At 35.9% G+C, this 253037-nt stretch overlaps 3 protein-coding genes and 1 non-coding gene across 6 annotated transcripts; 2 read left to right on the plus strand and 2 right to left on the minus strand.

Moving 5' to 3' along the window:
* Positions 1–10943: 10943 nt before the first annotated feature.
* On the minus strand, positions 10944–42183 carry LOC138692709 (uncharacterized). Of its 2 annotated transcripts, XM_069815866.1 has the most exons (4): positions 42008–42183; positions 37189–37421; positions 27204–27299; positions 10944–11408 (listed from the first exon to the last, which is right to left on the minus strand). In XM_069815866.1, exons 2-4 carry the CDS (start codon positions 37391–37393, stop codon positions 11137–11139), a joined length of 573 nt encoding a protein of 190 aa, XP_069671967.1. In that variant the 5' UTR covers positions 37394–37421; positions 42008–42183; the 3' UTR covers positions 10944–11136. The 2 variants fall into 2 exon arrangements, with proteins under 2 accessions (XP_069671967.1, XP_069671969.1); XM_069815868.1 differs by lacking the exon at positions 27204–27299.
* A 3083-nt stretch (positions 42184–45266) lies between these two features.
* Positions 45267–45337, plus strand: TRNAT-CGU (transfer RNA threonine (anticodon CGU)). The gene has a single exon. It is a non-coding gene; the product is annotated as a tRNA-Thr (tRNA).
* Positions 45338–49870: 4533 nt separating this feature from the next.
* LOC138692932 (EH domain-containing protein 1-like) lies at positions 49871–70404 on the minus strand. The gene is made up of 8 exons (XM_069816321.1): positions 70229–70404; positions 67180–67968; positions 64311–64419; positions 61519–61683; positions 58594–58741; positions 56249–56419; positions 54410–54642; positions 49871–50114 (listed from the first exon to the last, which is right to left on the minus strand). The coding sequence occupies exons 1-8, from the start codon at positions 70291–70293 to the stop codon at positions 50091–50093; spliced, it is 1704 nt and encodes a 567-aa protein (XP_069672422.1). The 5' UTR covers positions 70294–70404; the 3' UTR covers positions 49871–50090.
* Positions 70405–96953: 26549 nt separating this feature from the next.
* Positions 96954–243287, plus strand: LOC138693004 (uncharacterized). Of its 2 annotated transcripts, XM_069816501.1 has the most exons (6): positions 96954–98751; positions 157567–157683; positions 172017–172133; positions 209739–209925; positions 215331–215579; positions 242987–243287. In XM_069816501.1, exons 1-6 carry the CDS (start codon positions 97195–97197, stop codon positions 243136–243138), a joined length of 2379 nt encoding a protein of 792 aa, XP_069672602.1. In that variant the 5' UTR covers positions 96954–97194; the 3' UTR covers positions 243139–243287. The 2 variants fall into 2 exon arrangements, with proteins under 2 accessions (XP_069672602.1, XP_069672603.1); XM_069816502.1 differs by lacking the exon at positions 215331–215579.
* Positions 243288–253037: the final 9750 nt, after the last annotated feature.

A 253037-nucleotide genomic window follows, 5' to 3' on the forward strand; every position in this document is an offset into this window, starting at 1 on the left:
TATCAACGGTTGCGTACGGTAACATTCCACAACACAAATCAAATGCTCCGTGTCCATGTTGACCGTCGAAGTTAATGTCAACAAATACGTAAGTAATCGTCTTAACCTCTCCCCATATCCCGACACCACGTATTTCCAAACAGTTCACATTCCTGCCATTACCGGCGTTACCGTACTTATCGGTACGTACTCTTCAGAATGAACGCCGTACTTGCTAGGCAACTTCTCTGCCTCATAGGTTATACACCTCTGCGGAAGTGTAGGAAGATTGAATTCTCTAGGCTCATCGGCTAGCAACATGACGGCATACAGCGAGCCATGACACACTTTGAACTGAACACCCAGTAGTATGTACTAGGTGTTCATTTCAAAGTGTGTCATGACGTCACTGTTGATGAGTCAGCGATTTGAAGCGAGCTTCAGCTTTTATGTCAGAGAAGTTGCCTATTAATCAAGGCGTTCAATCAACTTGAGAACGTGCACGGTATATCTTGAACGTCGTAACAACAGATGGCGGTCTGTAAAATCTGTGTGCTACCATAACCTCTTTCGAACTGTGTTTTGCGTGGGCGAGTCGTACGCACGGTATTTGTCATCATCGGTTGCGTACGGCAACATTCCACAACACAAATCAAATGCTCCGTGTCCATGTTGACCGTCGAAGTTAATGTCAACAAATACTGTACGTAATCGTCTTAACCCTCTCCACATATCTCGTCGACAGTAAGAAAAAACACTCACCTCAGTACATGTTTCGAAACAGTTCACATTCCTGCCACTACCGGCGTTACCGTACGTATCGGTAAGTACGGTTCAGAATGAACGCCGTACTTTCTAAGCAACTTCTCTGGCACATATGTAATACACCTCTGCGGAAGTGTAGGAAGATTGAATTCTCTAGGCTCATCGACTAGCCACATGACGGCATACAGCGAGCCATGACACACTTTGAACTGAACACTCAGTACAGTCACGAACGTCAATACGTAGGGAATATGCATCCATAGATAGTTGCTAACCACTAGGATCGCTACTATCGCCTCATTACAGACAATGCGAAATAGTACCGGCACAGTCTATTGTTCCTAGTACCCTCAACAACTCAAGCTTCGTGACTGTATATACTAGACTGTGATAATAGTGGATAAAATCATACAAGTAGCGGAATTCCAGTAACCTTGTACAGTACGATAGAAAGAAAAGCAAGGACATACTGTATAAAGAAGAATGCGGCTTGAATTATTTTGTTGCATACAACTACAATAATATGTATTGCGTAATATTCAATAAAATACTGCCCTACATAAAGATACATAACGATAGACGGCATTTCATTAAAAAAAAACATGAAGAGTTTGTATCGTTGAAAGGAAGTAGTAAACTTGTTATTGTATGATTATTATTAATGTTATGAAAATCAGTGCTACTAAATAATATTAATTTATTACAATTCAAGAGTGTGATCCTAAAAACGTGTTCACTCCATTTTTATGAAAAGACTGGTCTGAGCGAGTTTTTGAAGTGACATGCACAATTAACACAAACTTTTAGACAAGGACTGACGTTCCTTTTCAAGAAAAGAAGCTTAAAATATATTGATTGACTCTCAAAAAAAATTAAATCATAATTATATATAAATTACAAAAATCATTCATTCACAGTGTTTCCCAAAGGGCAGGTCTTTCACTGCAAATCCAGCATTCTCCAGTATTTCCTATTTTCTGTCTTCCTTTAGTCTTCGCATATTACCCACAAAGATTACATAATAGTATTTTCTTTTTCTTCATGAGCATCCATACAGAAATCACTATTCTGTTTTCAAACGTTCGTAGAAATATCTGTATTTTGCAGGAATATATTCACACATAGTCTTCAGTTCCCGCTTCTTTTCTATAGGTACACTCAATTCCTTGTCATATAGATGTGACAGATTGCGTAAACTTACAATTACTGGTGGAATTGTTACATTGTTTCTTCCTCGAGTAAGTTTATTGTTTATTGTTAATAAAATAACATTGACAGAAATACAATCTTAGTTCTTCCCTGAAGGAGTAAAAAACTCGTGCTGAGGGAGATCTGTAAACACAACGATAATTTTTTGACACAAACTGGGTCAAGAAAAAAAAAATTTACAGGAATAAATTAAATTTAAAAATACATTTTCACTTTTAACAATTTAAGTCATACAAATACATATACATATTAAATCAATATATATTCTTTAAAAATTAAATTCCTAACGCTATTTTTGAAATTCCTGATACTAAAATTTTCCAAATTTGAGTGTTTATCAATTATTTTATTGTATAACCTTGGACCAAAGTAGGTACCATGGCTCAGAGCTGTGCTTGTGAAACACTTTGGTTCCTCTAGTCGTATAAAATCGGATCTTTTAGTTCCATATTTATGATGATACAATTTGAATTTATTACGGTTTTTATGTATGAAGATTACTAAGGCAATATAATAAATCTGTTTAATTTTCAAAACATTAAAATCAGTAAACAAAAGCTCGGATGAGTTATCAATTGGTTTATTAAGACATATTTTAATAATTCTTTTCTGAATAAGTATTAGTGGAGTGAGATTAGAATTACAAGCATTTCCCCACCCTAAAATTCCATACTGGAGAATGGATTGAAATAAAGCTAAATAAATGAGACGTAAAATATTAATTGGTAAATATGGCCGAAGTATAACAAAGATATAAATTGTTTTACGTAATCTATTGCATAAATATGTAATATGTTTATTCCATCGGTTGGTCGATTGTAATGCCTAAATACTTAACTTCTGAGGATTCGGTTAATATGGGACATTCACAATTTTGAGAAGAACAATCTGAATGATGAATTTTGAGCCTAAAGGAAGATTGAGGAGATTGAAGACCACTGGACCTTAGTGAAACTGGAACAACAGTTGTTTTGGATGTGTTTAAGGAAAGAGCGTTTGAATCAAATCAAAGTATGGCCAAGTTTTCAGTATGTCATGGCGGTAGGACATTATAACTTTTTGGATACTTTAGGACTGTAGATGAATCTGATGCTATCTTGAACCAAATACAGTCTGTCAGTTTGAACGACAATGATTTGCGGAGACCTCATTCAATATACTAATATCCACAAAATCATCTTGGCTCATGTAACACAAAAGAAAAGGATTACTTGGTCGAGATGTTGCACTCACTTGAACCCATTCAAAAGGTTCACAAACCGTATAGTTTTTATTTATTTCGATAAGAGCAAAATCCCTGTCACAGGATAAGAAACTGTGCCCTGTGACAAGGAACTTCTGCTCAACAGCGGAGAAATACTTAAGACGTGGAAGATATTGATATCCATGTATTGTGGGTCCCTATCACCACGGCATGGCGCGTCCTCAGGTTGCGGATAGAGGAGACGGCCTCCAGATATGGAGGGTAGCTGCGAATATATTGAATAAGCAGTCGTGGACAGCCGATAAGGGGTGGTCCTCCAGCTTGGGGGTTGGGCGAAGGGCTAACAACCCATCACCGTAAAAAACAGCTTGTTACGTATCCCTATAATAAGCCTCTACGGGCTTATGTGAGGGCGGCAATGAACCTTCGGGTTCCTTAAAAGCCATTTGTAAGTAAGTAAGTAAGATATTGATATAGTGTTATTGTTTTCCAGTTATTTGCTTTGTCCTATACTGTACATGTCTGACTACATGACCATTTTTTTTATCTTTACCACACTGCAAGGGATTAAGCTTATAGGTACTTGTTATGTATTTTAATAAACGTGAAGTTAACCTCTCTTGATCCTCTTTTACTTACAGTTTCTGGCCAAAGAAATATGCAAGCATTGTTATCGCCAAGATTGTGGATTGCCTAATTATATGTTGAAAGCTGCCTGTGATAATATACAGCCGAGTGACTAACGGTGGGGTAGTAGATCACCTGCTGCATGCCAGTACACAGAATGACTCTGCACTCTTTATTCCTCTTCGCTTTTCCTGTATCTTCTTATAATTGTTTAAAACCAAATCCAATTTAGAAAATTATCTTATGACGAGTTGCCAAACTAACTTACTATTATGACAAGAGTTGTATTGCATGTTTCCACGTATTCACATTTTTTTTTATGTTCTAGTGATATTTAACTTATTTTATATTTTTGTTTTCATATTTTCCGATAATAAACATGAATAATAATAATAATAATAATCATAATGTGATAAGTTGAGCCATATATAATCATAATTTTCCTTACTGTGTGTACTTAAAAATACTGTATTATATTCATTGTATGCTTTGTACTGCACTATTTTATTATTACTATTGGTATTATTATTATTATTATTATTATTATTATTATTATTATTATTATTATTAAAAAAGATATTCCCGTAACATACCATGAAGGCACTTGGGGGGGGGCATGGAGGTAGAGCCCCATGCTTTCCATGACCTCGGCACTAGAATGAGGTGGTGTGTTCGGCACCACGCTCTGACCGCCTTTTACCCCCAGGAAAGACCCGGTACTCAATTTTATAGGAGGCTGAGTGAACCTCGGGGACGTTCTGAAAGTTTGGCAACGAGAAAAAATCCTGTCACCACCTGGGATCGAACCCCGGAACTTCCTATACCAGCCAAAATAAATGCCTGAACTTCTAGGCTCTAGTTATAAAATATTTCTAATGGTGAAAAATACAACACATTTCTCTAAAACGTGGAACAGATGGATATACAACATGAACCCATAAATTTTGATATAATGAAAAGAAAGATGAAAACCTCGTAAATTTAAAAGATATCGAAAAAGTATGAAGTCCTTTTCCCAAAACTATTGATCACTCTCAGTTGTATCAAAAGTATAGAGGACTCAACTCTACTAAATTTGTTTTTCGCAAATGAAATGTATGTCTGATACTGTATTTACTACATTTAAAGTATATCAAAATTCAACAGAAAGTAATTCTGAAGGTACAGTTAATAAAAACTTATTATTATTATTATTATTATTATTATTATTATTATTATCATCATCATCATTATCATTATTATTATTATTATTATTATCATCATTATCATTATTATTATTATTATTATTATTATTATCAATAATTGTCTTATTTTTTATACTTTATACTTTGTATGTCTCACTTAATTTGACCTGCTGTTCACATATTATTATGCTTTTTTCTTTCTTTCTGTATGTTATATATTATGTCTGATTTCTACTTACTTGTTGTTTACATTTTATTATTATTATTATCTTATTCAGTTTTGTGTGTAAAATTGTAGTGTACTTTGTAAATTTGTAGTGTTTTTTGTAACGCACTTTTACTCCTGGTTGAGTGTTAGAGAAGGCCGTATGGCCTTAACTCAGGTTAAATAAATCGTTATTATTATTATTATTATTATTATTATTATTATTATTATTATTATTATTAAAACTTGCTTCAGCTTTCATATGATGCAGTGTGCTCTCCCTCTGAATCTTAATTCTTTCTTCATCAATTTCACAGGCAAGTAACTGAATGTACAGTTTGTCACAGTAGGCACACGAATCTGAAGGTGGCAAACGAAAACACAAATTAAACTCACTTCTAAAACTACATCTGTATGCTCGTTAACTACATTGAATGTCTTGGTTTCTTCTTTGAACAGTTCATATAGCTTACTAACATTTAGAACTGGCCTCAAACACAATTTTGCATTTTTGCGCCTGGAATAGGGTTACCATCCGTCCGGCAGAAGGAGGACATGTCCTCTTTTTTAACCATTTTGTCCTGTCCGGCAGGGATTTAAAAAAAATTGAAATGTCCGTCATTTCGCATTTCAACCAGAATTAATATGAATATTGAATAATGTGCGATATTATGCATAGGATATCTAAACAAAGTGTGAAAACCTATGAAAGAATTTAACTGCTTTCAATGGTTGAAGCTGGAGTACATAAAAAAACATAAAATATGATGACCTATTGACATGCATTGAATTCTTACATTCTAAAAATGTCACTATTCATTATACTAAGCTATTTTATCAATTTTATTCTGCAATGTACAAAGATATGCCAATAAAGTTAATTTTGATAAAGATTTAAGTTTAGGTAAACAATGGTGCAAATTTTTCAATTCCAATAGTTCTGCGAGCACTGAAACTTTCTCAGAACTCTTAATAGTACATTATGCAACGAGCCTATAATGGTCGTAATTAAGACGCTAGTATGTTTATGAAACGAGCGCAAGTGAGTTTCATAATTTTCATACGAGCGTGTTAATTACCATTATAGTCAAGTTTCATACGACTTTTTATGCTCGACCATATTGATTTTTTCCGGCAATTGGTGAAATGAATTTGCGGGAATGTGCTGGAAGATGACGGTGAATTGATGTTAATTTGTGTGTTGTTTTTTTCGACTGAGTTTAATATTGTCTAATCTCGCGCTAGTTGCCTTTCGATTGCATATCCGAGAATAATAGATACTTGCGCTTTCATATTGCTACAATGGTATTTTCTGATTGGTGGAACACCTGAACTTTAATGAATAGGTGTACTTTAATGAGGTCCATTAAAGGGCTGCTACCAGGTGTATAATTACTACATTTCGGCATGGTCGAGCATAAAAATATATAAATTATATTTATTTATCTCAAGTCACAATGGAACATCTAATTAATCTTTAATAGGAGCCATTCTTTCACTACTGTGTATGCTTCTACATAATTCATGTGATTTATAACTGTGACCACTATTTTGGATTATCACTTTACTATTGTTTATCGGTTATAAAATATGTATTTTGATGTCAACTGTAACTCTAATATACCTCAGGGTGAAATAGGGTTTCTTACATTGGATAAAAAAAAGTCACAATGGAAGTGCTGAGAGAGTATTTTCCCTAATATCGCTCAATGGACAAAAGAACGAAATCGCATGCTAACGAAGACAGTCAGAGGTGTCATCATGGTGAAATATAATTTCAAGGACATGTCCTGTGAAAAGTTCCATAGTTATTTGTTACAAGATAGAAGTTTGTCTCTTCAGGCTCTTGTGCACAAAGTGATCTCCACCGATAAGTAGGGTACAGATCTAATACTGATTCAGCAACTATAATCGCGACGCTGTTATTCCCGGCGTGACTCCTCTTTGCTTACGTCTTAGGAAGTGAAGGCTCTATAAAGTCTAGGTAGGTAGTATCGTTCGCCATTTTTGTTCTTTCATTGCTGAGCTACCAGGCGAGGAATCTATTTGCCAACCCGTTAAACATTATCATGTCGTAGCTCCTATGATAATAAATTAAACGCACTGTAATTCAGCAAATAATTGAGCGGCAAATAACGTCCTCGTGTGCTTTCTGCGAACGCCAACGAAAGAACCAAAATGGCGGGCGAATATATTAAGTATTTATCGAGCCTTAGGAAATGCACGACGTCTTCATCAGCGAATTACAAGACGCACATGTTTAAATGTAGCCGATCTGCAACGTGATTGGCTGCCGGAAATTAGAGCGACGGGACTATAGTGAGAAAACTGATTAAGGTGAGCCATTGTTTTTATCTTTAATTTTGTTCATACCAATTTTTAAGAAGTCCTCCTTTTTTCAGCAATGTCCTCTTATTTTAGATCCCATGTCCTCCTATAGAATTTCTTCTCATGGTAACCCTAGCCTGGAATAATGGCTCTCTTGCTTCAGTAGCCAATCAAACTCAGATTTGAAAACACAACAGCAAGCCAAGTGATTGTATCATAACCTCTTAGTCTATCGACCTCAGGGTATCTGCGCCGTAGAGAGAAGACTTGATCCAAAGAGGCCAACGCGACCTTTAACACGGGGTGCGATCACCACACCCATCTTGATATCAACAGAGGAATTAACCAGTAAACAGATTATATGTACACATCAAACAAAGGAAATATTCCTAACAATGAAGGACGGTTTGATATACTATCATAACGAACTATAAGAAATCTCTGGATACCGTCAATCAAACTATTTCAATCGCTAGACGTTATCAATCAAGCTATATAAAATAATTAATCACTGACTGTGATAAAACAAGTTAATTAAAATACTGAACACTAATAACCATAATGAACACCAATATCAAGCCGGTTCAGCCACTGAACAATACAAGCTAGTGTAATTAAACCATTGAACACTACTAACCACACTCAACACCAATAACCTGACCAATAAAACTAAGTATAATTAAACCACCGAACACTGAACACCATTAAAAATCGGTCCAACTACTGAACAATACACGCTAGTATAATAAAATTAAATCACTGAACACTACTAACCATACTGAACGCCAATAAAAACAGGTCCAACTACTCAACAATACAAGCTAGTATAATAAAATTAAACCACTGAACACAAATAAACCGTGTATGACTTGAGGCTTTCCCGGCGTTTGATGTAGAATAACTCTTCTCGGGTTCTCAGCCAGGTGAGTTGGAGATTAGCTTCCAAGCTTTCGACGGCTAGCTCTGCCATCTTCTTCAGGGACGAAGAAGATGGCAGAGCTAGCCGTCGAAAGCTTGGAAGCTAATCTCCAACTCACCTGGCTGAGAACCCGAGAAGAGTTATTCTACAAATAAACCGGTTCAACCACTGAACAATACAAACTAGTGTAATAAAATCATTGAACATTACTAACCATACTGAACACCAATAACAAATCGGCTCAACTACTGAACAATACAAGCTGGTGTAATTAAACAACTGAACAATACAAGCTAGTGCAATTAAACAGTGAATACTTTTAACCATACTGAACACCAATAAGAAGCCAGTTCAACCATTGAACAATATAAGCTAGTACAATTTTATTAAACCACTGAACACTACTAACTATACTCAACACCAATAACATGTCGGTTCAACCACTGAACAATACAAGCTAGTATAATTAAACTACTGAACACGATCAGTCAAGCCTCTGGTCAAGCTAATTCAACCATTGAACACCACAAAAGAAACTTAATTTAAGAACTTAACTTACTTCTTTTAATAAAACTCATAATATTATTACAAATTACAAATTAATTTACAAATACAAATATATTATTTATTATTATTATTATTATTATTATTATTATTATTATTATTATTATAGAACACAAAAAACAATTATACAATAATTTAAACATAGATAACTAAATAACTTAAATGAATTGACAGCCTATAACTAATCAAAGTTAATAATAATGCTTAATAATAAAAGCAAAAAAGGCGGAGTTTGTCCTCGGATATACAGTAGAAAGAGAAAAGAAAAATCTTAGAACAGATGTGTAGTGTCAAAACAAGAAGAAAGAAAAAATAAAATTAGAATTTACTGTACCTTTTCAAGCATACACTCTCTTGCAAGATAAGTTCAGCCATTGATCTACCAAAAAAATAATTCTGCGCCGTATCAGGGATGCACCGGCAAGTAGAATACGTTACCCAGTTTCGGGAATTAAACTACAGTTGTGTTGGTTTCAATATTTAATTTTTGTTTCGGTTTACTAATGGACAGTATTGGTTTATGATAAGATAAGGGCTTGCAGTACATATTCCTTTCATATAAAGCGACTTTCCGAAATTAGTCCCAACTCACAACAAATTTTTTACTGTTGTTTACTCAAAGTGTATGGCGCTTATTATCACCTTAATATTACGAAACTCGCGACGATTACAAATCAAACGAGTGGTCGCACAGGTCTGTAACTGCTATCGATGCTGAGATATTACACAGAAAGTTCACGCAGCATGGCTAATTTTATACGCAACTTTCGCACCCTCATATTCATTGCGAGGAGAGGAGGCATCATTGTGTTAATCACACAAGTTACATAGAGCGTATTCCGAATCTCACCGGTGAGCAATCCGATGGCATCACGGTGTTCCGAATTCCACCGATGACGTCATTGATGCTCCACCGGTGTCGCACCGGTGCCATCAACTTGCAGAGGTGGTGGCAGTCTCCATCAGCCGCCATCAGTGAATCTGATTGGTTCTTGTATAGGGCGGGAATTAGCAGACGAATGACATCGTGCACTGTTGTGTCATGGCGGTGTGTTTTGCTTTAGTTCTGCTGTATTGTTTGTAATGAGCACAACTTAAAAACAATATGTTAATGGCTTATGAGCGAACATGTCAACGGACCAGTTATTACTACCGGTTCAAGAAAAAAATTGTTTATGCTATCTTTTCTTTGAACGAGATGGGAGTACGAAAATTTCGCAAAATTTTGCTAACGTAGCACAGACAACAACTTGTACAGTCGCCATGACAGCCATCGATCCTTCCAGCAGTTTTGTTCCTTATTTCGCTGCAACGTGACGTCATTGATGCCACCGGACCGGTGAGATTCGGAATACGCTGATAGTTCCCAGGGATGCGTAGGGCTTTCACAGCGGGCTACTACCACAGACCAGTGCTGTGTAGCTTCATCGGACTGCTGGAACCTGGTGAATCGCGATATCTACGGTGCTGCGATCTTTATGTCAATATAGGATGCAGCAGGACGTCAAACCGAAAGTAACTCCAACTCGATAATATTACGCCCATCAAACTGCCTTCTTCACATAATTTTATTATAAATCAACAATTTAACTGATAATAAATTATTATTGATGAGTTACACGGCCGGTTTTTATAAAATAAGAATATACAATTTGTTATATTATATAGTAGGCTTTGATATTTCAATGAAAACAGAAAGTCAATGCATTCTTCCGATAGTTCCGTACCCCCCCCCCCTCCACCAACATCGCGATGTTAAATTAGCGAGTGATTTAAGGAATCGTTAGGCCTACTGGACGCTAGAGAAATTCATTTGTAATCTTTAGAGACTCATTATCTTCAAATATTGTCAGAGAAACACATCTCAATCCAGCTCTATAAAGACCTTCATTAGGTCTATAAACGTAGGCCTATACACAAAGCATCCTACATGTTTTCTAAAATAGAACACATTACACATTATTTATCAACAAAATTTATTATTCGTATTTTCAGAAACAAGTATAACTTACGTGACGTAATTTCAACAAAAAAAAAACAATAATATTTTACATAAACACTCAATAGTTGAAATAAAATTAAACATTTAAAATCATATTCTTAATTTCAAGAAATCTAACTGCCAGAAGCTCATACAAACCAAAAGTAAGCTTCAGATCTTCATGCAACCACCAACAGTAAGTGAAGCAAGGACGTGAATAAGAAAAACTGCGGGACGCACAACAACAGCCCTACCAGATGTAGGCTTCCCTGCCTGGGGTTTGGGTACAGGTTTTTTTGGAGGCAGTTTCGTTGTCATGCCGTGAAGATGATGAGCGGCGCAAAAGAACTGATCCTCGTGCATGATGACGTTGTCCGCGTCCAGAAGAAAGCAGCGCTCCTCACCCACACCACAAGTCAGTATCATGTGTTTTGTTCCAGTCACTGAAATTAAACGCATCTTCAATTAGTTACAACTCCCCGTCTAAGGGTAATGAATACATATCAGTGGTACACCTTCATCTCAAACAGCAGGAATAACTAACATGCTCTCTTAATTAATATCACTCAATAAAAGAATTGTATTCCAATGGATACCATCCCATTGTGGAATCCTGGGAAACGAGAATGCGGATGCTTTAGCAAAGAAGGGCAGCACTGCTACTTACAGACCTGTTACTAAATCTACGTTTTACTCTGTGAAAAGATTTATTAAATCTACATACTTAGACTTTAACAAACAAAATTTGATAACACAATCTCAAGGGAAAAAATGGAACTCTCTGCATCATAATCCACAGTTAATTCCCGATTTACCACGAAAATCGTCTGTAGCTGCATTTAGATTGGCAACAGGCCATGATTGTTTGGCCAAACACCTGCATAGAATTGGAATATATCAGTCCCCTAACTGCCCATTGTGCAACTCAAACCAAGAAATGGATTCGGAACACCTCAAAAGCTGTGCTTCAGTGGTTGGCCATGATAATATCTTTGAAAAATATTGGAGTGCAAGAGGTCAAATGACTTTATTGTCAAACGCCTGGCATTAGAAAACAACAACAACATATCAGTGGTGAAGCTCTTACAGTAAGAGGGTTTTGAGGCTTAGCCTATCAAAAACATTTGAGTTATTATATATAGTAACAGTACGCATATACTGTAAGTTCGTAATATTGATGTATCGTAACACTTGGTTACACTCCGATCCTTCTACATATTAAGTTCACTATTAGCAGTTATTCCAGTATGGAGACCTCAGTGTGAGGTTTGTGACAGAAGCCCCTAAAGGCATGGCTACGACCTTGACTCGAAAGTTTGAGGCGGTATTGACGAGGGGGTATCGATTCGCTACATATCCGTACGAAACGAGGCTAGCCTCACCTTCACAATAATACGTCGCGTTATATTGGTGTTCCGTGAATGCGCAGTATTTCTGAGTTTAGTTTAATCAAGAAGTACCTGCGTATGTGTGTTACATATTAATTTTGCTTAAAATGGCTCATACCCTCCGTGTGTCGCCAGCCGACGATCGGGGAATGCTATGGAATGATGACGAAATGGAGAAATGTTGACGAAATGATGTAGATGCCCATTATGGGGAAACGGGAGAACCCCGAAAAACCCCTAACTGCGATCCTGTCAGCCACAAGTGTCACTATGGATTTTTCAATGAAAAATCCCAGACCTGAACGTGACTCGAACCCGGGTCGCCTGCGTACAGTTCGAGGGTTAGTGTAATAGATCTTCTAGATCTTCGCATTACGGGATGTTGTGCCCTCTCCTGAAATCCAATTCAATTCAGTAGTGTTCGGTGTGTTAGATGGTACAATTGTCACGGAGGGGCGGCAGAATGGACAAATCAACCTCCAAGATCGAGAATTTATATTACATTACTATAAAGAAAAAAAAAAACACTGTTAAGAAAATTGGTAAAACTTTAAATTGTGTTCAAACTAACAGAGTAATAAAAATCTCGTTCAGTACTAGAACAACATACTAAATAAACGAAAGAAATGCTGTCAGAAGGATAAACCATTCTAAGTCGGAAAAACTAAGCCAAATCCATGGCAAAGTAGTGAGAAAAGGACATCTGTATTAATAAGAAATTTCAATATTGTAAAACCATTTTCCTTACAGATGAATGCTAGTTAAACAGTACAGACTATAAGACAACAGTCTGAGCGCTTTGTCTACAAATAAAATTATCTACCGCTGTGCATGTAGTAATTTCGTTGGGTGCAATGACTGATGCGTAACCTTTGGTTTACAGGTAATTTTAAAATGAACCGTACAGGCGATATATTAATGTACGTCATTATGTATGGAATTACGAAAATGAGAAAGAGAGACTGTATTGTTTCATGATCAAGTTTTAAAGAATACTCAAATCATATTTAGGCCTATGGGAAAAATTAATCAGCTGAAACAAAACTTCATCAACGAAAAGCATGTTCTAAAATTCAATAAATCACTGACAACTACAGAAAAGCCAGTCGATGACGTACGGAGAGAGCTGGCCTAGGAACGAGTAGGGTTGCCTGCTCGAAATCTGGGTATGCTGCGAAACTTGTGGGTTTGGGAATGCGCCTATCTTCAGGGTTAGCGCAACAGATCTTGAAAGGTCGCAGTGCTGTGCCGTAGTGCCCCCTCCAGAAATTCTATTCCTTTTCATTCCACTCCATTCGACGCTTAGTGCAGTCAGCTGGTGTGGGTTTGAAAATGCGCCTAGCTTCAGGGTTAGCACAATAGATCTTAATATTTCGCAGTCAGCGGCGGATTTTCAGGGGAGGCAAGGGAGGCCGTGCCTCCACTAATATTTTACCACAACACAATATGGCAGTAATAATTCCAGCTGAATTAAGATCACAGACAAGTTACAGCAAATGACGAACATTTTTCCTTTTATATTAATTTTACTATTCACTACGACTAAGAGTCCACACCTGTGGAGTAACGGTCAGCGCGTCTGGCCGCGAAACCAGGTGGCCCGGGTTAGAATCCCGGTCGGGGCAAGTTACCTGGTTGAGGTTTTTTCCGGGGTTTTCCCTCAACCCAATACGAGCAAATGCTGGGTAACTTTCGGTGCTGGACCCTGGACTCATTTCACCGGCATTATCACCTTCATTTCATTCAGACGCTAAATAACCTAGATGTTGATACAGCGTCGTAAAATAACCTAATAAAATAATAAAAAACGACTAAGATGTACAGTAAGTTATGTAAAGTCGACCACATCCAGTTGGTGATGCCCGCTCGCTATACTGTAGATAGTACAAATAATTCGTACTGAAAAATAACAGATAGCGCTGTAATCTGTATAGTCGACATCTAGCAGCCTGCTGTGTCTATGCGAGAGCGGGAGAGAGAGGAGTCGGCTACATGACGCTACTCCCCGGTAACCATGACAACAGCAGTTCAACCAATAAGATAGCTGGTTAGAAGAGTGTTTAAACTTGATAGAACGCGCGAGGGGAGCCGATTTGAAGACGTCCTACCCACCGCTAACAACTGTACTGCTTATAGTCACAGCTGGTTTCGGCTGTATTGGGAAGCTCTCTCTCTTTCTCTCTTCTTGGTTTTAGAAAATTGAGTCACGTGTTGTTAGTTTTCTCTCCCTGCGTAAAAGTTTTCATTTATGTTGTTAGATTATCTCTTGTTTTCGGGTGTTCTTGTTATTTTATTCTTTTGTGTTACGAGATGTATATGATATATTTACTTATACAGTATTTCAAATATATCGAGAGTTTAGAAACAAATGCAGATGTCTCTAGCTTCTTCTAGTAGCAGTTATTCAGTATGCTGTGACCTATTTGATCGGTTTGCGAAGAAAGAGAAACATCGAGTTAATTTGCTGTAAAATTAGACTATGTAATAGTAATGAGCAAGCCCCGGATTCTTAGGTTCGAATCGAATTTGTTGTTATCTCCTTACTCTCGAAATATTGCTTTTCTTATTCGTTTTATGTAGCAAAGCGTAACTTTCTTAAATTCAATATGACCTAAAAAGACCTAATTCGTAGGTTAGGACTTGGAGTGTCCTAAAGAGAGACAATCTTTACCAAGCTGTTGTAATATATTAAAAGTATGTTGTTTATTTTCCGCCCCCCCCCATAAAATTCCTAAACATAAGATTTAAAATCCTGAAACATAAATTGGAAAACCTAATTTTAATTTCTTAAAACCTATAACTTCTGTGCTTGGTAATGAGGTACGTCACAGGCTTTATATTTTTATATTCTCATCATTCACGTCTTGGCCTCCCCAACTTTCAAACCCACCGTCCGCTACTGGTCGCAGTGCTGGGTCGTAGTACTAAAACTATAAGTATTTCAAGAAGGAAACATCTACTATAAATGTACAACAAGAACTTAAAAATATTATGCGATATTACTTTAACTGATAAAATTTTACAGTGATGTTCAAATTGTCTGCTGTTGGTAGTGGGGTGGTTCCCTAATGTCCTAATTAGATCCCGGTCAGTTTCAAGCGTTACGCCCGATATGGTGTCCATAATCCGAATGTGAGATATAAATGCCATTAAAATCAAAATTAAAATCATTTACAGGAAGAAGAAGAATCCAAAAAGGATAGCTGCCCTTGAAAAAGGGGTACCGAATGGTAACAGCACCTAAATTAATTGTAGATCAACAATATTCTAATTTAAATTTAAATTTTATTTTTATTTTATTTTAATTTAATTTATTTTGAGGGGGCAGCTATCCTCGACATGAATAATTTATTTTTCATATATAGAGCTGTACAGATGGTTATTTACAATTAACAAGGAATGTCTTAAAACATTAATGGCTATATCTTGAAGTTCCAAAAGATCGATATGGCCCTACGCAAAATTTTTAATAAAGCAGACATTCCTGTGTGAACTGAAAAGAACAATAGGCTATTGTTTACATTCCGTAACGTCCTCAAAGGAAAAGTCGAAGAAATTTTGTATCAGCGGCTCTCTAAAATCATACGAGAGTTGAACAGAGGGGATATTGTCACAATCGTCTCGTACGACATTCTAAGAGTAGGCTAAATAAAAACCGTTCATTCAAGTGCGATTTCAATGGTACCTCGTCAATAAATTGAACCTGATTAGTGGAATCCTATTCTGGTGTTGTGATGCTGGTAGGGGGCGAGGAACACGTCTAGTTACTGAAGATAAAGAAATTATAACATTATGTGAGGAATATAAATATTTACGAGTGAAAATTACTAGTGATTGTAAAAATGATGAAACTAAAAAAACGATTAAAAGACGAAAATCTGCTTTATCAATCTCAATAATATTTTGCATGATAAACTATTTTGCAACTAAACAAAATCTAATATTTATAATGCAATAGTTCGAAGTGCGGTTTTGCATTGGTCTATAATTATCAATTCTTATCTTAAGAGCACACATAATGTAAGACGTATTTCCAGTCTCAAAAGCACTTTCGTTACTAATGCATCCAACGTGATATGGAATAATTCACTGAATGAGCAACGTCAAGAAAAACAAATGTGATAAAAGCAATAGTTCTAACTACTCGTTTGATATTGCACATACAGTAGATAGGGCTATATCGACTTAAGACTTACTAGACGCGATGGACCATGTAAATCACTAGAGTGATGCAACTGAGTTCTCTTTTCAGTATCCTTCTCTTATTTACATTTCTTTGTACGTCAACGGGTACCGCTGTACATTGGAGGCTGCAGACGAGTACACAGTATACCTATACTGTTCTGCCCATGGACAGGTTTTTCAATGCAAACCCAGCATTCTCAAATCTTTCCTATTTTCTGTCTTCCTCTTAGTCTCCGCATATCATCCTTGTATCTTAATGTCATTTAACATCTGATATCTTCTTCTGCCCCGAACTCTTCTCCCGTTTACCATTCCTTCCAGTGCATCCTTCAGCAGGCAGTTTTTCTCAGCAATTTCTTTTTCTCTTTCTGATCAGTTTCAGCAACATTCTTTCTTCACCCACTCTTTCCAAATTTCACACGCTCCATTCTTCTCCATATCTACATTTCAAATGCTTCTAGTCGTTTCTCTTCATTTCGTCGTAATGTCAGTGTTTCTGCCCCGTACAATGCCACATTCCACACAAAGCACTTCACTGGTATCTTCCTTAGTTCTTTTTCCAGAGGTCCGCATAAGATCCTCCTTCTTCTATTAAAAGCTTTTTTTGTTATTGCTATCCTCCTTTTGACTCCCTGGCAGCAACTCATGTTACTGCATCTCTAGTACATCCCAAGTATGTGAAGCTGTCCACTTGCTCTACTGTCTCATTTAGTATTCGCAAGTTTGCATTCATTTTTCTTCCTGTGACCATGGTCTTCGTCTTGTCTGCATTTATCTTCATTCCATACTGCTCACAGCTCTCATTTAGCTACAGTAGCATATCCCTTAATATCGTCTCCTCTTCTGCTAAAAACGCCATATCATCAGCAAATCTTATGCACTTTATTCTTCTTTCTCCTTCTATTACTCCTTCCATGTTCTGAAAACAGTTCTTCACTAATTTCTCCAAGTAGCTAGATGTTGAATAAGGTAGATGATAAATGGCATCTTTGACGTACTCCTCTTCAAATTTCACTTCCTTCTGACATTTCTTCTCCTATCTTGATTTTGACTCGTTGTTTTAAATAAAGAATATTGAAAAGCCGCCTCTCTTTCCAATCCACACCTATTTTCTTCAGGATCTCCATCAGTTTGTTCCATACCACTTTGTCAGAAACCTCTTCTAGGTCCTCAAATACTATACATTTCTTTGGTCTTCTCTAAATATCTTTCGCCGATTGTTTGTAGTAGTCCAATAAAATTACATCTCTCGTACACTGACGTTCAAAGTATCCGACCTACGATTTTATGATCGTGTAAGCGAACTTTTCAACCACGGGATAAGTCAGAACCAGAGATATAAAAAATTGACAACTTTGAAACAGTTCCCCTACTTCTCAATAGGTGTCACCATTATTGGACAGTTAAAAAAAGTGTCAGAGAAAATTATTATGTAAATTAAGCATTAATTATTATTACAATTGACAATACCAGCGGTTTCCAGCTAAACCCAGTGTTGTTTTACAATTAGTTGAGTAGGATAAAAATTGAATTCCATATTTATCTACAATTGGCAACAGTGACTATTATCTTCGCCATCTATTCATAGAAGCAACAACTAAAGAATCCACATTTACACCAACAAATTATCGATCACTATCGATTAGTCTCATCAGATATCTTTAAACGTCAGTGTACCTTTTCTCATCAATCCGAGTAAGGGTACGTACACGTTGGAGCAACGATAAACGATAAAAGAAACTACCTAGCGACGCTTTGGTATTATCAAAGAATCAAGTGTTCATACCGGAGCAACGAGGACGCGGGAAGCGAACATTTTCATTTATCAGTAAAAGATATTCTATGCATCCACTTAATGAAAGAAGATTATAGGAAATATCAGCTGCTAAGTTCAAGGTTAATGTAACTTAAATACGTACAAAATTAAACTAGTTTCTCATCTCAAAGATAGTATAAATTCGTTGTGTTGTGATTGGTTCTTGTGATCACATAACATATGACCAATAAATACACAACTAATCAATTTGCCAATATCTACAATAATTAATTTAATATGCCAAAATAATAATAAATCGATTAATATTCGGATATATTGATAACCACCGGTAATTATACAGATTAATATTATCTTAATCAGAGATCATATGAACGACAAGAGCGAAGAAAATGGAACTTTTCTGTTTCGTCGCTTTTATCGTGTATCTTCGCTTTTATCGTTACTCCAATATGCACACCTCAATGACAATGCATGCTTCAATTCTCTCTGATATAGCATCGCTGCTTCTTTTATCGTTTATCGTCGCTCCAACGTGTACTACCCTTGGATTTGTTAATTCATACGTTGCCACTCTTTTTAGACGATTGTTATAGTGGCAAAATCTATTGACAATTTCGTACACATAGAATTTTGCTTTTATTCATCCGATGGAAGCCGAATTTTATAATTTTCTTAATTTCCCTTAATAAGCGCGGTGACCACTACAACAACTCTGCGATGTTTCACATTTGAAAGTTCTTATCGACGAGAGCTCGAACTAGCGGATCCCCCCCCCCCACACCCGCTGCACGAAGGACTTGGTTCTTTGCGTGCAGCATCGCAATAGCTACTTAATGCCAACCCGTCGTTTATGGCTACAGCAATTGTCCTGATTTTTTAGCTATTTACTGACTTCAATAGTTCTGAATATTTTACTACGGTATAGTTTTCTCTGCGAGTGACAAACCAAAAATTGAAAGGTACACAGTATGCATAGTAAAGCAGTCTTGTATTCATAAATTTTGCCAGGCTGTTTCTAGGTAGCATGTACTTAATATAGAACTTAGTACAATTAATATCTTAGATATGGATCCTGCTGCCTATAAATGTTAAAGCATTTCTTCTGTACTGTGCTCTTTCCAATGCAGAGTCTCTTTTACAATCGTATTTTGTTTTTATTTTGCAAAGTGAAAATAAAGGAAAGATTGAAGAATGCTGGGTTTGCAGTGAAAAACCTGCCCTTGGGCAGAACACTATGTATACATATGAATACACTTGACAATAAGACGAATGAAACCCCATCTATCTCCTATCGTTGGTAACAGTACGGGAAGAGGAGAGTACAAATAGCGTCACCTTCAACGCCTAGATGGACTCCAAAGGGCAATCTGCAGAACAATAATAGGAGCAACACCCAACTATTCGAAATACTAGGTATAATGAAATTCACGGACTATATCAAGCTGATCCGCCAAAATTTCCTATCCTCACTACTTACTCATCCGGATCCATTGTTGAATACTCAAACCATCTACCTCAATAGCAATTTCCGTCCCTAATGATTTTCTCAAACACTTTCCTTACACTCTAATATCAAACCAACACTGTCCATCTGACTTGTCTGCTACTAGTAGATGTTAGTTAAGCAACAATAATCATTATCCAACTAACCATATGCCACCCTTCAGATTCTTTATAAGGCAAGGGTCCTAAATAAAGGACCTGGTACTTAATCAACCACTGCTCATTTAGAAAAAAAAAAGTACAAATACCTTTCATTGAGTGCAGAGTCATTTCTACTACAACAGTGACATTTTGTTAAAAACATATCTATTTTTATCACCTTCAAAAGACTTGGTCAAAGCTCCCGAGCAAGGTTACGAACCTCAATACAAAGTTGTTGGTTTTATATTCTTTTATATCTTTATATACGTAGGATAGGTACGGTACATCACGTGCGCTCTCATTCTGCTTTCCTGGCCTCACATATTTCAATTCTGTGCCATCATGATCTGATTGCGCTCTCCTTGAGAACCATTGCGAGGGTGTGACTACACAGAGTCTGGCACTTAAAACTACCACCTTTAAACATCTCCTATACTATTACGGATATCGACGAGCTGTTTTCGCTGCATTTAAGGGCACACAACACCTCACAAATCTAGCCTATATAGAATGATTATTAATAAAAAAAAAAAAAAACAGTATTTTCAGCACATAGTTTTAGTTTCTTAATGGAATAATAGTCATAAGTGTAGCAGAAATTAAACTAAATAAAATTAAAATAATAATGGCATTTATCGAATATATTCCTAATGCAAATAGTTAACGAAATATCGCTATTAAATGCCTGTATGATACAAGGAAAACAATAACAGAAAGTGTTCTTATTTTGTTTACTTCAATAACATCCAATAAACGAAACAAATGCGATACATTCATTTTCGCCATTTTTGCCCAGAACCGCACTCTCTGACAAACGCAGATCTATGTCCGTAACTGTTTTTTCTTTCCTTCCAACTTCAGTATGTTAAAAATTTAAATTTTACATTCATAAATTTTGTCATAATGTAATTAAATTTCTCTGATTAAACTTCCCTCCTGTACAATTGCACTAAACGGACTTTAGTTCGAACATTATGAGAAAAATAGATGATAATGAAAATTTCAGAAATTACTGTTTGAAGAAAATTCATGTTTGTAAGCTATGTTGTGAAGTATAAAGTTTTTTTTTTAATGTAGGAAGTAAATTTAATTGCACATATATTTTCTTAAAATGACAAAAGTTCCTAAAAGTCCAAGTGGAAATTGTGGTGAGTTAACAATTGAAGATCTCCCCGTAATAAGGATGTAACCAACAAAAGTGTAATTCATGTTTGTAAGCTGTATTGTGAAGTATAGAGTTTTTCAAATGTAGGAGGTAAATTTAATTGCACATATTTTTTTAGTGACAAAATGTTCCTAAACGTCCAAGTGGAAATTGTGGTGAGTTAGCAATTGAAGGCCTCCCTGTAATAAGGATATGACCAACAAAACTGTAATTCATGTTTGTAAGTTGTATTGTGAAGTATAGAGTTTTTCAAGTGTAGGAGGTAAATTTAATTGCACATATTTTCTTAAAATGACAAAATGTTCCTAAAAGTCCAAGTAATTTAATTGTGGTGAGTTAACAATTGAAGGCCTCCCCGTAATAAGGATGTAACCAACAAAACTGTAATTCATGTTTCTGGAGAAAGGAAAGTAATTTCAGGAACATATTTCACTAGACCTACAGTATATTTAGTCTACTCAGGAGAGAATCCACAAACGATTAGGGGAAACGTGGAAATTCTAGTTGAAGCAAGTAAAGCGATTGGGTTGGAAGTAAATCCCGAAAAGACTAAGTATATGATTATGTCTCGTGACCAGAATATAGTACGAAATGGAACTATAAAAATTGGAGATTTATCCTTCGAAGAGGTGGAAAAATTCAAATATCTTGGAGCAACAGTAACAAACATAAATGACACTCGGGAGGAAATTAAACGCAGAATAAATATGGGAAATGCGTGTTATTATTCGGTTGAGAAGCTTTTGTCATCTAGTCTTCTGTCAAAAAATCTGAAAGTTAGAATTTATAAAACAGTTATATTACCGGTTGTTCTGTATGGTTGTGAAACTTGGACTCTCACTTTGAGAGAGGAACAGAGATTGAGGGTTTTTGAGAATAAGGTTCTTAGGAAAATATTTGGGGCTAAGAGGGATGAAGTTACAGGAGAATGGAGAAAGTTACACAACACAGAGCTGCACGCATTGTATACTTCACCTGACATAATTAGGACCATAAAATCCAGACGTTTGAAATGGGCAGGACATGTAGCACGTATGGGCGAATCCAGAAATGCATATAGAGTGTTATTTAGGAGGCCGGAGGGCAAAAGACCTTTGGGGAGGCCGAGACGTAGATGGGAAGATAATATTAAAATGGATTTGAGGGAGGTAGGATATGATGGTAGAGACTGGATTAATCTTGCTCAGGATAGGGACCAATGGCGGGCTTATGTGAGGGCGGCAATGAACCTCCGGGTTCCTTAAAAGCCAGTAAGTAAGTAAGTATCAGCTATTTGACAAAACAAGAATACAAGTTTATTCAGTCACTGAACGCAATAATTTATTATTATAAATGAATGTTTCCAACGTACATCACATGTTTTAAGAATTTAATGTTACATCTTTCTTCCGGGGAGATCTTCAATTATTATTCTCTCCGTACTCTGGTAGGATGGAAGAGAAGGCCTTATGGCCTTAATCCTGTCAGATTAAATAAATTATTAGATTATTAAAAATTAAATTATTTATTTTGTCTGCCACAATTCTCTACTTACTAACATCCATGAATGAAACAAGTGAACGAATAACATTAACAATGTGATGTACACGATGAATGACACTCATGTATGGTCGAATGGTACGGATGTCACAATTGCAATAACGACTACTTGGCACAGTTTCATTGTCCATTTTTGTTTTAGGAATAGCACCAACGACTGTTACGTCATCACTGGATTCATGCCATATCTCACTGGCAGCAGATTCTCTGCAGCACCTGTGTTCAGAATATCACAAGGGCAATGGATTCTTAATTCTGTTATTATATGTAATACTTCATATTGTTAAACAGCTTCCGTTCCTACTCGTTAAAGTACAGTCGCTTCAATATTTCGCGCCAACTGGTCCTTAACCTCATTTTCCTCTTCTTAACTGGGCATCCTCGCAACCAAACACGATCGGTTTGCCGATTTTCATTGCACTCTGTGCGCTTTATCTACATTCAGTCGCCTCATGTTATGTTTACATTACGTAAATGTTTGCTAACAGCATCCAGTAGAGGGTGACTATCAATCCAACTATAAAGTTCCAATATATGTATAGAAAAATACATAACAAGGCCAAAACCGATCATACAATGAAGTCGCCACGCACACAGTGGTCTTTTTTCTGGCCGCGCAAAACACAAAAATTGAGTATCACAATTTTTTTAATTACTATAATATCCAAGGCTACGAGATTTGTTATAGTTACGCTTATTTGTGCAGTCCTTGTGTTGCAAAAGAAGCCAGAAGTATGGTATTTCTTATCGCATTCCCGGCCTGAAGCCGAGCTCATAATTTATGTCCAATAACTGTGCTTGAAATAACGTATTTTTTCGACAATCTTCATCGGTTACTGGTAGATATGAGTGACCAAGGTATATACTATTTTTGTGATATTTCAAAAATTCCACAGAACTTACTACTTTAAAGTGAAATTTGATTGAAAATCGAAAAATTAGTCCACACTTGTGGAGTAACGGCCAGCGCGTCTGGCCGCGAAACCAGGTGGCCCGGGTTCGATTTCCGGTCGGGGCAAGTTACCTGGTTGAGGTTTTTTCCGGGGTTTTCCCTCAACCCAATATGAGCAAATGCTGGGTAACTTTCGGTGCTGGACTCCAGACTCATTTCACCGGCATTATCACCTTCATCTCATTCAGATGTTGATAAAGCGTCGTAAAATAACCTACTAAAACAACAAAAAATCGAGAAATTATTGTTATTTTAACTTATAGTTTTGAGTATTTGTAGACCCGGAAATTTAGAATTGTCAACCATTATCATTTTTTTTCAGAAGACTAAAACCAATAAAATTATTCAGTGTAAATGAAATTCTTAACTTAAAGATTTAACCTGTATTATAACCATTCATCCCAGCCACACCTTCTTTCTACATAAAAACTAGCTGCAACTTTTCGCAACTTTGCATTTTTTTTTCTCCCCCCCCCCCCCCAGGTTTTAGTGCTCTCAGAAGAAATTTCGCGGAACAATCTTTTTCATGGTTGGCGCCATACAGATGACAAATCAGAAAGAAGTGATTAACTATTTAACTGTTTACTGGAAAAAACAATTTGAAAACTTACAGATAATCCGTTAAAGATAATGTTAAAAAGAAGCTTATTAAATTTGCTCGCTTGTCACCGAATACTGAGTAAATTTCAGTTATAAAAAAGTGAGTAGAGAGAGAGATTTATTTTGTATGAACAAAATATAGGAAAAGCTTCCACAAGTGGCTTGTCATCTAATGCTGGTCGTCCTACCAAATCATTCGCAGACTGAATTGAACCTTCGAAAAGAAGAAAAGTGCAACATTCGATGCAAACCTTAGCTCCGAATAATTATAATTAGAATCTACGAGTCAAATGTGTCTACGCTCCGAAGGAAAGAAGGACAGAGGTGAAATCACAGGCAAAATTACAGATTTTTCTCCGAGCATTCATAAAGTATAATTGCAGATAATGAAATCTTCATTAGTCCCCGTAGTTGAACTGTCAGAAGAGGCCCAAGAGGCGCTTAATAAATCCAGCAAATTTTTCAGTCTGTGGAATATTCGAAAATGTTCAAGGAAGGAGACAATGGAGGATACGCTGAACATGCTTTTGGTGTCGTCAGATCGTGTAATAAGCAATCTCACAAAGAAAACGCTAAAGAGAAGTGTATCTATACCCAATGAAGTTCTCCTGTATTAAGACCCCGTGCACCTCTCCTCCCGACGGGAGAGGGCGCTTACACCTCAGACTGTTGAGGAGACGGGAGAGAGGGCTTACAACTCAGACCGTCGTTTGAGGAGGGAAATGTGGGGCTGTTGGCGTAGAATAGTACATTGATTTGGAAGGATGGCGGGACTGGTCGTCAGGGTATTAGCAGTTAGGTCGGTTCGGCGTAGGTGAGGTCGATTTACTTGCAACTCACCCCAGGGGTGCACAATAGACCTCTGGTCGCGATGTATGGGATGTTCCCCTCCCGCCCTCATAAAGAGAAAAAAAAAAGACCTCGTGCACACGTCAGGAACTTAAACTGAAGCCAACAGCAGCACTGAGAATAAAAATTATTGAAAATGCGTTTAATACATTATATTGAAGGAAAAATCAGTAATGATAAATGTTCATACAGCATGTATGCATCGTCATACTTGTAAAATTTTCCGCACATTGTATAATAATAAAAACTATGTCATAATAGAAAACACTGAAAGGATAAATGTGTGGTACACCCTTAAAATAAATGTTTGATTACAAAATCTCCCTCCTTGGAAGGACCACATTATTTATCTCTTCAATGTTTGTGCAAGCTGCGATAAGTAGCACATAGTTGCAGAAATGGCACGCGTCTCACTGGGACTGGAGCTAAAGTCATTACTGTGAAGATATAAACATAGAGAATGTATGAGAATGCACACACGTATGTCTATAAAAAATGGTGTTAACGTTTCATGTATTTTATTATGACTATATTTCGTTTATATGACGTCATTCCATCTTCGACCAATGTAGTGTAATGACATTTTGAATTTTAACCATCACAGTCATACATTGCGATAATTTTTGCAACACGATTTATCACTATCAATTTATCGCATGGTCGTTCTTTTATTTAGTCAATGTCGCCAACTGTTTCCCCGTAAATCTATTAGCATGAATCCATTGTAATAAATAAAGTGCGAAATTCTACTTCCACATCCACATCTTCATCTTCTAACTCCATGTCCAATGTATCTAAAGAAAATGACACTCCTTCATAACAATTATTGTTCATTTAATTAATATCTTAATCAGGTTATTTGTAATTATATTACAAAACGTTTAAATTAAATTATGATTTCCACAGATAATGAAAATACATACTGTATGTTATAACAACAAGAGAAAAGCGCAGTACATGTAAATAACATTGTTAAGCCTGTATTTCGCTTTTCTCAATTGGCATTACTGAATAACAATCAATTCATTTATTGCAGTAATCGATATTCATATATTTCAACTTCAAATGTCTGAATAGGTTAAGTATTCATAAATATACAATTAGGGGAGAGTCGGGTAGTATCGGACATCGGGTAATATCGCACAGTGCGTTTCTTTCATCTACCACCATATGGTAGTACCTGAATGACATGATTACGTTTCTCTATGCAACATCACAGAAACGTAATCATGTCATTCAGGTACTACCATATGGTGGTAGATGAAAGAAACTCATTGTCCCATATTACCCGATGTCCGATACTACCCGACTCTCCCCTATCATTTTGTGAGCGAATTTTAAGGCTATATTATTTCAATTTTTGTTTTATTCACGAAATAGTCCTAATAAATGTCACTCGAGGTCTGAGATTTCCTAGATAAACTTAGTAAAATTTGAGGCACCCACTTCTTTTGTATGAAAAGAAAATGCACTGATTGTAGTGAATTTATATTCTTGATTAACATGAAGAAAACCATAATATTATGTTTTCATTGAAATATTAGTGTCATGCGTGAAGTTAACAGTGCAATAAAAATAAAAAATTATTGTAGTGTAACTTACTTATTTCTTCCATGTATTTTATCTACATATTTCATACATGCAGTTAAGACCTGAAGTCCTACAGTGTTGTAATAGTCTATAGAATATCCATATCTGTGATTGAGGTTAATATTAAACATAAACTGAATTCGAATCATGTCAATATTGACCACAATACACAACTTCTGAACGTTCCTTAAAAATTCAACGTACGGACGAAAGCAGCGTAACGTAAACGAACGTTCATCGTAATCTCAGTCTATATAATACAGATACATTATTGCTAAAAAATGTACACATTACGATCTCTTTTAAATTTACAACTAATATCGTTTTAAAGAGCGTTGATTAAGTTTCGTTCTAAAAATAAAAACTACGCCATTACTAACGCATTCCAGAATTTTCTACACGTAAATATTTAATGCAAAAAGTTAAAGATATCTTGTAATTATTATGAGAGCATAAAATACAGTCTTAATTTGGGACAAATTACTGTAAACTAGGCCGAATTTGTAGTAAGTCTACACATAGCGTAGTTAAGTAGCTCGATGTACGTACCATTATCGGCATGAATCTTGCAGGGAACTACGCATTCCGGTTTCAGCACTTCATTTGGATCTCTCACATTCACGCCGTCGCAGTTAAAGTCACGTCCTAGAAGAAATAAAAGAACACTAAAGAGATATGTTTGATCTGATCACAGTATCAATTAATTTAATGTTTTCCTTCCCGGAAAAACGAAGCAATCGATGTCTGTAAGTCAAAAATGTTATGACTATAAATTAAAAGCATATCAACGGCCCAGTTCAAAATGGAAACAACTCAAAATTTAAAGTTTCGATAAACCTGCATTTTAAAGCTACATGTTGCTTTGAAAAATTCAAGGATCATTGAAATTACTCCAAATTCTGTAAATGATGTCTTATATGAGGCGCTCAGCGCACAAATGGCCCAACTCACAAAATTATATTTCCACTTCATCTCTTTGTAACATACACACAAGTGATACACAAACGAAACTTACTGAAATATCAAGAAAAAACTGGGAATGATGATTAGCCCGATTTAAGGCCCTCTTCACTTAGCGGTCGAATCGAAGAGAATTTCTCTTCACAATATACTTACATGGAAGAAAACAGAAAGCGGCTCGTCGAATCGAACCGAATTCATGAGCTACAATATTTAATCCATTGCCGGAACAGATTTTCTTGTTTCGGGTATGATTTTATGTTCTCGTGAAGTCTTCGTGAAAAAACAAATGAGCAGTATACATTTTTGGTAGCGTAATTTGTTTACTCAAAGTTATTGATGAAATAGTAGCCTACATATACAGAAAATTACACTTCAAAAATATGAACGAATAATGCCCGTGGAGTGAAATAAGTAAATTAACGGAAACAACAGGTAAAAATTAAAATCCAAAGGAGCGCAAAAGAACAAAATTTTGTTCTATCTCTGAGAAGATATTTAAAAAAGCGGGAAATACCATGAATCCAGTATTTTCTTGTTTTCGGTAAGTAAAAAAAGTGGAAAAATACCATGAATCCAGTATTTTCTTGTTTCGGGTGTTTACTTTTTTCCGCCTCTTCACATAACTGTGCTAAAGCTATTACGCGATCCATTTTGCACTGCAACACGCATCGGTTCGGTTCGGTTCGATTCCATTAGATGTGAGCGGCGGCAGACGTTTCGATTTAATTCGGTTTGATTCCGCTAAGTACGAGCGGGCCTTTACCCTTTGAGCAGAAAACTATGAGAAACTCCTTAAAGAAATAAAGGCAATATGCAAATTTTGTGGGTTGGACCATTTGTGCGCTAAGCGCCTTATATAGGCTATACTACTATATGTTTTAAATTAATAATATAATTATAATAATAATAATACCGTGGATCCCTAGTGAGGTAATACCTCCTGCTTGGGCAGGGGTGCTCGAGTATTGACTATCAGAAAAGCCGACCTGATGGTCTAATGGAGTGTGTTAATTGAATTTAAGAAATGAAGCTATGTTGGAAATAGTGGATGAAGAAAGAGTGATGCTGAAACTGATTAAAAAGAGGAAAAGGAATTGACTGGGTTACTGGTTGAGAAGAAACTGCCTACTGAAGGATGCACTGGAAGGAATGGTAAATGGGAGAAGAGTTCGGGGCAAAAGAAGATATTAGACGATAGACGACATTGAGATATATGGATCGTATGAGGAGACAAAGAGGAAGGCAGGAAATAGGAAAAATTGGAGAATGCTGGGTTTGCAGTGAAAGAGCTGCCCTTGGAATCCCAAGCTCTCCTGCAGACCATGCAAACCAGCGCCCTGCCCTTTATATGTATTCGCTGGAACTTAAAAGCCTCTATTCGTAGAAGTCCGTTTCTAAACTGTAAATAAGCTTTTTTTTTCTTCTTAGGGACTGGCTCAAACCAAGCGCATTAACAAGCCATGAGTAAAGAATTCCTTGAACGTGGATGTGACAATCATCCCTCTCACTGCAAGAAACTTTTTTATTCAAAGTTTCATCGTAAAATATGTGGAAAACGTGAAAAAAATAGCAAAACAGGCAATTACATACATACATACATACATACATACATACATACATACATACATACATACATTATGTTCTGTCTCAGGGCAGGTATTTCACTGCAAACCCAGCATTCTCCAATCTTTCTTATTTTCTACCTTCCTCTTAGTCTCCACATATGTTCCATTTCTTTCAGTGCATCCTTCAGTAGGCAGTTTCTTTTTAGTCAGTGACGCAACCAATTCTTTTTTCTCTTCCTGATCAGTTTCAGCATCATGCTTACTTCACCCACTCTTTCCAACACAGTTTCATTTCTTATTCTGTCTGTCCAAATAGGCAATTATATGCAATTGAATTAAAATATTAATTATCATCAAAGCTGCTGAAATAAGCGCAATACGTAAAATAAAATTGATCTTATTCCATTATTCTTCGTTCGAAACGCAAAGATATTTGAATACTTGAACATGACGTGTTAATAAAAACATATTTTGAATGAAATCTTTCTTCTGACACAACGCACGCTCATCGATCTGAAACGTATGAAAAGTTGCATTATTTACTGTACTTTTTCCTAATATTTAGAATCTTTAAAAATTTCAGTGTAGAAAATGTGAAGTGGGCCATTATGTAGTCCTTCAGATGATTGTTTTAGTATGCACTATTTAGGCCTAATATATTCAGTAACCTCTTTTCGTAACATATTTTCTTATAACAGGGAACGAAGTGTTACAGATTTTCTATGCTGGCTGTATGTAGTTAAATGGATGTCATTAACGACCATCTGTCGCGACTTCTTTGACGTTTGATTTGCAGATGACCTTATTATGATCAATAGTATCGGCGATGGGATGATCTGTTCCATGAGTCAATAAAAAGCAACCGTTATTATAGTGTTGTAACGAAATAAATATAATTAATAATATAACTAAAGAGAAACATTTAGCTAAATAATACTGACTTCATAGGCCTAAACTTGTCTATTACATTATTCTAGACAAAAAAATTCAAATATATCATCATCGTCGTCGTCGTCATGGACCTTCTGGATCCATTCCGACTCCAAACTGGTACCAATAATTTATCAATCTGCCCATCGTTTCATCGGTCTTCCTAGCTGCTGTGTAGTGTAGAATTTCTCCTTTTGTATTCCGTAGTATTTTCTGTATCTACTATGTTCTATATTCTTCGGTGTTTGTGTTTAGTTCGTTTATTCCTAATTTACTTTCTTAAGTTTTCATTTTTTATCTGACAATTTGTAGACTCCCGCTGCTCTCAGAAATTCCATTTCTGAAGACTGTATTTTCTGTAGATGAAATTTCTTCATGTCCACACTTCTGATCCATATAATAAAGTTTGGATTGTCATATTTTTATACAATTGAACTTGTGAGTTCAAAAACGTCCCAACTCCACTTTTTCGTGAAATTTACTTTATGGCATATATGAATGCACCGTCGTAGAATAGCTACTCCTGTGACGCATGTTTTTTACGTTTAGAAAAGTCTCAACTCCAAGCGAAAAGTACCTTAAAATCGTTCGTAAATTTGTGTATATTGCAAGAACGTCCCAATGCACTGTAGTATTATACATGCATTCATTAATATGAGTAACAAGGCACCAGAAGAGGTCACAGCTTCCTCCCATGTGATTGGAAACTCTCCATTATTTAAAAAGTGAAACGAAAAGTAGAGAGGATGAGATGTATGAGGGTTGGATGCAAACAAAATTTGATGTTGTCTTGAGACATGATACTAAATTTTAAAGATCAATAATAGAGATTTCTTTAAAAAACTGTAAAAAAATATTAATCTGAATTTCAAGGTGATTGAATATAAAACATTCCAGTCCAGTTGTACCCAATATGGCGGCAGAGTGTTACATTAGTGTGTATGTGATTGTCCACCGCCTTGGAGTAACGGTTAGCTTTCCTGACCGTGAAATGAGAGGGCTCGGGTTAAAATCCTGGTTGGGACAAGATATCTGGTTGGGAATCCCTGCGGTGGCTGAGTGGTCAGACCTCCAACCTGTCACGCAGGCGGCCCGGGTTCGAATCCCGGTCAGGTCTGGGATTTTTCATTGAAAAATTCATAGTGACACTTGTGGCGGACAAGGTCGCAGTTGGGATTTTTATCGGAGTTCTTCCGTTTTTCCCCATATTAGTCATCTACATCATTCCGTCATCCATTTCGTCATCACTCCATAACATTCCCCGATCGCACAGAGGGAGCTGGCCTAGGGACGAGTGGGGTTGCCTGCTCGAAACCTGGGTACGCAGCGAACCTTAGTTAGTCAGCCAGTGTGGATTTAGGAATGCGCCTAGCTTGAGGGTTAGCGCAATAGATCGTAACAGGTCGCAGAGCTGGGCCATAGTGCCCCTCTCTCGTAAATTCCATTCCATTCCAAACCTGGTTGGGATTTTTTTTCCGAAGTTTTTCCTCAACCATTTTCGAAACAAATGCCGGGCAACTATCGGCGTTGGACTTCGGACTAATTTCGCCTTCATTAGTATAATTTCATTAATCATTTTAATAGTTACAGGTTGACCAGGAGGACATGGCGGACGTGATTCCAGGATCTGACTACAGAGGCATCTGTCTGCGGGAGATGCACATATCCAGAGAAGCCGCAGAGACTTCAATAAGCGAATTGCGGGTGACCAGGAGAATGTAGCTCTCTAGAATAGTTGGCGCCTTGGTGAGTCATGGAATCGACGGCGGCATGGACTTCTGGTTGACGATGCAGCAGATTCAGGCACATGAATTGCGAACAGCTGCCTTCGATCTGAGGGGGCTGCAAAATAACATCACAGGCAGCGGAGGAACGGTCTCCAGTCAGAACTGGATGCTGTGGCTGAATCGATACCATGGCACCATGCAGTGAATCATGCGCTTGAAGAGCGATCCTAAATGGACTTCAACAATCATTTCAACATACGGGGGTTGCCTAAGGCTACAGTGCTTGCTTGCGAGCCCTCCTCCGGAGAAAAGAATGTGTGTGATTAGTTGATTCATTAGTGTTACAATCAGAGGTAGGAAGTTGGTACTAAAACTATTAAGTTGTGTGAGCTTGGACTATAACTCTACCGAATGAAAAGTAATAGCGAAGCTCTCAGTGTCAGTGAACCAGAATGACAAACATGTACAGCCGAGTGGTAACCAAACATTGTGCTTCGATCGTCCACAGCATTAGAACAAGAAAATAATAAACGAATAATATAGAAAAACAATAATTTGTAATTATAAAGTTCATAAATCCTAAACTAAAATAATTTACCCATTCATAAAATACAAAGTATACAATTATGATTCTAGCCTCACTACAACAAACAACAATGAACATTTTTATTTTATCAAAAGAAATACTCCTTTTATGTTTAAAAAAAAACAATATTTGTACTCTGAAAATATAGGCTACGTTCTACGACACAAGATGTTACTGGAGCAAACCTGCAATATGATACAGTATATCTTAATATCATCAGGTGAACAACTACTTTGTGTATCTAATAATGTATGTGGCAATAAAATTGTTTTCAAAAAAAATTTTCATTTCTATTGTAATGACAGCTAGGAAGTTCTTATCGTAATTCCGATGTTGAACTTGGACTGTAATGCAACCGAATGCATAGCAGCACGAGACGTCAACATTTAACGAGAATAATTCGGGGAAAAAATAAACGTGTTACACATTCCTGTGTGCAGAATTAATAACAGGTGAGTTTAGTTTTTTTGGAATCATGTATAATATTAACATGACGTAAATAATACAATAATAACAGAATAGCTCACTTTGTTCGGAATCTAAAATATTGATATACAGTAAATTAACAATATCCTTCGAACTATTCACGACTGTACACAGCTCCACAGAATGCCACTATGCGTTGTTTATGTGAAAATACTGTGTATCATCTGCAGGGAGCGGGAGCAGAGCGAGGCGCGGATGACATCTATACTCCTCGCTGTACTCAACTGAAATCTGTTTTGGTACGAACTTTTGGTTTTAATAAATGAGAACAATTTTAGAGTCGTCCACTTCCAAAACTTCTTATGGACATTATTCTTAAAAACTGAGTCACATAAGAGATGAAAATGAATGAGACTCCTTTATTAATATTTTTTGCTCCAAGTAATGTTTTAAATTCTATATGTAAAATTGTTAATAATTTATTTCATAAAATATAATGTCGTGATGGGATTAATCAAAAGCATACTGGAATAATAAATAGTCTTAATATAGTAATAATTCAATTTAATGATAAATTTATTATACTTGATGATGGATCAAATACTGAAAGTGCCATATTTTATGCGTGGAATTCGTCTATGCAATTATGTCATTCCTAAATCCCCTAAAAGTGGTCGAAAATAAACGTTAAATATCGCGTTGAATCACAAAATCCCCTATGTCCATGAACCTTATAGAAACAAAACCCTCTATGTTTATAACATTATTTCACTTACAAAACCTCGTATGTTCAATATATAAGCTTAATGATTACGTTTTCTTTCCAAAAACAAACCCCATATCCATATATTTAAATTCATACAGACATGTCACGTCAGGTACTGATTAATTCTTTTACTTTATAACAAAAGAAAGTCACTACTGTCGAAACAGAAACATAACTAGGCAATACTGAAGCAATGAATTGTCAATGTCACAACTGCATGAAATGTATAACGACAAGCAGCACGACAGTTGAAAGTTGCATATGAACATTTGCGTAATATTGTCATCACTGACTACAATATTAGTTTTGCCTCTGTGGCAGCTAATGCATGCTCAACATGTCTATGTCTAAAAGATCAAATTAAGAAATCAAGAAGTCACAAAGTAAAAGAAGTCCAGTTAAAACTGAAAGTTCACAAGATTACACAAATTGTTCACTATCTATATATATAATTTGAACTGGTAATGGAAATTACGGGAAAACGGCTGAACGGATTTTAATAAATGGCCCCTCATTTTGAAGCTTAGAACCCAAAGTTTTTCGGAAAAGTAGTAGTTTTCAGTGAAATGTCAATTTTCCTACATCATTTTCCTATTTTCCAAAATCCATCTGTTGTCAATTTTGAGAACTAATTTTATCGAATCACGGCCGACTTGATTGAATTTCAGAACAAAACACACACTACAATAAACAATAGGCTATTACACGAAGGCCATGACCTGCAGGATTGCCGACATATTTAGAGCTCAATTCAATTTGTTATTAAAAACTGATTCTGCAGTATATAATAATTTTCTGAGTACAGCTGTGTATTGGATATTCAAATCTACGAAACTTGAGGCGGTTTGATGACATTATTATCATTAGAAATTAAATATTATTATAGTTAATATCATGATGTATCTATTTTTCATTAATTGTACATAATATTGATGCTATATTGATGACATGAAAGTGAAACGTTTTGAGGTTATGTAAGTAAATGTAGAGAATATCTTAATTTAGATCTTTATTTCTATAATTTACTGAGTGGCTGCTATATATAACTACAAAACTTAAGATAATAATATTGTTATTAAAAATCAAATACTCGTATTTTTATACTTATTAGCCCAGTGGGGTTGGGTCTTTTTCATATACTTAATGGCGGTGTAGTGTAGATATTGATATGTGTCGTTGTCTTCAGTATTGGCTCGAGAGAGCGCAAAAATTACAGTTCCTAAGGAAAGATCAAAAGGTATTACTTACTGATAAAATAAGAGGCCTAGAAAATTTTGTAGTCTCCAGATCATTTCAGCAAGATCTCCTCTTAGTAGGATAAAATGATTTTACGCTCTACATTTCAAGTTCTACATGCAGCAGCTATACGAAAATGCTATTGTTCGAAAGCTTAGCAAACCTGACATTTTTTTAACTTTTGCCTACAATCCACAATGACCTGAAATAGCTACTGCTATCGTCCTGACATTGATACTTGCGTTTTCGCGTTGAAACTCAAAAACTGAAGTTGGATAGGTTCAAGAAAAAGTATTTGGCCTAAAAAGAATCCATTCAGAGGGAGTATGTTTCATTATTATGGAATCAAATAACTATCAAAAAGACAAGTATTCTTCATTGAAAATAAATCTGAAAAATATTTATTTGAACGTCTAACGAACTTAGTTTGCAGCAGCATTTGCTGCACAAGCCACTAGTCATCTATATATTAACACGTAAATTTTTGTTTTAATGTACAAATCTAATCCATATTTTGCCCGTTTCATTTCCCTTTATCTTTTATGTTTGTTAATTCCGGATCCCAGTGGTCAACCTCACTTGAGGACGGATGATTTTAAATCTTAGTAGTAAACTATTACGAAAGAATGAGGAAGGTATTAAAACATTAAGCTTTGACTGTTTTGACTGTCAAAACAACTTAATCCTACCTAAACTTCGAGATAAGTACACGTCAACTGTATTTGTATAATTTCACGATTTGTGAAGGAAGTTCCCAATCTGTATAGAACGAACACAATACATTTGCGTATGTTACACACAATTTGTCACGGATGTTATAGATGAGTTAATGTCTTTCATTTTTCCAGTTTCAAAACAACTGTGACATTAATTGCTATTAACCCAAACTACTGAAAATAAGTGGTAGAAATAATATAGCACAGAGTAAAAAGTTCCTGAATCTTGGAGTTCTGGAATTAACAGCATTCAACAATAGCTCCGTGAAAAACATACATTAACAGCTGATCTATCTATCAGTAAGCCTAGATCATACTGTATATACCCAGATAGGTCGGCCTTTATAGGCTTTGAGTTAACAACTTGTCAGGTTTACTACGCTGCCATCTAGTTATTACATACGAAGTCACGTCATAATTCCCATTTGAATTGCATTAGCGACTGTACTGTCATCTCGTATTCGTTTACGGTGACGGGTGGCGATCCTGGCGGTTGTTCTCTTCAAAGTGCTGCCGATTTTAATATAGCGATGAGTTATCTGTTACATATATGATCTAGGCAGTAAGTTTCGCAAACTTTAGGGAAACAAAACAATACCTATTATGCAGACAACACCACTTAGATCCAATTCCCATAAAACATTTTCCTTTTAAAAATAAAAACTTTAGAATATTTAAATTTAGAGCCTTATCTGTGTCATACACTAATACTTACTTACTGGCTTTAAAGGAACCCGGAGGTTCATTGCCGCCCTCACATAAACCCGCCATTGGTCCCTATCCTGAGCAAGATTAATCCATTCTCTATCATCATATCCCACCTCCCTCAAATCCATTTTTATATTATCTTCCCACCTACGTCTCGGCCTCCCTAGAGGCCTTTTTCCCTCCGGCCTCCCAACTAACACTCTATATGCATTTCTGGATTCGCCCATACGTGCTACATGCCCTGCCCATCTCAAACGTCTGGATTTAATGTTCCTAATTATGTCAGGTGAAGAATACAATGCGTGCAGTTCTGTGTTGTGTAACTTCCTCCATTCTCCTGTAACTTCATCCCTCTTAGCCCCAAATATTTTCCTGAGAACCTTATTCTCAAACACCCTTAACCTATGTTCCTCTCTCAACGTGAGAGTCCAAGTTTCATAACCATAAAGAACAACCGGTAATATAATTGTCTTATTTGAAGGATTCGTAACAAGCTGTTTTTTACGGTGATGGGTTGTTAGCCCTTCGCCCAATCCTCAAGCTGGAGGACCACCCCTCATCGGCTGTCCGCGACTGCTTATTCAATATATTCACAGCTACCCTCCATATCTGGAGGCCGTCTCCTCGATCCGCAACCTGAGGGTCATACACTAATAGTGATAATAAATAAATATTTTTGAAAAATACTTTTTCATTGGAATTCCCAGTTTGTCCGGAATGGCTGTATATTGAAAATATGATATATTTAGGCCTATAAAAATGTAAACAACAGTTACAAGCAACATAAAACCTTGTTTAAAACGCTTAAAAACTGACAACTTCTCTAGATTATTTATCAGCAGATGGCGCATAAGAAAATCAAAATGCATCAATATGAAATTCAGGAACTTAGTTATCAAATTTTCTCTTACCTTCCTTTGTTGTTATTTCTGGTGTTCCTCCTGGTGGTAATGGTCCTTGTGTTGGTACTACCGCTGGTGGCATTGGTGGTACTTCTGGTGATGCTGCTGGATCCGGCGGAATTTGCCGTGCTTCTGGCGGCTTCGAAACTTGGCAGCATCCTCGGTGAAAGACACTCATTAAAACGAGTATAATCAAGATACTCCGACGACTCATTTTACTTCTGGCAACAGGAGTTCAGTATCTAGAGAAAGAATACCTCACGTAACTTAGTTCCTTGATTAGAAATATTAAAAGGCATAGCTACAATGTGTGGACAAATTATTTACCTGATTATGAAATGTAATTAAATGACTATTTGCGAGCCACCGGCGTAGCTTGTCGGCTAAGGCGCTTGCCTACCGATCCGGAGTTGCGTTCGGGCGCGGGTTCGATTCCCGCTTGAGCTGATTACCTGGTTGGGTTTTTTCCGAGGTTTTCCCCAAACCATAAGGCAAATGTCTGGTAATCTATGGCGAATCCTCGGCCTCATCTTGCCAAATACCATCTCGCGATCACTAATTCCATCGACGCTAAATAACCTCGTAGTTGATACACGTCGTTAAATAACCAAGTAAAAAAAAATACTATTTGTGATGGCAACAAAAAAGATGTTAGTTACAATCAATACAGCAACTCAAAATATTTTATTCAACAACTAACGTTCATAAAATTTCTACCTGAACGCCGCCGGTAAAATAATAATAATAATAATAATAATAATAATAATAATAATAATAATAATAATAATGTCATTATTTAGCAAATCGATGAGCCAGTTCTAAAGGGAAACAACTCATAAATGCAAAGTTTTGATTTATAGTTTCATCATAACGAATAGAAAGAAGAAGTAGTGGTCGCACTCTGTTAATTCAAACAGCCGATACCACGCGGCGCTAGTGCAGAGTTCGCTCAGTCTATTCCTTGTGTAAGTACGTAAATACATTTAACGTAAGTTGCACTGTTTACCTTTCGCTCCATATACGTACGTAACTGGCATTGTACTTACAACATTAAGACTATTTGAAAGAAAAACACATTCATATACATCACACTGTAAAACAAATAATAGTTTAATATGTAAAACTTAACTTAGGGCTGCTTTTAGGCATGCAATATGTACTCACCAACAGTTACTTGTCCGACACTTTGGAGAATTTACGAGATGATTTGGCGGCTCTCGAAGCTTGGAGTTCTCGTCGGATTTGTTTCGTCCGGAAGAAGAACCGACATTTCATATAGTGAAAAATTAGTTTCGGTATGATATCCATGGCATGATCCAAGCAGCATCCTGTTCCCGGTGGCTGAATTACAATTGAGGTAATACAGTCTATGCACTCGTGAAATATGTCGCCCCACATTCCATCGTTCAATTTTTCTTTTATTGTCTGTTCTGTTTGCATAAGCAAATGAAACACGCACGCCCTACAACCCGGAACAAAACACGAAGGCATTGCTTCAAATATAACACGACAAAAACATAATAATCTCGTCCTTTAATAAATAAATCGTGAGAGCTACTCACTTGTCACTCGTGTACGAATAATTGCAGATTAGTGTATTGGCACTTAAAGTATTTAACGCACTTAATTACACTAAAAAAGCAAACGAAATGAACGAACACTCTACTGCTTCTTTTATTGATATTCGCTTCCAACTGAGCAATACCGATCGCAGCGCCACTAATTCTCTTGGTCACCGTCGACAATGCTGAACAGATAGGAGTGCGCACACTTCTTCTTTCTATTCGTTATGGTTTCATATTGCAGTGAAAAATCCAATTAATATCATTATAATTGCAACTTACAGTATATAATAAGAAACATCATTAACAGAATTTGAAGTAATTTCAATGGTCCTTGGAATTTTCACAGCAAGATGAAACTTTAAAATGCAGTTGCCTCAAAATTGTGCATTTTGAGTTGTTTCACTTTTGAACTGGCCCGTCGCTATCTTATCTTTATGTTGAGAGTTGTTTTCTAAATAGTTCAGTAATAAATCAATTTCCAGTATGCCTATTACACCAAGGGAAAAAAAAGTAAATTAGGAAAACAATCTGAATGAAAAATATTGTGCTATTTTCAGCCATTTTACTTCTTTAAGTTATGTCAGCTTTAATACGTTGTAATTGTTGTCATAAATTTTCAAATACTCGCTATAACTTTCATTTCATGAAAGTAGAAGCTTCTTTAACAGGCAAACGATGTTGTCAACATAATATAAAATAACTGATAGTTGTATTTGTCAGTACAGAAATTCGAAATAAAGTTAGCAAAAGAACTAGAAATTCACTATAGTCCACTAGCATATGCAGTAATGGGGGGGGGGGGAGAATAGATTTCACAATTATGGTACAAAGAAGATCCGGATTATATACAGACGTGGACAAATTATTAGCAAAATTGGAGATTTTTATTATATATTTTTACAAACTATGATTCTTCAATTTAGACTACAGTTGACATCTTTGGGTATTTCCAAATTATTAGGAAAATCGAAGATTTTTATTTTATATTTTTACAAAATTTCACTCTTCAATTTAGACAATTGATATTTTCGCATATTTACAAATTATTAGCAAAAGTGAAGATTTTTTAAATAAATTTTTTACAAAATTCGACTCTTCAATTTGGGCTACAGGTGACATTTTGGATATTTGCAAATTATTAGCAAAACTGAAGATTTTTATTATATATTTTTTACAAAATTTTACTCTTAACTTTAGACTGCAGTTGACATTTTTGCATAATATTTACAAATAATTAGGAAAATTGAAGATTTTATTATATACTTTTTTTATAAAATTTGACTCTTCAATTTAGAATAGCCTACATTTGAAATTTTTGCATATTTCTATGTACTGTAATGATAGAAATAAGCAAAATTGTCAACTGTAGTCTAAATTGAATAGTCAAATTTTGTAAATAGAATTAATCATAAAAATCGTCAATTTTGTTAATAATTTGCCCACGTCTGTACATTGCTTTCGACCCTGCGACTCGTCTCGTGTCCCGCAGAGTCCGAAGTTTTCATGTCAACATTGGCAGTGGCAACCTCACGCATGGTAAGCTTAAACGGGCAGTACCTACATTATTATTATTATTATTATTATTATTATTATTATTATTATTATTATTATTAACTGAAATGTTAAGCACAGCAAAATCAGCATTGCAAACAATACTTAGCTATTTGTTTAAATAAATGCCTATTTCAATCGGCTAATTAAAACTATTAGTTAGCAGACCTCAGTAAACTTACAAGCAAACATTCTGATGGGGGGCAGATAAAAAATTTATTTTTTTTTCTTCCACCATGTTAATAATGTCAAAAGAAGTGTTTATACAAATTTTGGTCACTCGACCGCAATTACGACGCAGTTCAGAAAGTGATTTTCCCTGGGGCCGTTTACAGAAAAAGAAAGTACAATTGCATGGAAAGATTTATTGAAACAGATACAGCAATTGTTGCGTTATTTGTCAACATATCCTCCACTGGAGTTGAGACATTTGTCATACCATGGGATCAATTTTTGTATCCTTGTGTCGTAGAAATCAGCCGCCTGAGATCGGAACCAGCGTTTGACAGCCGTCTGTACTTCTCTGTCGATCCCATACCATGACAAATGTCTCAATTCCGGTGGGGAATATGTTAAAAAATAGTTCAACAATTGCTGTGTCTGTTCCAATAAATTTTTCCAATGAAATTGTGTTTTCGTTCTGTTAACTACCCCTGAAGAACTTATGTTTTACGGCCCTCGTAATTGCTGTCGAGTGGCTAAAATTTGTATAAGCACTTCTTTTGACATTATTAACATGGATAAAGAAACAAATTGAACTTTTTTAACTGCCCCCATCAGAATGTCTGCTGTTAGAAGTAGTTCACTACCTCCATCTTGAATCTTATATACAGAGTGAACCGTAAGTACAAGGGGTTATTCTTTGAGATATTTCAAACAAAAAATGTTAAATACAATTTTACTCGTTTTTGCTTCCTTACCGATATAAAAATTGTATTATATGAAATATTTCATAGCGTGTTTTGGGAATGCAATTAATTGAATTCCCAAAATGTTCAGTCAATTCAAGAGAGCAGTGTATTTTGATAAAAAATTATTGAAAGAATTGTAGCTTTTTATTTTAAATACGCAGAAATTTTATCTGAACAAATGTAAGATTTTAAAATTCTTTTTCAGAACGAAAAGTTACATTCGTTCGGATCAAATTTGTACACATTAAAAGACAAAACTAAAATTCTTTTAATCATTTACTATCATAATACACTGCCCTTAAATTGACTGAGCATGTTGGGAATTTATTCTATCAATAGTACCCAAAACACGCTATGAAATTTTCAAAAGTTATATATATATATATATATATATATATATATATATATATATATATATATAGAATCACGTGATGAACATTGCAGTTTTAATGTCTTTTAAAGGAAACATGAAAAAGTAATGTGGTCTCTCTCAGATTTACTGGATAATTCGTTCGAAGTATTTCATTCTTATGCAACGCACAAAAATATCTCAATTTGGTTATAAATAATTATGAATTACGAATCAGATCTTTAAATGTATAAATTACATCACCTGCTGAATGTTGGTTTGAACTTATATAGCACTGAAATAGCGCTATCGTAAAATAGTTTCCATTTGTCTTTCATTGTGCAATTAAAAGTATTTTATAGTTTTGAATAATCAAGAAAGGTTTATTATTTATGCATGAGTGCAATTCGTAGTTACAACAAAATAGTCATATGAACGAAATTGAAACTTACCGGACAGAAAGAATATCTCGGTGTAATAGTTTCGATTTTAACTACGATATTTGTTTCTGTGTATTTCTTCACGATTAAGTGATATTATTATATCTAGTAAAACACAATTCTGTAGCAAACTGAAGAAAATTTATATCTTATCAAGTTCAATTCCACAAATCTTGCTGGATTTCATTGTTAAGATAATCGTTATTTACATTCCTAGATCTTCATTTTTTATAGTATAAATTTAAAGGGTTGCAGAGTTCACAGGATCCAAACATCGCCTACCTTGTTGCATAATCCAGTAAGCACTTACAACGGCATTGCTTCTAGTAAATGCGTGGAGGATTACTCTTACCCCACTAGTAAATGCAAGTTAACAGGTAATTCTTATTCCTCAGTGATAAATTAGTTGTAATAATAGTTTCTAGCCCATGTACTGGGTTTTTGCCGGAAGGGAGAATTACTAAGAATTGACCGTCATAATAAAATTCGCTCCATGATTGTCAATGAACTTCGCCGGGCTGATAAGTATGAGGTGTACGAGGAAATTGGGTGTCTTTCTGCTGACGGTTGAACTCGAAGAGCAGATATCATTATTATAGACCAAAAAAAAAAAAATTGTGGACTCATTCTCGATCCCATAGTCCGTTTTGAAAACAGCGAGGAGCAACCTAGAGAAGTCTGCAAAGAAAAAAGGGCAATTTATCTGCCATGATGCAGCGATTTGGGGACCAAATATAACATCAAGACATGGGACGTTATAGGAATTATGATTGGGGCTCGAGGCACAATCCCACGGGAGTCCTTAGAAGTCTTCCGAAAATTAAAAGTTCCTGACAGCACATTACATGATATCCTCCACTGCACTGAAGTCATCGATTAGCATAATTAATAATCACTTATATTCTTTATAAAATGTAATTTTTACTTTATTGGGTTATTTTACGACGCTGTATCAACATCTAGGTTATTTAGCGTCTGAATGATATGAAGGTGACAATGCCGGTGAAATGAGTCCGGGGTCCAACACCGAAAATTACCCAGCATTTGCTTGTATTGGGTTGAGGGAACACCCCGGAAAAAACCGCAACCAGGTAACTTGCCCCGACCGGGATTCGAACCCGGGCCACCTGGTTTCGCAGCCAGACGCGCTGACCGTTACTCCACAGGTGTGGACATAAAATGTAATTTGTCTTGTAGCCTAAATCGTTTGTTGCATTTCCAATAAATTTCTCAATGATAGCCTACCTGACTAGGGTTTCTATTAAAGAAAAAATTGAATTAAATATAAATATTCATTTAGAATTGATTAGGAGGCCGATTATTAAACCCTGGTTGGGACGGCTATCAACTATCTATTAGGCCTATTATATGTAAGCTATTATCTTTCCTGTCATTTTTTTTCGTCCCCTACATTTCTCTTTTGTGGTTAATTTCAGTTTTTTTTTTTTTCCCCACTGTGTGTGTTAGTTATGTTTTGTCCTATGAGGCAGTCCCGTTATTGAGAAAGCCGAAAGAGTGTCTTTCTAATTATATTATAATACACTATATTATAAAAGTATGTACAAAATTTGTTTAATATCTATTTACAATATATGGGCATATGGTTTTACTTGTCATAAGAGATTGTTTTCGGTCCCATCAAATCATTACATATTTCATTTGTTAATGGAATCAGAGATCTTGCAACGTCTCAAGTCTCATTATAAACTAACATTTTATTATTAGAGGTATTTTGTCTTGCGTTGATTTCTTTCTTTAGAACCGAAAATTTGTATTTGTTTTAATAAAGAAGAAATGCGAAAACCGTGCATAGGTTGTTGATTAGTGCTAAGTTCAGTACTGTTTTCGGACACTCGAGGGCATTTCACATGTACGAATATGATATCTTGGTTGACACTGTGCAAAATGGCCGAGTTTGCCAATGTAAAATATCAAAAAATATAGTACATGGCCAACCATATTATTTTGTTAGTCGTTTGTGTCTTTATTTGTAGATTTTTTCAATATGGCTTCCTAAAGGGGACATTCCACTAAAAATTATAACTTCCTTCCTGATCATTTTTTTCCAACCAAATTTTGAGAGCATGTTTGCTATGTAAAGGACTAACAAAATCAAAAAATTCTGAATTCCCAAATGTTTTTGGCTTTTGATTTTTTATTTTTTTTTCTATTCTTTTTATAAATATTGTATTTTCAAACCTAAGTTTTTAGTAGATCTCAATTTTTAGGCTTAATTTTTTTATTACATTCTCAAGACATGCAGAAACATTTCTATGTTTTCATTTTATGAAATATCTCATTTATTCACTTTCATTTTTTTTTATTTTAAAAAATATGTTATTTTTCCAATAATTCATGAAAAAAAATTAATATAACAAACTAGCAGTATTTCTCACAAAATAAATGCATAGAAACATGCGGCTATCTCATAAATACTTGTAGTAAAAAATTCATCCAGATTGATTAATATTTGGTATAAAAAAAGTTGGTGTTGAATCAAGAAAAATAAACTTACCGAAAAATGATTTGAAACTAAAATGAATAAGTTATTTAATGTAAATTAAAATTCTCCTCCGCTACATTCATCTAGTAACTTGAGGGAGCCAACTTTAGAACAAGAAGTTACTAGCTTTATAATCAGAAATTTGTAAAAAAAATAAATTCTTTGATGACAAAATAATTTTGAGAGTTCTTTAAATGCCATGCCTCCTTGCAGCCTTAATTTTAAAAAAATTAAACATGTTTGTAGTCAGAATTTGAACTAAATCCCTTTGGAGGTATGAAAACATACATTCTAATACCCAATAAAAATTTTTTGCAAAATGTTCATGATTTTCAGTGGAGTCTCGCCTTCATGTTTGTTTCACCTCTAGTGACTTTCAAACAAAAATGTGTCCCCATTTCTGAACTAGGGGAAATCATAATCAATCACGGAAAACCTAGATTTAGTTGATACGTCTTTGTTCTGATAAGAATTCATTTAGTGACATTAAATGAGTATAATTTAGTACTATTTATTGCAAATATGACCCCATGTATGGGGTTTGCCAATTGATACATTAGTTCACAATGAAGTAATACTAAAAAAATAGGCTTGATATAAACGAAAAATAACTTGTTATGGATTTTTTACTAATTTATCCAACAGAATAATATCTGTAATATTTACAATTAATATTTGAGGAGAAAAATTTGCTCCGGCACCGGGGATCGAAGGTCACAAAGGGAAACATTGAAGGAGGAAGTTTCGATCCGGTGCTGTGGATTGAATTCGGCGTAGCTCAGTGGTCAGAGCGCTTGGCACGTAGACCAAGGACCCGGGTTCGATCCCCGGCGCCAGAGCGAATTTTTCTCCTCAAATATTAATTGAAAAATAACTTGCTTTATATACTCTTGTTACTACATAAATGGTTCCGAAATATCAAGATAGTAATTTATAGTCATATATATAATTTATTTCAAGAAATAGTCTGTCCAGGCATCCTGGGTTGCCAAAAACACAGAATAACACACATATAAGAATAGTAATGATTACAGTAAGATAGATGAGTCAAATTGAAATGTGAACTAGGAGCTTAAGTTTAAGAAATAATAAATTTGTACATATATATGTAACAATCACACACTAACGAATAGAAAAGGGGGAGGGGATTATGATATTCCGTATAAATGATTTTTCAGAATTGCCACAGATCCTTTAATGGTTGAAGTAATTATTTTTGGAATGATGTCATGGGTTCCAAATGTTTTGATAGTGTGTACAGTTGATCGTGGGATGGTGCCCCTCGCTCCGATCATTAAACCATGTACTTCCCAGGTGCCTTCCATCTGATATTTTTCTCGAAAATACGGAATAGTAGGCTCATAAATTTGTTGTTTTTCTTTGTTGACTTCGGATGGTTGGGTCTGGCTCATCTCATATCTAACATCTTGGAGCTTCTGAAGCTTAATACTTTTCTATCCACTGATGAAAAATTTATAAATGGTGCCTCTTGCTCCTAAAAAGAGGCCAGTCACTTCAATGTTACGAATTTTATAACAATTCTGAAAATAAGAACCGGCAGATTAATAAATTTTCTTATTTTCGGAGTCCACCTCAACTGGTTGATGTGATGAAACCTCACCCCAGTAGGATCTATAATTTCCACTGTATTTTTCCTCCTATTAATCACAATAATATCTATTCTGTGGTTATTGTCATTCTCGGCCATACAACGGACCTCTAGGCTTGTGGTTCGAAGGGCATGGTGAATCATGTTCTTATAATACTGTGCTATTTGATCATCTCAGTAACTCTTTCTGGGGGCAGATTCCTAATGTATGAGGTAAAGTTTTGCTTATGGAGCGATCTGGAAGAGAATGCACTGATGTCACTATTGCTGTCATCTTCAGCATGTCACAGTTTCCCCCCATCCCCCCAGGACCCAAGAGTTGGCAGATGGAACTTATGCAAACAGACATTAGTACATTATGCAACGAGCCTATAATGGTAGTAATTAAGACGCGAGTATGTTTATGAAACGAGCACAAGCGAGTTTCATAATTTTCATATGAGCGTCTTAATTACCATTATAGGGAAGTTTCATACGACTTTTTCTGCTCGACCATATTTCTAACTTGAAATTATTCGTAAGTATTCATATTATTCTTATCTGACTGGGGAGTGGAAGTGACCTTGTGCAATATCTCGTAAATTGTGAGATGTGCGCAGACGCGAAAGTATTGATTTTTTCCGAGGAACAAATGTCATTGACCTTGATATAATCTAGAGAGTAAAATGAACATTAATCTTGATATAACCTGGAAATTGATTTAGACATTGAAAAACGAGATGACAAATTGAATTTATTTGAATATTATTTACAATTAATCTAATTATTATAGTATTATAGTAACCTTCTGCGACAGTATTGATTTCCAGCCTCCGTGATGTTTCACTAGTTGTCTTTCGATTGCATATCCGAGAATAATCGATACTTGCACTTTCATATTGCCTTCTGATTGGTGGAAAACCTGAACTTTAATGAATAGGTGTACTTTAATGAGGTTCATTAAAGGGCTGCTACCAGGTGTATAATTATTACATAGTCATTGGGCATAGTCGAGCATAAATGTCTTTTCCTTTTTGGGATGTGCACACCAGGTTTCAAGTAGTTCAAGTTGCTCAACAGGTCGTGTGTGTAACCTGCATCTATCTTAGATTGACCAAGTAAGCAACTTTTACAGAATCATAGTTTCTTACGTCGGCATATGGATTTCCAAGGTCTCAAGCTTCGAGTTAATGTTGATTTTTCTTACCCTCACCATGATCTAGATATGCGAGGGATCTAAAATGTAGTCCACTGATTCTTCCTTCTCTACATATCCACCTCCTATGGTTACACATCTCTGGAACAGTCCTTTAATACCATCTGCGTAAAAATCGGCAGATTTGGAGGCAAACCAGGTCTCAACTTCATTAATTACTGTCTCATAATTTGAGAATTTTCTTTCCTGTAAACATTTTTTCATATCTGGAAACAGAAATAGGGTGCCAGGTCAGATGAGTATGGTGAATGGGGTAGGACTCAAAGCCACAAAATTGCGAACAAAAGTGACAGTATCTGCAGCTCAGTGTCTGGGTGCATTGTCAGCTAGCAGGAACACACCTTTTGACAGCAAACCTCGTCTTTTTTCTTTCATAGCATCCCATAGCTTTGTAGTAAGTTCCTGTAGAATGCTCCTGTAATTGCAGACCCCTTTTTTTAAGTAACTGTCAATATTATACTTTTGCAATTCCCAAAACACTAACAACATGACCTTCATTTTTATTTACTTTTTTTTTTTATTGGGTTATTTTACGACGCTGTATCAACATGTAGTTATTTAGCGTCTGAATGATATGAAGGTGATAATGCCGGTGAAATGAGTCTGAGGTCCAGCACCGAAAGTTACCCAGCATTTGCTCGTATTGGGTTCAGGGAAAACCCCAGAAAAAACCTCAACCAGGTAACTTGCCCGAACCGGGATTCGAACCCGGGCGACCTGGTTTCGCAGCCAGACACGCTGACCGTTACTCCACAGGTGTGGCCGACAACATGACCTTGTTGGATGACTTGCACTTTAGCCTTTTTTTGAGGGCGGGTGATGAGGGATGTATCCGTGTTTTACTCATTTCTTTAGTTTCAGGATCATATAGATATACCCAGCTTTCATCCATGGTCACTAATCTGTTTAAAGTCCTCCTCATCTTTGTGGTACAGGTGCAAAATGCATTGTGTACAATCCACTCAGTACTCAACTTTGTCCATCATGAAGCTCTTCCAATTCTCTTCAACCTACATCAATAACACTTGGCATGAGAGAAGAATCCAAAAAGGATAGCTGCCCTTGAAAAAGGGGTACCGAGTGCTAACAGCAACTAAATTAATTGTAGATCAACAATATTCTATTTTACATTTAAATGTTATTTTTATTTTAGCCTATTTTAATTTAATTTATTTTTGGGGGACAGCTATCCTCGACATGAATAATTTATTTTTCATATATAGAGCTGTACAAATGGTTATTTACAATTAACAAGGAATGTCTTAAAACATTAATGGCTATATCTTGAAGTTCCAAAAGATTGATATGGAAACGATGAAAGAAATTGATACAAAATCTTGATATAGTGCCCCTTGCACCAAAGAGCAAGCCAATTACTTCCCAGTGACAAACGGCTATGCGGTATTTCTCTTCCAGATAAGGAAAGCAGGGTTCATAATGTCTTTTCTTTTCCAGATCTACTTCTTGTGGTTGGAATTCGGCACCCTCAAATCTTATAGTGGGATCGATTATGAAGCCAATCTTTTGATTGTTATCAATTCCTATGATGTCGGTACTAAGATATCCACTTATAAACCTGCAAAATTTCAGATTCCTAGCACATGTAGATTATGGTGGGTAAGAACTTTTTGAACACCCCTCGTGTTTGGGATGTCATGAGGAAGCTGAAGGATTTGACTGCACTTCTGATCATCTTATCAGCTATAATGAGAAACGTTTTTGGAATCTTATAAACTGAGGTTGCTTGAAAGGGATAAATTAGTAGGGCTGATGAACCAATTAAAAAAAAATTAAATTTCTGAAGTGGTTGAAATAAATACGTTGTTGTGAGATTATTGAGATCTGCTTGCAAATTTTCTTACACTTGACTTTCATTGAATATCAAGGTTTGCTGAAATGTTGCTCCAAGATGTTTAATTTCTTCATCTTTACCTTTACTAGTAACGATACCACTAATTGTTGCGAGTTGTTCCTGAACAAGACTGCCATTATGAATAACAATTGCTTTCGATTTACAAATAATTGATTAAATGGCGATCTTACTTGTGTTAATTATGTAAGCATGCGTGGCTTACAGCTGTTTCGGTGTTACTTGACACCATCCTCAGAGTCTACTAGATCTCGGCGCTATCTCAACTTCGCTGCCTGTTGTGTGGGTGCGTTTGTGTGATGAAGAGTTGTGTCAAATAGTGTGTGTGTTCTGAAATTGATCTGTGTGTTAAGAATTTGATTAGGATGTGTTTTAGTGTATCTGTATATTTCATATTGTTCTAATGTGTTGAGTTTTTGGTTTTTGGGTTGTATGTGTAGGATTTCCATGTCTGTATTTATGTTATTGTATGTGTGGTTAGCATTAGTTATGTATTCGGCATATGTAGATGTATTGTGTCCTCTGGTTATTGCTTTAATGTGTTCTTTGTATCGAGTTTGGAATGATCTGCCTGTCTGTCCAATATCTGTCGATTTACCTTATTTACAGTCAGTCCCATCTCACGAAGATGTTGTACTGCACTCCTTTGCAATTCTGATAAACCAGAACCAATGAACAAATACAAGACAGTAACGAAATGAATTAAAACAATTTATTGTTAAAAATACAGACAACAGAAAAGCAGCAACTCTATTTACACAACAATATCTTTTAATTTCAATGTTCAATCCATAACACACAGTACATAATGCAATATTATGCAACTGATTCCATCTAAGAAATATTACATGCTGAAATGGACATCACTTGCAAAACACTGCACATCTTATGAAGTGATGTTGCAAAACACTGCACGTCTTATGAAGTGATGATGTCAGAGCACTGTAGGAAAGATAAAATATAGAGGAATAGTAACAAAAAATAGAATGTTGTATCGAGGTTCGACTGTATCACCAAAATAGTTCCTGGAGCGTAGAATTATTTATACATGATACAGACATTCCCCTTTGAGATGCCTTCAGTCATACATTTTCATGGTGTGGGGAAAGATTCATCACATTCTGTTCTAAAAACATCAGCTGACAATACCAATATTAACACTTAAAGAAAATTATAACTAAATCAGCATAAGCTACATTACACAAAATATATTGAAACACTGCACTATTATTTCAAGGAAATGAACAGTATAAAAGAACACATTCAATTACTTTTACCTGTATCTTTTACAAAAACTACGACATGTCCACAGCAGGTTTTGAATATACTTTAGGTAAACTTAATTTAAATTGAAGGATTACTTCTATTAGCAACGAACATTTAGTTCAGAAAACCGACATAAAGGAGATCAACAATAATGGTGATTACTATTATAAAATGTAATAAATTGTTCTGTAAAAGATACCTCAGTTTTACTGGCCACAGTACAGTATATATTAATCACTATTTTCCCCTGTCCCACCTACAAACTTTTAGTGATTTCCCAACAAACAAGATCTATATTACAAAATTTACATACAAACAAATAACAGGACAATGTCATGAAAAATTAGTATATCAAAATATATACGAGGGTGATTCGGAAAGTTAGTTGTAGCCTAGATCATATATGTAACAGATAACTCATCGCTATGTTAAAATCGGCAGCACTTTGAAGAGAACAACCGCCAGGATCGCCACCCGTCCACCGTAAACGAACACGAGATGGCAGTACAGTCGCTAATGCAATTCAAATGGGAATTATGACGTGACTCCTTATGTAACAACTAGATGACAGTGTAGTAAACCTGACAAAAGTTGTTAACCTGAAAGCCTATTAGGCCGACCTATCTGGGTATATATGATCTAGGGTTGTAGTCTCGTTGTCAGGCACAGGTGTGTAATCTTTGTTCCGCTATGTTAGCTTGGTTCAGTACACTCCCAGCATTGTCATTGTGAGGTTGCAGTGGAATTTCTTTCCCTCCCTCTGTATTGATCTACTATCCTCTTCATAGTCCGCTGCATCATATCTCCATTCATAATCACTGGACATTTCCCGCTTTGGGTAAGATTTATCCATCGCTAGTTGGTGACTTTTTTGGCCTGTTATCCAAAACCCTTAAAATCGGTACACAAGACAAACACAAAACAACTTCTCCATAATATTTTTATTTAACAAGAAAAGACTTTCAACTAGGGAATGGACATCTAGCCTGAAAATGACAGCAAAATTTAGCAGCTGTTCATTCCATTCCTGGCAGATCTCTTGACGGTACCTGATGCAGATATGGCTGCCCAGAGATCAAAACTTGGGATTCTGTGAACAGGGATTGTTCTTGAGGAACTCTAGACATCGTCTTACAAGATCCAAAATTGCTCCTACATTAAGAAATAAGGGCTGGATAGTACAAGAAGAAATCTCTTGTCTAGCTGAAAATGGGTCGAGACGACTAGATATTTTAGTGTACAATGCTGACACTAAACAGAGAATCATTGTGGATCCCACGATACATTTTGAAGTAGGATGTCATCAGTCAGCAGAGGTCCACCATGAGAAGAAATCGATCTATGAGCCTACAGTCAACTATTTCAAGCTGAAATATGCCTTAATTCATGTTGAGGTATTTGGCTTGCTCTAGGGACTAAACCAGCTTATTTCGAAAAATTTCGACAGCAAATTGCTCTGTCAACATCTCTGAGGGATGGCATTGTGATAAGTGTTAAAAATAAAATCCCGTCAAATCCTGATTAATCACATGGTGCCACATTAATAGCAATTGTAATTTTTCATGCCCTTTTCTTTGTTCCTTTTTTTTTAATTTAATTATCTATGTTTACATATGTACAGTATATATATATATATATATATTTTTTTTTTTTAGGATATACTGAGTCCGTAAGGGCTACCCTCAATGGGGGGCAGTTTGTAATTAATTAATTTACATCGCTTTGCAACAGCAACAGCAATACCAGCTACCGAGTATATCGTCAAATAGAAGTTGTAACCATCAATGTCAATATATGTACACTACACATTCTTATCATATTTATGGAAAACTATATACCAAGATTTAATGATAATAATCAATCACTAGATCGTCCTTTCCACAGATTTACAAATTCTAACTATAATAGCTCAGAGTACAACCATCAATATTGTATCCAACCTATGTCTGTCTGAATGGCAACTGTTCAGAAGCTTCTGTTTCTTTTTTGGAGCCTGATAGTCATAATCAATGTGCATTCACATGTACAATCTTAGAAAAAAGTTTTGTTGCCAGATACTTTATAAGTCCTAGAAAGGAGGCCAGTGCACATGATCACAGAGGTTCATAAGAGAAGGACTAGTTGAGGTAATAAAATTAGTTCTGTTCCGTTTATGTCTAATCATGTGCACTGCCTCCTTTATAGGACTTATAAAGTATCTGTGCGACAAAACTTTTTTCTAAGATTGTACATTACTGTCACAGTAAATTAAAAAATACTTTCAAATATAACTCAATAAATTATCAACAAATAAAATATATTCAATCGTATTTTAAGCTTAATGATAGAGTCTATAATACAATTATGAAACAAGTTCATCATGTTACATATTTTACGCAATAAGTGAAGCGAGTTTTCTAATTTTGATGACTCCAATAACTGTGTAACTTTACAAACATGTTTCATACGTTATTTTTTGGTACGACAGCATTATAAAACAATTAATAAAGAAATAACTTTTTTTTTGGTTATTTAATGACGCTGTATCAACTACTAGGTTATTTAGCATCAATGAGATTGGTGATAGCGAGATGGTATTTGGCGAGATGAGGACGAGGATTCGCCATAATTACCTGGCATTCACCTTACAGTTGGGGAAAACCTCGAAAAACTCAACCAAGTAATCAGCCCAAGCGGGGATCGAACCCACGCCTGAGCGCAACTTCAGACCGGCAGGCAAGCACCTTAACCAACTGAGCCATAAAGAAATAACATCAGATTTGTAATGACAGGTAGTTTGATATCATGGTCTATGAAGAAAGAGGTTGCTATGACAGCAATGATGTATTAAATATTATAGCATGACAAATTGTTTCATTTGACTGCCTCTGTGATCTGTTGGTCAGCATGCTGGCTTCTAGATCAGGAGGTCCCGGGTTCGATTCCCGGGCTCGGCTCTCGGTGAATTTTTCTTGAAGAAGAGGAATTTCCTGGGTGTCTAGGGTCTGGAAATTTGTATGAATGTGAGTGTGATTGTGAGTGTGCTGGGTTAATATTAATTAACCAATCATCACAAATATAAAAATACATCAGGACTGTCGCTGGGCAGTAACCTGAACACACGTTTCAGCGTCACATTGTTGACAAGTAACTCCATCTGTTAGCACAACCATAACGCATCTAATAGATGCTATAGAGTTACCAACAACGAAAAAAAAAAATGTTTCATTTGTTAACTTTATGGCACAAGTTATGCCATCATAATGGAATTCATAACATTTTAGTTGCCGTGGTAATATTTTGGTACAATAATGTGGCATAATATTATGCACGATTTTCACTAATGATAAAGACTGTTTATAATGCTGGAGTACAAAAAAGATATTTTTGTACAAAATACTCTTAACAAATCTGTAATTGCTTCATCAGATCTAATATTTTACTATAATAACTTTACATAATGCTTTCATGTCAACATCTCAGTTGAGTGCATCACTTCTGCAACAAAAGTTGTCGAATGTCAATTATGTTAATACATAACTGAACAGAATGTGATTGTTGTCAAAGAAGGATTATCTTAGGTTAATGAGGAACTTTTAAGCAGAAACTAGCATATTGCCACTCTAAGTATAAACATAGACTAGCTTCTTGCCACTCGAAGTTTAACTCCAATTAGAAGTATTATAAAGTCTACATGCTGCAAGGAAATATAACAGAAAAAATACCTTGTTTTGGAAGTTCAAATCAGTAATAATACTTATAGGGTATTTACATCGAAATGTCTATAGTATTCAATATTAAATTTGTTCAGAAAAGACAGCATTACTTTTCCATGTAGAAGTGGTTTGAGTGGAGTTTATGCCACAGTAGAGTTGACTGGTTCATCCAGGCAATAACAAGCTGAAGACACTAGCTACTACGGTCTCTGGTTCTCTTTAAAATATCTACTAACAACTGATAAATTCTTCTACATTGCACAAGCCTCAACTTGCCTGTTCTGAGATAGAAGCTGAGGAGTCCACTCTCCGTCTCTTTGATGGTGGTATCAGATGTGTAGGTAAAGCAGAAGGAAGGTCATAACCCTCTAGTTTCACAGAAATAAGGTACATCATCAGCGCAAACTCATCAGCATCAAGTAACCCATCTTGGTCTACATCTGCCAGCTTATATATTTTCCCGAGTACTGAATTGGGTAACTTACTCTTCATCATTTCTGTTTTTACATCTGTAAAGAAATAAAGAAAGAACATGTTAACTGAAATGATAGTAAATAAATACCAGTATTCAATTCCTTTTAATGTGAATTGCTTAAAGAGTTCCAGACTATTCTGTATAGTATATTTCAACTACTTATTTACTTACTGGCTTTTAAGGAACCCGGAGGTTCATTGCCGCCCTCACATACACCAGCCATTGGTCCCTATTCTGAGCAAGATTAATCCATTCTCTATCATCATATCCCACTTCCCTCAAATCCATTTCAATATTATCTTCCCATCTACGTCTCGGCCTCCCTAAAGGTCTTTTTCCCTCCAGCCTCCCAACTAACACTCTATATGCATTTCTGGATTCGCCCATACGTGCTACATGCCCTGCCCATCTCAAACGTCTGGATTTAATGTTCCTAATTATGTCAGGTGAAGAATATAATGCGTGCAGTTCTGTGTTGTGTAAGTTTCTCCATTCTCCTGTAACTTCATCCCGCTTAGCCCCAAATATTTTCCTAAGCACCTTATTCTCAAACACTCTTAACCTATGTCCCTCTCTCAAAGTGAGAGTCCAAGTTTCGCAATCATAAAGAACAACCAGTAATATAACTAATTTATAAATTCTAACTTTCAGATTTTTGGACAGCAGACTGCATGATAAGAGCTTCTCAACCGAATAATAACAGGCATTTCCCATATTTATTCTGTGTTTAATTTCCTCCAGAGTATCATTTATATTTGTTACTGTTGCTCCAAGATATTTGAACTTCTCCACCTCTTCAAAAAATAAATTTCCAATTTTTATATTTCCATTTCGTACAATATTCCCGTCACGAGACATAATCATATACTTTGTCTTTTCGGGATTTACTTCCAAACCTATCTCTTTACTTGCTTCCACTAAAATTCCCGTGTTTTCCCTAATCGTTTGTGGATTTTCTCCTAACATATTCATGTCATCCGCACAGACAAGCAGCTGATGTAACCCGTTCAATTCCAAGCCCTCTCTGTTATCCTGGACTTTCCTAATGGCATACTCTAGAGCAAAGTTAAAAAGTAAAGGTGATAGTGCATCTCCTTGCTTTAGCCCACAGTGAATTGGAAATGCATCTGACAGAAACTGACCTATATGAACTCTGCTGTACGTTTCACTGAGACACATTTTAATTAATCGAACTAGTTTTTTGGGAATACCAAATTCAATAAGAATATCATATAAAACTTCTCTCTTAACCGAGTCATATGCCTTTATATTTCAACTACACTGTGACTATAATTAAGACTTTATAGTATTATTAAGATTTTTTTCCTTTCCACATGTTCCATATTCTAGCTGTGAAGCAATGTACGAATATCATGAAATGTAAATAAATACAATACAATGCAACACAATGTGAATGAATTTCTTTCTTAAATGTATTGTGTCGAATGTTCTCCAGTCACAGGCATTCACTTGATCCATTCAGACCATTTATGCAGTACCGGTAAATAAGTAAAGTGATTTGTGATACAATGCCAAAAGTGAAGTCAAATGTTCATTCCCGTTTGAATCAAATAAAAACAAATTTCATCCTTGTGAATTCTCATATTACACTAACATGAGCTTGCACTACGTATACTCACCTGTCCTCATCACCTTTCCTTCCACTGGGCTCAGTGTCTGGAAGATAGCATCGTACTCTCCTCTCTTCTTGTTGATAATCCATTCGAGATCGCCTGCACCAGCATCAGCACCTTCTCCACGTTTGTAGCCAAATGGACTCAGTGTATTGCCAATAGAATCAAAGGCCCCACCTAGATTAAACAATAAATGTATCATAACAAATTGAACATTGATGTCACGAAAAGTTCGTTGCAAAACTAATATTCGATTTTTTAGAAACTTTTATTTCAATAATTTAGTCTCTAAAATAATAAATCAGTCTGTTAAAACTATTTTTAAGTCATCAATGCAGAAATGAGATGGTACCATAATGTTAAAACTGATCATCATCATCATCATCATCATTGGCGCTACAGCCCTTGGTGGGCCTGGGCCACCCTTAATAATTGTCGCCATCCGTCTCTATCTTGTGTAGCAGCCTTCCAATTCTTGCACCCCAACTTTCTGGCATCCTCTTCCACTCCATCAATCCACCGCAAGTGCAGTCGACCTCGTCTTCTCTGACCTCCCGGATTTATTACAATTTTTTTGCAAGGTTCACTTGGGTCCATGCGTATTACATGTCCTGCCCACCTCAATCTGCTTGTTTTAACTGTGTTGATTATATTTGGCTCTCCTAGAAGTCTATATAATTCATAATTGCATCTCCTCCTCTAGAGACCTTCCTCAAATGTTGGACCATAGATCCTTCGCAGAATCTTTCTTTCGAAAATCTCCAATCTTTTTTCATTATTTTTGGAGACTGACCACGTTTCTGCCACATATGTCAAAATGGTCTCACTAATGTTTTGTAAAGAATAATTTTTACTTTCCTGGATAGAGCATGCGAACTAAAGTGATATTTCAAGCTGAAATATGCAAGTTAAAACTGATGAATAAATAAAAAGACAGCATAATGTTAAAATTTTCCAATCAAAAATACAAATTTTTCTAATGAAACACAATTATGCTCACAGGTATAGTCTTAAACAATTACTTACAAAAGAAAATAAAAATAAAAAATAGGACTAATCCCCACGTGCATCAATGTCAGTTACTGTAACCACCAGTTAAAATTGCCACCTGACCCTTGGTTAAGCATTTTTACAGTGCATCGACCTTGGTAAGAACTTAAAAATAGGAGGTTAACCACAATAATCACTAACTGGCCATATTCAAGTGGTTAAAGGAGATAACCAGTGATTAATAAGCCAAGTAGAAGAAAATGGCAGCCAGATCCACAGGTAATTATTTTCAAGACAATTATTATTGTACAGTACTTGAATTACTTGGATCGAGATGATAGTGAGCATAAAGGTTTTTTAGTGGAAAGAGAGAATTCTTACGATGAATTAGGTGACAGAAAATTTTAGGAGGGATTTCGTTTATCAAAATTTAGAGTGTCATTTCAGCAGCAACAAATGCCTCATTTAAATTAACACAAAAAATGGTCATATTTCTCCTATGGATCGGCTGCTTATATTACGATTCTATGCATCTGATATTTTCTGTATTTTAAGAGGGAACACTCGAGTATCTCTTCCTCTATATCACATGCTCAACAAATGGAGACAAAACAGCAGTCGAAGCAATGGAAGCACAGTGATTCTTCTCCTTTAAAGAAAGCTTAAGCTGTTCAATTGGCTGGGAAAGTCATGGCGTCTCTTTTCTGTGATTCTAAGAGCATAATTATGATTGATTATCTAGCAAAGGGGAGAACAAGAATAGGAGAATATTATTCAAATCTCCTGCAGCAAGGAAAAGGGAAAGTTTGTAAGAAGAGGCCGGGTATGGCCAAGAAGGAAATGTTGTTTCATCGCAACAATGCATCTGCTCATACATCTACAATTGCAGTTGCTAAACTACACAAACTACAATTCGAATTGTTTCTGCACTCCTCCCTTACCCACCAGATCTCACACCCTCAGATTCTTTCTTTTCCCAAAACTCGGAAGAAATTTTCGTCAAAAAGAGGTAAGTGCAGCAGCAGAAAGCTTTTTTTTTTATTTTGCAGACCTCGAGGAATCTGTGTACAAGGAGGATATACTTCGGGGCAAGTCTTAACATTCTCGCCTGAAAGTAACTTTGATATGAGTATTGTATTCATTCATTCATTTAGTGTTCTGCCTAAGGGCAGGTCTTTCACTGCAAACCCAGCTTTCTCCAATCTTTCCTATTTTCTGCCTACCTTTTTCTGAAAATTTTACTCGTTATATCCACACAGTATTAAAATGCTATTTCAGAGGTTATTAAATATCTCAGTTACACGTTTTTTTTTCTCAGATCCCCATAAAAATATATGAAGTTTTACTGTTATGATCCTGACCTTCAACCAAAGAATCAGTACTGGCAGCTTCCTCTGGAATCATGGCCATCAAACGGGCAATATCACTGGCCAACATGTTGTCCACAGTCTGAAGAAGATACGGCTTGAGAGAGCTGAACTTCTTGAAATCGTGATGAACCAACTGTTCCTGCATGTGCAACAGAACAAAATTATTCTAAACATGCCAGTAGCAGAGATTTTAACGACATGTGAGCATGCTTATATTTTTCACCATGAGAGTAATGGACCTGTAAGGACAATAAAATTTCAAAGCATGACTTAACTTCAGGAAGGAAATAAAAGTAGATATTCTATGTTGTAGGTCTATAGGTTAAAAAAAAATGTGTGTGTGTGTGTGTGTGTGAGTGAGTGAATGTAGGGAATGGGTGAGGATGATGATGGTGAAGGTGAGGAAGGGAGAAGAGGAAACCCGGTGCCAGCATGTAGCCTACTCCTGTCGAATAGCACCAAGAAGGCAGCCAGGCTTAATGTCCCCATCTGACAGACGAATCACTATCAACATGACATATACCTTCCTTTCATATGCACTGCGGAGAGATTTGGGATGTTGTTGTTGTTTTCTAATGCCAGGCACTTCAAATATTTCAGGTTTTGTGATATTGCTAGTAATATTGTTTTTATTATTTTTATGTAATTCTCTTTTCATAAATTTGTCAGTTTTTTTGATATTGGGATGTAATCTGTGAGCGTTTGAGTAGTGTTTGTTAAATGCATTTGCTATATCTCTACTATCTGTTAGCGTTTTGTTATTATGAACAATAGGTTGGCTAGTATTTTCCTGTGTATTAGAAATATTCTTCAGAAATTTATATGTTTTAGCACTATCGGTTCTGTAATTAATATTTTCAATAAATTTATTAAAACTGTTCTTTTTTGCTGTTATGATTGCTTTTTTAAGAATGGCAGTCTTCTTCCTCCAATCTTGAGTATCTTCTGGTGTTTTGCTATGTTCTGCTTTGGTTCTTGCTTTATCTCTATCTTGTTTCAATAAATTCAGATTTTCTGTCCAGAATGGGATACCGGTATATTTTTTTGGTTTGCCTCGTGGAATGTGCTTTTTTGCAATTTTAAGAATAGATTCACAGAAATATTTGTTCAATCTATCTGAGTTTGTATTTTCCATTAGTGGTATGTTGAGCTTGAGGTGTTCAACTAGTTCTGTAGTAAATACTTCCCAATCCGTTTTCTTAAAGTTCCATGTTGTTTTATTATTGTAGGGTTTTTTCCTTCGGTTTTGGTGAAGATGGATAGAAGCAATGATGACTCTATGGCCAGATCCAGGGTCTTCAATTATTTTTTTCTTGGTTTCGTGATGGATATCTGATGTTACTAGTAATAAGTCTGGATTTGTACCAGAACCAGAATAATGTATGAAAGTAGGGGGATCTTCTTTTCTATAGACAAGTTCTGCGGTTGTAGTATTTAGGAGGTCCATGATCATTTTTCCAGGTTTACATTATCGTAGCCCCAAAGTTGGGAGTGGGCGTTAAAGTCACCAATTATGATAGTTTTAGGTTGTATATCAAACAAAGTTAGATCAAGAGGATTATTAGGTGGGTTATAGGCACTGTAGATTTTGAAATATTGTTGATTTTTCCATACTTCAATTCTTATTAGTTCTAATTTGTCTTGATTATCTATTTCTTTTATGATTTGAAAATTTGTAATTAATTTCTTTGATATACCTACGAGAATTCTACTACTGATCTGTCTACCTTTGGGTAACAGTTTCATATTAAAACCTTTAAAATCAAAATGTATTAATTGGTCAGCATTTGGGATGTAACCCAGGCATATTGGTGCACAGTTTAGTGATTAGAAGTTGTGCATTGCCCTCTCTCCTAGTCCTGAGGTAGAAATTTTACAATAACATTTCCGACCATAAAATTTCTGACCCCGCCAGGGGCTGGTTAGTTTGGAGGCAGACGTGCTACCACAGAGCTAACTCGGCGGACACTGAATCAGTAAAGTAATGTTTATAAAAATTGTTTATTAAGAAAAAACAGATAGATTACAAATGTAATCCACGCAAGTACTGGTGTCACAAATAATTATGCCACGAGCACTGAAGGGTTAAAACAAGAAGACTTAGATGGTTGGGGCATGCTGAGTGGATGCCAGACTTTATGTTATCCAGGCAAGCATTGTATGGACACCCAGGTGGAGCAAGACGAAGAGGAAGACCCAGGCTTGGATGGTTGCAAGCTGTGGAGGAAGATTTTAGGAAAACTGGAGTTAGGAGGTGAAGAAGTCTGGCACAGGACAGAACAGAATGGCTACAAATATTGGAAGAGGATCAGGCCCTCCATGGGCTGTAGTGCCAGTTATGAATGAATGAATGAATATTTTTTTTCGTGAATTGAATAAGTTCCGGCCTGCTCCATGGAATAATCACATTTTGAACCAACACTTTCTTTTAACATCATATTAAGATGGGAGAAAACTCGTTTTCTTACATTATCATTGCAGATTTGAATTTTGCGTTCACAGAATCTAGAAAAAATGCTAATGTTCAATTTTTTAAGTATGGAGAAAACAAGCTTTGAAACAATGCTCCTCATACCATTTGACATATCATTGATTTACAAGCAAAACACATTAAATAAAAAAATATTACTTCTAAGAAAAAGGTGTATATAATGTATATAACTAGAACTCGGAAAATTCCAATAACCTAAATTTTGTTTCTGGGTCTGTACATAATGTACTTAGCTATGTGTATACAGTTAGAATACGAAAATAAATAGACGTAATGAGAAACAATTTACTAAAAATAATCTTTTGAGGATTCAGTTTTGTCAAGAACTTTCAAACGCATTTTTCTCAGAAGTAATATTTCTGACAATGTGTTTTGCTTGTAAACTGAGATATTATAGTAGTTCATGATGATTATGTCATGCTTACCTGCATCTTTCTAAGCTCGGGGAAATCACCAGGAGAGATCAGGTATTTTCTTTCCAACTGAGTATAGATTTTATCTAGATTCGATATTAATTCTATTTTCTTGATATCTTTGCCAAATAATGTTGGCATTTCTTCATAAAGAGTGCTGATGATGTATGCGTGCGCCTGAAATCAACATAGCACTACATTAACCTTTTACTAAAGCCATCAGTTGCACAGATTAGTCAGAGTGCTCAATCACTTTTCTCTTTTGCATAATACATAGGAAGAATACGATAAGCATTAAGAAAATGTCAAATTCCATGGTAATACCAGTGTTAGAATTACTGAACAAGTTTTGACCATTTCATGCGTGCATGTGTGTGTGTGTATTATAAGTAAAGGAAAACGTCAAAAGCAGGGTAGCAGAAAGAGGCGTACAAAGTACTGGGTGACATCTGCCCCCCATGCACCTAAATGAGTTACGAAATTTCACACACCTAATGGAGGGTTAAAAGCAAATGCTGGATATCTTTCTGTGCTGGACCCTGGATTCATTTCACCATCATTATCATCTTTATCTTCATTCATTCTATATACTTTCATAGGCCCTACTCATGTCATCCTATCATACGGGGCTAACAAAATTCTATCTAATGGGTGCCCCCACCTAAGAACTGGATTTTTCATCATAATCGGCCACAAAGTAGGCAGAGGTGCAAATGGCTATATGTGAATATGCCCAAAAAAAACGCACAAAAAATATCGCATGTTTTGGAGAAAAACCAGGACATTTGGCATCCCAAACACTTTCGTTCAGGGCAGGGGTGAAGATGTCAGAAATTTGGGACTGTCCTGGCTAAACCAAAACATCTCGAAGCCCTAACGACGCATCATTGACTATACTGAAATTCAATGCATTAAAGATTAAAGGAGAAGCATGAGAGAGAATGAGATGAAAGCTTTCAACTCGTGGTTAAAAATAATTCAGTAAACCCTCGCCACACATTATAGTGAAAAAATTGAAGTTAATGAAACAAAGGAGACACATAAGTCCTGAGTAGGGAAATAATGACACGGTTCAAGTGTGACAAAACAAACTTTTACGACATGCTTAAAAAGAGTGGCTGCAAGGAAATGGTTGAATGAAATGGAAAGCGAAGATAATCGGAAAAGAAGAAATCAATGAGGTAGTAAATTATACTGTAGCATAGTAGTAACAAAAGTGCATTATCTATGCTCACCAGTGTTGCCAAGGTTCACTCACAAACAATAACTATGATCATACAGGTTCGTATTACAATTTATTTACGATTTGAGTAGTTTTCCGTAATTCGGAAACTTGTCCAATTCAGAAAACATGTTCAGTCCGCTGCAATTCCACTTTCAACAGGTTTTACTGTTATTTAAAAAAATCTGTATGTTGCATGAATTGTCATTACTGTTACCATTCAAATAATTATAATCATCATCACAGTATTCATTGTCAAATAATTTGAATACATAACACCAACTACTGTAGCCCCTTCAATGAAAGCAAGGATTAAGGAATAACTAAATCTACAATAAGCTTACATAATTATCTTCACAAATTAGTAAACTTTACAAACCACATGGGCTAGGATGTAATAACTAATTAATTTCTTTATTGAGGACACTAAGTACAGAAGAATGTGTTCCAGATCTTCATCATGATTATTACACCACAAACAAGTAGGATTATCAGAAATCTGAAATCGGTGTAGGTACAATTGAGTGACAATGTTCTGGCTCTTGTTAAAAATGTTTGAACATGTTTTATTTATTTTAGTTGGTTATTTAACGACGCTGTATCAACTACTAGGTTATTTAGCGTCGATGAGATTGGTGATAGCTAGATGATATTTGGCGAGATGAGGCCGAGGATTCGCCATAGAATACCTTGCATTCACATTACGGTAGGGGAAAACCTCGGAAAAACCCAACCAGGTAATCAGCCCAAGCGGGGATCGAACCTGCGCCCGAACGCAACGTCAGACCGGCAGGCAAGCGCCTTAACCGACTGAGCCACACCGGTGGCTGTGTTTGAACATGTCTGGGCAAGTTTTTGTACATTTCATTTCTCGTGAAAAACAACAACTGAATAGACTACAGTGGACTATAGTGGACTTTATGTAGTCAGCAAACAGCTGGATACATTAAGAAGATTGATTGAAGGATACTAAAATAGGTTGTAACTCACTGTGAAAGGATGTAGCTTCTGTATGCAAATTTATATTGTTTATTATTCTCAAAGTGTTACTGTTGATATCACTCTCATGCTGACCGACTTTTAGGAAAAATAAAAATCTATACTATGTATTCGTGAATATGAAAAGGGACCACTTGGCAACTTCTAGTTTCAGATATACTGGTAATATAAAAAAAAACAAAGGGAAGATTCAAACGCGTGAATTTTTTATGCCTCTGATATGACCACATCCTAAGCAATAAACTGCATAAATATTAAAGGCCTGCATAAACTGGAAAACCCTCAAATCACTGTCTATATTTGAAACTATAAGCCACCAAGTGATCCCTTTTCATATGCACGCACACATATTATGAATTATGGTTAATTACTCCTTGAATTATAATAACAAGAGTTCATAACGAACTGTATGTAAACCACACACACGCACACACATTATTATGATAATTGTAAAAGTTACTAAATAGCTGTCAAAACATATGCTATAATTTATGCTTTATGGGGATATTTAAATTCATTAGTCTGGAGGCAGTGACAATCTTAAATAACTCCACACCATGTACCATATATAACATAAATTTACCTTCGCGAGACGAGCCCTTTTAATAAGATCGTTCAATTTTCTTAACGCAGCATTCCTTGGAAGAGATTGTATATCTCGAAATAAATCCTGTTCTTCATCTTCAAACAGCCTAAATGAAGAAATTTATAACAGTTTGTCAAAAAAAAAAAAACACTTTCAGTGCTCATTTAGGAGAATACTTTATAACCATGCAATACAACATTTAATTAGGCCTACAATTTTTTTTAAACTTGCTACAATCACATTAAATTTGAACATTACGATTTTGTATGCAACAATATTAGCAATTAGTTATTCAATTTAAATGCAGCAGAATTCATTAGGCTATAACAACCATTCTAAAAGGTTTTAAATTATTTTAATTTTCCCATTTTCTTAAATACACAACTAACATAATATATTTGGATTTTTACACTGTGTTATATATCCAACACTTTGAAGCTCCGCTATGATTAAGGCAAGGATAGAATAATTTCTCTTGAGTTCATTATAAATGCATTATTGTGATGTAACAAAATACATATGACATTTCCGTGCAGGAATTCTGTATTACCATATGATGAAGGATGGGTGGAACAGAGAAAAATTCTCTCTGGCACCAGGACTAGAACTCGGGTTTTCAGCTCTACGTACTGACACTTTATCCACTAAGCCATACCGGATTCCAGTTCCAATCCCGGATTGAATCCTCTCAGTTTAAGTTCCATCTCTTACAAGGGAAGGGTTTCGGCTCGAACAGGAATTTTTGGTTAAAAATTTGTACATAGGCTTACCTCACAATGGTGATGAAGACAGTAAAAACATTCATTTGTGTAACTCTCCGTTTGGTTGGTATTGGTCAATACACTTCAATAAATATGTATATGAGGATTCTCTATAAAATGCATGAAACAGCATGGAGCAGAGCAATAAGTTCAACACGCAGAAGCAACACCTGAACAATCTTCTGAACCACACTCCAGTGCTGAAAAATCAAATGCCACCTGAATTACATTTTTGAAGTCCGAGACTTGTTCAGGATTCACGTAACCAGCTGACTGCCAGGAATACTGAAGCATAGGGCAGTATACTGGAGCAGACAACTGGTTATGAACAACAGAGAGCATTTTCATTATAAACACTCGAATTACCAAGTTAAGTTCTGGATTCTCAGCAAGAGTCCTTATGCAATCTGTTATCCTCCGAGGCTATATTTTGTATTGGCTAAGGAAATAGATATCCAGAGGCTGGAAATATTTAATTTTTTTAGGTGCAATGATCATACATTTCATGTCTTAGCCTTGGAATAATTCATTTATTAAGGGTGTGTCCTTGTGCACATTCAATGACTCACACAACAGTGTACATTTTTGATTAGCTGCAATATTTTCAGACAGAACGTTGAAGAAAAATGTTCTTAAATGGGCTCTAGACATTTTACCACTCGCACTAGCTTCTAGGCTAGGCTTACGGGTAAGGTGTCCCATCCTTTTAACTTGTGCAGTGCTCTCCCCACCCCTCAACTTGTACAGTGCTCTAACAGGCAAACCACACATTACACAAACGAATGCTTTTGGGAGCTTAACAGAGATGTAAAGATGGCCCTGTATACAAATTTTGGATACGAAATTCCTGTTCGAGCCGAAACCCTTCCCTTGTTAGTTTCTCTTTGGTGGTCAACTCTCATGCACTGTGTCACAGATGTATGGTAATACAGAATTCCTGCACGGAAATATCATATGTACTTCGGTACATCACAATAATACAGAGTGATTTATATAGAACTGACACATTTCTTTCTTTAATTATTCCATTGGAAATTCATTCAATGACCCAATTTTAGCACCAAATTAAGCAGAATGTTCTGGAGTTTCGATTCCTTGTCACTAGATGCGCAGATGTTTATGTTTTATTCCTATTGTTGGCAGCCTAAAGCCACATAGGGTTACGGTTGTTCATCAGCTACGGGAACCAGATAAGGATAAAAGATTGAATTATTGTCGTTGGTTTCAGACGTTCATTGTGCAAAATCCTGCCATATTGTCCATCACATGGTTCACAGATGAAGCATGGTTCCATTTATCCGGTTATGTGAACTCACAGAACTCACGCCATTGGGCCATCGAAAATCCACATGTCATCCATGAAGCACCTATGTACCCGGTTAAAATCGGAGTTTGGTGCGCAATATCCGCACAGAGAATAGTGGGGTCAATTTTTTTTTTTAACCAGACTGTGAACACTGCAGAGTACTGACTGATTTTCATGGAGTTTGTTGAGCAACTGGACGATGTAGAGCTGAGTCAAGGATATTTTCAGCAAGATGGCGCTACATGCCATATATCAAATGAATCCATGGAACTAATTGCAAGTTTCTTTGACGACCGAATAATCTCTAGGAACCTGTGGCCACCGAGATCTCCGGATTTGACAACGCTGGACTTCTTTCTATGGGGTTACTTAAAAGACAGGGTTTACGCCACACATCCCCAGAGATTGGAAGATCTGAAGCACATCATCACACAGAGATTCAAGCTATTAACAACAGAATCCTCCAACGAGTGGCCAGTAACATGGAACGACGTGTTGAGTTGTGCCTTATGCAGGATGGAGGACATTTTCAACATTTGCTATGGAGGTAAATAATCTCCCAAAATTCCTCTACATTTTAGGTATAATAAGTTGTCGCTAGCACAATTCGTTTTGAAACAATTAATGAAAGAAATGTGTCAGTTCTATATAAATCACTCTGTATATGCGTAAATAATCACTTAGTGATTTAAGACGGTGCTTATTCCGTCGGATCCCAGCCACTTAGTCACTCGTAATGAGTGCACCTCTGCAAATAGTGTGTTGGACATTGTGCCAATGTCACACATCTTATGCTTACCTCCTGTTAATATCATTTCTCAATGGCTGATCCCAGAAAGAACCAATATAAACTCTTGCTACTTCAGGGGTCATTAGAATTTTTCCTAGTGACCACATCAATGCACCGTAGACTCGCATAAGTTGTTGATGGTCGACCATGTCAGCTTTATTGAGAACGATCCTAATCTTGTCGTCGTGTCCATGCAAAGCTTCAATCGACCGTCTGAACTCATCAGAAATATCGAGCTTGTGTGCATCAAAAAGGAGAACAATTCTATCTACTCTCTCTGCAAACCACTGTAAGACACCCGTGAAATCATATCCCCGATCTATTCTCTGTTTTTCTCCAGATAGGATGCCTGGAGTATCTATCACAGACACACTCTTCAAAACTGAACTGTTCACTGTCGAACATTGAAATCTATTTAAAAAGGCATTCCCGAACTTGGACAAGGGCCTGAATTGCTTCTTTGGATCAACTACCAACGCATTTCCTGGGATGACTCCTTCACTGTCACCATGCATGATAGCTATGAACCGGTCAGTAGTTGGCTCCGGACCTATTCGCATTCCCGGAAACTCACTTTCCAGTAGATACTTAATCAAAGTGGTCTTCCCAGTAGAATACTGTCCCATAAATAAAATTATAGGTTTTGAATCAAAATCGGCATCATTTAGTTTAGGAGAATGGAAGTCATGGAAGAGATATGTTTCTTCAAGAGGCAAAAGTTTGTTTCTATATACCGTCTTTAACCCATCCACTACACTTGAGAACACTTCTGGTTCTTTTCTTCCTCCCACAAGCCACCTGAAAGCAAATATTACATATAGACTACTATGTCACAAAATACGAGTAACATACATCTTGACTGTCATAATATTCACAGAAATGTTATCAGATAAGTGAAATGCACATTCGTTTCCTAAGCACTAGGCTATATGATTGAGAATATGGCTAAACTAGCATAGAGGTAGTTCCCTTCGTACTTCGCTAATACACCTTCAATTTTTTTACAACTGTTTCTTTAATATTACCAACATAACTTAAGATGACATTAGAAAGTTCCACACTAATTAGCTTAGGGTATTTCTGTAATATTGCGTTACTACTGCCTTTTGTTATGTCTTGCATATACGAATCGTGACAGGTTAGGTTAGTTTAGGCTTTTCATATGCCTTGCATGTACTGTCATCCTCTGAGGAGTTTAGTGCTGAGAGGAATGCAGTTCCGACTAGTCCAGTGCGGTACTGGAGTGGGAGGGAACAGTGACAGCGGCAGTCTGGAAGGAAGTACAATCATACTGAAAACATTTCACTCGTATATAGAGTACCTAACACGTGCACACAGTCACACACTACTACAAACTGAAGACTGCATATTTTTGGACGATTAATACTTCCCATTCCGCTCAGCTTGACTGTAGCAACAAAAGAATCTACCTGCAACCCCCCCGCACCAATGGCAAGAATACCTCAGGTCCCAGCGCTAAACTCGTCGAAGGAAGACAGTAGTCAAAATGTATAACGATATGCTTTTTTTTTGCTGTCTACCTACACCTCAATATTTTTAGAGGCCTTGCTAAATGTAAACAAATTCGGTATCTGATCCAATAAGTTGGCTTGATATATACATCTGTAGTCCATCTGTTCCTCGGTGTCTCTCTAAAAAGCAAAACATATTTAAAAATTGTAATAGATACATTGAGAGATAATGATATTGATGATAATGGGAATAATAATAATAATAATAATAATAATAATAATAATAATAATAATAATAACAACAATTTCACTTCTTTCATAGGATAATTTTATTCACAATCGCTGTGACCGAAAGCCCCCCCCCCCACCGCCTGTGAGTTATTTTAAGCTAATTTAAACCTCTTTTGATAGCAGTGATTCTTTGAGTTTATTTATTAATTTTATTTGCTCTTCATCTACATAGTCAGAATTTTGTTGTCTGTAATACACGGATTAATACCCATCTCTTAAGATTTAGTTCCCTTAATTGATTTAAAGCCTTCGTGTATATTAAACATTATGCACTTCCTTCAAATTTAATAATGAACATTAAATTTTCTTCCCAATCACGCTTAAAAGTTGGCGTGGTAGTTCTCCACTTATTGCTTGGACTTGGTTCAGACATTTTTCTTCCGTACACTAATGTTGTAACTCCACTGATCTCATGGCAGCCCACCAATTTGCCACGTGGGTGCTCTTGCTGCTCTTAGCCAGCAGAATGCTATCGTGCACGGGTCTGTTCTACATCTATCGCTTTCAAAAAGTATGCAGAATATCCTAAATGTGATCTTCTGTTTATTCATGCCTTAGTTCAAACTCCTTTCTTTCTTCTTTTCTCATTTTTTAAGGTCAGTAATAACATCTTTGCTACTAGTCTAGCATTTAAATGGATGAAACTAGCGCTGAGGTAGTTTCGATTATTTCGGAAGTGAAATGTATTAAATTTATAAGGGGCTTTTGTGGAGATGGAGTTGATCGTATATGTAAGGCATAAAAGCCTGAACTAATCAAACCTAATCTGTCACAGATTTGAATATGCAAGATGTATATGCGGAGTATGAAGATAACTACCTCAGCGCTAGTTCAGCCTTTAAATGAACAGCACTGAAGAAAATTCCAGAAGTTATCACGAAACTACACTATACACAAGGGTAATTGTGGAGGACGACCACTCCACTATTTTCTAACTTTTTTTTTCTTTTCACAAACAACAATTTTATGTTCGACTTTCGAAAGGTAATGCAAAAAAAATTAGAAGTGTAATTTAGACTATAATAATCTAACATAACCTATCACAACCTCAACTAACCTAATCTTAATTCTAACTCACCCAAGCAAAACTAAAGGCTAGTTTACACGACGACACTAGGTTTCGCAACTAATTTCATGAAAGTAATTACGTAGGAAGTGGTTTACATGGAGACACTTGTGTAAATAATGATTTATTTTATGTATAATACTTGTAAGACATACCGGTAACCTTCATCGTCAATTTCTAGGACAAATAAAAGTATATTAATTACAATTTACAAGTAATGTATACTCGCCTTAAGTAACGCTGATGAACAAAACATGTTGACCTTGGTTTACAAATTAAAGTTTTCCATAACATTATTAATATTATATGTGAATTCTACTAGAGCCAACACAATACCCACATTAGTCATGAAAACAAATTGTAAACGTAAACATCGTGAATTCCGGTTCCGCCATTCCCCCTACCACCCAACGATGACCAGACCCAGAGAGAACAGAAAACTAGAGATGACAGCGTCGCCAACCTTCGAAAGCCGCGAAACCAGGTGGCCCGGGTTCGATTCCCGGTCGGAGCAAGTTATCTTGTTGAGGTTTTTCCGGGGTTTTCACTCAACCCAATATGGGCAAATGCTGGGTAACTTTCAGTGCTGGACTCCGGACTCATTTCACCGGCATTATCACCATCTCATTCAGACGCTAAATAACTTAAGATGTTTATAAAGCATCGTAAAATAACCACTTGAAAGAAAGTAAACTCTCGATTAACTGATATATTTATTATCCAGGACGATCCTTAGTGAAAAAAATATATATAGTCATACAAATAATAATAGTCTATGTATAAAATAAGAAAATAGGAGAACCTTGATTCCAAAAATCCATTTTGTGAATAATCCCTTTAATGTAGACTAATTATTAAAACCATGATGGCCAATATATTTCCAGAAAAATTTGATACATGACAGTTATGTTTTAGCCAGCCTCCATAGTATTTTCAATTGAGCGCCAAATGGTGCGGTTATAGGCTTATAAATTCAACATGCATATAGCCTAGTACTAGTAGTAACCATATAGATTTTTACAAATCATCCTTTTTTTGTCTTAATCTAGTTTATTTATTATAGCCTATATATTATATTTATCAATATTTATAACGAACACAATGTAGATATAGGTAGTACAAGACAATAATTAAATAACAAAATAATCTACGTATCTTTTCTCTAAGAAGGACTTGTGCATATTATAAACATTAAATAAAGGCACAAAATATAAATAGACATGATATAAGACAAATTACAAATTACTCTAGGACTGGTGCAATTGTAGAAATATTACAACCATTCTAAAGGGGACCAGCTGAGCATGTTAGTCTTCCACGAAAATGTTCTGTGTTCGATCCCCGGTCGTGACTGTCTTTCCTTTCACGTCTTTGTTCTTCCATGTATGTTTCTGGAGATGACTAAATAATTCATTTTCCAGGCACACCTCACGTTCAGACGTCGTAAGACCAAAGTAACAAATTCAGAGCTTTTGTGTCTTAGTAACAATGGCGATTCTTCCTGTTGAGTTCTTACAGATTGTTCATGAAATAGTATTCATCCTGCAAAAATAAATCAATTTATTATTTAGCGAAATATAAATTATAACCCGTGGTGCATTTATTACATTTTGAGCTGAACAGAGTGGACATTGTTACCCCGATTCAATTGAGTCCTGTATGAAGTCAGTATTTATTATTTTTAATTAAGAATTTTCGGACACTTAACATCTTTAGACAAATATCTACATTCATATGCACCACAGATTATATTTTTTATCCTGTTTGGCCAAAGAAGGATGCATGAATTTTGTAAACAAGATGAGGAATCATATTATTTATTTTCATTGGTTCTCTTGGCAACAAAGCCATTTGCATTTTTCCATTGATCTTGGCTTAATTAATAGTTACCAGTACTTTCAATTTGTGGATCTTGTATAAGAACTGTACGACAACCGCCAATATCACATGGCAGTGAATAAGTGAAATTGAAATTTACATCACATTTGTACAAAATAATTGATTCTTTCACAACACTATGTTGGATAAATGTATTACTGCTTGATATTATTTCCAAGTGATTTCAGACTTGTGATTTTGGATCATTTGCGTTCTGACATTGGTAATTATAATGATTTTCTTTATTAATCACATGGTCTGCAATTCCATTTCCTTGAAGCAATATGTGCGTCTAAGCCTACAGAAAGTAGGCTCATATGATATAAGTATTTCAACTAGACTGTGACTATGAATTAAGACTTTGTAGAATTTTTTTACATGTTCCATATTCTAGCTGTGAAGCAATGTACGAATACCTTGAAATGTAAATACAGTAAAACCCCGATTATCCGTCACTCTATTAACCGATTGTCGGATAATCCGACTGTCTTTCTCTCGCCTTATTTTTTTATTTTTTTTTTCTACAGAAATTTATAAAGCTCTGTACCTTATATTAGCACGTTATCTTTACGAGAGAGGATTATTACAAGTCTTTGCCCTTACACGGTATGGTCTACTGTTCAAGTTGTGGTACTGTATAACTTCTGTATAAAATTTCTTCCACGAGTATCAAAAGAAATCGTGTTGTAGGCTACTAAGTATCAAAAAGTACAAATAGAGTGGTTTGGGGAACGAGAAACTGTGTCTGATCTCAGAATACGAAACTGGAATCACAACTGTTTGCAATTTAATAAAAATCAATGATAAAGTGTATAAAGTACGTAAATCTACAACATGAGACGTCCACTCTTCTTATCTTTTAACAGACAGCCATTACAAAGAGTTTCCTTGCAACTAACAATCCGTTGTTAACAACCAGATTTAAATCAGTGAACTTCTGATCCACTACCTAGCGTATTCAATACAAGACCATAGAGGAGCTTACGAGATTGTAAACATTATTCACTAAATTTAAGGAAGTCTTTTATATATGGATTATCCGATTTTTTCGATTAATCGTTCTGCCCACCCCCTTCATTACCACGGATAATAGAGGTTCTACTGTAATTACAATACAATATAGACATAGACGGTTCCTCTCTTTGGTCCACTGAAAATTGTCCACAGAGAAATTGAGAATATTTTCTGATTTTCTACAATGCCTGACCAGACATAGGACGCGCCTAAAAAGCAGGACTTGCCCAGCAAATCCGACCATCTGCTAACCCTACTCCAGTGCATACCTTCGTGCATTCAACTTCGAAGGACTGAAAATGCAAACACAAATTGACTGAAAAAAATACTGATTAGGGGAGAGGGGAAAGTGTTATTAACAACTACTAAACCTCTTACAAAACCAATAGTAGACACAGAGTGTAAAATGTACTACTAAATTAATCTCCAAGGAAGGATGTGGGATGCAGGAATTACAGAAAGACTTATTTAAAAAGAAAAAGCTCAAAGATAACAAGAAAGAGTAATATTCAGCTCATAAACCTGACAAGACTGCATTGTCGAAAATATGAATTTTGAATTAAGCTCTAAATATGCAAGTACTAATCTCTTTAAGAAAGCAGTTCTCCAACATGTAATAATTTAAGAAGATAAGAAGGAGATTTGACAACTTTATTTTGTGATGTCAGAAGGAAAATGATAAAACTAAAAGCCTGATATTAAAAGAGAGCTTCCGCACCCTCGACGCCCACTAAACAGTTAACACTATGTTGACGTCAATAGTGACGTATGTTCATGTTCGTAAAATCTTCAGAAAGAATCGAAAGGGATCGGTGCACATATTCCTTTAACGTGGCTCTGTTTGTTGTTTCTATTATATATAAATTTTTCATATCGTAGCTCCTATGATAATCAATCAATCGCACTGTAATTTTTTTATTGATAGCTCAATATCTAAGAAAAGCATAGAAAAAAAATCGAAACGAAAATTTCTTTAAAAGTGAGAAAAAAATACTAACTTCGATGCGATCTATTCAGAATAGATATTTACACCTTCAAAAGTTGGTAAGCGGCAAAAATTTGTTCATTTCTCACGTTAGGTGGGAGTCAAAGCGAAATAAATGTTGAGGAAGAATGGAAATTACTTGTAAAAGTACCAGTAAACTTATTAAAAAAGCTGTTTATTATAACTCTACAAAAATGCCATCTCAAGTGAAAATAATTCATATTCTTGCAAATTATCTTCATAGGCTATCTTAATTAGGTTAAAGTTTTGAAATAAGTAAATGGTCTTAAAGAACACAAAGGTTAAAGTAAGGTTTAAATAACAGCATTGAATGATTCCCACATGTAATAAAAAATGGTGAGAGAGAGCTTATGCATCATTCTTTGTTACACCTGCTCGCCACGGTGAGGCACAGGATAGGAGCAGGACCTGAAACAAAAGAAACAGAAAAAAACACACACAAAAATTACAAACGGTTCACGTAAGGAAATGGGTAAAAAAATTTAATAAATTCTGTATCGTACTTACCATAATATTCATCTTCCTTTTTCAGTGAAATTTATGTCGTTATTATTAAAATGTATAATATGCTTTTTAGTTGTAACTCATTCCTTTTGTACATAAAAAAGACTGATAAAAATTCTACCGCCAATCGTTACTTATTTCTAAAAAGAGACAGAAAAATGTCACTCCGTAATTAAAATATCTTAATTTAATAATTATTGTAAACGCATAACATAATAAAACTTTAGCAACGCACGAATTGCAATGTGATGGTGAAATTAAAATCGAAGCTTGACGAGTGAAGAAGAAAATTAAACAATTCCGTAATATTCCTACAGTAGACTACAATATTAAAACAAATGAAGTCTCCAATAAAAAAAAAGAAACAGGCGAAATCAGTGAAACAATGTAAACGCGATCGCAGTTTATATATGCTGAAAAAGAATACACATACAATGCACTATGTACTCACACCACGCTGAAAAAAATACACATACACAGAAAAAACGAATACAAATATTAATATTACTCAAATAATTTACACTAAGTACTCACGTTATGCTGAAAAAAAATATTTAACAAGCAATAAAATGATATAGTGAAAGACACACACAATTTAATTCTCTAATTGAATACCCTTTCGGCCAGCAGGGCCCAAACATGCATTATACATTCTAACTACACATAGTATAAAATCAGAAGACGATAGCACTGGCCTTTCGATGCAAAACTCTGATGACAATGGCACGTGGGTCGACTGGGAAGACAGGAAAGAGTAATCCAATAGATGTAATCCGAAAATGGTAATCCAATAAATGTAATCCAAAATCCAGAGGAACACACTTCACTAATCACACGAGCACACTTGCACATTTCACTAATCACACGAATATTACGAAGAACAGAGAATTAAAAAAAAACACTGCCTGCCTTACCTACATACTAAACCTCGATATAAAAGACTCCTGAATCCCAAAAAGACTTAATGGATGTCCCGCAAATATTTTGTGTTTGTGATTGATTTACTTTTCTAATCGAACATACATAATACGGAAAATATCAAATTATCCTTCTTCAAAATCATTAAGTATCAGTATTAACATACAGATTAACTGAATCCTCAAAATCGACATTCTTCCCTAACAATTCAGGATAAATGCAACAAATATAAAGGTTCCCCACTAAGAGATTTATTTTACCAGACTTATCCCGGTAGTTCACCACGCACCAAAATCTTTCGAATAGAGAAATTCTATTTATCTAAACAAAGGTTGTGTTTAAAAATCACATCAGCAGTGCGCCGAATTTAGCCTTAAATAAATATTATACTGTATTTAAATCCAATATTACTCATTATTTATTTTTTTATTTATCATTTATTTATTTATTATTAATTCATGCATTTATATATATATTTTAATGTTTATACTTTATATAATTAATATTATATTATTTGTCTATCATACATTTCATTATCTATTTATTTATATATTTATTATTTACTCTTTTATATATTTATATATCTATTTATTTTTCTATAGAAATAATAAGTAATAGATCTTCTGTAACATTGCAGAATACCCATAACGATGAGTGTTTCAATAATTACACAACAATTAACTAAGAATTCTCATTTGCATTATTGCAAGGGTGCCATTCAGGTGTATTACAATTATTACAATGAAACTAATTAACACATCTCATCTGCATGATTGCAGGGTCCCTTTCGGGTGCGTTATAATCATTATACTAATCTAATTAACACTTCTCATCTGCATGATTGCAGGGTCCCTTACGGGTGTGTTATAATTATTACACTGAACTAATTATCACTCCTCATCTGCGTGATTGCAGGGTCCCTTTCGGGTGTGTTATAATTATTATACTAAACTAATTAACACTCCTCATCTCATCATTGCCAATACGCGTCAACTCAAAGGCACAAATATATTCATAGAAAATAACTTTGCAAAAGAAATTAGAGAGAAAAGAAAGAAACTAATTCCAATATTAAAAGAAGCTCGAGGTAAAGGATTGAGGGCAACTTTAGTAAAAGATAAAATGAAAATAAACGGAAACATAGTTAACGTAGAGGCCTTAAATAATCAAAACATTGAGGATTTATTAAGTTGCTGCAACAACAGAAATAACGAAATAGAGACTTGTGGAAATAGAGCATCATCGACACCACACGTAAACAGAAGTGCATCACACTCCTCATCTGCGTGATTGCAGGGTCCCTTTCGGGTGTGTTATAATTATTATACTAAACTAATTAACACTTCTCATCTGCATGATTGCAGGGTCCCTTTCGGGTGTGCTATAATTATTATACTAAACTTATTAACACTTCTCATCTGCATGATTGCAGGGTCCCTTTCAGGTGTGTTATAATTATTATACTAAACTTATTAACACTTCTCATCTGCATGATTGCAGGGTCCCTTTCGGTTGTGTTATAATTATTATACTAAACTTATTAACACTTCTCATCTGCATGATTGCAGGGTCCCTTTCGGTTGTGTTATAATTATTATACTAAACTTATTAACACTTCTCATCTGCATGATTGCAGGGTCCATTTCGGGTGTGTTATAATTATTATACTAAACTTATTAACACTTCTCATCTGCATGATTGCAGGGTCCCTTTCGGGTGTGTTATAATTATTATACTAAACTAATTAACACTTCTCATCTGCATGATTGCAGGGTCCCTTTCAGGTGTGTTATAATTATTATACTAAACTTATTAACACTTCTCATCTGCATGATTGCAGGGTCCCTTTCGGTTGTGTTATAATTATTATACTAAACTTATTAACACTTCTCATCTGCATGATTGCAGGGTCCATTTCGGGTGTGTTATAATTATTGTACTAAACTAATTAACACTTCTCATCTGCATGATTGCAGGGTCCCTTTCGGGTGTGTTATAATTATTATACTAAACTAATTAACACTTCTCATCTGCATGATTGCAGGGTCCCTTTCGGGTGTGTTATAATTATTATACTAAACTTATTAACACTTCTCATCTGCATGATTGCTGGGTCCATTTCGGGTGTGTTATAATTATTATACTAAACTTATTAACACTTCTCATCTGCATGATTGCAGGGTCCCTTTCGGGTGTGTTATAATTATTATACTAAACTTTTTAATACTTCTCATCTGCATGATTGCAGAGTCCCTTTCGGGTGTGTTATAATTATTATACTAAACTAATTAACACTCCTCATCTGCATGATTGCAGGGTCCCTTTCGGGTGTGTTATAATTATTATACTAAACTAATTAACACTTCTCATCTGCATGATTGCTGGGTCCCTTTCGGGTGTGTTATACTTATTATTCTAAACTTATTAACACTTCCCATCTGCATGATTGCAGGGTCCCTTTCGGGTGTTATAATTATTATACTAAACTTATTAACACTTCCCATCTGCATGATTGCAGGGTCCCTTTCGGGTGTTATAATTATTATACTAAACTTATTAACACTTCTCATCTGTATGATTGCAGGGTCCCTTTCGGGTGTGTTATAATTATTATACTAAACTAATTAACACTTCCCATCTGCATGATTGCAGGGTCTCTTTCGGGTGTGCTATAATTATTATACTAAACTTATTAACACTTCTCATCTGCATGATTGCAGGGTCTCTTTCGGGTGTGTTATAATTATTATACTAAACTTATTAACACTTCTCATCTGCATGATTGCAGGGTCACTTTCGGGTGTGTTATAATTATTATACTAAACTAATTAACACTTCTCATCTGCATGATTGCAGGGTCCCTTTCGGGTGTGTTATAATTATTATACTAAACTTATTAACACTTCTCATCTGCATGATTGCAGGGACCCTTTCGGGTGTGTTATAATTATTATACTAAACTAATTAACACTTCTCATCTGCATGATTGCAGGGTCCCTTCCGGGTGTGTTATAATTATTATACTAAACTTATTAACACTTCTCATCTGCATGATTGCAGGGTCCCTTTCGGGTGTGTTATAATTATTATACTAAACTAATTAACACTTCTCATCTGCATGATTGCAGGGTCCCTTTCGGGTGTGTTATAATTATTATACTAAACTAATTAACACTTCTTATCTGCATGATTGCAGGGTCCCTTTCGGGTGTGTTATAATTATTATACTAAACTTTTTAATACTTCTCATCTGCATGATTGCAGGGTCCCTTTCGGGTGTGTTATAATTATTATACTAAACTAATTAACACTCCTCATCTGCATGATTGCAGGGTCCCTTTCGGGTGTGTTATAATTATTATACTAAACTAATTAACACTTCTCATCTGCATGATTGCTGGGTCCCTTTCGGGTGTGTTATACTTATTATTCTAAACTTATTAACACTTCTCATCTGCATGATTGCAGGGTCCCTTTCGGGTGTTATAATTATTATACTAAACTTATTAACACTTCTCATCTGTATGATTGCAGGGTCCCTTTCGGGTGTGTTATAATTATTATACTAAACTAATTAACACTTCCCATCTGCATGATTGCAGGGTCCCTTTCGGGTGTGCTATAATTATTATACTAAACTTATTAACACTTCTCATCTGCATGATTGCAGGGTCTCTTTCGGGTGTGTTACAATTATTATACTAAACTTATTAACACTTCTCATCTGCATGATTGCAGGGTCACTTTCGGGTGTGTTATAATTATTATACTAAACTAATTAACACTTCTCATCTGCATGATTGCAGGGTCCCTTTCGGGTGTGTTATAATTATTATACTAAACTTATTAACACTTCTCACCTGCATGATTGCAGGGACCCTTTCGGGTGTGTTATAATTATTATACTAAACTAATTAACACTTCTCATCTGCATGATTGCAGGGTCCCTTCCGGGTGTGTTATAATTATTATACTAAACTTATTAACACTTCTCATCTGCATGATTGCAGGGTCCCTTTCGGGTGTCTTATAATTATTATACTAAACTAATTAACACTTCTCATCTGCATGATTGCAGGGTCCCTTTCGGGTGTGTTATAATTATTATACTAAACTAATTAACACTTCTCATCTGCATGATTGCAGGGTCCCTTTTGGGGTGTGTTATAATTATTATACTAAACTAATTAACACTTCTCATCTGCATGATTGCTGGGTCCCTTTCGGGTGTGTTATAATTATTATTCTAAACTTATTAACACTTCTCATCTGCATGATTGCAGGGTCCCTTTCGGGTGTTATAATTATTATACTAAACTTATTAACACTTCTCATCTGTATGATTGCAGGGTCCCTTTCGGGTGTGTTATAATTATTATACTAAACTAATTAACACTTCTCATCTGCATGATTGCAGGGTCCCTTTCGGGTGTGTTATAATTATTATACTAAACTTATTAACACTTCTCATCTGCATGATTGCAGGGTCCCTTTCGGGTGTGTTATAATTATTATACTAAACTAATTAACACTTCTCATCTGCATGATTGCAGGGTCCCTTTCGGGTGTGTTATAATTATTATACTGAACTAATTAACACTTCTCATCTGCATGATTGCAGGGTCACTTTCGAGTGTTTTATAATCATTATACTAAACTAATTAACACTCCTCATCTGCATGATTGCAGGGTCCCTTTCGGGTGTGTTATAATTATTATACTAAACTAATTAACACTTCTCATCTGCATGATTGCAGGGTCCCTTTCGGGTGTGTTATAATTATTATACTAAACTAATTAACACTTCTCATCTGCATGATTGCAGGGTCCCTTTCGGGTGTGTTATAATTATTATACTAAACTAATTAACACTTCTTATCTGCGTGATTGCAGGGTCCCTTTCGGATGTGTTATAATTATTATACTAAACTAATTAACACTTCTCATCTGCATCATTGCAGGGTCCCTTTCGGGTGTGTTATAATTATTATACTAAACTAATTAACACTTCTCATCTGCATGATTGCAGGGTCCCTTTCGGGTGTGTTATAATTATTATACTAAACTAATTAACACTTCTCATCTGCATGATTGCAGGGTCCCTTACGGGTGTGTTATAATTATTATACTAAACTAATTAACACTTCTCATCTGCATGATTGCAGGGTCCCTTTCGGGTGTGTTATAATTATTATACTAAACTAATTAACACTTCTCATCTGCATGATTGCAGGGTCCCATTCGGGTGTGTTATAATTATTATACTAAACTAATTAACACTCCTCATCTGCATGATTGCAGGGTCCCTTTCGGGTGTGTTATAATTATTATACTAAACTAATTAACACTCCTCATCTGCATGATTGCAGGGTCCGTTTCGGGTGTGTTATAATTATTATACTAAACTAATTAACACTTCTCATCTGCATGATTGCAGGGTCCCATTCGGATGTGTTATAATTATTATACTAACTAATTAACACTCCTCATCTGCATGATTGCAGGGTCCCTTTCGGGTGTGCTATAATTATTATACTAACTAATTAACACTTCTCATCTACATGATTGCAGGGTCCCATTCGTGTGTGTTATAATTATTATAGTTAAACTAATTAACACTTCTCATCTGCATGATTGCAGGGTCCCTTTCGGGTGTGTTATAATTATTATACTAAACTTATTAACACACCTCATCTGCATGATTGCAGGGTCCCTTTCCGGTGTGTTATAATTATTATACTAAACTAATTAACACTTCTCATCTGCATGATTGCAGGGTCCCTTTCGGGTGTGTTATAATTATTATACTAAACTTATTAACACACCTCATCTGCATGATTGCAGGGTCCCTTTCCGGTGTGTTATAATTATTATACTAAACTAATTAACACTTCTCATCTGCATGATTGCAGGGTCCCTTTCGGGTGTGTTATAATTATTATACTAAACTAATTAACACTTTTCATCTGCATGATTGCAGGGTCCCTTTCGAGTGTGTTATAATTATTATACTAAACTTATTAACACTTCTCATCTGCATGATTGCAGGGTCCCTTTCGGGTGTGTTATAATTATTATACTAAACTAATTAACACTTCTCATCTGCATTATTGGAGGGTTCCTTTCGTGTGTGTTATAATTATTATACTAAACTAATTAAGACTTCTCATCTGCATGATTGCAGGGTCCCTTTCGGGTGTGTTATAATTATTATACTAAACTTATTAACACTTCTCATCTGCATGATTGCTGGGTCCCTTTCGGGTGTGTTATAATTATTATACTAAACTAATTAACACTTCTCATCTGCATGATTGCAGGGTCCCTTTCGGGTGTGTTATAATTATTATACTAAACTAATTAACACTTCTCATCTGCATGATTGCAGGGTCCCTTTCGGGTGTGTTATAATTATTATACTAAACGTATTAACACTTCTCATCTGCATGATTGCAGGGTCCCTTTCGGGTGTGTTATAATTATTATACTAAACTAATTAACACTCCTCATGTGCATGATTTCAGGGTCAATTTCATGTGTGTTATAATTATTGTACTAAACTAATTAACACTCCTCATCTGCATGATTGCAGGGTCCCTTTCGGGTGTGTTATAATTATTATACTAAACTAATTAACACTCCTCATCTGCATGATTGCAGGGTCCGTTTCGGGTGTGTTATAATTATTATACTAAACTAATTAACACTTCTCATCTGCATGATTGCAGGGTCCCATTCGGGTGTGTTATAATTATTATACTAACTAATTAACACTCCTCATCTGCATGATTGCAGGGTCCCTTTCGGGTGTGTTATAATTATTATACTAACTAATTAACACTTCTCATCTACATGATTGCAGGGTCCCATTCGTGTGTGTTATAATTATTATAGTTAAACTAATTAACACTTCTCATCTGCATGATTGCAGGGTCCCTTTCGGATGTGTTATAATTATTATACTAAACTTATTAACACACCTCATCTGCATGATTGCAGGGTCCCTTTCGGGTGTGTTATAATTATTATACTAAACTAATTAACACTTCTCATCTGCATGATTGCAGGGTCCCTTTCGGGTGTGTTATAATTATTATACTAAACTAATTAACACTTTTCATCTGCATGATTGCAGGGTCCCTTTCGAGTGTGTTATAATTATTATACTAAACTTATTAACACTTCTCATCTGCATGATTGCAGGGTCCCTTTCGGGTGTGTTATAATTATTATACTAAACTAATTAACACTTCTCATCTGCATTATTGGAGGGTTCCTTTCGTGTGTGTTATAATTATTATACTAAACTAATTAAGACTTCTCATCTGCATGATTGCAGGGTCCCTTTCGGGTGTGTTATAATTATTATACTAAACTTATTAACACTTCTCATCTGCATGATTGCTGGGTCCCTTTCGGGTGTGTTATAATTATTATACTAAACTAATTAACACTTCTCATCTGCATGATTGCAGGGTCCCTTTCGGGTGTGTTATAATGATTATACTAAACTAATTAACACTTCTCATCTGCATGATTGCAGGGTCCCTTTCGGGTGTGTTATAATTATTATACTAAACGTATTAACACTTCTCATCTGCATGATTGCAGGGTCCCTTTCGGGTGTGTTATAATTATTATACTAAACTAATTAACACTCCTCATGTGCATGATTTCAGGGTCAATTTCATGTGTGTTATAATTATTGTACTGAATGTAATTATCACAATTTTATTAATTAAATATTGTATTATTGAATTTATTTATTTTTACAATTTCACTAATTTAACAGAATTTCTCTTGCGCTAATCTGTTTTGTGTGTAATGTGTTATGATGAATATGTAGGACTTATTTCGTGTGTATTTTGCAAGCTGCGTGTAATAGTGTTATAAGGAATCTATAATATGGGCCTATGTTGTTTTATTCATGATATCATCGGTATGATTGGATACTCCAACTGATTTGTATTATATCTATACTAATTGAGTTGTATTTGGTCCACATAATGCAGGCTCAGCCAGTGTTTTTTTCATGTCTGTGTGATCTTGTTTGTTGTTATATTAAATTTAAATTTGGATTTTATTTGTCTAACGTTAATTTTTTCCTTTTGAGCTATGTATTTTCTGGCGAAGCCTTTGGTATTTGTAAATAATGTTTTTTATCTATTTTAGATTGTTATTATTATTATTTTTATTATTATTATTATTATTATTATTATTATTTATCTAAATAACAATTATTTCTTATGTATACAGAAATCATTTGTTACATAAACTCGTGCTATGATCCTTTTCAGTTTATAACTAGTTATGTTTAGCTGTGAAGTTATGTAACTATTGGAATATTCGTGAATATCGTTAACGTTATACTAAGTTTCTGAATGAATTACTCCTATTCTATATTTATGTGTTTAATACTCAAACCTGTGTTCGCTTCGAAATTAGCTTTTTCTATAAAACGACATTCTTCCGAGCTTCGTTAATAAACTGGTATTACCTTAAAACAGGCTAGAATCGGATCCTTTCTATTCCTCTCCTATCTGTCGAGATGTGATCACCCTACCTCCCAAAACCTGCAAATGAATGGAAAAATAATATGTAATATTAGTTATTTTATGTAATTAAAACTTACAATATCTCAATGTTAGACCTACTGGCAGTACAGTAGGCCTAATCAATGAGAAAATATTTTCAAATAATAAATAAATTAATAACTAAATCAATACTAAATACACAGGATAAATCATTAATAATGTAATGAATTTCAGGGGGTTATTCTTTGAGTAACTCTGACTGAGGTTCTGGCTGACACGTATATCTATTATCAGGCAGTACATCTCACTTGACAATATGTGTCAGAGGAAGAACAATTGTTTGTATGCATCTGAAGTCTGATTAGTGGAATTTGTAGCTAATCGCCAATGTATGCATTGGAGGGGGAAAGGAACTGATCACCCTACCCCATTATTTCTTGCCTAGTTGCCTCATGAGTGATGCCTTATTGGTGTTACTTATGAGGTTCAAACCTGTCTTCGGGCAGCTGACTAAACAACAACAATTCATTAAGATATTTTAAACAGAAAATGTTAATTCAATTTAGCTCGAGTTCGCTTTCTTTTCGAGATAACAATTATTTTATGTTAAACATTTCATAGCGTGTTTTGGGAAAGCCATAGATTTAATTCCCAATATGCTCAGGCATTTTAAGAGAGCAGTGTATTATGATAATAAATGATTGAAAGAATTTTAATTTTGTCCTTTAAGTGTGTATAAATTTGATCTGAATAAACGTAACATTGTAAAATTCTTTTGCAGGACGAAAAGTTACTCTATTTGGAATCCCACGATTTGTAAATCGTAGCCAGTAGAGCTCTCTTGCCAGGATTGCAGATTCTCTTGCTGTTCCCTACATTACATAAATATCGGCTAATTCAGCAACAGTGAAACCTTAAATTACATCAAGTGAGCTTCCTGCAAGGTTAATGAATCTTTACTGCTTAGAAAGTGTTTATGCTGCAGTACATGTGATTGAAAGACGTGCGCCTAATATAAACTGACAGGCGTTTCACAGTACAATCATTAATAAACAGCTGATTTTGGGGCTTCAGTTCCATTGAACTTATTGCTATGCTTCATAATCAAGAGGGATATAATATAACACTATATTTATAGCCCTCTTGGTCATAATAGAAGTAAATATAATTACGATAAAAATACTATTTTACTCAATTTTTATTGTATTGTTTGATCCAGGGGAAATACTCGTACTTCTGTTTAATGCACGACGTACTGCCGAAACGAGCGGACATTTGAGGTCGGACAGATTTGGTACAGGTAGACACTCTATCAACTTCCAATACATTTTCTACTTCACCGTACTTTTCACGCTGTTCACCGTACTTAGAATATTTACATGTTCATTACAATGTCTCGTGAATAAATAATAATGTTTTATTAAGTTTTTCGAACTCGATAATTGTAAGTTACCACCAAAAGTTATAGGCCTATTATACCATTATTTCAAGATAAAATTAAAAAAAAAAATTATTGCTTAAAATGTTTTGAGTACTAACACATATAAACTTAAAACAACAACATTATGTATTTTTACCTGAATTTTCCCCAACTCTAGGCAGGCACGAAAAGACGAGAATTTCGTAACACTTCCACACTCGAACACAATACGCAGTAAAGTGGGAAAAAATGGCGCAATGCTTAAATTTGGAAACAACGTCGATTAATTAAAATAAATGTAAAACATATAATATCATAATATTTGATACATTTCATAACAATTTCGATTTTATTTGTGGATTAATTAAACAATAAAGATTATTACTTCAGTTTCGATGCCTAGAAATTTTATTAACACTTACGTAACCCGAGCCAGCTACAGTATGTTTGGTAAGAAACTGTGCAACAGCCCCTCAGGATATAAAATTCAATTTATAACAAGAGCGCGCATGCACACGCACGAACAATAAACTGCAGGACATTCAAACTGGTTTTTGTTTTTGCTAACCTCCATCTTGTTATCTTTTTTGATTATCTTTTCTCGACTTAACGATCAGTAAAATCTGTTCTAATAAAACTCATGTTCTATTAAATCTTAATTTCCTGTTTGTCTTTGTACAAGAATAGCTTTCCTCCACTTTTGATAGTTACCCAATTTGCTAATGAAATGCATAGTTAGTCCATTACGTTTCAATGAACGATAACAATACGAAAGTGTAATCATGGAAAAGTTAAACACAGAATAAAATATAATTATGAATAAAGGATATGAAAAAATATCAAACACAAACGTAATTAACACCGTGAAATAGAATAATAACACTATATTTTTACCTGAATTTATCCTAAAGCCGGCAGACACGAAGAAACTAGAACGCCATAACAATAAGACGACACTGTATTACAAACTCGGTAAACTGGAAGAGAAATGGCGCGCAATATTTGAATTTACGAAGGCAGAATATATTAATTAAAACAAATATGAAAAATATGATCTTATAGTGTTTTATATACAAATATTTTGTGTATTAATTACAAAAATAGCAATAATTAATTGCATTTGTTTCAATATCTGCTTTTTCGACTTCTTACCGCGCTAGCTACTTGGCGGGAAGAAATAATTTGCAGGATCTTATTTTCGCTTCTTCGCCTCTAAAACAAATAAACCTATGTTCAAATAAAATGGACCTAAATTTCTTTGTATTGTAACAAAGATAATAATTAATTAGCCTACCTTAAAAGAAGTTATTGCCTTCAATAATATCTTGGAATGATTATTTTAAATCTGAAGTCTTGATCTTTTTAACGTGGAATTATTAAACTCTTTATAAATCAAATATGGCGTGCGACTTGCATTCAAAAGGTGTACCGCTGCATGTGAAATCCAGTTCTACGTAAGTACATACATGGCATAAAATCGTAATACCTTCATAAGTTCAACCGTAATTTACTAATTGTCAGCATTATATCACCTTCTTAGCAAAAAAGTTAATTTTAAAATATATTAATAAAAATCTTATTTTGTCATAAATGGTAGGCTAATGTATTTCATTTCATAGCAAAATTCGCTAATGTAATGAAGCAATTATACATTTTTTTTTATTGTTAAGAAGTAATGATTTTGTGTAAATTGCATAAAGCATGGTAAATTTTAAGTGACACGCCGATAATATTTAAATCTAACCTCTTTTTCTTCTTGTATATTTGTAATGCAAAATACGAATGTTTATTAATCTTGTACTATATTATTGTTGAGGTCATGTTCTAATGTATAGGCCTATTGTTATCCAAACAATAGCAAGAGTGGGTTTCTTAGGTTAAGTAATATCATACCTATTATAATTTTAAAATTCTAGAACTATTTTATTTTCATAGTTAATTGGAATCAGTAAAAATTGAAAGTTTCTAATGACGAAAAAGTAAAAACTCTTACATTAAACAGCTAATATTAGATAAACCATATGTCATCCATATTTTTTACTATAATAACAAAGAGGTAGGATATAAAAACTCAATTTATAGTACCCTAACTTCTCGTATTCAACCACGAATTTATGTGCACAAAATGTCAAGATATTAGGTACCGTCTAAATCACATATAGGCTTATTCTTTCTACTACAGTAGTTCGAAGGACGTTGAAGATGACACCACACCGGTGTCGAAACGGGACCCGTCTGTCATGAGTTACATAACCTGTTTAAATTATAACACTTTCAACGGTTCAACTAATATATAATTTCAAGTTTAAACAAGTGTTAACGTGAACAAGAAACAATAAGTTTAACTCTTAAAGTAGCCTAACATTAAACAGTATAGAAACAATATTTGAGGTGCGTAAACTGTAATTTTTATTTTATTGTTATTTTATGCCCTACACAACCAATTAAAATAGATCCGTAATGTGATTGTTACATGAAATCAACACTCTTCAACTGTTATATGATTGCTGGAATACGAAATCTTGATCATTCTAAAATTAACATAAAAACATCGTCGCATAGTTAATTCTGTATGCATTAATGTTATAATATGGCATTAGCACAATCTGTCTGAGCCTTGCGTGGTTGCTACGCAACGAAATCGTGCTAATATTCAAGCCATATAGCAAAATCGCTGATAAATTCATTTTATTTTATAGTAGATGACAAACCTTACAATCACGCTTGTCTTTTCTTACTGGTTTATTTAACGACGTTGTATCAACTACTAGGTTACTTAGCGTCGATGGAATTGGTGATAGCGAGATGGTATTTGGCGACATACAGTCCAAGGATTCGCTTAGAATTACTTAACACTCATCTTACAGTTGGAAAAATTTCTAAAAAAAAAAAAAACAAAGAGATAATCAGCCCAAATGAGAATCAAACTCATGCCTAAGCGCGTTTCGGAATCAGCAGGCAAACGCTTGTCTACACCGGTAGCTGTCACTTGTTACGTTGTAATAGCGTTAACACGTGTGAGTGGTTGCTAAGATACGAATCGAAACTTGAATTATGCCTAGTTAATTTGATATGCTTTTCATTAGGGGCTTCTAACTTAAATGGTTACGATCTTTGTAGCTAGTGATTTGTTTTTACGTACACAGTCACTCCATATGTGTGTAACAATGCCTTTGATAAGCTGTAGTGTGTTAATAGCTTGCGTCACACTTCCATATCACTGCACTTAACACAATTTCTTCTTTCTTGCCAATTTTATTCACTAAATTAAATCTACAACAAATGAAAAATGAACAACCGAAAACTTACAGCTGCCACAAAACTGAACTGAAGACTATCGTGTCAACTATGCCAAACTGTTCACTCTTGCTGATTGGTCGCTACACACAGAAACACACGCTTGACAAAATGCGGGGAAGCTAGATTTTTTATGTAAGACGTTCAGGTACTGTATCCAGTGACTCGATTTTATCATCAGCATTGTATAGTACGAAGTTAAGACCAATGTAGCTACAAAATCCACACCAAAGTGAAATTCTTGTATCTCATTTAGATCTTTTTTCTATAGTGAGCAAAATAATCACAATATTACGTACAAACCAAGTTAAGGTAAACAGATAGCATTTCGAGACATCATAAAAAAATCTTCATTGTACTGTAAACAGTTTACATGTGTTGAGATTGCCCGGGAATTTATTTATTTATTTAGGCCTATTTATTTATACATCTTGATTTACTTACTTGTGTCTTTGTATGTTTGCTGGCATGCTTGCTCGATCGTTCATTTATTTATTATGTATTTATTATTATTATTATTATTATTATTATTATTATTATTATTATTATTATGTCTCGTGACCAGAATATTGTACGAAATGGAAATATAAAAATTGGAGATTTATCCTTCGAAGAGGTGGAAAAATTCAAATACCTTGGAGCAACAGTAACAAATATAAATAACACTCGGGAGGAAATTAAACGCAGAATAAATATGGGAAATGCGTGTTATTATTCGGCTGAGAAGCTCTTATCATCCAGTCTGCCGTCCAAAAATCTGAAAGTTAGAATTTATAAAACAATTATATTACCGGTTCTTCTGTATGGTTGTGAAACTTGGACTCTCACTATGAGAGAGGAACATAGGTTAAGGGTGTCTGAGAATAAGGTGCTTACGAAAATATTTGGGGCTAAGCGGGATGAATCTACAGGAGAATGGAGAAAGTTACACAACACAGAACTGCACGCATTGTATTCTTCACCTAACATAATTAGGAACTTAAAATCCAGACGTTTGAGATGGGCAGGACATGTAGCACGTATGGGCGAATCCAGAAATGCATATAGTGTGTTAGTTGGGAGACCGAAGGGAAAAAGACCTTTAGGGAGGCCGAGACGTAGATGGGAGGATAATATTAAAATGGATTTGAGGGAGGTGGGGTGTGATGATAGAGACTGGATTAATCTTGCACAGGATAGGGACCGATGGCGGGCTTATGTGAGGGCGGCAATGAACCTTCGGGTTCCTTAAAAGTCATTTGTAAGTAAGTAAGTAAGTATTATTATTATTTACTTATTTGCATGTTTGTTTGGTTGATTGCTTGCTCACTCGACCGTTCAATTAATTATTTATTTACTATATTTATTTATTTGTTTATTCATTTCATTTCATTTAGTGTTCTGCCCAAGGGCAGGTTTTTCAATGCAAACACAGCTTTCTCCAGTCTTTCCTATTTTCTGGCTTCCTCTTTGTTTCCTCATATGATACATATATCTTAATGTCGTCTATCATCTGATATATTCTGTGATATCTTCGTCTACCGCGAACTCTCTCTCGTTCACCATTCCTTTCAGTGCATCCTTTAGTAGGCAGTTTCTTCTCAGCCAGTGACCCAACCAATTCTTTTTCCTCTTCCTGATCAGTTTCAGCATCATTCTTTCTTCACCCACTCTTTCCAACACAGTTTCATTTCTTAACTAATTCCTTTCCCTCTTCCTGATCAGTTTCAGCATCATTCTTTCTTCACCTACTCTTTGCAACACAATTTCATTTCTTATTCTTCTCCATATCCTCATTTCAAATGCTTTTATTCGCTTCTCTTTATTTCGTTGTAATGTCCACTTTTTTCGCCCATACAATGCCACACTCCACACAACACTTCACTAGTCTCTTCTTAGTTCTTTTTCCAGAGGTCTGCAGAAGATGCTCCTTTTCCTATTAAAAGCTTCCTTGACCAATGCTATCCTCGTATCCTCCTTTTGACTTCCTGGCAGCAGCTCATGTTACTGTTTATAGGATCCCCAAGTATTTGAAGCTGTCCACTTGCTCTACTGCCTCATTTAGAATTCACAAGTTTATCGTCTGTATTTTTCTTCCTATGACCATGCTTTTCGTCTTATTTGATGGTGAGAGAATAATTGTCTAAATCGGATTCAGAAAATTACTGTTCCACGGCCATTTTATTTACCATAAATTTCATAGAATCAACTCGGTTCGTCGTCTTGAGTCTGTGGATTTATATGCGATTCCCATCCACGTGAAAGTGTAGTGTTTTGAATATCTCTTAAACTATATAAATTAGAAATGTAAACGGAGTTTAACCGCTAAAGGGTCCGGCGTTGGCACTGAAGAGATTTACCTTCTGCCCATGGGACAGAGTGCTTGCCTGTGTTGCCTCAGCGGTGGCACCACCACCAGAGAGATCTGCAATGTGTGCCTATGTAGTGTTGTTTATTCTTTGTATATCCTCACCTACACTGTACCGGATTGTAAATCGGTAAGGAAGATCGAGGTAAAAATATGACGAAGAAAGAATGAACTCAGAAATTGTACCCCAGTACCCTTCCCCTTTTTTTTAATTATCAGTTAGGCTATGTTATGAGCTTTCGAAGAATGTGATCGTGGTAGAAATGGAAGAACCTGTTCCATAATTTCGTTATCACGAATGTTATTCCGTCTTCTCAGATTTGAACCCCGATCTCCGACTTAGAAAGGCATTCTGGGACACTGGCAACACGCAACGCAGACCCTGGCCGATCAGCCAGGCCTCATTAACTTGCATGAGGGCGCCGTCATCTGCCTCAAGGTTGAATAGCTTGCATACTCTGCCACCTTAATGAGTTTTATTTCTGCAGTGCCCTGGCTTTTATTTCGTAACAATTATTAGCAAACCCTCCCCCGGGTCGAATGCCAGTATTAGTAGTGCTTGAAATGAAATTAAATGTCTCTCTATCACTTCACCACCACCGCCGCCGCCAAATGGACTACCAAGGTTTTAGAGTCACTGTTTAGTATTCGAGGGATCTGTGATTGAACCCTTGATGCAGGCTATTTCAATGATAAGAATACGCACATTTTATACAGTAGAACTGAGCTAGTTAGAATCTCCAACAAGTAAGTAATGAAAAAGTACATATGTATAAATAATGCCAGAACCGCTAACACACAAATCAATCTTCATAGCCTATACATCATTATCATCATCATCATCATCATCATCATCATCATCATCACTTGCCCTACAGCCCGAGGTGAGCCTTGGCGTCTTCAGTAATTCTTCTCCATGTCTCTCGCTCCTGTGCTTTCCTTCTCTAATTCCGAGTTCCGATCCTTACCAAATCTTCCGTCACTTCATCCAACCATCCGTCTCGGTCTTCCAGGTTTTCTGTACCCCTCTGCTTCATTCAATAAATGTTTTTTGGTTGTTCTCTTTCATCCATCCTCAACACGTCCCAGCCATCTTATTCTTGAATATTTTATGGTGGCGATTATATCATGATCTAAAAACATTTCGTATAGTTTGTAATTATATCTCCTTTTTCAGTTACCTCTATCATTAACTGGGCCATAAATTCGTCTAAGTATTTTTCTTTTAAGAGATGCAAGAGAATTTTCATCAGATTTTAATGTCGTCCAAGTTTCTGTACCATACTGGACGAATCAAGGTTGTATACAAGCTGATTTTGATGTTTTGCGAAAGGAGTCTCGATTTTAGAACTTTTAACAACCCAAAATAACTTTTTTTCGCTGCTACCAGTCTTGAATTTATCTCCGGGGAGATATTATTATCCTGTGAGATAATAGATCCAAGGTACTTAAACTGGTTTACACTCTGAAAGGTATATCCCTGAATGACTATCCTTTCGGGTATTGGAGTTCTCGTTTTACCGGCAAACATATACTTTGTCTTAAGGCTCATTCACAATGAAAATTAAACATAACGTAAGCGTTAACTTAAGAATGTAAACGTTAGGTAAAATCAAAAAGTCATACCATCATTCACGATGGGAACATAAACATAATAGCAAACATATTTGGTAACCATGGAAACATAACAACGACGCCATTTCCTCATATTCTGTCGTATACTTCAGCGCTCCACGATTGTGTTCTGTTTGCAAATCATGTAAGCATAAGCATGAAAGTTTGGAGTTTGCAGGAGTTTGCAAACTTCCATGTTAACGTCTTACGATAATGTTAATGTCAGTGTTTATGTGAGTCATTGTGAATGATCCCATTTGGTAGCCTGGGCGCAAACTTCTGTGTTTATGTTACGGTTATGTTTCATTTTCATTGTGAATGGGCCTTTATTCTCGTTAATTGCCAAGCCCATTCTATCTGCTTCATAGCCTATACAACATTAATAAATTTATAGGCCTACTTTGTAGTGACCAATATAAACACGCAATGTTCAAGGTAAAAATTAGACAATCAACTACAGTTTTTGCAACTCTGATGAAGTTACAGAATATTTTACAAACAAATGTTAAGTTAAATTCTGTGCGGTATCGTGTTAGGCCTAATTAATGTACATGTTTAAATAGACGTTATTGACCTGTAGCCTATCTATGAAAAATACCAATGGTTAATAAATAATAATAGTAATAATAATAATATTTAAAAGCAATTGGTAAAAAAATCCAGTATGCCTAATTTAAATGTAATTGCCTTAATATAATCATTTAATGTACATAATTGCATTTCCTAACCAATTGTTTTCTATCCTACATCTTGATCTTCACGGCAGACAGCAGTTGTATTAGCACAGCCTAGTATATAGGCCTACAGTCACGAATCTTGAGTTGCGAGGGTACTAGGAACAATAGACTGTGAAGGTACTATTTTGCATTGTCTGTGATGAGGCGATAATAGCGGTCCTAGTGGTTAGCAACTATTTATGGATGCATATTTACTACGTATTGAGCTTCGTGACTATATATACTACACTGTGGTATTAGAGAGATATTCATGGCAGTTTGGGAATTGTGATGGAACTGCATTTAATTTTGTAATTACTTGTTACACTGCTGTATCACATAATTAATATTCTATTAAGAAAAAATGAATGGGATGTTTATTTACAGCATTAAAGGCCTACCTTACCTAGAAATGAAACATAGAACAAACCATTCATCACTCTCGGGTTTGACAAAGGTGTGATGATTAATTTCCCAATCTTTCCATCAAACATTCTTACAGTTATTTTAATATCATGCTCTCTAAAAGTTCACATACCTACAAGACAATTTAAGGGATTAGGTACTGCTTACAGCAGTAAAATGTTTGGAAATATTCAACATTTTCTTCCTCCATTACTGTATCTTGAATAATAATGAAAATTGGTATGTGTAAAACACTGTCCTTCTGCTATATGAAAACAATATTTTTACGATTTAAAAAATTATATATATATTTTTTTTTTCGAAATTCATAATTTTGGTAGTTCACTGTGCAGTGATGAAGCATTTCCCTCATAACTCATAAACTTGTCGACTTTTTCATGTTCTCTCTCTTTTATATTATTGTTGAAATTCATGTTCACATATCTCTTTCAACTACATACCTTAATAAATAATATTTTTTTAAATTTTGTGTTAAAAGAAAATACTGATATTTGAGTATTTTTAATTTATTTTTTATCAAACAATCTGTCAAAGGTAGAGAAGTGATCTTGCATCATATTCTATATATGACATGCATAAATACACACAAAAAATTTCATCACAGAATGTTGGATAATTTTTGAGTTACAGTAGAACCCCGATTATCCGTCACCTTATTAACCGATTGTTGGATTATCCGACTGTCTTTCTCTCGCGCCTTTTTATTTATTTTTTATTTTTTATTTTTTTTGCTACAGAAACATATGAAGTAGATTCTATTGTATGTTATATTAGTATAGGCCTACGTTTTTTTCTTAGAGTGTGTTATTACAAGCATTTACACTTACACAGTTTGGTCTACTGTTCGAGTTGCCGTACTGTACAGCTTCTATATAAAATGTATTCCATGAATGTCAAAAGAAACGTGTTGTGCTAAGTATCGAACAAAATGCAAATAATTAAGTGGTTTGGGGAAAGAGAAACTATGGGTCATCTCGCATCAGAATACGAGACTGATATTACAACTGTGAGCAATTGAATAAAAATAAAAGATAATGTGTATACAGTATGTAAATCTACAACATGAGACCTCTACTATTTATATTTTTCCGCTGACAGCCATTACAAGGAGTTTTCTTAACCCTTAAAACTACGTCGTTGACAACCGAATTTAAATTAATGAACTTCTGACTCGCTACCAAGCGTGTTAAACACAAGACCACGGAGGAAATGACGAAAATTCAAGTGTTATTCACTTAATTTACGAAAATATTTTATGGTACGGATTATCCGATTTTTTCGATTAATCGTTCCGTCAATCCCCTTCATTACCATGGATAATAGAGGTTCTACTGTATGTGGGAAACCCTTCATCACTGTACAGTGAACTGAATTTTGAAAATAAAAATTTAAATATCTTTTTAATCTTAAAAATATTTTTTTCATATAGCAGAAGGACAGTGTTTTACAAATACTGAAAATGTTGAATATTTCCAAAATTTTACTGCTGTAAGCTGTACCTAACCCCATAAACTGAAACGTGAATGACTAATAAAATAAGAGGTTATGTTACGTGTTGACAAGATACACGCAGTCCGTTACTAATAAACAAATACGTTGTGAATCAAACATAAATGTGCCTAAATGTAGTACTTTAAGAACAGAAAACCTTGTGCATTGAATGAAAGATTATAATATATTCGAAATAGAATTAGATATTTCATGTTATTATTCGGTTGAGAAGCTCTCGAAAAATCTGGAAGTTAGAATTTATAAAACAATTAGGCCTATATGACTGTGAAAGTTAGACTCTCATTTTGAGAGAGGAGGCAAATATCATCTGTATAGGCTATTCTAGGTCGCCTAGCCTTCCAAACAGGCCCCATCTTATACCTCGTCTTCCACCTTATATTGTTTTCCTCATTACATCATCCAGCACTAAAATAAAAAGGGTTGGGGATGAAATATACCCTTATCTCACTCGATTAGTTACTCCAAATGGTTCCGTGAGTTTTCCTTCATGTATCATCTTATGTTTATATTCTCTATACGGCTCTTTCATCAAGTTTAAAATTTTTTCCGGTATTCCACATTGTTTCAAAACTTTCTATAGGTGCCCTCTCCTCACAGAGTCAAATGCTTTTTCAAAATCTATAAAAGTAGCTTACAGAGCTGTGTTCCATTCATTAGTCTGTTTTATTTATGATAATAATAATAATAATAATAATAATAATAATAATAATAATAATAATAAATTATTTATTTATTTAATCTGGCAGTGCTAAGGCCAGTAGGCCTTCTCTTCCGCCCAGCCAGACTCTAATTCTAATGGAATACACGTCTAATTGAATATACGTAATGTGCTTATTAAATCTATACAACTACGGTTTTCACGAAAACCTGCTTGCTCTTCCCGTAATTTTTTATCAATTGCCTACTTTATTCTGTTGATAATTATTCTAGAAAATATTTGTTTGGTGTAGAAAGAAAAGTAATTCTTCTCCAATTTTTTCATACTGTCAAATTTTCTTTCTTTCGCAATTTTGTAATTAATCTCTTTCTCCTATCTGTTGGCATTTTCTCCTTTTCCCATATATCCTGAAAATTTTTTTGTAAAATACTTGCCACCATTTCTGTATCTAATGTTAGAATTTCAGTTGGAATATTATCTACGTCTGATGATTGGAATATGGTGTTAGTCAATAATTTCTTTCTAATGTCAATGTCCATTCCTCTTGCACACAACAAAGACGGCTGTGCTTGGATGGACACTTTACATTTCAGACTGAACTTTCAGAAGATAAATGAAATACGAGTGACATGGATGTCGTGTGCAGTTTAATATTTTATTCTAGAAAGAAAACGGCATTATTTCGGCCCATCATTAGAGAGAATTGTATTCTCATCGGAACACAAACTCTGTGTCAAACTGATATTCATTCGTCTTCACATGCAAATTGATTTTATCGATCGTGTTTAATATAATTCATGGACGAAGTGTTATCATCTTACATTTACAAACCATGGTACCTAACATTTTTTTATGCCGCAAGGAGCATGAAAGGTTGTTTGCGTAATAACTAATGCAAGGAAATTAAATAGACACTACATACACAGCGAAGGCAATAAATAACGTAATACCTTGACCTTCATTCCACATTCGATCTTATAGCGGTTATAGTTTCTGCATAACAAAGCCTTTGTAATAGTGAAAAAAATCGTTTTGTGATGTGACGTGTATATGACGTCATGCACGTTGCCCGGGTAATGAAAGCACGCTACGCGATGGTCGGCTGTCAGTTGCGGCTGAGTCGCCGGCCGGCCGCGCGAGAGCGCTTACAACAATGATATAGCGATGTTTATAACTCAAGGAAATTTGTAAGCTTGTTTGTATCGCTGTCAACTTCTACGTTTGTATTACACTGTTAATTATGTTGTTAACTAAAAATATACGTGTGTGTGTGAAGTAGCACCGACTCCTGTGATTGTAGTGTGACAGTGTTAGTGAACTTGTGTGATAGTGTTAACAGAAACTGTTTCGGATGAAGTGGAACAAGACAATAAAGTCCCCTCAACCTCACCATCAGATTTACGTAATCAGTCCGCCGGAAACTGACAGCGAGGAAGAAAGATTCCAGGCCAACTGTGACCAAATGTCTGTGGGAATTCATCTTAGTCCGAAATCCATCGATGTGAGTTCAGCCACTTGGCCTAAGATGAAAAGATCGGATTCCAGTTCAGGCGAGATGGATGTTGAGAGAATTGTCCGTCCTCAGACAGCAACGCTTGAACGTCCGCGAATCTTGGACGTTGCGTTGTTGGGCAAGATCGACATGTCACTCACCAGGAAGGGCTTGCTGTCCATCTCGAACCTCTGCATCGCCCCTTTCGACAACGTGCAGGCCAAGAGAAATCCCAGGGACAGTCGCTATGGAGGCAAGACACGGAAATGGCACACCCCGAGGAGGTCTACTGACGACAAAGACAGGATAAAACAACTCAAGAGTCAGGGTAGGGGCAACGGGAATAGGACAGACGACAGCTGGGACGACGACAGTGTATCGGATTCGTCTCTCAGGGTTAGGAAAGTTTCGAGAGCTCTAGCGTTTGGCAGGAGCCCCTCGCGGGGCACCCCCGTGAGACAAGTGGCCAAGGACAAGAGAGTGTCTCCTGTGAACAGTGTCAGCAATACTAACAGCCCCGCCAAACAGACTTTAAAACAGCCGTCTCGAGAGAAGCGACTATCTCCCGTTAGCAGTGTCAATAGCAGCAGTAGCAACAGCAACAGTCCCTCGAGATGTTCTGTTAGCAAGCAGGCATCGAAGGAGAAGCGTCTTTCACCCGTCAGCAGCAACCCCAGCACCTGTCCCAGTCCCTCGAGAGGGTCTCTCAAAAAGCGAGAGTCTCCCAGGAGCAGCAAGTGTCCCAGCCCGTCGGGAGGGCCCCTAAAGAAGAGGGAGTCCCCGAGGGATAGCACGTGTCCTAGCCCCTCCGGGAGGTCTCTCAAGAAGCGGGAGTCCCCGGGAGGAAGTGCCAGCACCAGTGATGATGGCGCGGGTCGCAAAACAATCCGACGACCTCTGATCGTGAAGAAGGACGGCAAGGATGTGCACGAGGTGTTCGTGGGGCCGAAGCCCAGCGACGAGGTGCCGGCGCCCTGCAGGACGTGCGGGCGCCCCGAGCAGCCCGAGCGGTTCCACAGCCACCCGCCGCCCAGCAGCCGCAAGCAGCGCCACCAAGACGACAACAATAACGAAGACCCCGCGAGGGTGAACAAGAGCTCGGTGCGCAAACCCGTGCCCATCAAGTACCGGAGCGGCAAGTCAAACCGGCGCAAGTCAGACGCGGCGATACCCGACTCCAGCAAGGCGTCGAGCCCAGACCCCCTGCGAAGGAACTCGAGCGCCGGAGCCGAGAGGGAGCCCCAACCCGTGGACCGCAAGTCGCCGCGCGGCGGAGCGGGCGTGTTCCTCATACTGGACGACAAGGGAGGCGATAAACCGGTAGCGAGGGCTGGGCCCCGCACGGTGCTGTGTTACCTCTGCGGGAGGGAGTTCGGCACCGCGTCCTACCCGCTCCACGAACCACACTGCCTGCAGGTCAGTGCTATGTCACACCTCCGATCTGTGCTTCTTCATAGATTTAATTCTCAATCGCCCCAGCAAGTTTTGGTATAATTACATTTATGGGGACTATAAAATTCGTACACTCGCAGTTTTCGGCTTTCCGCTTCAAAATTCTCCAATGTTCCTTAAGTGGAACAGCTACAATCGGAGTGAGACAAGTGGCTAACAGGCTTGGAGTTCAAATAAACACTTTCTCTGAGCCCCAATTTCCCTGGCTAAGGACGCGTTTTCGCGTACCTTTTAAATGTTTCTTCTCCCATTTCCCCATTGCCATTGACAAAATAAAAAGTAATTGAATGCATTGAATATTTTATTTTTGGGACTTTAAAAATAAATCAATAAAATTGACCAGTTTTTTCCTTTATACATTTTAGTGTATTAACTAGATTTAACTTTTATTTTCATAATGTGTACAATAGACCATGCAGCTTAATGCAGTTTGTACTTAAGATGCCTCGAATAACAATGATTGTCATATTGCAGAATAAGTCTGAAAAGGGAAAAGAAGTGCCTAGTGATAAACTGCTCTTCGAAGATAAGCCATAGAAACCTGAAAATTTTGATGAGGGATTATCATCATTGATGAATTAATTCAGCTTTTTAATTAAGGATATAATTTTGTGGTAATTATTTGTCTCTATTTCGGAGCTTATTTTTGTCGTCATTTTGAGGAATATATCGTGGAAATATGAAGGTTTGGGTTAATATTTCGTGAAATTATCAGTTAAGATAAGGCACAAAAAATTAATATTCTGTATAACAACATGTAGAAATTCAGTTCCTAATTTTAATAACCACACATTTTTTTTTTTATACTTCCAATAAATTATTATGAACATTAAATTCCATAAATGAACATTTTTCTTGAAAAAAATAGGCTGTTTCCAATCATTGCTTAACTTCAGTTTACACATATTTAGAAAAAGTATTGAAAAGTAAGTTACTTTGGCCAATCCACAAACCGGGGCGAATTCAATTTGATATGAAGCAGCAAACCCCGGTTTATAGCACTAACTACTCTACTCTTGAATGTAAAGGCTGAGTAGTTTCAACATTTGAATATGACAAACTAACTCGTCGATCAGATAAAATATTTTTTTATGTTGAAAATCCTCTCTCACTACCAATTTCTTAACTTTCGTCTAATTCAAAGAGCTTCTAATTGTAACTAGTATGCATACTCTTCAGTCTGCAAAGACTTACTAGGATCGTTGTTTAAACAGCTGATGTAAAGCTTCAGTGAACTTAAATACACTCAGGGACAAAAAAACCCGGACACTTCTATATTTGCTTGTATTTTGTTGCCAATTATTTCAAAATGAAACAAAACCCATTTAAACAAAATAATGTTTCATTTAGCACCTTATATGACAACATTTGAAAAAAAATCTCTGATGAGAAAATTTGCAAAAATTACAAAGGGCGTATAACTATGGCATCGTTTGGTCTAACTGTTGTTTCATTTTATGGAGCCTTAAACATTAAAAACTCTTTTTAGTAACGGGTATTACCCCCTCTGGCTTAAATAACTGCATCCATACGTCTTGGCATGCTCTCAATTTGGTTAGCAATGTCTTCTTGAGGAATAAGTTCCCATTCTTCGCCAAGTGCTCGCCTCAACTCTTGTAACGATTCTGGTCTCGGTCGTCTATTCTTAACACGCCGTCCCAGCATGTCCCACACGTGTTCAATTGGGTTCATGTCTGGACTCCTTGCTGGCCATGGAAGAACATGGATTCCCACTTCTTGGAGATAATCTCCGACCGCATGGGCAATATGCGGCCGTGCATTATCTGGCATTAAAACAAAATTATCGCCTACAAATTGGCCAAATGGCACAACATGATCAGCCAAACATTCATTTATATACCTATCAGCTGTTAGTCTTCCATTTTCAACAAAAACCAACTCTGTACGAGCATCCGTACACACTCCTGCCCAAACCATCACTCCACCACCTCCATACGGCACATTTTCGGAAATGCAACACTGTGAAAATCGTTCTCCCCTCCTTCTCCAAACTCTTTCACGTCCATCAGGTGTGCACAGATTGAAACGGGACTCATCGGTGAACAGAACACAGCTCCACTGTCCATTTCTCCAATCCCTGTGATCATTTGCAAAACGCAGTCGTTCAAATCGATGCATCCTGAGAAGTCTGGGACCAGTTGCAGATCTACTTGATATCAGTCCACTTGCTTTCAACCTCCTTCTAACTGTTTTGGCCGAAATTGGGCGTCCATGCATGTTAACAAATTGCTGGGCTACACTAGTAGCTGGCAGGTTGCGCTCCCTAAGAACTCTCAACACCATATACCTGTCTTCATTTGGATTTGTAGCTCTTGGACGACCCGAACCTGGTCTTCTGGTATATTCTAGGGTCTCTCTATGCCGTTTTATGGCATCATGGGTTGTGCTTCTAGCCATATTCATAACATTTGCAATGTAACGTACACTGCGTCCATCATCGTAAAGGGCTACAGCTCGAGCCACATCTTCAAGTCGCATCTTGTTTTAAGACAAATGTTACAACCCCACTTAAACTCAGAAAATGTAAAAATAAAGAAATAACGAATGATAACGATAATGAAGCACAAAATGTTTGAGGCAAAATTGTTATAGCTAAGACTCCGAAAGCAAAATTGGAATATTTGGTTGTAATGGCTTGTTTATAAAACAAAAAACAATCAACAATGTATACACGTCTCCAAAACAACAGATGGCTACCATAATATTGTATGAGAAGATAATGCTTTGCAAAATACCAGCAAATATTAAAGTGTCCGGGTTTTTTTGTCCCTGAGTGTATTTTATTTTATTTGAAAGTATCTCTTTTTTTTCGCGAGTATTTCGTGAAGAAAACATACTTTCAAGTACTAATTTCCTGACTATGAAGCTATTTTGTTGAAATCATCAATTTCGCGACTTCAGTAAGATTTTTTGTTTGCAAATACAATTAAGTTTTCTAACATTTCGCTTATTTAGTTAATACCACAATATCAGACCCTTATTTATAACGGTCTGAAAAGCAAATTTAATACATAAACACTATGTAAACAATATGAATTAGGCTACATTTTGTGCGATATAACCTAATAGCACAGTCTACTATATACAGTCACGAAGCTTGAGTTTTGAGGGTGCTAGAAACAATAGACTGTGACGGTTCTATTTTGCATTGTCTCTAATGAGGTGATATTAGCGATCCTAGTGGTGAGCAACTATCTAATGTTTGCATATTTACTACGTATTGAGCTTCGCGACTGTATATACTAGACTGTGCTAATAGTAAATAAAATCTCACTTTAAAGACATTGCTTCTCTGTCGTGTTATAAAATTTTCATACGTTGTCACTACCTGTCATTCTGTGTTTTAAGGGACTTCAGTCAATGTAAACTCAAACCAGATTCACTATATGAAGTCAATTTAAAGTTTGGCATTGTATCAAAATATTTGTAATAGTAGCCTCTGGTTTAATTTATTACTAAAGCATGAAAGATCTTTCAGTGTACATTAATAACTGGTTCTGTTAAGTCAGCTGATTGAAGTGTGACTCGCACACATTGTACTGGTTGTTAGATGCGTGATAATTCTTTCTTCTCCATTTGACTTCCTTATTACACATAATCTAGAAATTGAATCATGATGTTGCAAATGTTGATTGTGATATTTATTGAACCGGTGATCGGGCGATAGTGACTAACAAAAATAATAGAAATTCGTTGTCCTCAGTGGCTTGATGATTGCCAGTTCGATCCGAGGTTCGTGACTTCATAAACCGGCTGTGGACGACGAATTTTTAAGGACGGTGAACATTTTTAGTATTTTATTTTTTATTACACAGGTATAGTGTGTGGACATTAAAATAGAAATATTTAAATAATATAATCGTTAATAGGATCTTTACATTAACAGTGGTTTTTCAATAATAGTACATTATGCAACGAGCCTATAATGAAGGTAATTAAGATGTGAGTATGGATATTTATGAAACGAGCGCAAGCGAGTTTCATAATTTTCATACGAGCTTCTTAATCACCATTATAGGCGAGTTTCATACGACTTTTTATGCTCGACCATATTTCTAACTTGATATTATTAATTTTTGAGCAATGTCCCGTATGTTGTGAGATGTGCGCAGACGCGAAAGTATTGATTTTTTCCGAGGAACAGATGTCCACATTGACCTTGCTAGGCCATAAGAACCTACAGAGATAACATTGAAATTAAATTGGACATTGAAGAACGAGATGACAAATTGAATTTATTTGAATATTATTTACAATTAACGCTAATTGTTATAGTAACAGAACATAACCTTCTGCGACAGTATTGGATTTCCAGCCTCCGTGACTTTTCGCTAATTCTCTTTCGATTGCATATCCGAGAATAATCGATACTTGCGGTTTTATAACGGTAGAAAGCTGACCTGTCATTGGCTGAACAGTTGCAACCTGAGTCGTCATTGGCTGAAAGACCTGACCTTTAATGAGTAGGTGTACTTTAATGACATGCATTAAAGGTCTGCTACCAGGTGTATAATTACTACATTTCGGCATGGTCGAGCATAAACAATTATACGCAATAATAAATATATATTATACAGAGCTAGTATCTTTACGTTAACAGTGTTTATACAATAAACAGTTGGGTTTTTTACCGAAGTTTTCCCCAACCATAAGACAAATGTCAGGTAATCTATGGTGAATCCTCGGCCTTATCTCACCAAATACCATCTCGCTATCACCAATCTCACCGACGCTAAATAACCTAGTAGTTGTTGATACAGCGTCGTTAAATAACCAAGTAAAACAGGTATTAAGTCGGCATTTAAGTGTTGTTAAAATTTAAGCAATGTTGCCCTAGAGTCTTAGTTAACTGTATCTGGACACTTGGTGTTGTGGCAGGAGAAATATCACAAGACATTTTTCTCAAGTGCAATTTTTGTTAACCACAACAGAGTCACTTGGTTCGCGGCTACGGTATCCGTAGTGAATAACCGATGCTATGACCATCTGGTTAACGGTGCGCTTGTAAAGATTATTCGTTGCATAATGTGAACAATTTACTTAAGAAAGAGTCAATGTTGAAGACTCCATCTCTCAAGCGATCTTAGATGAAGTGTTAAGCTCATTGTCAGAGATCTGAATGTAGGCTAATTGAGGGGCATCGTCGTTGTGGCTTACTTAGTGTGACATGGGACGAATTTTACGAGAGGTACATCTCGATGCGAGCAGAACTAATGACCATATCTACGGTACAGTTGTCCCACATTTGTTACCCGTCCTCGATAAATATCCTGCGATCCTTGAAAGAGAGAGTTGACAACCTCACACTACAGACTGTGATGTAGACTTCAGATTTACATGTAAACCAAGGTCGCAGGTTCAAATCCTTGCCGGCCCGGATGGCTCAAGCGGTAGGGGCACGGCATGTCTCTATCGCTTGGTCCGAAGGGTTGTGGGTTCGAGTCCCGCCTCGGGCATGGGTGTTGTGTGCGTACTAGTTTAAGAAAACGGAAAACAGAAAAACAGAAAAAAAACGAAAAAGAAAAAAAAAAAAAAATCCTACTGGCCATATTCTTGATGTCGTGTGGTGTCTTAAAGGAGTCCTTTAAAAATCATTCAGGCGAAATCCCCATGATAAATCGTATACGGATAAAAGTCAAATACAAAATTTGCAGCCTCCAGTCTGTAAGGCAGAAAAAGGAGCTAAAACAAAAGCGTGAAACCAGTCTTTTAGTAATATTTCCTAAGAATGTAGGGGTTTTTAACCTTCATTGGCCAAGATCCAAACTGAAGTAGGCGATCATCTTATGCGACCGATGCGTTTATTTTGAAATTGAACAGTGCTAATGTAATAATATAAATAAGCGTAGAAAATTGTTATTACTATTATTATTATTATTATTATTATTATTATTATTATTATTATTATTATTAGAGGAAGACATTATGTTTTCATTATTGTTTGTAAATACGTAGTTATTGTTAGTCAACTGTCCGAAGACAGGTGACACCAATAAGGCATCACTCATGAGGCAACTAAACCAGGAGGTAATGGGGTAGGGTGGCTAGTTCCTTTCCTCCTTCACTGCATACATCGCTGACTAGTAACATATTACACTAATCAGACTATAAAAATATTTCATTCGTACATAGTGTTCTGCACCACTGAAAATAAATTCTAACATGTCAATCTGCGACTTTTGGATTCTGCTCACAAAGTGTTCGAGGAGCTCAGTCATGCTGCCATTCCTGTCAAAGTATCTGTGTGAGAGGAGTTTCTCCGCGCTAATTTCAATTAAAACGAAACACAGGAATAGCTTTAATCTAGATCCCGTTGTTTTCCCAGTACTCATGAATATTCGTTTCCACATTTGTATTCCAGGATGCTGAAAAAAAGCTCAATCATCTTATCAACAGATCTGGAATTTATTAATTAATAATTAATATAATATTTAATATAATATAATTGAGAATAATACATTTATTTTACAACTTCATTATACATCATGTCATTTAAGATTTGTTGTTTAATGCATTATTTGGTATGGAATTCATTTACTTTAATTTAAATATAATTATGCACCGACAACTTCGGGGGTACAAAGTTGATGAGAAATTATATGTAGGGATACGCGAAAGAAAAAAGGTTCAATACAATTTGGTCTAGTGTCTGAGTGAAAAGGTGGTAATCCCAGCAAAATGAGTCCAAGGTCCAGCGCCGAAAGTTATCCAACATTTGCTCTTAATGGGTTGAGGGAAAACACCGAAAAAAATCTCAACCTGGTAACTTATTTCAACCAGGATTTGAACCCGGACCCGCTTGTTTGACGGTCAGGCATACTAACCACAGGTGTGGACGGACAGTTTTGGTGTATTAATATCACCATCTGTGAAGTTTATCATTATTTAATTAATAATTTCGCGAAGGTTACCGTGAGTTTTTTTTTTTATTTTTAATTTGTTGATGTAATATTTTAAAACGAATTCGACTAAAGACTGGTTCAGAATAAACCGGGAACGGAAACGAGAACGAGAACGGAAATATTGTTAAAATAAATGTATTTAAATGTAAGCATTCACAGTTAACTATTGTAAATGCTCACATTTAGATACATTTATTTTAACATTATTTCCGTTCTCGTTCTTGTTGTCTTTCCCATTTCCGGTTTATTGTGAATCAGCCTTAACTTGCCATGTTACACTTAACCTTAACAATTTTGGAATAGAGAATTTTCAGACTCATGTTGACATAAATAATTTTCGTTTTTCACTTCTGAGGAATCTAATGCTGATATTTTGCAGTGCATTTTTAAACACTGTATGAAGATAAATGTATCCATATACAAGTCATTGAAACGTACAGGAGAGAAGTAAGAGTTCCTGTTCTTCCTGGAGTTAGCACTAGGATGGAGGGCCATATTCGAGCCTGACGTTGAATCTAAATCTCGTGCACTTTATCTCCATCAACAGAGCCAATGCGGCTTTATGTATACACAGAAGTCCTCGTTGTATGTTTGTCATTATTGTCAAACTAGAAAGCTGAATATTTCTCTTCCGTACCTGCTCAATTTAGAGCGTGCTGGCCATCTGTAAGTATTATATACTTAGCCTCGATTTGCATGCCGCGGCCACTTTGTTCCAGCTGTGCTGTTATTCATCTCGCTCTCTGAGCATCTCTTTTTCCACCTACCCACGTCTGTCTCGTATTGTCTCAAAGACAAGAAAACTCCAGTATAAATCTGATTCATCCTCTGCCCCAGGATCACCAAATAAGGCTAACAAGGCAACGTTTCCAATGTTTCCTCTTACTAGTTTCCAGTGCGGAAGATTTTCCTAGTTCAGCCCGTTGAAGTCTCGAGTTCGAATCCTGATGACTGTAATCAATGATTGAGATGTGTTCGAGGAGTTATATTTTGTGAATTGATCCTCTGTTTAGCCATAAATGTGTTCATTTTACGTGTTCTAGTATGTTATGTTTCAATATTGTTTTATTACAAGGGAACCTTTCAAAAACATTAGAGCGAAACTTCTCTTGAAAATATGTACACGAGTCGGCATTTTATTGTTAAATGTTTGATGAACGTTTATCAATATACACAAGTGTGAGCAAAAATTTTGAAGGAAGCTAAGTACGAAAAAATAAATGTCAGTACGAACTATAAGACGAAAAAAGCAGCTTCAAAAATTGATGAAAATGTGCATTTTGAGAAGCCATTATTTTTTTCAGGTGTTGGAGCTTCTTGTCTATTCGGATGACGTGAATATGTTAGGAGAAAATCCACAAACGATTAGGGAAAATACGGAAATTTTACTTGAAGCAAGTAAAGCGATAGGTTTGGAAATAAGTCCTGAAAAGACAAAGTAAGTTATATATGATTATGTCTCGTGATCAGAATATTGTACGAAGTGGAAACATAAAAATTGGAGATTTAGGCCTATCCTTCGAAGAGGTGGAAAAATTAAAATATCTTGGATCAACAGTAACAAATATAAATGACGCTCGGGAGGAAATTAAGCGTAAAAAATATGGGAAATGCCTGTTATTATTCGGTCGAGAAGCTTTCGTCATCTAGTCTGCTGTCAAAAAATCTGAAAGTTAGAATTTATAAAACAATTATATTACCCGTTGTTCTGTATGGTTGTGAAACTTGGACTCTCACTTTGAGAAACAGAGATTAAGGGCGTTTGAGAATAAGGTGCTTAGGAAAATATTTGGGGCTAAGAGGGATGAAGTTACAGGAGAATGGAGAAAGTTACACAACACAGAACTGCACGCATTGTATTCTTCACCTGACATAATTAGGAACATTAAATCCAGACGTTTGAGACGGGCAAGGCATGTAGCACGTATGGGTGAATCCAGAAATGCATATAGAGTGTTAGTTGGGAGGCTGGAGGGAAAAAGACCTTTGGAGAAGCCGAAACGTAGATGGGAGGATAATATTAAAATGGATTTGAGGGAGGTGGGGTATGATGATAGAGACTGGATTAATCTTGCTCAGGATAGGGACCGATGGCGGGCTTATGTAAGGGAGGAAATGAACCTGCGGGTTCCTTAAAAGCCATTTGTAAGTAAGTTGGAGCATACTTGTTTGGTACGGCTTTTCGTGATTCTCCATGTTTCATCAGTAGACTGCGAACTTTTTAGACACTAACCCCTGTAACAAGCGGACTCAAGGTCACGTAACGTTTTCTGTATTCCGGCAGCCATGATGTCGCGGAGGGGGATCTCGTACACTCATTTTGCCGGCGAAGCGCGTCTCGTCCCCGGTCGGTAAATAAATAACCCGTCTCGTCCCCGGCTTAAATACATTTCCAATTCCAATTCTCATGCATCCACTACTCGTATACACGGCTGAGTGAAATGTTCAAGAGGTAAACCTGTTCTCATGCACCGACTATTCGTAACTCTACAAAAGATGGCGATGTGTGATTGTTAATGTTACGGCAATTCTGCGTTTCTGTATTGCATGTATAAGTCATGGTCATTTTAATGGATACTACTATATCCCTTTAGTGTTTTGTCTATTAAAAAATAAAGTAGAAAATAACTACGAGGAGATTTTTCTGTCAATCATAGACTTTTGTAGTAAACATAATTTGTCTTTAGAGCCTATCGTGGTAGGAGATTTTGTAAAAAGGTTATTCACAATGCTGTCAACAAAGAATGCCCTTATGCAAAAATAAGTTTTAGCCTTGTGTACTTACAAGCAAACATTCTGATGGGGGCAGATAGAAAAATTAAATTTTTTTCTTCCACCATGTTAATAATGTCAAAAGAAGTGCTTATACAAATTTTGGCCACTCGATCGCAATTACGAGGGCTGTAAAAAAAATAAGTTCGCCAGGGGCCGTTAACAGAAAAAACACAATTTCATTGAACAAATTTATTGGAACAGACACAGCAATTGCTGGCCTATTTTTCAACATATTTTCCATCGGAAATGAGATATTTCTCATATCATGGGACCAATAGAGAGAGGTGCAGACGCAGTCAAACGCTGGTTCCGATCTGAGATGGCTGACTTCTACAACACAAAAATTGATCCCATGGTATGACAAATGTCTCAATTCCAGTGGGGATATGTTGACAAATAGCGCAACAATTGCTGTATCTGTTTCAATAAATATTTCCATGTAATTCTGATTTTTTTCTATAAACTGCCCAGGGAAAATCACTTTCTGGACGGCCCCGTAATTGCGGTCGAGTGGCCAAAATTTGTATAAGCACTTCTTTTGACATTATTAACATGATGGAAGAAAAAAAATAACTTTTTTATCTGCCCCCATCAGAACGTTTGCTTGTTAGATGCATGGAAAAAAGGTCGGGAACACAATATTAAAAAGGAACAAGATTCTGCTTTTGGCAGATTCTATGGCATTTGTTGTGAATAAAATACACATTAGAGGCCTACTTGGATTTAATTTGCTCTCTTAATTTATTCATCATGCTTCACTGCCTCATTGCAATCGTTCCGACGTCGAATAAGGTGATTACAAGATCTACCTGCCACTTCAGGGATTTCCTTTTCTCGGCTCGCCGACTCTTCCTCGGTTAAATTAGAGCTATAGAACACATTATATAATATCCCAACACGTTTTTCGTGAACTATTTTATAGTCTGTCCTCAATTTCACAAACTTTATATAATCCACTCTTTAGCAACGTCAAGATTTCTCGCCAAAACTTCACATTATTTATAGCAGCAGAAGGACGAATTGCATATTGACATTCCACTGGGGGCGACGAAATTAACTCTGCGATGTAACTGAAGATAAGTCCTGTGCAGAAGTACGTTATCTAATTCAGCAACCACATTATAAGTAAATTAAAGCTGTTTCTGACATAATAGCGCCGTTTAGTTATCATTGGTGCTAACATGCTACTTTTCTATCATAATTATGGTCAGCACAACACGACAAACAGAATATAGTGACACCTACCTACCATTACTTTTATCACTACTAATGCTATTACCACTACTACTACTGCTACCACTAGCACTACTACCATTACTAGGGACCATATTCTGGCCCAGGGCGTAAGGAGATAAGGTTCGTTATTCATAGACTATATTCGTAGCTAACGAGAAACGGACTATATTGGCGTGACGTCATGTTTGGCGCGTGTCTCAGGTATACACTATCAGGGAACACTTGCGTCTTATTTGTGCTGCAGTTGACGTTATATTCATGTTTCAAAACTGTACCTCGTTAACTCTTCACAATATACTATAGTGATAAAGACAGATACTACGACCTTTCCTACAATTTAAATTATTTATTCATTTATTCAGTTGATTTATTTTTACTGGCAGATTAAGGCTATACAAGGCCCTCTGTTCCATTCAACCAGTGTAAAAATACATAGAAAATTCTTATAAATAACAGAAATACAGAAAATAATGGAATAATAACAATAGTTTTTTTTTCAAATGCCATTAGGTTGTCATTCGACATTTCTGGTCTCTCTTGGCAGTGGCTTAGGTATAACCCACTTCTGAGGTTGGTGCACCTGGAAAGCGGAGTTACGTTGCCCCGATGATAATAGGATGAATATGAATATGTAGAGCCAGGAGAGGTCATAAACCTAAACTTAACCTAATTCCCATAGACGAACATAGGAACACTTCCCTTTAAGGAAAAATTCCTGTGTTATCGGGAATCGAACCCGGACCTCAAGAACTGTAAACAGAAGCCCTGACCACTAGACCATGAAGCCGATAGTAGTAGTAGTAGTAGTAGTAGTAGTAGTAGCAGCAGCAGCAGCAGCAGCAGTAGTAGTAGTAGTAGTAGTAGTAGTAGTAGTAGTAGCAGCAGCAGCAGCAGTAGTAGTAGTAGTAGTAGTAGTAGTAGTAGTAGTAGTAGTAGTAGTAGTAGTAGTAGTAGTAAAATGTAGAAGTGTTTAGTTACATGTAATTCTAAGAATTAATAAGATAATTTGGACCAAATGAATTATCATAATGAAGGAAAATTGTTATATTAAAAATAAAAATCATATTCTACAGAAGTAGTATTTGAAAAAAGATCATATTCTAAAGGCGAAAAGCAGTTTTTTGACAATCGGCTTTTGAAAGTAGTCAATGTCTGACAGTCCTTTACACTATGTAGGTCTACACTAGAATACGCTATTTTCACTATTTACATTATCATAAATAATGTAGGCTTGCAATGATCGAACATATTTACACTATTATACGTTATTTACAAAATAAGTAGGCTATAGCTTTATAAAATAAAATGCCTTGCATTACAATAAACAACACTGTACGTAGGCTACATAATAGTGCAAATAATGTAGGCTTAGATGTTTTATGATGGTATAAATAGTAACAATAGCGTTTCTAGTGTGCATAGCCCAAACAATTTAAATTGCAAATATTAGTGTAATTGTTAAAGTTGCCCATGTTTTGTTCTACTCAACTTGACCAAACTAGAGTCGCGTGCGCAGTCAGTCAAGTACTTCGCTTGCAAGATGCATCCGCGTCGTCGATTTAAAAACTCCAGTAATACTTCATCGTGCACACTCATGGGACAAAGTACGGTCCCTAACCATTACTATCACCAGTACTAACGCCAATACCAGTATTTCTACCATTACTGCTAATATTGACACCATACTATTACCATCACTACTGTCACACCACTTTTTTATTTATGTATTTATTTATTTATTTATTTATTTATTTATTTATTTATTTATTTGTTTATTTATTTATTTATTTGTTTATTTAAATTTAAATATACAGAATAAAGAATATAATTACAAAATAAACAAGAGAAATAGAAATAAAATAATACAAGCAATATGAAAAGAAGATCACTATCACTAATTATTAGGGCTAGGATTCTTAGGTAAATAAATATTTTATTTTCACTGTAACAGAAACCCGTAATTGTGTTTTAACTTTCGGACAAGGTCATCTGAGCATATATTTTAAATTTTATTTCACATAAAAACACATATTTTGAAATTTTTTAATGTAATTACATATTTTCAAATATTCATTTAAAACACATAAAAATTAAGTTTTCGTCAAATAATTTCGACGAAAGTCCCATTTCAGATTGTCACCCGAATGTTCGGTGCAGTTGTTTAGATGTGACAGCTGGCAACGGTTTCTCGGAATTTCCTGTGGAACTGCTCTCTCACCACAAGCGATAAAAGCAGTCACCACTAAAGATCTGTACTGTAACTAACACACATAGACAATGATGTGTCATTTAGGAGTGCATTGGGAGTTATCATAATGCTGATTTATAATTCCATAAACATCAGCTGCCTCTGTTTTCGTTTCCAATTATAAACATTTCTCTAGGGAGTGCATGTTGTTTATCAATGGCCAGGGTGCTCAGTACAAGGCAGTGTTCCGCGGTAATCGTCAGTCATTTGTGATGGACAACTTGAGCATGAATCACATTGTGTCCTTACTGAATTCTTCAATAGAAAATCTCAGTTATTCTGTTACCATCTATACTAATAATAAATCTGTAGCCGAAATTTTTCTGGTAAATTTCGATTTTCCAAAAATAATTGGTCCTAACATAATTAACCACCCTGAAACCGAAAATCGCTTTTTTTTAATTTTTGTCTGTCTGTCTGTCTGTATGTTTGTTACCTTTTCACGCGATAATGGCTGAACCGATTTCGATGAAAATTGGAATATAAATTAAGTTCGTTGTAACTTAGATTATAGGCTATATGGCATTCAAAATACATTATTTAAAAGGGGGGTTATAAGGGGGCCTGAATTAAATAAATCGAAATATCTCGCTTATTATTGGTTTTTATGAAAAATATTACATAACAAAAATTTCTTTAAAAATCATTTCCGATAAACTTTATTCTTTGAAAAATTTTGATAGGACTGATATTTAATGAGATAAATGAGTTTTAAAATTAAAATAACTGCCATCTAAGGCCGTGTAATGAATTAAAAAACAAATGACTTCGTCTATAAGGGGCCTTGGACAGCAACAATCGAAAGCTATGAAAGATAGCCTAAAGAGAATGTTTCTGCGTTTGTATGAAGCAATATCGGAAGCTAAATTAACCGATTTGTATAATTAATTATTATTTCACCATTGGAAAGTGTAGTTTCTCTGTATGGACATAATGCTATAATGTTATTACAGTAACTTCTGAGTGAATTGAGGACAGGTAAGATTAAAATAGCTTCTTATGCACAAACAACTTGATAGGCTATTCTGTGTATTCGTTTCCTGTATTTCTTAAAATAATGTTTATCTCAGAGAATTAACGAACAACGAGAGTGTATTGATTTAGTATGCAGTAATAATATGTTAACTTAACATTTCATTATTTTATAATCCAAATTTTAACTATGCTCAATTGAATCGAGGTAAAATACATAAAATACATATGCATTAAATGCAATGCAAAAAATTTGAGTAATGAGCCAAGCAGATTATGTTGCCCTGTTGTAAAATAAAATTTGTTCCTCCTGAGATTCAAGAGCCCCCATAACAAATTGAAAACTTACTTATCGGGGTACATCCGTTATCAACACACTTTTTATATAATATAATATAATATAATATAAGTTATTTAAGTTATTTGAAGGGTTCAGAACCATAGTGGGCCAAGCGCCATTTACTGAATACGTAGAAAACAAGAGGTAAAATTAAGTTATTACCATAATTCAATGGAAACATATATCAAGTAAAATAAAGTATACACATTAAATGTAAATGATGTCAATGTTCATTGAACTATGGTTGCATGTAATAAAAATTAAGAAACATGTTAAAGGAATTGTCATTGCATCAAATGAGTGCTCTCTGGACCAAAATGATTCCATTTTAATTATTTAAATATAATTTAAATTAAGTAACATATTAAACGATTTATCCTTCTATCAAACACGAATATTCCCGGGATCAAATGTCCTATTTTAATTATGTAATTACTTTATATTTATTTCTAACGGGTGCAGCGGAGCGCACGGGTACGGCTAGTTCTTAATAAAATAATGACGGGATTATGAAGTAGCTGTGTAACAATTGTATTGTTATACACGACGTATGTAGTGATTATTAGTCAAGAATTTACACACGACTTATAAACAAGCTATTTATTGTGTAGGTATAAGACAGTTAAACGTCTGTATAAGAGTTTTTATTAATATTACAGAAAGTTGTGGATTTATTACATTTTATACATTTGCCTTAAATTACGTATTTTACGTTTATTTTACGCGTCGTGTAGAAATTAATATTTTACGCGTAACTTCAGAACCCTGACCACCAGGCACAGTTTACTTAGTGCGCTACTTCGTCAGGCAGATGGTAGGCCTGTCGCTTGGAGATGATAGTATGATAGATGAGAAGTGATGATGGAGTAATGAGGATTGGGAAGGAATCGGGTCGTGGCCCTTAAAAATTGCCACTATTACTGCTACTGGTATTACTACTGCCACTACTACTACCGTTATTGTTGCTGGCCATGGAATGCACACTGGTCAAGACTCATTTTTGACATTACTTGGAGACAGTGATCATGGGTTCCTATTCCGCTTATTTGCTGCTATAATTACGACCCCATTTTTCATATTTGGCTTTATGCTGCCCTCACATTGCAGAAATCCCGTCATGCGTTGTCTAATTAATGTCTAAAATTGAAATTGACTGAATAAAGAAGTAGGTCAGATTTCACAAAAGGAAATTGTCTGTGAGAGATACAATTTATGTAGTAATACTGTTAAATAATGTCGCTGCGACACACGCCGCGCCCGTCGGCAGCTTTGAACTCGGTCAACTGGCCAGCACGCGGCGAGTATCGACCCGTGGCACCCTGTACCACGAACTGGCAAGCGGGGAAGAGTCGATACACCACGGCATGACATCGCTGCAGCTGATTCACTCATTAATCTGCATTAAACTAACATTCTCTGTGTGATTTTCATAGTAGTCATTGGTAGGCTTCGAAGTTATGTACACACAGAATAATACAGTGTTGACAAAGCAGCTGGCAAGGTAGTCCCCTATCCTCATCAGGGTTGCCACATGTCCTGGATTTCCCTAGATTGTTTTTGATTTTAATGATGTGCCCTGTGTCCTGGATTGAGTTATATTTGTCCCGAAATGTCAAAAAGATCGGTAAAATACAAATTTTTGCTCATTTATATAAAATTACTTTTAGTAAAATTCCTTATTTATTTTTTCAAGACACTGCACAACCAATGTTCAACGTCGTCGTTAATGTCGCCTGGTTCCTCCTATCGGGTTGTACTGAAATAAAAACTATAATTAATACTATAATATGTATTAGATATTATACTATTGTTATTATTATTATTGTTATTAGTAGTAGTAGTAGTAGTAGTAGTAGTAGTAGTAGTAGTAGTCCATGTATTGTGAGTCCCTATCATCACGGCATGGCGCGTCCTCAGGTTGCGGATAGAGGAGACGGCCTCAAGATATGGAGAGTAGCTGCGAATATATTGAATAATAAGTCGTAGACAGCCGATAAGGGGTAGTCCTCCAGCTTGGGGGTTGGGCGAAGGGCTAACAACCCATTACCGTAAAAAAATAGCTTGTTACGAATCCCTACAATAAGATTAATCTTGCACAGGATAGGGACCGATGGCGGGCTTATGTGAGGGCGGCAATGAACCTTCGGGTTCCTTAAAAGCCATTTGTAAGTAAGTAAGTAAGTAAGTAAGTAAGTAGTAGTAGTAGTAGTAGTAGTAGTAGTATTAATTGTAATTTCTTATTAATTGTATTTATTATTGTCATTATTGAGTGTAATTCGTTACCACTGCCACCAGGTATTTACCCATTTGCAGTGTGAATACATACATACATACATACATACATACATACATACATACACACACACACATACATACATACATACATACACAGTCCACACCTGTGGAGTAACGGCTAGCGCGTCTGGCCGCGAAACCCGGTCCCCGGGTGGGGCAAGTTATCTGGTTGAGGTTTTTTCCGGGGTTTTCCCTCAACCCAATACGAGCAAATGCTGGGTAACTTTCGGTGCTGGACCCCGGGCTCATTTCATCGGCATTATCACCTTCATCTCATTCAGACGCTAAATAACCTAGATGTTGATACAGCGTCGTAAAATAACCCAATAAAAAAAAGCTTTCGGCACTGGACCTGGACTCATTTCGCTGGCATTATCATCTGTATCTCATTCAGACGCTAGATAACTATAGCAGTTGATAAAGGGTCGTAAAATAATCGATTAAAAATATACCTTTTGGATAATTATCCCTGATACAGAAAGTTTGGTTCTTTTTGTCTGTGTACAAAAAATTATCTTAAATTATTTAACAAATTTTGTTCAGTATCTACGAATGAAATTGTATGACAACCATTGCCCCAAGTAGGGGGCGGGATCGCATAGTAGGTATAGGCCTTATTCTAGTTCATCATTCCCCCTCAGTCGTTATTGATTTCTCATTCCAAATTTAAGAGAAGATGAAGTGGCTTGCTGGTTACATACGAGTGTTTTGATATAGTGCATAGGAGCACAGGAGTGGCAACTACAGCAGTGAGCACTGGCCAGTGTTGCATGTCATAGCACAGATATCGATCCGCTTTCAGGTATCTTTTTATTGCAACAATCACCACCTTATATTCATAGCCACATTACTGTACTTCTCATCTGCATCCAGTGATTTATTTCTATGCAGTGCTTATTTTAACAAGTCTGAATTGCGGAGAACGTCGATGATGTAACAGGAGAATGATTGCTCGAACAGGAACTTATCTGATAGCATTAGTCGTAGGCTAATGACTAGAGCGCGGAATATCATGCAATTGCAGTTGCATGTTTTTATTGATTTGTCTTATAAAGTGAATCTTTGCCGATCATGATTTTTACGTTAGAATAAAGCCAAATTTATTCATCATAAATGCATATTTCGAGCGTTTTCCCTTGTAAATACATATATATCTTTCCTTATTTTTCCCAATTTAGTATTTAAATTTCAAAATGTCTCTCTGACAGAAATAAGAATAATTTCCAAGAAATATAAAAATTGTCAGAAATAAAACCAATCATTATTTAATTATTGTTGAGGACATGAAATTGCTGCCATGAGATTGGAAACTTGTCCCTAGTGTATAAGTTGCATCGTTTTTCTCTTTAACATGAGGCTAGCTGCTGCTCTGTTAAAGCTGGTTCACAATACACCGGGAACGAGAACGGAAATATTGTTAAAATAAATGTTTCTAAATGATAGCATTCACAATGAACTATTGTGAATGCTCACTTTTAAATACATTTATTTTAACATTATTTCCGTTCTCTTTCTTGTTGTCGTTTCCGTTCCCGGTTTATTGTGAACCAGCCGTTACAGATACCGAATTAAAATTTGGGGCGAGTCGTGTACGTAAGCAACAATGTCACACGACTGTCAACAAATAGCATACTGTCTACATACGCAAGGCTCTTGTTTTGCACATTCGCAGTGTGTTGTAAGCTAAACTTATACAATAAAGGAGCTACAAATTTTATTTCCGTTTCTGTGCATACTAGCCATGAAAGAGTAATTTTTCAGGAGTCAGAGCGAAAACATATTTAAACGCCTGCGACAATGAAATCTCGTGGAGTGTAAATTTCATTTCAACAAGTTTTACTGCATAATCAAGAGAAGAACCAGCACAGGATCGCTGTGCTTCAAAGTTTAACCGCCGAAAGAAAAAAGTAACAAAAAAGATTTATTAAAGATATGGGTTTCTGGAGACAAATGTTGTTCTACTGATGGGAAAATCTTCTTCTATGTAATATGGCTTCTTGACACATTACTTTAAATATGAGTAATTTTCATTTATATCTTATTATTAAGCCAGTAAAATGTATTTTTTACTGCATGTATTTAAATTTTTAGTGCATATTTCAACAGTTTTTATTTGCATGCATATTTTCAGGCTTTTTAGTGTATGAAGTTCGGTGGTCTACTAATGTCTATAGAAAACGTGAGGAAAAATTATGACGATCTTATGATCTAAATATCATCTTGGAATGGAATGGAATGGAAATTAACTGAGGGGGGCACGGATGGCCCAGCACTGCGACCTGTTGAGACCTATTGTGCTGTCGGCCTCGGTAGCGTAGTTGGCATAGCGCTGGCCTTGTATGCTCGAGGTAGCGGGTTCGATCCCGGCCCAGGTCGATGGCATCGATGGCATTTAAATGTGTTTAAATGCGACAGGCTCATGTCAGTAGATTTACTGACATGTAAAAGAACTCCTGAGGGGCAAAATTCCGGCACACCGGCGACGCTGATATAACCTCTGCAGTTGCGAGCGTCGTTAAATAAACCATAATTTAAAAAAAATTCTGTTGTGCTAACCCTCGATATGGAATGAGTTGCGTGTCACAGATACCCTACGCGCACCGACCTAACCACACGACTCCCTTAACGACCGGTCCCTAAAGCCGACAGAATCCTTTTACATTCCTGCTTCGGCAGATTCTCCCAAAGCCCCCCTGTCGGTCCGAGGCGAAACTCCTCCCCTGAGTAGGTCCGCCTCGGGTGTTCGTTGCAGAAGCCATCCAACGTCGCTGAACTACATTCCACGGAGGCCTGTCGAGAGAGCCAGCAGATTCGGGAGGCCGCCTGTAGAGTGATCTGAAAAACCAGAAACGGGATGATGGGGGAAAAAAAGGAAGTGGCGAAGATGAGTGGGGCTCCAGTTGCCTGATAAAGTTACCTGATATCCATAGGAGTGAGGGAAATATCTCCTTATTCAACCAGACGTTCTTTGTTTAAGATTTGGTAAATTTGTTATAGAAACAACTTCTCTGTGTTAAGGTGGAACAGTGGTAGTAATTTTACTTAGTCGACTCGTTTCAAAAGAGCATATTTTGTATGTAATATTTAATTTGTTTTGTAAAAAAAACACTATGGTGATGGTTTGGCATTGTTTTTACAAGGGCTGGACCCGGAATGGGTCCCTACACTTCGTAAGGTACGCTTTTGGCCCATTGTGTGCCCTATATACGCGATGACTGTTCTAGTCCGACAGGTGGCTTAGGTAGCATTTGTGAATCCGATGCTGACAGGTGGACTATCCTGCCTCAGCCCCTGATAGAGCCAGGTCACACGAGTAGTTTTAGCGTATCTGAGCTACTTATCTAAATTCCTCTCATATAATTTTATCTGCAATTATGCGTTACATTAGAAAACTTGTATGAAGGTCTATATTATAATTGTATATATATATATTTATGTTCTCCATTAATATTAGGCCTATGTTCACTGTTGTTAGAGAGTATGGTATGTGTGGTTATATTTAATTCCTAATACATATTAATGAAATGTTTCTGATTCGTGTTATTAAGTTTATCGAGCAAGCAACCCAAATTTTTTATATCCAGGAGTTGGCCTAATGCATGTTATTTATTACAGGAATCATATGTACTTTATTTATATTGGGTATTAAATAATTATTAATGAAAGTCACAGTATGTATGTTTCCCCGTGGCTGATGATAAAACGAAGAAATAGCTGCGAGTTTAAAGGTTTGAACAATCCTTACACTGTAGCTAGGTGTTCAGTTGCTAGGATATGAATGGAGGTCGGGGGTTTGTTTCGCTTGAGTGGAGCTACTGCTGCTCGAGCTAGGTGCGATGTCGCATACGAAAGCGAATGGACTATAGCAGGTATGCTCAAAATTGTAAAAGCCCCGATTACACGGATGATGCTGCACTGCATAACACACACTGTGTACGGACTGGGCTCCGCAACTATATTGCACTGTCCATTGCAGCACCGCCCGTAGCATAGTTCTTACACTCTTACAAATACGGATAATAAACTGAATTTGAAAAAGGAAAGAGTATACACTGCAATATTCAGTTATTACATTATTTATTATATTTAATATAGTTATGATATAATAATATCATAGATAATATCATTTTCATATTCCACCATATAGTCTACTTTGCGGTCTATTCAACATCTGCATTCTTTTCTGCAAGTAATCGGGAATCTATTTCCAACGAATTTAATGCAATGCGCTAAAGATGCTCATCTGTTAATCGGGACCTACTGTATGTTTCGATTTAGTAACCTTCATTCTCGAAAATAATTTTTCGCACACATATGTCGAGGCGAAGGTAGCTAACAGAGTGGCAACGAATAAGCTCATCTTGTAATGTTTAGTTTTGTTCATTTTTTAAAATAATTCTATGTTTGTCAAGTCATATTCTTTGCATTTAGTTCTGAATTCTGCGCTACTTAGTAAATCAATTAACTCGTCCTGGAACTGCACTCTCACGGATTGTACTAAATTTATGAAAAGATTAACAAAAATACTAATATCACTCTCCATACGTCTAAAATCACTAAATCTATGTTCTGTGAATTCACATTTGAACTGTTGCAGTACAGAGACATAATTAACTATATTTTGTTCAGGCACCATAGATCTCTTTATAAGTTCACCATACGTGAAGGGTTTTAGTGACTTAGCTAATTCCCAACATACTACATAGGCTAACTTGCTCCAAAACATAGACTCTGAATTGTACGACTCTCTTCAATGTTTGGCCTTTCATGAAGTGCTTTCAATTCTTGAAGCTGTAGTGCACGTTGCATCCTTGAAAAATTATTTTATCAAAACATATATTTCTGCTGGAATAAAATCACCACAATAACAATAATAATAACAATAATAATAATAATAATAATAATAATAATAATAATAATAATGTTGGTATTTGAAAATAGGCTATATTACAGAAAACGCTTCTCTGTCACTTCGGCATGTTCTGGGTAGCAGAGCCTATAATGTATTTTTATGTTGCTCAGTAGTATTCCTGACAGTACCTTACAATATAGTTATCACTTTCCGTTTTCACCGAACGTACAACAAAAATAGCCTTCCTCCCACACTGTACGGAATGATCGTTTGCTTACAGAAGGTTTTGACTGTGTCATTGTCCAGCACTGCTCGTGCGTTTACTAAGTACTTGAACTGCCTTCTGTAGCCATCCGTCGAGCTTCGAACGGGGAACAGCACGCTCTACATTGGAAGGTTGTGATTACAGAACGTAATCAGGAGTCAGAGAATGAGCATACCTGGACTATAGACTGAGTTGCCAGCACGTGGATCGACGTCTTGCGTGTCCAGAAACTGGAGCTCGGCGCCTTACGTGAACCCTGGTTCGCCTGCTGGTCTGTCACATTACTTCCTTCTGAACTATGACCTGACGAGCAGCGGGAGAAACACACAGAGCTCCGATCCACAACCTCAGTTCCGCTACGCTAAAAATTCCAGCATTTCTTGAGATTTTGGTCACCGCTTTAAGAAAGTTATCCAACAGAATTGCTAGCTACTTATTCATTTGATTAGAGCGATAAATGAATGAAATGGAAAATGAAGGAATTTCGTACAGAAATAAGCATTAAGCAAGGAATAAAGGGTTGTTTAAATTATATCCTAGCTCATTTGCCGTTTCTCTCCCTCAAAGATTCACCGTCTGTAGTTCAAGTGCTAGCAAACTGGTCTTTCTTCCAGGCGGCCCGGTTTCGATCCCCAGCCAGATTGTGATGGAATTTGTGGAGGTTATCTGCTTCAAAACATGGATACTCAGCGAATCTTGGCGTAGTCAGTTGGTGTAGTTTGGGATGTCATCTTTCAGATTGATGTAGCGTTAAAGTTCGCTCTCCCCATTCAGAATGATGATGATAATAATGATGATAGTAATAATAATAATAATAATAATAATAATAATAATAATAATAATGCGGGCTGTCGGTAGAGCGTTTTCTTACTGATCCGGAGTTGCGCTTAGGCGTGGGTTCGATTCCTCCTTGGACTGATTATATGGTTGGGGGTTTTCCGAGCTTTTTCTAAATGTAACCCGAATGTCAGGTAATCCCTGGCGAATCCTCAGCCTCATCTCACCAAATAACATCTCATTATCACCAATTCCATCGACGCTAAATAACCTAGCGTTGATACAGCATCTGCAATGGAATTGCATTATGACGTCAGTCCATCTTTATTTAAACTGATGGGAAACAGAGTGTCACTTTAAACATGGTAGTTTTTAGTTTATAGATTGCATGATTACTCAAAATATTTTCTTCAACATATCTTCGGTGGTATATTCCAATTGGTTTACTGCAGAGACCAAATAACTGCACACTCTCTTACTCTTTTTTGTTTACTCAATTTCCGATATGATGCAGTATACCCAATAAGAATCAAGCAAGGAGCTCACATTAGAAGATATGCTGTTCTTACAATAGGCTAACAATTTCAAAGCCCTTGTTTTTTACAAAATTTAATTTTAAAACCATGTTTATTAGACTTTTTTTCACGTTTTAATGAATACTACCACCTCTTAGAAATCACATGATGTTGATAAACAAGTAAATACTCATAACTCGGATGGTATTAGTTTTAGTAGACTTTTCTTCCTTCTTTTTATGAATATTATCACCTCTCAAAATATTGAATTTTTTTTTCAATGGAAATCATATTGAGCATTATTGAACGTTTTAACACTCTGTATATAAATACATAAATAGATCAATGTATATTGCAGATGGCATTGAGACCTGTCGATAAAAAAGGAAGAGTTTCAAATGTTCAAAAGTTATAACAAGGCTTTATATTTTTTTTCCATTTCTGATTACAAATATAGGAATTTGCAACATTTCGAAGGGTGTCTGCCTTTATCTTCAGATGGAGAAAGGGCAATAAAATGTTTCATGTAATTCGGGGTAGTCACAAACAACTATGCCAGTGAAGTGGTTTATATTTTTAACGGCCCCTAAGAGTAGGATACATTTCTCGCTTCCCTCGACGAAGATAACTAAAACCTTCGAAACGTCTTGATTCCCTATATTCATTAACAGAAAGCCTCTTTTCCCTCATTCAAAACGACTCTTAAAAGAGTTGTGATAGGGTGCTTGGCATTTTTCTCTTCCCCTCGGATCGATCAACACTGCCATAAGTCTCCGGAAATTGACTTGATCAATTTCACTTTCTGAAAGGTTGAAAAGCTAACTAAAGATCTGGTTTGAATATGAAGTAAAGTGGGGTCATTAGGGAAGCCATCTCGACTTTCTATTCCGGGATCTTCACTGTTATATTGCAGGGCACAAGTAGGTGGGCGACGTCATAAAGAGAACTGAATATTTTATGCGATTCCGAGGAAAACTGGGTTAAGTCTATGTTCAATAAGTCATATCTGTCTTTGATAAAATGGGATGGATTTTTAATACAAGACGTTTAACTGGTGGGTGTTTTCATAGCATCATAAACGTGCTACAGTGAACTAAGGAGCATAGTCACATTTGGGATTAATGATTCGATTCGATTATTTAACTATTAATGAGTCCTCAGTCATCGAGTGGTTACTGGTTAGCATTAGATTGAAAGTTGACGGTATCGTATCTTGTGTAGAGGAATGGTCCTTAGGATGACTATTACACATTTACTACGTCAGACTATTTTTAACCAATAAACGGCACGAAACGACGTGTTTGAACCAATCATGACTGCTTATCCTACAGCTTTTATCACTCCCTAGCATTTATTTTTTACCACCTCATTTTTGTTTATCATTTGTTTGTTTGCCAACATTCAATAATTGTACCTTTTAAAATGATTCATGTTTATTTCAGCATCCTTAATTAAAACTTTTCTATAATTTATCTTGTGTTGTTATTTAGGTTATGTTATAGCTTTTGGTGTATAAGATTATAGATAGTCACGTATCAGAGATTGTTTAATATACATATATTGATAACTAGCCGTACCCGTGCGCTCCGCTGCACCCGTTAGAAATAAATATAAAGTAATTACATAATTAAAATAGGACATTTGATCCAGGGAACATTCGTGTTTGATAGAAGGATAAATCGTTTAATATGTTACTTAATTTAAATTGCATCCAAATAATTAAAATGCGATCATTTTGGTCCAGAGACACTCATTTGGTGCAATGACAATTCCTTTAACATGTTTCTTAATTTTTATTACATCCAACCATAGTTTAATGAAGATTGACATCATTTAGATTTAATGTGTACTGTATATTTTATTTTACTTGTTATAGGTTTCCTTGAATTATGGTACCGTAATAACTTAATTTTAACCCTTGTTTTCTACGTATTCAGTAAATAGCGCTTAGCCCACTATGGTTCTGAACCCTTCAAATAACTTAAATTATATTATATAATATTACATTACATTACATATTATATTATATCAGTAGTTACTGTAATAACATTATAGCATTATGTCCATCTAGAAAAACTACACTTTCCAATGGTGAAATAATAATTAATTATACAAATCGGTTAATTTAACTTCCGATATTACTTCATACAAACACAGAAACATTCTCTGTAGACTATCTTTCATAGCTTTCGATTGTTGCTGTCCAAGGCCCCTTATAGACGAAGTCATTTGTTTTTTAATTCATTATACGGCCTTAGATGGCAGTTATTTTAATTTTAAAACTCATTTATCTCATTAAATATCAGTCCTATCAAAATTTTTCAAGGAATAAAACTTATCGCAAATTATTTTAAGGAAACTTTTGTTATGTAACATATTTCACAAAAATCAATAATAAGCGATATATTTCGATTTATTTAATTCAGGCCCCCTTATAACCCCCCTTTTAAATAATGTATTTTGAATGCCATATAGCCTAAAATCTACGTTACAACGAACTTAATTTATATTCCAATTTTCATCGAAATCCGTTCAGCCATTATCGCGTAAAAAGGTAGATAGATAGATAGATAAGTGCATTTATTGATGCATAATAAATTATACAAACTCATGTACACAAGATCCTTCGCACGAGCTCATACGGCCATTCGTGCTGTAACTATGCACAGTTTGAATCTTCAAAACGAAAATAATGCCTACTAATAATAAAATAGTGAAACAACAGTTATTATTATTACTACCGTTATCATTGATTACCACTATTATAACTAATCTAGCTTTATACCAAACTTCACAAAAATAATACAAATAAAATAAAAGGGAGATATGAAAAACAGACACGCACAGTGTCACACACACACACACACACAGACACACACTCACACACATATATATATATATATATATATATATATATATATACAGTATAAACAATTCAATTTCTTGTTGAAGCTGCACCAAATAATCCAAATAATAATTATAAAGGTAATGCAGTATATAAATAAAAACATACACACGCAATAAAATACAAAACAAACATGCAGACAGACAGACAGACAGACATACAAACAAAAATTTCAAAAAAGCGATTTTCGGTTTCAGGGTGGTTAATTATATATGTTAGGACCAATTATTTTTGGAAAATCGAAAATTACCAGAAAAATTCCGGCTACAGATTTATTATTAGTATAGATTAAAGTCGTATGCAACTGTTATAATAAAAATGAAACTGAATGAAAGTCTTCTTGATTAGTAATCATCCATAGAGTTTAATGAAGATTGTATAGTTGGCATAACTGATAACAAGAGAACAGCAGATCGTAACACACTACAGTCATCTAGCGTAATATTTATAATGATGAGATGGTACAATAATACATTTCTAAGACAATTTAGTATTTTCATAATTAATTTTTAATTTCGGGAAATAGATTTTTTTGTATACAGAGAATATTTATGTATTACTTATATCTTAACAACAATGCATGTTAAATATTGTTTAAAGTATAATTCATAATATTTTGTAAACTACTTACCTTTTTAGTACTATTAAACTTTTTCATAAGTCAATTAATATTTTATTGTAATAGAGTACTTTATTTCTTCTAATCTTTATATAATTACTTCTAATTGTGTAATAGTCAATTAGGGTGCTATGCATAGACATTTCGCTACCCCGCGCTACGAGCGTGCTAAACTAGCCCCGGCTATCGACTGGTTACTTGTACAGGATTCATATCATATCATATCATATCGCTAACATTGGTTTATGGATACGAAAAACGTTAGTTCATTGATCGTCCACCGGAAGCCCGCGCTTAGAATACGGCCCTTAAATTCCACTCGAGTTTTGATTTTCTCTAGATAAATCGAAACCTCTAGTGAGATTACTGTAGACTATTACACTTTTACTACGTCACACTACTTTCGACCAATAAAACGGTACGAAAGGACGTCTTTCAACCAATCATGGCCGCTTATCGCACAATTTTATCGCGTCCCTAGCATTTGTTTAATTTTATCGCGTCCCTAGCATTTGTTTACTTTTATCACTACCCTAGCATTTGTTTCTTTGTTTGCCAACATTTCAAACTGCACTGGTCTGGCCGTCAAAAAACAGAAAATTACAAACCACTCCAGTCGATGCACATCACTTTCAAATATGACTCGCATTTTGGCATTCAAGAACAAGAATTAATAAAGATCACTGGTCATATATGAAGAGCACCATTCGGAAATCCTGAATAAATTGAGGGATACACCATGTACACCAACGAGTTCACTTCTTTTACGCACACGTCCAATATAACATCAACTGAACCACCAACCACTAAAACATTCAAATTTGAAAATTGTACTTTCAATAATTGTTTCTTTTAAAATTATCCATGTTTATTTTTTATTTCATCATCGTTAATTAAAACGTTTCTTGTTTATTTCATCTTCCCTAATTAAAACTTTTCTAACATTTGTTTATATTATTTAGGTTATGTTTGTTATAGCTTCTGCTATATATTATGGATAGTCACGTAACAGAGATTGTTTAATACTAAGATTTATTGAAAATAATCTGTCAAGTGACGTTGATTACTGGGATCCGGATGATTGAAATGGAATGCAAATGTTTTAATAAAAATGAAACTGAATCAACAAAGCCTTCTTGACTAGTAACAGTCCACAGAGTTCAATGATGATTCCATAGTTGGCACAACTGATACCGGTAACAAGAAAACATCATCATAAAATACTACTGCCATCTAGCGTAATGTTGAGATGGTACAATAATACATTTGAAGACAGTTTGTTGCTTCTAATCTTTATATAGCCTACTTTCTTCTAATCGTGTAATAGTCAATTAAATCCCACTCGAGTTTTGATTTTCTCTAGATAAATCAAAATCTCTTGTTAGATTACTGTTGATAAAATTTCTTATTATTATCTCCAAAGAGAAGTAAAGACGAGATACGGTACATTAAAATCCCTTCTCATATTTAGAGTGCTTCAAACAATATTGTTTGGATGACTCTCTTACCTTCGTCAAAACTCAGCTTTCTTGAGCATCATTAAGGGAAAGAGATAGATCTTATTTATAGGTAAATGCAATTCCACTCCATTATGTTTCAATTACTATGCAGTTCTATTGCTCTCATAATAAATCAATAGATGGATGAAACAGACTATCTGCGGAATGGCGTGCTTACTTTAAATTAAGTTCGGTGTTCGATCCCAGAGACCGGATATCATGACTGGAAACTCATCGTAAATTTACTCCATCCCTTCAGGAACATTCCATGATAAATTTTTAATATAGTTTACTGCCTTTCTCCTTCAAATGACTTCTTAGATACATCTAAGAAAGCTACCGGCGTGCCTCAGTCGGTTAAGGCGCTTGCCTGCCGGTCTGAGGTTGCATTCGGGCGCGGGTTCGATCTCCGGTTCGACTAATTACCTGGTTGAGTTTTTTCCGAGAGTTTCCCCAACCGTAATGTGAATGCAAGGTAATCTATGGCGAATCCTCGGCCTCATCTCGCCAAATATCATCTCGCTATCACAAATCTCATCGACGCTAAATAATCTAGTAGCTGATACAGCGTCGTTAAATAACCAACTGAAAAAAATATATCTAAGAATGACGCAGATTCAGCAGTTTCGTATTTAAAACTATCTTACCAGCTGTCAAATGACGACTGCCTCCAATCTATATGCATTTCGTTTCAGATGATTGTTCAAGACATTTTTCATAATCGTCCATCTTATTTTTCTTTTTAATAATATATGCTATTACATTGTACCTATTTCAATTCTTTAAGTTAAGCTTCACTTATCACTTGACTTTCACTTAGTCTATATTTGTATCTTCAAGTAATATATATCTTAGAAATTTCATTTCGGCGCCCTCAGTACTATACTTGTTTATTAATAGGCCTAATCGAATTTTCACACTTGCAAGTTAAATATGAAAAAGTCATCATTGAGCTGATTACCTGGTTGGAATTTTTCCGAGGTTTTCTTCAACTGTGAAGCGAATTTCAGGTAATTTTTTAGCGAATCTTCGGCTTCATGTTGCCAAATACCATCTCGTTATCACCAATTCCATCGGCACTAAATAACTCAATAGTCAATACAACGTCGTTAAATAAACAAGTTAAAAAAAGACTAAATTTCAAAACCATTTGCCAATAACTCATATGCTTTTATCCTCTTTGACAAATGAGTCTATTATTTTGAGAAACACCCTAGTCTTGACTTTTGTTTTTCCACCTAGAGCAGGGCTGGGCACCCAGAGTGAATTCTGCTTTCTCACGGGGAGCCATATGACTTCTCTTCAACCCCTTTCTTCCCCCCCGCGCAGCGTTGATTCCGTAACGGATGAATATTAAGCGTCCCCGTTTAGAGTTTGGATTCGCTCCCGGTGCCCATCCCTGACCTAGAGTGTCTTCAATGCCTCACTCTTCATCATGAAACACTATGTCTCCTGCCCTGTGTGTAATTTGATGCTTTAGATTCACTGTATTCGAATTAATTCTGTTTTTCATTCAAAACCCTTCTGAGACTCCGGCGTAGCTCCGCTCACGCGTTTGCCTGCTGATCCGGAATTGCGTTTAGGCGTGGGTTCCATTCCCGTTTTAGCTGTTTACCTGGTTGGATTTTTTCCGAGGCTTTCCCCAACCGTAAGGCGAATGTCAGATAATCTATGGCGAATTCTCGACCTCATCTCTCCAAATACCATTTCGCTATCACCAATTCTATTGACGCTAAATAACCCAGTAGTTAATACAGCGTCGTTAAATAATTAAGTAAAAATTCAAAGTTCTTCTAAAGTTAGAAGTTGCTTGATAGCTACTAGGAGAGTGAGTGTCTTTTCTTGTGAACTGTTGCGGCACTTATTGATCCTATTTAAAATATAATCCCAGGGTACAGAAAGGAAATCAATTTCAAAACTATTAAAGTGAGCTCAAGACCTTGAACTTCCAGTCAATATCTGCCTTAAAAGTTCTTACACTTGCGTCTCCTAAAATGTTTCGCTCTGCCTAGATATAAACCAGGGCCTAGTCATATTACAGTCCTAGTCACAGCAGGGATTAATGGTATTTTCCGTCCATTTCAAATACCCCTGTTGTCAAGTTATTATCGTAATTTTCATACAGAAGTTTTCGGTCGATAAAATTGTGAGTTGTCTCTATCTTGTTAAATTTAATCGACGTAAAGTGGCATAGAGACACTACGATTAAAATTACTTATGTATTGACATAGTCTGAAAGAAAGAAATTGGCGTCAGAAGTATGAATCGCGGATGTTAATTTATTTGTAAGAGGATAACCGTCGTTTAGAAAGTCAAACGTTCGCACACGCAAAGTCATAATACACTTTTTATGTGTAGGAACAACGTAATGTACGGCAGTTCTTGCACATTTAAGGGGGAAGGGAAACGGTTCTTTTGAGGTGATTCATTCTTTCGTATGTAAGGATTACATTCTCGAATCTTTTTATGAAATGCTGTATTGTGTAAAATCATCAGTCTCTTCATATTCGTCGGAAAATATGTCATAAAAACATGCAAAGCTAACAAAAATTCTATAAAATATGAAGTGCTGGCATTGATATTACTGACGCGTACAGGATACTGGGACATAGAGGTCTCATAATTACAGCAATTACACAAGAACAAGTTTGTTTGTTTCTGATTGTTCTCGTAGTCGTGTTATCAGTGGGCACTTTCCTGTAACTTGGCCTGCAAGATCGCCAGATATTAACCCAGCAGATTATTGGTTGTGCGGCTGTGTGAAAGACTTGAGCAAACTTACAACAGTTGATGACTTCAAGGACTCCATTGCACACACTGTGACAGATATTCCAGAACACAGAACTCAAAACTTCTGTATACCGCATTGAGGAGATGCTGTTGCTTGTACAAGAACAAAATGATGGTCATATACAACATCTACGATGAAGTTATGGCAATAAGTGGTGAAGCCTAAAAAGAATTCTTGTGTCATATGCCAATGCCAGAATTTTTAAATTTTGTAAAAAAAAAAATATGATCAACTAAAGGCCCCTCTTACTTTAAAAAATAGTAATATACGTTACAAGAGCGATATGTTGACGTTTTCATGGTCGAGGAAAAGATTGAAAAAGCGAAACGTAGTTGAGCTTTTTTAATTTCCGAGAACATGAAAACAAACATACCGCTCGTGTATCGTACATTATTTTGTGCGAAGATCGTTTATTACATACCTGAAAGACGAATTTCTAATTAGTTGCAATGAAATCTCCATGTTGGTTTCTGTTTAATGGCGCCAACTTCGGAACACCAAAATATCTTTCTTCAACATTGTTGCTGTAAAATGTTTTCTGTGTTTACTATACTCCAGCAGGCCGTGATATACGTCTGTCTTTTTTTTCCCCCCAGTCTATAAATGCGAACTTAAAACAAACGGTAAGGTTATGTAATGATTTATTTTTCATTTTAATATTTTAACAATATTATTTATATAACATATTGCAGTAATAACATCGGCATCTGGAATCTCGTTGATTTTTTCACGGCTTCCTTAATGTTACTTGTATCAGGAATGCAATAAGTTTCGTGGAGTAGTAGACTTAACTTAATTTTTGCAAATATTTAAAAACAATAATTAACATTGCAATTTAGGTGAAATTGTAGTGGTAAGTTTCCAATTTATAATATGTTAAACGTCTCTAAAAATAATATGTTAAAAGCCTAAAGCAGTAAAATGAATGTCGCGCTTAAGCGGTAAGAAGAGGGAAATTGTTATGTGTGTTAGGTTGGGAATACTGAATGTGGTATTTCACACTTACCGCGTATTGGTTCTGTGCGGAAAACAAGCAAATACGCACGATCTCGCACAAAATCCTATACCTACATACATTATTATCGAAAGTAATGTATGCTCTTAAAACTATTACATTCTTTTGTTTCCAACACTAAAACGATAACAGCCTATAAAAGTGTTACTATGGATACGCACGCTATAGGATATTATTGAATTGGTTTTTATTGGCACTACTGATCCATATTCTTCTAGTTACAATACACGACAATGTTTGTAGTTACGCATTTTTGTGTTGATATCAAGTGTTACTGACATATCACGCGTTTTACGCTGTGTGGCTGCTTACCTGCGTGACGATCACTAACCGTTAAAGTTAGGCCTACTACAGTAAAGTTTACGGAAGTCGAGTATCACGTGAAAGTTAATGAAGACCGCGATTGTTTGGAAAGTGAAAATGAAAACACATGTCTTAGTGGTCCAATACTGTTAATTGCTAAACCTGCCTACCTTCCTACGTATATCTTGAAGTCAACATTCAACATTTGTTTGAAAACAAGTTCTTTCCCATAGCTACAGAAGTCGGTTTGAGTGTCTAAATTAGGCAAACCCATTCAAAATAATAAATTAAAATGTATATTAAGTAATTTTATGCATGTTAAGTAAGTATCTGTTTAATATTCTTTTAGGAAGTCCAATTGTTCTGAAAAAAATAAACAAACCAAGATAAAACTCTAAATCAGAATTAAACTTACTTATCTACAGTAAAAGGTACAAGAGCTCATATCTTGGGGGCTACTCTTAATATTTATGTGAGCTCCTAGCCTGGAGGCGACCTGTCTCACTTCGTTCACACCATCCCACTTTCGGAGCTTACGAAAATTTTTCCTGGGAAAAATTCGGAAGTTTGACGTCACAGTAGTACACGCCGAAAGGAGAGTCAATCAGATAGCCTAATTCAGCTAATACTCGTATAGACACATTTCAATGTTGAGAGTTGAAGAAATTGCTAGTCCGGGACAAAATTCGGAATAAGGTGTGTAAGTTTATGACAATTAATGACGTAATAATCCAGCTGGAGCATGTTTGAAGAAAGACCTACTACAGTAGGTGTATAATGTTACCTTTTATTATATGACAGATTTATTTTATTTCCTGTGAGCCAGTATTTACAGGCAATACATGTTTGCGTTGGATGGCAGGAAGAGATTTTAAGCGTGCTATTATTTCTGTTTCAATAATAAAATACGTTCTATAAAGGGTTACGTCCTGTGAAACAGTGAACATTAAATCGCATATAAGAAGGGTAAGTTGAAGGAAATTAAAATGTTGGTTAACATAACTCCAATTGAAACTTATAAAACATCATTAACAGAATTTGAAGTAATTTCAATGATAGGCGTAATTGAATTTTTCACAGCATCATGAAGCTTTAAAATGCAGTTTTCTCAAAACTATAAATTTTGAGTTGTTTCCCTTTTTTCGATATACAGATATACAGAGTAATACCAATAATTTCAAAGGGTTATTCTTTGAGATATTTCAAACCTAAAAGTTTAATACAATTTTGCTCGTTTTTTTCTTTCTTCTCGAGACAAAAATTGTTTTATATAAAATATTTCATATCGTGTTTTTGGAAATCCATTGATTTAATTCACAATATTCTCAGTCAATTTAAGAAAGCAGTGTACTATGATAATAAATAATTGAAAGAATTTTAGTTTTGTCCTTTAAATGTGCAGAAATTTGATCTGAACAAATGTAACTTTTAAAATTCCTTTGCAGAACAAAAAGTTCGTATGGCTTTACTGTTTTTCCATTAAGGTTGCATTCAATCGATACGGATCATGCTGTCATAACTGGCATACCAATAATTGTACATATACATACAATATAGCTGACCGAGTTATCTGCGAGGTAATATGCTCAGACTTATGTAAGGACGGCATTGAGCCTCCGGGTTCTTTAAAAGTCATTTGTGCGAGATCGTGCGTATTTGCTTGCTTTCCGCACAAAATCAATACGCGGTAAGTGTGAAATACCACATTCAGTATTCCCAACGTAACACACATAACACTTTCCCTCTTCTTACCGCTTAAGCGCCATATCCATTTTACTGCTTTAGGCTTTTAACATATTATTTTTAGAGACGTTTAACATAGTAATAATTATAAATTGGAAACTTACCACTGCAATTTCACCTAAATTGCACTGTTAATTATTGTTTTTAAATATTTGCAAAAATTAAGTAAAGTCCACTACTCCACGAAACTTATTGCATTCCTGATAAAAGTAACATTAAGGAAGCCGTGAAAAAATCAACAAGATTCCAGATGCCGATGTTATTACTGCAATATGTTATACATACTAGGTTCAAAAAGTTCCCGGAATTTGCTAGCATCATAGAAACAACGTACCTTAAACACTATTCTACAGCATTCCCTTCAAAATAGTTGCCTTCCGCAACAACACACTTTTGCCAACGCGTGTAGAGTTCCTGGAAGCAGGCCTGGAAGCCATTTTGTGAAACCCGTCTTAGTGCTCTCGTCGCGTTTGCGATAACCTCTTGCATTGAATCTCCGTCATTTCAGATGACTTTTCAGACGGGGAAACAGAAAGTAATCAGGTGGTGAGAGATCAGGAGAGTATGGTGGGTGATCCAAAGCAGTTATGTTGTGCCTGGCAAGAAAATTCTTTACAATAATTGCGCGATGAGCAGGTGCATTGTCATGCATAAGGAACCAGTTGTTTTCTACCCACTTTTCTGGACGTTTCCTTCTCACTGCGTCCCAGAGGCGACGGAGGGTTTCTACGTACAATTCTTTCGTTACAGTACGACCTTCTGGAATGAACTCATGGTGCATGAGATCCTGAGAGTCGAAGAAAACTTCCAACATAACTTTGCTTTAAGTGTGCTTAAATGCGACAGGCTCATGTCAGTAGATTTACTGGCATGAAAAAGAACTCCTGCGGGACAAAATTCCGGCACATCCGGCGATGCTGATATAACCTCTGTAGTTGCGAGCGTCGTTAAATAAAACATAACATTTAAAATAACTTTGCCTTTGGAAGTGTCCCTAGGAAATTTTTGCTTCCCAGGAGATGTTTTCGATTTCAACTCAGATGACTGTCGTTTAGGGACTGGGTCGTACAAGTAGCACCAGTTTCATTTTGTTTAAGAAATCACCATCTTCATCAGCCATACTGATCATGTCCCCAGCAAAACACAGAACTTGATGTTTGTACTTTGCTCTGTGGACATAATTACAAAATGCGACGAACAAACGAAACACTATGATAAACAATTGCCTACAACTCAAAACCAATAATTGCCATTATCAACAAACTTTAAGGAAATGACATCATGAATGTTACCAACAAAACAAATGTATAATATCCCTTGTTATATATTAATACGAAAAATGGTAGTAAAATTCCGGGAACTTTTTGAACCTAGTAGTATAAATAATATTGTTAAAATATTAAAATGAAAAATAAATCATTACATAACCTTACCGTTTGTTTTAACTTCGTATTTATAGACTGGGGGAAAAAAAGACAGACGTATATCACGGCCTGCTGGAGTATAGTAAACACAGAAAACATTTTATAGGAACAATGTTGAAGATAGATATATTTGTTTTCCAAAGTTGCCGTCATTGAACAGAAACCAAAATGGAGATTTCATTGCAACTAATTAGAAATTCGTCTTTCAGGTATGTAATAAACGATCTTCGCACAAAATAATGTACGATACACGAGCAGTATGTTTGTTTTCATGTTCTCGGAAATTAAAAAAACTCAACTACATTTCGCTTTTTCAATCTTTTCCTCGAACATGAAAACGTCAACATACCGCTCTTGTAACGCATATTACTATTGTAAGTAAGTAAGGCATCAACATCATTTCATGCGATCTCCATACCATCAACATTCCATAACATTTCCCTATTCCTGGCCGGTGATGCTCAGAGGTACCTAGCTGATTATTACAGAAGAGCGAGAATGTCTGCTCGAAATCTGAATACTTACGTTAGCGTAATCAGCTTGTGTGGGTTGGATACGCTCCTGACTGGAGGTCAGCGTGAATATTGTCATAGGTGGACATAACGCTAGGGTTTGCTCTTCCTTTTCAGGATAATAACAGTCAACTTAGGCCTATAACACTGACAGGAAACGTGACTACATCGCCGGTCACGTTCCTGCCTGGGGCTTATCGAGCTACTCGTCTGCGGATAGGACCTGGCTGTATTAGGGGTCGAGGCAGGATGGCCCATATATCAGCGTCGGTTTCATGATGCTGTATCTTATGATTCATTTTTGATTTTCAGATAAATCTATTCAAGATAATAAGTTTATTTAAAGTGCTCAACCATATGATTTATCAATTTTTGCAAATTTATTATTTGCTAATTCATTTATTTAGTTGGTTATTTAACGACGCTGTATCAACTACTAGGTTATTTAGCGTCGATGAGGTTGGTGATAGCGAGATGATATTTGGCGAGATGAGGCCGAGGATTCGCCATAGATTACCTTGCATTCACATTACGGATGGGGAAAACCTCGGAAAAAACCCAACCAGGTAATCAGCCCAAGCGGGGATCGAACCCGCGCCCGAACGCAACTTCAGACCGGCAGGCAAGCGCCTTAACCGACTGAGCCACGCCGGTGGCTTGCTAATTCATCTTATAAAAGAAATTTATGAACGTTTTCGCTTGTAAGCCATCATCAGATATTCAAAAAGTTTTGACGAAACATAACACCATATGAATCTGTCTTACACAGACATAAAGTACATATTTTATATTTTTTTTCTATTTTATCAATTTTAACAATTTTATGTATACAATAGTGACATTTAACAAATGTAACATGAGTTCTATGTAATTAACATTCATCTTAATAGGCTATATAAAAGTGAATGTGGTTATGTATGTATGTATGTATGTATGTATGTATGTATGTATGTATGTATGTATGTATGTGTGTTCTCAATACAAATCTACAAGCTTTGACCAATATGTGCCAAAGTTTGCACATTTAACCTTCATAACCAGGAGAAGAACATAGGTTATATTAAAATTGTTAAAATGAACGTTAAATTAATTAAAAAAGTAAAAAATAAAAATAAATACGATCAAACATTCATGAATAATACTAAAATGCAGTCTTCTATAGTCAATTGTTCTTTATTATTGTCTGTTGTATTCAACATCGGCTTTTACGAGGCCATGGAATTATAACACGAAAGGAAATGACATTGTTGATACACATCATGAAGGCTAAAACTAGATAATTCATGCAATAAATATCTTTACTCAGCCCAGGAACGTATTATGAATTTCTCAATGCAGTTGTACTGTACATAGTGAGCAGACTGTGTTTTATCCAACTGAATTCTTGAATTCTTTGAAACGACAAGAATTGTTCCATATAATTTAATACTTAATATTGAATCACCAATAGTACTATTGTGAAATACTGACCCACCAAAATTATGCAATGAAACAAGAATTGGTGTGAAAAAAATCATTCAGAACGTAGTAATAGAAGTGACAATATTAACTGGCAGAACGAAAGAAGATGTTTTATCCACGCATTCTTATGATACCCACTAACATGCGTTTCGATTTTAAGTAACAGCAATTTCAGTGCGACTAGCATTTGTAATGGTCATATTAAAATTAAGCTCAAGGACAGTCGCTCAAAGTTGCAGACATTAACTTAAAAACTCCGTGTTTTTCACATTCTCAACTATATTTTATACAAAGAAGTAGGGAAAAAAAAGATTTTACACACATCAAAAAGAAATCCAATGATACTTTTGTCATATTGCTAATGTAGTATGTGAATGTACGTAAGCCGACTGAAAATAACAGTCAGGTCAGACAGTAAAAATAAAAATAATATCATACGTCTCTCAAAATATTGTTGTTCATGTCCGAAAATGTGTTACTGCGAAATTCTAACTGTATAATCACGTTGCCAATGTAGTATGTTATGCGTTGTGGAAATAATCTCTTAATTTATAAAAACAACTGGTATACATCTTTCAGAATATTAGTCTCTATGTTAAAAATGACTTATTGCGAGTTTATATTGTATCTGTATTCTGTGTATTAAATAATAATTAATGTAGGCCTAATATGTTCTGAATTTGTGAGATATAGTTTCTCAAGTCACATTAAAAAAAATAGGCATGCAGAAGTCAAGGGGTAAAAAATCTTCCAATATAAATTAAATGATACTATATGTATATATTGATTCTTTGGTACAACCAGTTTAATTAAAAAAAGACGCAAAAAGAGCAACTCGGGCAACGCCGGGTGCTTTCAGCTAGTATTCTATAATTATAAATTTTATATTCACTTTTCGGCAAGTCAACAAAATTGCACAAATTAGTCAAAATTGAGCATTTCCCAATATAAGATATTCATTACATATAACTCATAATTAATCATTCAACCATTGTTATGCACATTACTGTGTATAACTTAATGGACTTATGTTTAGATTTCGACAAAACTTTTTGAATATCTGATGATGCCTTACAGGCGAAAACGTTCATAAATTTCTTTTATAAGATGAATTAGAAATAATAAATTTGCAACAATTGATAAATCATATGATTGAGCACTTTAAATAAATGCATTTCATGATGCTGATTCAGGAAGAGTTTGGGTCTCCGGGCCTCTGGGACTAATCAGGTTACTCCTCTGCGAATGGGAACTGGCTGTATTAGAGGCCGAGTCAGGATGGCTCACTGGGTTTCCGAGTCCCTGGGACATCAGGCTACTCGTATGCGGTGAGACCTAGCTTTATCAGGTGCTGAGACAGGATGGCCCACCAGTCGGATTCACAAATGCCACCCAGATCATCTGTCGAACTTGGATAATCATCGCATAGGGTGCACAACAGGCCAAAGGACTCGTCCGGGGTTCAGCCCTCGAAGAGTCAAGCCAAACGCTTTAAACAAACCGAAACTTTAGAGCCAACCAAACAGCCCGCGACTCGCTTTTGCACTGAGACATTGTCCATGCAGTATGAATGTGGGATCCGCGCAACCAGATTGGTCTGTGTTTGCACGATCAGACACGCCGGCCGGGTTCGTTCACTACTGACACACAGAGCAACGGAGTTATGGAGTGGGCTCTAAAATATGAAACACCTTTCCAGTGATATTACATGAGCGTATTGGGTTGAATGACCGACTTCTTTTACGCAGTTCTTCAATCCGAGAATATTGCGAAATGTGTCGTATGCTCGTTTGCATTAGAGATTAGAAATAAATAGGCTATTGCATTCCATAAGCACAAACTGAGGTACTTATTGATCTCTACGCAAAACCATGTGATTGTTTCATAGAATATAAAATCCAAAGAAACGACACCATTTGTAGCTACCAATCAGCTATGTTAGGGAAGTGAAATGTTCAGGTTCACCAATTTCACCTGGCCACCGCACCGGTAGGGCTTGGAACAATCATCGCATAGGTATAAGGCGCAAAATGAACCGATGTTTATGGATATATCCCGAGTCAGACCCTCGAAAAGTCAGACAATGATGATGAAAAATTGACTGGCGAAGATGGGAAAAGAAAGTACATCGCGAAAACTGTTTCTATTTGGTATAAATTCAATTTTAACTGTCTTGGATTTTTAAAGTGCGGTCTCTAACAAAACAAAAATCCACGCTCTATCAATTTCCTGCTTATCACGCGACTACTTTACAGTCTCTTTTGTATCGTAAGTCACATATAATCTGCAAAATCGAACTCTTTGGTGAAGATTCTTGAACTGTCTCAAAGAACGAGATTCCTGTTTAAGGTGCCTGCAGGTGTAATGCGAACGAACTTCCCGAAGCCGATCTGACTGTTGAATTATTTGACAGCCCATTTAGATCGCTTGCTGTAGGCCAGGATTCAATTTTTAACTGCCCATTGTCTTGCTTATCCAAAATTCAGTTCGCGTGGCTCTATGTTTTGCACGAAGTGGTCAGTACTTGAAATTTGTGCGGCGTAGGGTTTCACGTGACACTGCGGTATATTTTTTTAGATTTCTAAGGTCAAAGGCTACACACTTATCTCAAAGTGCATCCCTCGTTGGCATTTAATTCTTCTGTGTAATCTTCATCAGAAGCCTGGAATGTTTAACTCTTCGTACACAGTACCGTTCTACAAATCATTTCACGTAGATTTGGCTGATTGCATCTTTGAAAGAGGGAACCATAACACGCATATTATTTGTAATGTAATGTATGGGTAGAAAGGCATTTCACTGTCTGTAACTGATGAGATGTTAATGGGGTGAGTGATTTCCGGGCTGAGACTGCAGTCGTCCCTGGCACACTGAGATCACTATGCCCTCGATTTCCTCGCGACTGAAGATATCTACCGCAGCTATAGACGAAACGTCTGGACGTAACATCGCCAGTTGACCACGGCCTCTTAGCCCGGAAAGCACTCACCCCATTGACGTCGTGAAAGCCTACTGTAGATTCGAAGATGTGATGTTAATATGTGGTGCTTTCGGGAATACGATCACAATATAATAATGGTAATTAAGGACCTTATTCTGAGCCAGGTTGTACGGAGATAAGATTAGTTGTTCATAGATTGTATTTGCGTGACGTCATATTGGCGCATGGCACAGGTACTACGAAGGAACTTGTTTGTTATGCAGTTGACATTCTATTAATGATTCAAAACTTCACCTTGGAGACTGTTGAAAATGCATTCTAGTGATAAAGATTGACACTGCGATAACTTTTCCTACAATTTAAATTATTTGTTAATTTATTTGATTTATTTTTACTGGTACTGGCAGAGTTAAAGTCTTAAGACATTCTCTTCCACTCAACCAGTATGAAAATACATATCAAATATAAATAACATCAATACAGAAAACAATTGAATGATAATAATGATGATAATAATAATAATAATAGTAATAATAATAATAATAAGAGTAAAATGTAATGTGTTTAGTTACATTTAATTCCAAAAAGTTAAACAAGTACAAATTAGTATTGAATAAGACAATATGAATCGAAAGAATGATTAACATGATGAAGGAAAATTTATGCATTAAAAATGAAAATTCTACAAAAGTAATATTTGAAGAAAGGTCAGATTCTAGAGACGAAAAACAGTCTTTCTGACGATCGTTTTTTGAAAGTAGTCAATGTCTGAGAACTGAACTTCTGGCGAAATGTTTATTTTGTAAACAAAAAACAGGAAAGCTGTGTGAAATCAATCTATTAGAATGCAGTACATAGTACAATACTCGCACCATTAAACTTCGAATAAACAGAGCTCCCGTCACGCAACATCTTTCATTTTGCATACGAACCTGAATATACATCGGTAAAATAAAAAACTGACGTCATTCTATAGCCAATGTTCCCTAATCCTGTAGCCACCTCCGGGCAACGTTTTGGTGTCCAGACTTCGTTCCCTAATAATAACTGGAAATTATAATAAAATCGACTCTAGACCCTAACTGCCCCTCTGATGTGGAGCTATCAAATGATTATGCAGACAATTTTCGAAGTTGCAATAAGCATGTCTTATGTTGTTACGTACGATTAGGAAATACTGAATTTTAGGGGTAAAAAATTGTATCTTTGTAGTTTTACGTACCGGTACCTATTACAGTTTTTGATTAATGGACGTAAAGCCATAAATTCTGATGGAAAAGTGCTGAGTCTTCTTTAGAACCGTGGGAGCAACGCCCCTGTTTTCTGTGTACGTTTAAGAAGGTAAATTTTTTATTATTCTTTTACGTTGTGAGACTATCCCTCACATCTGGAATTAAAGTCTATCTTTCCTTTGTTAATGTTTCGGTAGGAAAATGAATTTAGAGGACAAGCACGTTGATCGATGTTGTATCAAAGGTTTCAAGGCGTCTGTTTGCCAAGGGAAGTATTTTTGTAAGAGGACAAAGGAGCATCAATTTCCGTTCCAAGCAGCTGTTTGCACCGTAGTGTGATATTCTGTGCACCTCTGCATTCAGTTCCTGCACAAGAGGGTGCCTCCCGGACCTGACCTGATTGCTTTATAGAAATGAACGACTAGTGGTACCGGTTTACTTTATTCTTGGGCGTAACATGCTCTGAGAATATTTTCGGGAACCTCACATTTTCCTCTTAGTCGCTTATTTAATGACGCTTTATCAATTGCGAGGTTATTCAGCGTCGGTGGAATTGATGAGTGTGAGGTGTTATTTTGGCGAGAGGAGATAGTGGATTCGCTATGGGTTCACTTGACATTCAGCTTTCAAGGAGCGTTTTTTCAAAAGTCGCTAAGCGCCAAAATTTTCAAAATTGAGTTTTTGGTGGTTTTATGTCAACATTTATGTAAACCATGTAAAATCAGTTTTAGCAGAAGTCTACAAACGCCGTTGTTATAAGGCATTGAAAACTGCGACCTTTGGCAAAACTCGATATTCGCTCTTCATTAGTTAAAGCAGAAGTCGAAACTTTTGTCAAATTCATATTTAAATTTTTTAAAATGTTTTATTTTATGCAACACACCACAATTTGATAGCAATCTATATTTAGGACAACAAGAAGGGCAGCACTGATACTTACAGACCTGTTACTAAATCTACATATTACTCTGTGAAAAGATTTATTAAATCTACATACTTAGACTTCAATAAACAACATTTGATAACACAATCACAAGGGAAAAAATGGAACTCTCTGCATCATAATCCACAGTTAATTCCCGATTTACCACGAAAATCGTCTGTAGCTGCATTTAGATTGGCAACAGGCCATGATTGTTTGGCCAAACACCTGCATAGAATTGGAATATATCAGTCCCCTAACTGCCCATTGTGCAACTCAAACCAAGAAATGGATTCGGAACACCTCAAAATCTGTGTTTCAGTGGCTGACCATGATAATATCTTTGAAAAATATTGAAGTGCAAGAGGTCAAATGACTTTATTGTCAAACGCCTGGCATTAGAAAACACATATTTAGGACAACACTGTACATGTAAGTCTAAAACATAAATAACTCAATTTATTTAATTCTATTTAAATTTGTTTGGATCCGAACTACATTAGAACAACAATATGAAACAGAATATTAATATTTATGTGGCAGGCGTGTAGAAAGATCTTGGCTCACGATACGATTCCTTTTGAAGTCTTGCTCTGTGGGATTAATTTTATTATCGTTGATTGTCAGGTCATTCTGAAAAGATGTGTCTCCACTTCTAAACGATTGTAGTGAGAGCATAGTATTGTAAACTATGATAATATGGAGTCTGTTTCTAGTGATTCTGAAAATTGTATATATGTTGTCGAAAGTGTAGGCGGTAGGAAGTCTAGTTCAAAGGTAAATGCACCTACAAAGAAAAGCAAGAAATTTCATATTGTGTGTTCACATGGGCTTCCGGGTATACTCATCAATCCAAAAGCTTTGAGGATAAAATCATATATAAACAAAAAATAAAATATCAGAAAAATTAACTAAAAAAAAAAGATACAAAAAAGTCAAGTTTAAATGTTAACAAAATATGTGTTATGTTTCAATCGCTTGGCGTTTAGCGACTTTTGAAAAAACTGTAAACTTTATATATATATATATATATATATATATATATATATATATATTCATTTTACAATCTAAATTTGAAAATATTAATTATATAATACAATATTGCTTTATTAAACAATAAGGGTGCTATTCACAGACATTTCGCTAGCCCCGCTACGAGAGTGCTAAACTAGCCCCGACTTTGCCAGAGAAGGGACGAATTATTCATACCGCTAACATTGGTTTATGAATATGAAAAACGTTAGTTTCGTTGATCATCCACCGGAAGCCCGCGAAAAAAATGTCTATGAATACGGCCCTTAGATATGAAAAATTAAAATGTTTGGGGTAAATACTTTTTAATCATAAAAAAAACCGTTTCCTGAAAATTTTACTTTTAAGCGTTCAGGAACTTTTGAAAAAACGCTTCTCTTTAGTGACAACCTCGACAAAAAAAAAACAATCAGGTGATCGAGCGGATTTCGAGCCCATGTTAAGAAATATTACTACAACAGGAAATTAAAATGTAACGTAACTGAGCGAGGTGATGTTTTTCACAACCCGACGTCGTGAAAGGCTAATCCAATAGTGATTCATGCCCAGAATGTAACAGCGAGGACGGAAGGGAAGGAGGAAGGAATATTGAAGTGGGAATCCGTTCTGAAGATCATAATGAGCTGAGAGGGTGTCTCTGACACTGACTGGGCTCGCTGCTGACCTGACCTAGCCCACCAGACGGAGCTGCCTGCAAGTGGGTCACCTGCAACCCTGTTTCAATTAGCCTGGACTCATTCCGACGATCTTCGTGACCGAGCACAGACATGGCAGTGTTGCGTCCGTCTGTCTAACGATATCGATTCGAGACTATTTGAATACATAGATCTCCCTACAGTTGTAGCTAGTTTGCTTAATACGGTATTAACAAGATCTGCTGATCTGATTCTCGTGTCACTTCATGTTTGCAGCTCTGATCGTGTATTGTGTTCTGTTTTTAGCTCAGATTGCATAGAATGCCCTCTTATCAGTCTTTTAAATGACTTATTTAAGGCTATGGATTTATTTTTTATTTTATTGGGTTATTTTACGACGCTGTATCAACATCTAGGTTATTTAGCGTCTGAATGAAATGAAGGTGATAATGCCGGTGAAATGAGTCCGGGGTCCAGCACCGAAAGTTACCCAGCATTTGCTCGTATTGGGTTGAGGGAAAACCCCGGAAAAAACCTCAACCAGGTAACTTGCCCCGACCGGGATTCGAACCCAGGCCACCTGGTTTCGCGGCCAGACGCGCTGACCGTTACTCCACAGGTGTGGACAAGGCTATGGAACTGTGGAATTTCTAACTTCTACATTTTTACACCAATAAGCTGAAACTTTTACCACATATTTCTTACAATGTGGACAAGCAATACACAAATTTTCACTTTGATATGCCAATTAGTTTATTGATAATTAACAAAAAACTGATGTTGATATATATATATATATATATATATATATATATATATATATATATATATTTGTATTAACAAAAGCCACCCTAAATAAGGGTTCGATAGATCTGCCTACTAATCAATTCACAATGAACAATGATTAAAAACAATTATGTGACAATTTGAAAGAAAAAAAACATTAAGATAAATGATAAGAAAACATAGGAAATCATTTTCAGTAAAAGTTTCTTGGGTACAAATGATTAATAATTATAGCTAAGGATGATTTTAACATATGAGATCCTATGGCATCAATCGTTGCATCAGAAATTTTAAATTCTTAAATTGATTTAAAGTTTCTCGTGGGATCGTGCCACGGGCACCGAACATGAGCCCAAAAACTGTCCAATGTGTGATGTGGTATTGTGCTCCAAGATGCTGACAACAAGGTTATATTACTTGTTTTTCACGACACACCTCTTGTGGCTATTGCTCATGCATCTCGAAACGGATTGTGGGATCAAGAATGACACCCTTATCCTTCTGCCGATCAATTATGATGATATCAGCACGTCTAGTAGAGCCATCAGAAGAGACGCAATCAACCTCCTCATAAACCTCATAGGAAGAATTCTGGCGGACTGAAGATGCAATGAGAGAACGAACCGTATTATGTCTGTTGATTCGGAGCAATTCTTCATGATGGCAGAAACCAAAGACGTGAGGAAGCGTTTCTTACTCGTCGCATCTTCTGCAACTGGTTGAGTCAAGAGTTCTACCAGAGAGAGTATGTACAGGTATTGTATTACAGTTCATCTTAATGGCTTGCGTCCACTGACTGCTCGAAAGTCCCTTTTTGGTTGAGATCAACGGATTACCTCTCTTCCAGTGAGAATAGAAAACAATTCCCAAACCTTTACTTTTCAATTTGCTCCATTGATGAAAAGAATCTTCACGCAATGCTTTTCTTAGTTTTTGAGAAGAAATGCGTTCAGAGCAATCCGAGGTAATTGGTAATTGTTTGTTGCAATGTTCAATTTCGTTTGGAAGATTCCGAGTGGCTGCTACTTGAGGGTTTTCAACGTGTAAAAGTATTTGACAAATATTTAAATGCTGAAGGTAAGCTTCCCACGGGGCAGAAATAAATAACAAAACTCTTTACATATTTACAATATGTTAAAACTGGAACAAACTATTCTCAATTGTTATTCTCTGTTTACAAATACACACACGTTAGATGACTTTTTAAAACAAATTTCCCTTTATAATGTGTTGGAGTTTATAGCACTTTTGCAATTTGGTCTTTTGTTACGGTGTCCTCATCAGACTTTGTGGGAAAACAAACACTGACTTACTGTCTCCATAAGGACGTAAAAATTTCACTTCCACATCCCTTGCCCCCACTTTAGTTACGACAGCAACAAGCTGTCTTGTAAGTTGTTTCTTCCCCTGCTGATAAGTATAAGTAATAACTACAAATGCTTCCAGTTCTAGTACAGCCCCCTCCTTTTCAACCATTATTCGACGACGAACATTCGAGATACCAGTTGCAGGCATGTCGTGTTTGCCGCATTAACTTTGTTTTCCAATGTTGATCTGGAAATTCCATACAGGTCAGATGCCTTCTTATAGGATAATTTTCCCTCTTTAAGCTTTTTCAAGCTTCTTCGGGTCATAATGACCTCTTTGCCTAACATCCGGTTTACTTTTATATTCACGTGGCATTGTCCGAACTCACCTCACACTGCAAATCTAGTCTTTCAGGTGAAGCTCCCTGTAGAGCAGATTTGAATAATTTCAAGGGAAAAATTGTTCCGGGGCCGGGTATCGATCCCGGGACCTCTGGTTGAACGTACCAGCGCTCTACCACTGAGCTACCCGGGAACTCCACCCGACACCGTCTCAACTTTTCCCTTTATATCCACACAACTCGCGTGGGCTGACGAATCACCTGAAAGACTAGATTTGCACAATATATACGTTATTGTGTACGTTAACAGAAAACCACAATTCCAAGTCACACAGAGATTGTGTGCACTCGTTGTGGGTCTCTGGCGTTTCGTCAGCCCACGCGAGTTGTGTGGATATAAAGGGAAAAGTTGAGACGGTGTCGGGTGGAGTTCCCGGATAGCTCAGTGGTAGAGCGCTGGTACGTTCAACCAGAGGTCCCGGGATCGATACGCGGCCCCGGAACAATTTTTCCCTTGAAATTATTCACCTCACACTGTTTTCTTAGTCACAAATATGCTTACTACAAGGATACTGATAAACGCTTCATAATGCAAACTGAACTGTGGCTTTCTAAACATTTTTAAAAACTGTAAAATACATAACCAAAGCTTTTCATATATATTCCTTAGTCTACAACTATGAAAGTTGGCCCTATCCACATTGTAAAAATCCCAGCTATTACATCGTAAAATTTAAAAGGCCTAATTAAGTTTTCCAATCAAAACCAATCTGTGGAAACAGGAAGCACGTGTCACTTGCAGCATCTGTTAAGGTTCTGTTAAGTGCGGGAGTCATAAACTGTAGTGTGAACTGACTGTCATAAAAGAGAGAATAACAGTACTGTCCGAACTCATCCCACTTAACGGCATTAATGTCAGAAACACAATAAACTCATTTTGGCTAAAATGGATATGTGTGGTTTCTCAAATAATCTATTTAATTATCTACGACAATGAATAGGTGATTCGCTCTTTCAAAAAGTTACAGCAATTGAAAATTCTTTGTTCTGTATTAAATCTGAACCATGACTGAAGAAACGGACACACACAGAGAAATGAAACTCAAAACTGAACACAATAACAGATGTACTGCTCTGAAACAACAATTATTCTGCCCACAACAGACAATGTATCAGCGTAACCTTGAATGGCAGCGTGTGCAGCTACTTACCGCCGACTCTTGTCCCGTACGCGAGCGTGGAAAGATAACATGTATGCAATGTATAAAGCAAACTGAGAAATGTGTGAACATAATGTAAAATAAATCGCATTATCTTGTTTATAATTCCTTTTGAAAGGAATTCCCAGCCTCCCTCATTGGTACTCGCCACTCTGATAGATTTTTTTTTTTCTTTTTGCAAATTTAAACAATCAAGCAATAGACCGAGCTGAAGAACCTAACACCCGAAGCTTGACTTTCTTCTGCATTTCTTCTTTTCATTATCTAAATTTAAATTATTGTTGCAGATTCACTATTAATTTACTAGTTTTATTCGAGAGTAAGTATCATATTTCTTTTTCACTTACAGTGTTTTAAAATTTGTGGTAAAGCACATGTATGTATGTATGTATGTATGTATGTATGTATGTATGTATGTATGTATGTATGTATGTATGTGTATGTATGTATTTATTTATTTATTTATTCACACTGCAAATGAGTAAATACCCTGTGGCAGTGGTAACTAATTACAACCTATAATGACAATTAATAATAAACACAATTCATAAAAAATACAATTAATAATAATGCTAATAATATTAAATACTAATAATAATTAATAGTAATGCTACTACTACTACTACTACTACTACTACTACTACTACTACTACTACTACTACTGCTACTGCTACTGCTAATAATAATAATAATAATAATAATAATAATAATACTTATTTATTACTGGCGTTTAAGGAACCCGGAGGTTCATTGCCGCCCTCACATAAGCCCGCTATTGATCCCTATCCTGAGCAAGATCAATCCAGTCTCTACCATCATATCCCACCTCCCTCAAATCCATTTTAATATTATCTTCCCATCTATGTCTCGGCCTCCCCAAAGGTCTTTTTCCCTCCGGCCTCCCAACTAATAATAATAATAATAATAATAATAATAATAATAATAATAATAATAATACTTATTTATTACTGGCGTTTAAGGAACCCGGAGGTTCATTGCCGCCCTCACATAAGCCCGCCATTGATCCCTATCCTGAGCAAGATCAATCCAGTCTCTACCATCATATCCCACCTCCCTCAAATCCATTTTAATATTATCTTCCCATCTATGTCTCGGCCTCCCCAAAGGTCTTTTTCCCTCCGGCCTCCCAACTAATAATAATAATAATAATAATAATAATACTTACTTACTTACTGGCTTTTAAGGAACCCGGAGGTTCATTGCCGCCCTCACATAAGCTCGCCATTGGTCCCTATCCTGAGTAAGATTAATCCATTCTCTATCATCATATCCCACATCCCTCAAATCCATTTTAATAGCATCTTCCCATCTACGTCTCGGCCTCCCTAAAGGTCTTTTTCCCTCCTGCAATAATAATAATAATAATAATAATAATAATAATAATAATAATAATAATAATAATAATAATAATGAACATCCCAAATTAAATGAAGCACGATCACTTAAAATAACATTTAAAGTAAATCTAATTTGTATCTTAACCCTAAGTTCGAACTAAAACCCACGAGTATGATAATAATACTACTAATAAAACCTAATATTGATTGTGCAAGATTTGTTGGGTAGGAGAGGGGATCTCCAAGCATGGTCGGTCTAGTGCCGCAACATCTGGAGATCTCCCACTGCACAAATACTTTGTCCAAACATACCAAGGAATAATTCCTAACACAGGAACAATTTCTTGGCAGAGTCGGGAATCGAATCCAGAACTTCTGGTTAGTAGCCGGTGTGGCTGATCACTAGACGAAGAGGTTGAACAGCCTGAAATAAGAGAATGTTGAGTAAGTGTAGTGCAGTCTGTGCGATTCGAGGTATTACAGGCGTACACAATATCTCAGACGTGCATGTGGTATGTTTTTCCGCCCCTCGTCACTATGCAGCACTATTGTCAGAGCGGCGATGCGTGCGTACCAGGCACCACAGGCAAGGCCAGCATTGATCGGACGAGGCTTCTTTTCCGTGGCGATAACTGTTTGAATTCATTATATTCCTGCCGCTCTGTGAAAACAACGGAATAAAGGAATGTGAAAAGGTCGACTCTGTTAAGAATATTACTGCACGAATACTTGAAGTGTTGCTGCAAATCATAACAGAGCCTTCTTGCTGAGGGCGTGGGTTTTTGTTTACTTCATTTTTCTTCAGTCCTGAAGACTCAAGTACAGGGGAAAACAACAAGGTGGAATTATGAATTGGAAGTGAATTCTCGTTTCATGATAATAATTTGTCGACATTCGTGTCGATATTTAAGGATCACAGCCGTTGTCTAGTTTTCAATTTTACGCATAAGTCTTGCTGATATTTATACAAAATAAATTAAGAGTACAGGGGAAAAACAATCAAAGCCACACTTTTCTTAAGGGTGTTGTCATCATTTAATTCAGTATATTACTGCAAAAGTTTTGCTCTTCTTAATGAAAAAGCAGAAAAGGATGACTATATCCGTTGTGATAATTCTCCTTTATCAGTTTTGATAAGAAGAACACATTAATTTTCAGTAATATACTGAATTAGATGATGATATCACTCTTAAGAGAATATTGTGAATTTGATTGATTTTCCCTTGTACTCTTCAAATATTAAACTATGCATACATATAATATGAATTAAAAATTATACGAGTATAATTATAATTAAATAGCCATCATACTACAGTAGTCCCCTTAAGAGAGAGGCATAGGTTGGGGCTACCTTCACACTTAGGCCGCTGGGGTAGGCCCACTCTCCTACCCGGGATGGAATGGTGAGATGCCATAAGGTCCTCCCACTCTATAGATCCCCCCTACGCACCGCCCCCTATCGCCTGCAGAATCCATTTACCTTTCCACTTAGGTATCATTTTTGTTTTCTAAATTCAAAATAGTGGCATTTCACTGTGCAGTGATGAAATATTTCCCTCATAAGTCATAAACTTATTAACTTTTTCATGTTCTCTCTCTTTTATTTTATTGCTGAAACTCATGTTTACAATATCATGCTCTTTCAACTACATTCCTTAATAAATAATATTCCTCTTATTTTGTGTTAGAAGAAAATACTGATATTTGACAATGAATGAATTTATATTTTATCAGGCAATCTATCAAAGGTGGAGAAGTGATCTTGCATCATATTGTAGATATGACATGCATAAATACACACAAAAAATTTCATCACAGAATGTTGGTTAGTTTTTGAGTTATGTGGGAAACGCTTCATCGCTGCACAGTGAACTGAATTTTGAAAAATAAATGTATATAATTTTTTTAAATCGTAAAAATATTTTTTTCATATAGCAGAAGGACAGTGTTTTACACGTACTAATTTTCATTATTATACAAGATATAGTAATAGAGAAAAAAAAAGTTGAATATTTCCAAAATTTTACTACTGTAAGCTGTACCTAACTCCTTAAACAATTTATGTGAATGCATTTATTTACATTTACAATTTGCATGTACATGGAACGACGTACGTAAGGCGGTAACGCGTTTATCTGTTGATCCGAAATTGCGAGAGCAGACGTGGTGGGTTTGAATCCCGCTTTCATTTCTTACTGGGTTGACTCTATTCCGACGTTTTTCCCATTTGTAAAGCGAATTTCAGGTAATATTGTGCGAATCTTCGAATTCACATCGCTGAATACCATCTCGTTATGAATAGTTTTATCTGTACTTGATACAGTACTTCTATTATCCATGTGCTAAAAAGGATAAATGTTCATCTTCCTTCTTGCTTAAAAAAGTCCCTTGTGCAGACGCTTGTATTTCCCTATTTTGACTATGCTGACATTTTACTGACTGCCCTTTCCAGCGACAACAAAACGAAACTTCAACGTGCTCATAATTTGTGTGTACGTTTTGTAAGCAATGTTCGTAAATATGATCATATTACTCCATCCCTGGAAACAATAGGTTGGCTTAAACTAGATAAGAAAAGAAATTTACATTCACTTCTCCTTCTCTTCGAAATCTTGAACTCTTCTATTCCTTCGTACCTGTCGTCTCGCTTCACTTACCTTTCTTCCCACCACAATCTGCAATCTGAACACACGCTCTCGCCATGAAACAATACTAATAATACCATCCCATCGCACCTCCTCATACTCATCCTCTTTCACAATAGCATTGCCAAAACTCTGGAATTCGTTACCTGCTAGCATCAGGGACTGTCGAAATAAAATTGAATTCAAACGCAAACTTACTAGGCACTTGGTCAGTAATTGAGACTCGTTCAGACATGGTTTCTTGTAAATAGTTCTCTTAATCTATCACAAAATATCTCAATATATTATAATTTCATCACTATAGAATTTTGTTATTCTAGGTTTAATTTGTAATTCAGTAAATACAAAAATATTCTTTGTTCTTAACTTCTATGATAAATTGTCTAGCTTTCATTAATCAGGTAATCTTGTCGTACTTTAAGTTTTATTGTAATTGTAATTGTAAATTTAATATTAATAGTAATTTTATTCTTCATATTATAGTTGTAATCCCCTTTTAGAGGGGCAGAGAAGGCCTGATGGCCTTATCTCTACCAGGTTAAATAAATAAATACTAAATACTAAAAAAAATAAACTCGCAGTTGATATAGCGTCTTTAAATAACCGATTAAAATGAATATATATATATATATATATAATGTGTACATACATGTTACACTACCATACAAGTCGCAGATTGTGAAGTGTCCTTCAGGCAACATAAATTCCATTGGAAATCGCCGGGAGCTGGACCCCGGTTTATAGCTCAGAAACCCTATGGTCTGGACATGTGGATAACGATATTCTATGTTAAATTCATGGCGCAGATTTTCTTCAACTGTATAGATTTCCTTTGTTATTTCGTTTTACTCCCGCCCCATCATCGTCTTGTTATTTAATCGTCTTGAAATAGTTTAAAATCTTCGTTAAATAATTAACGGCTACCCGTGGAGACTTAGAAAATGAACACAAAAACTTTACTTTTTATTGCTAAATTAAAGCATGTCGAATTATGTATATCTTTATAGACGACCTCTTCGACCTTGTACATCCATTTGTTAACTGTCCCAGGAAATGAAACACAATCTGTTGTATGGATATGCATTGATCGATGTAACGATCCTTGAAGTTATACTTAGACCCTCAGTTACATAATTCTGCGGGCATATCTCTATTATAATGGAAAGTTCCATCCGTATTGACTGTGCCTACGCCGTGTTAAATAAATCATGCGGCACTTGCCTTGAGAACGCCTAATCGGTGCTCCCGTGGGAACAAGAGAGTTTGGGTGCTCGGCAAATGAGGAGACATATCTTACGTAACATTCTCGAAGTGAAACTTTTGATCTTAAAATGCAGTACAGCGACAATAATTGTTATTGGTTCATGATGTCATAAAGAGAATATTTAGTACTGCTGGACATGCCTTGAAAGGATCTACAGCACTTGAGAACTGGTAAAGAAATTCTAGAAGAAAAAAACTGACGATTAAGTAGAAGAAGAACATGAATTATTCATTAAAATACGGACTGAATCAATAACTTGTTCTAAAATAAAACAAAGAAATAAAGATCCGCGGGACAATCTTCTGTTTTGAAGATAACATGTGAAAATAAAATATTGTAATACGAAGAGCAACGCTACCCTCGGACCAGTGTTATGGCTATAGTCCTGTATTTGGTTACCTAAAATCTCCACCGCAACAGTGTAAGTATGTATGCATTTAAACTAGAGATGAACAAAACTAACTGTCGCTCTCACTCGCAGTGTTCGTTGCACTTGTCTTTCGAGTCTCGTCTCGTAACTCTCGTGCGCTTCGAGTCTCGCGCATCATTCTGGAAAGATTTCGTACTTTGAATAACATACACCATTGAAATAAATAACATTAGAGATGTTTATTTTATACAAAAAGATAAAACGAAACGGTATCATAGTTACCAAAATGTTCTCGTTCTAATAAGATATTACCTATGGTTATACTTACTTACTTACTTACTTACTTACTTACTTACTTACTTACTTACTTACTTACTGGCTTTTAAGGACCCCGGAGGTTCATTGCCGCTCTCACATAAGCCCGCCATTGGTCCCTATCCTGATCAAGATTAATCCAGTCTCTATCATCATATCCCACCGCCCTCAAATCCATTTTAATATTGTCCTCCCATCTACGTCTCGGCCTCCCTAAAGGTCTTTTTCTCTCTGGCCTCCCAACTAACACTCTATGTGCATTTCTGGATTCGCCCATACGTGCTACATGCCCTGCCCATCTCAAACGTCTGGATTTAATGTTCCTAATTATGTCAGGTGAAGAATACAATGCTTGCAGTTCTGTGGTGTGTAACTTTCTCCATTCTCCTGTAACTTCATCCTTCTTAGCCACAAATATTTTCCTAAGCACCTTATTCTCAAACACCCTTAATCTCTGTTCCTCTCTCAAAGTGAGAGTCCAAGTTTCACAACCATAAAGAAGAACCGGTATACCTATGGTTATATAAATAGAAAAAGAATTCTCAAATAAATTTGCACTTCTAAGAGACATAAAACATAACGTTAAATAAAACGTTAATATTTTTTATTTGAAATTGGACACTTGATCTCAAACATACGAAAAAAAAATTCTAGCCTTTTAATAAGGGCCTAGTAATTAAATAAAGATTGGGAAACGGATTATTATACACTTAAAGGTAAAGATGATTTTTCAAACAGGCTAATTGATTGTTTATACATAATTAATAGATGCCAAAACATAAAAGTTCAGTCTGGTATAAACAACTGTGACGATTCATAGTTGCTTGACGTTCGAGAGTTGACCATTCCCGATGTCTTGATCATTCGTTACAAACAGTCAGCGACGTAGGTAATATTGTCGTGCGGGTTTTCGGCTTTGCGGGCGCTGTTAGTCTTGATTTCTCGATAGTTGCTCAACTCTAATTTAAACACATTATTTGCAGGTTAGCTACAAGATCTTTCTATAGTAATACGTATTAAGGAATTTATGGATTATGAATTGTAATATTGTAATCTTTTCACGATTTCTTTGTCCTTTTTTTTTTTACTGATTTTTGACATAATAAAATGATTGTACTGTATGAAATGTTGGTGCGAAAATGACTGGTAAATTGTGTGTGACTGTGAAGCGTCAAGAAGTCTGCAACACATAGCCCGTCTTTACTCCCTTCCCAAGGAAATCATGCTACAAACGTTTTGTAGACCTGTAAGGCCTATACTCTACCGGGTCTTAATCGATGAATATTGTATCTAATGACTAGCACTATAACCACTCGAACACGAGGATCTTACATATAGAGAATAATAGATTTTAGAGTTGGAGAGATCATTTGTCATTTTCGTATAGCTGAGTCTCTCGTACATCTGGATCCTTGAAGTTCAAAGTTCGATCTGTTTTCATATCTGTAAAAATAATGTATGTGTGTATCTAATGCCTACCCACTTCACTTTACGTGATTCGGGTTCCGCATATTGCGGATAGATTGCAGGACTGTGACCCATTTTCTAGTTGCACACCACTTCGGCGGGCCACGCTGTACATGTGTATCTGTGGAGAGTTATGTCGTGTAGTAGGATGAGTGTATGTGTAAATGTAGTGTAGGGATTGGATGATGATGATGCTGATGAAGTGAGAAGGGAAAACCCGGTGCCGGCACGCAGCCTTCTCCTGTCGAATAGTACCAAGGGGACTGCCAGGTTTAACGTCCCCGATCGACGGACGAATCTCTATCAACAGTGATATATGCCTTCTCTTCATATGCAATGCGGAGAGATTTGGGATTTAACCCAGACATATTGGTGCACAATCTAGTGATTAGGAGTTCTGCACCACCATCTCTCCTAGTCCCGCGGTAGAAATTTTACCCCTCCGGAGATCGAACCTGGGCCGACTAGTCTGGAGACAGACACGCTACCACAAAGCTAACTCGGCGGACGTAAAAATAATGTATTTTAAGTAACTTATGGCAGATCAATGAAACACGAGAGTATGGTTACTATCTGAAAAGCCAAAGATACGCAATTTTGACGTTAGAAAAGGCTGCGATCGTATGTTCAAATCCTTCCTAGGTCATGGATGTCCGCTTCCTGTGTTGTTTTAGTTGGAGGTTTGGCGTCGTGCGGTACAACAACCGAATTATATTTATAAGAAAATAGAGAATATGGTAGTTTCCAAAATACCATGGTAATATAGTCAGGTTAGGTTTGGTTCTGCTTATATACACGAGAAGCTGTAAATTTAAATAATTCTTTATTTTTTTATTACACTACGTGTATTTTGTTCGGGAATATGCAACAACGACTCAAGAATGTTACCGTGGCATTCCGTAGATATTGAAAATAATTTGTCTCAATTGTGAAAAAAATCATAATTTTATGTTTCTCTCGCCTTATGGTCTTCAAATTTTTTAATTGGTTATTTTACGCTGCTTTTTCAACTTCTATGGTTATATACTGTAGCATCTGAATGAGATGAACGTGATAATGCCAGCGAACTGAGTCCAGGCCCCAGCGCCGAAAGTTATCCAGCATTTGCTCTTAATAGGTTGAGAGAAAACCCCGGAAAAAACCTCAACCACGTAACTTGTCCAAACCAGGATTTGAACCTGGACCCGCCCGTTTCACGGTCAGATATGCTAGCCATTACTCCACAGAGGTGGACTTACGGGCTTCAAATAATGCATAGTCCACATCTGTGGAGTAACGGCTAGCGCGTCTGGTCGCGAAACCAGGTGGCCCGGGTTCGAATCCCAGTTGGGGCAAGTTACCTTGTTGAGGTTTTTTCCGGGGTTTTCTCTCAACCCAATATGAGCAAATGCTGGGTAACTATTGGTGTTGGATCCCGGATTCATTTCGCCGGCATTATCACCTTCACTTCATTCAGACGCTAAATAATCTGAGATGTTGATACAGCGTCGTAAAATAACCTACTAAAAATAATAATGCATAGGCGTATACGTATAATAGGTGCCTGTCTAGTGTCAGGTTGAAACCCCCTAAACTCCCCTTCCCCAAAAAAGAATCACCAATACTCTTCAAGAGTAGCAATGCCATGAAGTTAATTAGTTAAGTATTTATAGAGTGGCGCAAAAGTTACTTAACACTGTTAAAATATGCAACTGTAGTAATATCATGAAAACAACTCATGTAATTTTCCACCAGTAATTTGTTATTATCATAGGTAATATAAATTTTGCAACTTGGTAACGAAACAAAAGGCAAACATTTAGATATGTATCATAGACAATCGAAGTTTTGCATGTTGGCAATGGAACAAAGGACAAACAAAACAAACTAAAAACTGTCGCCGAGAGTAGCAGACAGTTGGCATGCTGTTATTGTTTGTTTACATGTGGCAGCAGGACTCATGATGCATGTGGACAATTTCGATCAACTCTATTTCCAGCACGATGGAGTCCCTCACCATTATGCTAGAGACGTTCGTGTGTACTTGGATCAAGTTTTTATCCTTAGAGTGATAGAACGTCGTGCAGTCATTGAAATGCCACCACGTTCGCCCGATTTCACCCTAATGGTCTTCTATCTGTGGTGTGCGGTGAGAGACTCATGCTGGGTTGCAAGAAAACAGATCTGTAAATAATATATTCTTCCATTAGCTTAGCGGAACTTTAAAGTTAGTGGATTGTCGGGTTGCAGAAGAGGAATTTAACGGGCCGCTAGTTATTGGATCGTTAACCAAGCAACTCTGGATTTCACAAGTGACGCAATAGGACGTGAATAAATAAGAAGTTAACATTGGCTGCTAGACTGACGTGAGAAATTACTTTTATTGTTGTCAAAATTTGCAATAAATTTAGACTAATAACGAACCAGAAAGAAATCAGGAACAGAAGTTTTAGTGAGAGAGATAAATATGCCTATTTGTTATTAGAAATAGCGCACGAGTGCATTAATTTTATAGAAAATAAGACTACAAAGCACATAACCTCGTCCTCAGACGATGAACTAGAGTCTGTAATAAATAAATAATAACTGCGCTATTCGAAGAATTAATGAATAAATAAATAAATAAATAAAGTAGTTATCAAATTACCGTATATCGATGGCTAAGAAGGGATACCTCGTATCTACAAAATTGGTAATTCAATTTAACTACATTATTACTATTTAGATTAGCTACATTATTACTATGTTCACAAAATTGAACAGTGTACTAATATTTCGTCCTCGGATAGAAGATCTTGCAAAGCAGAAACATATAATAAGTTTGTCTATTTTGTGAAACTAATTTCTAAAACAGTTTTTTTATTTACCTATAAATGTACAGATAAGAGATATCACTTTTCAGCCATCGATATGTAATATTATTTTAATATCGTGTATATAGGCCTATATACAATATATCGCATGCCTGAATGACATATATAAATTACTCGCCAATACACAAAATTTACGTTAGATGGCTGTCTAACGGAGGAATAAATATTATTATAGGAGGGAAATCAGATCTCTAAGATAGTGAATCATTTAACGGACCATTAACACTAAAGGTGTTTCTTGCAACGCGTCTTTCGAACTTATTGGTCCGTTAGCAGCCAACGAAGGAATAAATGCGTTCTTGCAACCCACCATCAGTGTATGGGAGGAAACCAGAAACTCTTGAAAGCTGAAGGGTTACATTGGGGACGCCTTCGAGATTGACGGGAATACTGAGCTGTGTCTTCGTGTGTGTCAGACTCCGATTGCAGCAGGAAAACAATTTGAACACAAAAAGAAGTGAAATCAATTAGTACATATTATGGAAAACAGGCTCTAACTGTAATGTAAAGTGAAAAGTCACTTTTGCGCTACCTTGTACTTGCATTTTGTTTCGCTATTTCGAAACACGTTGCTGTCTTCCTATTGTAAAGTATGTCCACATGTCGTGATGTTGTGTTGCAGAGATGGGAACGTGAAAACAATAAGCTGCCGACTCATCTTCAGCGTTCGGTACCCGAGAAGCCAAGCAGTCCGCTAACCGTAGACCAGTGGAACGCATTCGCATGGGAAGCTTCTCAGGTTAGTGCTGCTTTTACAATATATTCCATTAAGCTGTGGGTCTCGTATCGTAGATTTACTACCTGATAGAAGTCTTGAGGTAAAATTTGTCGGCCAATCTCATCCATGTTGAATTTTGACGTTGAATAACCTCTGCAGTCAAAATGCTGTACTACTTCTACTAGGCCTACTACTGCTGCTGCAACTGCAATTACTACTACTACTGCTCCTACTATTATTACTGCTACTGATACTGATACTGTTTTAGTAGGTTATTTTACGACGCTTTATCAACATCTTAAGGTTATTTAGCGTTTGAATGAGATGAAGGTGATAATGCCGGTGAAATGAGTTCGGGGTCCAGCACCGAAAGTTACCCAACATTGGGTTGAGGGAAAACCCCTGATAAAAGCTCAACCAGGAACTTGTCCCGACTGGGAATCGAACCCGGACCACCTGGTTTCGCGGCCAGATACGCTAACCGTTACTCCACAGATGTGGACACTGATACTGTTACTACTGCTCCTACTACTATTACTGTTAGCATTACTATTGCTACCACTACCATTACTATCACAACTGCTACCACTATTACTGCTATTGATACTACTAATGCTACTACTACTGCTATTGTTGCTATTGCTACTACTATCAACCTACTACTACTATTACTATTGCTACTGCTATCACTACTGCTAGTTGCTGCTATCACTACTGCTGCTACTACTACTACCATTACTGCTGTTACTACCACTTCTACTGCTACTGATAATGCTACTGTTACTACTATTAACTTACTGCTGCTGATGCTACTACTACTATTGCTTCTGTTACCACTACTACTGCTATTATTACTACTACTACCGTTACTGCTGTTACTACTACTGATACTACTACACATTGTATCTTAGATTCCGTGTTATAATATTCAAATTTGTAGGCCTAAATGATAATTTTTAAATGTCAATAATAGGCCTGCGTACAGTATCGGCTATACAATGTAAGTAAGGAAACTAGATTACAATTTTATAATGGAACGATGGACGTATACTCTGTATTTTGTGGAAGTAAAAGGAAATAAATACTAAACGAGAGATTAAGAAATAAAAGTACTCGGAGCCAACTAAAATACTTAATTTCTAATAGACTATTATGTAGGGCTATGGAGACCATGTACAAAATTGGAATAACAAGAGATTACAGACAAATTTTTAATTATAGTCCAAGAAGAAGATTACAATATGTGGTCTCCCCGAAGAAAAGATATTTTTGAGCAGTTCAAACCATTAACCTACTGACTTGAGAGTCCGATGGTTAAAGTAGAAGAAATGATGATGATGATGATAACGATGACGATGATGATTGATGATGACGATGACGATGATGATTATGACGATAATGATGATGACGATGCTGATGACGACAATGACGATGATGATTGATGATGATAACGATGATGATTGATGATGATGATGATTATTGATGATGATGACGATGATGATGATGGTGATGATGATGATGACGATAATGATTGATGATGATGATGATGACGATGACGACGACGATGATGATTGATGATGATTGATGACGATGATGATGATTGATGATGATGACGACGGTGATGATGATAATGATGATGATGATGATAGGTAATCTATACTGCATCCGATGTTCTTGATTAAAAATTGCATGTTCACAAGGATCTGTTTCAACACAAATAGAAGACATTTTTGTGTAAGAAGAACTGTTTCTTCTATCACCACATTTAAGCTCTAGTATTTTGTGTGAGATGTTCCGGTGTTTTTACCTTGTCATAAATGTAAGTGCATGCAATGTTTTGGAACTGTAGGCTCTGTCGGCTGCAGTATTAGGGAAGGCAAGAAAAGAGGGCGCCTGGATATTAAATTCGTTACCAAGAGCTTCAGGAATGGACTGACCAGTTGATATTTATGACACGGTGCAAATACCAAAAAATCTCGTACTAACTTGAACACCGTGAAAGACTCAAATGATGCTTGTAACTTGTTATTGTAAATTGATAACCTAAGCTACGATATCTGTGTTATGTACCGTAATTTTAAAGAAGCCAAATTGCCCCAGTCGGAAGAGGGAATGACTACGGTTTGACAGAATCTTAATTCTTTATTCAGACGGAGAGAGTGATTTTTCTCTTAGCCAGAAAGTTCATGATATAGGCCTAGTTTCTGAATAGTTTCTTTAGTGGGAAAAGGGAAATTAAGTAAAAAAAAATTACAGTTTCTACATTTTTCTTGTGTTGAGCGAACAGGTGAGCGATTGGGTTTATGTATGACGTGAGTCTAGTCCGACTTGAAGGCCCACGCATCGAGACTCGTACCGAAACGCATGACGTCACCAGGTGGGCTGCTTTCCTCCCTATAAGGAAACGAGACTCTGAGATCATGCATCGGATTGAGATTGCCGTCCGCGATTGGTCAAAACAAGAAATTCCTAAGTATTTCAATAAAATTAACTCCCTAAAGAGGGAAGAGTGTGGGGTGGGTTTATGTCTTCACTCCTGGTAGTAGGCTATAATAGTAGCTAAAATAAGGTTTTTATTACCTCAACCTATTTCATAAATTCGCTCCATGTTATGATGCTGTTTCTTGATATTTCAATCGTATTTTATAATACAGTATCCAATGTTTCGTAACTACTTACAGGATTTATCTTTGAAAGTAAGTCATAGTTCCTGAAGCGTTGAAGCAACAGTGGTGCAACAACGTAATTTGTTTGGGAGAGAGTAAGAATTACTTACTTACTTACTTACTTACTTACTTACATACTTACTTACTTACTTACTGGCTTTTAAAGAACCCGGAGGTTCATTGCCGCTCTCACATAAGCCCGCTATTGGTCCCTATCCTGAGCTAGATTAATCCAGTCTCTATCATCATATCCCACCTCCCTCAAATCCATTTTAATATTATCTTCCCATCTACGTCTCGGCCTTCCTAAAGGTCTTTTTCCCTCTGGCCTCTCAACTAACACTCTATGTGCATTTCTGGATTTGCCCATACGTGCTACATGCCCTGCCCATCTCAAACGTCTGGATTTAATGTTCCTAATTATGTCAGGAGAAGAATACAATGCGTGCAGTTCTGCGTTGTGTAACTTTCTCCATTCTCCTGTAACTTCATCCTTCTTAGCCCCAAATATTTCCTAAGCACCTTATTCTCACACACCCTTAACCTATGTTCCTCTCTCAAAGTGAGAGTCCAAGTTTCACAACCATACAGAACAACCGGTAATATAACTGTTTTATAAATTCTAATTTTCAGTTTTTTTGACAGCAGACTGGATGATAAAAGCTTCTCAACCGAATAATAACACGCATTTCCCATATTTATTCTGTGTTTAATTTCCTCCCGAGTATGATTTATATTTGTTACTGTTGCTCCAAGATATTTGAACTTCTGAGAGTAAGAATTGCCGTGTGAATTTTTTTTTTAGTTGGTTATTTAACGACTACGAGATTATTTAGCGTCGATGAGATTGGTGATAGCGAGGTAGTATTTGGCGAGATGAGGCCGAGGATTCGCCATAGGTTACATAGTATTCACCTTACGGTTGGTGAAAACCTCGGAAAAAACCCAACCAAGTAATCAGTCCAAACGGGGATCGAACTCGCACCTGAACGCAACTTCAGACCTGCAGGCAAGCGCCTTAACCGACTGAGCCACGCCGGTGGCCTCGTGTGCAATTTTCATGACACAATTCTTATGATAATTGAGATGAAGGGACTAAACATACCGTACTGTCAACTAGCTTAAAACTGTTTTCATTCGCCGCAATAACAAATAGTCCAAAATCCAATTGAATCGGTTATTTCGAAAACGTAACATGTACAGTTCTGCGCAAACTACTTCAGTAGAATTTATTACATTAATCAAACTAAAAGTCAGTTAGTTATTCATTTCTAAAGATTAAATATGTGACGTGTTATGATTTTTAACAATAATATGTTATACGAAAGAGTAAAGAGCACTCTGGTTGAAAAAAGTAACATGCGCGAAAATGTCACATGTTACGTTTTCAAAATAACCGATTCATATTGGCTATCGGATTAAAACTTTGAACAGAGGCAAACAATGAGCAAATTTGAATTATGAAAAATGTTAGTTATATTATTATGAATTTATGAAGTTCATTTCAAGTAAATATCTTTTGAAATATTATATTAAACATTACTTTCATAACGATGATTGTAAATAATTAGAAAAAAAGTAGGCTTTGAAACATTTTATTAAATCTCTTATTTTTACCTTTTTCACAAATCTGATAATAGCTTTAGTAATCATGATTTGTAATTGATTACACAATTCCCATCTCTCTCTCTCTCTCTCTCTACATATATATATATATATATATATATATATATATATATATATATATATATTCTTATCTTTATCTTCCATCTGTCTTTTTCTTTTGAAAAAATGTGTTATATTAGAAATACTGACGGACCTCTTCATATCAATATCTCAATATTAATAATACTTCGATCAATAAATGAAATAATAAACCCTTCACTATTCATTCATTCATTTAGTGTTCTGCCCAAGGGCAAGTCTTTCACTGCAAACCCAGCTTTCTCCAATCTTTCCAATTTTCTGCCTTCTTTCTTTCCTGATACAGATTTGAATAATTTCAAGGGAAAAATTGTCAGCCCAACTTTGAGTGCACACAAACACTGTGTGACTTGGATTGTGTTTTGTGTTAACGTACCTACAGTGATGTATATATTGTGCAAATCTAGTTTTCAGGTATAGGTCCCTGTGAAGCAGACTTTCAATGTTGCATATTTATAAAATAATTACTGCTGTATTACGTAGACTACTACAGGGACATCATTTTATTTTTACTTCAATTTTTATTGTACCTGAGTTTTTGAATGTACTTCGCTCCCACCACTTCTACTAATGAAGTTCAACCGTCCTCCACACAGATTCAGGATCGCATATACAGTCATAGTAGCCTTACGATCATAGTAAACAGTACGTTCCAAAAATATGTTCGCCTTTTCCAGTGACGAAAGAGCTTCCAATAGTGAATAATTTTCGCACAGGTACTGTCGTCCATTTGCCTACGTCGCATCCCGGTTTCCCCCACCTGCTTCTATTCGCCTCTCTGTAATGACTTGTGGCTGGACTGTCTTAGCTCTTTTCTGAGAACATTAATTTCTATAAGGAATTGGACGTCTACGTAATATTATACAACTGTTTAAAATAATTTAAATAGAAGGGCCTCGTTAAGTAATTAACTGTCACATGATTTCCCCCCTTTCTACGACCCTGCGAGATAAAGCTTGGACGGAAGTAGATAGCATGTCTGAGTAATTTTGTCTTTTTGGATAGGGCAGAAGTGAAGATTGAATTTACAGTAAGAAAGGTACTCTTTTATAGAGTAGGTGCAGAATTATTTCAACATGAGTTACTAGTACGAAGGACGAAACTGGTACATAGGTACAATCGTCTATAGTGCGATAATATGCACATTAAAACTGAAAGCTGCATCGAAATGAACAGCCACCATTTAAAAAAAATGTGTTTAAATATCCATATTATGATTATTTTTCAATTTAACTTCATTCTGTCTAGTGTACGCGCTAATGTGCTGTAGATAGTATAATATACACTGTATAATGAATACGTCCGCATAGACAGCTCAGTTCGTGAGTAAAAACACTCATTGTTAATACTGTACTGTACTTTGATTAAACAAAAACCTAATGAAAGTTATCAAACTCAAAATCGCAATATTTCCTAGTTTACGTAAATGGATGAACTACTTTTCTTCCCTCCTATACCTAGTAAAGTGATTTGTTTGTATTTTACGCCAATATCATCGAACTCCAGTCGTGGAAGCGGGTAGCAAACGGTTCTCAACTATTGATTGAAAGGTATAGCCAGGTTAATATTAGAAATGTTAGTAAAAATAAAATGATGTCCCTGTACAAGTTTTCAATGGTCACGCTAAGAGCATTGATTTACAACATTGCATTGTTGCCATTACTTATCGAATGCCCTAGCAATACTCTCTTTCCAGCTAAAGACTGAAATAAATGTAAATAAATGCACATGGTATAATGGTTTCTGATTGGCAATTGAACGCACAACGCCTCCAAGCTCATGCTTGTCACCTTCTTCCTCACATTAAAATAGTTCCTTCTGAAATAATAAAATGTATAATATACATGGAATACGGGTAAATTAACATGTTTATAAGAACGCTTTCTTACGATTAAACAATATATTTATATTAGTAGTTTCAGACATTGCATGATAAATCAATGTAACGTGTGTTATGGCAAAGCGCATGCGTAATAGGCATTAAGTTCCATTCAAGGTTATCTGCAGCTTCACAGAGCACATCAGTACAGCTGGTAAAACAGTGCGAGATTCAGTGTTGCCAACTTCAAAGAAAGTTCTGTAGAATTAAAGAAATTCTCCGCTCTTCAAAGAATAACATTTAATCACGAATCTACAAAAAAAGAAAATCCACTATTCCCAGTAGAGAAATAATGAACGCGCATATATCTAATAATGAAAATTCTTCGATATCTCTGTATCCCTGTGTTATTGAAGTAGTATATTGAATGAAATGGAATGCACACAATGTGCATAGGATTTGTACAGGGACATCATTTTGTTTTTACTTCAATTTTTATTGTATCTGAGTTTTTGAATGTACTTCACTCCCACCCCTTCTACTAATGAAGTTCAACCGTCCTCCACACAGATCCAAGACCGCATATAGTCATAGTAGCCTTACGGTCATAGTAAACAGGACGTTCCAAAAATATGTTCGCGTTTTCCAGTGACGAAAGAGCTTTCAATATTGAATCATTTTCGCACAGGTACTGTCGTCCATTTGCCTACGTCGTATCCCGGTTTCCCCCACCAGCTTTTATTCGCCAGCTAGTGGCTGGGCTGTCTTAACTCTTTTCTGAGTACATTAATTTCTGTTAGAAATTAGACGTCTACGTAATATTATACAACTGTTTAAAATATCTTAAATAAAAGGCCCTCGTTAAGTAATTAACTGTCACGTGATTTCCTCCCTTTCTACGACCCTACGACATAACCAGTTGGAGCAATTTTATCTTTTCGGATCGGGCAGAAGTGAAGATTGAATTTACAGTACGTAAGGTACTCTTTTATAGAGAAGGTACAGAATTATTTCAACATGAGTTACTAGTACGAAGGACGAAACTGGTAATTGGGATTAGGTACAGTAGTCTACCTATAGTGCGATAATATGCACATTAGAACTGAAGTCTGTAACGAAATGAACGGCCACCATTTTCAAGAATGTGTTTAAATATCCATATTATGATTATTTTTTAATTTAACTTCATTTTCTATATTGTAAGCTAATGTGCTGTAGACAGTATAATATACACTGCATAATGAATATGTCCACATGGACAACTCAGTTCGTGAGTAAAAACACTCATTGTTAATACTGTACTGTATTTTGATTAAACAAAAACCTTATGAAAATTATCAAACTCAAAAGCGCGATATTTCGTAGTTTACATAAATGGATGAACTACTGTTCTTCCCTCCTACACCTAGTAAAGTGATTTGTTTGTATTTTACGCTAGTATCATCGAACTCCAGTCATGGAAGGGGGTAGCAAACGGCGTTGATCCGAAGGTATAGCCCCATAGCCAGGTTAATATTAAAAATGTTAGTAAAAATAAAATGATGACCCTGTAGTTTAGTCTTTGCAGAAGTTTGTGAGTTTGAAGTAGTATATTGAGATACAGTTAACCCTTTGCATCCTCGTGGTCGCATAGTCACACGTCACACCGGTGGAGGATGCTCCGACTAGGAGATACGGAGACTGGCGCACAATGGCGACAATGAGTGGGCCGGTACACCCACTCCCAGGTGAAATCACCATCATGAATATTGCATGTTCTTTATGTAATGTTTAGGATCCCAAGGTCAGGGTACACGACTGTAAACACAACATTATCACACACAGACTGGCGAATGACAAGTTGTGGCTTCATGCAACAGATTAGACTCGGGTGTTCAGTTAGTCTACGCATTGTAGTATGCCTACTGAGCATTCATGGCAGAGAAGAGCATAAGATGCCCTAATGGACGCAGAAACATTCCCATCGATCGTTTTCTAAACCATAAATTGTATAAAATCTGCCTATTATCGAACAGCGGTCATTTCAGTTGGAAACATTAACCCAACTCAGGAAAAATAAGGTTCGTAGTCTTAACAAACGAAATAAAACGGTCTCTGGTTAACTTGATATTCCACGGGATCTAGTTTAGAACCTTGAGGCTAAAGACACACCCATCACGTACGCAGTGACTGCTTCTGTTCAAACCACATCAGTTCATTCATCGAGGCAAAATGCCAAATGTGACCAGAATTCTGACGCTCAAAATGGGACACATACAGATAAGGAGGTGAGATCTGGCATGTGAGCTGTGCAAGAGGAGAAAGAATGAGCTATCAGAAAGGGGATTTATTTCATTATGGTTATTACTAGGGGACGGATTTTAGCATATTTCGTCGGTTTCTTGGTAAAAGTGACCAAGTCCAAAATGCAAAATTGTTGAGAAAAGGCATTTAAAAGTTTAATGATCCATCCAAAGATAACTGTACTTCTTTAGATGTTAGTGATAAGTTATTTTGAAGGTAAATGTGATATAGTATTGGTTTTTAATATAAAATTATGCCATGAATTTTCATAATGCTTGAAAGCCTTGGAATGTGACTTGGTCACTTTTACCAAGAAACCGACGATTTGCATATTTCATTCCTTAGTTGCAATTCATATGCTACCATTCTATAAATCCATTTCAAGTTATTTGTAAACAAAGGTCAAGATTTTATAGGGCATATATATATATATATGCATATTTAAGGGATAAATGCATATTTCCGCTTTTAGTGCATATAAACTCACATTTTGTTAATTTTTATGGGCCGTATTCATAGACATTTTTAGCGCGGGTTTTCGGTTGATTATCAGCGTTTTTCGTATTCATAAACCAGTGTTAGCGATAGGATATGATTTGAATTCTGTACTAGTAACCAGTGGATAGCCGGAGCTAGCTTAGTACGCTTGTAGCGCGTGCTGCGAAATGTCTATGAATAGCACCCTATGTATCTAGTGTTTAAACCAAGATTGAGAATACGAAAAATTGCAATAATGGAATACAGAAGAAACACTGAGATTCAAATACATTACAGTAGTTATCATTGGCGCCAACTTATATGGGCTCGTCGGGCTCGAGCCCACCCAATAATTTGTCGTGTTATTATTATTATTATTATTATTATTATTATTATTATCATTATTATTATTATTATTATTATTATTATTATTATTATTTATGAGTATTATTTATTTTAACTTATAACTCGAGTGTTCGAGCCCAACCATTGTTTTTTCAAAAGTTGGCAAAATGTTGCATCCACTTTGACTTGTAATTTGAAATTTGTGCAAAGGCTGACGTCATTCTCAATTCTTCCAATATTTCTATATTTTGTTTCGTAATCGTTCCATTTATAATCAGCTGTTCTTTTTAAATATTTCATTTCTACCATACTTATTCTTTTTTATCTTTTGCCTTGATATTACCTAAATATTTAAACTGATTTACCGTCCGATAATTTGGTTAAGACAATTTTGCTTCTTATCGGTGACTGATCTTTAAATGTCATTGACTTGGTTTAGATTCGAAATTTAAAGTATAAAAAACTATATCCAATAATGATAATAATAATAATAATAATAATAATAATAATAATAATAATAATAATAATAATAATGGAATAGTTTTTCATTTGATAGGCCTACATACTCGTATTTCACTGTTTCAATTATCAGTTCATTTTATGTAAAACAACAACAAAAAAACGAGAATTCTCCAATGCCTTTTAATGGATGTGTGTTGTGTGTTTTTAATTTTACATAAAGACCCAGTAATTGTTTTACTAGAATTTGTTACATTTCATATGAATCATTCTCAGATAAACTGACTTACAGATACTGAATATGAAGAAAGTGCGCCCAATAGTAATCAGAAATCGCTGTTTACAGATAGATGACATGACAAACCATTCTTTCTTATCAGAGATGCGGATATTTGTAACATATTATGCTTCGATGCAGATCTCTAAAATATATTTTGTACTGGTAAGTTAACACCACAGTAGCTTCCCTTTATACTAGGTACTGTACGTACAATGAGACACTCATTTTCCTGTTTATCAGTTTACAGTCTCCTCTACTTTTTCATCGTGCATGACACATATGATTGATTTACTTGTGTACATCTGTTTTCTTACAGCTGTTTTCTCCTTGCCACTGAGTCATACTGTAATGGTATTCCTACAATCTCAGCAGGCGAAACTTCGATTAGACTTTCCCGCTACACATGTATACTTCGTTCCGTAATGTCTGACAGGAGAAGTAAACATTGCCGACAGCGGAGGAGAGAAATATAACTGCTATTGAACCAATGGCAGAGGTCTCATTCCACGCTTATCTTTAAGTTATCTTATCTATGGTCTAAAGCCATTGGCTGAATAATAATTATACTTCTCTCCTCCTCTGCCGACAATGTTTGTATCTCCTGTCAGACATTATGGAACGAAGTATAGTATCGGTTTTCTGCTGACCTCGCGTGGTGAAACAATGTATACAATGCGCACCCCGATGTGATTAGCTTCCGTGCACCGCGTCGGCCTTTTAATTGCATTGCTACTGCTGGCCTACGGGGCGGAAAAATAAAAGCTTCTCGTGTAATAAAATGCTGAACGAATCCAAATAATTTGAGTTAACAGTCAACAGACCATGTTGAAATAGTCAAATTTGTTTTTACCATAACATTCGTACTCACTAAGAAACAAGTGGTGACGAATAGCATTTTCTCATAACTTTAGGCCTACTGATCTAATCTTAATTGTCACAACATTTACTACGTTTTCATAGAGTATTCAAATCGATTTGAATATATTTATCGTTACTGAATACGATCCACTATGTTCTCTGTTTTCATGCAATTTTCGATACGTATTGAAAACGATTTGAATACGGAAGCTGAAGTTTCGAAAGTAGTAATGTTGGTTAACATGTCATCTACATGTTGACATGTTGATCATCCTGTTGTAATAGGCTATAAACGTTGCGTTTTCTAAATGAGGCGCATGAAAACTTAATATATACCGGTACTGGCTTTTAATGTAGAGTGGTAATAGAAAAATACTAAACATTGTGTTATAACATAACCAGAGCGCCAGAGCTAAGAAGTTGATACCAAAACTGTTAAGTTGTGTGAGCTTGGACTATATCTCTACCGAGTGAAAAGTAATAGCGCATCTCTCAATGTCAGTTAACCAGAACGACAAACATGTAAAAAATAACATACAAAGTATGCAATTATAATTCTAGCTTCATTATAACAAATAACAATAAACATTTTTTATTTTATTAAAAGAAATACTCATTTTATGTTAAAAAAAAAAAGCAATTGCAAGTGAGCAGAGATGAGGCTACAGGATCCGTGAAGCAATTAAGGCAACATCTTCGGTACCGTGAATTTAAAACCTGGTGTGCATACCCCCAGGAGGGGTATTGTTTGAAGAAGTACCTGCAGCCAACTCGTGGATCATCAAGCATGAAGGATTATCAAGTTCTGAATGGAGAGATATGCTAAAAATGATTGCGATGGTGGCACCAGTACGTTCTCTCCCTGGTCGCTCTACAGGCACAACCCACTGTAGGTAATGCAGTGAGTATGAAACTTTACCACATGTGTTTGGGAGTTGCCCACAGGGAGAAGTACTCAGAATAAAACGTCACAACATCATACGTTCTATGATCGCAGATGCTCTTCGATCCAAAAATCTAGACGTTCACGAGGAAGTTCATTGTATTGCTGATGGTGGAAGCACTCGTAGGATCGATATCATAGCTATAAATAGAAATAAACAGGCAGCCGAAATAATTGATCCTACAATCAGATTTGAAATCTCAGCCACTCAACCATCTGAAGTGAACGAAGCGAAAAAGAAAATCTACGAGCCTACGATTCAGTACCTATCGGCGAAATACAACATAGAAAAAATCACAGTTACCGGTCTCTTCTTCGGAGCGAGAGGCACCATTCCGAAAGCCTTTGAAAAGTGGAGGGAAAAATACAAGCTGACGAGAGATCTTCAAGATGCCATCGTCGCCACCGTAATAAAATTTTCTGTAGCGATATTTCGTCAGCATCTTTATAGTGTACATTCAATTTAAATTATATTTGGTTCTATTTTTTTTTCTTATGTCTTAATCAATTTTGTCTGAAATCTGTTTATATAATTTTTCATTTTAAATTTTATTGTGAGCTATTCTGTGTCGCAGAGCAAACCCAAAATATTGGGTCAGACCAATAAATTAATTAAATGTATTCGAAAATATTGTAGTATGCAGCGCCTCTATACACTCCAACGAGTTAGATATTAGTATCTAGCTCGTTGATACACACGTATAGATTTTTCAAATTTGAGCTTTCATTTGTCTTATTATGACATTGTTACGCTGCTCTGTTAACGAAATCGATACAATTACAAGTATTTAAAATACGCTGTAGTATATTTACAGGCAATAAATTGGTGAAATTTAAATGTGATATTTTTAACTCTCGTGGATTAGGAGATGCACTTCAAGTGGTGACAATATTAACTGTAATCCGTTGTGGATATTATTGAATTATAATTAATTTAGTTTCCCAGTATCTAATCTTCATATTTGACCGTGATTTCTCATTGGAAACGTATTATGGAAGCAATGAAACAAATAAAACGGCAAAAAGTAAATAAAGTATTTCGTGTGATAATATTGCAGTTATTATATTAATCAATTTAAGCTCTCTGTATGCCGTTTGACAATATTTAATTGTATTGTTAATTTCAACAATATACATGAAAAAGAGAACAGAACTCTGACAAAAATATTTCATGGAGGTAAGGATCTGCTGTTATTGATAGGAATTAAGACGCAAGTTGTTTCAAAATCCGTAATTTCACGATTCATTTTCTCATGTAAATCAATGTTGTGTCCGCATAAAAACATTTTCGCATACGAAGTTGGAGAAGTTTGAAAACCTAAGAAAGGAGAATTAATGATTAGTTTGAACATTAAATAAAGAAACTCAAATCAAACGTCAGTGCTGTATGTGGTGTAGGGAGATATCAAAGATTGACAACACAGTCGACCTGGTTGGCAAGTTGGTATAGCGCTGGCCTTCTATGCCCAAGGTTGCGGGTTCGATCCCGGGCCAGGTCGATGGCATTTAAGTGTGCTTAAATGCGACAGGCTCATGTCAGTAGATTTACTGGCATGTAAAAGAACTCCTGCGGGACAAAATTCCGGCACATCCGGCGACGCTGATATAACCTCTGCAGTTGTGAGCGTCGTTAAATAAAACATAACATTTTTTTTTGACAACAAAAAATGGATCAAATCTGTGTCAAAACGGCCTACACATTACCGTTGCTCACTACAGCTGTTCCCTTTCATTTCCTAGTTTATCGGAGTGATGTTAGTGAATATTACGAAATGGCGTCCCTCTGCTTAACATTTAATAATGATAATAGTAGAGTGATGACGAAAATTATACTCAATTTTGTGTTAAATTATTTTTAGTACACTTTAAATAAAAATCAATTCATGGTGCTACAGTCACACGAGAGGTCAGGCCGAGATGGCCGCTGCATCTTGTAGTCAAATACGTAATACGGGGTTCTGCATAATCAGTGCAGCGAGTTCCACAGGTGTCATCAATCGGCTTAACCGAAATTCGTCACCAATCATATCTCCCCAGCTTTTTTTTCCGAGCATGAGGCTCCGGAGTCATTGGATCTGTAGTCAATTTATATTGCAATATATTTAGGGGAAAGTTGGGTAGTATCGGACATCGGGTAATATCGGACAGTGCGTTTCTTTCATCTACCACCAGATAATAGTACCTGAATGATATGGTTACGTTTCTGTATGCGACGTCACAGAAACGTAACCATGCCATTCAGGTACTATTATCTGGTGGTAGATGAAACTCACTGTCCGATATTACCCGATGTCCGATACTACCCAACTCTCCCCCATTCTACCTTCACAAATTATTATTATTATTATTATTATTATTATTATTATTATTATTATTATTATTATTATCAGTATAAATCAATGACTTTTTACTTATGCTCTGGTTTCAAACTCATTGATTATTTTAGTTAATTAAATTATTTTGCATAATGCACTATGTTCAGTGTCTCGATTTACATATGCTTATTATATGTTGTTGCAGGCACATCTCGTACCCTGCGAAAACTGTGGCCGTACCTTTAACCCGGATCGTCTGGAAGTCCACCAGCGGAGCTGTCGGCCTCCTCCTGGCCAAGTCACGAAACGATCCACCCAGCAGGTACTGTACTGTTCAATTCGGGATAAAACGAGAGTGTAGTCACTTTACTGTTGAATCTCCAGATACATAGAATAGTACATTATGCAACGAGCCTATAATGGTAGTAATTAAGACGCAAGTATGTTTGTTTATGAAACGAACGTAAGCGAGTTTCATAATTTTCATACGAGCGTCTTAATTACCATTATAGGCAAGTTTCATACGACTTTTTATGCTCGACCATATTTCTAACTTGAAATTATTCGTAAGCATTCATATTATGGTTATGTAAGTGAAGAGCGGAACTGACCTGAATTGTGAAATGTGCGCAGACGCGAAAGTATTGATTTTTTCCGAGGCACGACTGTGATTGACCTTGATATAATCTAGAGAATAACATGAAGATTAGTCTTGATATAACCTAGAAATTGATTTAGAATTGAAAAACGAGATGACAAATTGAATTTATTTGAATATTATTTACAATTAACGCTAATTATTATAGTAATAGAACATAACCTTCTGCGACAGTATTGGATTTCCAGCCTCCGTGACTTTTCGCTAATTGTCTTTCGATTGCACATCCGAGAATAATCGATACTTGCGGTTTCATAATGGTACAATGGTGATTTCTCATTGGCTGAACAACTGAATTATAATGAATAGATGTACTTTAATGAGGTGCATTAAAGGGCTACTACCAGGTGTATAATTACTAAATTTCGGCATGGTCGAGCATAAACCTTATTATACCACATGAAGTATGTTCGGGTTATATTTTGATACACAGTTAAAAATATACACGGTTAGCATATATCTAGCAAATGCACATGGCTTGTCAGTATATTTTTTCTTTAATAATCTTCCTCGTATATAATCGTGAAAACTTTGTAACTAATTCAACAATTCATGTCATAAATACGCGTCAAAAATGACTTTCATACTCCATCGGCAAGTCTATCATGCTATCAAAAAGGAGTGCGTTATATGGCAGTATAAATTTTCAATAGCCTCCCTATCGATATAAATATTGAAACTCAAAACATAAGATTATTTAGGGCCAAATTAAAGAAGTACCTAATTTCTCACGCCTTCTATTCTGTAGGTGAATTCATGACATTCAACAACGCTTCATGAAATTGATACTAAAACTTTGTGTTGTACTAGTAGACTACCGTATATTGTAAACCTCTTCTGTATATATTTCAACTAGACTGTGACTATAAATTAAGACTTTACAGTAGTATTAAATTTTTTTACTTGTTCCACATTCTAACTGTGAAGCAATGTACGAATACCATGAAATGTTAATAAATACAATACAATACAACAAATAGCAGGTCTACATTATGAGAATAATGCATACAATATTAATTCTACAAATACTTGTCGATACTGTCTACTAAGACTAACCTGTATTTACATACAAATCTAAATCTTATAAAAGTGAATCTTAAAAATAAACAATATTTGTTAGTATTGACGAAAAATATTTAATGATTCCGATTACAATATAATCTCCTACAATACTCATGATTAATGACTCTCCAAGTCATTCCTCTGCTACTATCTTGCAGGACTCATAACGGAAGCCGATAGCGCAGTTACTGGCAGTAACGGCTGGTTCACAATAAACCTGGAACGGAAACGACAACTAGAAAGAGAACGGAAATATTGTTAAAATAAATGTACTTAAATGTAAGCATTCACAATTAACTGTTGTGAATGCTCACATTTAAATACATTCATTTTAACAATATTTCCGTTCTCGTTCTCGTTGTCGTTTCCGTTCCCGGTTTATTGTGAACCAGCCTTTATATTGCATCTTCTCCGTAAGATTCTAAGTCATAGCGAACTCTGTCAAGCACATGTAAGCTACTGCAACAGCCTGGCAAAAGACTGACCGAATGTGAGTTTCACGCTATTTTTGGAAGCTGTTCTCGTGCCTTGCAGTCCCTATCGGTAACTATTTTTCTGTATATCAAGTTTTCTTATACAGTGCATTACGACCTGATTATTTTGGAAGTTTCCGTTGTTAGGCCCGACGTCATGTCGAATCCACAGCACGTGAATCTTACTGTGTCTGTATCTAGAGGCAGTTGAAAAAATGAAAATGTGAGCTCTACATATATCACGATAGATGTAGGTGTATGCATAACTGAAGTCAAAACAAATTAATATAAAATGTAAGTTGTAACCATGAGCAGTACTTGGCTCCCGTGAAGTCGTGCTCATATTGATTTCAGTCACGTCGCGTGACCTGTGAATGAATCGTAGCGAGTGCTGGTTTATAAACTCAGTTTTTCTCCTCTACACCTTCACTTAGTTGCAAAAAGTATAAGCATGTACATCATGAGTGTCCATCTCTGTATCCTGTCAAAACTTCAATATCATCGACAATTGTTTACATTGCAATTATTATTTATTTTAAGCCCTACTATAAAAATTTCTATGTCCTAGTGTTAACCATAGTTTAGTTACCATGCATAAAAATGTTATTGTAGAGCAATTTTGTGGGAGAAGATAGATTTTAAAGACCGAACATTTACCAAAAAATTAAAGCCGAGAAAATAGGCCTAATGTTTAAAGTTTTGACAATTGAGGCATTTAAATTGTGCAAACATTTAAAAATAGCTACCAAAACAGTTGATATAGGGCGGAAGTGACTGAAATTATATGAATGTTCATGATGTGTGAGTATGCAAATTATGAGAAACCAAAAACATACAGAACCGCACATAGATATCATGAATCAGAACAGGCCTGGGGGATTTATGCGTTAGCTTGAACGATCTTCAGATAGCGGTCTTCTTCTACTCCCGCAATTGTGTTCATCGTGGACATAAGAATCGATCAGTAGCGTGCGGTGTGTAACCTACGTCTACATTAGTTGTAAACAGAAAATTAAATATATTTATGTACATATGTAGGCGAAACACGTCTTACACTCGTTGGGAATTGCACGTCACTGAATCTCTGCGTTGTTTATCGTTCCCATCAGTGTTGCCATATTTAGCGATAAGTCGCTAAATCTAGCGAATTTTGAATCAGTCTCGGCGACAAATTTTGTAAAATACGATTAGCGACTTTTCTGCTGATTTTTATATTCTTTCACTTTTTCCTCTCTTTTAAGTTAAAATATGCAACTGAAGTCATGCACTTCTTAGTTTTAGAAGACGCATGGGTGCATATCTGAGTAGTATAATGATTCATACGTGAAAGCCTGATCTCATATATTTGTGATCAGTGATCAGGAGTGAAAGATGCTCACGGCTTGCGTCTCTCTCTCAATGCTACTGCTCCAACACCCATGAACGGGGGCAACTTTGATTGCCACGTGACGAGTCGCGAGCTGCAACTAATGTAATCTTGGTTCTTCCCCGCAACACGGAGACCCAAGGCAATCTTTTTGGAATCTTGTGCCTACAGTTCGTGTGAAGCAAATGAGACTATAGTTTTTGCTGGTTTTAATATATTTTAATATATATTTAAAAAGTGTTAGATTTCACAAAAAAAAATTGTGGTCAAACGCTTAGGTGAAAATTTCCACACTTACAATTTTCCAGAAAGTGTAGTGTCAATAATTGGATCAAGTGCAATGTATTCACAACCAGCTGTTCCCACACCTTGCACATCAAATCACAGCCGTCAACAATACAACCAGACTCTGCAGAAGAGGGTTATGACGAGGAAATGATATTTTTCTCCGCATATGTATGTTTTCCTTATTTTTATTTAGTGATATTTATTATTAATTTTTAGCGACAGTTCTGGGGATATTTTAACAAACTTTGGAGAGATTTAGCTACTTTTTGTTGAAAAGTTAGCGAGATTGTAGGGCGATGTGTTGGCAACAGTGGTTCCTATCCACTTGTCCGCAGCTGGTTTCTCTGTGACCGCTAGCGCGCTCGGAGAGAGGCTTACCCCCAGCTCTGAGTTAGAAGATTAATCAACCATGCTAGATGTTTGAAAAGTGGCACAGAGAACTCTTCTGAGTCACATACAAAAATTATGGTTGAAAAGAACACAGTTGTTGATATCTTGAAAAGGAGAAAAATTCATCAAACGAAAGCCAAACGACTGGGATTACTAGAATATGTTTATGATGTTATGGAATTACCTTGTAATCTATGTTTAGATATAGGCTAATTTGCTATTTTTGTCTGAAACATATTTTATGCAGACATTTTTGTTTGTTTGACCCCATGTGAGTTTTTATACATAGTAGGCCTATATGTATAATGAACTAAAATATAATTCAGTGCATCAAAGAAGAGCTAAAATAAAACAACGTTCCAAGTCAGGATTAAATAAGCCTTAATTTATTATTCCGTACCCAACAAGCATACAAACAATGATGCTATATGGAGTTTGACTATGTAAAATTATAACCTAAAACTTGTTAATAAAATGCAATCCAGAAATTAATAATTCAAATAAAATCTTCTGTAAATTTTGGTTTCCTAAACTTGGGCTGTTGTTTTATTCGGAACCTCAGTCAGTTCAAAGATATACCATGCTTTTCCTAGTACCGCATTGGAATAAAATGACAAAGACAGAAAGAGAAAGTGTGTAGTGTAGCCTATAAACTAGAAAGCCACTATCTGCTGCGACTTCACGAAACAGACTGGCACTGATACAAAGATGTGGTGCTTCGCTAAAAATTTATAAGACGAATATTATAATAGAATTGAGAGTGATAGCCGTTCAGATCACAAAATGTAGATATTTTCAATTTCTGGAAGCCAAAACAAGCTAACTTGCCCATGGCCTTTCTTTATCTCATTTTGTAACTCCTTTACAATTAATTCCAAGTCCTCTTGTATTGTATTTATTTACATTCCATGATATTCGTACATCTTAATTCATAATGACAGTCTAGTTGGAATACATACCGAAGGGTTTACAATATACTACTCGAGTCTGTTCAATTTCTTCGAGTGCGGTTGGTGTCGTTCAAAGAAGCCACAGAACTGCACACGAGGAAGTTACAGGAATATTACATCACAAAGTTTTAATATCAGTACTTAATACAAGACAGAAATATTCATGTAGTGTTGCTGAATATCATAAATTCATATACAGAATAGGAGGCGCGATAAATTAGGTACTTCTTTAATTTGGGCCTAAATAATCTTATGTTTTGAGTTTGATTATTTATGTCCATGGAGAGAATATTAAATTTTTTTACTGCCATATAGGCTAACGCACTCCTTTTTGATAGCACAATAGACTTTCCGATGGTGTGTGAAAGTCATTTTTGACGAGTATTTATGCTATGAACTGTTGCATTAGTTACAAAGTTTTCACGATTACTTACGAGAAAGTTTATTAATGACTATTACATTGTTACCCTACGTCATATTTTTGACCAATAAAACGGTACGAAAAGACGTCCTTCATCCAATCATATTTGATTCTCGCACAATTTTATCACTTCCCTAGCATTTGTTTAATTTTATCACTTCCCTAGCATTTGTTTTTTATCATACTCTAGCATTTGTTTCCTTGTTTGCAAACATTTCAAACTGAAAATTCTTTACGGTACTGTAAAACATGCTTTGCGGTCGCAATTTGTTTCCCGCATAGATAGTCGACTGAAAATAGGGGCTCCGTTCAAATGTTTTGTTAAAGTAACATTAGTGAAATATAATTTCAGTAAGTCAATTAATATCGTTTACAGCGTAGTCAGTCAACTGAAAATGGCGGCTCAGTTTAAAAGTTTTGGTGAAGCTAACATTAGTGAAATAGAATTTCAGTAAGTTAATTAATATTTTATTGTATTAGAGTACTTTATTTCTTCTAATCTTTATATACTTTCTTCTAATCGTGTAATAGTCAATTAAATCCCATTCGAGTTTTGATTTTCTTTAGATAAATCAAAATCTCTAGTGAAATTACTGTTGAAAAAATATACTGACAAGCCATGGCATTATTTGTGTTTTCCATGGTCCTACACGATTCCCTAGATTTGGTACCTATTATTATTCTAACTACTCTTTTTTGTAGTAGGAATATACTGTTACTATCTGTAGAATTTCCCCGAATATTATTCCAAAACTCATTACTGAGTGGAAGTATGCAAAGTATATTGTTTTTAAGGTATTGATATTTACTATCTCTTGCATAGATCTAATAGCAAAACATGCTGAATTTAGTTTGGGGGTAACTTCTTTAATATGATTTTTTTCTCAATTTAACACATTATAGATTTGTGAGCAAAGAAATTTGGTTGTTGTTGCTGTTGCTGTTGTTTCTGTTAGGGCTTGTTGATAATCATTGTGCTTGGAATTTGCGAGGCTGAATTTGGGCAGGATTTAAATTGGATTCTGTTAGTTTTGTTACAGTTTATTACTAATTTATTGGCTGAGAACCAATCACATATTTTGAGGAGAATTGTCTCTGTTGAAGATTGAAATGTGTGGGAGTTATTGGCTGTAATTACTATACTTGTGTCATCTGCAAATAATATGGGATGACATACATCTTTTATTAGGGGGGGCAAGATCATTTATGAACACTAAAAAAAAATAGCCCGTCTGCCATTCTCATGAAATGTGTTGTTTACCGTAATTTATTCTCTTTTATTATTTTGAATGTTGTTTGTGTTAAGTTTAAATTCGCACTCCTCTCTCTTACGTGATCGAACTTTTATACGCCTCTCTGTCTTTGCAATTAATTGTCAGATCAGTTGCTTCATTCTTTACACTCATGATGATGATGATGATGATTATTATTATTATTATCAATATTATTATTATTATATCAATTAACATGCACGAACATGTTCTCATTTGACTGAGAAGTATTAGATGTTTATTTTCTCACATTTCAAACCCTTTTTTGGTCTGCGAACACTTAAGTAAAACGTAACGATTGAAAACCTTGATTCTGCTGTTCATTAGTCTAATATTGAATAGCAAATCGAACATGAAGGAGGCTTATAGTGCTTGTAAATACGTAACGGTGCTGAGTCAGCTATCTTTCCCTCATCCCTTTCTCGTGATTTATTTGATAGAGATTGATTTACAACGTGGTTCTCAGTGTGTCACTGGATTTCTACGACGTACAAGTTTCAACCGCGTCACGTGAAACACCACATGCAGAGTAATTCAAATTATTAGAGTGTATGCACGATTCTTTGCAATATATTCAATAATGGGGATTCTGCTGTGTTTCTTTACTCGATTGGCAGTAAGGACACACACATATAAGCCCAACATCAGGGCGAATCGTATGTACTATAATTAATATCAGTGGGGGGGGGGGTTTCTTTGGAATACTTGAAACAAAAAAGTTTCATACAGTTTTGTTCGTTTTGCTTCCATTTCGAGATAAAAATAGTTTTGTATGAAAAATTTCATAGCGTGTTTTTGGAAAGCCAATAGTTGAATTCCCAATATGCTCAATTTAAGAAAACAGTATATTATGATATTGAATTATTGAAAGAATTTTAGTTTTAGTCCTTTAAATGTGCAGAAATTTGATCCGAACAAATATAACATTGAAAAATTCCTTTGGAGAACGAAAAGCTTCATTTTGTTCGGATCAAATTACTGCACATTTAAAGGACAAAACTAAACTTCTTTCAATCATCTATTGTCGTAATACAGTGTTCTCTTAAATTGACAGAGCATATTGGGAAGTGAATCAATGGTTATCCCAAAACAAGCTTTGACATTTAATATTTGAGGAGAAAAATTCGCTGCGGTGCCGGGGATCGAACCCGGGTCCTTTGTTTTACGTACAAAGCGCTCTGACCACTGAGCTACGCCGAATTCAATCCATAAGCACCGGATCGAACCTTCCTCCTTCAGTATTTCCCTTTGTGGCCTGACTCCAAGTTAGGCATATATGTTGACATATGTCTAGTGTCAACTGCCATTATACTAGGAGAGCACTCACTTGATTGACTTATTTGGCCGGGATTCCGCAGTTATGATGCACTGCTAGCTATGAGAATATTATGGATTTATTAATTTGTCCTACAGAATAATCTCTGTAAATCTATACTAATAAGAAATCTGTAGCCGAAATTTTTCTGGTAATTTTCGATTTTCCAAAAATAATTCGTCTTAACATATATAATTAACCACCCTGAAACCGAAAATCGCATTTTTGAAATTTCTGTTTGTATGTCTGCCTGTATGTTTGTTACCTTTTCACGCGATAATGGCTGAACCGATTTATATGAAAATTGGAATATAAATTAAGTTCGTTGTAACTTAGATTTTAGGCTATATGGCATTCAAAGTACTTTATTTAAAAGGGGGGTTATAAGGGGGTCTGAATTAAATAAATCGAAATATCTCGCTTATTATTGATTTTTGTGAAACATGTTACATAACACAAGTTTCTTCAAAAATGATTTCCGATAAGTTTCATTCTTTACAAAATTTTGATAGGACTGATATTTAATGAGATAAATGAGTTTTAAAATTAAAATAATGCCATCTAAGACGGTGCAATGAATTAAGAACAAATGACTTCGTCTATAAGGGGCCTTGGACAACAACAATCGAAACAGGGGTCTTGGACATCAACAATCGAAAGCTATTAAATATTGCCTACAGAGAATGTTTCTGTGTTTGTATGAAGTAATATCAGAAGCTAAATTAACCGATTTGTATAATTAATTATTATTTCACCATTGGAAAGTGTAGTTTCTCTAGATGGACATAATGCTATAATGTTATTACAGTAACATCTGAGTAAATCGAGGACAGGTAAGATTAAAATAGCTTCTTATGCACAGAAAATTTGATAGGCTATTTTGTACATCGTTTTCTGTATTTCTTAAAATAACATTTATGTACACTCATTTTAATCTCAGAGAATTAACGAACAACGAGAGTGTATTGATTTAGTATGCAGTAATAGTACGTTAGCTTAGCAATCCATTATTTTATAATTCAAATTTTAACTATGCTCAATTGAATCGTGTTAAAATACATAAAATATATATGCAATAAATACAATGCAAAAAAAAAATTGGGTAATGAGCGAAGCAGATTATCTTGCGCTGTTGTAAAAGTTGTTCCCTGGATCAAACGTCCTATTTTAATTATGTAATTATGTTTATTTCTAACAAGTGCAGCGGAGCGCACGGGTACGGCTAGTTAATTAATAAATCCATAATAAGCTTTGAAATGTTTCATATAAAATCATTTTTATCCCGAAAATGAAGCAAAAACGAGCAAAATTGTATTAAACTTTTTGTCTGAAAAATCTCAAAGAATAACCCTCTGAAATTAATGGCATTACTTACACTTCACTCTGTATACACATACAATATACTGTACAATATGTAGGTCTATTATTGTACATGTCTGTCGACGGTTTTCATAATTCTTGCTCTAAGATTGTATTGGAGCTTTTAATTGACATAAAACAGAACACCAGCGACGTCTAGTCTTCGCCTAAGGCAACGCATGCAGCCACTATGACAATGAACACGCGTCCAGGACCTGAGCTAGATTCAAACACGCGATCATATCACTGCGGCTTTGTATTGTTTGCACCACGTGCATACTTTTGTGATTTAAAAGTATTAAATTGAGATTGAACAAAATTTGCGAACAAATGAAGTGTATTAGAACGTTATATTTCTGCAGTAGTGCAGTAACTCAGTCCCTAGATGCTTTTAACCCTGCTCCATTTCTGTGTACGGTACTACGTATATGCGATCTTATCAGCTTCACAGAACCCGATTTACCCAGCATGAACCGCGCTTCTGGGAGGTCTGTAGCCCCGTTACATAACATTATCTCACCCTCGCTCTCGTATGTCAGTTCTTTTATTTCGTATATTATTTTATTACTAATCTTGTTTCCTGCGAGATGAAAAATGAGCTTGTATGACGTAAGTTCCGACTTTACGTAATTGAAATTACAGTAGAACCCCGATTATCCGACATCCTGTTAACCGATTGGCGGATTATCCGACTGTCTATTTCTCGCTCTTTTTTCCTACAGAAATAAATAACTTAAATTGAATACTGTTCTGTACATCATATTAGTAGGTTCTACAGGGACATCACTTTATTTTTACCAACATTTTTAACATTAACCTGGCTATACTCGGAAACACTGTTGCCCCCTTCCATTACAGGAGTTTGATGTTACTAGTGCAATATGTAAACAAATCATTTTACTAGGTATAGGAGGAGAGAAAAGTAGTGTATCAATTTATATTGTAGGGAAATACGATATTACGATTTTCAGTTTGATCACCACTTTTACGGAATTTATCAAAATACAGTAGAGTAGTAACATTCTTTTTTTAAAAAACTCAACTGTTCAGGCTGCTATGTTCGTTATGTAATGTCTACTTTATTTAGCATATTAATTATTGGTGTTAACATACAATATAGAGAGTGCATTTAAATTGAGGGGGTCATAAGTAAAGGGCTGTAAGTGAACTTAAGTTACTTTTGAGAAAATGGGGTTTAAATATTTAAGCTTTCGTAAAATCGGTGAAATTTTTATTTAAATTTTAATGTGTGATGCGATTAAAATATCCCTTTGCCACTAAATTTTTAGATACTTTAGCTTACACTGGATGCACTTAACTCATGTTATTACAAATGTCACTAGCATTCCTTTGCTTCTAGCCACCTCAATTCAAAATAAGCTAATATGAATTTTTAAACAAGTTGCTGAAAATAGTTGCCGTTCATTACAATGCAGCCTTCAATTCTTTACGCATACTATTAAAAACATTTTGAAGCATATTCTCTGAAATTGAATTTATCGTTTCTTGAACATAATTTGTTAGTACGATATTATTAATATAGGTTCTTTCTTCTATAGAAAACGCAATCATATTTATGAAATACACTATACACTGCAGTGTTTACTTCACTGCTTGAAGACTTCGAATGCAACAGCGGCCGTAAGTTTGTGTGTCTGACGGGAGCAAGGACATTAGTGAAGGGGTGAGAGTGAAGTACATTCAGAAATACAGGTACAATAAAAATGCAAGTAAAAATAAAATGATGTCCCTGTATATAGAAAGTCTTCCACGGATGTTAACAGAAAGCGTGTTGTGCTAAGTATCGAAAAAAATGGAAATAATGGAATGGTTTGAGAAAGAGAAACTGTTGCTCTTCTGGCATCAGAATACGAGAGTTACAACTGCGCGATTTAATAAAAAATGACAAGAATAAACTGTAAAAAATTATGTAAATCTACAAGATGAGACCTCCTTTATTCCTATATTTCCTGAGACAGTCATTACAAAGGGCTTCCTTCCCCCTTAAAAACCCATCGTTGATAACCAGACTTAAATTGAAGCGTGCATTTCCAGAACGTTGTAAGTGCCATTTGTAAAGTTTACAGTAGGAACAAAAATAGTTTTATACAGTACATACAACGTTGTGACTTGCACAACCTGAAAGTGCACTATTTTATTACTTGGAGCAGCACTTTCTTCATAACCTTTCGTAATATTCCCAAACAGGGCACCTACAACTGATATATGTGAAAAAATAGATTCTCCCGGTTTCGGCACTTACAACGTTATGGAAATGCACGCTTCAATTAGTGAAATTCTGATTCACTCCTAGCAAGTTAAATACAGGACCATGGAGGAAATTACGAAATCTTTCATGATACGGATTATCCGATTTTTTCGATCAACCGTTCAGTCCATCCCCTTCATTACCAAGGATAATAGAGGTTCTACTGATTCACGGATTTACAGTGCAACTGTCTGTACGTTTGAAACCCTGGGAAAAAACAATTGTACATTAATTGGTCACGAAATTCTATTATTTTATTTTCGATAATGAAACATTCAAAATAATTATGAAATTGGGTTTGTCTTTCATGTTTTATCATGTGGAAAGCGTGGCTGCTCAAGTGTGAAAAGTCCAAATCTGTCATTCGCGCATGCTCAATGCTTAGGTTTGTTACACATTAACACAATAAGAAGAAATGTGTGAAAGATATTTACCATATTTTCAGCAAGAGCACGCAACGAAGACTAAGGAAATGTATTTTGATAAGTCGGCAGTCATGCGGCTCTGTTATAGTGTGCAACTGAACATAGGCATAATGTTTTTGATATTCACGTCACACTTTTCTCCATCTAGTGTGTAACCAACCTTTTCAAAACCGGGGAAGCCGGTAAGGGAATAAGACAATGTTTTTTTTTTTACTTGGTTATTTAACGACGCTGTATCAACTACGAGGTTATTTAGCGTCGATGGGATTGGTAGTCGCGAGATGGTATTTGTCGAGAAGAGGCCGAGGATTCGCCATAGATTACCTGACATTTGCCTTACGGTTGGGGAAAACCTCGGAAAAAACCCAACCAGGTAATCAACCCAAGCGGGAATCGAACTCGCGCCCGAACGAAACTCCGGATCGGTAGGCAAGCGCCTTAACTGACAGAGCTACGCCGGTGGCGACATTTTTTACTACTACTTTTTGTAGAAGTGATTTTATGTTTAAATTTAAACTTTTTCTTGACGATTTGACATTTTTACGATTTACATATTTAAATAACGATTTTTTTCACGCATTACAATACAGTAGATTCATTTATCGACTTTGACGGTGTCCCTACTGATAGTGAAATTGATGACCGTTTTTGCAAAACTTGCTAACTGCAAAATTTGCAAAATTGAGATTTTGATGGATTCGTTAATATCAGGCAGGCCTCTACATGATGTTCAAGGCGTCTTAGTAAAATTGGGTTATTTCTCTTCATTGTAGTGTGTCAAAGTGTGATCGTTTTTTCAAAACTTGCTTTCTGCTATAGGTGAGAGTTACAGCAAAACTTGCTTACTATAGTGTTTTGTCTCTCCTGTAAAATTTAGCTTTTTTCACTTCGCAAGTTTTGCAAAAACGGTCCTCAATTATTCTCAGCAATGATCTGTGTGTCTTATTTCCGTTTGAGCTTGAATGAAGCTTATAAATATTCCTCAGGGATGCATAATCATTTAATTTTTATGGACGACAGTAAACAGAGAAAATATTAAATAAGAGTAGGAATATGAAAGATCCTCGGTAATACAGTACGTCCACAGAAACCCTCCGTGTGATTACAAAAGGGTATAATTTCATAACAGTGTACATTACGGACTTTATACTATCGTCATAGGAAAGGACGTCTCAAAGAATTCCTGTTTTGAATATTGCGGTATGTGTAATTGCCAACGAAAATAATAGCAGCAGAAGCAAAAGAAAGAAGCTGTTAATATGGCTATTATTGGTTCGGATTTGCCAGTTTTTTGTTATTTTTGCATTATTGCGTAGCAGCAAATGTTTTTGGTATTTTCTAATGACAGGCATTTGACAATAAAGTCATTTGACTTCTTGCACCCCAATATTTTTCAAAGATATTGTCGTGGTTAGCCACTGACGCACAGATTTTGAGATGTTCTGAATCCATTTCTTGGTTTGAGTTGCACAATGGACAGTTAGGAGACTGATATATTCCAATTCTATGCAGATGCTTGGCCAAACAGTCATGGCCAGTTGCCAATCTAAATGCAGCTACAGACGATTTGCGTGGTAAATCGGGAATCAACTGTGGATTATGATGCAGAGAGTTCCATTTTTTTCCCTTGAGATTGTGTTATCAAATTTTGTTTGTTGAAGTCTAAGTGTGTAGATTTAATCAATCTTTTCACAGAGGAATACGTAGATTTAGTAACAGGTCTGTAAGTAGCAGTGCTGCCCTTCTTTGCTAAAGCATCCGCATTCTCGTTTCTCAGGATTCCACAATGGGATGGTATCCATTGGAATACAATTCTTTTATTGAGTGTTATTAGTTGAGAGAGCACTTTATTTATTTCTGCTATTTGAGATGAAGGTGTGTGTCTAGAGACTATTGATAAAATAGCTGCTTTGGAGTCTGACAATATAGCTGCCTTTTTAAATTTATTGATGTGGCAGAGAAGATTCCTGAGACTTTCACTTATTGCAGTGATTTCTCCATCAAACTTGTTGTTCCATATCCAAATGTTCGTAACCATCTTGAAAAACAACTGGCAGGAAAGTGAACTGGGCGCACTGGAGACCAAGACGTTTTCTGCAAGTGGCCAGCGAGGTCCCCCGACTTTAAAGTCTGTAACGTCTTCTTATGGGGTTACAAGAAAGATATCTTAATCTGCAAGAGCTGTGGCATCATATCTGTGCTGTACTGCCACTGACTCCATTCCAGTAGATATTTGCAGCGCGTGTGACATAAGTGGGAATGCAGCCTTGCTGTCTGCTGTGTGACACGCGGGATGATGCACATTGAGTGTTTCTGAGGTGTGCACTAAAATTTTTTTTGAGTTTCTCTTTCTTGTACATACCATTGCCGACAGAGAAGATCCGTTGGGTCGGGCGTGGAAATTGGTTTTGAAAATTAGACTAGTATTGTCTCATAAAAAATCAACAAAAAATTTGCGGATTATCCACAAATAAGACAATTTATAAAGAAAAAGAGATCCGTTTATAAATACGGGGTTTTCTGTGGACACTGTATATTTCACCAACATTGTCGTTTCATGGTAGCGTGTCGGAAAATTATGAAACGACCGCCGATTTGTTTTCCGACAAGGAAAGTAGAAATGTATGTACATGTATGTAATAATCTATAACAGGAGTTGACGTGTGTTTTGTATCACGTGTTTGTCCTTTGATTTGCCATGCGCTGGACTGATTATATGTCCAAAAAATTCCACTTTCTGCTATTGGCAGGTAATGTTAGTGCATAATAAAATTATTATCCCGAAGGTATTTGAGGAATTACATAATTTCTCGGCAGGTTGAAATCTTGTCATTGTGTGCTTCTGATGGGAAATTCTGTACGTTCAGTTTTTGACTGTTCCTCGCTTGTTGAATGACCAGTTTTGCCAACTGCGGAACTACAGAACAGGCTAGACTGATACAAAAAAGGAGCTAATTTTCACCTCAAGGGGACTAAATATTTTACCATCGACATGACTTCGCAGCAGCATTACCACCAATAACAACAACAAAATTAATAATAATAATAATAATAATAATAATAATAATAATTTATCTTCAATTGATGATTCTCTAAGCGTATTATTCCTCCTAAAATGTTTATATTGCCATGCAGTCGTGTTCCTCCTCTTCGTCTACTCTTCCAATCTATCTTGAGGGTCCAGCTTCACATTCTTTATCGCCACTTTGATACACAACCCTCGTTAGCTTTGAAACACAACCCTCGTTAGCTGATTTCTTGGCGTCCATAAAAACTTAGTAATATTTACGTGTATCACCTCCTACTGGGGCTGACCAGTTTCTATACACTTCACTTTGTAACCATTCACTACGGAAATTCTGACAATATTGAGTTTTCCGCATAGTTGAAGCTACCTTGAACTGTCGTCTGTCGATATCAACTTCACGAATCCGCAAAGGCTGACAACGAACTAATATTTTACTTGTTATAGGTTTCCATTGAATTATGGTAATAACTTAATTTTAACCCTTGTTTTCTACGTATTCAGTAAATGGCGCTTGGCCCACTATAGTTCTGAACCCTTCAAATAACTTAAATTATATTAAATAATATTACATATTATATTATATTATATTATATTATATTATATTATATTATATTATATTATATTATATTATATTATATTATGTTATATTATATTATATTATATTATATTATATTATATTATATTATATTATATTATATTATATTATATTATATTATATTATATTATATTATATTATATTATATTATATTATATTATATTATATTATATTATATTACTAGCCGTACCCGTGCGCTCCGCTGCACCCGTTAGAAATAAATATAAAGTGATTACATAATTAAAATAGGACATTTGATCCGGGGAACATTCGTGTTTGATAGAAGGATAAATCGTTTAATATGTTACTTAATTTAAATTGTATTTAAAATATTAAAATGCGATCATTTTGATCCAGAGACCACTCATTTGGTGCAATGAAAATTCCTTTAACATGTTTCTTAATTGTTATTACCAATTATTTTTGGAAAAGCGGAAATTAACAGAAAAAAATTTGCTACAGATTTATTATTGCGTTTATATTATATTATATTATATTATATTATATTATATTATATTATATTATATTATATTATATTATATTATATTATATTATATTATGTTATGAAAATGTGTGTTGATAACGGATGTACTCGAATTAGAAAGTTTTTAATTTGTTGTGGGAGCTCTTAAATCTCAGGAGGAACAACTTTTACAACAGCGCAACATAATCTGCTTGGCTCATTACCCAATTTTTTTGCATTGCATTTATTGCATATGTATTTTATGTATTTTAACACGATTCAATTGAGCATAGTTAACATTTGAATTATAAAATAATAGATTGCTAAGCTAACGTACTATTACTGCATACTAAATCAATACACTCTCGTTGTTCGTTAATTCTCTGAGATAAAACGAATATCTTCATAAACATCATTATAAGAAATACAGGAAATGAATATACAGAATAACCTATCAAGTTTTCTGTGCATAAGAAGCTATTTCAATCTTACCTGTCCTCAATTCACTCACAAGTTACTGTAATAACATTATAGCATTATATCCATCCAGAGAAACTACACTTTCCAATGATGAAATAATAATTAATTATACAAATCGGTTAATTTAGCTTCCGATATTACCATACAAACACAGAAACATTGTCTGTAGGCTATGTTTCATAGCTTTCGATTGTTGTGTCCAAGGCCCCTTATAGACGAAGTCATTTGTTTTTTATTTCAATACACCGCCTTAGATGGCAGTTATTTTAATTTTAAAACTCATTTATCTCATTAAATATCAGTCCTATCAAACTTTTTCGGAGACTAAAACTTATCAGAATTCATTTTTAAAGAAACTTTTGTTATGTAACATATTTCACAAAAATCAATAATAAGCGAGATATTTCAATTTATTTAATTCAGGTCCCCTTATAACCCCCCTTTTAATTAACGTATTTTGAATGCCATATAGCCTATAATCTAAGTTACAACGAACTTAATTTATATTCCAATTTTCATCGAAATCCCTTCAGCCATTATCGCATGAAAAGGTAACAAACATACAGACAGACAGACAGACATACAAACAAAAATTTCAAAAAAGCGATTTTCGGTTTCAGGGTGGTTAATTATATATGTTAGGACCAATTATTTTTGGAAAATCGAAAATTACCAGAAAAATTTCGGCTACAGATTTATTATTAGTATAGATATCAGAAGTTACTGTAATAACATTATAGCATTATGTCCATCTAGAGAAACTACACTTTCCAGTGCTGAAATAATAATTAATTATACAAATCGGTTAATTTAGCTTCTCATATTACTTCATACAAACACAGAAACATTCTCTGTAGGCTATCTTTCATAGCTTTCGATTGTTGCTGTCCAAGGCCCCTTATAGACGAAGTCATTTGTTTTTTAATTCATTACACGGCCTTAGATGGCAGTTATTTTAATTTTAAAAATCATTTATCTCATTAAATATCAGTCCTATCAAAATTTTTCAAGGAATAAAACTTATCGCAAATTATTGTTAAAGAAACTTTTGTTATGTAACATTTTTCACAAAAATCAATAATAAGCGAGATATTTCGATTTATTTAATTCAGGCCCCCTTATAACCCCCCTTTTAAATAATGCATTTTGAATGCCATATAGCCTAAAATCTAAGTTACAACGAACTTAATATATATTCCAATTTTCATCGAAATCCGTTCAACCATTATCGCGTGAAAAGGTAACAAACATACAGACAGACAGACATACAAACAAAAATTAAAAAAAAAAAAAAAAACTATTTTCGGTTTCAGGGTGGTTAATTATATATGTTAGGACCAATTATTTTTGGAAAATCGAAAATTACCAGAAAAATGTCGGCTACAGATTTATTATTAGTATAGATTGTTGGAGTCGGGAGCGTAGCGCCTGCTATTGGCTAATCAGTGGATTTTTTAATATTTTTCCCCTCCCTTCTAACAGTGCACAATTTATACAAAGAGGAATGTGGTAATTACTATTAAGAAATGTCAATTTATTGTTAGCCTACTTATGTTACGGAGCTATACAAATAGGTCTGCGCACACCGTCGCGGGACGCGGGAGCGGTAGCGAATGCGAAACCGACGCGAATTATTGTGACTACAGCGGAATATGATTCCATTCACACCGCAGCGACACAATCCCGCCTAGATGGCGGGACTGCAGCGTTCTACTCGCAGTTCGCTGCAAGCAGCGTTTTCCCGCGTCCCGCATTCATTTTGGCAATGGTTACTGAACAGAGAGTGCGTTAGGAGCGTTATTACAATTTCTGCCGCTAGGTTCGCCTCGCAAATGATGAATAGTTCCATAAAGACTGTGTATCGTGAAAATTCTTTAAATAATTTTGCATTACTCATCGAGTACGAAGATTATAAACATGCCAAGAATATTTCAGTTTTATTTGAGATTTATTGATGCTTGTTAAATAATAATATACAGATTTTCAGTGTGATTTAATTAAATTTACAATTTTGTTTCCCGTAATTCTGGATTTGTTAAATTAAAAATGTTGCTTTCAAACTACATTCTTCATCTGGTTCATTTACTTTGGAAAATTGATTGTTTTCAGTTATGTGTTTTTCCTTCAGATTTCGTTCTCTCTAATTCATTTTAATTGTGAAAGTGAACTGCCGGTGTCTTCTACTTTCAGACATTATTATTATTATTATTATTATTATTATTATTATTATTATTATTATTAAACAGTAGTTATTGATGCAATAATAATAATGATTTAGGTAAAATGTTATTCAAGCGAGGAAAAACAAGAATTGATATTGCAAAAATAAAATTAATATAATGCAAAAATTATCAACAAGTGGGTATAATAAAATAAATATGTTACCATTTTAACATACGTAATCAAGACAATCATGGATTGAATACCACTGTATTAGGGGATGCGTGTTAAAGAAAACTTTACAAAATTTTTCACGATCAGTGAAAGCAAAGACTTTATACTAACAAGACGGACGCTAGGAGCGCCACATGCAAGACGTCTCCCTATTACATCGTGCGAAACACTCTAAGATTTCCGTCTTGTTAGTATAAAGTTTTTGGTGAAAGCCACAGAGGGCGCAGTAATGACTGAGAATATATTGCATGAAAAAATAATAAATAATTGATTAAATGGCGATCTTACGCGTGTTAATTATGTAAGGATGTGCCGCTTACAGCTGTATTGGTGCTATTCGAAACCATCTTCAGAGCCTACTAGATCTCGGCGCTGTCTCAACTTCGCTCCCTGTTGTGTGGGTGCGTTCGCGTGATGAAGAGTTGTGTCAAATAGTGTGTGTGTTCTGAAATTGAACTGTGTGTTGAGAATTTGATTGGGAAACAATATGAAATATACACACCCCAATCAAATTCAAGTAGTAGTATTCGTAGTAGTAGTATTCGTAGTAGTAGTAGTAGTAGTAGTAGTAGTAGCATTCGTTCGTAGGAGCAGTAGTAGTATTCGTTCGTAGTAGTAGTAGTAGTAGTATTCGTAGTAGTAGTAGTAGCATTCGCTCGTAGTAGCAGTAGTAGCATTCGTTCGTAGTAGCAGTAGTAGTATTCGTTCGTAGTAGCAGTAGTAGTATTCGTTCGTAGTAGCAGTAGTAGTATTCGTAGTAGTAGTAGTAGTAGTAGTAGTAGTAGTATTCGTAGTAGTAGTAGTATTCGTAGTAGTAGTAGTATTCGTAGTAGTAGTAGTAGTAGTAGTAGCATTCGCTCGTAGTAGCAGCAGTAGTATTCTTTCGCAGTAGCAGTAGTAGTATTCGTTCGTAGTAGTAGTAGTAGTAGTAGTAGTAGTAGTAGTATTCGTAGTAGTAGTAGTATTCGTAGTAGTAGTAGTATTCGTAGTAGTAGTAGTAGTAGTAGTAGTAGTAGCATTCGTTCGTAGTAGTAGTAGTAGCATTCGTTCGTAGTAGCAGTAATAGTATTCGTAGTAGTAGTAGTAGTAGTATTCGTAGTAGTAGTAGTATTCGTAGTAGTAGTAGTAGCATTCGTTCGTAGTAGCAGTAGTAGTATTCGTTCGTAGTAGCAGTAATAGTATTCGTAGTAGTAGTAGTAGTAGTAGTAGTAGTAGTAGCATTCGTTCGTAGTAGCAGTAATAGTATTCGTAGTAGTAGTAGTAGTAGTGGTAGTAGTAGTAGTAGTAGCATTCGTTCGTAGTAGCAGTAATAGTATTCGTAGTAGTAGTAGTAGTAGTAGTAGTAGTAGTAGTAGTAGCATTCGTAGTAGTAGTAGTAGTAGTAGCATTCGTTCGTAGTAGTAGTAGTAGTAGCATTCGTTCGTAGTAGCAGTAGTAGTATTCATAGTAGTAGTAGTAGTAGCATTCTTACGTAGTAGCAGTAGTAGTATTCGTTCGTAGTAGCAGTAGTAGTATTCGTTCGTAGTAGCAGTATTCGTAGTAGCATTAGTAGCATTCGTTTGTAGTAGCAGTAGTAGTAGTCGTAGTAGTAGTATTCCTAGTAGCAGTAGTAGTATTCGTAGTAGTAGTGGTATTTGTAGTAGCAGTATTCGTAGTAGCAGTAGTAGCATTCGTAGTAGCAGTAGTGGTATTCGTAGTAGTAGTAGTATTCGTAGTAGCAGTAGTAGCATTCGTAGTAGCAGTAGTGGTATTCGTAGTAGTAGTAGTATTCGTAGTAGCAGTATTCTCTCAAATGTGGTGCTCATTTAAGTTCAAAAAGCTTTCATTTTGTTTGAAAATAATTAAGTTGCAATTATTTGCAACTAAATTTCATACAAGCAAATGAGGTATAATGTGTCGCCTTGATACTGTGTTTAGCGTATGTGCTTCCCCCTCAAGCGGTCCGTGGTTCGAGTCCCGTTATGGGCACTGAAAGAGGTTTATCTTCCTTCCCGGGGCTGACTGGTGGTCCCTTGTAATTCTCTGTTCTGTGTTGTTCAGCAGTGGCCCTGTGCCGTGCTGACAACACAATCAGGGAGATCCGCAATGTATGTCTGTCTAGGGTCGGTCAAAAGGCATGCCCATACCCTCCCCTGCACCGCATTGGAATGTAAGAGAGCAGGAGTTGAAATATGACGAAGAAAAGGTATAAATAATTTCTTGTTAAATTAGGTTATGCTTTACTTCGTGCCCAATAGACCCATACATAAAATGTCAGGAAATGATTTCTTCGAGGAAGGCCCTCGTGTGTCCTTAATACCGGCCAAGCTTGCATGACGCGGTGCAGGTGATTTGTTTCTCCCAAGCGTTATATTGACCCGCAGTGAGTCAGCTGCTGAATTCCAGGGCCTCTCGGTATCTTAGCCCACAGAATAAATTAGCAGTCGTAACCAATATTGACCACTGTTAAACTGAATTATCAATACGATCGTCTTATAGAGACATTCTTCGCACGGAAAATCGTGACAACACGGATAATTGGCTGCTAGTGACAGAATTACTGCTGTGGTTTATTCACAGTGTACACGTGACCTGGATTCCACCTATTTTACTAACTTTTTTATGCTACACGAAAGGCGATTAAAATCGCTTTAGCATACTAACTTCAACCGCATGGCGATTGACAGCACAATTGTATGCCTTCTTGTTTTTATTTACTTATTTATTTACTTATTTATTTATTTATTTATTTATTTATTTATTTATTTATTTATTTATTTATTCTGGTGTAGTTAAGGCCATCAGGCCTTCTCTTCCACAACACCAGGAATACAAATACAATAATAGAAATAAACAGAAAAAATACACTATATACAAAATAAAGCTACACAAGAAATAAAGAGAGAGAGAGAGAGAAAAAACACTATAAACAAAGTAAAGCCACACAAAAACATACACAGATTGGAGTCACACAAACTTTAAATGAGTGCTTAAGTATCATAATTAATAATATCCTAACTAATTAATTAACATAGACAACTTATGTATGGTTGTGAAACTTGGACTCTCACTCTGAGAGAGGAACATAGGTTAAGGGTGTTTGAAAATAAGGTGCTTAGGAAAATATTTGGGGCTAAGCGGGATGAAGTTACAGAAGAATGAAGAAAGTTACACAACACAGAACTGCACGCATTGTATTCTTCACCTAACATAATTAGGAACTTAAAATCCAGACGTTTGAGATGGGCAGGGCATGTAGCACGTATGGGCGAATCCAGAAATGCATATAGAGTGTTAGTTGGGAGACCGGAGGGAAAAAGACCTTTAGGGAGGCCGAGACGTAGATGGGAGGATAATATTAAAATGGATTTGAGGGAGGTGAGGTATGATGATAGAGACTGGATTAATCTTGCACAGGATAGGGACCGATGGCGGGATTATGTGAGGGCGGCAATGAACCTTCGGGTTCCTTAAAAGCCATTTGTAAGTAAGTAAGTAAGACAAAAAATTGGAATTTTAATCTAGATTAAAAAAGAAAAAGAAAAAAACATAAATCAATACTTCTAGCAATACCTAAAAACATTAACTAAGACAAATTTTTCCAATTTAATTTTGAATTGTGATAAAGTCCGGCAGTCCCTACGTCATTAGGTAACGAATTCCAGAGGCGAGGTATTTCTACGGTATAGGAAGAAGAGTATAAAGACGTTCTATGATGAGGGATAGAATGAAGTGCTTGATATCGGTTTCGAAGAGTTGTAAGAAATTGAAAGCGCGATAACAGATAATTCGGAGTAGAAGTATGTATGATTCTAAACAGAAGAGACAGTGAATGTATTGTTCTTCGTTCCTTCAGATGCACCCATGAAAGTAACTGGAGGGAAGGTGTTATATGGTCAAATTTACGTGTATTGCAGATGAATCGTATGCACACATTATGAACACGTTGTAGTCTCTCAGCTAAGAGTGAACTTACATTAGTTAGCAAGGAATCGCAATAATCAAAATGGGGCATTACAAGCGTCTGAATAAGATTCTTTTTTAGACTAAGTGGTAGAAATTCTTTCATATGGAACAAGGAGTGAAGTTGAGAAAATGTTTTTCACTAATTTATAAAAATTGTCCCCTTCCACTAATTGGCTCTTGTTTCCAAAGCAATCAGCTCTTCCTTTATAAACTCCTTTCTGAAGATGTCACCTTCATGTGTGCTCTCCATCTGTCAGTTTGCTACATCGTTTACTTCTCACCATCTACTGTAGACTTTTATTGTACCATCACTCTCTGGAGGGACACCAAGTAATCTAAGTAAACCTACTCTAGATTCCCTTTGTTTTTCATACATTTCAAAGGACTGGACGAGGAGAAAACTTCTGAATCATTGATGATCAATGAAATTCACGTTAAAAGATAAAAAAGAAATCGGTTCCAGAAAAGAAACAAGACCGAGATGGCTCAGTGGTAACACACTAGACTGGCATTCGGGAGGTCTCGGGTTCAAAACCCATGGTCAGCCAATCTAACTGAAGTTTTTCATAGATTCCATCATTCACAAAGAAAAACATCGAATTGGAAAATTGCATAGGCCTACCATGATTCATTACTACCGTAACCACAATTTTATTATCATAATCATTAATAAAATTGAAATCAGTTAAAGTGATTGCAAGCTATATAACATATATGACAATAGAAACAGAATACAGCAATAGTCCATGGCTTATGATATGCCCAATGAACCTAAACACGCGATATGACCTATCTACATGTTAAAGCGTGTATAAATTAAATGAAAGAAAAAGAAACGAGTCCTATTACATCATAATCCATGAATGTAATATATGTATGTATGTATGTATGTATGTATGTATGTATGTATGTATGTAAAAAAATTATGGTTTATTTAACGACGCTCACAACTGCTGAGGTTTTATCAGCGTCGCCGGTGTGCCGGAATTTTGTCCCGCAGGAGTTCTTTTACATGCCAGTAAATTTACTAACATGAGCCTGTCGCATTTAAGCACACTTAAATGTCAGCGACCTGAGCCGAGATCGAACCTACAACCTCGAGCACAGAAGGCCAGCGCTATACCAACTACGCTACCGAGGCCGACTTCACTGTCTATTCTACTAGATTATTTTATTACTGATTTATAAGCCAAGAAATTTGGTTGTTGTTTTCCTATTAGGGAACTATTATTAAATATTGCGCTTGAAATTTGCGAAGTTGAATTTTGTGAGGATTTAAATTGAATTGTGTTAGTTTTCTTACAATTTAATGCTAATTTACTGGCTGATAACCAATCACATATTTTAGTAGAATTGCCTCTGTTGAAGATTGGAATGTGTTGAAGTTATTGGCTGTAATTACTATACTTGTGTCATCTATAAATAATATGGGATGACCTACATCTTTTATTATGGGGGCAAGATCATTTATGAACACTAGCAAAAGTAGGGAACGTAAAATTGATCCTTGTGGAATTAATAGTTCCCCATGTCGAGGCAGATTTCATAGTGGTACTGATTTCGACTTTCTGTTTCCTATCTATGAGATGAGTGAAATCATTGGTGTGAAACGTCTTTAATTCCATAATAATCTAATTTGTCTAGCAGCATTTTATGATTTATGCAGTAGAGCATCGATTATCCGAAACAATTGGGGACGGGGGGTGTTCGGATAACCGATCATTTACGAAAAAAATTGTATCGGTGTCAAAGGAATAGTATGAAACGAAGAAACACTGATATTTAACACAAAACTGTACATATATTTTTGTATCACACGTCTTACAAATAACACAGAGAACTGACTAGTCTAGTTATCAAGTTCAAAGTGGCCTACAGTTTAGGAAAAGTAGTCCAAAAATATTTTGTTTGCTTCAGAGCTGAGACTCGTTTTTTTTTGTAGCTAAAACTCGCAAACAGCGCTAGCGTAACTTCTACATGACTGGCGCGCAAATTTGAATTTGATGACTGGAACTCCTTCGGTTAACCGATGTTTTGGTTGATCGGTATTCGGATAATCGATGCTTTACTGTACAGTCAAATACATTGGATAAATCACAGAAAATTCCTTCAACTTGCAATTTGTTATTATTTATTAATGACTAGCCCGTACCCGTGCGCTCCGCTGCACCTGTTAGAAATAAATATAAAGTAATAATAATATTAAAATAGGACGTTTCATCCAGGGAACAACTTTTACAACAGCGCAAGATAATCTGCTTCGCTCATTACCCAATTTTTTGCATTGCATTTATTGCATATATATTTTATGTATTTTAACACGATTCAATTGAGCATAGTTAAAATTTGAATTATAAAATAATGGATTGCTAAGCTAACGTACTATTACTGAATACTAAATCAATACACTCTCGTTGTTTGTTAATTCTCTGAGATTAAAATGAGTGTACATAAATATTATTTAAGAAATACAGAAAACGAATGTACAAAATAGCCCATCAAATTTTCTGTGCATAAGAAGCTATTTTAATCTTACCTGTCCTCGATTTACTCAGATGTTACTGTAATAACATTATAGCATTATGTCCATCTAGAGAAACTACACTTTCCAATGGTGAAATAATAATTAATTATACAAATCAGTTAATTTAGCTTCTGATATTACTTCATACAAACACAGAAACATTCTCTGTAGGCTATGTTTAATAGCTTTCGATTGTTGATGTCCAAGGCCCCTGTTTCGATTGTTGTTGTCCAAGGCCCCTTATAGACGAAGTCATTTGTTCTTATTTCATTGCACCGTCTTAGATGGCGTTATTTTAATTTTAAAACTCATTTATCTCATTAAATATGAGTCCTCTCAAAATTTTGTAAAGAATGAAACTTATCGGAAATCATTTTTAAAGAAACTTTTGTTATGTAACATTTTTCACAAAAATCAATAATAAGCGAGATATTTCGATTTATTTAATTCAGGCCCCCTTATAACCCCCTTTTAAATAAAGTATTTTGAATGCCATATAGCCTAAAATCTAAGTTACAACGAACTTAATTTATATTCCAATTTTCATATAAATCGGTTCAGCCATTATCGCGTGAAAAGGTAACAAACATACAGACAGACATACAAACAAAAATTTCAAAAATGCGATTTTCGGTTTCAGGGTGGTTAATTATATATGTTAGGACCAATTATTTTTGGAAAATCGAAAATTACCAGAAAAATTTCGGCTACAGATTTATTATTAGTGTAGATGAATGACAGTAGGATTAAAAGGAAATAGACAAAATCTACCCCACAATAGCTTGGTTTGTCATAAATTCAATATACTCGTATGTTAAGTTTAGATAATACAAACATTCTTCTCTTCCTATTCTTCTCCATCTGTCAGGATGTGTTCTTGACCCCTTTCTTCTTAGCACTGCGAACCAGCACTAGAAATTCATAATGGCAGGACATTATATGATCATGTCATAGTAAAATCCCGTTGTCTATAGAAGAGAGCTCAATCTCCACTTCTCTGCAAGAAATAAGACTTATGTTCTCTGTATTGCTAGACCTACTGAAATACAAGTATTAGGTACCAGTTGAGCCTCTGCGAAGGAAGATAAAATATATTATGCTGCCAGATTAAAAAGTATACAACAGTCAGAATCAATAAACGTACATCAGACTACGTGGGTGGTGTGACGGACTAATTGGACGTCTGACTAGCAGCTCCCTATTGATTGTCAGAGGAGGGCGCATCGGGGAAGTGATACGTGAGGCCCGGTGTGACAAATGGCGCTTGTCGATCGAACAGCTCCATTGTCAAGGTTGCACGCGATCGAATCTTGTCCTAGTGACAGATTACACAAATGGCTCTTCTTGGAACGTACGTTCGATCGCAAATACAATATGTAGGCCTGCTAATAGCTGGCTCCTGGGGTTATAGGGTCATTCTCCTGAAAAGGTACATCTTACTGTCACAGCAACGTTTCTCCGCAAGTAATAACTCTAAACACTCAATATTTATACTAAAATTAATTTAAGAAAAACTGGATGAACATACATATACAATTCAAATCTATATATATAATTTGAACTGGTAATGGAAATTACGGGAAAACGGCTGAACGGATTTTAATGAGTGAACTCTCATTTTCATGCCTGGCATCCAAAGTTTTTCGGAAAAGTAGTAGTTTTCAGTGAAATGTCAATTTTCCTACATAATTTTCCTATTTTCCAAAATCCATGTGTTGTCAGTTTTGAGAACTAATTTTATTGAATCACGGCCGACTTGATTGAATTTCAGAACAAAACACACACTATAATAAACAATAGGCTATTACACGAAGGCCATGCCCTGCAGAATTGTCGCATATTTAGAGCTCAATTCAATTTGTTATTAAAAACTGATTCTGCAGTGTATAATTTTCTGAGTACAGCTGTGTATTGGATATTCAAATCTACGAAACTTGAGGTGGTTTGATGACATTATTACCATTAGAAATTAAATATTATTATAGTTAATATCATAATGCGTCTATTTTTCATTAATTGTACATAATATTGATGCTATATTGATGACGTGAAAGTGAAACGTTTTGAAGTTATGTAAGTAAATGTAGAGAATATCTTCATTTAGATCTTAATTTCTATAATTTACTGAGTGACTGCTATATATAACTATAAAACTTAAGTAAGATAATAATATTGTTATTAAAAATCAAATATTTTTATACTTATTAACCCAGTGGGGCTGGGTCTTTTTCATATACTTAATGGCGGTGTAGTGTAGATATTGATATGTGTCATTGTCTTCAGTATTGGCTCGAGAGAACGCAAAAATTACAGTTCCTAAGGAAAGATAAAAATGTATTAGGCCTACTTACTAATAAAATAAGAGGCCTAGAAAATTTTGTAGTGTCCAGATCATTTCAGCAAGATCTCTTAGTAGGATAAAATGATTTTACGCTCTACATTTCAAGTTCTACATGCAGCAGCTATACGAAAATGCTATTGTTCGAAAGCTTAGCAAACCTGACATTTTTTTAACTTTTGCCTACAATCCACAATGACCTGAAATAGCTACTGCTATCGTCCTGACATTGATACTTGTGTTTTCGCGTTGAAACTCAAAAACTGAAGTTGGATAGGTGTAATAAAAAGTATTTGGCCTAAAAAAATCCATTCAGAGGGAGTAGGTTTCATTATTATGGAAGCAAATAACTATCAAAAAGACAAGTATTCTTCATTGAAAATAAATCTGAAAAATTTTTATTTGAACGTCTAACGAACTTAGTTTGCAGCAGCATTTGCTGCACAAGCCACTAGTTGTATATTAATTTAATTTCTTACAATTAAATGTTGCCAAGTAACGAGAAAAGTCACGTCCGTGGAGGGTCACAACCCTCTAACAGATTAATACAAAAGGTTGCAAATCAAAACTGCATTATTTGAGATGTAAATACATCAAGATAAGCTTGCTTGTTAAGTAAGTGATATCAAAACAGTGAATTTTACAACAGACTAAATACTTGTCACAAAAATTTCAGTCACGTCGTTGGACGAATCTATTACTGTACAGAAAACCCGCTAGGATGCAGGGGAGTGACTGTTCCACCTCTTTATTATTACTGGCCAACCATATTGTATTGTTTTTGCTATTGTTTAATGTATTGACGAGATAATTTCTATTGAAGTACTAGATTTTGATTTTGCTAAGATCCTGTCACGTAACTTTTCTAAAATATTAAATAAATAGTTAATTTTACACATTTAATAAAATACAGGATAAGAGGGTTTAGACATTACTTGAAAAACTTTATGACCTCAAAATTGCTGCATTCATGGAATTTTTTAAGTAAATTCATCACGTTCGTTGACATATCATGTCCATGGATGTTAAAATTAATCAACGGACGTGATTAAACGCTAATTTTAATAAATTTATTTCAACTTATGGAATGTTACGAAGGTAGATTCCAAACAAACAACATAAAGTTTACATGTATTCTAGCGCTACTCAAATGAGCAACGCCCATGTTCGGGAGCAGTTCAGCGTTACTGTTACCAAACTAATTATTTATGATTACTATTGTTGTAACTAATTATTTAGAACTAGTATTATTATAACTATGGTCAAAACGTGTAATTTAATGGTATTAATGGGTAACATAATAAAAACTATGAATGAGCGAAATGAAAACATATTATTTGCAGAAAGGAATATTTTAAATTATTCATTAAAAATAAATGAGATATTATACTTCATTCTTTTTTTTTTAATTTGTCATTGATGAATTTCGTTAGTTCAGGTTTTTAATAATAATAATAATAATAATAATAATAATAATAATAATAATAATAATAATAATAACGTATCTACAATTACCCAGGCACTTGTAAGTTCTCCATTCGCCTTCATATGGGCATTATAATAAATAATATTATTAATAACAACAATAATAATAATAATAATAATAATAATAATAATAGTAATAATAATAATAATAATAATAATAGTAATAATAATAATAATAATAATAATAAGTACTGTAGTATCTACAATTGCCCAGGCACTTGGAAGTTCTCTATTCGCCTTAATATGGGGATAATAATAAGTAATATTAATAATACTTACTTACTTACAAATGGCTTTTAAGGAACCCGAAGGTTCATTGCCGCCCTCACATAAGCCCGCCAGCGGTCCCTATCCTGTGCAAGATTAATCCAGTCTCTATCATCATACCCCACCTCCCTCAAATCCATTTTAATATTATCCTCCCATCTACGTCTCGGCCTCCCTAAAGGTCTTTTTCCCTCCGGTCTCCCAACTAACACTCTATATGCATTTCTGGATTCGCCCGTACGTGCTACATGCCCTGCCCATCTCAAACGTCTGGATTTCAAGTTCCTAATTATGTCAGGTGAAGAATACAATGCGTGCAGTTCTGTGTTGTGTAACTTTCTCCATTCTCCTGTAACTTCATCCCGCTTAGCTCCAAATATTTTCCTTAGCACCTTATTCTCAAACACCCTGAACCTATGTTCCTCTCTCAGAGTGAGAGTCCAAGTTTCACAACCATACAGAAGAACCGGTAATATAACTGTTTTATAAATTCTAACTTTCAGATTTTTGGACAGCAGACTGGATGATAAGAGCTTCTCAACCGAATAATAACACGCATTTCCCATATTTATTCTGCGTTTAATTTCCTCCCGAGTGTCATTTATATTTGTTACTCTTGCTCCAAGATATTTGAATTTTTCCACCTCTTCGAAGCATAAATCTCCAATTTTTATATTTCCATTTCGTACAATATTCTGGTCACGAGACATAATCATATACTTTGTCTTTTCGGGATTTACTTCCAAACCGATCGCTCTACTTGCTTCAAGTAAAATTTCCGTGTTTTCCCTAATCGTTTGTGTATTTTCTCCTAACATATTCACGTCATTCGCATAGACAAGAAGCTGATGTAACCCGTTCAATTCCAAACCCTGCCTGTTATCCTGAACTTTCCTAATGGCATATTCTAGAGCGAAGTTAAAAAGTAAAGGTGATAGTGCATCTCCCTGCTTTAGCCCGCAGTGAATTGGAAAAGCATCAGATAGATTGTGGGTTCCTATCACCACGGCATGGCGCGTCCTCAGGTTGCGGATAGAGGAGACGGCCTCCAGATATGGAGGGTAGCTGCGAATATATTGAATAAGCAGTCGTGGACAGCCGATAAGGGGTGGTCCTCCAGCTTGGGGGTTGGGCGAAGGGCTAACAACCCATCACCGTAAAAAACAGCTTGTTACGTATCCCTATAATAAGTAATATTAATAATAATAATAATAATATTAATAATAATAATAATAATAATAATAATAATAGTACTGTAGTATCTACAATTGCCCAGGCACTTGGAAGTTCTCTAATCGCCTTCATATGGGGATAATAATAAGTAATATTAATAATAATAATAATAATAATAGTAATAATAATAATAACAATAATAATAATAATAATAATAATAATAATAATGTATCTACAATTACCCAGGCACTTGGAAGTTCTCCATTCGCCTTCATATCGGGATAATAATAAGTAATATTAATAATAATAATAATAATAGTAATAATAATAATAGTAATAATAATAATAATAGTACTGTAGTATCTACAATTGCCCAGGCACTTGGAAGTTCTCTATTTGCCTTCATATGGGGATAATAATAAGTAATATTAATAATAATAATAATAATAATAATTTATTTACTTATTTATTTATTTATTTATTTATTTATTTATTTATTTATTTATTTATTTATTTATTTATTTATTTATTTATTTATTTATTTATTAATATTTGTGTGCTGAACAACAGCCAGAGGCCAATTATAGTTCAGCACAATACACAAACAGAAGATACAAAGGTGCAAAACAAAAATAAATAATATCTTAAATAACAAAAACATACATAAATAAAATTGAGTACAAACAGTAAAAACTAATAATCAAAACGAAACTAAACCTTAAAAGGATCTAAATTGTGCCCATGCAAATTGGCATATTTTATGCATCTACAGACTGGAGAAAGTGATTTTGAATTTCGGTTATAAAATTTTTTTTTGAAATCTTAAACCTTTTGTAGGAATACTAAGGCTGATATTGTTTATGATAGACTCACAATCAATATCACCCTTGATAACTTTGCAAAAAAATTGATAATCAAGATTTAGACGTCTAGCATAAAGGTTACAACAGTTAAAATATTTACAGGTAATCTCATAGTTAAAGTCAGTGGAATTGGGTATATATCGAAAAGCACATAAGGAAATAATAGTAATAATAATAGTACTGTAGTATCTACAATTGCCCACTTGGAAGTTCTCTATTCGCCTTCATATGGGGATAATAATAAGTAATATTAATAATAATAATAATAATAATAATAACAATAATAATAATAATAACGTAACGGAACATAACATAATATCGTAACGTAACATAACATATAACATAACATACGTGGTACCTACATGTAGTCCACACCTGTGGAGTAACGGTCAGCGCGTCTGGCCGCGAAACCAGGTGGCCCGGGTTCGAATTCCAGTCGGGGCAAGTTACCTGGTTGAGTTTTTTTCCGGGGTTTTCCCTCAATCCAATACGAGCAAATGCTGGGTAACTTTCGGTGCTGGACCACGGACTCATTTCACCGGCATTATCACCTTCATTTCATTCAGACGCTAAATAACCTAGATGTTGATACAGCGTCGTAAAATAACCCAATAAAATAAAATAAAAAATATAAAAATCCTACATGTATCAGTATAAAAATATTTGCACATGCACGAATGACGTTTACTCCTACTCAAATATACTTTATGCAGCACAAGTTGCACAGGATATTTCAGGGATTGAACTCCGTCCCTTTGAGTATAGAAACCGTCATCTGACATGTATGGGTTCCATTTAATCCTCGTAAGATTTAAGTTAGGCTATATACGTGTTTAAATGACTGTCCAAGAGTAATATACTCACTATAATGAAACCACCCTCGAAAATCAATGATCCTTGGTGCGTCATGGGCCTTGTCAATCTTTCTCGTTGTTCCACGCAGTAAAATCTAGATAATACGCTTCACCTGCTTTTATTGCATCGCTATGCCTATACACGCACCTAGTTCGTGCATATATTAGTGTGAGTTCCGGATAGCATTAAGCATAAAATGTTTGAACATTAGCCACACTTTATCTTCAATTGTAACAAGGTCCGAGTATTAGTATATTTTTTCGAAATAAATAAATACATTTATTTAATGACGCTACATCATTTGTGCGGTGGAATTGACAATGTCCATTCCTAATGTGTGCAGATGAATAAAAGCAAATTCCAGCCGGTCGGAAATGACTGTTTTCCTATTGGCTGAGGGTAACGGATCGCAGATCATTTCATACGATTTGCAGCACTGTGAAAATGAAAAAAGTTATTCTTTTGCCACAATTATTCCTTCTGTTCCGGTCTCAAACAATAGGCTTGGCTTGGTTTTTGAAGGTCGGGACCTAAAATGGATCTTTTTACAGTAGAGCATCGATTATCCGAAACAATTAGGGACGGGGGTGTTCGGATAACTGATTTTTCGGATAGCAAATTGTACCGGTGTCATAGGAGCAGTATGAAACAAAGGAACACTGATGTTAAACACAAAACTGTACATACAGTACATATTTTATCACACATTTTACAAATAACACAGAGAACTGACTAGCCTAGTTTGACAAGTTCAAAATGGCCATTAAAGTTGCCTACAGTTTAGGAAAAGAAGTCCTTTTTTTTTGCCGCTAAATCTCGCAAATAACGCTAGCAAAACTTCTACATGGCGCGCGCGCAAAATTGAATTTACCGACTGGAACTCTTTCGGTTAACAGATGTTTCGGTTGATCGGTATTCGGATAATCGATGCTCTACTGTACTTTTAAGTGGTTGATGGACGATCATTATTATTGCACAGTATTTAAGGTTGCGCAATATTATTGAGCAAATCTAAGATAGATCGAAAGCATGTGGAATATTATTGAGTGTAGGCTATCAAAACTCTTTGGAATACATTGTGCAATCTGAAAAATATTGTGCTGTCTGTAGGTAGCGTTGAGCAGTGTTACTCAGTTGTTTACGAGGCGCCATAAGAGTACATTCCCTCCCTTCTGTCGCAGTTCGTCGTCTTCGTTCCTAAGTTTTTTTTTTCTAGCTATTAGTTTAATTCTTTAGTTTGTTTCCATATCGTACCTTTTTTTTATTAATACAGTATGAGTGCGAAAAGTGAAGAAAGAGAATGTATACGGAGTATTACAACTTTACTAAACTTTACCAGCTATGTGGAATGCCAAGTTGAAGTGAATACAAAAATAGACAGGAAATAATGAGACGGCGAGGTATTGCTCAAAAATATAAAGCTAGATATTTTTCACTTAGAAGAGTAGATCTATAGAATAGAATGGAATTGGACCTATTACGATCTATTGCGCTAACCTTCAAGCTAAGCGCATTCCCAAACCCACACCGGCTGACTACACTAAGGTTCGCTGCCTATTCAGGTTTCGAGCAGGCAACGCCCCCTCCTCCATAAGTCAGCCTCCTCCGTGCGTCGCCAACCGACGTTCGGGGAATGATGATGAAATGGAGAAATGGTGACGGAACGATGTAGATGCCTAAGATGGGTAAAAACGGGAGAACCCCGAGAAAAACCCCAACTGCAACCTTGTCCGCCACAAGTACTATCCCCAATACTTCACCCACCTTATTTTTACTATTGCAGACGACAGATAAAATGATAGATGGAGAATATTGGTGAAATGATGGAGGAAAACGGGAGTCCTCCGAGAAAATCTTTAAAATCTTCTATAACGTCTGCTTTGTCCACAATCATGACTAACCTGGGATCGAACTCAGGCCCCTGGGCGCGTTACAGCCACAGAGGGCGTTTCATATTTATTGCTGCTACCATTTTGTCAAAACGTATCGACAATGAATCATTAGGTCGATAATGTGGCCCCACAACGCAAACGCTGTTCGTCGATGTAAGTCCGCTCTACATGTCATAGATAGCATCGCGTCTTGTGGCTTGTTTGTGTGGGACGGCCGGTACATATTGAGCTGTACAGGTACATCAACTATGCATTACTGGCATCCATCTTGTTGACGGTCAAGCTCAAGGTTAGCGTCATGGAGGAAAATAATGGCACCTACATTCAGTTCCTCCCGTTTGGGTTCAACAGAAGACGGAAATTTCTAAGTATGAAAAGGTTAATTACCGTTTTATTTTACAGGGTACGACAATCATATAAAAGCAATTAATTGTTTGTACAGAAAGAACGTGGGTTCAATTCTACTCGAAGGATAGGAATACCTTTTTTGCCATAAATTCGCAAGTGGCTTATTTATACGACAACCTTGTAGTAACTAATAGATGAGGGAGTTCGACTCCGGATGATATTGTAAGAATATTTGAGCCGTTTAGAGCAGAAGTGGTGTAAGTCAGAAATGGGTAATGGGGGTTAAAGTAAACATTCTGTAAAATACAGCGCAAAGTAGCAATTAATATTCAATTTATTTAAACTATTAGTAGTCAGTAGATAGCACGAAGGACATACTCATTGCTACTTTGCGCTGTATTTTACAGAATTTTTACTTTAAACCTCATTACCCAATTTTGACTTACACCACTTTTGTTCTGAACGGCTCATTTATGAAGGAATTTAGCTACACAGGCCTTCTCCGAGTAGTTCGATCCCACTACCATATCTCCATTAACGTGCAATGGACTCAAAATAGCATATGAAATTTTAAAAGATTTTTAATGAATAAATTACATTTTCTGTATTATACCTGTTTGGTGAATCTACAAAACCCTGGACACTAGTGCAAATTACTATGAAAATAATTCGATCGAATATTAGTAGTAGTCCACACATGTGGAGTAACGGTCAGCGCGTCTGGCTGCGAAACCAGGTGGCCCGGGTTCGAATCCCGGTCGGGGCAAGTTACCTGGTTGAGGTTTTTTCCGGGGTTTTCCCTCAACCCAATATGAGCGAATGCTGGGTAACTTTCGGTGCTGGACCCCGGACTCATTTCACCGGCATTATCACCTTCATATCATTCAGACGCTAAATAACCTAGATGTTGATACAGCGTCGTAAAAAAACCAATAAAATAAAAATATATATGTTAGTAGTAGCTGAAGTTAAAAGGAGGATAGCCATGGCAAAGGAAGATTTTAATAGAAAAAGGATCGTCTTCTGCGGACCTCTGGAAGAAGAATAATTAAGGAAGAGACTAGAGTGTGGCACTAAATGGGGCAGAAACATGGACATTACGACGAAGTAAAGAGAAACGACTAGAAGCATTTGACATGTGGATATGAAGAAGGATGAAGCGTGTGAAATGGACAGACAGAATAAGAAATGAAGCTGTGTTGGAGAGAGTGGGTGATGCTGAAGTTGACCAGGAAGAGAAAAAGGAATTGGCTGTGTCACTGGCTGAGAAGAAACTACCTTCTGAAGGATACACTGAGAGGAATGGTGAACGGGAGAAGAGTTTGGGGCAGAAGAAAATATCAGATGATAGAAGACATTAAGATATATAGATTATATGCGCGGTACCGATCACAACACCTCCTGCTAGTGCCGAGGTTATGAAAATATGAAGCTCTACCTCCTTTATCCACACACTCTTGCATAACATCTAAAGAGGAACCTTTCACCTAAATGCGTTTGGGATGTCACAGGGGACCCAGAATACCTGGATAAAACCCTCCAATAATACACTGATATCCTAAAATCACACATATTTCAGATCATATACTCACAAACACAAAGCCAAATATGTTTGTTTGAACCCAAGTAATTCTCTGACTAAATTTGTAATTGACTTCAAAGACACATTCATTTCAATTCATTCGTTTGTTGTTTTTTAGCTACTCTGTATCATGTATTTTGCAGTTATCTATTCATTTTGTCATTATTGTTTATTTTATTTGTCTCTAATTTTAATAATTCTTTTTAGCTCTGTTTTTGTAATTCCTTGTTCACTGTAAATCTTGTGCTGAACTGTTATTGGCCCCAGTCTGTTGGGCAGCAAAATAAATATTTGTAAATAAATTATTATTATTATTATTATTATTATTATTATTATTGTATTTGAAGGAGTGAATCTTTTCGTCCATTCCGTCATCACTGGTGTGAGGATAAATCCTACTATTTACTGGTACGCGTAACACGACTCATTGGTGTGAGGTCAGCACGGCGAAAAACCACCGCTTTAGACAACTCAAGACTATGGACACACATACAGTCCCTACTACTGGGAAATGTCTCCACTTCCCTGCCAAGTATCAAATCCGGTTTCGCTAGAGCTGTAGCCGGAAACCTATCACCTTTACTTTTTAATTTAGTTGTGAAATATGCCATTAGGATAATGCAGAAAAACAGAGGGGGTTTGGAATTGAACGGGTTACGTCAGCTGCCTGTTTATGAGGATGACGTGAATATGTTAGAAGAAAATCCAAAAACTTTTAGGAAAAACACGGAAATTTTACTTGAAATAAGTAAGGAGATAGATTTGGAAGTAAATCTCGAAAAAAAATACAGTATATCATTATGTCTCGTGACTAGAACATAGTATACGAAATGGAAATATAAAAATTGGAAATTTATCCTTTGAAGTGGTGGAAAAATTGAGTACTTTGGAACAACAGTAACAAATATAAATGGCACTCGAGAGGAAATTAAACGCAGAATAAATATGGGAAATGCCTGTTGTTATTCGGTTGAGAAGCTTTTGTCTTCCAGTCTGCTCTCAAAAAAATTGAAAGTTAGAATTTATAAAACAGTAAACTTATACTACCGGTTGTTCTGTATGGTTGTGAAACTTGAATTCTCACTTTGCGAGAGGAACAGAAGTTAAGAGTTTTCGAGAATAAGTTGCTTGGGAAAATATTTGGGACTAAGAGGAATTAAGTTACAGGAGAATGGAGAAAGTTACACAACGTAGAACTGCATGCATTGTATTCTTCACCTGACATAATAATATTAGGAACATTAAATCCAGACGTTTGAGATGGGCAGGGCATGTAGCATGTATGGATGAATCCAGAAATGCATATAGGGTGTTAGTTGGAAGACCTGAGGGAAAAGGACTTTTGAGAAGGCCGAGACGTAGATGGGAGGATAATATTAAAATGAATTTGAGGGAGATGGGATATGATGGTCCGTCTTGTGTAACATGATATTTGTGATGTTGTGCAGGAACAGGATGATGCGGGAGGCGGCGCGGTGAAGGTACCCCCTGCCGTGTACTGCTACATCTGCGGCAAGATGTTCGGCACGCGCTCCATCGGCATCCACGAACCGCAGTGCCTGGAGAAGTGGCGCCTGGAGAACGAGAAGCTGCCGGCCCCCCAGCGCCGTCCCGAGCCTCTCAAGCCACAGACCCGTGAGTAGAGCCATCTAGCGGCAGCGAATGCAAGCCGCGCGCTAGAAGCTATTACCACAGTCTAGTATATACAGTCACGAAGCTCAATAAGTAGAGAATATGCATCCGTAAATAGTTGCTAACCACTAGGATCGCTACTATCGCCTCGTCACAGATAATGCGAAATAGTACCGGCACAGTCTTTTGTTCCTAGTACCCTCAACAACTCAAGCTTCATGACTGTATTTACTAGTGTGCTATTGCTCGTTACACGAATAATTGCCGGCGGCTAGTAGGCGAACTAAAGCATAAACACTGCATAAGAGATGGATAACGCAGCGCCAATGTCTCTCTCGAAATCGGCGATCATTCGTGAAACGAGTAATACTCCCATCTGAAGACAACAGTTTTACGAACTATACAGCAAATTCACTCCTACTTGTAGAACAGAACGATTCACTCGTTGCGCAAGCCAAACATCCTTATATTGATGAGATTATAACTTCACTATATAGTGTGTCCGATAAGTTCCACATCATAGGCTAAATCAAGGATGCAGAATTGAGAGAGATATCACTGATAACTACAAAAAAGTATCTTAATATATTTATTTACTATTTTATTTTTAAAACCTTTTTAGAACAGCCAACGTAGTTGGAACTAATTGCAAAGTTTTTTTTTTTTTTTTCCTATTAGCGTAACAGCGACTTTCCTTGTCTTTTAAGTTACGCTCTTTTTAAATAACTGTATCGTATAACACTAATTTCCCATCCAGTAGGGTACTTATTTTAAAAGTGAAGTCTCCAGTTGGTATGCAAAGCAGGACTCCAGTAATTACACGATATTTAAATCTCATCGTTCATTTGTTTATTTATTGCTCTGTGTTACATGTGCGTAATGTTGATTGTCTCTTGTTATATTTGCGTGTGTTTTATGTCGCTTGATTTTTGCATACGTTTGTATCCTGTGTTCATTTAACTGTTAAATGTTTGATTTTAATTAGTTTGATGGACATTTGGAAGCTTTTCTTCTTTCCATGAGAAATATATATTACATGAGAACGCAATGTTTGTGTGCATGTCTTTTCATTTTGGTTCTGACTCACTTCAGCAGTTCACTTCAGTCGTTTCTGCCTGTATTGTCATTACGACAGTTTATCCAGACTTATTTAAAGATTTCATTTAGACTTCTAAGTACTTCCAAGCCTTAACGACCCTTTTTGAAACTATTGAGATATTCACATGACGTCACTGCTTCTCCAAAATTCGTTATGTGTTTTTTTTTTTTTTTTTGCAGGAAAAAGAAAAAAGCATTGTTACTTTTAATTCCCTTGATTTTCCAAGTTACTTTCGCTATAATTTCATTATTTTTCTTCCAATGATGGCAATTGTACCTAAAGCACCTTTGAAAATCAAGGGAATTAAAAGCGATCATTATTTTTTCTTTCTCGTAAAAAATCTAAAAAAAAACAGCCGATTTTGAAGGCGAAGCGACGATGAAGTTATTAATAACATTCTAATCGAAGTGTGTTTCGCATCATATGTGTGAATAAGTTCTCCAGTAAGTTAAAGAAAAATTAGATTTATGTTCCCTCATCCCTTTTTATCATTATTTCTTATTTATTTTATAAACGTAGGACTTAATGATTTCTACGTTTTTGTAAGTAATTCTGAACATGAATTTCGTTGGCTTCGTATGAATTCATGAGATAAATTCGTGAGTTCATAGAATATTAGATATGCCGAGGGAAAAATAATCGATAATTATCTTGAGTAGCCTGAATATTTTTTTTTCTTCAAATACTACAGTGCAGGCAGTTTAAAAGTCCTGAAACATTGCTCGATCTATCGGCTGGCTCGAGCTCCATACATTCGCTGGCATTTCCCTCCATGAAAACACGACGCTCTTCCCGTCTGCAGTCAGTCGTGAGTGAGATTTCATCGGAGTAGGACAGTTGTATTTTGCAATCGTTAGTGAGATTTCATAAGAGAGTACAGTAGTGTTGTGCAATGGTGAGATATTCACTACGTCGTCGTATATTCATTTCGAAGACGTACCTCAAGTGCACAAAATTTTGCAACGCAGCAAGATAAGCATTTAGACGTACATTTTCTGACAGCTCAGTTCTGACACAAAAAGCAATTTAGGTTAGTGGATACGTTTAATGAAACAGGTACTCTGACTGACGGAAGAAAAAAAAGACGTCATGTGCTTACAGAAGAAAAACTTGATGAAATAGAAGCTGCCTTAAAATATGGCCCTCGAAAAATCTCCTTCATATACGTCTTCAAGATGAATATACAACGATGCAATGAATATCTCAACCATTGCACAACACTACTGTAGTCTAATTAAATCCCATTGACGACTGCACAACACAAAATATGTTTTACCCCACTCACAACTGACTGCAGGCGGGAAGAGCGCCGACCTTTCATGGAGGGGAATGCCAGCGATTGCATGGGGCTCGGGTTTCCGACCGGCCAGGCAAAGTTTCGGGATTTTTAAACTGCCCGCATTGTATTTTGAGTCCTATATAAAGAACAAACAGTAGAATTAGAAAAAAAAATTGGAAAACTGATGTTTTGTGTAGCCTATTACATATAACAGAAAATGTTCTACAGGTCAAACTTTGATTTATTTGGTGGAAATGTGAAGAAATAACTAGGGTTTTCGAAAAACTTGCCTCACAGCTATTTCTAGTAAAATAAATTTCTATTCTTTGTTCATTAAGAGGGGACGAAAGGCGAAACAGAATTTCTCAGAAAACCTCCCGAAACATCTTTTAACCATAAGAGCCCCTATAAAACTACGTTAATACTTACAGTTTATGTCATACTATAATTATAGATAGTCTGTTTTCCAGTCTGGATAAACGAAGTGAGTCATGACAGATAATTTTCACGCACAAGATGCACTGGTCTCCTTCAAAGTGTGATGTGTACGTTTTTCTAATGTAACTGAGCTCTGAGTGTGTCCCCTTTGCTCCCATCAACCCATAATTCTCTTCCTATGGGATTACTGGTAAACTAATTAAATTACAGATGATGTTCTCTCCCTTCTGGTATGATGTTCATATTCATTTGTGAATTAAACAGGGTAATTGGGAGTCCAAACAGTAATAGTATTACAATACACTTCTTGAGAGAAATGCGCCGTTTTCCATAGAACACAATTAAAATTCTCTTTCTTTTCTTCCATAATATTTTGTTACCCCATATATTGTACCCTAAATTCAAATGCTTTGGATCCTTCCTCATCAAACCTTACGTCAACGGAGGATGTGCCTCCCACAATGAGAGACCAGCACGACGCCGGACTTCAACCTATAAAAATATAGATTTCCTCTTTTACAAATAATTGTAAACATAATATTGTAGGTGGTATTTGAAACATGACTAGGTCTTCCCCGCAGGGTGGAAGCTGCGCATTAAATTTAGGATATATTGGTTGGCAATAGACCTAAATGTTTCTGTAAATTAAAACTCAGAAGTTAATTCCACTGAAAGCCCATCATTCTCCAGTCTTCCCCATTTTCCGCCTTCCTCTTAGTATCCGCATACGATCCATATACCTTAATGTTGTCTATCATCTGATATCTTTTTCTCCCCTAACTTTTCTCTCTCGTTCACCATTGCACCCAGTTCATCCTTCAAGAGGCAGTTTCTTCTTACCAGTGGCCCCGTCAATTCCTTTTTCTCTTCTGATCAGTTTCAGCATCATTCTTTCTTCACCCACTCTTCCCAACACAGTTTAATTTCTTATTCTGGCTATTCATCTCACACACTCCATTCTTATCCTTATCCACATTTCAAATGCTTCTAATAGTTTCTCTTCACTTCATTGTAATGTCCATATTTTTGCCCCATGCAATGCCCACTCCACACAAAGCACTTCACTAGTCTCGTCCTTAGTTCTTTGTCCAGAGGTTGGCAGAAGGTGCTCCTTTTTCTTTTAAAAGTTTTCTTTGCCATTGTTATCCTCTTTTTGACTTCCTGGTAGCAGTTTATGTTAACTACATACAGTACACCTAAAGTATTTGAAGCTGTCCACGTGTTGTAGATACTGTGTCATTTCGAATTCGCACATATATTCCCTTTATTTTTCTTACGATAACTATGGTCTTCGTCTTGTCTGCATTTATTTTCATCCCATACTGCTCACAGCTGTCATTTAGCTCCAGTGGCATATCCCTAGTATCATCTCCTCTTCTACTAACAACGCCATATCGTCATCAAATCTTACGCTTTTTATTCTTCTTCCTCCTACTGTCACTCCTCCCATGTTCTGAAAACAGTTCTTTACTAAATCCCCCATCAAGTGTCGAACAATGTAGGTGATAAAGGGCATCCTTGTCTTATCCCTGTCGTTATTTCACTTCTCTTTGGCATTTCTTCTCCTATCCTGACTTTGATCCATTGTTTCATATAAAGATTACAGAACAGCCTCCTGTGTTTCCAATCCACACCAATTTTCTTCAGGATCCCTATAATCAGAGCCGGGTGCTTTTAGTGAAAATATTTAATATGTTTCGTGAAAACTAAATAAAATATCGTAATTACGTGACAGCAATTTCGTGATTTTTTTTTACACACTGATCTACAATTTTAATTACCTATAATCTTATACGCGGCATTGTATTTCCAACATTCGTAGCGAAATAAAATTAATAATAATAATAATAATAATAATAATAATAATAATAATATCGCTTTTAAATCAGCCTTATTGTTAGTTCTGTAAAAAAAACATTTATCAATCAATAGTCTTGCCGGTCATTAAAGTAAATAATAGAATTGCCATATAATTTGAATCCCTATTCTTCTTCAACTAACATCTTAAAAAATAATGCACTGTATGTCTTTAAAATAATTCTTCAAACATACCTTATTTCGTTTTTATCTCAGAAAAGAGGATTTTTCGCAGAAATAGCTCATTTTCGCGAAAATTCACGACAAATTTACTGTCATAAATCAGTCACATTTGTAATAAAACCTGCATATACTTGTTGTTGCATCTCTCTGTCACGTTTCATGCTTATCGCTAATTAAAATAAATATATATATTATATATATATATATATAAAAACTCCTTTCTGTCCATAAATTTCTTCCAATCCACTCTTTCAAAAGCCTTTTCCAGGTCTATAGGCTCTACTTCTTTATTTATCTTTCCCCGATTGTTCGCAAAATTGCGTCGTTAAGAGTAATTAGATAAATAGACAAATATTAATAAATTTACTCTTCTTCACTGGCATTCATGGTTTAATTCATGCTCTATAGTTAGTTGTACGCACAAAGTAAAAAACAGATCAGTGATTCCTGCGGGTTGCTCCGAAAGTACTGTAGAGTAGTATGGGTTGTCTAGCTAGCAGGGGAGATGTCTCAGAGCTCAGACTTCACTTGTGTGTGTCCGCACGGCGCAAGGTTTGACCACCATGGCACGCACCCCGGCCCCCGCGCTCACCCAGCACCCCCCAGAAGCACCGAGAGACGCGAGCCTGGACGCAGCACCGCACACCATGGACTGCTACCTGTGTGGCCGCGAGTTCGACACCCGCGTGCTCAACGAGCACGAGGACCAGTGCCTCCAGGAGTGGAGGAAGTGGAACAGGAGCCTGCCGCCCGAGCAGCGGCGCCCAGAGCCCGAGAGGCCGGAGTTCAAGTTCAATAAAGGTCACTAACAATGTAGTGAACATCCACATTGCTTCGTCTGTAACTTCCTTCTTCCTCCTCCACTTCCTGTTTACTGTTCTTCTCTGACTCTCCCATTTCTTCATACTTTTATGTTTATCCTTCATCACCTTATCTTCCTATCTTTCTCCGCGTCTTCCTCTTGTTCCCCTTTTCTCGCTTTCCTGTCCTCTCTACTATTTCACGTTTCTTCGTTTTTTCTGCTCATGCTACTTCTTCCTGTCCTTCACCAGCGGCGTAACTCAGTCGGGAGACGCTTGCCTTCTGATCTGGAGCAGCACTCGGGCGTGGGTTCGATTCCCGCTTGGCTGATTACCTGGTTGGGTTTTTTCCGAGGGTTTCCCCAACATAAGGCTAACGTCAGGTAATCTATAGCGAATCCTTACGGAGAACATTGAAAGCGCACCAACTATTGTATTTGTTCTATCAAAAACGCAGCAAAATAACGCTGGAAATACTCGTAAACGCACCGCGGAGAACATTGAAAGCGCACCAACTATTGTATTTGTTCTATCAAAAACGCAGCAAAATAACGCTGGAAATACTCGTAAACGCACCACGGAGAACATTGAAAGCGTACCACTATTGTATTTGTTCTATCAAAAACGCAGCAAAATAACGCTGGAAATACTTGTAAACGTACCGCGGAGAACATTGAAAGCGCACCAACTATTGTATTTGTTCTATCAAAAACGCAGCAAAATAACGCTGGAAATACTCGTAAACGCACCGCGGAGAACATTGAAAGCGTACCAACTATTGTATTTGTTCTATCAAAAACGCAGCAAAATAACGCTGGAAATACTCGTAAACGTACCGCGGAGAACATTGAAAGCGCACCAACTATTGTATTTGTTCTATCAAAAATGCAGCAAAATAACGCTGGAAATACTCGTAAACGCACCGCGGAGAACATTGAAAGCGTACCAACTATTGTATTTTTTCTATCAAAAACGCAGCAAAATAACGCTGGAAATACTTGTAAACGTACCGCGGAGAACATTGAAAGCGCACCAACTATTGTATTTTTTCTATCAAAAACGCAGCAAAATAACGCTGGAAATACTCGTAAACGTACCGCGGAGAACATTGAAAGCGTACCAACTATTGTATTTGTTCTATCAAAAACGTAGCAAAATAACGCTGGAAATACTCGTAAACGCACCGCGGAGAACATTGAAAGCGTATCAACTATTGTATTTTTTCTATCAAAAACGCAGCAAAATAACGCTGGAAATACTCGTAAACGCACCGCGGGGAACATTGAAAGCGTATCAACTATTGTATTTTTTCTATCAAAAACGCAGCAAAATAACGCTGGAAATACTCGTAAACGCACCGCGGAGAACATTGAAAGCGTACCAACTATTGTATTTTTTCTATCAAAAACGTAGCAAAATAACGCTGGAAATACTCGTAAACGCACCACGGAGAACATTGAAAGCGCAGCAACTATTGTATTTTTTTCTATCAAAAACGCAGCAAAATAACGCTGGAAATACTCGTAAACGCACCGCGGAGAACATTGAAAGCGTACCAACTATTGTATTTGTTTTATCAAAAACACAGCAAAATAACGCTGGAAATACTTGTAAACGTACCGCGGAGAACATTGAAAGCGCACCAAATATTGTATTTTTTCTATCAAAAAACGCAGCAAAATAACGATGGAAATACTCGTAAACGCACCACGGAGAACATTGAAAGCGTACCACTATTGTATTTGTTCTATCAAAAACGCAGCAAAATAACGCTGGAAATACTTGTAAACGTACCGCGGAGAACATTGAAAGCGCACCAACTATTGTATTTTTTCTATCAAAAACGCAGCAAAATAACACTAGAAATACTTGTAAACGTACCGCGGAGAACATTGAAAGCGCACCAACTATTGTATTTTTTCTATCAAAAACGCAGCAAAATAACGCTGGAAATACTCGTAAACGCACCGCGGAGAACATTGAAAGCGTACCAACTATTGTATTTGTTCTATCAAAAACGTAGCAAAATAACGCTGGAAATACTCGTAAACGCACCGCGGAGAACATTGAAAGCGTACCAACTATTGTATTTGTTCTATCAAAAATGTAGCAAAATAACGCTGGAAATATTCGTAAACGCACCGCGGAGAACATTGAAAGCGTACCAACTATTGTATTTTTTCTATCAAAAACGCAGCAAAATAACGCTGGAAATACTTGTAAACGTACCGCGGAGAACATTGAAAGCGCACCAACTATTGTATTTTTTCTATCAAAAACGCAGCAAAATAACGCTGGAAATACTCGTAAACGCACCGCGGAGAACATTGAAAGCGTACCAACTATTGTATTTGTTCTATCAAAAACGTAGCAAAATAACGCTGGAAATACTCGTAAACGCACCGCGGAGAACATTGAAAGCGTATCAACTATTGTATTTTTTCTATCAAAAACGCAGCAAAATAACGCTGGAAATACTCGTAAACGCACCGCGGAGAACATTGAAAGCGTATCAACTATTGTATTTTTTCTATCAAAAACGCAGCAAAATAACGCTGGAAATACTCGTAAACGCACCGCGGAGAACATTGAAAGCGTACCAACTATTGTATTTTTTCTATCAAAAACGTAGCAAAATAACGCTGGAAATACTCGTAAACGCACCACGGAGAACATTGAAAGCGCAGCAACTATTGTATTTTTTCTATCAAAAACGCAGCAAAATAACGCTGGAAATACTCGTAAACGCACCGCGGAGAACATTGAAAGCGTACCAACTATTGTATTTGTTTTATCAAAAACACAGCAAAATAACGCTGGAAATACTTGTAAACGTACCGCGGAGAACATTGAAAGCGCACCAAATATTGTATTTTTTCTATCAAAAAACGCAGCAAAATAACGATGGAAATACTCGTAAACGCACCACGGAGAACATTGAAAGCGTACCACTATTGTATTTGTTCTATCAAAAACGCAGCAAAATAACGCTGGAAATACTTGTAAACGTACCGCGGAGAACATTGAAAGCACACCAACTATTGTATTTTTTCTATCAAAACCGCACCAAAATAACGCTGGAAATACTTGTAAACGTACCGCGGAGAACATTGAAAGCGCACCAACTATTGTATTTTTTCTATCAAAAACGCAGCAAAATAACGCTGGAAATACTCGTAAACGCACCGCGGAGAACATTGAAAGCGTACCAACTATTGTATTTGTTCTATCAAAAACGTAGCAAAATAACGCTGGAAATACTCGTAAACGCACCGCGGAGAACATTGAAAGCGTACCAACTATTGTATTTGTTCTATGAAAAACGTAGCAAAATAACGCTGGAAATACTCGTAAACGCACCGCGGAGAACATTGAAAGCGTACCAACTATTGTATTTGTTCTATCAAAAACGTAGCAAAATAACGCTGGAAATACTCGTAAACGGACCGCGGAGAACATTGAAAGCGTACCAACTATTGTATTTGTTCTATCAAAAACGTAGCAAAATAACGCTGGAAATACTCGTAAACGCACCGCGGAGAACATTGAAAGCCTACCAACTATTGTATTTGTTCTATCAAAAACGTAGCAAAATAATGCTGGAAATACTCGTAAACGCACCGCGGAGAACATTGAAAGCGTACCAACTATTGTATTTGTTCTATCAAAAACGTAGCAAAATAACGCTGGAAATACTCGTAAACGCACCACGGAGAACATTGAAAGCGTACCACTATTGTATTTGTTCTATCAAAAACGCAGCAAAATAACACTAGAAATACTTGTAAACGTACCGCGGAGAACATTGAAAGCGCACCAACTATTGTATTTGTTCTATCAAAAATGCAGCAAAATAACGCTGGAAATACTCGTAAACGCACCGCGGAGAACATTGAAAGCGCACCAACTATTGTATTTTTTCTATCAAAAACGCAGCAAAATAACGCTGGAAATACTCGTAAACGCACCGCGGAGAACATTGAAAGCGTACCAACTTTTGTATTTGTTCTATCAAAAACGCAGCAAAATAATGCTGGAAATACTTGTAAACGTACCGCGGAGAACATTGAAAGCGTACCAACTATTGTATTTGTTCTATCAAAAACGTAGCAAAATAACGCTGGAAATACTCGTAAACGCACCGCGGAGAACATTGAAAGCGTACCAACTATTGTATTTGTTCTATGATAAACGCAGCAAAATAACACTAGAAATACTTGTAAACGTACCGCGGAGAACATTGAAAGCGCACCAACTATTGTATTTTTTCTATCAAAAACGCAGCAAAATAACGCTGGAAATACTCGTAAACGCACCGCGGAGAACATTGAAAGCGTACCAACTATTGTATTTGTTCTATCAAAAACGCAGCAAAATAACGCTGGAAATACTTGTAAACGTACCGCGGAGAACATTGAAAGCGTACCAACTATTGTATTTGTTCTATGAAAAACGTAGCAAAATAACGCTGGAAATACTCGTAAACGCACCGCGGAGAACATTGAAAGCGTATCAACTATTGTATTTTTTCTATCAAAAACGCAGCAAAATAACGCTGGAAATACTCGTAAACGCACCACGGAGAACATTGAAAGCGTACCACTATTGTATTTGTTCTATCAAAAACGCAGCAAAATAACACTAGAAATACTTGTAAACGTACCGCGGAGAACATTGAAAGCGCACCAACTATTGTATTTTTTCTATCAAAAACGCAGCAAAATAACGCTGGAAATACTCGTAAACGCACCACGGAGAACATTGAAAGCGTACCAACTATTGTATTTGTTCTATCAAAAACGCAGCAAAATAACACTAGAAATACTTGTAAACGTACCGCGGAGAACATTGAAAGCGCACCAACTATTGTATTTTTTCTATCAAAAACGCAGCAAAATAACGCTGGAAATACTCGTAAACGCACCACGGAGAACATTGAAAGCGTACCACTATTTTATTTGTTCTATCAAAAACGCAGCAAAATAACACTAGAAATACTTGTAAACGTACCGCGGAGAACATTGAAAGCGCACCAACTATTGTATTTTTTTATCAAAAACGCAGCAAAATAACGCTGGAAATACTCGTAAACGCACCACGGAGAACATTGAAAGCGTACCACTATTGTATTTGTTCTATCAAAAACGCAGCAAAATAACACTAGAAATACTTGTAAACGTACCGCGGAGAACATTGAAAGCGCACCAACTATTGTATTTTTTCTATCAAAAACGCAGCAAAATAACGCTGGAAATACTCGTAAACGCACCGCGGAGAACATTGAAAGCGTACCAACTATTGTATTTGTTCTATCAAAAACGCAGCAAAATAACGCTGGAAATACTAGTTAACGCACCGCGGAGAACATTGAAAGCGTACCAACTATTGTATTTGTTCTATCAAAAACGCAGCAAAATAACGCTGGAAATACTTGTAAACGTACCGCGGAGAACATTGAAAGCGTACCAACTATTGTATTTGTTCTATCAAAAACGTAGCAAAATAACGCTGGAAATACTCGTAAACGCACCGCGGAGAACATTGAAAGCGTACCAACTATTGTATTTGTTCTATGAAAAACGTAGCAAAATAACGCTGGAAATACTCGTAAACGCACCGCGGAGAACATTGAAAGCGTACCAACTATTGTATTTGTTCTATCAAAAACGTAGCAAAAAACGCTGGAAATACTCGTAAACGGACCGCGGAGAACATTGAAAGCGTACCAACTATTGTATTTGTTCTATCAAAAACGTAGCAAAATAACGCTGGAAATACTCGTAAACGCACCGCGGAGAACATTGAAAGCGTACCAACTATTGTATTTGTTCTATCAAAAACGTAGCAAAATAACGCTGGAAATACTCGTAAACGCACCACGGAGAACATTGTAAGCGTACCACTATTGTATTTGTTCTATCAAAAACGCAGCAAAATAACACTAGAAATACTTGTAAACGTACCGCGGAGAACATTGAAAGCGCACCAACTATTGTATTTGTTCTATCAAAAATGCAGCAAAATAACGCTGGAAATACTCGTAAACGCACCGCGGAGAACATTGAAAGCGCACCAACTATTGTATTTTTTCTATCAAAAACGCAGCAAAATAACGCTGGAAATACTCGTAAACGCACCGCGGAGAACATTGAAAGCGTACCAACTTTTGTATTTGTTCTATCAAAAACGCAGCAAAATAATGCTGGAAATACTTGTAAACGTACCGCGGAGAACATTGAAAGCGTACCAACTATTGTATTTGTTCTATCAAAAACGTAGCAAAATAACGCTGGAAATACTCGTAAACGCACCGCGGAGAACATTGAAAGCGTACCAACTATTGTATTTGTTCTATGAAAAACGTAGCAAAATAACGCTGGAAATACTCGTAAACGCACCGCGGAGAACATTGAAAGCGTACCAACTATTGTATTTGTTCTATCAAAAACGTAGCAAAATAACGCTGGAAATACTCGTAAACGGACCGCGGAGAACATTGAAAGCGTACCAACTATTGTATTTGTTCTATCAAAAACGTAGCAAAATAACGCTGGAAATACTCGTAAACGCACCGCGGAGAACATTGAAAGCCTACCAACTATTGTATTTGTTCTATCAAAAACGTAGCAAAATAACGCTGGAAATACTCGTAAACGCACCGCGGAGAACATTGAAAGCGTACCAACTATTGTATTTGTTCTATCAAAAACGTAGCAAAATAACGCTGGAAATACTCGTAAACGCACCACGGAGAACATTGAAAGCGTACCACTATTGTATTTGTTCTATCAAAAACGCAGCAAAATAACACTAGAAATACTTGTAAACGTACCGCGGAGAACATTGAAAGCGCACCAACTATTGTATTTGTTCTATCAAAAATGCAGCAAAATAACGCTGGAAATACTCGTAAACGCACCGCGGAGAACATTGAAAGCGCACCAACTATTGTATTTTTTCTATCAAAAACGCAGCAAAATAACGCTGGAAATACTCGTAAACGCACCGCGGAGAACATTGAAAGCGTACCAACTTTTGTATTTGTTCTATCAAAAACGCAGCAAAATAATGCTGGAAATACTTGTAAACGTACCGCGGAGAACATTGAAAGCGTACCAACTATTGTATTTGTTCTATCAAAAACGTAGCAAAATAACGCTGGAAATACTCGTAAACGCACCGCGGAGAACATTGAAAGCGTACCAACTATTGTATTTGTTCTATGATAAACGCAGCAAAATAACACTAGAAATACTTGTAAACGTACCGCGGAGAACATTGAAAGCGCACCAACTATTGTATTTTTTCTATCAAAAACGCAGCAAAATAACGCTGGAAATACTCGTAAACGCACCGCGGAGAACATTGAAAGCGTACCAACTATTGTATTTGTTCTATCAAAAACGCAGCAAAATAACGCTGGAAATACTTGTAAACGTACCGCGGAGAACATTGAAAGCGTACCAACTATTGTATTTGTTCTATGAAAAACGTAGCAAAATAACGCTGGAAATACTCGTAAACGCACCGCGGAGAACATTGAAAGCGTATCAACTATTGTATTTTTTCTATCAAAAACGCAGCAAAATAACGCTGGAAATACTCGTAAACGCACCACGGAGAACATTGAAAGCGTACCACTATTGTATTTGTTCTATCAAAAACGCAGCAAAATAACACTAGAAATACTTGTAAACGTACCGCGGAGAACATTGAAAGCGCACCAACTATTGTATTTTTTCTATCAAAAACGCAGCAAAATAACGCTGGAAATACTCGTAAACGCACCACGGAGAACATTGAAAGCGTACCAACTATTGTATTTGTTCTATCAAAAACGCAGCAAAATAACACTAGAAATACTTGTAAACGTACCGCGGAGAACATTGAAAGCGCACCAACTATTGTATTTTTTCTATCAAAAACGCAGCAAAATAACGCTGGAAATACTCGTAAACGCACCACGGAGAACATTGAAAGCGTACCACTATTTTATTTGTTCTATCAAAAACGCAGCAAAATAACACTAGAAATACTTGTAAACGTACCGCGGAGAACATTGAAAGCGCACCAACTATTGTATTTTTTTATCAAAAACGCAGCAAAATAACGCTGGAAATACTCGTAAACGCACCACGGAGAACATTGAAAGCGTACCACTATTGTATTTGTTCTATCAAAAACGCAGCAAAATAACACTAGAAATACTTGTAAACGTACCGCGGAGAACATTGAAAGCGCACCAACTATTGTATTTTTTCTATCAAAAACGCAGCAAAATAACGCTGGAAATACTCGTAAACACACCGCGGTAAGCATGAAAAGCGCACAGAATTTTCATTCCCATTTTTACAGAGTTAGGATTGTTTACTGCTAACCACAGACACAAATAATTTAAATTGTTGTTCCCAGTAAGATTAGAGTATAGGATTAGCAGTAGGTGCAGTTAAAAATTTTGTGCGTTAAAATCGTGTAGGTCATATAGACACACGCATCTGCGGTTTCAGTTTACGGGCACGTTTAGTCAACTGACCTGCAGAAACTGTAATCGGCTGATAGTTTTTCTGTCGTACTCCTCCTTACATTTACCAATATATATGTATATATGAATGTCATTTGCTGCCTTCTTCTGAACTGCTTTCTGCTGGCACCATGAAATTTCAAATATGTTTCAGCCTGAAATTGTATTAGTACAGTCTTAGAAAAAAGTTTTGCCTCACAGACATTTCATAAGTCCCGGAAAGGAGGCAGTGCGCATGATCAGAGCATGTGCGACCTGGTTAACAAGAGAAGGACTAGTTGAGGTAATAAAATTAGTTTTGTTTCGTTATATGTGTGATCATAGGTATTGCCTCCTTTCTAGGACTTAAAAAGTATCTGTGCGGCAAAACCTTTTTCTAAGACTGTATATCAATGGTTATGTAGATTGTTGGATCAGACGTATAAAAATTATTCTTGAGATGCTTGTGAAAGCATTCGTCACCTTTAGTAGTGCGAGGAGTTTGTGAACAGGAGGAAAGGATCTATAGGTTTCAAGAATGTGATCGAAAAAATTGCTAACTCTGCTGTCCATTTGCGGTGAAACGCTGATGAGGTCCACAAATTCATAAAGTGCTGTGTGCTTCTCATTAGTAGGTTTTAATCCGCTTTCATTACTGCATAAAAATCTACCTGGGTGCGCTTTCAATGCGTAGCCAATCCTCGGCCTCATCTTGCCAAATACTATCTCACTATCACCAATTCCATCGACGCCATATAATATAGTAGTTGATATTTTAAAAACCCACTAAAAATCACCATGGCAACGGTGACGATGGCACCTCTTCCATTTCTTATTCATATACCTCTTTTCCCTCTTCTCCTTTTCTTATTCCTGTTTTTTCCTCTTCTATCCTTCACCTTCTCTTCTTTGCTTTCTTCTCTTCGTTCCTCTTTACCTTTTCCCTTCTATTTCTCTCATTTCGTCTTCCTTCTTCGCTCCGTCTGTTATTCTCTCCCTGTCCGCCCTCTTTCTAGAATAATAAATTACATGATGTCACATATTCTCCCTGTTCGCAAATTTGCAACTATTTATTTTTCTTACCTTGAATGCTACGAATAAACTGAGAAGAGTTCTAATGGAGTTTCTTCAAGAACAGAGTTCGAAAACAACATTCATGACTTGCTAATCTTTCAAGGTCGTGTGTAGAATCCGCATTCCTGACTTGAGTTATCAAGTGGTCTAGCTGGCCGAATGATTTAGTTAAGTTCTGTAGTTGATGTGGGATAAAGATCAGTTTCGTTTTCCTCTTTCCCCAATACAGTTTGTTTAAACCAGACAGATACAATTGTTAAGGTCCTCTATAGTCTAGCCAATACCATGCTACCATGGGTGCAATTTTGACCATTTTTCGATAAAAAAAATATTTTTTTTTTTTTTTGCAAAGAATCAGTTACCTTTTATTCATATGCTGGCCAAAATTTATGAACAGTGATCTCACTATACTTGTTTTTTTTTTCTTTCTTTAAAGATGGGACATGACAGGAGCGTTGCGATCGGAAAAACAACTGAATGTCACATAGCGTGGTAGGTCTGTTGCTATGGTAACGACGGTTGAGTTGCCAAACTTCCGTTCCCAAGTGACGACTGCTTAATAGCTCTATTGGCAACATTTATTGTGCACACAATGTTAATATTGGAACGTTTCGTCTTTGATTCTCTGTCGATTTTTGTATTGCTTTTTTACCTTCGCGTCAATTGTCAATGAATGTTTTAACGTCAGCCATCTTAACGTCAATTGCTAACTTACATCAGCTGGCAATGTGGTAGTCCATATTGGCAACATAGCACTGTAGTTCCAAGCTCGGCCGCTTAACTGTCATGTTCCAGCTTTCAAAAATACAAGTATAGAGGTTTTGATTTATAAAACTCGAGTGGGATTTAATTTATTATAACACGATTAGAAGAAAGTATATAAAGATTAGAAGAAATAAAGTACTCTAATACAATAAAATAAGTATTAATTGACTTACTAAAATTCTATTTCACTAATTTAGTTCACCAAAACGTTTGAACGGAGCCGCCATTTTCAGTTCACTATCTATGCGGAAAACAAATGACGATCGCAAAGCTTGTTTTATAGTAGGTCTACCGTAAAGAATTTTCAGTTTGAAATGTTGGCAAACAAAGAAACAAACGTTAGGGAAGTGATAAAAACAAACAAATGCTAGAGAAATTATAAAATTGTAGCGATAAACAGCTATGATTGATTGAAACACGTCCTTTCGTACCGTTTTCTTAGTCAAAAGTAGTATGACGTAGTAAAAGTGTAATTAAGGAGGGAAAACGTTGGGGGGGGGGGGTGCTGTTAGTGTAGAATGGTACACGGGTTTAAAAGGATGCCGGGGATTGGTCGTCAGGGTGTTAGTGGTTAGGTCGGTCCGGCGTAGGTGGGGTCGGTGGGTATGCAACTCATCCCAGGGGCGCACAATAGACCTCAAGTCGCGGTGCATGGGATGTTCCCCTCCTGCCCTTATAGAGAAAAAAATGTAATAGTCAACATAATTGTCCTCAAAATACATGGTCGTTATATTTCAATATTTCACGATTAAAAACGTTTTCGTGACGGAAAATCGACATTTGAAAGTAATTTTTTTCACTCTTTTATTTGTAGTACCTGTATTCACTCATACTCAAATACTATGGATTCCAACAAGTTTCGTACTAGGAAATTGAAATTTTTACTGCATGTTCTAAAAAGGATAGTTAATAAAACTACAGAGCTTTTTTGAATGAAATAAATGTTTTCAAAATTAAAAATAAAAAACAAATGTGATCCGGATACTAAAAAAATATATAACAATTTTTAATTGGCTGTATTATTTTTTCTACATCAGCCACACATTCAAAATTCAAACCGTGGCTTTTCTGTTAAATTGTATGCATTTCAAATATGTGTAATTTTTTTCCTGGGCTGCAACTTTTATTTTATAGGAGTAAATACATTTCGAATTTATTTTGAAAAAAAAACTATTAAACTGTTACTAATGAAACTTGGGGACATTAGTACTGATAACAAAAGAATTCTGTATACGAAAAAAAATGTCGAAAATATAAATTTTGCCGATCTCATCCCTTAAGTCAGTTCATCACAGTCGTCTTGGTTCCTTGTATACGTAGAGAGGAATCACACCAGCCGATTTCAGTAGATGTGTCTTGTAATAGAACAGGGAGAAGTCTGTGATATTTGTACGGAAATATTATTCTATCCCGGGGAGAAACTAGAACAGATTATGAGCTGTGTCGTAACTTCGTCAGTGCGATATAGAAAAATGTTGCATGCTGCACGTTTGTCCTGGACACTGGCAGGACTTGTGCATGTGTTGCACTTACAACACTACCTGTTACCAAGACTGCGTTAAATCAGGAGAAAATTTCTTGTTTGATAACATTATTGGCACATCTACAACATTATTTTTTACAACCCGTGTCTTTCGAACCCAGGTTACACTCTCGCCTATTGGCGTATTGTGCTCGCCATAGTATTTTCTACTTTGACCAACAGAGACCTCTATACTCTTATAAGATGTTACAGTGGCTGTATTCTGAATAGAGTCACTGTAACAAGATGTTAGCCTGCTCAGACATCTACAGTCTCGTAAATAACTAAATGTATTTTTATCTGTTATCTGTTAAAAAAAAGAAGAAGGAATAAAAAAAGTGTTCAGAGTTGCAAAATTTATCAAACAAATTGTCAAACAAGGAAATTTTCTTTGTTTAACATTGTTATTGCACATAATTATGCATATTTAATACCTTATTTCTTTACAGAACAAGTTACTTAGTTAATTTTCCACATACCGTAGTAAATAGTACAGTAATACTGTCGGAATTTAACAGCGTTCAAAAATAGAATCAGCGTTTTCTTACTGAGTAGAGTACAGTGCAATAAACTGAAAATTTATGTTTTATTGTTTCCAAAATTTTACTATTTCATTTCTCTTCAAATTTGTACAATCAGTTTATTATTTATATTTAGATGCTTAATTACATAACCTTCTGAGTCCTTAGACATTTGAAGGGTTCAGAGTTATAGTGGGCCAAGCGCCATCTATTAAAAACGAAGAAAGCAAGAGTTAAAATTACGTGAATACCATAGTTTAATGATTATTGATAGATCATTTAGTTTTTTAATGTGTATACTTTATATTACTTGCTATATGTTTCCATTGAATTATGTTAATAACTTAATTTTAACCCTTATTTTCTACGGTTTTAGTAAATGGCGCTTGGCCCACTATGGTTCTGAAACCTTCATTTGTTACTTTATTTTTAAAGCTCAATATTATTCTACACTTAAAAAAAAAGTCACTGACATGAGGAAAAATCCTGAAAAAAAAAATCTGCAGCTTACAGTTAGGGCACAAATGCAGGTATATTACTATACTATACTTCGGATCTCTGCACATACATTTTATATCATAATCATGTCTGAAGTATGGTATAGTATAGTGTACTTTCAGGATTGAGGAGGGCAATTACTAAATATATTAGGCAATTGATATCATACACGGATTCAAGGAGGAACTAAGGGGCGCCTTAGTCCCCCTCCCTTGAGAAGATAAGACAACGGTTATGCATAAGTTTACGAATATATTTTACTGTGATGAAATAAAATCCTGCAGTTTTAGTTCTGTCTTACATACGTACGTCCTCAAAGCGTTGCCTATGAGTGAGCTTACATCCCTTGAATAGTAGCTAGTGGATTCGTCCTAGCAGTGGCCGGGACTGGCGGCAATAGTGGAAAAAAATTAGCCCCATCTTTAAGGAATCTTGGATCCGCCACTTATTAATATACTTGTACATTTTTATTTGTACATATTGTGATTTTCTCTGTCTATTTTTGTTTTATATCCTTCCCTCTTTTTTATTTGTATGTGTCCTTCCATTTCTTGTTCTTATTTACTTCTCTCTGCAATTTTTTGTATTTATATTTATGGTGGTGTGGTAGACAAAGCCCTTAACTCCACCAGATTAAATAAATAATAAATTAAACTTCATCATCATAAACTGACAATTTGAATCGTTTCGTTCTCACTCCTGTACGATTTTGAAGTGACTATAAGTTGCAAGGACTCTGTTCATCAGTGGCGTTGCGTCAATGTAAGCTAAAAAGCTCAGCTTCCCCAGTTAATAATAATTACATAATAAACCTGCAGTTTATGGACAAAATTATGTATTAATTTTAATAGAATTTATATTTACGCGTTAAATATTGTGATGCGGCAGCTCAGGATGATTTGTGATGCAGCAGTAAACAAGAAGCCTGCACACACCAGCTTCCAAACAGACTGGTTTCTTCTGTGTAACCCGCCCCGCAGATTTTCCATCCCTTTCTAACTAAACTACCCTAGTCGCAAGGCTCGCAAGAAGCCAGCTTTGACATTGAAAATAAGTAGTTTCCGAGTTGTCCCTTTTCGTCAGTTGTGTTCAGTTGAAGTGTTAATGTGCATTGTGGCTGATATAATAAATAATGAGCGAAATAACAGTTTCTGACACAAATTTACTTGAATTTTTAGGACAATTCTATTATCAAGACTGACTTACGAACAAAAGTGTGCTCTAAAAAACAAATGGCCGACTCCTTTGCTGTCAATGAAGGACACACTCAAAATACAGACGCATACTTACGTAATGATACTAATACTGTGTCTATTGACAGTTAATATTGTGATTTCTCTAACTATGACAGGGAGTGAGCTAATGTTATACGTATACGTGTCTATTTGTTAAGAGATATGTGTAAACCGTGAAATCATATTTTCCTACGTACCATTTGAGGTCATGCCTTATTGGTGTTACTTACGAGGTTCCAACCAATCTTCTACTGCTGACTTGACATTGACTACTATTTATTTTAAGAATATATTTTTGTAATACGTTTTCTCATATTGCATGAAAGACAACTTGAATTAGCTTCCCCTGCTCAAAATTTCATGCTACGCCTCTGCTGTTCATGTCTTCAGTATGGCGTTGTACAATCATTTAAGATAACACAGAACAAACACAATATAAAGGTTCACATACAGATAACACACGCAGTACCCAAGGAAGAGAGAAAACTCTCTACTTCCCTGACAGGAATTGAATTATAGCCCAAAATGATATTTCTGTAGCCACAGTACGGAACATATTTTATAAGTAAGTAAATAAATAAATAAAATACATATTGGCCTTCGTAGATATAAATGCAGTGTGTCGTCGTGTTTATCTACATTAAGTATAGTTTCTGTGTACAATAAAAGAATAAATGCATTCAATTGCTTGTTACAATTGTAGGGTTTAAAAAAAAACATAGTTCAAAAACTTAAATTTTCAGGAGAAACAAAAAACCTGTCTGGCATGGGCGTTGTTGACACTTCAAGTATGAAATTCATCACGCCATTTCTTAAGGTGTTGTAGAAACTTGGGAAATCTGAAGTAGCTACATTGTAACATATTGCCTCATAGAAATATATTTATGTATATGCAGGTAACTGTTGACAATGGTTGTTTTAAGAAAAAATACTCTGTTGTGGCTGAAGTGCCCCTTTCCTATGATCTTATTTTTCTTTATTATATCCTGTTTCTTCTCCTTTCGTTGCTTACGTTTCTTCCATGGGGTTACTTCTGCACCTAAAGATGACTCCATAACTAATACAGCAATTCACGTGCTGAAGTATTTTTCACTGAGGTGGTTTTTGCCGCGTATGTAAGAGCAGTACTGCCAATCTACTATAATTTAAAATTGTATGGATGAAATCAAACTAAAATTATGTTTTTTTATTTAATGACGCTCGCAACTGCCGCTCGCGTTGCCGGTGTGCCGGAATTTAGTCCCGTAATAGTTCTTTTACATGCCAGTAAATCTACTGGCATGGACCTGTCGCATTTAAGCACATTTAAATGTCATCGACCTGGACCGGAATCGAACCCTCAACCTTGGGCACAGAAGGCCAGCGCTATACCGCCTACTCCACCCAGGGCGAGTTGTATGGATAACTGTTTCAAGATGATATGAATGGGCTATTTGTAAATGCTACCATCGTCCTGGCTGGGCAATGGCTGTTTTCACAAAAAAGTCTTTGGACTATGGTTGTTCTATGAAAACCACTGAAAATTTCCGCTCCTATAACATAGGCCTATGGTGTTTTTCCCCTAACAACTAATTTAGTAGATGGCCGCTACAATACGCTCACATATGCTTAATATCTCAAATTTGCATTTTTAGACTATGGTCCTATTTTTTTTTCAAAACCCTTCAGTTTAAAACTATAAAATCAATATCTCTCCCAAAAGTAAGGATGAAGCATAGCACGCCATTCCTCCCTTCGGAGACAGATTTATAGCAGAGTAATGAACTCTAGTCAATACGACGAACTGTAGCTATCTACTAGTGAGATACTTGGTAGTTCCGTTGCTTCTAAAGTAGACAGACCAGAATAATGGGTCTCATTGTTCATCCACCAATAAATCCAAGTTTTGACACCTTTCAGTAGTAACTATGTACACTTACTGTCATAAAAATAAATAGGCTTCTGTGTAATTTGCACTTTTTATAAAACTATATAATATATAATCTTGTTCAGGGTAGGGACCATGGCCGGCTTATGTGAGGATGGCAATGAACCTCCCGGAGCCATTTGTAAGTAGTAAGTTTTATTAGACACAAGGCCACCGCTGAGACATCACAGGACAACCAAAAGAAAATGTACAAAGTCTCGTGGACGAAAGATAAATTTCTTCCGTTGCCCGCGCTTGGAATCGAAAAACGGGTTTCTTAGTTGGAAAGCGCACACACTAATTACATAGTCTCATCGTCATGGCATTAGTTTTAATTTTATTTCCTTTAATTTATTATAAATGGAGGCGCCCAGGAGAAACTTTCCTCCGTATTAGTTTTGTCCCTTACAAGTTCCACTTGACACTCGACAAAATTTGAACCTGGTCTCTGTCGTGATTGCGGTATTGAATTATGTGCATTCGGTTTCAGCCCCATCGCGTGAGCACATGCGGAAGGAAATAAAAATGCGTGGAGCTGTCCTGCCATTCATAATGCAGATCTGGTCGCTCCTTCACTGGATCGATGGCTTTCTGAGGTTCTTCACCTTGCACCGTCTCACTTGTTCCCAATTTCTTTAAGGTTTATTCTAGATAATGTGGCTCGGTCGGTAAGCTATTTGTCCAGGTTATCGGCTTGACTGAACAAGAAATGCGAATTTGTAACAAATAATTTATTTTTCACACTCCTCATTTGTTGCAGGTCGTTAAAAATCTGAGAAAATGTGTTAAAATCTGTAATAGAAATATACTGAAGAGCCATACCAGAATGAGTGAGCCTGAGGGGCACAAATTCATTACCGTATTTATTTATTTATTTATTTATTTATTTATTTATTTATTTATTTATTTATTTATTTATTTATTTATTTATTTATTTATTTATTTATTTATTTATTTATTTATTTTTTTTATTTTTTTTTTATTTATTTATTTTTTTTTTTTTTTTGCTACCAAGCGTTTCTTTCAAATCTAAATTGTCAAGTAATGAATGTGAAAATACAGAATTTTTTAGTTGGTTATTTAACGACGCTGTATCAACTACGAGGTTGTTCAGCGTCGATGAGATTGGTGATAGCGAGATGGTATTTGGCGAGATGAGGCCGAGGCTTCGCCATAGATTATCTGGCATTCACCTTACGGTTGGGGAAAACCTCGGAAAAAACCCAACCAGGTAATCAGCTCAAGCGGGGATCAAACCCGCGCCCGAGCGCAACTTCAGACCGGCAGGCAAGAGCCATAACCGACTGAGCCACGCCGGTCGCTGTGAAAATGCAGAAATTTACTTTAAAAAAAGCAGACGTGTAACTCAAATAAATTCAGAGAATTTTAATAATCTGTACATACAATGTGAGTTTTTCAATTTCTGATACTGAACTGTTTATTTTCTGATTAACGTTTAATTAAATTAAAAAGACATTTCCTTTGTGAGATAAGTTTTGTGGTATTAAATCAACAGTCGTCATGCAATATTTATTTTTAATAAGAAGAAACGTGACCACCGGCGTAGTTCAGTCGCATAAGGCGCTTGCCTGCTGATTCGGAGTTGCGTTCGGGATCGGGTTCGATTTCCACTCGGACTGTTTATCTGGTTTGGTTTTTCCGAGGTTTTCCCAACCGTAAGACGAATGTCAGGTATCCATGGCGAATCCTCGGCCTCATCTCGCCAAACATCCAATCCCATCGATGCTAAATAACCTACTAGTTTATACAGCTTCATTAAATAATTAATCAGCTAAAAAAAAAGAAGAAATGTAAGTATACTCATCCAGTAATCACATCTAAAGTGGCTCTGATTGTTCCATACGGAACCTGGAATCAAATTCTGAAGCCATAACATTCACAATGAAGTTCTTACTTCTTTACTTAACGGTCATAACAATATATGCAACCCACGGCCATTAATTGAAATCCAGTTTAGGCCAAGGGTGTTCACTCGTTGTGAACGTAATGTCCTGTGTTGTCTAAGGTGGAGGCCAACTCCACGTCACGCGAGTCCCACCACGTGTCTATCTAGTGTGTAAAGTTCTCATTTTCCTAGAGGACTAAAGATCATATTCTGTCGAGTGCAAAATGTGTAAGGAAGGAAAAATCATAATGAGCTAAGTTGGGTGTGTCAGTATAGAAGAAGCACTGGGTTCAAGACCAGACGGAGACGAGAGTTAGGCCTATTTTACTATTTTTAATTTACAATTCATTTTATATATCAATATGTCTGGTAAATTATTAAATAAGTATGATGATGTACCGAAGTACACACGATATTTCCGTGCAGAAATTCCACTACCTTATGGTGAAGAATAGGTAGAACGAAGAAAAATTCTCTCCGGCACCGAGACTCGAACCCAAGTTTTCAGGTCTACGTGCTAATGCTTTATCCACTAAGTCACACCGGATTCTAGTTCCGATGCCGGATAGAATCATTCTCAGTTTAGTTATTGGTTCTATGACTAGATGGCGAAGGTAACAGTCAGTGTCGCCAATAGTACATAAATATACCGGAAATATAAAATTAAAATTTTCATCTCCTTCTAACGATTGTTAAAAAAAAACATTAGATTTAGCGGGAAATCGTCGATACTGTCAATTGTGAGAATAATTTATACTTAATCTACGCCAACATTTTCCCAAGTAGCCTACGTTTTTACCCGTACCAATAATAGGGACATCTATTGAAAACTAGCGGAACTATTTCAAAGTTGTCTATTTTTATATAATTATATGGTTCTGACCAACGAGCACAGAATGCATAGAGTAGACATGAACAGCTTGGAGGTGAAGCCGCTTTTGTGGACAGTCGCCATTATGATGCTATAAAAAACATTGGGCTCCCGGTTAGCACATGGGCAGTTGATTGTGATGTTGCATCGTTGTTTTCATTAATAAATGAACTAATTTCAATATGCCCACATGTGCTGCGTATGGCTGCACAAACAGGTTTCCAAAAAAAAAAAAAAATTCCTGGAATAACTTTTAACAGGTAAATATGCATGTGTAAAATGTACTTACTACCGGTAGATAATGAATTATTTAGCCTAGGTTAGTCGGTTAGATTCGTATTGTTCACGTATTAGTTTGATTAAGAGAAAGGATTAGTGTATTGATATTATTGTAATTAATTTTTTAATCACTAAATCAGACTTATGCTTTGTAGACTTAGCATTTACGAGCGAAGCTAACCTAACAACCCATGTTGGAAGTTTGTGTCGCGTGCTGTAGAAAATGGGTGTACCTAGGTTTCTCTTCAACCGAATGCACGTATTCGTTTGATGAAGAAAAATAAATAGTGTATTAATATTATTGTAATTAATTTTTATAATCACGAAATCAGACTTATGCTTTGTAGACTTAGCATTTACAAGCGAAGCTAACCTAACAACCCATGTTGGAAGTTTGTGTCGCGTGCTATAGAAAATGGGTGTAACGAGGTTTCTCTTCAACCGAATGCACGTATTCGTTTGATGAAGAAAAATAAATAGTGTATTAATATTATTGCAATTAATTTTTATAATCACGAAATCAGACTTATGCTTTGCAGACTTAGTAGCTTCATTAACTCGGTCGTGATCTAACTTGACCCACTTGGTAATAAAACTTGACTTTTGTTCGCCGTTATAATCTAATTATATACTATAAAAGAAGAGCTTATCAAATATTATATAATTAAGAGCATTCCACTTTTTCTCTAAACAAAATCGGGACATCTATACGAAATACTGGCAAAAGAAGAGAATGATAATTTGCGTTAAGAAGCAAGTTGCATTATTAAATCGAAGCAAATGGATCAACCTATAAAAGTAATTATTATAGGTTAGCATTTTTATTGGACTAGTAGCAAAATAAGGTCAAACTGTTAACTTCCTTTATATCATTATTGTTTGTTTAACCTTCCAGAGTACCTATTCAATACCATACTGCAATTTGAAGACCTGTCAATTTAAATATGTATATGTGTGATTTCCATGTATGGTGGGTCCCTATCACCACGGCATGGCGCGTCCTCAGGTTGCGGATAGAGGAGACGGCCTCCAGATATGGAGGGTAGCTGCGAATATATTGAATAAGCAGTCGTGGACAGCCGATAAGGGGTGGTCCTCCAGCTTGGGGGTTGGGCGAAGGGCTAACAACCCATCACCGTAAAAAACAGCTTGTTACGAATTCCTACAGTAAGCCTCGGAATAGGACTGATTCTCTGGCACGACCACAGCAAAGGAATAAGGTTTTGAGATTTGGCACTTGGAACGTAACTAGTCTTTATAGAACAGGAGGGGTAACATTAGTAGCAAAAGAACTAGCTAGATATAGAATAGACTTTGTGGGAGTACAAGAGGTTAGGTTAGATGGGAATGGCATATCACAAATAGGAGATTACTTGTTGTATTATGGGGAAGGAAACAATAATCACCAATTAGGAACAGGATTCTTTGTACATAAAAGAATAAACTCAGCAGTAAAAAAGGTCGAATTTATCAGTGACAGGTTATCGTATTTAGTACTTAAGGGTAGATGGTGCGACATCATAGTTATAAATGCTCACGCCCCTACAGAAGAGAAAGACGACTATCTAAAGGATAGCTTCTATGAGGAATTGGAACATACTTTTGATCAGTTCCCTAGATATCATATGAAAATTTTATTGGGGGATTTCAACGCTAAAGTAGGACGGGAGGATATTTTTAGACCAACTATTGGAAAAGAGAGCCTACACGCAATTAGTAGTGACAATGGAGTTAGATTAGTCAACTTTGCCACATCGAAAAATTTAATTGTCAAAAGTACAACATTCCCCCATAAGGATATACATAAATATACTTGGACTTCTCCAGATGGATTGACACACAACCAAATAGATCACATCTTGATAGATAAACGGAGACATACTAGTATAGTAGATATTCGAACTTTCAGAGGTGCAGACTGTAATTCTGACCATTATTTGGTGATTGGAGAATTAAGAGAAAGATTATCAGTAGCCAAGCGAGTAGAGCAACAAGTTAATATTACTAAATTCAATATTTTGAAATTAAAGGACGAGGAAGCTAAGCAAAATTATCAGGTCGAAATTTCGAATAGGTTTGCCACTTTAGAAAGTTCCGACGAAGTTGAGAAAGAATTAGATGTTAATAGCGTGTGGGAAAATATCAGAGATAGTATCAAAATTGCAGCTGAGCAGAGCATAGGTTATTATGAAACTAAGAAAAAGAAACCGTGGTTTGATGAAGATTGTTGCATGGTAGTAGAAAGAAGGAAACAGGCAAAATTGAAATTCTTACAGGATCCAGTTGAGGAGAATAGAGATAATTATTTCAATGAAAGACGGGAAGCAAGTCGTACACTTAGGAATAAAAAGAGAGGTTACTTGAAGGAAAAACTGAATGAGGTAGAAACAAATAGTAAGAATAAAAACATTCGAGATTTATATAAGGGTATAAAGGAATTTAAGAACGGATATCAGTCAAGGGTAAACGTGATCAAGGATGAGAATGGTGACTTGCTTGCAGACTCTTCATCAATCCTAAACAGATGGAAAAACTATTTTGCGCAACTACTAAATGTACATAGGCCAAATAGAAATGATCGGGATGATATTGAAATACAAACTGCTGAGCCATTTATACCCGAACCCACGATTTCAGAAGTCGAAATTGTGATAGAAAATCTGAAAAAGTACAAGTCTCCAGGTATCGATCAAATTCCAGCAGAATTAATACAAGAGGGTGGAAGTGCATTATATTGCGAAATTTATAAACTTGTACTTGCTATTTGGGAAAAGGAAATTGTACCAGAACAATGGAAGGAGTCCATAATTGTACCTATTTTTAAAAAGGGGGACAAAACCAACTGTGGTAACTTTCGAGGAATATCACTTTTGTTGACGTCGTACAAAATTTTGTCCAATATTCTTTTGAGGAGATTAACTCCGTACGTAGATGAAATTATTGGGGATCATCAGTGCGGTTTTCGGCGTAATAGATCGACTATTGATCAGATTTTTTGTATTCGGCAGATAATGGAGAAAAAATGGGAGTATAAGGGTACAGTACATCAGTTATTCATAGATTTCAAAAAGGCATATGACTCGGTTAAGAGGGAAGTATTATATGATATTCTTATTGAATTTGGTATTCCCAAGAAACTAGTTCGATTAATTAAAATGTGTCTCAATGAAACATACAGCAGAGTCCGTATAGGTCAGTTTCTATCTGATCCTTTTCCAATTCACTGCGGGCTAAAGCAGGGAGATGCACTATCACCTTTACTTTTTAACTTCGCTTTAGAATATGCCATTAGGAAAGTTCAGGATAACAGGCAGGGTTTGGAATTGAACGGGCTACATCAGCTTCTTGTCTATGCAGATGACGTGAATATGTTAGGAGAAAATACACAAACGGTTAGGGAAAACACGGAAATTTTACTTGAAGCAAGTAAAGCGATCGGTTTGGAAGTAAATCCCGAAAAGACAAAGTATATGATTATGTCTCGTGACGGGAATATTGTACGAAATGGAAATATAAATATTGGAGATTTATCCTTCGAAGAGGTGGAAAAATTCAAATATCTTGGAGCAACAGTAACAAATGTAAATGACACTCGGGAGGAAATTAAACGCAGAATAAATATGGGAAATGCGTGTTATTATTCGGTTGAGAAGCTCTTATCATCCAGTCTGCTGTCCAAAAATCTGAAAGTTAGAATTTATAAAACAGTTATATTACCGGTTCTTCTATATGGCTGTGAAACTTGGACTCTCACTCTGAGAGAGGAACATAGGTTAAGGGTGTTTGAGAATAAGGTGCTTAGGAAAATATTTGGGGCTAAGCGGGATGAAGTTACAGGAGAATGGAGAAAGTTACACAACACAGAACTGCACGCATTGTATTCTTCACCTGACATAATTAGGAACTTGAAATCCAGACGTTTGAGATGGGCAGGGCATGTAGCACGTATGGGCGAATCCAGAAATGCATATAGAGTGTTAGTTGGGAGACCGGAGGGAAAAAGACCTTTAGGGAGGCCGAGACGTAGATGGGAGGATAATATTAAAATGGATTTGAGGGAGGTGGGGTATGATGATAGAGACTGGCTTAATCTTGCACAGGATAGGGACCGATGGCGGGCTTATGTGAGGGCGGCAATGAACCTTCGGGTTCCTTAAAAGCCATTTGTAAGTAAGTAAGTAAGTATATGTGTGATTTATCGATGACAGTTTTGCAATTTTTGCTCAAAATACGTGCCTAGCGATTCTGTATTACGAAACAAACAAGAAAGTGTGAGTCCTCCAGGAAATTAGAGACATATGGAATTCCTATTATCATAAGATCTTCTATAACGTAATAGCTATTTTGCAATGTTTTGATAGCAACAAGATGGCGTCAGGTCCATCAAACCGGCTTCACTCCGTCCAATGGTATTAAGATGCTAGTGTCTACTCTATGTATTCTGTGCTCGTTGGTTCTGACTTTTCCCGTGGTTAGAAAGTTCGCTTACACGATCAGAAAGTTGAAGGTCAGATATCTTTGAACGCTAGTGTATAGCAGTACAGGAACGAAGGTTCTACCTAGATATTTCGATATTGTACGCTTTTAGACAATTCTCGAAAGTCCTGGAATACTGCGGAAAAACTGTCGAATGTTCTAGAACACTGTGGAAGACTGTGGAGAGTAAAGAGTCATTTAAGATCTACCACAGAACAGAACAGGCTTAAATCACTCTCTGTGCTGTACATAGAGTCAGAAGTAAAGGAGTCTGTGGACTATAGTGAGGTCATCCTTTCCTTTGCAGAGAATAAAGTTCGTCGCGTGGTAATCTAATCTTGTAATTATAAATGTAAAAATTATAATGCATAAAAAGGTATAGTTGGTACCTGTCTATTTAATTTATAAGTCTGTTTGTCTATTTTCTGAAGTCGAAGTGCGTTATATAAATAAAAAATAAAAGTAAAATTTGTTTATTGCTAAATTGCCAAAAATGGGGCCCAACTCTGATAACTGCCTAGGGCCCCTGGGTCTCTGTCCAGGCCTGGTTTGAGACCATGTTTTGTTGGTTTATCCTATGAAGTTGCACAATTAGTTAAATTCACAGTAAAGATATTATGAAGCTCGTAATAATATTTTAACCAGTCCTTGAATATTTTTGCCAGCCAAAATCTGTGAATATCAGTAGACAAATTCATAGATGCACACCCACCTCAATTCCTAGTCATTCATTCCAGTCGCGTGTGCTAATGAAATAAATAGAAATATTCTTATAGATAATGAACTTGTTTAGAAAAAATTATAATCTTTGTTGGAATACCAGACGTTCTTATCTAATTCTCCAAAGTGACAATTTCATAAGCAAGCATATCACAAGATTGCAGCACCTTAATATTACAGCTGATAAGATTAATAAAATTACAAATTTAACATCAAACTCTGACTTGCAAATTTATAACTTTCATAAATGATAGTAGTAATAATAATAATAATAATAATAATAATAAACCTATTTATAATCCGTGAAGGGAAAATATATACTATTTTATAGATATGTTGTTTGTTGTTTTCTAATGCCAGGCTTTTGACAATAAAGTCATTTGACCTCTTACACTCCAATATTTTTCAAAGATATTATCATGGCCAGCCACTGAAGCACAGATTTCCGAATCCATCTCTTGGTTTGAGTTGCACAATGGACAGTTAGGGGATTGATATATTCCAATTCTATGCAGGTGTTTGGCCAAACAATCATGGCCTGTTGCCAATCTAAATGCAGCCGATTTTCGTGGTAAATCGGGAATTAACTGTGGATTATGATGCAGAGAGTTCCATTTTTTCCCTTGTGATCGTGTTATCAAATTTTGTTTGTTGAAGTTTAAGTATGCAGATTTAATAAATCGTTTCACAGAGGAATACGTAGATTTAGTAACAGATCTGTAATATTTTATAGATATTATTGTTGGCTACTAGCAAGGGAGGAGGCCGAGTACTCAGTCGGTAGAGCAACTGATTACGGACTGGAAAGTCCTAGGTTCAATCCCGAGTGGTGGTGGAATTTTTCTCGTTGGTAAACTTCCACAATGGCTCCGAGGTTTACTCAGCCTCCTATAAAATTGAATACCAGTTCTTTCCCGGGGGTAATATGCAGACTTACACTTTCGCCATTTCTTTCTCCGTCTGCTAGTCAGCTTTGCGAACGCATCCCCCTCCTCCCAGTAAGTGGTACCTAAGAGATTACGTCCATTTTCGGCTTTTCTCCTTCAAAATTTTCTAGAGTTCCTTCAATGAAGCAGCGAAACCTGGAGTGAGACAAGTGACCAACAAGCTTGGAGCTCACACATTCAGTTTCTCTCGGCCCCAACTCCCCTCTATAAGGACGCGTTTTCGCGTACCTTTTTAATTTCTCCTCCCATTTTCCCTCTATTTCAAGACGGTCGGGGGGTGCCGACTACACTACCTCGTTCTAGTGCCGAGATCAAGAAATCATGGAGATCTACCTCCGTGTCCCCCAAACACCCTCATGACATATATAAACTAGATGGTACCTTAATCTTACTATCAACGGAACAATTAACAATATGGAAATTTCCAGATTAATTATTCTCTGTATTATACTAATTCTCCTTAAGAGGAGGGGCACGGGATGGGACTGCTCTAACACGTAGGCCTCTTGAGTGGGCCCATTGTGCTGCCCGGGATGGAATGATCAAATATACAAAATGGTAAGAAAGAAAGAGCTGTAAATAAAACCGGAGTGAACATTAATATTCAGTTCCTGATCAGTGATTTGTCACGGTCTCAGCGAGCAAGTATTCCTTCCTTGCCGCCAATTCTCACCTGAAGGCACGACATCCAAAAAGTTATGTTCTCTATATTCCATCACTAGCCGTACCCGTGCGCTCCGCTGCACCCGTTAGAAATAAATATAAAGTAATTATATAATTAAAATAGGGCATTTGATCCAGGGAACATTCGTGTTTGATAGAAGGATAAATCGTTTAATATGTTACTTAATTTAAATTGAATAAAAAAATTAAAATACGATCATTTTGATCCAGAGACAACTCATTTGGTCATAAAAATTAGTTTAGGAAATACAGGAAACGAATATACAGAATAGCCTATCAAGTTTTCTGTGCATAAGAATCTATTTTAATCTTACCTGTCCTCAATTCACTCAGAAGTTACTGTGATAACATTATAGCATTATGTCCATCTAGAGAAACTACACTTTCCAATGGTGAATTAATAATTAATTATACAAATCGGTTAATTTAGCTTCCAATATTACTTCATAGAAACGCAGAAACATTATCTGTAGGCTATCTTTCATAGCTTTCGATTGTTGCTGTCCAAGGCCCCTTATAGACGAAGTCATTTGTTTTTTAATTCATTACACGGCCTTAGATGGCAGTTATTTTAATTTTTAAACTCATTTATCTCATTAAATATCAGTCCTATCAACATTTTTCAGGGAATAAAACTTATCGCAAATTATTTTTAAAGAAACTTTTGTTATGTAACATTTTTCAGAAAAATCAATAATAAGCGAGATATTTCGATTTATTTATTTCAGACCTCCTTTTAACCCCCCCCCCTTTTAAATAATGTATTTTGAATGCCATATAGCCTAAAATCTAAGTTACAACGAACTTAATTTATATTCCAATTTTCATCGAAATCCGTTCAGCTATTATCGCGTGAAAAGGTAACAAACATACAGACAGACAGACATACAAACAAAAATTTCAAAAAAGCGATTTTCGGTTTCAGGGTAGTTAATTATATATGTTAGGACCAATTATTTTTGGAAAATCGAAAATTACCAGAAAAATTTCGGCTACAGATTTATTATTAGTATAGATTAATGAAAAACGTCGACCTAAAATAAATTATTTCCCTCGAAGCAAATCAATATTCCCATTTAAATACCAGAAAAATCTAACTCCTTGCATCAGATAAAATTTTATTGTGTTAAACACCCCCTAAAAAGGAAATAACCCTTAAATTTAAGTCTCTATTAAACACAAATGTGTACAGTTCTCAGTCATTTTTATTTGTTCTGGAGACCTGGCTCGGGATCTCGCAGAGTGAAGGTGATTTTGGAGTACTGGTGGAATGATAATTGTAAGGGGAAACGGGAGAAGCCTAATAATAACCCCTCGCATCCCCTTTTCCCATCACAATTTCCTTAATTACCCAGACGGATATCGAATCCGGGTAGCCACGGTGGAAGGCAGAGAGGCTAACCACTTGACCACGGACGAGAAGTGTATAAAATTGCATAGTGTATCCTTCATCAAAGTAATTTTTGTGTTGGCAATAATTCAGGAAATGCAACTTGATTTGCAGCTACTGGCAACATGGACTTCAAAGCTACAATGGACGCCATATGGCAGGAGCACCTACAGTCCCTAGTCTCCTGCGGCAAGGGCTGTGGCCGCACCTTCAACCCTGACCGAGTCGCCGTCCACGAACGCGGCTGCAAGGGACCAAAGAAGTAGAACCGCGCACCTATGTATATAAATTAGCTAGCAGTATTGTTTTGTTTCTCACAGCGGAGAGTAACTGAATAAAGTATATTTTTATTTCTGTGTAGAGTTTTGAGTGTTGGTGAAGGTAAATAAATAATGTTGAATTATATAAAATTGTGATGTTCTTTTTTATTCTATTTCTCCCTTGATTTCTTTCTCCATTGAGTTCAAGAGGCTGGCCAGACGTGAAGTCCTACTGTATGTCGGACAACTGTTCATAAAAAAGTAGTGAAATGACGGCACAAGAGACAGAATAGTCTACCTAAACGTCATTTCTTTAATTTTATGTACTAGTATTTAAAATAATCATGTATGGTGGGTCCCTATCACCACGGCATGGCGCGTCCTCAGGTTGCGGATAGAGGAGACGGCCTCCAAATATGGAGGGTAGCTGCGAATATATTGAATAAGCAGTCGTGGACAGCCGATAAGGGGTGGTCCTCCAGCTTGGGGGTTGGGAGAATGGCTAACAACCCATCACCGTAAAAAAAACAGCGTGTTACGAATCCCTACAATAAGCCTCGGAATAGGATTGATTCTCTGGCACAACCACAGCAAAGGAATAAGGTTTTGAGATTTGGCACTTGGAACGTAACTAGTCTTTATAGAACAGGAGGGGTAAGATTAGTAGCTAAAGAACTAGCTAGATATAGAATAGACTTCTTGGGAGTACAAGAGGTTAGGTTAGATAGGAATGGCATATCACAAATAGGAGATTACTTGTTGTATTATGGGGAAGGAAACAATAAACACCAATTAGGAACAGGATTCTTTGTTTATAAAAGAATAAAATCAGCAGTAAAAAAGGTCGAATTTATCAGTGACAGGTTATCATATTTAGTACTTAAGGGTAGATGATGTGACATCATAGTTATAAATGCTCACGCCCCTACAGAAGAGAAAGACGACCATATGAAGGATAGTTCTATGAGGAATTGGAACATACTTTTGATCAGTTACCTAGATATCACATGAAAATTTTATTGGGGGATTTCAACGCTAAAGTAGGACGGGAGGATATTTTTAGACCAACTATTGGAAAAGAGAGCTTACACGTAACTAGTAGTGACAATGGAGTTAGATTAGTCAACTTTGCCACATCGAAAAATTTAATTGTCAAAAGTACAACATTCCCCCATAAGGATATACATAAATATACTTGGACTTCTCCAGATGGATTGACACACAACCAAATAGATCACATCTTGATAGATAAACGGAGACATACTAGTATACTAGACATTCGAACTTTCAGGGGTGCAGACTGAAATTCTGACCATTATTTGGTAATTGGAGAATTAAGAGAAAGACTATCAGTAGCCAAGCGAGTAGAGCAACAAGTTAATATTACTAAATTCAATATTTTGAAATTAAAGGACGAGGAAACTAAGCAAAATTATCAGGTCGAAATTTCGAATAGATTTGTCACTTTAGAAAGTTCCGACGAAGTTGAGAAAGAATAAGATGTTAATAGCGTGTGGGAAAATATCAGAGATAGTATCAAAATTGCAGCTGAGCAGAGCATAGGTTATTATGAAACTAAGAAAAAGAAACCGTGGTTTGATTAAGATTGTTGCATGATAGTATAAAGAAGGAAACAGGCAAAATTGAAATTCTTACAGGATCCAGTTGAGGAGAAGAGAGATAATTATTTCAATGAAAGACGGGAAGCAAGTCGTACACTTAGGAATAAAAAGAGAGGTTACTTGAAGGAAAAACTGAATGAGGTAGAAACAAGTAGTAAGAATAAAAACATTAGAGATTTATATAAGGGTATAAATGAATTTAAGAACGGATATCAGCCAAGGGTAAACGTGGTCAAGGATGAGAATGGTGACTTGCTTGCAGACTCTCCATCAGTCCTAAACAGATGGAAAAACTATTTTGCGCAACTACTAAATGTACATAGGCCAAATAGAAATGATCGGAACGAAATTGAAATACAAACTTCTGAGCCATTTATATCCGAACCCACGCTTTCAGAAGTCGAAATTGCTATAGAAAATCTGAAAAAGTACAAGTCTCCAGGTATCGATCAAATTCCAGCAGAATTAATACAAGAGGGTGGAAGTGCAATATATAGCGAAATTTATAAACTTGTAGTTGCTATTTGGGAAAAGGAAATTGTACCAGAATAATGGAAGGAGTCCATAATTGTACCTATTTTTAAGACGGGGGACAAAACCAATTGTGGTAACTTTCGAAGAATATCACTTTTGTTGACGTCGTACAAAATTTTGTCCAATATTCTTTTGAGAAGATTAGCTCCGTACGTAGATGATATTATTGGGAATCATCAGTGCGGTTTTCGGCGTAATAGATCGACAATTGATCAGATTTTTTGTATTCGACAGATAATGGAGAAAAAATGGGAGTATATGGGTACAGTACATCAGTTATTCATAGATTTCAAAAAGGCATATGACTCGGTTAAGAGGGAAGTATTATATGATATTCTTATTAAATTTGGTATTCCCAAGAAACTAGTTCGATTAATTAAAATGTGTCTCAGTGAAACATACAGCACAGTTCGTGTAGATCAGTTTCTATCTGATGCTTTTCCAATTCACTGCGGGCTAAAGCAGGGAGATGCACTATCACCTTTACTTTTTAACTTCGCTTTAGAATATGTCATTAGGAAAGTTCAGGATAACAGGCAGGGTTTGGAATTGAACGGGTTACATCAGCTTCTTGTCTATGCGGATGACGTGAATATATTAGGAGAAAATCCACAAACGATTAGGGAAAACACGGAAATTTTACTTGAAGCAAGTAAAGCGATCGGTTTGGAAGTAAATCCCGAAAAGACAAAGTATATGATTATGTCTCGTGACGGGAATATTGTACGAAATGGAAATATAAATATTGGAGATTTATCCTTCGAAGAGGTGGAAAAATTCAAATATCTTGGAGCAACAGTAACAAATGTAAATGACACTCGGGAGGAAATTAAACGCAGAATAAATATGGGAAATGCGTGTTATTATTCGGTTGAGAAGCTCTTATCATCCAGTCTGCTGTCCAAAAATCTGAAAGTTAGAATTTATAAAACAGTTATATTACCGGTTCTTCTATATGGCTGTGAAACTTGGACTCTCACTCTGAGAGAGGAACATAGGTTAAGGGTGTTTGAGAATAAGGTGCTTAGGAAAATATTTGGGGCTAAGCGGGATGAAGTTACAGGAGAATGGAGAAAGTTACACAACACAGAACTGCACGCATTGTATTCTTCACCTGACATAATTAGGAACTTGAAATCCAGACGTTTGAGATGGGCAGGGCATGTAGCACGTATGGGCGAATCCAGAAATGCATATAGAGTGTTAGTTGGGAGACCGGAGGGAAAAAGACCTTTAGGGAGGCCGAGACGTAGATGGGAGGATGATATTAAAATGGATTTTAGGGAGGTGGGATATGATGATAGAGACTGGATTAATCTTGCACAGGATAGGGACCGATGGCGGCCTTATGTAAGGGCGGCAATGAACCTTCGTGTTCCTTAAAAGCCATTTGTAAGTAAGTAAGTATTTTAAATAATTACACTTTTCATATAATATTTTCTAGTTAATGATTTATGATTATACATTCAATCATACCGTCATTATTACGTCAAATGTAAGAACAGTTTTATTTTGCAAAAGCCTCTGTCTAGTTGCGAGACGTGTGAGATCAATATTTGTTTCAAATCATATTAGACTACACGATTTTTCTCCAAATGAGCAGTGTTATAACTAAAGGTAGGAATTTATCAAGGCTTCTATGCACTAGGCATATTAACAACGAGTTATGTACTATAGAGATGCTACAGCTCCTTCTAGTTGAAGACAATTGAACGTTAGTCCGCCATGTTTTGTTTGGTCAAAACAAAGGGGCGTGGCTCGAATGTTGTAGGAAATGACTGTGATGAAGTTAGTACAGTATTATTGTAAATTGAGTTACATATTAAGCCTATGTTAATAAATAAAAAGTAAAATACACACAAAACTTCACGTTTTATAACAGCTGTAGGCCTATGTTTTATTAGTTTCACTAAATATAGCCCAGATATTAAACGACAAGTACACTCAATACAACCAAACCAAAGCACCTAAACACGGATGAATGTATTCGGCAAAAGGAAAATACATAATTGTTGGCTTCGTCACAAATTTAATTACCTTACAGCTAATCTAACCTAATATAAAATCATGTAATTCAGTGCTCACCAAGTGATTTTAAGAGAGATGACGTATGTAAATAATAGGAGTAAAATATAGGAAATGTGGTGGCGAAAATTGAAAAAAAAATCCAATAATTATTTAGAAAAATTCATTTGAAAATGGGATTAACACAGGCACTTTTTGAAAACTGCAATTTATTAAAACTACAAATAACCTCTTAGCACGCAACATAAAAATTAAAGAATGACACTAACAGAAAGTTACTCATAATCATAACTCACCACATTTATTGAAACAAGAATTGTATTGCAATGGATACCATCCCATTGTGGAATCCTGGGAAACGAGAATGCGGATGCTTTAGCAAAGAAGGGCAGCACTGCTACTTACAGACCTGTTACTAAATCTACGTATTACTCTGTGAAGAGATTTATTAAATCTAAATACTTAGACTTCAACAAACAAAATTTGATAACACAATCCCAAGGGAAAAAATGGAACTGCCTGCATCAAAATCCACAGTTAATTCCAGATTTACCACGAAAATCGTCTGCAGCTGCATTTAGATTGGCAACAGGCCATGATTGTTTGGCCAAACACCTGCATAGAATTGGAATATATCAGTCCCCTAACTGCCCATTGTGCAACTCAAACCAAGAAATGGATTCGGAACACCTCAAAATCTGTGCTTCATTGGCTGGTCATGATAATATCTTTGAAAAATATTGGAGTGCAAGTGGTCAAATGACTTTATTGTCAAACGCCTGGCATTAGAAGACAACAACAACATTTATTGAAACGATAAGATACTTACGGTTAACATTGTTATCAGAAATAACAGGAGCCACAGCTCGCTACACTTCTTTTCGCTTGGACACATCGTGTAATCTAATATGATTTGAAACAAATATTGATCTCACACGTGTCTCGCAACTAGACAGAGGCTTTTGCAGAATAAAACTGTTCTTACATTTGACGTAATAATGACAAATTTTGTGTGATGCAAGTGCTGACTTTCCTCTTTGTTAACAAAAAGAGCCCTACGCATTAATAAAAAGAAAATTGGAGTAGGTCCTATAAACACAATAAATACTAAACTTTTGATGGTACAAACTTATTAAATATATATTTCGCTTAAGTTCAGTTCGTCTTATCTTATAATTCTCTGGGGTAATGCAACCTGTATTGAGAAGGTTTAATTATCCAGAAACGAATATTACGATTTACGGTACATTTAATTTAAATCCAAGGAAATGAGACATTTTTAGAAATCCATTACTTCTCTATTTATTTATAAATCAGCTTTTTACAAAAACAATAGCGAAATGTTTAAATTAAATATTGGTGTATCCGAAAAATATAATAATAATAATAATAATAATAATAATAATAATAATAATAATAATAATTTATTATTTATTATTAATATTTGTGTGCTGAACAACAGCCAGAGGCCAATTATAGTTCAGCACAATACACAAACAAAAGATACAAAGGTGCAAAAACAAATAAATAATATCTTAAATAAACAAAAACATACATAAATAAAATAGATAACAAGAACAGTAAATACTAATAATCAAAGCGAAACTATACCTTAAAAGGATCTAAATTGTGCCCATGCAAATTGGCATATTGTATGCATCTGCAGACTGGAGAAAGTGATTTAGAATTTCTGTTATAAAAAATTTTTTGAAATCTTAAACCTTTTGTAGGAATACGAAGGCTGATGTTGTTTATGATAGACTCACAATTAATATCACCATTGATAACTTTGCAAAGAAATTGATAATCAAGATTTTGACGTCTAGAATAAAGGCTACAACAGTTAAAATATTTACAGGTAATCTCATAGTTAAAGTCAGAGGAATTGGGTATAAATCGAAAAGCACATAAGGAAATAAATTTTCTTTGAATATTTTCCAATTTAACCGAATAATAATAATAATAATAATAATAATAATAATAATAATAATAATAATAATAATAATAATAATAAATTATTTTATTTTACCTGGCAAAGTTAAGGTCTGCTCTTCCACTGACCCAAGTCTACAGTTAATATAAATACATAAGTAATAATAATAATAATAATAATAATAATAATAATAATAATAATAATAATAGATATGTTGTGAAATACTATTATTGAAACTGTATCATACAAGAATATGAAATAAAGCATTCATTGAAAACTAGGAAACACCTGATTATTCAAAGTCTCCCGTAGTATTATTATAACTCGTTGCCTGTGGTATACCTTTGATAAGCACTCCTTGCGCCATGTTTTTATCCTCTCAGGTTTGGTACGATCCATAGTACCGCCAGCCTCCGCAGGGAGCGCTTATCTAAGGTATACTGCCCCTCTGTAGTATATAACTCGTTGCATATTAACAAACCATAAACAATCTCCTATCAAATGGTACCCTATTTGACCCCGACTCCCATTTGAAATTTTGAAGTAATACGCCACTGACCCTACTTCCTATTAAGGCTGATTGTTGAAATCAAGCTCAAGTGAAAGTTCACATGTGCTTTTGTTACAAATATTTTTGTCTCGAAAATTTTAATGCACTAGTTTCCGAAATAAATGACTTAAGGGTGGTCAGAATCACCCATTGTATTGTCTTTTCGTACGTTTTCTCATTGAAAGAGTGGGAAACCTGGTTGGCAAGTTGGTATAGCCCTGACCTTCTGTGCCCAAGGTTGCGGGTTCGATCCCGGGCCAGGTCGATGGCATTTAAGAGTGCTTAAATGCGACAGGCTCATGTCAGTAGATTTACTGGCATGTAAAAGAACTCCTGCGGGACAGAATTCCGGCACATCCGGCGACGCTGATATAACCTCTGCAGTTGCGAGCGTCGTTAAATAAAACATAACATTTAACATAACAATAAGAACGTTTCCTATGAAAGTTGTTTGTTTTGAAGAGCTCTATCAAATGGTATCATATTTGACCACGACTCCCATTTTAAATTATAAAGTAATACGCCACTGACCCTTCTTCCTGTCAGGACTGATTGATGAAATCAAGCTTAAGTGAAAGTTCACATGTGCTTTAGAATAAATATTTTTGTCTCGAAAATTGTAATGCACTAGTTTCCGAAATAAATTACTGTTACGGGTTGTCTGAATCACCCTGTATTTTATGACATAGGTTTCTTTATTTCCTCTCCTATTTTTTTCTAACTACTGTACATATCAGATATTCCATAATTTCGGGTAGGACATTCTTACTCAGTTTTTAACTTAAAATTGCTATATTGCTTCAAATAATGCAATATAATATTTCATGTTTGAATTCTTTAAATGAAGAACATTACCCTACATAATGAATGTTGTTTAAACTTTTTAAATTTTATTAATGCATTTTAAATAATATTTTTAGAATTTGTTGCGGGTAAGACAAAAATTGGAAAAGTATTTTTGTGATAAATGTTAAATTAAACATTTTCTGTTCTCTAGCAAGTGAAAACAGAGGCTGCATTCGGCCGTCGATCAAATCCCGCTTGGACCCATTCATTCATTTAGTGTTCTGTCCAAGAGCAGGTCTTTCACTGCAAACCCAGCTTTCTCCAATCTTTCCTATTTTCTGTCTTCCATATGATCCATATATCTTAATATCATCTATCATCTGATATCTTCTTCTAACACGAACTCTTCTCCCGTTCACTATTCCTTCCAGTGCATCCTTCAGTAGGCAGTTTCTTCTCAGCCAGTGACCCAGCCAATTCCTTTTTCTCCTTCTAATCAGTTTCAGCATCATTCTTTATTCACCCACTCTTTCCAAACCTCAGTTCAGTTGTGATATCAGATTATGATGTCCTCAGAAGCTGCCTATTTATAGTCCCGTCGCTCTAATTTCCGGCAGCCAATCGCGTTGCAGGTCGGCTACATTTAAACGTGTGAGTCTTGTGATTCGCTTATGAAAACGTTATTCATTTCTTAAGGCTCGATAAATACTTAATATAATCGCCCGCCATTTTCAAATGCCATAATTATACACAAATAAAATAAATTATTAATATAAAAGTTGGTTCAACGTGGACTATCGATTAAGGGACAGATTCCTCTAAAAAGACTAAAATACCGCCAAATTCTTTAAGTTTCAACACCTTAACTAATACTACTTCAGTTAAAAATAATTTGCTCTTTCGTTGGCGTTCGCAGAAAGCATACGAAGACGTTATTTGCCGCTCAATTATTTGCTGAATTACAGTGCGTTTGATTTATTATCATAGTATGTTTAACGGTGTGACAAATAGATTCCTCGTATGATAGCTCGGCAACGAAAGAACAAAAATGGCGAACGATACTACATACCTAGACTTTATAGAGCCTTCACTTCCTAAGACGTAAGCAAAGAGGAGTCGTCACGCCGGGAATAACAGCGTCGCGACTATAGCAATTTTATTGTAATTCCTTGAGCTACGGAAATAGAAATATCTTCAAAACGAGAAAGGAAGCGGAGGGTTAGGATGAAAGACTGGTTGAAAAAAAAAGTGTAATTTAGTCATAAAAATCTAATAGCTTCAGCTAAGTTCATCTGTAGACTAAAGAATTATTATTTACGATGGGAAACTACTAAAAATATTAATAGTTGCACCTTTCATTCAAACAAAGGGTTCAATTGTGAGGGAAGCTATATCGGCTAGAGATTATTTTTTATCACTTTGTATTGTACGTCTTGTCAAACACGTTTCAAACTGTTACGCAATAGTACGTGTTGCACAAATTAATTTCGGACACATTCCTTTCAAACTATTGTGCAAAAACGAGGGTTGACAACCCTCCCGTATTTCCCGGAATCTCCCATATTTGCCCCTAATTTTTAACAGTCTCCCAGCTCCCGTATTATTCTTCTCTTCGAACATTTTTCTCTCTTATTTTTGCATAATGTATTTTTTTTTTATTCTAAACGTTTGATTTTGCCGTGAATGATGATTTATATGATGAATTTTGTTGTTCAAGATATGCATTAAAATGTGCAGTGTAGAAAGTAATGCTTGCCAGAAATGGGTTTTAGTGCTCACACGTTTAAAATTAAACAATGTTAATGTTATAAATTTGGAAAAACTGACTAGCTTCAGTGTCAGCCTTCGGGTCCCTCCTCTGTACAAGAGAAAGAAAAAAATTCTCATACAAAGAGGGTGTTTCATCTCGTGAACAATAATTGTACAGATGTTCGAAACATGTGCACGACACATTTAACCAAATCAGAGCTGAAAACTTCAGTCGAATTCAACTATTACGCGAAACAAAATCTGTCTCAAAATATTCTTAATTTAAACCTAATTGTAGAAGTGTAGAATAAAGTTGTTTTTTAGTAACTGAGCTGAATAATTTGTCTATTTTTTATGTGAAATTTTGTCGATTCCTTAGTCTCTCGTATTTTATTCAAAAAAAGTTGGCAATCCTAGCAACAACTCAATCCGCATGTTTGCAGAACAGCTTTTGTTGCTCTCATTGCTTGAGGGCCCTATATCTTGGAATGTAACATTCGATGTATTTTTTTTTTAATCTTCCAATATAAACAACTTGAATATTGTATAATCGAGCAATGTTTTCACCGCATCATTGCTTGCATACCATCAAATACCATGCAATGGGAGTTCGAATGTTTGTTGTATCGATAATTGTGTTCGATAAAAATCATTCGATATATTCGATTATACATGTTCTTTTAATTAGTTACTTTACGACGTTTTA

This window comes from Periplaneta americana, chromosome 17 (assembly GCF_040183065.1).
Source record: "Periplaneta americana isolate PAMFEO1 chromosome 17, P.americana_PAMFEO1_priV1, whole genome shotgun sequence".
Lineage (NCBI taxonomy): Eukaryota > Metazoa > Arthropoda > Insecta > Blattodea > Blattidae > Periplaneta > Periplaneta americana.

Excerpts from the sequence above, each read along its gene's own strand:
- LOC138692709 (XM_069815866.1), bottom strand. The coding sequence starts at position 37,393 with ATGAGTCGTCGGAGTATCTTGATTATACTCGTTTTAATGAGTGTCTTT. Across the intron at positions 27,300-37,188 it reads AGAAATAACAACAAAGGAAG|GACGTGACTTTAACTGCGAC; the intron begins GTAAGAGAAAAT and ends TATTTCTTCTAG. Across the intron at positions 11,409-27,203 it reads CAAGATTCATGCCGATAATG|TGACTGGAACAAAACACATG; the intron begins GTACGTACATCG and ends GTTTAATTTCAG.
- LOC138692932 (XM_069816321.1), bottom strand. The coding sequence starts at position 70,293 with ATGTTATGGAAAACTTTAATTTGTAAACCAAGGTCAACATGTTTTGTT. Across the intron at positions 67,969-70,228 it reads GTTCATCAGCGTTACTTAAG|GTGGCTTGTGGGAGGAAGAA; the intron begins GCGAGTATACAT and ends ATTTGCTTTCAG. Across the intron at positions 61,684-64,310 it reads AAAGGGCTCGTCTCGCGAAG|GCGCACGCATACATCATCAG; the intron begins GTAAATTTATGT and ends TGTTGATTTCAG.
- LOC138693004 (XM_069816501.1), top strand. The coding sequence starts at position 97,195 with ATGAAGTGGAACAAGACAATAAAGTCCCCTCAACCTCACCATCAGATT. Across the intron at positions 157,684-172,016 it reads TCGCATGGGAAGCTTCTCAG|GCACATCTCGTACCCTGCGA; the intron begins GTTAGTGCTGCT and ends ATGTTGTTGCAG. Across the intron at positions 172,134-209,738 it reads CGAAACGATCCACCCAGCAG|GAACAGGATGATGCGGGAGG; the intron begins GTACTGTACTGT and ends GATGTTGTGCAG.